The following is a 288,358-nucleotide window of genomic DNA, read 5'->3' as shown; positions in this document are numbered from 1 at the left end:
GAGGCTCCGTATCTTCTTAGCCACCTTTTGGTTTTAATACTTTGTGCAGTCTGATTTCCAATTTCCTATCAGATGTGAAACTTTTCCCTCTCCCAACACTGCTCAGTCTGTGGTGGAAGGGATCTGGAGAGAGTGGAGGAAATTATTTTCTTTGATTTGTCTTCCTTCTTTACCATAGCGTGAACATCAGCGCTCTCCCTCTAGGACATCCTCCTCCCCTACTGAGTCTCTCTCCCTTTTCAGATGAAAGGTTCCAGGGTCTCTTACCCAAACGGCATCACCGGCTACACTGGCTGGGCCATGCCCAATCTGGAGGCAATGCACAACTCCTCACTCCCTCAGGAGGCCCACATGTGACTTCTTCAGCTGACTCTGCAGGTGTCCTCACTGTTCCTTGACATGAGGACATCTAGTTCCAGCCTGCCCTGCCCTCAATGCCTACCCGCAAGTGGTATGCCCCAAAGCCCTGTGCTGTGGGGTCGGGAAGACAGCTTAAGCCACCCATCTCTGACACCAATGAGAAATTTATGCTTCCTCCTTGCCATGGCAAATGGTGGGAATGCAGGCTATTCCCCCTCTGGCTCCTCTCCGCCCTACCATTTCACTCCAGCTCTCCTTCCCGCCGCAACCCCCCCCCCCCCCCCCCCCCCCTGAGATAAGCACAGGGTAGCCCAGGTCCTTTGCCATATCGAATGCCTAGTCTGCACTGCCAGCTTTGCCTTTTTGCAGGCACCCTCAGTGCCTAAGAAGAGTTATCTCAGAAACCCCCTCACGTCCTCTGGAGAAGCTGAAGCTCCCTCCTTCAGCTTGGCATCATTCCCCCACCCCCACCCCATCATCACCCCTCAGGCTGCCATTCTACATGCCTGCAAGTCTCCCCCTTCTCTCACCCCATCTTCTTTTATACACTGGAATTGGGGGCTAGGGGTTAGCGTCATGATTGGAGGTAGCAAGCCTTCTGCCTCTTAGCCTGAGTGAAGTGTGTGGCTCCCAATTATGGTGGCAGCTTTCTGAAGAATGGGGGGTTTAACCTCTCAGTCCCTAGCTTTGAGATCCCATCTCCATATCCCAGGCAATAGAAAAAGTGCCACCCAACATCCTGTTACATGTAGAAATATCACCCAAGGTTTTAGGAAGCAAAAGGCTGGCTTTTCGATGATCCTGAGAGTTCTCTGGAATACCTCTGATAAACACTAAAAATCTTTAGGATGTGACAAGATTTAAAAAAATCAAATGCAGACTGACCGGATAATGTCCTCTGGGAGTTTTAAAACAGTTTGTTTATACTGAGCCTGAGATCTAGAAAGTGACTCTCTTGTGCACAAGTTTGGGTCCTTAATTAAAATATGACCACTAGGCAATGTAGAGACAAGAGAGGTTTAGCTCATCAATCCTGGTTCACATTAAAAGGGACATTTTTCTTAGTTACCTGATAACTAACTAGAAGTCATTCCTTCTAATGCCAGTATGACCCCTTCCCCAATAAAAGATCATATATGCTGTAATATATATGTTGGGCCCCCCTTTTTGAGGTGTTCTGGGATTTTTTGAGACAACCCCACCGTATGGTCTTTCAAAATTTTCTATTTTTTATGATTCCATTACCTGACATTATCTCAGGATCACTTAGAATTTTCTAGACCATGCCTCATTGGTGCACTTTACCTGGAGTCGATGCACCCTCAGCCTGATCCTGAGCTAGGACTTGGCACAGACTTACAGAATTTGTTAATGTAACATCTGCTTTTGATTCCAAGACAAAAATATTCATATGAACCCACTATGGGTTCCTGATATAAATCCCAATAATATTCCTTCAATTTCTTTACTGTAATTTGTTAAGAATCAACGTGGATAGGAAGTGGCTTTTTAGAACTAAAGTTCAGGTCCTACAAATACTGGAAAATATGGAAGAACACAAAAATGTAAATGATTTTCTGAAATTTTCAGAAAGAGGTTTTCAAACTGGGTTCTACAGAGCCCTGGGATTGCACTCAGGTATCATAAGAGCCTTCATGGCAGTGGGAAATTCCAGAGTGTGGCTCTTCCAGTGCTCTCCCCCCTCACACATTGTCAACCCAAATAGGTAAGATTTCACCTGCTTTGTATAGTAGGCTTAAGGTTTTGTATAGGGGGAAACATGGTTTTGCTATCAAAAAATAAACTTTTCCTTTATGAATTTCTTTAAAGAAACTAAATATATATCCTCTTGCGTTATCAAGTAAGAATAAAATCTTCCTGAAGGAACAACTGGACTTTTTACCCATCACTACTGTAAGAAACAGAATGTTAGTAACTATGCCAAAATGCCATCATTATTTCTAAGAATCACTCTCTGTGTTCAGCTATACAAATAGCTTCAACTTTCAGCCACAGAAACGCCTTTACTGAACTATAATTTAATATTATGCCTTGGCCTTTATCAAGGGTCGATATAAAGAAGAGCAGTATGACAAACACTTCTGCCTTGTTTGTGAAATTGCTGTTGAAGATATTGTCCGTGTCCCTTATATGAAGACACATGCAATGAACTCCCCTTAGAGCTAAGGGCTAGAAAAATCTTCTATGGTTTTTGTTTTTGTTTTTTTTTTAAGATACCAAGGAACTTGTAATTTAGTTTGCCTTTAGCTGCCAGTAAACTGAAACTGAAATTTAGCATTTAAAGGCACAGTGTCAGAAAAAAAAAAAATTAAAGGCACAGGGTCAGGGGGAGGACCTATATTCAAGACATTGTCTTTTCAGACCCAATTATCAATTATCACCTGGTTTTCCAGTAATTCAGCCAATGTTAATGGAGTACGCAGGTGCCAAGCACAGTAGTAGGTATCAACAGCACAAAAATTATTAAAACATAATGCTTTCCCTAAAATAGAGCTCAGTTAAATGGTTCCTGTTCTTTTATTTTTATGATCTTTCTGTTTATCTACCTTTATTTGTAACCAGTCCATATTTTGAAAACAGAGATGGTATTGCAGGTAAGTAAATTGAATTAGCGTGTTATGGAAAGAGAAGGCACAGATTTCAATTTGCCTAGAGGGGCAGATAACAGACATTATATTCTTCTCTCTTAGCTTCCGAAATCATCTTCCAGACTGAAACTCTCTTCCAACTCATCCTACGATCATCAGATTAATTCTCCTAATAGGTTTTTCTGATCATGTCACTCAGCCACTCAAAAATATTAACTGCTACCCCATACACATTTTCCTCAAAATCAACAAACAGCATCAAGTCAGAAGCAGTCTTGGCATCAAGAAAATAGAAGCTGCCTAAACCCTTCATCCTCCCTATGTGCTTACAACTGGATGGGACTGAGGAACATATTTCTAGAATGAAATAGGCACATCCAAGTGCTGAAGGCCTTATTTAAAAAAAAAAAATAGTCACAACAGATACATGTGTACTTGCACCTAAAAATCAACTTATTTTTTATCTGTTTGGGATCTTATATAAGTAAGGTGTTTACTTTTTTCACAGGTTTGCTCACATTCCTATCATCACCATACCCAAGGGAGAGGGGAGGACTGATCTGCAGTTTCAAATGTGTCCAAAATCTGGCTTCTGGAGCCAGAGGGGCCATTGACATAGACTGGTTTCCTTCTTTCAGGCAAGCAAAGGCATTCCTTTCACCATTTACAAATTCAACCACTTGAGCGAACGAAGGTCCAAGGGCACCCAGCCAATCAGCACCTATCATGCTCCTTTCAGGTTCCTCCATGGTTTCTCTATGAAGCAGAAAGGCTGCCTGCCCGTGAGCCCGTGCTGACAGAAGTCCGAGATGACTGTCCACAGACCATCAGCACATTCTTCCTTCTAACCTCTTGCAGGTTAGTTCTTAGTTCAAAGTCTACACAGAGAAAGATAGCGTTCCTAGATTTTGTTACTTGCCAAGAAGCCCAAGATGTGTTCTCTATAGAAAGGTCTTCTCTTCTTTAAATGCAGCAGATGGCCCACAATGACAATATATAGGGCCAATTTGCAATATCTGATGTTTGTATAGTTATTTAGTGTCATAGAGAAAAGACTGAATACTTTATAAGACTTTAGTAGCAATTTCATAACGCAATACTTTATAAGACTTTAGTAGCAATTTCATAACACAGTCATATACTGTCATAAAAAAGAATATCCTTTAGCCAGTTTACTCCAATTTCAACTGTAACTTTCCCACTTTCCTAGCCAGAAAATTGTTCATAAGCTAAATTCTTTCTCCTCCAGATTTATTTATCTTGTACATAGAATAGAAATCTCTATTTCTACACACCCTAGAGCCCAACAGGGCTTCTATGCCATACATTAAAATAGACTCTATTATTTAGCAAAGTATATTTATGGGGTTAGGAATACTAACAAGACTCAAGAAATAAATTCTTCAGTTAGGTTTCATTTAGTTAGCAGATACGGTTACCCAGTGAACTAGTGAAACAAAGTGATGGTAGTCTTTAGATGTTTGTGTTTCTGGAGAGCAATAGGAAACCTAATACAAGGCTGCAGTGCAAAATATTTTCAATAAAGCAGACATTTCTGATTTAGTGCATTCCTCTGGAACAGCAGGCCTCCCCAAATAATACACAGAATGATATTGTTTTGGAAAATGTGCAAAATACCTTACACTGCAGTCAACTGAATCTAGAGGGGAAAAAAAGATGAGGTCTGGAAGATTTTTCTTGCCACACTCATTAGAGAGCATTTTTTAATTACATTCACATTCCCAGATTACTGATTTGTATGCGCAGGGAACAACGTAGGAAAAAAAAAAAAACTAAAGTGGATATGATTTGCTATAAACTACCAGGGAAACTATGACTTACTGTCAAGTTCCTTAAACAGATAAAGCAGATAAGGAGTACAAAGACCCCTCCCCCCGCCAGGAAGATGAGGCACCCTGATACCCCTCAAGCTCAGGAATTCACTCTTGACCCCAATGATAGGAAATGTGACAATTCATTCAATGTTGAGAAATTTTACTTATTGATGGATTACCTGTAGCATAAAGATGTCCCAAGTTCTCTGCAAACTTAGAACCCACAATTCAGATCTAGTCCAGATCTGAAGGATAGATATAAACATTCTAACAATGTTCTCCTTTGCATGATAATTCATCTCCTGTTTAAAGACCTGTGTTACCCTATTCTGAAATTCAGGGTCACTCTCCCATAGAAGTGAGGCATAGAGCCCTGACGGGGGCAGTGAATAATTTCAGGCTATTTGTACACAGCTGCAGCTACTTGCACGGGTAATTGCTTTTGCCCAAATCACCAGCATAATTGTGGCTCTAAAGACATAGATTTAAAAGCCACTGAAGTGTCAAATTATATTACAACAATAGAGCCAGTTCTCCAGAAAATATTCATGTTTTAATTTTAATCAAGCTCCAAGAATGTGTTGAACCCTTGCTCTAGGGCAAAAATGCCAAAGTGTTGTGATATGTTGATGTCTAGCATGACAAACAGAGAAGGTTTGTGAACTGCATATACTACAGTAAGAACCTGTCAATAATTCCGGTACCACCATCTCTCCCCGTGCTTGGCTTTCAATAATTTTGTTTTTAATGAATGAATACAACATCTAATTTCTACAATTTAAATGGGAAATTTGGGGTTTGAAGGTACCAGTGATGGCTCTTCCGAGAGGTGCCTGTGGTGACCAAGGCAGAGCAATGACTACAACAAAAATTGATTTGTCTGTTACCTCTGGCCTATGTTTAGCACGCTGGTCCCTCACCTATCACATCCCATTATTTTCTCAGGTGAAGAGGAACATCAGTCCCTGCTCTGGAAAAAATTCCAATCTAATTAGACAAGCTTTCTGAGAAAAACAACATAATCAAAATGCTAAATCGATTGTGTGCTAAAAATGTATTAATACTGTTTCAGTGATTTGGCTAAGAATATACAGCACATAAGGGGCAATCTTTGGGACTTGCATGTAAGTCTTTATACTCTCTATCCTGTATGCTTTTTCATTCTGGTACATGTGTTTATTTGTATCAGTAATGGACCACGCAGATAAACAGCTGTGGTGGTTGTTCTCCCACAAGAGAAGTCCGAGGGTATAGAGTTACTGGAGCTGGTGTGGTGATTTAAGGATGCCAGGGTCACGGCCACCACAGCACTCTTGGTCTTTCCCTCTGGTCCCAAGAAATCTGACTGCTCTAACAATTTTATCTGTGCTTAAACAAGGATGGAGGAGAATGGAGCAGAGGCATTAACAGAAGGGATAAAGCTCTCCACATCCATGAAAGACTTCCATTGATAGTTCATTGGTTACAATTGTGTCACGTGCCCACGAGCAGCAAGGGAGGCCAGAAAGTGTACATTTTTTAGGCTAGACACATTTCCAGTCCAGTCAAAACTGGAGTTATATTTGTAAAGAAGGGGAGAATGGAATGAATAGGTAACTAGGACGGTCTGCCTCAAGAGTCTTTCCAGAGCTGGTGTTAAGAATTATATGAGGAAAAAAAAAATTATATGAGAACACATTTGAAAGTGTTTTGTTAACCATAAAGCTAAACAAAGTTGATTTTTTAAGTTCAATAACTGTTATACTATTTTCATGTATATACAGTGTCATGAAAAAAATACTTTTAGATAACATATTTTAACTAAGCTATAGGCATATTACCTAATATATAGTATATTAGGTTCCACACATACACCCCTATGAAATGGAAAGGATGAATTTATTTTCCTTATATATTTGAGACATTGTAAGTTTAAAACCTATGTAAAAAAACATGTGCTAAATTAGAAACATATGGCCTATGATATTAAGGCAAAGTACAAAGGGTTTTGACTATTTCTTTAAGTGTATAATTTACCTTTGATGACTTGATTTTTTTGTCAAAAATGAGGTATTGGGATGCCTGGGTGGCTCAGTCGGTTAAGCATATGCCTTCAGCTCAGGTCATGATCTCAGGGTCCTGGGATCGAGCCCCACATTGGACTCCTTGCTCAGTGGGGAGTCTGCTTCTCCCTCTCCTTGTGCCCCTCCCTGCTCATGCTCGCTCTCGCGCTCTCTCTCTCAAATAAATAAATAAATAAATAAATAAATAAATAAATAAATAGGTATATATTAGAGAACAAACAGATGGTCACCAGAGGAGAGGTGGATCCAGGGATGGGTGAAATAGGTGATGGGGATCAAGAACACACTTATTATGATGAGCACTGAGTAATATATAGAATTGATGAATCACTATAGTGTACACCACAAACTAAGCACACTGTATGTTAACTATACTGGAATTAAAATTAAAAATAATAAAATTAAAATTAAAATGGGGTATACATGCCTTTCCCTCATCTACATGTGATAAAGTTAAACAGTAATTACTCAGTTTGTAAATTAAAATGGCTTGAAGCACTATCCTCGCCTTCAAAAAAATGAAGAAAAGGACGGACAACTACCAAAAAAATATTTTAACTTAGAATTTTAAATAATTTATCTTCTCTATCCAAGAACGTATAACAGACATTGAACTTTTTCATTGAAGAAGTCTATTCAGATCCTAGAAAAGGATTTGAGAAAAGGATTTTTTTAAATAAAAAAGTCAGTGCAGGGAAGAAGAAATTAGGAAAATAATCTGTCTCAGTGACAATATAATTACAGCACCCTACATAGCAGTTGGCACAGTAACGTGATTTTTATTGAATATCAGAGCATAGATAGACCTTAAAATGCAATCTGAACATGCATGATGGTAAAGTCGTTAGGGATATCAAGAGCCAATTGTTTGGAAAGCCTTAGAAAACACCTTTCCTACCCCTACACTCACACCTACAGGGAACACCATGGCCAGCAGGACCTGTGCAGTCAACCCTCCCTCCCTCATTACATCTTTGCCTCCCTGAATCACACCAGTTCACCCCCAACCACCTCAGGGCTTTGGCACCTGCTGTCACTTCCTCAATTTTCCACATGACTCTCTCCCTCTCATCATTCCACTGCTGATTCGAACATTACCTCTGCAGAGTGGTCTTCTCTGAATATCCTAAGTAGCTGACTCCGCCCAGCCCTTCCCACCCTGAGAGAGTCACTCACTGACACCTTGCTCCTATTTCTTCATAGCATTTACAATTATCTGACATATTTTATTTGGTTTATTTGTTTATCCCAAGCCTCCCTGCTAGGCTAGAATAAAAGCTCCACAAAAGCCGGGGCACTGTCTATCTTGTTTATAGCTCTATCTCTAGTAGCTAGAACAGGGTTCATCACAAAATAAGTGCTCCATAAATATCTGTTGAGTGAAAAAAAATATATATATATATAGTGGCTCTGATGGTCTGCTAGGTTAAATCGTGCTAAAACTTTTCTGGAAAAAAAAAAAAATCAATACCTTTACGGTTTATCCCAAATAAGTTATTTAAACCACAAGCATCATTCTATACTTAGTATAATTTCAAAGACCTAATGTGACACAAATAATTATAGGGGCTGAATTGCATTAACTCAAATATTATTTATACTTAATCTGCAAATATGACAAAGTAACAAAAATATTTGGAAAGGACTAAGCTGCTACATATAGGTGTGCATAATAGGTAGTATCTCAGATCACAAAGATAATTCTTAATACTTCGTTAAAACATTTCTATTGGTATTAGTCTACTGAGAGACAGATTCTAATTACCTCAAGAAAACTAAATATTAAAAATAATATTTATTTAAAAATTTAAAAATTAAAATTAAAAGAAGAGTGACCCAGACATTCTCCTGGTGAGTTCCTCAGAATTTATTAGCATATGAGAACATATTTTTCCAGATATTGTCCCACTCTCCATGGGAACAGACTAAAGTACGTCTTCTTAGATCTATAAGCTAAATTCCTTAGACTAAAGACTATTAAATTGCTATGTCCCCTTAAATCTGCATCTTACATCTTAGACTTAGGTCTCTGGTCCCTATTTTTCAGATCCAGTTCCTTCCTACCCAGCCCAGTTTTGAAGACATAGTTGTGAAAATATAGCTGGTCTTATTTTGGATGTTTATTCCCCACCCCCAGCCCTCCAGCAAATGGCTATTCTCTCCCCTTTAGTGCCCAAGACAGGATGCTAAAGGTAAGATACCTAGTTAAAAGCAAACCAGAAGGTGAATCTCCTCTATTGCTTCCACCACTTAAACACGGTTCATGTACTTCTAATCCCACTCTAAGGACCTAGAACAAATGAAAAGGAAAGGCACTGGAAAATAAGGAGCATTAGATTCCTTCTTCAGTTCATTTAAGAAAAAGGAAGTGTTCATCTTTAATTCAAATACTCCAGTTTAGAAGTAAAAGGTAGTAACTTCACATATTATACAGATATGACAACCAATTTCTTAATTCAGTATGGAGTTCCAAGAAAATTATTAGAGTTTGGGCTGTCAAAAGACTCATTATAAAAGAAACAATTTCACCAAAAAAAAAAATAATAATTTCTTCCTATCCCATGCTGTCACTTGACCTGGCACTGAAGGACTCTTCTGTTTCTGTAAATGCATCAGATGTGGCTAAACAACATTTTTTTAAGCACTTAAGTTGTTTCCTGCTCATGCAGTGATACATTCAATCACTTGCCAAAAGGTTGGTTCAGGGAAGAATAAATAACTAAACAAAGGATTTTAATAAATCTGAAGAAACAAACTTCCAATGTAATGGTCATTAATAAAAATATTCAAGCAATCATTAAAGCAGAACTGCCACCATAAACTGAATAGACTATGGTTAATTACTAAGAATCATAAAATTAAGTATTTTGTAGGATGCATTTCCTCCACTTAGGAATTAAAACTCAGAAAGAAATATTCTGAAAGGAACAGTCTGTTCCTCTGAGTGTCAGAACTCTAAGTTGTTTTAATAGAAAGCCACAATAAATATTTTTTATGGTAGAAGCTGAATAATATGCTTGCACTTCTATCAAGTTCCAGCTTCTGAACTAAGCTCAGTGTGATCAGTCAGAGCAAGACCTTGTTTGATGTTCTTAGCTCCCCTCCCACAAATATGCCAATTCCTACACTCCTTGGAATCCCTGCCCTTGGAGCTCCGTGACTTCAAGCTTCTTCTCTCACCTCTCTACCACTACCCAAGCCATTCACTTCAAGAAATAAGTACTGAAATACTCCGTGTGCCAGGTCCCCAAGAGGTCCTGTGTTTTTAGAGCTCAGAAAGGCAAAGTGGTCGGTGTTGAGGCTACAGCTCAAGTCCTTGAAAATCTCTTGGGAAGCCAGACATGCAATGGTCTTTTCTCCCACCAAGGATGTCTCCCTTGGCCTTTCTTCTCTCCCTAAAAGTCCTATGATCCCAGAAGATGATTAGGTACAGGAAAAAGATATGTCTGAGTGTGCATGTAGGCAGCTGATAGGAGAGATTTCTACCAACGTTCATCGTCACCTCCTGTATTAGTCGGGGTTCTCTAGAGAAACAGAACCAACAGGATATGAAAAGAGATTATGGAGGAATTGGCACATGTGGTTATGGAAGCTGAGAAGTGCCACAGTCTACTCTCTGTAAGCCTAACACCCAGTGATACAATTCAGGCTAAGTCCAAAGGCCTGAGAACAAGGGAGTCGGTGAGGTAAATCCCCGTCCAAGGGCAGAGAAAGAGGGGATGAGATGCTCCTGTTCAGGCAATGAGGCAGGAAAAAAGGGGTAAATTCCTCCTCCTTCTGCCTTTTTTTCTATTCAGTCCCCAAAAGTTTGGCCGATGCCCATCCACCTGAGTCACCGAATCAAATGCTCATCTCACCTGGAGCCCCTCACACACCCAGAAACAACACTGAGTCTGGGGCACCCCATAGCCCACTTACACTGACATATAAAATTAACCATCATACCCCCTAAGGGAATCTTTCCAGAATCCTCCAGAGAATTACTCCTTCCTTTGAGCTCTCAGAGCATTTTGTTCATAGTTCTTTGAAAGGCTTGGGCTAGGTGCACTGTTGTCTCCTAGTAAGCTCTGATCTCTCCATATTTATCCCTGCACTCCTATCCTTATCACAGTACCTGTCACAGTAAATACTGAAAAAATGTCACTGGACATGAAGAAGTTAGAGAATAGTGTTTTCTGCCTGTCATCCAGGGGCTCCAAGTCATGCAAAGGATATGAGGCATGCACAGAGAAAACTAATATATGACAGAAAGTAATGTGTCATAAGAGAAAAGTACAAACTCTTTTGCCAATTTGAGGTCTTCGGTATGATCAGCTGCAAGGAGCAGGGAGGCACATCTCTCTCGTGTGGGTGTGTCCTTGACCAAGTCTATGGCCCTTACCCGTGAGAGGGTTCAGAAATTAGTCTTGTTGCTCCCAGGGTGGTACTAGAAGGGACAATATAAATTCAAAATAAGAGGCTTAATCACTATCTCAAAGAGACATCTGCACTCCCATGTTCATTGCAGCATTATTCACAAGAGTCAAGGTATGGAAAAAAAAAAAAAACGAATAGAAAAACAGATTGGTGGTTGCCAGGGGTTGAGAAGAAGAGGTTATGGGGATTATTGTTTAATGGATGTAGTTTTAGGTTTTGCAAGATGAAAAGAATTCTGGAGATGGATGGTGGTGATGCTTAAAACAACAATATGAATGTACCTGAAAACAGTTAAGACAGTAGGTTTTATGTTATGTGAATTTTAAAACAATAAAAAATTAACATAGTGATGCGTAAACTACTGGTAAGGAAAATTATTTTAGAGTGAAGAATGTCTGAATGTGTATCTATAACAGCACAATGAATGAGAGGATCACTCTTCTATATATTAAACTTTAAAAATCTTGGAATTGTAGGGCACCTGCGTGGCTCAGTTGGTTGAGCTTTCGCCTTCTGCTCAGGTCATGATCCCAGAGTCCCAGGATCAGAGCTCCACATGGGGCTCCCTGCTCAGCAAGGAGTCTGCTTCTCCCTCTCCCTCTGCCTCTCCCCCTAGCTAGCTTGTGCTCTCTCTAATAAATAAAATCTTTAAAAAAATCTTGGAATTGTTTTTTTTTTTTAAAGAAGAAAATAAGGGAAGAGACATTGTCCCTCCACATCCCTTTTTTCCTTATTTACTTCAGGAAACTTGTAATTTTAAGTTCTTTCTCTTGTCTCTTTGAAATGTATGTAAATCATTTTAAAAGCCAAATAAGCCTCCTGCTGGCCTCAAGACCCAGGAAGGTATTTCTCAAGGACCTCTCTGAAATGTAAACATCAAGGAAGATAGGCTCCTATCTCCCCACAGACACTGGGAGACAGGGCCACTCACATTGGTGGGAGCCTTGCACCAAGTGGCAAAACTACCTCCAGGCATAAAGATAGGAGAAGTTTGTTTTTCCCCTGGATAAAGCCAATTAGCTACTACACAGTGTCACCCCGACTTCCCAGGCAAATATAGGAGGAGCTATGCTTGAAAAGTGGTGATAGCAAGTGCTCATGAAGACTAGTCATGGTTCATCTGGAGAACAGGGATATCACAATTGGTGTATTCTTGGCTATACAGAAGAGTGTGATTTCTCTGTCTTTTCAGTCTTAGATGGCCTGTGATGCATTTTACAGCCTGGCTGAATCATTTTTCAATAATAAAGCTGTTTTCTTCCTCTTCTACCTTTGCTAAGATGTTTCTATCTCCACAACAGTATCCTGCATCAACTCTGGGCACGGAAATGCCCAATATATTGCAGCCTTTCTCTGGTTCCCAGCAAACTTGTCCATTTGACTGGTATTCCTCCTTGGTTTCTTTAGTCATAAAATAATGAAATCTTGGGCGCCTGGGTGGCTCAGTTGGTTAAGTGACTGCCTTCAGCTCAGGTTATGATCCTGGAGTCCCTGGATTGAGTCCCACATCGGGCTCCCTGCTCAGCAGGGAGTCTGCTTCTCCCTCTGACCCTCCCCCCTCTCATGTGCTCTCTCTCATTCTCTCTCTCTCAAATAAAATCTTTAAAAAAAATAAAATAATGAAATCTTGTAATTTGAAAGGAATTGACTCAACTAAGAGAATTCTGTGACTACTGTATGAATGTCCCTATGTGGCATTCCACCAAAAAAGGAAAAAGGAAAAAAAAAAGTCCAGCTTTTATTTAAGGTCTAGGGAAGGGAATGATTTCTCCAAAGGTAGAAATAAAGGAAGATGGCATCGCAAGTAGAAGATGCAGCATGAGCAAAAGACACAGGAGGAAAAACTGAGTGTTTGGAGAACACCGAGAAGTCCAATCACATAAAAATGTCAAGGGTGTGTGGGAGCTTGGAAGACAGAACCAGAAATGGAAGTTAGGACAATAGTGCCGATATCTGAATGCCAGGAAAAAGATTTAAAATATTCAAGAAGACTATTAAAATATAACCCAGCTTGTCTCCGAAGGGAGCAATATATGACTTAGCGAGGATCTGTCATGAAAATCATGAACGAGTATGTTCAGTGCTCACTTCCTTTAGAGTTCTGTAAAAATGAGCTCCCTGATTCCAGACAAAATCTCCAGACACCAGAAGGAAAGACAACTTTTCGATGCTCCTAGGACTTGGTCTTTTATCTGTCGACAATTATCTGTTTTATCTCCATAACCGTTAACAGTAGTTTGGGATGTTGGTATTAAAATGGCATCACTGTTTAAAAACATCATTTCTTTGTTCTCAACTCCTCATCTTCTGGGCTAGAAGCAACCACTATTCTCACTTTTTTTATGCTGTCTCTCAGTGGCTAAGGCTAGTGGGTCTAGTTTTTCTTTGACCTTCCTTCTCATTTTCAGGGAGGTGTCCTGCCTATTTAAAGATGATTTGTTGAAACCAAATGAGCAGTCACCACCGAAATGCAAGAACCCACAGAATGTCCTCTTTCATTTGCAAAATCTGCCTTCAAAGAGAGATGCTTTCGGAAAGTGGCTCTTATTTAAGTATGGCAAATATACCTGTTTGTTTTCCAAGTAACATAAATCTCTCACTGGCCTGAGCTAATAGTGATGGATCTTCAAAAAGCTGGACATAGTGAGGAATGGACAGGAAAATAACCATTTGTATTAACAAGTCCTACTTCTTTTGATGGGTATATTAAAAGCCTAAGGATTGAGAATGAGAAGTGGGGCGGGGGCTGAATTTTAACTCTTTCCTATGACTTCATTAAAAGAATTTTCATTTCAACAGATGCTTCTATAATCAGAGCTGAGATCTAATTTATTTTTAGAAAACAGAGAAAATGAAAATGTTATGAATAGTCTTATTTCAGGCAATCAAAGCAAGTGGAACAAGAAATCTAGTATTTGATTTGTTTTTCACAAGCTTGGTTCAAAGAACATCTGTGCTTATATCATGGATCTTTCTGTAGAGGGTTCTCCCTTGGAAGTTTTATTAAGAACTAAGTCCATTGATCTGCAATTTGGTAAACTTGAGGTTTTTGAAGGGCAGCCAAAGTTTCACTTAGTTTTTCAACCCCTCCCTCCCTCCCTCCTTCTCTCACCTGAGACCATCCATCTTGTTCCTAGAGAACTTAAGATATGTTTTCATATTCAAGACATCATTGTGCTAAAACTTGCAGACAAAAGCCAGCCAGCCTGAGGCACTGAGTTCCTTTTAAAGAAATATTTCATTTACTTTCTTAATGAACATGTCTGTCTTTAGTGGAAGAAATGCCTAAAAATACAAGTGCTACTTTCCATGAGAATTTACAAGTTCTAAATCTAGCTAGGGTTCAGGCTTTAGACATTAATACACACATGATTCACTCATGATTTAAGATAATTATTATTTTTAAAAATCCACCTAGCAATTAATCAATTGGAAAAATTAATCGACTGGAAGATTTTTCAGACATCATCTTGGTTAATTCAGAATCGTTTCCAAGTGTTAGTGCTTCTGAGACATTTCAGATTAGATCATGAAATTTTTCATGAAATAGCACATAAATGAAAGAATAGGTATAAAGTAGTTAGCATAGGGCCTTGCACAGGGCTCAATAAACAACAGCTGGTAATTTAGTAGCACAATAGTGGCAGTAATAGTTACTAGTCACACACCCTCTCTGGCCCCAGTAGCTCATTTCACAGATGAGGTCCAGAGAAATTCAATGATCTGCCCAAGGTTACAAAGCCAGCCAGTAGCAGAGCTGAAATTGGACTGCAGGCCCCCCTGACAAGTCTAATATTGTTTCCCCAGTACTTGAGGGAAATGAATTTTTCAATTATAATGAGCTCTTTTGTCATATAAAATATCCTTAGAAAGACTAAGCTTTTATTTCTATCCTCAGGTAGCAAGTCTTCTCAGTTTCTCTCCTGTACAACTTATAATTTTAGAACGTGATAGCCTTTTTCTCAGCCCTCACCTTCCTTTGACCTCTGTTATGTTTAACACCATCACCTACACCATCCTTTGGCCTAAGGACACCACTCTAAACCAATTCCTATTTCTCTATTTATTCCTTCTGTTTACTTGCTCCCTCCTTCCTTATATACCTGATGTATGGAAATTTCCAAAGTTGAGCCCTTCAGTCTCTGTACTGTCTCCTTCAGACAGCACACATATTCCCAAGCACTCTCTCTGTGCAGATAACTCCAAAACATTTATCTTCAGCCCTTAATGTCTTTCTTGAAATCTAGCAGCAAATTTCCAGTTTCCTACTGGATATTGCCATTAGTAATTCTAATATTATGTCAAAATTACCAGGTCCAAAATCAAAATCATCTTCCCTTCCAAAGTAGTTCAAAATCTTAACTTCCAAAGTTTATTGAGGGTTCCATAATTCCCCAGTCTTGAAACCATGAAGATATCTTTGAGTTTCTTCACCCCTCATAAGTCATCTATCACATATCCTACTATAGCTTTTCTTTTCTCCTTCCTTTCCTTTCCCACCAACATCACATTAGTCTAGTTCCTCACCACCAAGACCAGAACTACTCCAAGAATCTCTTAACTATAGCCCTGCCTTTAGTCCTCACCATCTTAAAAACTCACCAAAGGAAAGTAATCTTCCTGAGTCACAACCTATCACATTGTTCCTCAGATCAAATCTGTGCAATCACTTCACTGTGCCTACTAGATAGGATCTAAATGCTTTGATCTTGTAACCAAAACTCTCCACCACCTTGTCCAGCCCTGTTCTCCACTATGTTCATTCAATTTCTCAGCAAACTATGAACACTACATGTGAGGTTCGTATGTTTGCTTAATGTTTCTCGACTGAGGCGATGAGAAGAGGCACTTCGTGCTCAGAAATACAGTGATTGTTTTTCTCTGAGAACAAAAATTAAATGTAAACAGCCTAATATTTTTTTAGAGTTGATATCACTCACTATAAACACTTCTGAAACTAAGACCTTCACTTTAAAGAAAGGTTTTATAATCACTGTCTTCCGCAGATAATTCAGGCTAAAATACATTCTCAATGACAACAGTACTGAAGAAAAGCAGGAAGTCTATTTCATCTTTCTCTAACAAAAGGTTAAGGAAGTCTGTCCAAAAATTACTGCTTAAGGACTCAGAAGTTAACATTGTGCTAGCTGGGCTGTTTTTTTGTTTTTTTGTTTTAATTGGCAGTTACTTAAGCCTACTATAGCCACTCTTTTTCTTTCTTCCATATTATTTACAAAAATTGTCTAGATTCTGACTTCTCAGAAAGTTTAGGGAGTGGTATCATGAATTCTCCCCTGGGAAGGCTATTGACTAAATCTCTCCACAAAGAAACACCTCCTCTACAATAGCAATTCTTTGATTTTTTCACATTCTATTTCTTGTTTTTATGTATCCCTTTCCTTTAAGAAAAACTTCTCTAATGTAAATTAAACACTGGTTCTCACCTATGAGATTGGCGTAAGTCCCAAAATTTAACAACATAGTCTTTTGGCAATTTAGTAGGCTACTGTGCACTTCAAACGTTGCTGGTCTTAATGCAAAATGGTATAAACCCTAGGGAGGGAAATTTGGCATAATTACATGTGCTTTTAGCCTATAATCCAGCAATTTCACTTCTAGGAATACATTCCAAAGTAATACTGGCAAAAAGACAAAAGCCCATTTTTGTAGCACTATTAAATAGCAAAACAAACCCCAGTTTCTCTTGCTCAACCTTTTCTTCTTTTTCCCTCCCCCTCCCCCCGCTTTCTCCTTTTTCTCTATTTACACCCTACCCCAGATGACCCCCCCCCAACTTTAACAAACTGCAAGGGTTGCAAAAGAGATCCTTAAAGAACTGCTATAATTGCCAGGAGGGGATTATATGCATGACCCCAAACAAGAGGCCTGGAGAACCAAAGCAATCTCCAACTGTTCCAACCACAGTAAGTTCCTCCGAAGTAAGAGATGAAATCACAGGACCATAGCACAAGACATGTACTCCTCTCTTCAAGTTCTAGAAAATCCCAGTTCTGATGCAGCTCAGGGAACTACCTGATCTTCAGGTGCTTCCTCATGCACAGCAGCTGAAAGTCTTTAATATCTACTTGAATCATCTTAACTATTGTTTTTGACAAACCCAAATGTCCATTAATAGCAACTGACTATATAAACTACATTATCCCACCAAATAAAGTACTACACCAGTATAAAAAGGTCTGAGGAATGTGTACGTACCACAATGGGACGATTTCCAGAAATACTAACTGGAAAAAAAAAAATTCAGGGGAGAAAAAAATGTGTTGACTATGGTACCATTTATCTAAGAGATGAGGATATAAACACACATATATATTTACTTTTTTTTTTTTAAAGAAACAAAGATTTTTCTTAAGATTTTATTTGTTTATTTGACAGAGAGGGAGACAGTGAGAGGGGGAACACAAGCAGGTTGAGTGGAAGAGGGAGAGCAGGCTTCCCACTGAGCAGGGCACCCAATGCAGGGCTTGATCCCAGGACCCTGGGACCATGACCTGAGCCGAAGGCAGACGCTTAACGACGGAGCCACCCAGGTGCCCCAAGAAACAAAGATTTTTAAACAGTCACCTATAAGGGGAGAGAGGGGAAAAGTGTGAAGGAGACAGGGAGAGAAGTTAAACTTCTCTGAATATGCCTCGTTTTTAGGTATAAATACTTTACAAAATAATTAAAATTTTTAAACCAAGCTCTACAAGCTAAAAGTGCTATGAAACCCCGAGTCTGTGGTAGTATAAGCACAGTGAGGAGGGCTAGTTACTAACATTACATGCTTTCAGTAATCATTTGTTGGTGGTAGTGTTGGTATTATGATCCAGACTGTTCTGTGAGCACTGCTGAATGAAACAAATGAACAATTATATTGGCATCATTAGTAGCCAGAATTTCCCCCACAGAAAAAAATACAGACAAAAATCAAAGAAATTAAGTAAAAATCCTACAGTCCTGAATTTTAATTGGATTTTCATAATTTATATGAATTTATAATAAAATTTATCTTGAAGTTCATACTTCCTAGTATTATATACTGGAAAAAACTTTGAAACAACACTCAATCCAACGGCAATGGGCACCCCTAGATCCCAGATGATAGTTCAAAATGTCATTTCCTACTAAAATGAACCAGGGCCTCTCAGGAAAAGACTTTGTTCCAGGTTTGAGGCAGGCAAGTGTAAGATAACATTGAGATACTGTGTCACACTAAAAATAGGTTGTCTAAAAATACTCAGGAGACAACTTGGAAAGGTTCTCACTGACCAAAGGTAAGGCAATTTGAGCATAAGGATAATCAAGTTCATAATTATGATTTTTTTAAAAACTCATTATTCACCTATGAAAGAGGCTAAATAGGCAACTAATATTATTTGAAAATGTGTAAATTAAAAAATAAATCACACTTTCCTGCCCTGTACCTCTATGGAAGCAAATAGTTGATGCGAAATTTATCTTAATAGAAGTAGTCTAGACAATTAAAAAAAAGGAATCATAGAATTAACATACAACTACTTTGTAACCCCTCATGAAGTAATACATCTAGGCAATGAGCATCAGTGGCAATAAGCAAATAGGTAAATAGACAACAGTACCTATTAAGTGTTGCTACCCAAAAAGTCTAAATTGAATATGACCATACTTCTAGTTTGAATTACCAATTTACAAAAAAAAAAAAAATACAGGAAACAACTGGGTTAAAAACATAGCAAGAATTCAATCAGGAAAATCCAGACTATATAAATTCTACTGGACAAATGACCTGATTTCTTCAACTGATAAATCGCAAGGAAGAAGAAAAAAAAAATGGAAGGGTGCATGTAGGTTAAAGTATTTAAGAGATATATAAACCAATAAATGTATGCACTTCTTTTGGATCCTGATTCAAACTATGTATCAATCAACCTCTCTCCCCCTTCCCCCCTCCATATATTTATATGTATATATGTATATTATTGCTACTATATGATATTGTGGCCAAATTTTTGGCATATAACATTGTATTAGTTCCAGCTGTACAACATAATTATTTAACATGTATATATTGTGAAATGGTTAACAAAGTTAAAACCTATCATCTCACTTTACAAATTTTCTTGTGATGAGCACTTTTAAGATCTATTCTCTCACTAACTTTCAAATATACAAAATTGTTAACTGTAGCCACATGCTGTACATTACATCCCTAGAACTTATTTATCTTATAAGTTGAAGTTTGTACCTTTTAACCACCTTCATCCATTTCTCCCCACTGTCCACCCTCCACCTCTGGCAAATACCAATCTATTTTTTCTCTGAGTTTGTTTGGTTTTCTTTTTTAGATTCCACATATAAGTGTGAGCATACAGTCTTTCTCTGACTTATTTTACTTAGTATAATGCTCTCAAATTCTATCCATGTTGTTAAGTACTGCAGGAGTTCCTTCTTTTTATGGCTGAATAATATTCCATTGTGTGTGTATCACAGTGTGTGTGTGTGTGTGTGTGTGTGTGTGTGTGTTAATTTCTTTATTAATTCATCCACTGATGAACACATACGCTGTTTCCATGTCTTAGCTATTATAAACAATGCCTCATTGAACATACGGGTGCAGTTATCTTTTCCAGGCAATGATTTCAAATTCTTCAGATATATGGAATTGCTAGATCATATGGTAGTTCTTTTCTCAATTTTTTGAGAAACCTCCATACTGTTTTCCGTGTGGCTGCACCACTTTACATTCCCACCAACAGTGCACAAGGGTTCCCTTTCCTCCACATCCTCTCCAATACTTATCTCTTTTTGATGATAGCCCTTCCAACAAATGTAAGGTGATATCTCACTGTGGTTTTGATTTGAATTTCCCCAACGATTAGTGATGTTGAGCACCTTTTCATGTTCCTGTTTGCCTTTTGTATGCCTTCCTTGGGAAAATGTCTACTCAGTTTCTCTGTCCACTTTGTAATCAGATTGTTTCTTTGCTACTGAGTTGTAGGAGTTCTTTATATATGTATTTTTGTATGTATCTATATATGCTTATATATACATTTTATGTGAATATACATCTATATACATTTTATGTATACATCTATATGTAATATACATATAATATATAATGTTTCATATAAGATATTGAAAAAAGATTTTCAAAATGACACAGGTAAGTGAAATATTCAACGCTGAGTTCAAAGAATATTGTTAAAATGTCCATACCACCCAAAACAATCTATAGATTCAATGCAATCTCTATCGAAATTCTAATGGTATTTGCCAAAGAAATAGAATAATCTTAAAATTTGTATAAAGCCACAAAAGACCCCACATAGCCTAATCAATCTTGAGAAAGAAGAACACAGCTAGAGGCATCAAATTTCCTGATTTCAAGCTATACTACAAAGCTGTATAATCAAAACAGCATGGTACTGGCATAAAAACAGATACATAGGTCAATGGAACAGAACAGAGAGCCCAGAAACAAACCCGTGATTTACAAGTAATTTATGACAAAGGAAAGAATAAATAATGTATGGAAAACTGGACAGCCATATGCAGAATGAAACTGGATCTCTGTCTTATACCATACCCCAAAACAACCTGCAAATGTATTAAAGACTTGAAGGTAAGACCTGAAACCATAAAACCGGAAGAAAACAGGCAGTAGGCAACTTGACATCAATTTTGGCAATCCTTTTTTTTTTTTTTTTTTTAGATTTGACACCAAAAGCAAAAACAAACAAGTGGGATTACATCAAAATAAAAAGCTTCTGCACAGCAAAGGAGACCATCAACAAAAGGAAAAGGCAGCCTACAAAAAGAAAATATTTGCAAGTAGTATCTGGTAAGGACTTAGCACCCAAAATATATAAATTTTTATAAATATTTTTGAAGCCATTATCTTTCAGAAATATGGAAATATTTTCAGAAAAAAATGATAGACATCTTGCACCTTCTAATCTGGAAGTAGAGGGGTGGGTAGAGGTATAATTGAAACAAAACAGGGTTTTGTGGAAGCTGGGTGATTTGGCCAATATCATACAGCTAGTAAGCAATAAAGCTAGAACTTTATCTTACTTGTCTGATCCCAAGCCTATGATCTGTTTGATACAGAGATATCTCCCAAGTGCACCACACAGACACCTGCACACGACCGTTTATAGAGAACTACCTATATTACCTAGGTTTGCGGGGGTTTCTGTGCCGTAAATATGCATTTAATAACAATGTATATGGATTATAATAAAGAATGAAACCAACTAAAAGAGTGATAAATTAGACTGAGAAAACAGCACAAGAAATAGGCATTTTTAAATAAATAACAGCTATTTTTTTAAATAAAGGCTTCTGTTAATAGTTTCTTCAGAACTGATAGCACCTGTATAATAGAAATAAGTCTGTGGTATATAGTAGAAATGAGCTTACAATATAAGCACATATCTAAAAAATAAATTAAGATTCTGAGTGCACATAATGTATGGCTTTCCAAGTTCTTTAGAAGCACCATAACTGTCCTCCTGTTTGTCATGTTGTTCTAGTGATTTATGGGAAGCCAGAAAAGAAAATTGTTGTCTCCAGGACCCTAGGGCAAGACTTAAGAGTACACTCGCAGCCTAAAATAATTGATACCTCTTTTTTAAATGCCAAACAAAGGAAACTCTAGGCCAGAGTCCAGTGTTACCATCATCATAATTCAAAGATATCTAAGTCAGGTGAATCTGATATTAAGTGATTAGCATCACACTGGGTGAGTACTTTAGACAAGCTCTTTGAGGAAAGAAATTTCCAGATGATGCAGCAAGTGTCAAGATGCACCTTCTTCTGAAATCTTGCCAAGACATAAAAGAAATACTAGTTTTGAAACTCGTCCAATGTGTACATCAAGTCAGCCAGGTTCCTGAGATAGATCACCCTGCTTTTAGGTTCTTCCACTTCTACATTTGCTCTACTAGAGTTATGTATTTATTTATTACTTCTCTATAGGATTTACTAAATAGAGAACCCATAGAACTATAAATCCCAACTGCAGAATGGGTTTTATCAGGTAGCAGACTACCTTGGCTATTGGCCTCTTATTACATCTCTACCCAAGAACATTTTATACCCCCAGTTTTCAAAACCGTTTATTCTTAGTTTTACACTTTGGCTAGGATAACATTTCTTGATTGACCCGTATTTTAGAACCAGTAAGTAGTTTGCAATCAAGCAACATTGTATTATTCACTTTGCTATGACCCACCACATTTAAGGTGTTATGGAGTCTAACTATACATCGTATTATTGCTATTATTACTTAGTATTAATCAGTTATTATTTTATTGTTAATCATTCCCCTTCTGCTGGCTGACTTACACAGATGGTCTATAGTATTTAAGAGAAAAAAAGAATAGAGAACGTAAGTAAGCAAATCTCTTATGCATAAGTTTTTAGCTCCACTCCACTGAAGTTTCCCATTAGAGAACAATTCCAAATTCTGAAACATAGGCCCTGTACTGAAGGTACTGAAAGAAAACTACAGCTGTAACTAGGACAAAGTTGGAGAAGCAACAATAAACTTCTATTCCGTGACATTCCCTTGGTAATAAACTGTCCAGAAAAAACACCCCCCCAAAAGGTAAAAATTTCACAAGATACTTCATAGGACTCTTTTCTTTCCTTTTGAAGCATTACATACTGATGATACTGAAATCCAGTAAGAATAAATATAGAAATGTATTTTAATACTAAGAAATTGTCCACAGGCCCACATCATTCTTTAAAAATTCATGGAGGATTAGGAAGATGATCAGAATGCAACTGTATTGTCTCTCTTATACATACACATATTTTTTAAATGTAACTGGAAACTTAGTGAAGCAAATCATCACAAAAATCTCTATCAAAAAACAACATTGATCATGCAGCAAAAGCATTCTCTTGAAAAAGAAAACACTTCAAATTTAATATTCTTACTTGACAAAATTATAGGCCCAGAAGATAGAAAACAAGGATGCTTTCCTTCCTCCCTTTCTTTCTTCCTTCATCCTCCAATAAACATACTAAGGGACAATGACATGCCAAGAAATAGGAAAAGAATAATCCCTTCCCTCAAGAATCACATGGTCTAGTGGCTAAGGCAAACAAATAATTTCATTAAAATAAGGTGCATGCATGGATAGATGTAAATCAAAACTGCATAAACGCCCAAAAAAAAAAAAAGGGTTTCCAAAATCAGGTAACTACAACAATCCAGCAGGAAAAAAAGTGCTATGGGCATTAATTAATCTTGAATCCAGAGTGGTTTAAAATATTTTTTCACAACCTTCATGATGGACCAGACAGCTTGCTCAGTGACACTATAGGCAACTACATGAAAAGTTCTTTCAAGGCAAGGGCTGACTTCTGCTTCTTTGTATTTATGCTCAGTATAAACATAAAGTAGGTGCTTTAATACATAGTAGTTGCATACTCAAAGCTAGAAAAACACATGCAAATTATTTTCACCATAAAGATAGAATTAAAATGCCAGTGACCTTAGTGAGTTAAAAAACAAACAGAAAATAAATGAAAACTAGAGCAAGCCTTTGCCTTTAAATTCAAATAACCTGGGTTCAAATTCAAGTACAATCACCCACTAAGCCTAGTGGCCTTCAGCAGGGTACCTAACCTCTTTGACTCTTAACTATTTAGCTATAAAATGAAGATGAGGATACGGATACTAATCCTTGGGTCATTCTGAGGCATCAATGTATATATACATACATACATACACATATACACACACACACACTCTTAATTCAGAGTATGGTCCATGTAGAGTACTCAGTAAACATTAGTCTCATGTCCTCACTATATACATGGGGTAAAAAAAAAAAATTCCCAACTGTAAAAGACCTTGAAGGGTCTCCTCATCATTCTCCTCTTAAGACATTCTAAGCTGAATGCAGGTGGAAAAGGTTATTCCACAAGCTTTCTTATCAGAAGTTTCAATCTCTCTTGAGAGCAGTAAAATGGTGGCATCAGTATCAAATATAAACTTCATCCACTGATTTGACAACTATTGCCTATCTACCCCATGTCATGGCTTGTGTTCCAGACCAGTGTCTCGTAAACCTGGGGTCTGAGTTTCTGATCTAGATAACCTAGTGGATGATGAGAATGCACAACAATCTCCAGTAATGGAAATTCCCCACTTTCTGAAACAACTTCCAGTCTTTGGACAGAATGAAGTATTCTTCACCAACAAAGAAAAACAGAGGGAGAAGCGTTTTGAGGGAGTAGAAAATGAGTTCAATCTGCAATGCGTGGAGTTTGAGATTCCTCTGAGACATCCAGTTGGAAAGGCCGAGTATACAGTTGGACAGTCAGACCAAAGAGCTCTTGCCGGGCCCCAGATTTGGAAATCTTCCAACAAAGACAGTAGTTAAGTGATGAGGGTAGATGAAATCAACAAGGAAATAAGAATATGGTGATAAGAAAGACATGCCATGGACAGAGTCCTCAGGAACATCAATACTTCATAGAAAGGCAAAGCAAGAAAAGCCAGCAAAAGAGGTTCTAAAGAAATGGTTGTAGAAGTAGGAAGAGAACCACAAATACTGTTAACAAGCCTTTAGGGAAGGAGAGTTGAGCAGAAAAAGAAGGGAGTCGTCATCTAAAGCAAATGTCAGAGCAAATAAAATGAAGCTTAAATAAAATCCACTGGATAAAGAATTTAATTTACTCATAAAAATGTTCAAAGATAAGAATAAAGGGTCCATTTAATGTCTGAATGCCTCCCAAATAATGCTTTCCAGGAACTGTCCACTTGTACTCTCATAAACACTCCCAGTGTTAGAAATTTACCACTTTCTAAAACTCTTAATCTTTGGACAGCTCTAAATACTAACAATTTTCTCATTTTGAATCAGAATCTTTCTCCTTGTATGTCTGTCCACTGATACAACACTGTTTTCTGAAGATTTGAAGATCATTTTTCTGATACAGCACTTACCCTAATTTGCAAGTACGTGCGTATATACATAAACACATTTGTTTATTGGCTTGCTCTCCCACTAGATTATAAACTCCAAGAAGGATACACTCTGCTTTACATACTAAGTATCTGTGGCACATAGCACAGTGCCTGACACATTGTAAGTGCTCTATAAACAATGATTAAATGAATGAATACACTGACAAACAAGATTTTAAACTCTAAAATTATTGAAATTTCAGCATTCCTGTTTTTTTCTTAATTGGATTAATGTTCATATAACTTTCTAAATTGGTATGAGAAATCAAGATAGACTAGGTGCCTCTCCAACTCCCTTCCAGAATGCTGATCATATGAAAATCTTACAAAGATTCGTGTTTTAGTGAAAACAACCCACTGGGAAATCAGGAAACCAGGAAAGTCTCAGACCTGGTCGGCTACTATTTCTGTATCCTTCAGCACATCTTGCTCCTTTTTTGGACCTTGGGGTCTCATTTATAAAGTGACATTTTGGATTACATACACTCCAAGGTTTTTTCCTGGTTCAAAACTATAAGATTATAGGGGAGGGGGGAGTAGAATCACTTATAAATATTAGAATAAAATGTGTAAAGAAAAATATTTGAAATGCCTTCTCATTGCTCCGATCATGTTACTTCTTCAAACTTCACATTTTTCTTTTCTAAAGTTATTGTGTATCTAAGTAAGCTCCTTTTATACCACATTTTCACTTTGCCATATCCCCAGTCATTTGAAATAAAACTGCCCTGTCATCTTCGACAAAGTGGCTCTTCAAGAGGAATTATACTGTTGTTTGTTATGATTTTAAATCTCATCTTTCACAAAAGGCTTTTTGCTTAGCCCCAGCTAGAAAATTTTGTTGCTACTTATAATTTAAAGCACAATCTATAGTGATAACTACTATTCCATTCTAGAAGCAACAACTATAATTAAGACCAAAAAAGTGAATCAAAGAACATATATACATATTTTTAAAAAATACACATTTTATACCCACACACACACGCACACACGCACACTGGTATTGCATAATACCTCTCATTTAAAAAGAAAGAAATATGTTCCCATTCTTTTCCTTCAAAGACAGAGTCAAAAGAAAAAAAAATAGCTGTAATACAGTATTCCTCCTTTGATGTTGTCACCATATTAAAAACACCCATAACCTTCAAGAATAGGACCCTATTATTCATATTACCATAGAATGTCTACTGTCTGCATTATCCTATCATTAGGGAAAAAAGTCCATTTACAGATATATTTTGTTTTACTCAAAATGGGATTGTCTGAATTCCTCCAATATAATTAATGTTTTCATGAGGCTTTGTCATTAACCCGAAAATTAGAAAACTGCATTGTTCAATACTCACCAAGCATTTAGCATCTAATTAGCCTTATACTGATGTTCTACAGATACGGCTGAGTTGTGCATCCAGGGCCTCTGCATAGGCTAGTCCCACCCTAACCCCAAGTAATCTGTTTCTTACACAGCAAAGAGCCCAAGAGAGATTTTTCTAAGATAGATGAATTAGGACATTTCAGTCTGAATTTAAATTCCAGAAAAAGACACAGTTTACCTCACATTTGTTTAAAAGCTGGAGTTTTGGAGATTTTTTTTCCAATTCAAATGAATAAATATTTGAGTATATAAGTGAATTTTTCAAATTTTCTTGAATGCTCATACTGTATCTCATTACTTCAAGTTCTTCATCAAATGAAATTAGAGAATCATAGAAAGCCACTTACTGGAAATTTGAAACCTATTCAAAGAATGTTATGGGTATTAGTGTAATTTTAATGATACAATTCTAAACTTAAAAGAATAGGATCTACTTAGAATGTCTAGATATAAATAATTGAACCAAGGCAATTCGCCAACCACACTGTATTAAGCAGAATGAGTGTCATTTTCCAACATAAGTATGACTGAGATGCGTACTGTACAGTTAAAAACTCAGCTCTGAAGGCAGGATGTGTAACTCAGGACTCGTCTCTGCTTCCTACAAGTTGTGTGGCCATGGACAAGCCACTTATTTATAAGATAGGGATAAAATTAGCTCTTGCCTCTGGAATTTGTGTGGATTAAATGAGATAATTCATGTAAAGTGTTTAGCACAGTGGCTGGCACATTATAAATGCTCAGGTTTTAAATGTTAAAAACGTCTATAGATCTCCACAGAGTAAAGACCACAGGAGAGAAGTCTCTGTCCCCTTACAGTGTTCTTGTCCATGACAGCTGTGCAGGGACCCAGCCTTGGTACAATGATATTCGGGGGTAGCAGAGGCAAAATGTAAATAAGTAACTCTGGGCATGCTCCCCATTCTCCTCCATTGCCTTCTCTCTTCCCTAGGCATCAGGTCACTGCAGGAAAGGTGGACTTCATGGTTTATGAGGCCCCGTTGCTGCAGGCTGGGCAAAACCCAGAGAGAAAATAATAGAAAGAAAGGTGACTCTACCTGTGGACATGAAGAAGAGCTGAGATTCTTCTATACCCATACAGTTCTCTAGGGCTCTCTCCTTGGGTGATTTTTAAACACTCTTCCCGGAGATCTCATCTGGTTAGAAGGTTTCAACAGCTACACGTATGCTGGTGCCTCCCAAACCTCTATCTCTAAACCATAATTCTGTCCTGAACACCAGACCCAAATCTACCCATACTTACTGAGATTTTCTTTTGGGTATCCCAAGGATGCCTCAAACTCAAAATGCTTAAAACTAAACCAATCATCTTCATCTAGATAGACTACAGTAGACTTTGGGATTTCACTGTATAAACAGCATCAGTCACCTAACTAGGACCTATTCTTAACTCTCTTCTCTCCCTGTCCCACATATTGTCTCTAAGACAGGATGATGCTCTCCTCCACCTCTAAATTGTACCTTCTTTTTCTCCCTTCTTCCAACTCCTTTCTTCAAACTCTTGCCAATTCTCACCATCATCACTGAACTAGCTCTGTCGTTACTTTCCCTGGCTTCCTAATCTCTACCTTCCATGGAAACTATCTTCTATACTGCCACCAAAGAATCTAAATACCAGAGGATGATGGGCCTCAAGAGGGACCCCCATGAGGAAATACTAAAATCGTGGCAGGAGAACAGGTCACTCATTTTTGGTACAGGTTTACTTAGAATAGCTATGAAAGTAGACATAAACTAGGCAAAGAAGACAATTTCTTCTGATGTGACATAAAGATATACTGTCAAGAACTGTGAAGGGGCTGAGATTTTTACCCTACTGGCAAGCTTACAAGCTAGCCCACCATATTTTATGGATGCTGGCAAAAGACCTAAAATTCCTGGGTCAGAGACAAGACAATTTCTCACTGCACAGCAAGCAGCATGGACATCACATTTAAATTGGTTTCCTTTGCCCCCAAGTTCCACAGATGGGATGCAAAGCAGCCCATGTGGCTGTTGCAAATGCATTGATTTGTGGAACCCTGAACTTAAGGAACCCAAATATTTTATAATGGACTACAAAGAGATCTGCCCTTTTTCTGGAGGGAAACATCATTTTTATTATGCTGGACAGTGAACAAATCTGCCTGGTGATTCAGAAGGAGACATTATCTTCCAAGGCTATTCACTTTCTAAACATCCTTAAAAATGTATTATGGGCAGTTAGTGTCTTGAGAGACCCATGGAAAACTGTCTCCCAACAGCTAAGCCTGGAATTCAAATCACACTCTTGGCACCCACTAGCTGTATGATTTTTACCACTATCAGTTTTCTCACCTACAATGGAGGATAGCACTCATCCCTAACTCACAGCCATTTTACAAAATCAAATGAAACCCCATGCCTGAAAGAGTTTTGTAAGCAATACAGCATTAACTATGCAAATGTAATCATTTATGTCTCTGGAATTTATTACAGAAATGAAAGATGAAAATAATTTAGAATTTTATAATAAAAAATTAAATATCAATTAATAAAACACTTATTAAATGCCTGACTATATCCTAGGTTAGGCTTCGGTAGTACAAGGTGAAGAATAAGACACAATTCTTGACTTCAAGAATTCCAGTGTAGCGAAGCAGCAGATAGGACAGCATCCAAGATATATTCTTGTGACAGAATAGAAGCATAGAAGGATGACGACAAAAATATTCAACAATTTTTTTTTTTAGAGTTGACAACTATCTGGTGGCAGAGTTAGAACTAGACCCATTCTTTCGGACTTTTAATTTGGTAAAAAGCCTTGGCAGAAATTTCATATTCCTGATAGAGTTTTTGCAAGACTGGAGGGAAAATCTGGCTTGGCACCATGCATTTTTCTCTACCCTATAGTCTTACTTCGGTTCATTGCCATTTTACCTCTTTGTTCCTCAAGAATTAAAATGGATTCATTCTTTGTCTAACCTCTTACCTCTCTCAAAAGTCAAGGATTTCCTTTTATTTGTATAACAAGGCTAACTAGAACAAACTTCCCTTCTGACCACTATTTTCTCCCTTTCACTCCATCTGGCACCCCTACCTAATTCCTCTTCCCCTTCATGTCTCACAAAATGCTAACCCTGCCACCTTCTAGATCTCTGACTGCCAGTTATTCAATCTGCTTCTTCCATTTCACTCCAGTCTGCCATACCATCTACCTAGGGAACTGGAAGCAGATTTTGCAATATAAAGTGAAACATTAACCATGGGCTCTTAAGTCCACCTCAAAGGTGAATGTAATCAGCTGAGGGAAATCGGAGGGGGGAGATGAACCATAAGAGACGATGGACTCTGAAAAACAAACCGAGGGTTCTAGAGGGGAGGGGGGTGGGAGGATGGGTTAGCCTGGGGATGGGTATTAAAGAGGGCACGTTCTGCATGGAGCACTGGGTGTTATACGCAAACAATGAATCATGGAACACTACATCAAAAATTAATGATGTAATGTATGGTGATTAACAAAACATAATTTAAAAAAAGGAAAAGATACAAGGAAAACCATGGCTCACCTACTCTTCCTAGAAGTACGCCTGGACTTGAACAACATGGGAGTTAGGGGCACCAAACCCCAGCACAGCTGAAAATCTGTGTAAAACTTCTGGCTACCCCCAAAATTTAACTACTATTGACGAAAAGTCTTACAGATAACATCAACAGTCAACTCGCACATATTTCCTATGTTATACGTATTATATACTATATTCCTACAATTAAGTAAGCTAAAGAAAAAATGTTAAGAAAACCATAAGGAAAAGCATTTACAGTACTGTATCAAAAAAAAAAAAAAAAAAACCCCACACATGTAAGTGGACCCACACAGTTCAAACCCTCAAGGTGCAAAGGTCAACTGTTTAACATGGACTTTGCTCCAAGGTAAAATTCACCAACAAGCTTGATTTTAATTCTACTTATTGATTTTGAAAATCTTTCAGTACTATACAGTACCTAAGTTTTTCATTAAGCTCATATTTGGGATTGAGGCAGGGATAAGGAATAGATCTCTTTTTCAGTAAGTTCCACAGGAACCCTTGCTCCATTACCTTAGAGGTTGCACATTATTACACAAGTATGAGTGTTTGGGGACAATACAGGGGAAAACCAGATCCATTCGATTTAAAGCCTGTCTTTTGACTCATTGAAGAGTTCCAAAAATACTTCAAAGAGTAAAGACATCATATTCCAGGGCTCTGAGAAACTTTTTAAGTATATAATTTATGTGTGTGTGTATATATATATATATATATATATATGTATATGTTAATACATACAATTTAGCACAATCTTTTAAAATAAAGGCAATGCAAAAAATTCAAATTAAAGTTTTTAATAATCTAATGAGTTGGCTTTTTTGGTTTTATAATACACATAGGTTTCCTTAATAATTAAATATAGTGAAAGAGCTTTAATTTTGTGAAACCTTCCATGGCAGCAAGCATTTGAAAGCTTTACTTAACAGAGAAGGATTAAAATAAAAATCAATACTTGAATGTATACTATCCATACGAAATATTTAAAATTAGAATACCAATAATTTTCAATATCACTGAAGCCAAGAACAATGGTATCATAGTCAGTTAGTGTTCCTGAAGGTGAAAAAAGCAAATCTGGTTCATGATAAATTATGAAAATGGTAATTATGTAGATAAGAATGGCTTTAAATTCCCTAATGACTGAAGAGTCAAGTCACTGACAAGAGCAATCAAAATATACTCCATATGTGATTAACACTTAAATTTGACATTGACAAATATTATTTAATTTATACAACAGTAGAATCACAGGCATATGTAGCTTCTAAACCTCCAGGTTACAATAAATTGTGGAAAGAATAGGAATATCTGTTGACACGTTTTTGTCCTTTATGATTTGCCTAAAATGTATTTTTTTAGTACTAAAATACCTTTCAGGTTAGAGATAGAAAGTGTAGGTCAAAATAAATGGCCAATCTCTCTCACTCACACACTCAATTAGAATAAATGACAATTCTTCACAGAATACTTCCTCACACATTGAAGAAACATACAAAAAGACATTCTATCAATATGAACTATTAATCATCTTCCCATTGAATGTTAATTAGGTACCTACTATGTGCTAGAGATTACACCAAGCTCTGGGAATCAACAGAAACATGATACACATGGTCCTGCCTCACAGAGCTCACAGTCTAACTCAGTAAAATTCATATCATGACTCAGCTATAAGCAAAGATATTCTATATAATAGAAACTTCTAAGCACTTGAGAAATTGAGTATGAAATAATAGCATTACTACTGCAAACTATATTTATCATACAACTTGCAAGAAAACAAATTGCTTCTCTCCCTCAGACTGACATGTCTAAATCTAATCATAAGAAAACTTGAGAATCCAGCATAAGAAAACTTGAGAATTTCCAGGGCATTGCTATAACTGACAACAAAGGGGCACCTGGGTGGCTCAGTTGGTTATGTGGCCAACTTTTGATTTCCACCCAGGTCATGATCTCAGGGTCCTGGCATCAGGCTCTCTGCTCAGTGGGGAGTCAGCTTGAGGATCTCTCTTCCTCAGCCCCTCCCCCCCACTCATGTGCTCTCTAAATAAATAAATCTTGACGGGGGGAAAAAAAAAACCTGACAACCAAATATTCTGCCCAGGGAACTGAACTTGTGACATTACCAGGTCAGACCTCAGTAGAACAGAGTCACACACCGGAGCTAGGACACCTTCTGGCATTAATAATAATGGTTTAGGGAAAAAAAAATAGTATCTAAAGTCAAACTTCCTAAATAATAAGTTACTATGTCTTCAATCCTAAAGAGACCACTTTTGGAAAAGTATTTAGGATCAGCAGAGCAAAAACAAAAAAGATTCACTTAAAAGTGGTAACCCAATAAATACACAAAACCAACACTTTTAGGTCCATTCTCTTACCTATTCATAAAAACTACTCAAGTAGAACAAAAATCTAGACATTGTGGCCAAACTTTTGACATTTAAGCCCTAAAGGAAGTCATTACTGTTGAAAGTCCAAAAATTATTTGGAGGGCTAAAATTGACCTTGTAGAGGTCAATTAGAATACATCCATGTATAATATAATGCTATAGTTAAGAAATATATTTACTTCTTTAAACTATAGAAAGTAAGCCAAACTTAGTATGTGAAAAACAGACAACGTCTGATCTATTCTTTGGGGTAAAATATTTTCTCTAAATAGAAGACTAGTAAATGAAGCAAACACTTATAAATTCCACGATCAGATTAGAAAGACTTTGAGGCAAGTGTTTTGAGTCAGTGGCCAGGTTTAGGCTGCTTACTACAGGGAGAAACCTGTCAAAGAGTAAGAGTGGGAGGCCTCCCACCTTGCTACATGCATGGAATAAAATTCAGTGGTGAAGGAGCTCTCTAAAACCTTGCAATTCAAACTGTAGCCAATGAGCTAACAGCAATAGCTTCACCTAGGAGCTTGTTAGAAAGGCAGAATCTTGGGCCCCACCCCAGGACCCGCATTTTAGCAAATTTCTCCCAGATGATTTGTGTGCAGTACAAGTTTAACAAGCACTGACCTAAAGGAATAAGGCAATACAGAACTATAGAGCCTATTCCAAATATTTGGCATCAATTTAAACTTCTGCATTCCCAGCACATCCCTTAAACCCTCCAAGACACTACCATCTTCAACGTGAGCTCAGCATCAACTGTATGCTGAGTGAATAAGAAGAAAAACTAAATGCAGAGGTGAGAATGAACCACTCATTATCATTCAGCTCCTCCAGCTGAGCACTTAACTGGGAACCACCCTGGCTCCAAATGCAAGTGGGGTTGGAGAATCATGGGTAGAAGTGACAGAAGGGCAGGCACACACTTATCTCCCTAACTAGCTGTCCTCACACTTCCATCTGTCAACAGTGACACCTTCATGCCCCTTCACCTGCATATGGCCTGCAGATATGCCTGTTAGCCCACACACTATTTCAAATTTGAATTCATTTGTAAATCTGGAACTTTCACATTTAAAAAATATCTATACATCTAATTCTCTTCTACAAATCAGAAAATCTGGCAACACCAGACACACATTCCAACATGACAACAAATGAAGCCAAGGCTCAGCTGTCCCACTTAGATGCTGACCAGAAACTCCACCACTCTCTACAGTCTCCCCAACACTGTAGCTGAGGCTGAGTGTCCGTTGCCATTTGTTATCTTCCATTTTGTCTGCTTCACTCATTCACATTCCCAGCCTGACCCCTCTAGGTTTTTGAATTTTGAATTTTCGACCCCTTCATCGATCTCAAGTCATTCAATCTATCTGCATTTATTATTCTTTCATGTGTGTAATTCAGGAAAAGGAACTACGGTTTATACCATCCTCAGTTTGATCAAAGACCTTGTGAGCCAGATGGAATCAATCCATCAAATTACATAGTACCTCACCTTAAATAAATACCATGATATTTTTCTACACAACTCATTCCGATTCTGACATTTTAGCGATTTTAACTATTTCTTTTCAGAACGGTATTTCACAGTTACAAATGAGAATTAATAGCAAGAGCAGACACAGCAAAATACATTGTTGAATCATTCCTCCAGATTCATTTCAAAACTTGAATATACTGTAATGGTAAATTCTATGAGGGCAAGTACCTTTGTTTTTGTTTACTGACATACCCCCAAGCACCTAGAGTATGCTCAATACTTATTGAATAAATGAACTTTCCCAGAATAATAAATTCTCAAAAATTCATACACAGATTTTGAAGGCATGTCTTTAATTACCAACAAGTATATGAAGATTATTCATTTGCTAGCCTAGCTTTATTTGGGTTCATTAAAAAAAAAACAAAAACTTATTTCAGTGACTATAAAACTGGCAGCAGAGAGAAGACATGAAATCCTAACAAGTCTAAGACTTGTGGCCTATCACATCTTGCTTTGCAGCAAAAGAGCATCATGTAAAACTAGGCAAAATGGCTATACTGAATTATGAGATTTCATCTGATTCAATTCTATGTACCCACATCCAGAGTCTTTGGTCATCACCATAATCATCAACATCCCAATTTTTAAGATTTTATTTATTTGAGAGAGACCAAAGCAGGGGGAGAGGGAGAAGCAGGCTCCCTGCTTACCCAACGCAGGGCTCGATCCCAGAACCCCGGGATCATGACCTAGCTGAAGGCAGACGCTTAACTGAGCTACCCAAGTGCCCCATCATCCCAATCTGATAAAGCTGGACAACTCTCACAGACCACTTACTGAAGAGCATTTATGGAAAAATTCCCGGTATGCCAGGAACTAGGTGCTAGATGTCTGACTTCCTAACTAAAAGGTATGTCCTGCAGTACTATTATATCTCCCATGCCATGATGCTTGGTAGTTCTGGACATGGGGGAAGAAAATTACATTTTTGTCTTGAAAACTTGACTGAAAAAATACATTGCTGAGAAACTGAGTCATAGAGAAATGAAGTGATATTCTTGTGGTTACAGGTTATTATTAACTATTTTGTAGAGCTACAGAAGCATCTCCAGGGTTCTCACCACTGCCCCACACTGGTTTTGTAATAGTCATTTCCAAAATTTATCAGCTAACCAAAATGCAAGCCAATGAATTTTAACCACTCAACAAATGATATGATGAGCAAATGTATCTTCCAATAGCAAAGCCTAAATTTTGACCCAATTCCCATATATTTATAAACATACCAACAATCAAGCTAAAAGGAGTTTGCAAGAAAGCTAAATACATGTACCTTAGCAGGAAACTACTGTGATAGAACGTTTCAAGAGTTAAAGCTAAAAAAAAAAAAAAAAAAAAAAAAAGTTAGAAATTTTCCTTGAACTTAAAGCTGCCCAAAATGGAGCCCGTTTTATGGACTATGAGATTACAACGCCCTTTCACTCTGTTGGCCTTTGGATTGCCTGACTGAAAGGTGGATCATCTACCTCTGTTCTCAGTATATACCATAAAAGAACTAAAGTTAGAGCTGTTTCACGCAATTCAACTCAACTTTCTGTAGAAAATACAAATAAAAGCAGGACCAGGTCACTGTTACTCATGTCTGATGGCCATTTTAAGAAGGAATTTAGTGCACTTGCCAGCACCAACACACGTCAATGTGCTATTCACCATACATCTATAACAAGGCGGAACTACCCTAAGAAAGAAATGGTCACATTAACCAGTTTCTCCCACCTGAAATACATTTGGAACTGCCCATAAACTAATACAAATAAGAAATATAAGTGTACAGGTTGTTTTCCTCATATGGTCTGAATTGGCTGTTTCTGAATTCTTGATTCACCTGAGTCGTCACAAATTCACGCCATTGGTATATAAAGCTCCATTGTTCGCGTAGACCAAATTTTAGAGCTGCAGAAGGCCTGCCCTCTGGAAGAATATATTCTAACAAAAGGCTCCGTGTTCTATTACTAGGTTGAACTTTTGTTACTAAGTTTCCTATGACTACATAACCTTTTCTCAGTTGCCTGCTTTTGCTTACTCCGCAACGATCAAGAATATGAAGACAGAAAAAAGACTGGGACAAATCACCCCGCCTGCTTTTCCTCACCTAGTCTTTTTCATAAGAGCATGCATATTTAGTTCCTGCAATATTTAAATACAATTCTCACTGGAATCTCAAAGAAGGATGTTAAAGAGAACAACTGATCCAAAAATCAAATACAGCCAGTTTTTTACATATGGGTAATAATTCTGAGGGATCAGTGTTTTGTACCAGAAAGAATCTGTCTGTCCCCTCATAGCCCAGGCCATCCAGACTTGAAAACTTTAACAGCAAAGCACAAATACATTTTTCCAAAAACCTTCTGTCATAGTGCCTACTACTGATACTTTCATAAATTTCCTTATAGGAGCTGCATAATCCACCACAGAAAACCAAAGTGTTATGCTGTATTATTAAACTCAGCAGAAAGCTCCATATGCCTCAACAGGAGGCCATAGGCAATTAACTCTGTAAATTGAAAGCTTTAAAATTTTTGCATGACCTTTAAAGGTCAACACAGTTGCCCATTCACATGCATGCAATTATAAGGGACTGCTTCATAGCAAAAAAAAAAAAATAAGAAAAAGAAAAGAAACAAAAATATTTAATGAAACTAACCCTGCATTCATTAAAAGCTCCTGTGCACTCTCCAGGCTTTATGTAAAGAGTTAGTTTTACATAACACATAGAGATAAAAGAGCAAAGGAGACTTGTTTGTCTGCTTGTCCCCATTTTGTCAAAGTACTAAATTCAGCCCAGCACCATAATTGCTAAGAATGCAACATTATCACATTAACCAACCACTCTGAAGAATTTCAAAAATTTACTGTGTAAAGCAACATAAATATAAATTGAATTAAACAAGTATGTTTGTGCTATGGCTAAAGGAAAGGGAGACGTACCTTTGCTAACCGGTCATTCATGGAAAAATAAAATTACAGCTCCTATGAAATAATTTAGGAAATTGAAGTGATTAAAAGGACTTCATCTCATATAAGCATATATTCTCTGATTCCTTACTTATATCTCATACCCCATATGGATCACTGTGAACAAAATGGAATATTCTCCTTATAGCTTATATATTGTTTTCATCTGAATCAAAAAGTAACTGAAAGTCTTCTAATTTCCAATGGCAATATCAATCAATTGCCTAAATAGGTGAGAATTTCACTGATTCCAGTGACTAGCTTGCCTATCATCACAGCACGGGATGAAATCCAACATATACATGTGGTATACACTTTGGAAGTGGGTGGGTTTTGGAAATCTAACAAATTTGGAATATATCAAGATGTTTCTGGGAAATTTATAGATACCATTTGTAAACCGGAGTAGTATGCTCTTATGTAATGCATGGTTTGTTTTAACTGTGGAGGCGCATATTTAATAAAGATGGCATACAAATATATTCAGTGTTTTAAATGTGTTGATTCCCAGTCATAGGGTCAACACATCCCAAGCACCTCTACAAATCAAGGATAAAGTTGATTTTTTTTTTTTTGCATTTGCAACCTAACAAAAATATCTCCCAAAGAAAAACTAAAGAGAAAAATATACTACATGCAACAGTGGTTTAAACAGTAAACTCAATCATAAATGACCTTGTTAAACCATAGATACAATTGCACTGTAGGTCAAATCAAATTTAAAAAAGTGGAAAATGTAGACTTTTTTGAAAGTCGTTCTTCCCTCTTTAACACAAAACCAGTATTTTACATGGGTGCCATTAGATGCATATATACATATGCATATGGATATATAGAGAGATAAAGATTAGGTAGATAATACAGAAATTTAGATTTAAATATTACTTTTCTTCACATTCCAACAGGTCCAACCATACCTGTTGAATTTCCGTTAAAAGAATTGTTATAGTTCATTGACAAGGACACTTGAATCACTGTGCCAAATGAATAGAATCAGACTTTCTAAAAATTACCAAATAAAGCAATGGTCGATGACAACTAAAAAATAAAAACTGACTTTTAATTGTTTTTTGGGCCTACCTTTCCATCTCCCCTGTTTCAGACTATGCTCCAAATCTAAAGTAAAACTTTTTTCTAAAAGGACTTAGGGTAACTCCCTTATGAAATTATTCCTGTTCTTCCAGTGGTATAATTCAATATGCTTCAAGTAGTTTAAAATAAAGTTAACTAAAGAGTTTGGGAACAAAATGGCAAAGGCACCATATTACATAGCATTAAAGAAATCAATGGCTTGTAAGCAAGATAAATCACGTCAAAAATTGTGCAAGTATGTAGACCAGATATGAAGTTGATTTAGCTAGTTTTGCCTTCATATCTAGCAACAACCTGTATTAACACACGTCTTCTCTTTGTTTTGATGGAGTCTTATTAATGACAGGTTGATGAATTGCATTCATAAATGTCAGGTAGAGATCCAAGGGGACTAGGTTAGATGTTTATTTTACTTCATCTTAGGGTTTTTCACCAAGGAAACAAAACTGCATTACACAGCCAAGTTCTTTATTTTTAGTTGAATCTTCAAGAAAAAAAACAGCTGTAGAATAATATGACTTAATGAGGCATCCCTAATAAAATACTGGAGAAGTAAAAGTGGGGGCCCTGAACTGTTTGCACTCTGGTTATTTCATCTTCTCAAATCTAGTGGAAGTCACTGATGACATTTCGAAACATTCCTACTTTGGGACATACATCAGACAGGCAAATGGTCATCAGTTTGCCACCACAGTGGAACTTCGGCAGAATCTGACAATACCTTTTACTATGGCCCATGATAATGCCTGGAAAATGCTGGAAAGACACATCTTATCCTACAGGTATAGGTTAATCCATACCGGCAATTATGATAAATCCACCCTAAAATGCACATCTAACATTTCAATATTCAAGAACACCTTGTCAAAGGATCATCATTAAAATGCAATACTGAAGAGATTAGATCCAGGACCACCAAAACTTTTTAATAATATACAAAATAGCTGATAAAAGATTTTATGGAAATTAAGTTTCATCACTTTATAAATTTTTAAAAAGGAAAAGTGGCCATGTCTAAAAACAGACCTTTTTACAGCTGTGTCATCACATTTTATAACTTGGTGCTTAGTAAATACTATAATGCATTCTCTAAGCAGTACGTATCTTTTTTTGTCACAGATCCATGGGCATTTCAATGAATCTTCATTTTCCAATTTATCATTGTTAAAATAGCTAACATTTTTCAGATTTAAAAATCACACCTACTTAGAAACCTTAGATTCCCCCTTTGGTACAACTTGTAGCATTATAGATGTTTGCTTTAATGTCAAGGTTTTTGATTTTTCTTCTTATATATACTATAGCACTATGTATAAATATGTAAGTTCAAGTAGCCTCAACTACACAATTTGTTAAAGGGCAAGAAAAGAATCAAGATTTTAGCCTCAATGTCTGATTTAAATAAAACAACACACTAAAACTGTGTTCTTCCTCTGAAGAGTCACTGTGCCTGAGCATTCACTTGGTAGTGACACTGCTCTCAGAGTATCATATCTCTAAATAATGTAATCCAGTGTTTTTCACCGAAAATTAAAATAAAATTAAAATAAGCTCCAGTGTGGTTACTGATGGCCTTTCAATGGATACTGATGGCTTTTAAAATTAGGACTCTAAAAAAGGTCAACATGCAAACAACTGGCTCAGGATGAGATCCAGAAGAGATGAAGAAAAGAAAAATGCATCTGATCATTTTTAAGGATGTTAGGTAGCAAATCTGAAATTGTAAAAGATTCACCAGTCCAAGAATACATGTGCAAACATGGAAAGCCTGGAATACAAATAATCTTCATGCTCTGTTTTTTAAGGGCTTTAGAAGTGTTTCTAATCTCCTTTGCTAGTTATTGCCATTTAGCACCTTTACATACAAATCTTAGTCATTTGTCTTAACTTACATTGCCTAATAGAGCAGTTTTAAAGTGTTAATTGATAACAGTCTGATTACTGATGTCTCAAACAATCTAGTTGGGAAGACAGAAACCAGATAATTATCATCCCGTCAATAGTCATTGAAATTCATCCTGTCCTGAGTGAAGGACCCTTCTATACTTAACTGCTTTGGGGGCACTTTTCAGAGTAAAGGTTGTATATAGGGTTTTTGTTTTTTCAAAAATAATTTTTGCAAAATTCAATAAGGGATTTAACACTCACAAAACGAGGATTGTTTTTCTTTTCGGTCTTCTTGCCACAAGCCAATGTCAGCCAGCACACGGGAAAGTGAGGGTAACTAGCCACTATAGTACGTATACATTTGATTCCAAGCGCTTCAGGCAATAGTTTTCAGAAAGTGGAATACTGAATAGGAAAGCGTCGCTTCTACCCCTTGCAAGGGCTCAGCAAGCTCCCACAGTTCGTCCTTTTGAAGTAGAGACTAGATAGCTCAGTCTGCAGTTCTAGGAGAAATAGGGCCACGGTTATCAAACTTTCCTTTGCAAAGGCACTTTCTGGAAATAACACGTTCCCCACTGACAAGTGCAGATCAGTAGCCTAAAGAAAACACCTCTTGGTAGGAATCTGGCCTTTTAGAATTGAAGGGGGGAAGGGAGAGCAAAGCATAGGGACAGAAAAACCGGGTACCATTAACAAGATTTGGGAGGCAACTATCAGGAAAGAGGAAAAAAAAAAAAAAACCCAGCATCCGTTTCTCGAAGCTGTTCTTCTCCTGAACGTTGTTCCTAAAATGATCCCTTTCTTCAAGCTCTCCTGTAGAATCCTTTACTAAAGCTTTATTCCATTCAGTTATGAAGTGTCCGTCCCCAAATCTAAGTAAATCTTTAAATAGATGAGGCTCCGGAACTTACCAAGAGGATTCTTTATGAAAATAGTTAGAGGTGGGGAAATCAATAGCCTCACTGAAATGCCCACCCTCTGCAGACAGGCCCGAGAATTAACTAATCAGAAGTGGACAGAAAGTAGGGATTTCAGAAAGGCGACCCGACACATCCCATTGATCCTCTCTTGAACGCGACCCCCAACTCCTTATTAGGAGTTAAAATGGTTACCAAGCGGGATTGGTTCGGTTGAGAAACGGAATTAAAACCCACTGCAGTCCTCGGCCAGGTCGCTCCTTGTGTTAGAAGAAATGGGGCAGGGAGAGAGGGCACCGCTCCCAGAGCCTCCTTCGCGTGCTCCGATCCTCTCTCGGCGTCCCTCTACCACCGCCCCTACCCTGAGCGCCCGCGAGCGAGAAGCCGGGCGCCCAGCCAGCACTGCTCTCACCTGGCGCCTTCCCGGGGCGGGCCCCCTACGGCCCCCGACCCCCGGGTAGGTGAGGGCTTCCGCGCCCCGGGTCCTCCAGCTGCCGCCGGGTCCCCAGAGCCGGCGGGGGGCCGGAGACGCCGCTCGCACCTACCTGCAGCCCGGCTTCCTGGTGGCGGCAACACCTAGCGATGCTCCTGCAGCTTCCGCGGGCCCGCGCCAGCCTTATCGCTCTTGCATCGCTTCCAAGATGCCAATCCGCCGTCACCGTTCTGGGGCATAGGGAACCCAAGTCTGGTGGTGGGTGTTCGTGGAGGGCGTGTGAGTGCGCCCGTGTTTCCTCCTCCGATAGCAAAGAGGGTTCAGGAATCGCTTGACATCCAAACTGGGGTCCCCTGAAAGCGGGTGCAAGGTGGAGTGCGTGAGCCTCGTCGTTCCCTCCACCCCCCGTTCTTTATTCCACGGTGTCAAAGTAATCAAAAGATTTGTTTACTGAGGCAAAGCCGAAGTCCCGCAGCCCTTGCCAGCGCCCGCGGTCGCCCGCTGTCCTCGTCGGAGGCGTGGGGTGCGCTCCGCTCCCCCGACTGCGAGAATCGAGGCGGTCTTGCGGCAATTATCTCTCTTATTCCATCTCTGATTTGTTTGCTTTCAACGCCGAGTAAAGACTTTTCCTCTCGCCTCACGTCGTCGCTCCCTCTCACATTCACACACCCTCACACATCCTCCGTCCCTCTCTCCCGCCCTCCCTTTGGCTCTCTGGGGAAAGGCAATTGGACCGAACGATTCACCTTCAGGAAAGCAGTCTCTGCCACGTACGTCTCCTGTTCCCTGGCTCTCGCAGGTCCCAGGTCTCCAACGTGGAGGAGTTGTAGGGGAGGTTCGGGGCAGCAAGGAGTGGAGGCTCTCCGCTCGGCCGTCCTCCGCACTCAAGACGCCAGCTTCCTCGGATCAGGTGCCCCTTGTTCCCGCTTTTAGCAGCTAGGTCCCAGCTGGTGCCCTCTCGGAGACTTCGCGCCCAGTCCACTTAGCAGCAACTCCTGGCCAGCTGCAGCCCCTCAATCCCGCCTCGAAGTGCTGCGGGCAGAGCCCCACGCAGCCCAACCGCTGCCCCCCTAGGCATCGTGGGCTGGAAGGAAGGGAAATCCGCCGCTGTCCCCTGTCCCCAGTACGCTGCCACCGTCACCGCCGAGAAGGTGCGAGTTCCAACATCGAACACAAGCGAGCAGGTGTTACCTGTGTCACTTCGCTAAAGGCGGGAGGAAAAGAGAGAAAGGGGCAGAGGAGGGGGCCCAGGAAACAAATCCAGATGACCAGAAAGGTGGGGGGGAAGTAAGCGGTTTAGCAATCCAAACCTCCTCTCCGCCTCTCTCCCCAGGCACTGTACTGTCAAAAGACACCGGTGGTGTCTTTTAGGAAGTCACCGTAAAGGGCAGACCCCCTGTGCTGCCTAGACCCCTTATTCCAAGCAGCCTGTCTGTCCGGGAAGTACGGAGTGAGGGCCTCCTTGTATAGTGCAAGGAGCATGCAGGGAGAGAATAGGTCCCGACACTCCAGGGTGAGTTAAGCAGTAAAATGGAATAGCAGAACCCGGTTACGTCGCCTCCCTCCGTCTCTCCCAACAGCCTGTTCTGTTAGCAGCCGCGGCGGCTGCTTATAGCAAACTGCGGTCCTGCAGAAAAAGAGACAGTAAAAGATGGGAGGGCGGCAATCGGCATAAAAGCTGGACTATGTCTCCCTCTAGAGGGAGAACCGGGTTAGAGAGCTTGACTGGAGGTAAGTAGGACTCCCAATTTCTCCACAAAGAAAAAGAAACGGGTATCCGGTTTCAGAGAATTTTGCATTTTTACAAATTCCAACCTCTAATGGATTTAGAGAGAGGATTTGCAGTGCCGCCCCATGTAAGCAGAGTCCTTGCTAAAGGAACCTTGTGATATTTACAGAAATGTAATAGCAAGACCCTGGAAGGTCATGTCCTTACAGGTTTGGTCAAATTGGGTGTTGGTTTAAGCAGTATGCATATGAACTCAAATGAAGGGTCTTCTTAGGCTCACTTTGACCAAGTTTGGTCATGAGCAAAACCTTAATCTAATGATTAGAACAGTATTTTAAAAAGCATAAGTAGTAATAAGAGATTTAGAAAAAGAAAAATCTGAAGGAAAAAAATAGGATGGTGATCTACAAAATCTTACAAGTCCCTTATAAACTAGGGGTATCTCAAAGATGTTGTTTTGGAGCCAATATTTATACCTCTTAATCAACTAACTGATAATTTCCAAGGTGACTAAATTCCTTCCGGCTCTAAAGTTTTGTGCTTTTATAGCTTCAATTCACTGAAACCTTTGACAAACTAGGTATCACATGCCCCCTCCACCAGCTAGAAAATAGAAGTAACACTAGTCACCATATATACAAACAAATATGGAATATATGTTTCACTTCTTAGTGATTTTATCTTAACATGCTTTGTAATTCCAACATGTTTTAGATCTAAAAGGCATCAAGTAATGTAGGTTGGCGTGGTTGTTTTAATAAAGGTGCCCCAGATTTTATAATGTTTTGTTACGTCAGCAAAGTTCATGCAAGGCCCTATTAGTAACTTTAATATTTAGATTTTGTGAACTTACCATTTGAAAGTTTTCAAAATGTTTCTCTGTGTTTGAGTTATAAAATATATATAAACATTATGATTAAGTTCCTTCCCACTCACCATTCACTCTGAATTTTTGGAGTGATTCTATTTTAACTTGATAAATCTAGCTTAGTATAAGCTTAAGAAAGAAAAGAATTTATAAGAAAATACCTTAGACTAACAAGGAGCAGGAGCTAAATCATGTGGGGTTTATGATTTTAGCTAATTGTACTATAGTAGATTTGAATCAGCCTAGCATATGATAGTCATTTCAAGTACCCTCAAATGGTCTCTTTCAAAAGATTCATGTCATGTATCAAAGATTTTTATTTCATTCTTCTTACCTAGCGACTTATTTCTCCAGGAAGCAAAGTTTTCATTTTAAAACAATTGACACTGTTTCATTGCAAATCTTACAGTAATTCTGTGTCTGCTATGTTAAGCAGTAGGATAGACTCCAAGCAGGAATGGCATTGGAAACTGGGGCGCTGTGCTGGGAGGAATAACCATTTACAAAATCACTTTAAAACATTGGCCTTCCTTTCCCACAAGAAATAAAAAGCATACATCATAATCCTAGTTTCTAATTCATTTGTTCTGTGTGGTTGTAGGAAAATCTATAATTTTATCCTATTGTTAAAACTATTTTTATTGTTAAAATGGATGACATTGTCATCTTTGTTTTCCGAATTAAACTTGTCTTCTTATAAAAAGATGAAAAAAGCAAAAAGAACAAATGTATACATTAATTACAAAATACAACATAGAATTTCTTATCCAGAGTCCTATGATGCTGAAAGTATCCAAATAATCCTAGTATCAGTATCCAAATAATTCCTAATGATTTTTAGATCAAGGTATTCCTCTTTCCAGCACCTCCTAGACTTTAAAACCAAATCTTTGGTTTTTCTCTCCAAAACAAAATAGCAAATACCTCCGCAGTTTAATAGGGGAGGTATTTGAGACGATGCCTCTTATCTATTTGTTTAAACTGCCCCGCTTCCTCCTGTGAAAGCAGTAAACAGTAATTGCTTGGAATGCTGAACTTCACTGATCATAACTCTGCATGTGGCTCTTCATATTCTGAGGGATTACTAAAATGTCACTTGGGGGCATTTTAAGCTTTCTGTCAGGGCTTTAATATGTGATCCCAAATCTTCATCTCAAGTCCTCACAACATCCCATAAAATAGATGATATACCTTCATTATACATATTTTTTTAATTGATACTTAATGTCACTGTCACGTTCAAACTAAATCTGAAGCCAGTTTTGGGGTTTTGTTTGCTTTGGGCTGAGCTTTGATTTTTCTCTACCCTCCCCAGCACCACCACTAAAACATGCTATCTCTTGTTTTAGAAATAAAAATCATTTGGACCCGGATATGGAAAAGCCTTAGCTGAGGAACCTGGGTCCATCAATAAGAATAGAAGAAGTGGTGGGAAAGAGAAGAAAAATGAGCACCAGCTCTGCTCAGTACTCTGCCAGGCTCTAGAGTATTAAAACAAATGAACACAGAGTTCTAATTCCTAGCGCACAAGTGGTCAGGTGTGCCCCATACAAGCCACTCAATCCCGCTTGTCTCTTGTTTTGTTTTTTTGGTGCTAACCACCTTATTTCTATCTTCTGCAATAATGCTCATCTTGTCAGTGTTCTCATCTAATTAGGTGAAGGAAGTTAGGAATTAGGAAGCCCAGAATCCATTCCATATAACCCAAGGTAATGTGTGTATGTTAATAATTTGAGAATCTCCATCACCTAGCATAGTACCTAACACAATAAATAGTTTTTAAATACTTTGTGCTCAGTAATCAGGACACCAAATATCAGATAAGCAGATGGACACCACGGAAATAAAGCAAGAGAACTACTCCCTGGAATGGTAGGAGAAAGAACTTAGGAGGGAAAACTGTCCTATATGCAGTAAGTAGGCAAATCGAATAAACCACTTCACAACGTAGTGACTTAGAGAACAAATATTTATCGGGCACCTGGGTGGCTCAGTGGCTTTAGCATCTACATTCAGCTCAGCTCATGATCCCAGGGTCCTGGATCTGAGTCCTGCATCGGGCTCCCTGCTCAGTGGGAAGCCTGCTTTTCCCTCTGCCTGCCGCTGCCCCTGCTTGTGCTCGTTCTCTCTCTCTCTCTCTGATAAATGAATGAAAATCTTAAAAAAAAAAAAAAAGAACAGATATTTAGTTCACATTTCTGTGGATTCACAGTTTGTGTTGAGCTCAGCAAGACTCAGCTGGGCAGTTCCTCTGGACTCAGCTCATGTGTCTATGGTCAGCTGGCGGGATAGTGCTTCACTCACCTGACAACTGGCTGACTGTAAGCTGGAGTGCCAGGGAGTAACTAGGCCACATGTCTCCTACCATCTAGTAGGCTAGCCTGGCTGTTTCATAGGGTGGCAGTCACAAGTTTCTAAGAGTAGCGATAGGGGAAGCACCTTCCAAGTCTTAGCTTGCATCATGTTACACCCCCCTTGGCAAAGCAGTTCATGAGGCCAGCCCAGACCCAAGGCATGAAAAAAGACTCCATCTCTTGCTGGGTAGAGCTACAATAACACATTCAAGAACCTGGTACAGGGAAAGGAAGAATTTGTTTTCATTTTTACAATCGAGTACAATAGCTATCCCAGAAGGCTAGCATTTTGCATGGTAGCTTCATCCACCAGGTGTCTGGTGGACTGACCCATGGAAAGCAGAGTATTCCCAGTATGGAGTAAAGGACACCTATCTTGGGTAAGAACTAGAAGCTTGTGCAGATTATCAAGTCTCCAGACTTGCTCCCGTTATCAGATACAGTCTGTCCAACAGCTTTCACCAATACAATGGAACAAGTCTATAATTCTTCCTCACTAGGAAGCACAAATTTTCCAAGACTTAATCTACTCTCCGGGCAACCATTGAATTAATTAATCCCAAGGCTTTAATTTACAATTCAGATTTATCAACACTATTATAAAATCTGACTTGTTCTGCTAGAAATTACTAGCAACCTTTACACAGCAGTGATGATTTCATCATTGGTGCATGGACCTCATGTCATCTATTTTGGCTACTTAGAGACATTGTTTACTTTCTGATTTCTTAACATGTTCCAAAGAGTTGAGATGAAAAACACATATCATAAATGACTTCCCAAATGGGCTTGATTGAAACCCTTGGTACCACCACATCTGTAAACAATCTCACCTAGTCAACTCCAACTCACTCATTAAAGCTCAGGACCAGAGTTCTCTCGTCTAGGAAATCATCTGCAATTCCCTTCTACTGTGGTAACTGTTTCTCGCCTGTGCCCCCAAACACCTGAAACTTCTCTCCATTTTTACACTCACTACATTGTATCATAATTTATTTTTTTATATTTTATAATTTATCCCACATTAGTACATTTGTGTTTCATCCTGTGAAGCTGCAGACATGGATGGCTGGGTGAGTAACCAATATATTCATTTGACAAGATTTTGGAATAACATGATCACATTTATTTTAACATCTAATAATAATGACTTAAAGCTTCCAACCTGCTGATCACATGAATGTAATTACATGATATTACATTCTCAAGTGACTTCTGGAAATCTCAAGCAATGTTGACATGGTCTGTGAAATCCTTCTTCATTGCTGCATGTACACACACACACACACACACACACACACACACACACACACACACACACACGAAACAAGGATCTCAAATGCACTCCTTAAGGTCAATCTTGTCCTGCTGACCTCCAGAGCCCCGCCTACTTGTTTCTATTTCCAACATTCAGCTGTTTCCATGCACATTTTAACACTAAGCCTCATTTTAGAATGGTAACTGAAGTCCAGTTTGCTCCAACAGCTGAACTACAGTGGTTCCTAGGGTACATGGAAAGTTCCACTTCTCCACAATGCTACATTCAAAGATCAAAGAAAAATAGCCCTAGACTCCAGAAGCTGTAGGTTTTTATAATCAACTCATTTAAGTTACAAGCACATAAACCTTTTTCCCACATTGCCAGAGAAATTAGGTAAGGAAGAGACTCAGCATTAGCTTCATGCTGAGCCCAGGAAGAGCCCTTCCCTGTGACAACTTAGATGCTGGTGTTTTGCGCAGGGCTCTAGGATATAGGTACCCTTATCCTTTGTGAACACTGAGGTTGGCCACAGGGAGGGATGAGGTGAGGTGGGCATTCTTGGTCTCTCTGCCTGCCTGGATGCTTGCTGAGCTGCAGAGACCAGAGAGAAAAAGAGCCCTTGGGAGAATCTCACCTTTGTTTCCGCAGTAGCGGGGGCAAATGTGAAATTATAGAGAAGTGTCTGCTTCTTGCCTGAAAATTTCTAAAGGTGGGAGCCTGGCTGAAGTGACCAAGAACAGCAGTCCAAAGTAGAGGGATCATCTGATAGTCAAGAGGCAAACCTATTACTTCACAGGTCAAAGACATTAGTTTTATGGACCAAGTGGCCACCACAAAAGGCTGTAGCCAGAGACATCAAGGCATTGGGAGAAAAATAAAACAATGTCTTGATTGCACTTCACGGTTTGTACACATTTATTAATGAGCTGAACAATAGGTTATATGAATAGTGGCCTTTTGGACAGTTTACTTCTGCAGCAAAAACAACAACAACCAGCAACCCTATATTATAGACACTACTTGCTCATAGAAAGGAGCTATTTATGTTATGCTAGTCTGAGATTTCATGATTTCTAGAACTAGGTAGGCAACAAATAAGTAGCTACAGAGTTATTATGAACAACTCCACGTGGATAGGACTGGGAAGAAATTGACAAATCCCAGATATGTGAGAAATTAATGGTCCATGTAATGAACATACCAGTCTCAGCAGCATAGATTGGAGGGCAGGATCATCAGAATTGGGAGTGTTGCCCTAATAACCGTTCTCTTCCTCCAGCAGAAATAAAAATTTCCATTGGCTTGAGGTAAGAAGTCCAGGGTCTTTAACTGCTTTACCTCATTTAATTCATTGGCTATCTTCTTTCAGAAGATTCTCATAACAGTTACCCAGAGTTGGTCCTCCTCCAGTCTTCACTGAAGGAGTGACACAATCTCCTACAGCCGATACTGCCAGCTCTAGATTGTCCTTCTCTTGACTTTATCACACTTAAAGTAATCATGGGCATTTACTATTTCTTCTAGTCCTCATCCTTCCTGCCTGGTTTATTGGATTCATTAGATTGCTCTTGGCTTCTCACTCCCTTTTTACCCTCTTTCCTCTCCCTACTTACCCCATGCAAGTTTGTGGAAGCAGATAGACTCTTACTTTAGCAGGGAACCAAGATTTCATAGAGCAAGGTACATCCTAGAGGTACAGACCAAGATGAAAGTCAACTTTCAGTGCCATTAAAAGGCTGGGCCCTTCTAACCTTTAGCTCAAAGTCTCATTTCCCTCTATGATTTGCTGACTAAATAGATTTTTATAACCCACAGTTTTGTTCATTCACAAAATGTGGCTAAGAACTGGGAGAAGGGGAGTGAAATCCACTGAGCCAACTGACCACACAGTAAAGACCATTTCTAACTGAACCTAAGTAGAGAGTAATATTTACAAATTTTCCATCAAAAATGGCAAACAAAAATCAGAAAGAAAACTAACTTACCTCTTTCTTCTCATAATAGTTCCATAAGATATATATTATCTCACTTTATGATTTATAAACTAAAGCTCAGAGGTTAGATAACTTGCTCAAGTAATTCAGTTAAAAAGTGAGAGCAGCCAGAATTATAATTAGATTTTTCTTTACTCAAGCACATAAACAGGAACTCTTGTCTCCCAGTTCCCAGTCTAATGTACTTTTCACTCTATGTATTGTTCTGATTTAATTATTTATAGACAGCTCAAGCTCAAGCTCTGAAATTTCTCCATGTAAACTCTCTTCAGATTCTTGTACAAAGTTTCCTCCCATTTTTAGTATGATATAGAATGATTTCTGTCAGCCAACATGATCAAAAGGGGAAAGTTTTAGTTTCAATTCCTCCATGCCTTTTGGCCACCCAGTGTCAAAACAGTGAAACTGCAGGCAAATACTAATGTTTCTAGACAAACAGTAGTATATACTGTCAGCTTTGCAGCAACAAAAATAAATCATGACAGAGGTTCCAGAGTCTTTGAATGGTAAAGTTTATACATAAAGGAGATACTCCCACAACAGAAAGATGGGCATGAAACCGAGAAGACAAATTTCTTAAAATGAAAATTTTAAAATAGCATAAGCGAAGATGTGCCTGTTCCAAAAAATTAAGGAGTAAAAAGAAATGAGATAATAAAATTTAACTGTATGTAAGGAAGCAGTCAAAAATAAGAGAAATGGTATTCAGGTTTTTTCTGCACATTTTTTAATGTAGAGGTTAATTAGACAGTGTAATGAGCCACACAAAGAATTAGTGGAATTGCCAATATCAGAGGTATTCAGCGAAATCTCTGGCTAGACAACTGATGGGAAACCTATAGAAATCAAGTTCCACTAAGTTGTAATGACAAACACAAGTGAACAACATGCAGCAAGGGATCCATTAGGACTAACATTAAAACACCATCATCTAAGTGGACTTACTATGCATTTAATTGTACATGGATAGCCCCTGCCCTCTGGAAAGCACAATCTAATAAAGCAGAAATGACATCACCATAAAATGATGCTATTGGCTCACAAATCCAGTTACATGAATGACAAAGAAGAATGAATTTTAGAGATTGGAAATAGAGCATATGTTTATTTTAGATTTAAAAAGTAGAAAAATAACCATAGAACTCTATGATAAGAAAAATATTTTTCATGATAATAGGTGCTCTTTCATAATTATTTAGGATTTGTGTTTGGGCTCTCTGGGTCAACCTCTCTTGTGAAATCCTATCTCTACCTCTTAGGGTGTTGGCCCCAACACAATGGACAAGTGTACAAGGCTATAGATCAGACCAGTGGCTCTCAACATTTTGATTTGTTTCTTTATGTGGGATAGAAAGCATTCTCATAAATGTACCAGGGTTATTCAAAATTTTTGGTTTCTTTAAGTCCTTCCTCTCCCACTGACAAAGCATAGCTAATACTAGTGAGTGAAAAAGACACTTAGAGGGATAACTTTTCCAGTTTATATTTCAAAATAAATACTTCCCAAAGTTCAGTGCTTTATTAGTAGTAACTTTATTATTAACCACTAACTTTACAACAAATCACCACATTGCATGAAGCTTGTAATCAAGTAATAAATACTGTTCAAGATCATAATATAATCCCTTTGTGGTTCAAAGGCATAGAGCAAATCAGGAAAAAGTAGGTAGAAGATTTGGTCTATACTTACCATCAACTCATAGAATTGGAAAGGAAGCTTCCAAAAGTGCTCAGTTTTTCTTTAATTCTAAAAGTTTGCCTTCAATCTATCCCATACCCAAAATCTCTTTCTCATTTTAATAATATTCAATACTCAGCTATGGAAATAATATTTAATACTCAGCTATGGAAATTCAATACTCAGCTATGGAAATTAAGCACCTTGTAAGGAGGTGCTTCATTGAGGGCTCTATTTCACAATATGCCTATTTCTTCAGTTCTGTCTTTTGTGGTTTGGTATAAGAATCTCCATCTCTTTATGATCAGGTTTCAAATTCACCAAGGATATCCTCTAGGAAAACTCATCTCTGACATTAGACATTTTGCAAGTTGACAAGGTATGATACCTGAGCCTACCAAAGTCCTCTGATATCTTTGGAGGAAGAGTCACTCTACTCCTCTCTGCTTAAAAACCATTGTCTAAACATCAGTTCTTTCTTTGGCAGAGCTGATTGTTTTCCTTTAAAAGCCTGTTAGGATAGTAGAGATTGTAATATGCTCTACCCCTCCAAAAAAGTACTAATACAAATGAAATATTTGAAAACACTTTCTTTTTTATTCATTTGGCATTCTAAATTACCAAAGGTGTAATCCAACTCTTGTGAGAAAGAACATAAATTGCAACTGTGCTGATACAATAAGCTTCTTAACTATTGCATTATTTTAAGAATAAAAAATATACCTCATTTAGTCCAAGAGATGTAAATTCCAAGGTAAAGATTATTTACAGAAGATTAAAACTTAATATTAGAGTGCCAGAAGATGCCCAAAATAAACCTAAACGAATGATTACTACTTGAAATATTTGCCTTATATTCTAGGGTTTTTTTAATGCAACTATGAAATTTTATATAACAGAGGCCACAAATAATGTATTTTGTTCTCTTTGGTGGAAATAATTATTATGAAGTTGTGAAGTAACTGTATTAGTAGAATTTATACCAGCAACCCACCAAGTTTTGAGACCACAAATTTTACCCCCTTTCTCTGAATCAGTTCATATCCAGGAGCCACTATAAATGTCTGTCTTTCTCTTCTGGATTTAGACTGGGCAGCTGTTAGTATAACACACAGCTTTCAATCCCTTCTTATTTGGGTAAGGGTGCAGTCAGAGAAGTGCTAGGAAGGAGGGGTGGAATAGTTCTAAAGCCATGCTTTAGAATTTAGAGGAAAAATCCCTCTGTTATAGACAATCTGCCTAGTTTCCAGGATGATTACTTGAAAATTTAAGCAAGTTCAATTTGTTTAATAATTATTAAAAGTATAAGTTGCTATTAAGTACCCCTGTTTGTGGTACTGTGCTTTGTAAATATATATGGTCTAGTGTTGTAGAAATTATAATCCAAGCTAAAGCATAAAAATGTTTATCAGCCACTGAAATCCTTAAATTCTATTATTCTTTATCCTAGCTATGGGTAGCTTCAACTTACAAATGGGATGTCTTTCAAGACTTTGTTATTTGGAACGCTGATTGTCCCCATCCCATGGGAACAATGATCAAAATGGAGATTAGGCTCCCAGACCTGTGTTCCGAGATAAAAAAATTCTGAAAAAGCTGTTAAACACAAAGATGCTGAATCAAGTTCCCAATCGACACTACTACCAGCGTGTAAACACCATTTGGCCTCTTCACTTTTCAGTCATTGAGAACCTGATGAAAGCATATACTTCTCTAAAATTTCATTAACTCTTTCAAGGAATCCAGCAATTCCTGACCCATCCTAGCACCCCAAGTTAAGAAGGGCTGACTTCGACATTTGATGAGTTGGATTACATTTAGATATTTAGACAGTGATGCCAGCAAGATGGTAGCATAGGAAGTTCCAGCCTTTGTCCCCCAACAGAGACACTGGTAAAACAACAATACTTGAGCCAAAATACCTTTATGAAGCCTCTAGAATCCAGTTAAGAATTTGCAACACCCCAGGGGATCATAAAATTAAGAATTTCGCTTTGAAGTGGCTAAGAGAAATAGTTTCACTTTATCTGTGTCAGATCTTCCCTCAAGCCATCCAGCTCAGGGCTGAGAGAGATCCACTCAGCCTGCAATTTCTCTCTCAGAGGAAAGGCATCCTCAGGTTTTCAGGGCACTGCCCCAAAGACCTACTACCTCCTCACGTCACTCGGAGTGCTGAGGTAACCAGAGTAATTAGAATACCTGGGAGCAGCTAAGAACAGAGAAAAGATGGTTTCACTAGTGAATTCTACCAAACATTAGAGAAGAATTATTACCAATCCTCTCAAACTCTTCCAAAAAACAGAAGAGGAGGGAACACTTTAAACTAATTTTACAAGGCCAGCATTACCCTAATCCTAAAGCCAGATGAGGATACTACAAGAGAAAAAAATCACAGGCCAATATCCCTGATGAATATAGATGCAAAAATCCTCAACAAAATACATGCAAAATGAATTAAACAGCTCATTAAAAGTACCATAGATCATAATCAGGATGGATTTATCCCTGGGATGCAAGGATGGTACAACATAAGAGTATCAAAAATGTGAGAGACCACATTAACAGAATGAAGGATAAAAATCATATGATCATCTTAATAGAAACAGAAAATGCATTGGACAAAATTCAACATCCTTTCATGATAAAAACTCTCAACAAATTAATTACAGAAGGAATGTTATCTTAACATAATAAAAGCCATATATAACAAGCTAGCATCATACTCAACAGTGAAAAGCTAAAAGTCTTTAAGATCCGAAAAAGACAAGGTTGCCCACTCATGTCCCTTCACCAGTGCTGAGACCTACTCTTCTGATTCAAGACAAAAAGGAACATGTCTAGAAAGAAAAGGATGTTGTAGAACTCTAACCTAAGAGAGATTACTAAAAAGCTAAATCATTATTTTTATATAAGATACCTTTGTATATGAACATAGGAGACTGAAACTTTCCAAAACACTCATACCTTCCAGTTCCCATACTAGGCAACAAAAGGCAGTTTCTACTTGTTCACATTTGGGGCTATTGATCATAGGTTAACAAGTGCCTTAGTCCCTCCCCAGAGGAACCTAACCTAATCCAATTACTCAGCTAAGAAAATGCTCAACATTTCAAGGGCTTTGGGACACAGGGTTTGAGTTAATACTGAAGCATCATCATGTTTCCCCTGTTAGAGTAACCAGCATATGGGGATGAAATAATAAATGGAGTCTTGGCTAAGTTCCTGTTAACAGTGGGACCGTAGACCCATCCGCTGGTCATGTCTCCTGTCCCTAAATGCATAATTATAATGGACATACTTGGTAATTTGCTGAACCCCATATTGGTTCTTTAGACTGTGGAATAAGAGCTGCAAAATACAATATGCAAACAATGAATTATGGAACACTACATCAAAAACTAATGATGTAATGTATGGTGATTAACATAACGTAATAAAATTTAAAAAAAAAGATCTGCATAACACAGAAAGCCAATTAACAGTCTCTGAAACTTTCCTTCCCTCAAGATTATAAATTTTTTAAGAGGTATGTCATCCCTGGATGGAGGGCATGGGGACGAGCAGAGATCAGTGCCCCCCTTCAAGACCTAAAGGGCACATGGCTGCTGGTTCTCATCATTTAATTAGCCAGCCTGGACCCTACAAAAAACAGGCATATCCTAGAGAATTACAGTAAAATAAGGCAACCTCAATTAGAAAGTAATCCCAAATGCAACTGCTGCCCAGACATGGTCTCTGTGCTAGAACAGATGATCATGGCCTCTGGTGCTTGGTATACATACTATTATTGATCTGATGAAACATATCATTTTTCTATCCCCATTGGAAAGATCAGAAATTGTTTGGATTCACTTGAAGTAGCTATGTGTATATATTTATAGTCTTAACCAGAACTAGGTTAATACTTTTGCTCTCTGACATAATATAGTCAAAAGAGACCTGACCTGGCCATTTGCTAAGACATTGTATTGGTTGCTATATTGATAGTGCCATGCTAATCAGACTGGAAACGCAAGAAGTAGCATATAAATAACAGGCCTTGGTATAACATGCCTTACAGAGAATGGGAGTTAAACCCTATAAGGATTCAGGGAAATGCCATGTAAGCAATACGTAGGAGTTAAGTGGTCTGGGATAAGCTATGACATCCTTTCTAAACCAAGAAACAAATAATTGCATCTTGTTTCTCCCTGCACTGAGAAGGAAATATAATGCCTTGTATTCTTCTCTGGATTCTAGAAGCAGCATATTACATACTAGGAAATACTGCTCAGGCACACCTACCAGGTAGCATGAAAGTTTGAGACCCAAAGCAGGAAGGAAACTTGCAGCATGTTCAGCTTGGGCCATATGATCTCACAGACCCTTCAGTATTAAAGGTCTCAGTGATGGGAAAGGATATTATGTGGAGTTGATGCCTGGTCCCCAAAGTGAAATCATAGCATAGATCCCTAAGGTTCTGGATCAAACGATGCCATCTGTAGCAGTAAGTTATACACTGGTGAGAGAGAGAGAGAGAGGGAGAGAGAGCTGTCTGTAATGCTGCTGTGCCTTGGTAGAGACAGAGAGCCTGACCGTGGGAGATCAGTAATCAATGGGCCAGAACTGATCATTATGAGGTGGGTTCTGCCAGACTTCTCCTAAGTCGCCTCAAGAAGGTCATTCTACCCAAGACTTAGCCCTTTTCCTGGGGACACCCCACCTCCAGTGACTAATCTAGATGTAAGAGTATAAAGGCCTAGCACTCCCTTCAAAGTTGAACAACTCTGGAGGGGAATACAAGTTCCAGAGATCCCCCCGGAAATGGCAAAGGCCATTGTCACAACTGCATCCCACAAAGCTTACCCCTCACTCTTGACATTCTTCCCTTCCTCTCCCATGGATAGATATTGATTCCAAGGGCATTCTTCGATAAACTTCTTGCAAACAAATCTGTATCTGAGAATCTTCTTCCCAAAAAAACCCACCTAAAAAATACATACCAAAATTCTACTGAGTTAGATAGGTGAAAGTAAGTGAAGGGAAAGAGAAGCTTTACTTCTGGATTTTTTTATAGTAAATCTGAATTAAAGTGATTGCTAATTTATAAAGAAAAAGAGTGGAAGAAAGGAAGAGAGGGAAGTAAAGGAAAGGTAGAAGAGACTCCCTTCCCCATTGTTGGATTCACACACCTCTGAAATGCTATGTAATCAGTTGGGTAAAATTCCTCTTCCCAAGTTACTAAGTGGAGGATAATGTTAGTCCAAAGAAATACTACCATTTGCTATTCAGCAAAGACCTAAACATTTTAACCCAAACCGTACTTGTTTTCACCTCCTTTGAAAAGTCTGAATTTCATTCATTCACTTAGTAAAAACTTATTTAGTATCCATAACATACCAAATATTCTGTAATATAGTGCTACTATCTGTATGTACACTCTTAAATCTATAAATCAAATAGATGTTTTGAATATTCTTAGATAAAATGTTATTCCTAGCTTATTTTCCTTCTCTTTTATATTTTTGTTGATTCCTCATTGCAAGTCACAAAGTCAATAAAGCAATGATAACCAGAGTAGATATCAAAAGGACATTTAAATTGGAATCATTTTCTATTTACCAAAGGTATTCTGAAGGACATTTTTTCAAGCAGTTGCACATTTACATAGGACATTCAATAATATACTTGCAAAGTAGCTAGACATTTTGGCATTTCAGATTTGAGATGATGGGGCTTAATGTGGCAATATGTGAAAGCTGTGATTTGGACTAATTGAGAAAAGATAAGGACAAAATTATATTTTAATTAATAAGAATAAATATGTCAATATGAGCATAGTAAAAGAAAAAAATTTTATTTTTTTAAGATTTTATTTATTTATTTTTATTTTTAATTTTATTTTATTTTATTATGTTATTTATTTTGACAGAGAGAGAGAGACAGCGAGAGAGGGAACACAAGCAGGGGGAATGGGAGAGGGAAAAACAGGCTCAGGGAGCCCAATGCAGGGCTCGATCCCAGGCCCCTGGGATCATGACCTGAACCGAAGGCAGACGCTTAACAACTGAGCCACCCAGGTGCCCCAAGAAAAAAATTTTAATGGGAAAACATTTCTGAAAAAAATACAATTTAGAAGTTCCTCTTATTAATATTTTATCTCCATAAATTGATGAATAAAAATATGCTCCACACCTAGCTCTGAAAATAAAAACCTAGTTCAATTTATAAGAATTCAAATGCATAACTAAAAGAAATTAATTTGGTTATCCGAAGTGTAAAAATGAAAAATTAGCTTTGGTTAAAATTATAAACGAAACCATAGGTCACAATTTTATTTGTATTTAATAGAAAACATGAAATAAAGAAATTGTTAACACAGTGTTTTTGGAAATGCAAAGCATTGGTAGATACGGAAGAAGGTTAGAGAATATTTACATACAGTAACCACAAAATAAATTAAATCTACATTTAATCTAAACCAATATAAACCTAAATTTCTATATACCAAGGACAAAAAGTTATTCTAAAATATTCACAAGTTAATTTTAATAGTAAAATTCCCAAGACTGTTGACTTGAAACATTTGAGATTTGCTAATAAGAACTTTTCACTTCAAATTGTAAGCAAAATTTGTCAGAAGGGGTTGAATTTGCTCACCAAACTTAAGATAATTAAATCACTAACTATAACCTCACAGCTCACCCAGTACATAAAAACTGTGCCTCCTTCCATTAAGTCAGAACTGTATCTGTGAGTCTTCCTTTTTGAATGGGTTATTAAAATAAATAAATGATTCTAAATATTAACTTTAAACACAATGCAAAAATCTCATTCTTTTTTTTTTTTTAATGTCATTCTTTCACAGGGATTACTCAGCAAACTAACATACAGACTTGGAATTTTTTTTTTCAGACCCACTGAATGATCAGAGAGAATGTGAGATGAGAAGTGAAAATACTTAGGGGAAGTGGAAAAATCTAGAACAAAATTATGGAGTATTTTTTAATTGTGGAGTATTTTTAAATAACTAAATTATTGAAATGTCACCAAAAAAAAAAAAAAAAACTATTTCAAAATGACTTTACTGAAGTTAAAACCTAACTAGAGGCAGAAACAAACTACCTCCTACCCCCAGGACAAAAAACCGAGTAAGTTAGAACTAGAACAAAATATGAGTCATAGGAAAGTAAGAAGTAGAAATAATAATCTGGGAAGAAAAATAGATACACTAATGAAAAACACTAATAGTTATTTTGAAAAGAAATTACAAAAATAAGCCCACTTAGTGAAAACAATGCAAATTAGCAAAATAAGAAATGAAACATAAGAACCAAGATAAAAGATTTTTGAAAAATATCTGATTAAAAGAATGAGATACCACTACACACCTATTAGAATGGCCAATCCAAAACACTGACAACACCAAGATGCCGAGGATGTGGAGCAGCAGGAACTCTTACTTGTTGCTGGTGGGAATGCAGACTGGTACAGCCACTTTCGAAGACAGTTTGGCAGTTTCTTACAAAATTAAATATATTCTTTTATTTTCCTTAGATTGTATTTTTATTTATTTGAGAGAGAGAGAGCATGGGTGAGTGGGGGCAGGGGAGGAGCAGAGGGAAAGGGAGAGAGAATCTTAAGCAGACCCCGTGCTCAGCATGGAGACTGAGGTGGGGTTCGATCCCATGACCACGAGATCATGAGCTGAGCAGAAACCAAAGAGGTGGATGCCTAACTGAATGAGCCACCCAGGCGCCCCACAAAATTGAATATATTCTTAACATACAATCCAGCAGTTCCGCTCCTTGGTACTAACCCAAATGAGCTGAAAACTTATTTCCACACAAAAACCTGCACACAGATGTTTATAACAGTTTTACTCATAATTGCCAAAACTTGGAAGCAACTAAAATGTTCTTCAGTAGGTAAATGATTAAATAATGGAATATTATTCGGCACTAAAAAGAAATGAGATATCAAGCCATGAAAAGGCCAGGAGGAAATTTAAATGGATATTACTGAGTGAAAGAGGCCAATCTAAAAAGGCCATATACTGTATGATTTCAACCATATGACATTCTGGAAAAGGCAAAACTATGGCGACAATAAAAAAAAAACCAGTGATTGCCAAGAGTTTGGGGAAGGCATGAATAGGCAAAGCAGAGTATTTTTGGTCCAAGGAAATTATTCGGTATGATACTGTAATAGTGGATGTATGTCATAATGCATTTGTCAAAACCCATGGCATACACAACACTAAGAGTAAACCCTGATGTGGACTAGGGACTTTGGATGATAATGATGTGTCAATGTAGGCTCATCAATTCTAACAAAGGTACCACTTTGGTGGAGGTGTTGATAGTGAAAGAGACTCTGCATGTTTAGGGGCAGGGGATATATGGGAAATCTCTGTACCTTCAACTCAATCTTACTATAAACCAAAAATTGCTACAAAAACTAATGTCTGTTAAGAAAGGAAGGAAGAGGGGCAACCCCTTCGGGTCCCCTCCCTCCTCGGGAGCTTTGTACTATTGCTTTGCTATCACTCAATAAACCTTGCTTTGCTGCCCCCCCCCCAAAAAAAAGAAAGGAAGAGAAAAAAATGTTTGAAAGAAAAAGTACCAAATTATTTAACAAAATAATCCTCTCTGAGTAACTGGAATATCAATAATTTTTATTTTCCTTAGTATACTTTTCTATATTTTTCAATTTTCTATGATATACTTGTAATACTATTATGTGTTATAACCAGATATTAACTATACTATTTTTAAAAGACTTGGAAATTAGTGAAAATACTTTCCAAAAGCATAACAATAAAGGTGATATCAAAGGTAAATGGATGAATAATTACAAAACACTGAAAACATATTTTTAAAAATAGGTTTTATGAATAGACCAATATGATCAAAACAGACCAATATGATCAAAGAATTTATCTTAAAAAAGTTTCAGACCACAGAGAATTCACTGAAAAAATAACTTATTATTTTTTAAATGAGCATTGTTTAATATACGCTGTCTAAAAATATTGAATAAAATGAAATAATATCCAACTTATCTTAGTAGGCATCCAAGTTGGTAACAAATACCAAGACTCATTATTATGATGTGATAATTAAGATAGTATGTTAGTAGCACAGAGATAAATAAGTAGATGAGTGATTCAGAATAGACAGATAACCAAGAAAGATCTATTCATATACGAACAGTTGATACATGACAGGAGTAGCATGAGGGATGGGTGGGATGGACTTTTTACTAAATGGACCTGAGATAATTGGGGAAAATGACGTTTGGCCTCAACCTCACCCCATTCATGAAAATCAATTCTAGGAGGATTAGAGAAGCAAATATAAAGACAAAATGATAAAGATTTTAGAAAATAATGTTTAAAGAATATCTTTATGACCTGAGAGAAAGAAACAGTCTTTTAAAACAAGATGCAAAAAAACTGTGACTCTGAAAGTAAAGACTGAAACTTCTAACATAAAATGAAGAATTTATGTTCATCAAATGGCAGCATAAAATGATAAAAAAGAAAGTTACAGAAAGGAGAAAATATATTTTCAATATAGTATCCAAAATAATAAAAACTCTTACAAATCAAAAAGTTGCAAGAGATTTCCAGATTAAATTTCTAAACCATGAAAGAATTTGAGTCCAATAAACAGATGCCATAGGGCTAAATAAAGATCAAAGCAAGCAAGACTTATTTTAGGAGGTAGTCTGTATCTGTGATGGAAGGGTATAGAGAGATGTTGCATTGTAAGAACCCCTATCTCATTGGGCATGGATGCCTGTCTCCACTGACCAGGGAGAAGTAAAGGTTTAAAATCACACCAAAAAATCCCGAGTCATAAGGAAATTTCAGCTAGCCTCTATATGGCCCTGGCTCCTCTCCAACATGAGGTATCCACAGGTACCTTGCCCTGGAAAAACTTCTTTCCTTCAAGATGAGTAATCAAGAAAGAACTAGCAGAAGTCTATTCAAAGATATTGCCAGAGTAAATGAATAGGAAGAGCTAATGGTAGATGAAGAACATTCTCAAGAAAATAATGCTGAAAAATAAATAAAAGTTGTGACCTACATACTTCACCATGAAATTAATATAAATATTCAAGGATGCTATTTTTCCTCCATGAACTGAAAGCAAAAAAATGTAATAAGTCTTCATATATACATGGTGTGACCAGTTAAAAGGTATAAAGAAAAGATCTCACTTATAATAACAATAGAAAACACTTGAGAACGCATTAAATTAAAAGTATGTGACATCTATATAAAGACTTTAAAATAATATTAAAGGACATAAAAGAAGACAAAACAAATGGAGAAGCATATATTCTTAGTTAGGAAGACTCAGCATTATTAAGATACAAATTCTTCTTAAGCTGATCTATAAATTTAATGTGATTCCAGTAAGAATATTAAGATTTTTTAATTAGGCAAGCCAATTCTAAACTTTACATGTTCAAAACTTAACATGTAATGTATGATCAAATGATTTTTGACAAAGGCACCAAGACCATTCAATCAGGAAAGGACAATCTTTTCAACAAATGGTATTGGGAAAACTGGATATCCACACACAAAAAATCAAGTTGGACCCTCACCTTACACCACATAGAGAAGTTAATTCAAAAAGGATTAAGGCCTAAATGTAAGAGTTAAAACTACAAGACTTTTAGAAGAAAACAGGTGAAATCTTTATGACATTGGGTTTGGCAATGATATCTTGGATATGACACCAAAAAGCACAGACAACAAAAGGAAAAAAAGACAAATTGGACTTGATCAAAATTAAAACTTATATATAAAAGAAAATTATCAACAGTGTGAAAAGGGAATATAAAAAAGTACAGCCACTGTGAAAAACAGTATACTCGTTCCTGAAAAATGGCACAAAACTACTATAATTTCACTTCTGAATATATACCCAAAAGACATGAAAGCAGATATGTGAACAAGTATTTGTACACCCATATAAACAGCAGCATTATTCACAACAGCTAAAAGGTGAAAGCAACCCAAGTGTCCATCAACAGATGAATGGATAAACAAAATGTGATACACACACACACACACACACACACAATGGGATATTATTCAGCCTTATAAAGAAAAGAAATACTAATACATGCTGCAAAGTGTTTGAATCTTGAGGACATTACACTAACTGAAATAAGTCAGTCACAAAAAGACAAATACTGTATGATTCCACTTATATGTGGTACCTAGAGTAGTCAAATTTTAGAAACAGAAAGTAGAATTGTGGTTGCTAAGAGAAGGGAGAAGTGAGGAGTTATCATTTAATGGGTACAGAGTTTCAGTTTGGGAAGATGAAAAAGCTCTGGAGAGGGATGATGGTGGTGGTTGCACAACAGTGGGAATATACTTAATGTCACTGAACTGTACACTTAAAAATGGTCAAAATATTAAATTTTATGTTATGTATATTTTACCCCAATTTTTAAATTAAGTTTAAAGTTTAAAAAACAAATAATATCCAATAAATTTCTGAAAAAATGTTAAAAGGGAATTAGTTCAACCAATTAATTTAAACACTGCAGTACTAGAACAATAATAGACCAATGATGGAAGAAATGGACTAGAATGTCCAGAAATAAATCAAATATAATGAGAATTAAGATGTGTCTAGTCACTAGAGAAAGATGGATTATTATTACTTTTTTACTGAAATATAGTTGGCACACAATGTTACATTAATTTCAGGTGTAAAACACAGTGATTCGACAACCCTATACATTATGCTATGCTCACCACAACTGTAGCTACCAGAAAGATAGATTATTCAATAAATTGTGTTGGGACAATGAGCAGCCTTTCAGAAAATAATGAAATTGGATTCATATTTCCCACCTTATAACACAAAAAAATCCATATCGAGCAAAAACTCAAATGTAAACAAACCATAAAGGAACCAGAAGAAATAATGTGAAAAAAAATTATGATCTTGAAATGAGGAAATCACCTTTTAAGTGTGCTTCCAAACTGAAAAGCTATAAAAGACTGATTAGTTTGACTACAATTATTTTTTTTAAATACATGGAAAACCTACCGAAGTTTTTTGAAAAGAACAAAGTTGGGGAAAATTATTGCAACCTAATTATGGCAAATTATTAATTTCCCTTATGTAGTAAAACTTTCTCAAAATCAGTATTATAGAGAAAATATGGAAAATGAGGAATAATCTAAAGAGACATTTCATGGGCTCTTAGTCATATAAAAGGATGCACAGACTTTCTCACAAGAAAAGAAACCTATATATACAGATAGGCCAAAAGACCAATTTTCACCTATAAGTTTGGCAAAGACCAGAAAGTTTAACAACACACTCTCGGCAAAAGCATAGAGAAGCAGGAATTTTTATACATTACTAGTCGGCGTGTCAATGAATTTAAAATCTGTGGAGGACAACTCAGCAAAATTTATCAAAATTTCCAAGGTTCATGCATTTTGATCTAATCTCACTCCTAGGAACTTACCTTACCAATGGTCTCACACAACCAAAATGCACACCTTCCCAAACAAGTTATTTAGATTTTGCTCTGGAGGTTATGCCTAGTCCCTTTGAAAATTTTACTTTGCTGGCTCTTTCAAAGATATTCATATTGGTGTGTTCTCTCTGATTCCTCCTGCAAATACCTTTGCTTAATTTCTAAGGATCTGCTGTCATTTCCACCTATTTTCTGTGTTGGAGTTTTAGTAGTCTCCCGATTGTGTTCTTTTATTTTCTCATTCTCCTAGTCATGTTTAGATGATTTTTAGGAAGAGGAAAGAAAAATGCCAACTATTTATGCCACCATCTGCAAACCAGAAATCCTCCTGATTTCTTGAATCCTCCAGTCCCTTGTCTTCTGATACTGGAATCCCTTCTGCCTCTCCTTGTCCTGTATGACCGACCCTCCTCGCTCGCCTTCATGAATTCTTCTTCCTATGCCCATCCTTTAAATGCTGTTCTGTGGGGGCCTGGGTGGCTCAATTTGTTAAGTGTCTGCCTTTGGCCCAGGTCATGATCCCAGGGTCTTGGGATCGAGTCCTGCATCGGGCTCCCTGTTCAGTGGGGAGTCTGCTTCTCCCTCTTCTTCTGCCCCTCCCCCCTGCTCACCCACACGCTCTCTGTCTCACACTATCTCTCAAATAAATAAATAAAATCTTTAAAAATAAATAAATAAATGCTGTTATGTTTCAGGATTCCACATCTTTCTTTCGATATACTCTTCTTTAGCAATCCCATCCACTCTCCAGACCTTAACTACCATCAGTATGTTAATGGTGCCCCAAATCTTTGGCATTGACCCTAGGTCAAGTTGTTTGAATAATAAGTACTATTGCTTTGCTATATTGCACTTTAATTTCCTGTTTCCTATGTTGTGTAATTTTTTAGTCAGCAAATTCTACTTAATTGGCCCTCTAATTTTTGGGCATGGAGATCTATAATAATTAGAGGGTGGTTCTCATTTCAGGATTGTTCTGACATAGGAAATTAGAAATTGTAGACTTGGGTAAACTCTTGAAGATTTGTCTGTTACTTACCTTTGTGTTAGGTAACATCATAGTTAGCCAGACTTCTAATATTTTAAACTGTACAAACATAGAAGAATTCATTAATCTGGCTTGCCACTGATTACGCCTTTATTATCATATCCCACAGACTTCCAATCTCGGTTTTCTCAGTTAAAAACCAGCACCTCATCAAAAGGTTTTAAATTTCAGTGTAACAAATGTTTGTTGAGTACCCACTTATATGCAAGCCCCAGTGCTAAACGCTTTGAGAGATGTAAATATGAATAGAGGCTCGATCCTTCCAGGGATTTACAGGCTAGGGATGACAAAAACAAATAGTAAATATAAGTCCTCCATGTGGAAGAATATAGTATGTGCCATAAGAAGTATGTAAATAAAGAGTTACAAAGGATCAATGGAAAAAGAAATAATACCAGGATAGGGCAGTGGACATGTGAGCAGGGGCAGTAAGAGGTTGAGGTTGCCCTTCAGATGACCAGAAACAATGGGTAGAATTGTACTGCAAAGAGGCCTGAGGGCAGATGACAAAAGGGGTGATGAGGACATTCCAGATCCATGGTTTTAAACCCTGAGTGCACACTAGATCACTAAAGAATATCTAACTCTCCACACCTCCAGCCAACACATACAAGCCAAGGCTGAGAACCATTTTTCTATGAGGACAGAGCAGTGTGTGTTTTTGTGTAGCAATAAGACGTGTTTTTGTGTAGCCAGAAGACCCTTCTAGGAAACTGAAGGGTCCATTATGGTTTAAACATGAAGTACATTTAAGAAAGTAATGAAAGATAGATTTGTAAAAGTTAGATTGGGGTTATATGATACAGCAAACTTGCCTCACAATGGTACTTCGCTATAAGCACTTAGATGTGACCCACTTCCTTTCTGACTTCATTTACTGTGTTTTGGGGATACAAATGTCTTCAGGTTTATCGAAGATAAAGGGTGGGTTTCCTATTTTTCTTCTTTATTGTTTTAACGTTATTTTCAAAAGGAGGACTCAGAACTGTCTTTGCCATCTTTAAAAGGGACGACTCTATGTTTTTACACTCAGTTTAATTTCCCAATAAAGTCCTTATCCTGCCTGATGCAGAAATTTTAACTAGTTTTTTTTTTTCCCCAGGTGATCTCATTCCAATTTAGTGATGTGTCAGTGGACTTCCTAATTTGGTTCCAGAAACTGCTGACACAGTAGTTATTGGGAATGTGGTCGTCTAACTTCCAGGTCCCCTAAAGAAGCAATATACTATGGCAGAAGAAAGGAAGATGTTTCCCACTGCTTCCCCATTTGAAAATTACCTCCAGCAACAAGGAAAATAAGAAACAAAAAAACAAAGTACATCTTTGCCTGTACTGGGAGAAGCAGAAAGAGTCAAGCTGCCTTAGCCCTCAGAAAGGCTTGGGAATTGGAGATGGTGATGCATAGAAGGGACTGGTAACAAAGGGACTGTTTGTAAGATGGCAGAGTTAGTCATTAGACTCCCAAGTCCTCATCCTCAAGGAAGCCAGGCAACTGCCCTATCCCAATCCCTGTAGAGAAACAAGGGTTTGTTCTCTGGAAATACAGAGAAGTGCCAGTTTGAAAGTTATCAGGCACAGGGGAAGGTGTGAAAGAATTCATTCTGAGCAGTGAGATCCTTTTCTCTTTTCTCTGTCCAGATCCAGAAAAAAGACAAAGGAAAGCAATGAGAATTCCAAAAATGGTGATAACAGGAAGTTCCAAAACAACAGTGAACATCAAGCAGAGAAAGTAACTTATTTGGACTGGCAGGACAACACGTATGTCCAGAGTTGATGTTTCTAAGGGGGAAAAAAGAACAAATAAATTGTCTTAAAGTTTAGACCTGATGAAGATGATATTTTAAGGAGATTTTAGAACCATGGGAAGACTTTAGCCAAACTTTCAAAGAAAACTAATGAATGAAAATGAAAAAATCAAGCACTTATCAACTTCAGAAAAAGAAAGTACAAGATAGTAAATAAAAGCACAGTTTGACACCTGACTCAGCAGTGATCAATATTTATCAAAAGATGCACACATAAGATGGAGATTTCATAATCAAATATTGTAATGTTAAATATATAGAAGAGTAGAAGGGAGGAAGGAGAAGCTATAAATGGGCTAAAGTCTTTATGTCCCAAAGCAGGAAGACCATAGATGTCTACAATTAGTAATCAAGCAATGCCAGTATGGGCATATTATATTTAATGGAACTAAATACCAGAATCAACTTTTTAAAAAATTGAAAGTGGTGGCTTCCAGGGAGGAGCATAAGAGAAGGTAGAAAAAGAGACTTCAATTTTTTTTAAAGATTTTATTTATTTATTTGAGAGAGAGAGAGAGAGCACATGAGAGGGGGGAGGGTCAGAGGGAGAAGCAGACTCCCCACTGAACGGGGAGCCCAATGCAGGACTCGATCCCGGGACTCCAGGATCATGACCTGAGCCGAAGGCAGTCGCTTAACCAACTGAGCCACCCAGGCGCCCGAGACTTCAATTTTTGTGACATACTCTTTACAGCGCCCACTGAATTTTAAACTATTTGGGTAGAATACTTTGGCAAAAAGTAAATAGAGAACATAGATATTAACATAAACACTTTGCATATGTCAACATTTCTATTTCTAGATCCATACTCTAGAGAAACTCTCATACACACAAGGGGATGTATGTAAGGATGTTCATTTCAGACTTGTTTGTAAAAGCAAAGTATCAGCCCAAATTGAAATGTCCATTAGGAGAATAAATAAAATGTGGTATATTTAAATGACAAAATGTTATATAGCAAGTAAAAACAATGCACTTATTTTATATATGAATGTACATATATATAAATATATAAAATATATATGCTGTTTTTAAAAAAGCAGTTGCAAAATGATTTATGCAGGATGAACTCACTGAAGTAAGGTTTAAAACATAAAACAAGACTATATATTTTTTCTGATACTATATGTATATAAAACCATAAAATCTGAATGGAAGGGCACACATTAAATTTATAGGAAAAGGGAAAGGAATTGGACTGAATTGGGGGGACAAAGACTTCAATTTATCCTTAATATTTTAGTCACTATATTATAAAAAGATAAAGCAAATATGACAAAATCTTAACTGTTGAGGATTATGCGGTCATTTCACAGGAAATATTTTAAAATATTCCCAATTTTAAAATTTAACTTCACACACATATAGTCTGTGACTACATCTACAAAGCAAAGTCTTCTTAATCTGAGAAAATACAGTACTTTGGAGTAAAGTTTACATAGATTGAAATTTACATGCCATATAAGAATATAATCTGTAAATACTAAGAACTAACCAACTTGTAAAACTCTCGTCAAAAACTTCTTCCCAGCTTTCTACCCAAAAGCTGGATTCTTGTAAAAGGACATTGAAATGACTCACTGACCTGAAAAGCAGGTAAGAAATATTTGCTTGGGGCACCTGGGTCGTTCAGTCAGTCAAGCATCCAACTCTTGATTTCAGCTCAGATCATGAGCTCAGGGTTGTGGGATTGAGCCCCTTGTTGGGTTATTGCTGGCCATGGAGCCTGCTTGGGATTCTCTCTCTCCTCCCTCTGCCCCTCCCTGCTCTCATTCTCTCTCTCTCTGTAAAAAAGAAAGAAAGAAATATGTGTTTAACACAAAATCGAATTTTGGGTTTAACACAAAAATATGTTTAACACAAAATTGAAAACTATAGGCTAACCTAAGATTTTAAACTAAGTTATTAAGATTTTTAAATATTAAGAAAATTAAAACACCTTTAGTTAAGAAAGACTTACATGATAAGAAAGATTAACAAGATAGCAGTTTTCCATCACATATTTTCGTATGGAGACTACATTTGAATGTTGAGCTGCTCCACTTAGTAGTATTGATATAGGAAACATGGCAGGGAAAAGCTTTAGTACTTATGATGCTGGACCCACAATGTAGCATTAGCAAATTTGGCTTTAAGAACTGCCTAATTAGGTATTTATAAGTGCATATCACATACCTTTAGGCTGGCATGAAGCCCCATAGCCATTTCAGTTTATCAAGTAGAAGAAGTAATTTTTTTAAAATATTATGCAGTCGATTAAACCAAGCAACAATATATACTCATGATTATTTGTAAAGGCTACCATTTATGGACTGATTGTCTATTTTATTATGGGGTTAAATGGCAGGGACTTGAGCTAGCCAAAACGAACTACTCTGTGTAAATGCAGACAACTGAAATGATGGCTCAAGAGGCTCTCCTCTCAGTTACTCCAGATTGTATTTACCAGTCACTGTGCATTGGCAACATTCTACTCCTTTTATAAAATATCCCTGCCTTTTCAAAGCTCAGCTTTTGGCTTTTGGGGATCCTTCCTTCTGTTTCTGTTTTCTATTTTATTAATTTCTGTGGCTTATTCTGTTGTACTTTTTCCAACATCTTGAAATGAAATTTTAGCTCACTAATTTTCAGTTTTTCTGGTATATACATTAAAGACCTTAAATGTCACCCTTGGTTCTGTTTTAGAACCAAACTATTTTCATTGTCATTCCTTTATCAATCTTATACAATTTCTAATTACGATTTATTTAGCCACAAGCTATTTAGCTTCGTTTTTCAAACACAGAGTACTTTAAGACCATCTTTTTCTTAAAGATTTCTAATTTTGTTCAGAAATGGAGATCTTTACAAAATGGATTGTTTGATATTTTGGGGAAAATTTTTTATCATTTCATGCTGTGCAATTTTCATGAATGTTTTATCCTCATTTAAAAGAATCTGTATTCTCCAGTTATTGGGCAGAAGAGTCTGCAAGTTTATTGATTATGTTATCCTAATCTTCTATATCTTTAGTGATTTTTACTTGATCTATCAGTTTCTCAATTTCTATTTATAATTCTTTAGTCTTTCCACTTTATATATATTTTTTAAAGATTTTATTTATTTATTTATTTGAGAGCGAGAATGAGGGAGAGAGAGAGAGAGCATGAGAGGGGGGCGGGTCAGAGGGAGAAGCAGACCCCCTGCCGAGCAGGGAGCCCGATGCGGGACTCGATCCCAGGACCCCAGGATCATGACCTGAGCCGAAGGCAGTCGCTTAACCAACTGAGCCACCCAGGCGCCCTCCACTTTATATATTTTGAGGTGATACATTTAGATACAAAAAGATTCAAGATGTTACATTTTCCTTATAAACCATTTTTTTATCATTTGATTGTGACTTTTTCTAAAAAGGTTTTTTTTGCCTCAGAGTCTGCATTAATTGATATTTGATTAATAATAGATGGTAACAGATTCTGATATACCAGTAAAACCAACTTTCTTCAATATTTTTTCTGCAAATTATTTTCCATCCCTGTACATTCAACGCTTATGTTTTTGTTTTAGGTACCTCTTATAGATAGCTTAAAGCTGCTCTTTTTGTTCTTTTTTTTGTTTTTAGGTATAAGAACCTCCATTTTTTAACAAGTCAAAATAATCTACTCACCTTATTTCTACTATTGTAAATGCATTAAGTTTCCCATATGCTATGTTTTCTATTGCTTCCCCCCTCTACCACCATGTTTGCTTTTATTGTTGTCGTTGTTCTCCTTGTCTGCCTTCTATTGCATTGGCTTAACTTATTGTATTATTTTTCTCTCTTCTTCTCTTTTAGAAATTGTTCTTTCTCATTTTCTCTTTTTTATTGTCACCTTTAAAGTCTTTAACATACTTGTCTTAAGAAGGTCTAAAGTTATATGGTGGCTAACTGAGCATAAAAAAACTTTTTAAAAAAGGTCTAAAGTTAACTGCTGTTTCTATACTTCTGCCATTTATTGTATTTGTTAAAATTATTTCCCTTCGGGATGCCTGGGTGGCTCAGTCGGTTAAGCGTCTGCCTTCAGCTCAGGTCATGATCCCAGAGTCCTGGGATCGAGTCCCACATCAGGCTCCCTGATCCGTGGGGAGTCTGCTTCTCCCTCTACCCCTCCTTCCACTCGTTCTCTCAATCTCTCTTAAATAAATAAAATCTTTAAAATAAATAAATAAAACTATTTCCCTTCATCTTTTTAAAAAAATTTTTAATTGTGGTAAAACATATGATGAGAAGTCTTCCAGCTAAAAGGCATTTCTTTTTTTTTTTTTAAGATTTTATTTATTTATTTAACAGAGAGAGAGCACAAGTAGGCAGAGCAGCAGGCAGAGGGAGAGGGAGAAGCAGGCTCCCTGCTCAGCAGGACTCGATGTGGGACTCAATCCCAGGACCTTGGGATCATGACCTGAGCTGAAATCATGAAAACATGATTAACCGACTGAGCCACCCGCACACCCCTAAATGGCATTTCTTTAGTTGAGAATTGTTTTTCCTTTTTTGTATTGAAGATTTTCTTTGAGATTCATATTTTTATGTTCATGAAAATGGGTATATGTATTTATAGGTATGCTGTTTGTGCATCGATTTTTATTTTTATTGTTCTTATCAAACTCATTGTAATTTCTGTACAAACAGGTGTATATGTGTATGTATAGAGTGTGTGTGCATGTGTGTATGGAGAATTGCTTTTTATTTTGTTTTCATGAAATTCACTTTAATTTCTGAATCTTGATCTGAAGATTTCTGAATCTTTTTTTTTTGGAAAAAAGTGTAGGTATTATGTCTTTGAATATTGCTATTTTTCATTCTGGAACTCCTATTAGGCATATGTCGGGCTTTGTCCATTATTCATGTGTCCTGTTCTTTCTTAGTTTTCATACTTTATTCTGCATTCTGGTAATACAGTAAAGGATTTTTTTAAGCAAATGATCACACCCTTCTCTTCTCCCCATTGGAGGAAAATGCTTCTCTGCCACAGATTTTAAGTTAACTTGCATAGTTGACTTATCTCTTGATCACCTGCTTTTTGCAGGAGAACCTGACTCAAGTAGCTTCTGGCTTGAAGAGGATGAAATATGGAGCAGACTTGGGTCCAACCTGCAGGTTGCAGACCAGCTGAGTCCTGCCAAGATCCATTTAACTTCAGCCAACCCACAAATGCATGAGTAAGAAATATATGTATATTATTGTATGCCACTGGATTTAGGGTGTTTCGTAAGGCAGAAAAACTTGATAGAGAATTTGGTATTTAGAGTGGAGGGCTGCCATAACAAAAATGTAATACATGTGGCTTTGGCCATGGGAATGGAGAGTAGACAATGATGCAAAAGAGTGGGGAAAAAGTCAGCAATGTTATGTAGTAGCAAAACATTTGGGAAAATTGTTACCTGTGATAACACAGAAGGCAGAACATGTAGTTAATAAACTTGTGAAGTGGGATGAGGTGATTTCAAAGCAGAATGGTAAAAAAAAAAAACAAACCTAACTACTGCTATAGCTGCATTGCATTTAAAAAGGCGTAAGTTGTGATGAGCTCCAGGTGTGGCATGTAAGTGTTGAATCATTAAATTCTACACCTGAAACTAACATTACACTGTATCTTAACTAACTGGAATTTAAGTAAAAAGAGAAAAAAAAAGTCATAAGCAGTGAACTCAAGGGGCGCCTGGGTGGCTCAGATAGGTAAACGTCTGCCTTCGGCTCAGGTCATGATTCTGGGGTCCTGGGATCGAGCCTTCCTACTCGGTGGGGAGCCTGCTTCTCCCTCTCCCACTCCCCCTGCTAGTGCCTTCTCTCTCACTCACTCTCTCTCTCTCAAATAAATAAATAAAATCTTTAAAAAAAAGAAAACGTGAACTCAAAAGAACTGCCTGGATTATAAACAGAGTTGAGAAGGAATATAAGAATTCAGAAATTCTGAAATTTGTAGGGTTAAAAATGAAACTATCTCAAAATCCCAACTTCAGAGAAAAAGCAAATCTAGGCTGCTGCCAGTAACACATGGCCTCTGGGTAAAGGCCAAATAAAGGGTGTAACTGCAACATCCTTTGGTAAAACCTCAGAAAAGATAAAGGTTGCATTGCAGGTCAGAGTGCCATGAAAGCAAATCTTGACGTGGAGATTAGCCTGCAAAGAAATGTTCTCAGAATCAACACCTGTGGAAGAAAAGGAAGCAAGCAAGACCAGGCAGAGAAAGAAGGTAAGCTGTAACGCATGTACAAAAAGACTTCAACCAACCCACCGAAACTAGATGGCTCCTCAGAGTTCGAAACTGATGCAAAAGTGTTGGGCCTTTATAACCCCACATCAACCAGTCATTACATACTGGCTGCCCTTTGGAAGTGAGCATGTCCTAAGTATGGTAGTCCTTCATTTCATTTATAATGAAAGAGCCTACGTCATGAGATAGAACCCGCTGTAAGCCCTCTGAGGGTGGAAATGGTTGAGGCACTGTTGGCAGGAAAGGAAAATCCATACCTGTAATGTCAATTCCAATCAAGATGAATGATTGCCTCTTCCAGAATAAGGTCCAATGTACTTTACTTATGACCATTTGTTTCTCTTCTGGGGTTGATTCCATATCACAGGCTTAGTATTGGTCTCTGTTCCTGGCATGTTAGACATCTAGCAGCAGTAACAGTTAGATCAGCCTTGGTAAAAGGGAGCCCATTCTCTGGGGCCCTTGTATAGCCACTGTCCCCACCACTGTGGCTATGCATTCATGTACTCATTGTTCTAGCACTGGGGAGAGAGGCTATTTGATGTCAACTGTTATAATCATTCAGTCTATTTGTTCAATATCTCTAGTGGTGTATGCTTTATGATTGGTGTTCACATGTAACACTAAAATCTAGATTCATTCCCATAACTTTTCCTTAGACTTCCTAGTGCTCAACCTAACAATATTTTTCCTTTCAGGCCCCTGTTCAAACTCGTCTTTCCAAGCAAAGTGGATGACCAGGTGTACCATCCGAAGCTCTGCTCATTGGAAGAATTTCTCCCCACTACTTGCTTTCAAGTCCACCCATGAATGGATCTATAGTGCAGACACTATCATTTTTTGGTTTATACCCACATACAGAGCTGAACCATTTAGTAAACCTCAACTTGTCCCCTTTGTTATAAACTAGTCATAGGATAGCCATCATACAGCCATATGTATGAGCTTAAGTAGAGTGTTTACTACACATATTATCTACTAGATATTTTCACCTGAAAGAAAGGGAACTAAGAGAGATTAAGAATATGGTCTAACAGAATGTTGACGAAGGTATCTGTAGTTAAGGCTATAAAGTGAGATGATCTCAGAGAATTGTGGGTGCAGCTTTTGGTATGTAGCTTTGACTGGAATCAAATATATAGAAAATCCATAACTAGTGCAAGCATCATAGGCTTGGACTAAAAGACACTGAGACTCTTTAGATATAAAAAGAACCTTGGGCCCCAACATTCTACAGGTAGGGGCTAGACCATGAGTGTCTTAGCCACCAAGAAGAGCCCTCTTCAGAAGTGGCTAAGGAGGATGAGGAAAAAGGAAATATGCTCCCTCCACCAGGAAGCAGAGCAAAGAGCCATGAAGAAGCATATATGGGAAGTGTTTTTCGTGAAACAGAAGTAAAACTTCATCAAGGAACATTCCACACCCGCAAGGTGGAGGGACTTAGAAATATTTGCCTAGGGGCACCTGGGTGGCTCTGTCAGTTAGGCATCTGCCTTGGGCTCGGGTCGCGGTCTCAGGGTCCTGGGATCGAGTCCCACATTGGGCTCCCTGCTCCGTGGGGAGCCTGCTTCTTCTTCTGCCACTCCCCCTCCTTGTGTTCCTTCTCTCATGTGTCTCTGCCTAATAAATAAAATCTTTTTAAAAAAAAGAAAAAAGAAGTATTTGCCTAGCAAGATTTCAGAATTGCTGTAGACCGGTGACTCCATGTATCTCATCCTTCTCCTTGTCAAACAGAAGTGTTTACTATAGTTACCCTCCCTTTGTTGCACCATCATATGTTAAATGTGCCAGAGCAGAAATCTTACCCTTTAAGTGTTTAGGGCTTTGAATCCCAAGGAGATACTCTAAACCTTATATAAATCATGTGATCCTAGACTTCAACTTTAATGTCATGCTTAAACGAGACTTTTGGGGTGTTTTGAAATGATTGAGTACATTTTACATATGGCTGATGAGTGAATATTTGTAATAAAAGGGCAGACTGTAGTCAAGTAGATTTAAAACATTGTCCAACAAATAGTCATCCCTTCCCTTCTCCAGACAGGAGTATACTTTCCCAGTATTTGCTTTAGGGCTTAGCCATATAACAATCTCTGGCCAATGGGATATTAATGGACACAACAGGACCAACGGCTTACAATGTGCTTGCATAGCTGGGCTTTCTCTCTTGCACTCCAGCTTTTTCCATCAGATCATGCCTCAGGTAGCCACTCATTCTTATGATGCCAGAAATGTAGAGCATACTTGGGCCCAACTTGCAGCTTAGAGATAAGGTCAGTTGAGTCTAAACTAGATTTGCCAAATCCTAGTGGCCATACACATGTAAGAAATAACTGACAGTATATTTGTTGTATGCCACGCAGTATATGTGTGGTTACTAAACAGAAGCCAACCAATACTCAGATGTTCTCAGATTAAGAATTTAATTTATGAAAAAAAAAAGAAGGGGCTCCCGGGTGGCTCAGTTGGTTAAGCGTCTGCCTTCGGCTCAGGTCATGATCCCAGGGTCCTGGGATCGAGCCCCGCATCAGTCTCCCTGCTCGCCAGGAAGCCTCCTTCTCCTTCTCCCACTCCCACAGCTTGTGTTCCCTCTCTCACTATCTCTCTCTCTGTCAAATAAATAAATAAAATCTAAAAAAATATATAATTTATGAATTGTTTCTTCATTTTTATCACATTTGTAATTCAACCTGTTGCTATATTTGTGTCCATCCTCCCCCTCACCATTCATATGGTCAAAGCCCTAATCCCCAATGCCATGGTATTTGGAGGTGAGCCTTTGGGAGGTAATTAGGATTAGATCAGATTATGAGGATAAGACCCTCGTGATGGGATTTATGGCCTTATAAAAACAGGAAAAGGGGAAAGGAGGGAAAAATAAAATAAGATGAAATCAGAGAGGGAGACAAACCATAAGAGACTCTTAATCATAGGAAACAAACTGAGGGTTGCTGGAGGGGAGGGGGGGGGGGGGGGGAAACTGGGTGATGGCCATTAAGGAGGGCACCTGATGTGATGAGTACTGAGTGTTATATGCAACTGATGAATTACTGAACACTGCATCTGAAACTAATGATATACTATATATACAATGTATATAAGGCTTATACAATTATAGAAGCTGAGAAGTCTTATGATCTGCTCTCTGGAAGCTAGAGATCCAGGAGAGCCACAGGTATAAATTGTAGTCCAACTCTGAAAACCTGAGACCCCACAGAAGGCTCAGATGAGTAAGTCCCAGTCCAAAGACAGGTGAAGACCCATGTTTTCTGTTCAAGCAGTCAGAGAGCCATTTTATGTCTCTTCCTCTTTTTTTTATTAACTTATTTTATTTAAATTCAATTAGTTAACATATAATGTATCATTAGTTCCAGATTTAAAAGATTGCTTCAGGGGTGCCTGGGTGGCTCTGTTAGTTAAGCGGCTGCCTTCGGCTCAGGTCATGATCCCAGGGTCCTGGAATTGAGCCCCGCATCGGGCTCTCTGCTCAGAAGGAAGCCTGCTTCTCCCTCTCACTCCCTCTGCTTGTGCTCCCTTTCTTGCTGTCTCTCTCTCTGTCAAATAAATAAATAAAATCTTTAAAAAATAAAATAAAATAAAAGATTGCTTCAATTCTATGTAATAATTGAATGTTTTGAAGATGGTAGAGCTGTTCTAGAATGACTAAATGAAAAAAAAGCCTGGCTTAGTTGCTTGCAAAACGATAACTGACAATCTAAGCATAAATTACAAGTATAAAGATCTATTGAAGTGGTCTAATTGATAAGTAAACACTGCAGAGATAACAAATAATAAAAACATTGCAGAATAGATCACACTGTAGATTAATATTACTTTGGGTTTTTGGGGGGTGACTATTTTTTCTCTTGGTTTTTTGTTTGTTTCAGGTTTTTATTTAAATTCCAGTTAGTGAACATATAGTGTAATATTTGTTTCAGGAGTAGAATTCAGAGATTCATCACTTATCATACAACGCCCAGTGCTTATCACAACAAATGCCCTCTTTATTTTTTTTTAAAGATTTTATTTATTTTTGACAGAGATAGTGCACAAGCAGGGGAAGCAGCAGGGAGAGGGAGAGGGAGAAGCAGGTCCCTGCTTAGCAGGGAGCCTGATGCGGGGCTTGATCCCAGGACCCTGGGACCATGACCCAAGCCGAAGGCAGACGCTTAACGGTCTGAGCCACCCAGGCACCCCAACAAATGCCCTCTTTAATACCCATCACCCACTTAACCCATCCCCCACCAACCTCCCCTCCAGCAATCCTCAATTTGTTCTCTATAGTTAAGAGTCTGTTTTATGGTTTGCCTCTCACTTTATTCCCCCCATGTTCATCTACTTTAATATTACTTTGGAATTCTGTATTTGAAGAATTAATCTAAGTGTACGTATCCTATGTAGTTGAGTTGGGACTCAAAGTGAGTATTAGGTATTCAAAAATATATATTGATTGAATTAATTAATAAATAAATGTTTCTTTCTTTCTTTATATATAATATTGTTGTTATAGAAAAGCAAATCAGTATGGTGGGGTGAAAAGTACAGTGGAGTAGTAGAAAACATAGGGTCCATTTCTCTGTACTTAATAGCTTTATGATTAGAGCAGGCCACACGCCCTCTTTGAACCTCATTTTCCTTATACATGAAGTGTAAAAATATCTTTCCTTGCCACCTTACAAAGCTGAAGTCAGAATAATAAAATGAATATATGAAAGTATTTTGAAAATCATAAACCACTACACTGTTAAAAAATATCATTTGTACTGAAAAACATATACATGAAAATGAGACCCTCCAATAGCAAAGAGTTTTACTGTAGGAAATATATTAGGTAGGAGAAAGGTTGGGCTACAGTAATAAAGTGACCCAAAAGTACAGTGTCTTAAGCAAGATAGAAATTTGTCTCTCACCTAGAAGTCCATACAGACAGTCCAGGACTGATATAATGGCTTAATGATGGAGTTCCAGACTCCTTGTATCTTTTTGCACTGCCTTCCTCAATAGGTGGCTTCCAATACGTGGGGAAAGGTTGTAACTCTAGCTCCCACTATCATCTCCAATTTTCAGCCAGCAGAAAGGAGGAAAAGAAAGGGGGGAGTGATAAGGAGGACCCTTTCTTTAGGAGCATAAATAAGAAGTTTCACACATCACTTGTGCCCACATTCTATTGAACAGAACCTAGAATATAACCACAGGTATTTGCAAGGGAGATTAAAAATCATGATGTAATTCCATGTTCATAAATTGGAAGACAAATTGTTAAAATCATAATAATCCCCAGATTAATCTACAGATTCCAAGCAATATTGATCAAAATCCCAACTCACTTCTTTAGAAAAATTGAAAATTGAATGTTAATATTCACCATATGGAATTTCAAGGGACCCAGAATAGCCACAACAATGTTGAGAGAGAAGAACAAAGTTGATGAACTCACACTTCTTAATTTCACAACTTTTTACAGAGCTACATTAAGGCAATGTGTTACTGCCATAAGGATAGACAAAGAGATGAATGGAATAGAATTGAGTCTTCACAGTTAAGGTTGATTTTGAAAAAGGGTTCCAAGATAGTTAACAGGGGGAAAGAAGAGTAATTATAACAAATGATGCTAGGACAATTAGATATCCACATGTCAAAGAACTAAATTGGACCCTTTCTTCAGACCACATACAAAAATTAACTTAAAGTGGATCCAAAGACTAAATATAAGTTCCCAAGCTATAAAACTCTGAGAAGAAAACAAAGTCATAAATATTTAGGACATTGGATTAAGCAATGGTTTCTTAGAACACCAAAAGAATAAAGCAACAAAAGAAAAAAATAGATAAAACTGAACATCACAAAAATGAAAACTTTTTTGCTTCAAAGGACACCAACAAAAAGGTGAAGAGATAATTCATAGAATGGGAGAGAATCTGGGGAAAGCATCTAACTGATAAGGGTCTAGTAGGCAGAATATTTAAAGAACACTTAACAACTCCATAACAAAAAGACAAATTACCTGATTAAAACATGGGCAAATCAATCTGGATAGATATTTCTCCAAAGAAGAAATACAAATGACCAATAAGCAAGTGAAAAGATCCTCAACATCATCAGCCATTAAAGGAATGGAAGTCAAAACCACAATGAGATAATACCTCATACACACCAGGATGTCTCTAATAAAAAAGACAGATAGTAACAAGTATTGCTGAGGATGTGAAGAAATTGGATTACTAGTGGCAATGTAAAAGAGTGCAGCCCCTTTGGAAAACAGTCTGACTGTTCTTTAAACCATTAAACAGAGAGTGACCATTTGACCCAGCAATCCCACTTTCAGGTACATACCTAAGAGAAATGAAAATGTACACCCACACAAATACTTATATGTGAATGTTCATAGCAGCATTATTCATGGTAATCCAAAAGGGGAAACCCAAATGTCCATCAACTATGAATGGATAAATTGTGTATATCCATACAGTGGAATGCTATTCAATAAATAATGAACTACCGATATATGCTACAACATAGATGAACCTTGGAAACATTATGCTAAATTAAAGAGGCCACTTACAAAGGACCACATATCGTGTGGTTTTATTTATGTGAAGTGTCCAGAATAAGCAAATCTATAAGTGTAGAAAACAGAATCATTGTTGCTTAGGGCTGGGGGATGAGGAGTCAGGGTGATCACTAAGGGATGTGGGGTTTTGGGGGGAGGTAATGACAATATTCTGAAATCGATAGTGGTGATAAATGTATAGCTCTGTGAATATACTAAAAGCCATTTGATTGTACACTTTAAATGGGTCAATTGTATGGCATGTGAATTATATGTCAGTGTTTTAAAGAAAGAAAAAAAATCCAAAGTTTGGTTGTGTGGCCGTGTGTTCAGCTGAAACTTCTATTGCTATGGAAGAAAAGGGGAATATATATTTGGGGACAGTAAGCAATCTCTGACATAGGGAGTACTATAACTTTTGGTATTGTTAGTAAGTTTTTTTAAAAAAGGTTTTTATTTATTTATTTGACAGACAGAGACACAGCAAGAGAGGGAACACAAGCAGGGGGGAGTTGGAGAGGGAAAAGCAGGCCTCCTGCAGAGCAGGGAGCCCCATGTGGGGCTTGATCCCAAGAACCCTGGGATCACAACCTGAGCCGAAGGCAGACACTTAAGGACTGAGTCACCCAGGCACCCCTGTTAATAAGTTTCCAATTTAGTATCAAATCATGTTACATTAAGAATGCTTGGGCGTGGGCGCCTGGGTGGCTCAGATGGTTAAGCGTCTGCCTTCGGCTCAGGTCATGATCCCAGGGTCCTGGGATCGAGTCCCGCATCGGGCTCCCTGCTCCTTGGGAGCCTGCTTCTCCCTCTGCCTCTCTCTCTCTCTCTCTGTCTCTCATGAATAAATAAATAAAAAGTTTAAAAAAAAAAAAATGCTTGGGCGCCTGAGTGGCTCAGTTGGTTAAGCGACTGCCTTCGGCTCAGGTCATGATCCTGGAGTCCCGGGATCGAGTCCCGCATCGGGCTCCCTGCTCAGCAGGGAGTCTGCTTCTCCTTCTGATCCTCTTCCCTCTCGTGCTCTCTATCTCTCATTCTCTCTCTCTCAAATAAATAAATAAAATCTTTAAAAAAAAAAAAAAAGAATGCCCAGCATCACTCCCTGCTCAACAGGGAGCCTGCTTCTCCCTCTGCCTCTGCCCCTCCACCCCCGACTCCCCATCCCCCCGCCACATGCTCTCTCTCTCATTCAAATAAATAAATAAATAATTTTGTTAAAAGAATGCCCAGCATCAATATAGTAATTTATTGAAATAGTGTGATATTACAAGAGCAATGAAGTTAAGAGTCAGGTTATTTGAATGTTAGTCCTGGCTCTACCTTTTACTAGCTTTATAACCTTGATAAGCCACAGTCTCTCATTGAAAAGGTAAAGATTAAACCAGATGACTGCTACAGGCCCATTAGGTTCTAAGATCATTTGGTTCCAACTGTACAAATTTATCTTTTCACAGGTTGTTTCCTCCCCATTTGCTGTTTCGAGTCAAGCACTTGTTTAGTGTGTTTCCTTGAGTGTCCTTCATGTATATCACCCACTTTAAATATTGTTTAAATAATATTTACTTCTCATCCTCAAATAGTTGATCTTTAATTTTCTTTGTCCTTTCCAAGTCTGTATTTTACTATTTGAGGTACTAAATGTGAATGAGAGCTTTTCTCCTCAACATTTGTTATAGATTCTTAGGGCTGAATTCAGCATCAGGGTAACAAATCCAAAGTCCTGACTTTAAAGATTTTATTTATTTATTTTGACAGAGAGAGAGAAACAGAGAGAGAGGGAACATAAGCAGGGGGAGTGGAAGAGGGAGAAGCAGGCTTCCTGCTGAGCAGGGAGCCCGATGTAGGGCTCGATCCCAGGACCCTGGGATCATGACCTGAGCCCAAGGCAAATGCTTAATGACTGAGCCACCCAGGTGCCCCCAAAGTCCTGACTTTAAACAGGAAAACATTCAACTACAACTTTAAATATTGTTAATGAAGGAGATTCCCTGAATTATTTGGCAGTAATTTCCAAAGAAGAAATCTTAGTTATAGCTAACCCAAACCCTTCAAATCCATCTGTCTCCAATTAAGGGAAATTCATCTCTAAATACCATTTTTCTAGATGTTTTGCTCTTAATTATAATTACACTTAATCATTCTTAGTTATTTAAAAAGCCATGTTTATATTGCCATAGTCTCTGTGTTATCTAATAAATATTTTTCAAGACTCCTCTGATTCCCATGTTATATTCCTTATTACCTGTCAAAATAGGAGAATCTAAAGGACTTAGTTTCATAAATCAATAGATAGGAACCTTCAGTACTTTTTGGAAGTCATGTTTTCAATCCCATGGCTCTCCAAATTGCTCCTATGTATGCCATACTCACAGAAGGGAAATGGGCCCAGGAAGAAAAGACCATGTAAGCTCATTTAGGGGTGGGGTGGGGTGGGGGTAGGATAGGGGAGCAGTATCCACTGCCATAATACACAATGGGGAATGTTTAGAAATAAAAAGAATAATTACTGATTTTTCATTTTTGTTGCAGTCTTTTTCTATAGAAATTAAGATTTCTCAAATGACTACTTAACTGCATAAAATCATCTGGGGGCTTTGAACACTGCAGATTCCTAGTTCTGACCTCCTAACTTTCTGATTTGGTAAGTACTGAAGAATGCACCATTTTTACATATCTCCTACATGATTCTTCTGTACACTAAAGTTTGAGGATGACAGCAGCCTACAAAAAAAGTCTTTTCCTCTTTTCAGTGCTTCCAGAATGAAATCAACTTTTAATAATAAGAGTTTCTACTATGGTGATCCTTATGCAGTAACAAAGACTATGATCCTTAAAAATATAAAACTACCAAAGTTTTGGCACAGAATCTGCAACTTATTACAACTTAAATTGTCATAGAGAAATACATGTGGTTCACTACACAGATATTTCATTCTGTCTGCTTAAAGATTATCTGTAATTATAATTATCTATATGCTATAGTATTTTTGTATTATATTTATATTTAACCATTTATGGCTTAAATCTTAAATTAGGCCTTTTTATATAGGCAGCACATCTCTTTTAGCAGAAAAATTGTTTACTTTTACACTGTTTAATAAAAATATTTATCATTTGGATACACAATTCTTAGCAGCTTAATGTGTTTTAACTGATGTATGATTTATGTACTAAAAAGGAAAGCCCAGTAAACTATAAAATGGTTAATGTACATACAGCAAATAGAAGAAATTATTGACTATGAAATCAATCCACTGATATAAGCCAACACCTTCACTGAAGAAATTATCATATTTTTTAAAAGAAAAAAATCCTATTTGAAGTGATGACAGTTACCGTATGTGAGTTATAGTAGAGTTATGCATTTAATTTACTGAGATTAAATAATCCTAGAGGGGTAGGGAGAAAAATCATTCTATCAAGAATGGACATTCCATTCCTGCTGCTACAATACAATTTTACTCTTATCATAATGTCATTGCCTGAATCTGGGCAAAATTAATTGAAGAAGCCAACCTATCTCCTTAGACTAATGCTTCCCAAACTTTGGAAAGCACAGGAATCACCGGTATGCTTGTTAAAATGCAGAATTCTAAACTTTATCTCCCAGGGATTCTGATTCAGTATATCTGGAGTTGGGCCAAATAATCCACATATTAAAATGCACCTTAACTGTCTATGATATACAACTGATCTACAGACCCCACTTTTAGAAACACTACCTTAGGCTGAGATGATTTTCTTTTTTAACCCTCCAGGCATGAATCACTAAACTGTACACAAGAAACTAATATTACACTGTATGTTAACTAACTGGAATTTAAATAAAAACTTTTTTAAAAAAGGAAAAATAAATAAATAAAAAGTTATACCAAACAAAAACAAAAACAAAAACAGTCCATTGGATAATTAATACCTGCAGGTGGCCAAAAAGAAGAGCAAATTCCAATTGAGTTCCATCAACCTCTTCTGAAGTTCAGATGAAGAGTCGTATTCTCTTGTTAGATACCTTGCTTCCTTTTTTTTTTTTTTTTTTGAGGCGAGGAGCCCTAGAATTTAATTTGGGATGTCCAAGTCTATTCTTAATCAAGAATAAACAATACTTAAGAATAAACAATACTATTTCTATAACTTTAAAGGAAATATATAAAGAATTCTTCAGTTGATTTCATCATAAGCTTTCCTCTATATCATTTTGTTTGTCTTCTGAATTTGTGCAATATGAAAACAGAAGGCTAGAAAATTGTTAACAATAGAAGAATTTTGATTAAGCGACTGCCTTCAGCTCAGGTCATGATCCTGGAGTCCCGGGATCGAGTCCCGCGTCGGGCTCCCTGCTCCGTGGGGAGTCTGCTTCTCCCTCTGACCCTCCCCCCTCTCATGTGCGTGCGCTCTCTCTCTCTCTCTCTCAAATAAATAAATAAAATCTTTAAAAAAAAATAGAAGGATTTTGGAAAAAAATTCCTTTATTTATTTTACAAGGCTGATAGTTCTGAAGTTTTAATTTTCTAATTTCTTTTAATTCTACTTCAAGAGAAAAAAGTTTGAAATTCATTTTTCTATGAAAGGGCTGAAAGAAACTTACAGTATAATTCCATTTACATGAACCATTCAAAAGCAGTTACAGCATATAGAGTCTAAAGGGCATTACTTGGGGCGCCTGGGTGGCCCAGTTGCCACCCTGCCTTCGGCTCATGTCATGATTCCAGGGTCCTGGGATCAAGCCCCCCATGGAGCCCCCCATGGAGCCCGCATCAGGCTCCCTGCTCAGCGGGAAGCCTGCTTCTCCCTCTCCTGCTCCCCCTGATTGTGTTCCCTCTCTCACTGTGTCTCTCTCTGTCAAATAAATAAAGAAAATATTTTTAAAAAATAAAAGTAAATAAAAATAAAGGGCATTACTTAAAAGCACTCAGCCCTTGCTCTACTAAAAGCAGGTTTTTTTTTTTTTTCTTACCTTGATCTACTTCTATTTTCTATTAACCACTTTAAGTAGTCAGTAGAGTTGAGTGTTATTCTTAGTTTAACCTGCCTGCAAAGACATTTCATTCAGTAAGTACTTATCAAGGAACCACTGTCCACATAAAGTTTTACTAAATGCCTTGGGAGACAGTAAGAAAGAAAGGGAGGGAGCAACTAAAGGAGGAAGAGAGGAAGGGAAGGAGGAAGGAAGGAGAGAGGGAGGGAGGGAGGGGAGACGGAGGAAACAAGGAAGAAAATTTTGGCACGTGTATTGGTTTGTAATCCATCTTGGTTAGCAGTTATATGTATTATCTAGCTCTATATGTACTTAAAGATCTATTCCTCATAAGTCACCTTGACTCAATTTCCTCTGACCATAATCATGATTGGCTAACAGCTGCTTTAGCTTCCCTGCCCTGATTCAGCGTCTGTATTAGTAAGTCTTGATAGCATTTCTTTTGCATGGCATGCCAATAATTATTCTACTAGAACATGTCTAAAAGCTGTTTGGGGATCTACTGTTATCTATCCTTGGCTTATTCCTGGCCAGTTGAAATGTAATCAGCACAATTTATAAGCTCCAGGCCCCCTCGTTTGATAGATATTTATTATAATTTGATGTTAAGAATTTGGTGACATGGCCTACAAAGTTAAAATAATCTCATAATCACTTGGGGCACCTGGGTGGCTCAGTCAGTTAAGTGTCTAACTTTTGATTTCGGCTCAGGTCATGATCTCAGGGTTGTGAGATGGAGCCCTGTGTTTGGCTCTGCACTGGGTGTGGAGCCTGCTTAAGATTTTCTCTCCATCTCTGCCCATTCCCCACGCCTCTCCTCTCTCTCTCCCTCTTAAAAAAATTATCTCATAATCACTGAAGACCTTGGTATGGCTATTACTTTCTGTACTGTATTAGTTTTAAAGCTCATTGCTAAAAATATCTTCCATACTTTTGTCAACTAGTAGTTGACTCAATTTCTTATAATTGTTATCCATGACATATCTGTGTAGTGATACAGTAGATGGACATATTGGTCAATTTTAGATCTAAAAATATTTTGCTTTGTCTTAATTTCCTTAGGGTAGGCTATTCTACTGTCTGTATTAGTTTTCTATTACTACTGTAACAAATTACCATAAACTTAGTGGCTTGAGACAACATAAATGTAATATCTTATATATTTCTATGGTTTAGAGGTCCAATACAGGTCTCATAGGCCTGAAATCAAGGCACTGGCAACACTGTCCCTTTCCAGAGGCTTTAGAATAGAATTCATTTCCTTGTCTTTTCCTGTTTCAGGAAGCCATTTACATTCCTCAGCTCATGGCCCCTTTATTTCATCTTCAAAGCCATACCTCCATTGTCATCTTTACCTTTGACCACAGCCAAGAAAGTTTCTCCACTTTCAAGGATTCATGTGATTAGATTGGGCCCAATTGGATAATACAAGATAATCTTCCCATCTCAAGGTCCTTAACCTTAATCAAACCTGCAATGTCCATTTTGCCACGTAAGATAATACATTCACAGGTTCTGGGATTAGGACATTGACGTCTCTGAGAAGCCACAATTCTGCCTTCTGGGCTGTCAGTCTGTAGGTAAAATGACTGTGACACATGCATTTGATCTGTTATGTATCTCTTCTTTTGTAATTAGAGAACCTTCATAAGCATGTGAATACTTTTCTGTTATATTCTACTATGGCTTCCAAGTACATTGTTTTATCCTTCAGAATACCTACACAGAAAAGACTGTGGGTGAAGATGGAATTTTAATATTATCCTTCTTAGCCCCTTTAGTGATTGGTTTTCTTTGACATGGGATACCATTAATTTTAACACAACTGTCTATGTTATTGCATAGCAGCTTTGTGATTTTAATGAATTTGTTTAGACGTTTGTTTAGTAACTGCCCCAGTTGATGAGGGAAAAATATTTCGTAAGTAACTGATACTATATATTGAGCTCTATTAAGAGTTTCACATTCATTATTTCATTCTCTTTTTACTGAATCCTATGAAATACATCTATTATTCTCATTTTACAGATGAGGAAACTAAACTTTTCAGTGTTACAGAACTAGCAAGTAGCAGAATGGGGCATTCATATATAGGTCTTTCCAATCCCAAAATGTATACCCTTTCCATTATGTTCTATAAACATTTCCACAAACATTATGTTAAATTACATATAGCAGTGTATTATTATTTCCTGCACATCTCATGAATCCTTCCTAATATAGAAATATGACAAATATATTACATAGTAGCCTTGGGTCACTGATTTCTAAAATTTTAGAAATCTATCACTGACATAGTTCAGAAGGATCTAAACAGTAGTTTGCTGGCTAGCAAAAGAAAGCAATGGTAAATATTTTATAAAATCATCTTCTTGAGGTCTTCTAACAGGCCCTTAATAGGGTCTGTAGTGTCCTATTGCTTAGAGATACCTGGAAGACAAAATCATGAAAAATGCTTCATTTAATGTTTACATCACTCCTGGAACATACATGTATTCTTTAAGACCTACTATTATGTTATTCTAAAACTCTTTGTAAGCAGTTTAAATCTTTTTGCTATTTAAGCCAAAATGAAGAGGAGGGTTGACCAAATAGAAAAACTGAATAATAATTCAGTCATCTCTTGGGAGAAAACAAGTTAATCTCTCTGGAACCAGTGGATCATTAGACAACTCTCTACTTCACGTTGGATGTGTAGATTTTCAAAATCCATGAGCATTAAAGAAAACATTTTTAAACTCTTGCACAAAACTGATATAAAGTAAAAATGATCAAGTATATAAAGTTAAGATCAATATTTTAAATTTTTTTTAATTAAAATATTAGCATATCTAAAACGATTTTGCTTTCTAAAGTTCATTAATTATTTTGAAGTTTGGGAAAGGACTCGGAGGCTGCTTAACATTTCTATTTTTTTCATTAAGTGATTATCAACCTTGAAATCTGTCGGTAAATATAAATAAGTATAAAACAGGCAGATTTTCCCTACTAGCAACCTTGATTTGATCTATTTCACGTGATATATGACTATATTGATCTAGGATAACCCAATTCTTTCTTGGAAAAGTTTCCCACCATATAAGTACATTTCATTAAAAAATATCTAGGAACCACAGGATGTACTATGTCTCTTAAGAGTTTTTGTTGTTCATGATAGAATTCTAGACCTATAAAGACTATTTGTTTATTGATCCAATTCAGTTTAGTTCTCTTGTCATTCAGTATCTACTATATCATTCAGTGAGTATCAGCCTATACCGTAGGCTGACATCAACCTTCAGGGTAGTGTCAGCTTTCAGAGCATTTTGTGTGCACTTCCAAAAAGAATTCGAGTAGCAACTCAGATTATTCAATTCCCAGACTTCATTCCCGTGTTAAAATGAAACTTTCCAGATCCCTTAGGGTAGGAGATATAATTTTGTTTGTTCTAATTTTTTTAATTAAATAACTTGGGGCACCTGAGTGGCACAGTCAGTTAAGTGTCCAGATCTTGGTTTCAGCTTAGATCATGATCTCAGGGTTGTGATCTCAGGGTCCTGAGATGGCTCCCCGCATCGACCTCTGCTCAGTGCAGTCTGCTTAAGATTTTTTTCTCCCTCTTTCTCTGCCCCTGCCCTCCACTTGTTTTCTCTCTCTCAAATAAATAATCTTTAAAAAAAATCTTAAATAACTTTCATTGCAGCAGAGAGTTCATTAGAGTCCCCAAAACTTCAACTATCTTACCACAGATTTCCTTCACCCGTTTACATTACATAGTCTAACCCTTGCAAGAATTTGAGTTTTATCCCTTGAAGAGTCTAATCACCCTATTTTATAATGAGGAAACTAATGCTCAGGGAGATTAAATGACTTGACCAGGGTTACCCAGCTAGTTAGTAGCACTGAGCCAAACTCAAAATCCAGGAATACTGGTCCTTTGTACAAGACATTGTATTCATTTCACTACCTTTTCTTTCTCTTTGTTAGAACCTAACATTTGCCTGAAATAAGGAGCCTCTGTATTTTTTTTAAGTTTTAAAAACTGTATCATGTCACTTAACAATTTTTATTCATATCTCAAGTTTCAAAATATTAATAGATTAAACACTTTACTACATACTGTTTTGGTGTTTGCACTACTCCCCCACCTTTCCACTGCCTTTTGGCTATTTAGAGAGCTAGTAATGGGAGAAGGGAATTATAAAATTACAAAAGAGAAAAGAATGGTTTAGAGGGGTGAATAAAATCAGGGGGAGAAGGAGTTATCAGAGGGAATAACTGTAGAGGAATAACAAAGTAGAAGGAAAAAGTGAAATAGTGCTTACTGAAGACCAAACATAGTAAGAGTTGAAAAATAAAGACAGCAATGTATCAATCATTGTTCTTTTCAGGGATGTGTTCATTCTGGAAGGTTTTTCCTTAGGCTCATGTAGCCAGCATCAAACAATATTGTGAGTTAGACAAAACTTGTCTTGGACTTCTCTGTATTTTCTTCCATTCAGCCTTTTAAAAATAAAAACACAGTGTTTTTTCTTTTTTTCCTCTGGTCCATCCTAGCCTGAAAACTGGCTCTCATTTGACACCTCAGTTTAAACCTTACTCTCTCCCAAAGTATTTATATTTCAAGTCCTTTTAATTGGTGTGTATAAGAACCTCTCTCAAAGGGATTACTTTAACAGTGAGTAGAGAGGGGAACCCTTCCTAGAGTATCTCTAATTTCAAAACCAACTCTGCCTTTATGTAAGGTACACTTTGTTCATATCCAGCCTAATTTCTTAAGTTCTCAGCATACTCTTTTCCCCTTCTCAAGGCCCTAGGTTAAAGTTTTAGTGGACAAGAAAAGTGTGAGAGAATGTGGGAATATAATGATGATCACCAAGCAAATAGTACATTCTTGCGAAGTTAACTAAGGGAAGTATCAAGATACTGATTCCATATAAGCAATCTAAGTCCTGGCTTATATTCAATTATCTATGTGATGCAAGAGAAAGTTAATTTCTTATCAATTACCTCCAATTCAGAAGGGAAGTGGATCTCGACCAATTCAATGTTTATGAAAAATATCTCATTTCTCTTCATAATTGAAAGAAGCATGAGTAAAATAATCAGAATTTCCATAAATTAGTAAACTGAGGTCTTTAGAAAGTTGACTGCTATAATCAAGATGAATTTCACAATATATTTAAGTAAACCATTATGCTGTACTCCTTAAACTTTTTCAATTGTTTCTCAATAAAACTGGGGTGAGGAGGGAGATCATAAAGATTGGTAGAAAAATTAAAACTTACCCAAACTTCTAGATTCTGGAGCTAGACCTCCTGGTTTCAAATTTGCGTTCTGTCAATTGCCTCAATCCACCTCTGCAGAATAGGAATAATAATACCCACCTCATAGGGTTGCTGTGAGGAGCAAGTTAATATTTTAAAGTGTTTAGAACTGGTCTTGGAACTCTGTAAGTGCTTACTAAATACATACTATAACTGTTATTTCTTTTCTGTCTCTGACAGCAACTAATTAGGTCTACAAAATGGCCTCATAAATCTGATGTATAATTCAAATTAACATTGAACTTACATATTAGGTCCAGTTAACTCATTGCCTTGACTGTGGTGCAAATGAAAAGGTTACTTTACTTTGTTGCGTGGGTACAGGCTTCAACATTCCAAATGTGCATTTTCTTTGAAAGGAAACTGATAGAGGAGTGTGCATGAGGCATCATTTCTCAATTATGCTATAAAATGATAGAATGGTTTTGACTTCAAAGTCTATGACAATTTTTTCACAGCTTTATTGAGATATAATTTATATACTATACAATTCATCCTGTCACCAGTAAGCAACATTAGCGTTCACTGATTGGCTCTTATATCTCAGGCAATAAACACATTGTTTCATTTAATCTTCATAAAAATCCTTTAAGGTAGGTACTAATATCCCTAATTTTATGATTAAACTAAAAGTTAAGTACTTTGCAGCTAGAGGTTGAGCTGAGGATTTAACTGTTGTTCGTATGGCTCCAATACTCTTCCCCTGTCATGCTGCCTCTCCTTGGAAAATTACTTTGCTGTCTTTCAGAGGTTGGCTGGGGAGGGGGGCAGGGAATGTGCCCTTTGATGGCACTCATGGTTAGAGAAACTAATTTTTTTAACCTGTCATAAGAAAAGCCAAATAATACAAGAAATAGCAATAACTGGAAGCTGCTTTCAGACTCTCAAATCAAGGATGACATGATAGTGCAAAATAGTTTTATTATGAAGAAAATAAGCAACTATGATGCTGATACACACATCTTAATGCCAGTATACACTACTTTAATTTGGAAGGGCTCAGTACTTCTTTCTAGCATAATTGCATCCATCTTTATTGCATTCCCACCAAATGAGTTAGAGTAGACAATAAACATGAGGAAACGAGGGATCATGCAGGAATTCTTATCCATTTTTTAGACTTTTCAAATAATTTATATTATCCTAAAGTCAAATTTCTGGACCTCCTCATGCTTGGAAATATTTAAGCAGTTTTGCCACAATTCATCTGAAACAAATATTTAGGTGGTTCTTTCTTCTTTAGGTGGTTCTTATGTTAGGTAGCATGATGCTAGTCACCAGCTGTACAGAGATTTAAAAAGAAGAAAAGAAGAAGAAGAAGAAGAAGAAGAAGAAGAAGAAGAAGAAGAAGAAGAAGAAGAGGAAGAAGAAACAAAGATGAATCCAGTCCAGCCCAGTTAATATTTAGGGTCAGGTTTTCAAAAGGAGAGGTAATCAGTATGCTCTAGTGGACAGATAGCACACGGGGTTTGGAACTTGGGTTATAAACTTACCTCTCCACCTACTGTGTGACCTTAGCATTTGATTTTTGAGACTCGATTTCCCCATTTGTAACATAATTGGCTACAGTAAAAGCCGGTATTACTAAGTAATTTTAGGTATACACACATGGTAAGATGTGTTTTAAGAAAATGTTACTCTCTAACATCGAGGATAAAGGTTTCCTCGCACGTTTCCTTCCCTTTTAGTACCTGGCATTATTTGATACATACTTCACACCGTGTTCACCGAGGAACTGGAACGTGTTTTTCACTGCATTTTAGCGTCTGGGTGTGCCTGGGGAGGCGTCACAAAGAACCTATAAAAGGTTTCCACCTACAGCAGGAGTAGGAGGGCAGAAAGGAGCCCAAGAAGGGCACTGAGGCCAAGTGTTCGGTTTCGGATTGTTCTTTGTTTGGGCCAAAATTCACCGAGTTTAGGTTCTGCGACGAGCAACGAAAAGACTACTGTCTCAGAGCTGTTACAATTTTCTGCCATATCTTAGCCGTCCCCACGCCCCCCGCCCCACCCCACCCTCAAGCGTGAGTGAATGCGCAAATAAGGGTTTTCAGGCGCCTGTGAGAAAGAGGGAAGGGAAGGCAGAAGTCGAGGATGGACGGGGCGGTGTCACCGCTCTCGTGAGAGAGGAGCGAGGGCCCCCACACGGAAGAGTTAAAACCTGGCTGTCCCGAGCCAGAGGAGTCCAAGACGAGATGCTGGACGCGCGGGGGCCGATTGGGGGCAGCAGACCACGGCAGCGTACTAGGTCCGCCCCCGGGACCAACTCTTGTCCCGAGGCGGCCCCCCCCCCTCACGTCTCTTTTGGTTTCGACCTGCGGACTGGGAGGGGCCGCGGGACGCCATTCCCACAATGCTCTGGGGCGTGCCGCCGCCGTCGCTGCCGCCTCCGCTACCGCTAGTGGAAGAAGATGGCGGAAGGCGGAGCGGCGGATTTGGACATCCAGCGGTCTGACATCGCGACGCTGCTCAAAACCTCGCTTCGGAAAGGGGACACCTGGTGAGAGAAAGGGGTTGAGGTGGCCGCGGTTGCAGGAGGATGGTGGAGAACTGGGCGGGAACTGCGGGCTGGTGTCTTTCGCTAGTGACAGGTGCGGGCAGGTCCGGCGGCGGCCACACTGGGCGGCAGGATTTTGGCTGCTTGCGAAATGTTGGGGCAAAGATTGGACCCGAGATGAGGGCCAGGGTTCGTGGCTTGTCGGGGCGTGCTGAGAGACTTCAGAGGAGCGGCGACGGCGACTCACACAGTTCTTTTCGTCCTCCTTCCTTCCGTAGTGCCGCTCCCACCTCAGGCCTTCCCGAATGATAGGTTATAGTCGTTCGGCGTGAGTCTCTCAATTTTTGACAGGTCCAGGTCCCGCGGCTTATCAAGATCTTACCCTCTTTCCTTCTCTAGTCATTTCCTTTCCCGGCATTGTCGGCCTTCAAGTTCCTTGTTATTCTGATTCTTGTATTCTTCCGGGAGGCAGGCTGCAGGATGTTTGCGGTTCGTACTACACAGGTGGCATGTGTCAGGGCGCCACTTAAGAGAAAGAAATCCTAGTTTCCAGTTCCTTGTCAAAAGGAGGGAGAGGAGTACGGAACCTTAGGCTAATGAGAAATACCACGTGGTCTTGTGCTTTAGCGGAGGCTTGATAGAAACCGGCAGCGTTTCTCTTAGAAGCGCAGCCCTTCCCTCCTGTTTGAGGGATAACATAGGCCTGCAAAAAGTAGATAAGTCCACTTGAGGCTTAAGTCACTTGCTAATATTCAGACTTATAAAATACCAAAGGATATACTTAAAACACTGAAGGAAGTATGTGTAGATTTTAATACTTGTCGGCCATAGAAAGTGGTATTCAGAATAACTTAAATATGTGAATATGTAACATAAAGAGCTGTTTATTAGGAAAGATGGTGTGCTTCTTTACTATAACAACAATTATTTTCATGTCCCATTGTCACCATAACAGTGGTATATAATTTACAGAGTGTTTTTTCCACGTACTCCTCTGACTTAGTGGAAGGAACATAAGATTTAGACCTAGTTAGATCACCGTTTCACCACTTAACCTGCAATATGACTTTGAGGAGAGTTAATTTAAATCATTGTACCTCGGTGAAATGGAAAATAATTTCATTGTAGGGGTTTTATCTTGATTCAGTGAAATATTCTGAAATATTATCTGTTTATGAGTTAACATAAAATTTTAGTTACTTTATTGTCACCACCATTTACTTCTGATAAAATGCTAGTAAGCTAGTAGGTGGCAGTCTTGGGACTTGAATTTAAGTATTTTGATCTAAGTCTTGGTACTTTTTTCCTACTTTGTTAGGCTACGTAGATTCTGTGTTTATATGATAAATATCCCTAAGGGTGTAAGCATACACTTGTTGCATTACAACAGAAAATATGATCTTTAGATGATTTAATAATCATTATTGTTAATGTAAGTGTGAGATGTTTATTTCTGAATACTTCCTAGGACACATGTTTACCTTGGTCTGTGGATTATTAAAGATAAATTAATCCTTGCTTCCTATGTTTTGTTAAAGAACACTTAAAGATTCTTAGTTCACCTAGCCTATCACCACCTCATAAAAAGATAGATGTGGTTTTCCATAAAATAGAAATCTGTAAGTTTAAATATGGCTATTATTCAGATGGATATTCTTTTTTAATGTATGTTTTTGGTATTCTGAGTAATAATTGGTGTTGACACTATGGGATGATAGGAACAGTATGTGTATTGAGGGCATTAAACTTTGACATTTTTCAAATAAAAGTATTTTTGCTTTTTCACAAAGTTACTGTAAATCATTTTAAAGATATGTTTTAAAGAATACAGGAAGTCCATAAATTTGAGTCTTCTCAGTGCTTTCATTTTAAAGAAAAAGAAACTGAAGTCCACATATTTAGGTAACAGCAGAATGTGGAAATTTTTTTTTTTAAGATTTATTTATTTGAGAAGTGGCGGGGAGGGGCAGTGGGGGAGAGTCCTTTTTTAAGCAGGTTCCCCATTGAGTGCGGAGCCTGACACGGGGTTCAATCTCACAACCCTGAGAGACCCTGAGATCACGACCTGAGCTGAAACCAGGAGTCAGATGCTTAACCAACTGTGCTACCCAGGTGCCCCAGAATGTGAAAATTTTTGTCCTTGATTGATTACCCCTCTTAGTTAAAGGAAAAAATGCAGGAGCAGGATGGTACTGTGGATTTGCAAAAACTAATATGGTTTATATGTAAGCCAGTTAATTTGCCATTAGGTCAAATCTGTCAAAAAAGGAAATAGTTTAGAGCAAAAGTTTGATTCAGAGTTTTAGGGAGAATAATTTGAGAAGTACACATTTGATTATTGTTTGCATGATTACAGAACTGGTAAAGATTTAATAATTGTTACCTGGGCTCATGTTTTTGGACTCATTAAAACTTGTTTTTAACTTGTAAAAAAGTTATTTCTCTTTTTAATGTCTTCTTAAAAGATGTTTGGATTAGTCATTTATGGTTATTTGGGCGAATCCAGGCCGCTATTTTATAGCTGAAATGGGCCATATGCAGATGGGACATTATCTTGGTATGTGTGTGTAACCATCTTGAAAAAGACTGATGAGTATTGAGAAAAAAATGGAAGGTTTACTATAAGTTTATTCTTGAAAGCTTAATACTAATATTTGATGTTATGGTCAAGTGCCTTAAAATGAATAAACTAATGAAAAGGAAACTATTTTCATTAAGTAGTTTGTAAGCATTTTTTGGATAAGGATTGTTTGATAGTTCTCTGGTAAATAACTAACACTTAGGCAATATTTGATTCTGCTTGAAAACTGGTTTCTGTTTATTTGTAAATAATGAATGATTTTTATCTGCCGACTGAGTTTCTAGAGATGAAAGTAAGTACACAAGTCTGAGATGAGGAAGAACAAATTTTATGATATGCTTAATACTAGGCTTTATAGTGACAAGTCCAAATTGATGCAGGAGAATTACACCTCTTAAAAAGGTGAGGTATGAAAGTGACACTGATCTGCATTAGAAGGAGTAAAGTAGTCTCATAATGCTGTTTCTTAAACTGTATTTTAGCTCAGGGGAGGTATTCAGAAAACTGTGAACAAGATTAAGATTGTTTGAATTTAGCAACTATAGAAATAAAGATAAAGGAACTAGAACTTGTTTAACTTTGAATGAACGATAAATTGATCTTCAGATACTTGGTGGTTTCTCTTGATGAGACAAAAGGAGAAATTATTTTAAGTACATGGCATGTTAAGTATATTAGGGATAGAGGAACCTATTTAAGGGGGATGGGTAATTAAATCAATGAGTTACAAAGACAAGTTGTGGGTTAGGGAATACTCTGGAGATATAAGTAAACAGATAACTACAAATCATCAAAATCACTGCTTTATTTCTCCATTTTTATTAAATGTTACTCTTCTACCAGTCCTTTTCACTAATTTTTTATGTATGATTTAAATTTTTATGTATGTTCAATGGTAATGCATAGCTAACTTTACAAATTAAATTTTGTGTGTCATTATTGCATAAATCCTAATAACTCTAGTAGATTTAAGGTACTTCAGAGAGTAACTTTAATTTGTATTTAGAGTCATTTCAAATATGTATGATATTTTTGTTTCAGCAAATAGGCAAGGAATAGTCCATCAGATCATTGAGGTTTTCAGATTAGAAGACATTGATTCAGTTTTAGGGCTTTACTTCGATTCCTACTCTTTTACTTAGAAATCTTTTGAGGCTTTATTTTATATGGTCTCTTACGTTTGTGTAACTTTTATTAACACTAACAGAAAATAACCTTAAAATGACAAATCAGTTCATAATGTAAAGGGACACTATTAATGTAAACTCCAAATTGTTTAGTATATACTTGTTCAAGAAATTTTTACATTGTTATTACTATAAGTATTAATTTTAGTTGTGCCAAAGTGTTAACCACTAAATTAGGGTATATATCACATCATTTGCAGGAAATGAGACCAGAAAGCAAAACAGGTTTTTTTAGTGTTGGTAAATTGGTGAAAATAAGGACAGAAATAGTGACATTATTAAGGTGTATTTTTTACATTTTAGTTGCTTAAAATTTAGAAAGGTAATTTTTCCTAATTTAAGCCTTATTATAAGTTTTTAAATCACTTCTAAGTTGTTAGTGAATCCAAAATTAATGTACCTTATTTTCTAGGAAGAGCCAGAGCTTTTTAGTCTGTGATTTCATTTATCTCTTTCGTGACATTCAGACTTTATTTTTTTTTTTCTAAATCATACCATTTTCCCATTAGCACACGTAAGGTACTAAATAAATGTTCTTTTTACAAAATAGTTTTGTGACAAACCTTGCTCACACATGCATATAATAAGAAAAACTTAGTTTGTCAGGCCATGATGTGTAGTATTATATTTGAAAACACCATGTGCTAGGTACCGTTTTAAGTACTTACATATGTTAACTTATTTACTCATCACTACAGTTCTGGGGCACTAGAATGTGAATGTGCTGTAATTCACATTTGACAGAATAGGAATCCTAGGCTCAAGTGTTCACACCGTAAAATGGGATTTGAACCCAAGTAATTGGGGCTTTAATTCAGGCCCCAAAATCACTTATTTTGAAGATGCATTTTATTTATTTTTCAAGATTTTATTTCTTTTTTTTTTTAAGATTTTATTTATTTGACAGAGAGACACAGCGAGAGAGAGAAGGAACACAAGCGGGGGGAGTCGGAGAGGGAGAAGCAGGCCCCCCACTGAGCAGAGAGCCCCATGCGGGGCTCGGTCCCAGGACGCTGAGATCATGACCTGAGCCAAAGGTAGACGCTTAACGACTGAGCCACCCAAGCGCCCCAAGATTTTATTTCTTTATTTGACAGAGAGGGAGACACAGCGAGAGAGGGAACACAAGCAGGGAGAGTGAGAGAGGGAGAAGCAGGCTTCCCATGGAGCAGGGAGCCTGATTCGGCTCGATCCCAGGACCCTGGGAACAAGGCAGACGCTTAACGACTGAGCCACCCAGGCTCCCCGGAAGATGCATTTTAAAATGTAGTTCCACTTCAAAAGGAAAAAAAATGAGCATTTTTTTCTTTTTAAATGCAATCTATTTTATATTCAGTAGCAGAATTCTACCATTTTATTGCAAGCTTGTGTTTTATGACTGATCAGTTTAGATATGATAGAGTATATAGAAAATCTTAACGTCTTGCTTCTGGAAAGCTGTTCCAAATGCTTTATACTTATGCAGCTTTTAAAATAAGTGCTCTTATTTACCTCATTTTACAAATGTTTGATGAGTTTAGAGCTAGTTTAAATACCTGGTTTATAATGACTTAAAATACTAGATATTAGCAATATCTCCTTAGTAGTAGAAATGTTTTGGGGGCACCTGGGTGCCTCAATAGGTTAAGCATCCAACTTTTGATTTCAGCTCAGGGCATGATCTCAGGGTGGTGAAATGGAGCTCTGAGTCAGGGTCCGCACTCAGCGCAGAGTCTGCTTGTCCCTCTCCCTCCGCCTACTTGTTCTCTTTCTCTCTCCATCAAATACATAAATAAAATCTTTTAAAAAAATGTTTTCATGCCGTCACTACTCAAATACAGTGCAAACAGTATTTCATTAAATTATTATTCCTTCTTAGTTCTTCCTATATAAAATTATTCAGCAGTTACTAAAACAGTTTTTTCTTCCTTGGCTCATTTTGGTTCGTGCCTTTTATTTTCATTTCCTCAGTTTTCACTGTAATTCATACTCTCTGTCTTATATTTTTTCCCTTGAAGTCATTTCTCCATACTCTTTTTTCCATCTGTCCTTTAAACAAGGGAATGTAGTTCCTTTCAGTTTTATCATCCAGTTTATACAGAAGTCACTACTAAAGAAACCCAGAGCTGCGCCTGGGTGGCTCAGTGGGTTAAGCGTCTGACTTCGGCTCAGGTCACGATCTCAGGGTCCTGGAATTGGGGAGTCTGCTTTTCCCTCTGCCTCTGCCGCTCCTCCTGCTTGTGCTCTCTCTCTTTCTGTCTCAAATAAATAAAATCTTAAAAAATGAATAGATAAATTTTTTAAAAAAAGAAACCTAGAATAAGACTGTTAGTAAGTGATGTCACTTTTGGATACAGATTAAGATGACATATCTGAAGGAATAATTAAGAATTGCTCCTCAAAAAGAAGTAAAAAAGGCCAGATTGTGATATGAGGCAGAAAACCTCTGTAGAATTAACCTGTATTTGGTTATACCTACAACACTTTTACTGCTTCCATCAGTAGGATTTTACATGGTTTCCTTATAGATCTTTCCCACAAAAGGAGGGTAATGACTGCTTTTTCTTCTCCATGAGGAGGAGAGCTAGATGTCTCTTCTCTCCTTTTAGCTTTGAGAAGACCCAGATGTTATGTGGTAATTCCTTGCTGTTAAGAAAAATCGTGTAACAGTAGTAGCCATAGAAAGGACTTCCTTTGTGAAAGAAGTCAAAGGCTCTCACAGGCAAGTCTAAGAGTGGCTTTGAGGCCAGGCTGTTCTAAGTTTTAGAGAGCCAGTTAAATCAAAACCTGGAGCACTAGAGACAAAATTAATTACTTGAGTGAAAAGATAAAGTTCCTTGAGTAAAATTTTACACAAAAAAATTAAGAATGATAAGGGTGAAATGATCTGATCGTAGTAAAAGAGACCTGATAATTTGGATTGCTTTATATTGTTTAACAATATGTTTTGACAGCTTGACAGAGTTTAACAGTTTAATCAAGGGATTTATCTTTGATATAGATAGAAGATGTATATTCACAAATTTAAATGGATTTCAAGCTGTAGAAACTTAATTCTCTGGAGAGGTATAGTTAAGTAGTTACATGTACCATATAGTTATGGTGATGGTTAAAAAATTACTACATGTTAAGAGCTTTACACATATATGAAATAAGTGATAGTATTTTCATTTTACAGATACAAAAACTGAGGTATAGAGTTATATGTACATAGTTACACACTTGGGTCAGTGATAGAGCAGAGATTCTAACCTAGACAGTCAACTTGAAAGCCTGCGTTTTAAACTATATTGCTTGCCTCTGAGTGATAGAGCCATACCCATATTATGGAAGCAACTTTTTGAGAGATGAATACTTTGAAGTTTTAAAATCAGGCAGTGATAGCTTTGGCATATTAAAGATAGCGTTTTCATCTGTTATCATTTGAGGAGCCTATAGGATTTTCTGAGGCTTTCTCCTTGGTTTAGCATTCTAGTCTTAGCATTCTTATTTCTAATTAATCAAAGCAGAGCTTTGATACTGATGGTTGGTTCCCATTTCTTGAAAATTATTTACTCATTTCTGCCTCATAGGGCATTACACATCATTCATATTATTTCAAATACAGTTTATTAATTCCTGACCTTCACTTCAAAACCTAGCTCAACACCAATCTCTGGGGGTGCCTGGATGGCTCAGTTGGTTAAGCGTCTGCCTTCGGCTCAGGTCATGATCCCAGGGTCCTGAGATCGAGCCCTACATCGGGCTCCCTGGTCAGCGGGGAGTCTGCTTCTCCCTCTCCCACTGCCCTTTTCTCTCTCTCTCTCATTCTTGTGCATGCACACTCTCTCTAATAAATAAATAAAATCTGTAAAAAAAAAAAAAAAATCTCTGTAAAATCACCCCTGATAATCTCATCCAGATATATGTCCTTCCACTCTTAAAAAAAAATAACAGCTTTATTGTGATGTAATTCACATATTGTACAATTTTCCTACTTAAAATATACAGTTTACTAGGTTTCAGTGTACTCACAGAATTGTGCAACCACTACTTCAATCAACATTGGAATATTTTTTATCACCCCCCCCAAAATCCTCCATACCTCTTAGCAGTCCCCTGCTTCCCCCAGTTTCTCTTCAGATCCCCCTGCTCTAGGCAGCTAATCTACTTTTTGTTCTATAGATTTGGCAATTTTGGATATTTCATATAAATGGAATCATATGTGATTTTTGTGTCTGGCTTCTTTAATGAAGTATTAGTACTTCACTTCTTTTTATTACTGAATAATATTGCATTGTATAGATAATATACCACGTTGAATTCATCCCTTCATCAGTTGATGGACATTTGGGTTCACATTTTTGGCTCTTATGAATAATCTTGCTATGAACAATTCATGTGCAAGTTTTTGTGTAGACACAACTTTTTGTTATGTGTACATACATACTTTTGTTTGTGTAGACATAACTTATTTTGTCTTGAGTATATAACCGAGGAGTGGAATTCCTGGGTGTCTGTGTTTAATTTTTTAAGGAACTGATAGGCTTTTTTCCAAGGTGGGTGCAGCATTTTATATTGCCATCAACAGTGTATGAGGGTTCCAATTTTTCCACATCCTTGACTGTGCTTGTTAATGTCTTTTTTTGATTACAACCATCTTAGCATATGTAAAGCAGTATCTCATTGTAGTTTTGACTTGCATTTTCCTAATGGCTAATGATGTTGCACATCTTTTCATATGGGCATATTGGCCATTTGTATACCTTCTTTGGCAAAATGTTTACCTAGATCCTTTGCCCATTTTTAAATTAGATTATTTGTCTTTGTATTATTGAGTTTTAAGAGTTTATGTATTCTAGACACAAATCCCTTTTCAGAGAGATGATTTGCAAAATTTTCTCCCTTTCTATGGGTTTTCTTTTCACTTTCACAATCTTACTTGGCCTCCTTCCTGAGTTTCTTTTTTGTTTAGTTTAGATGTAAAAAGAGGTCATAAAAATTAGTTCCTGCTAACTGATGAATTTAATGTGCAAAGTAGAAAATAGGTTGGAAATGCTTGAAATTAGAAATGAAGATATAAAGAGATTAATCAAGCCATTGTTTTATTTGAAAGAACTCAATAGCTTTCAGTTAAGTTTTACTGAAACAATGAAATCCTGAATTATAGTTTGGTACTTTTTAAAAAAGCCTGTGGATTATCTGGCTTATAATGATTTAAAATGCTAGAAATTATTGATTTAGTATTGAAAATGGTTTTATGCTCTTGCTATGTAAGTATATCATTAAACTAGAGAATTAATCTTAGAGTGAATTAATATTGAGTTGTTTATTCTGCTAATTCTGCATAAGATAGTATACATGTTTTCCTGAAATTGTGTGCTACATTGGATTCGGCTGAAATATTTGTGTATTTTCTCAGTTGTAGAAGAATGTTTTATATCTACTTTGCAGAGAAAAAGGTAGGATTTTAAGAAATAAATGATGTTATATATATGTCATATTAGGAAATTAAGCAGGAATTGCCTATCTAAAAGTTGTAAGTATAAATGTACTAATCAAAAAAGAAAAGAAAGAACTATGCATTCATTAGCTCTATGATTTCTTAAATGCGGCTGCTGAGATATCCCCATTCTCCATACTGCTTTTAAACCTCTTTATGTCTACGGCTGTTTCTCAATCATTTATTGGCCCGTATATGTCTTTCCTTAAATTTGCTTTTGGTGTGTATGAAAATAGTATAAACTTTTAGAACTCTCCTATCTTTACCCCACCACCACCAAAAAAAGAAAAAGAAGAAAAGAAAAAAAAAGAAAATTTGGCCTTTTTATTTGTTATAGTAGCTTTTCAACATTTGAGGACTGTCTTAAAATTGACTCAGATTTGTGTGAGGTCCTAAAATTGACCTATCTTCCCTGGAGCCATTGAAAACTATTCTGTCCTGACCACAGTACAAATTGTCTTTCTTGATGCCTTCAGAATATTTAGCACCATATAATTTAGACCTTTTTTTTTTTTTAAGATTTTATTTATTTATTTGACAGAGAGATAGAGAGCACAAGTAGGCAGAGAGGCAGGCAGAGGGAAAGGGAGAAGCAGGCTCCCTGCTCTGATGCGAGACTCAATCCCAGGACCCTGGGGTCATGACCTGAGCCGAAGGCAGCAGCTCAACCGACTGAGCCACCCAGGCGCCCCTAATTTAGACCTTTTTGAAGTACTCTAGCTTTATGTGAGTTTTTGATTTACTAAACATTATTTGTATTTGATCCTCCCAGTAATCCTTTGAGGTATTCCCAGTGGTCTTCATGAAATGTAAATCAAATCTTATCTCTTCCCTGCTAAAAATCTTAGAGTGGCTTTCCATTACACTTAGGATAAAATCCTTACCATTACCTTAAAGACATTGTATAGTCTCGGTCCAGTCTACCTCTTTAGCCTTATGTAGCAATTCTTATCCCTTTGTCATAAACTCCAACATCATTTAGTAAGTTCCTCCAAGATAACAAACTCCCAAAGTTCTGGTCCTAGCACATGCTGTTCCTTCAGTCTAGATAGCGTTTTTCTTCTTCCTGAAACAGCTCGTATTCATATGCTAAAATGTTAGGGTTTCAAAGAGGCTTTCCTTTATTCCTAATAGGGACCCCTTTATATGCTTTCATAATTTCCTGTTTCCCTTCACAGTTCTTACCACAATATTTTACTACATATATTAACTACTTACTATCTCTCTCCTCCACTGGATTCTGAATTCCATGAACATAGGGACCTTGGCTATTTTGCTACCCATCTATTCATATGGAATAGTATATACATAGTAGATCTTAAATATTTATTGAGTGAATGAATGAATTACCATTTCTAAGATGAACAGGCTAAAGGTTTTAGCACTAACTTCTCTAAAAACCTCACACAGCAAGTAACGTTAGAAAGAGGATGTTGGAAAAAAAGAAAAGAAAGTGGATTTTGGCCTAGTACTTTTTTTTTTGAGTATAGTTGACAATTCTATACATTATGCTTTGTTTACCACAAGTGTGTAGGTACTATCTGTCACCATACAACACTGTTGCAATATCATTGACCATATTCCCTATGCTGTACGTTTTATTCCCATGATTGATTTATTCTATAACTGGAAGCCTGTATCTCCCACTTCCCTTCACCCACTTTGCCCACCCCACCACCACTAGATGTTTTCAATAGTATGTCATTAAATGAGAGAATTAATCTTAGTGCTTCTCTCTGGCACTGTAGTCTCTCTGTATTCTCTGAATTTATAGATTTGATTTGCTTTTTGTTTATTCATTTGTTTTTTAGATTCCCGGTATAAGTAAAATCATACAGTATTTGTCTTTCTTAGTTTGACTTATTTCACTTAACATAATACCCTCTGTAGCCTAGTACTTTTTCTGTAGTAAATTTAGAATTCATATTTACTCCAGTCTGATTTCAGGAGGTAAGAAAATTTGTAAGCGAAATTAATCATGAAAACAAATTGAAATTAAGTGTGGAAAAAAAATTCATCCACAGTTTAGTTTACCACCATTCCAGAAAACTTCCTAAAAGAAAGATGGTGTTCACTTTTTGTGTACTCTTAATTGACGTGAAAATAAGACTCATAATAGGTGTAGTGGCAAAGATCTAACATTTACCAAAGATGCTCATGTTCCACTTTGAAAATACTTATTTTCTTCATAAGTAAAATGGATAATAGTTACTAAAACGTGCCTTTTGAATAAGTATTTCAGTTCTTAATTATAGCTTGGTAATAACATTTTGATATTCTTCTGCTGTTTCGCTTTTTGCAGAGAATCCTTACTTTCATAAAGAGGGGGATAGTATATGATTTTAGTAAGAATCTGTTACATCTTTAAGTCTTTGTTAAGTAAATGGGATTTATAGTAAAGTTTAACAGAGTAAAAAAAAAAAAAAAGAAGCATTGAATTTAGAGTCGGAAAACCAGAGTGCTTTGAAAACGGGCCCTGCATTACTTAATAGAGTTGTGTTTCATTGATAAGTCACATATTCTCAGTTTTGGTTTCCCCAACAGCTGAATAAAAAAAGAGATTACTATAACTATAAACTAACATGAAGACACTTTATACAAATCTTTTTATAAAGCATTTATATTTTGTTATTAAAATTAAAATTCTGATTTAAATAGTGAGTAACATGTTCATATTCATGTCTTTAAAATGTTTGTGGCAGCAGAATGGAGGGCAAATTGGAAGCAGTAAACTTAAAAGAGGAGAACTAAGTTGGGCAGCCATTGCAATAATCTATGCCACTAAAAAATAATAGGGAAGGGAGGTACAGAACTAAGGTACTTTTTTGAAGGTGCTTGATTACTAGATGTTATGGGGTGAGGGAAGGAGGAATACAGGATAATATTTTGCTTTCTGGCTTGGGAAATTAAATTATTGATGATATTTATTAAAGGACCCCTAGAGGAGGAGTAAATATAAAGGTGTGAAAGTGATTAATGCCTAGAGGTTGGAATGTATGAAAAATCCAAGTTGACATGGACCAGTAGGAATTGGAAGTATTTAAAGATGTGAAGACTGGCCCTGGGATGCAGATTTTGGAATCACTGGTATGAATTAAAATATCGGGGGCACCTGGGTGGCTCATTAGGTTGAGCATCTGCCTTCAGCTCAGGTCATGATCCCGGGGTCCTGGGGTTGAGCCCCGCATCTGGCTCCCTGCTCCATAGGAAGCCTGCTCTTCCCTCTCCCTCTCGCCCTGCTTGTGTTCCCTCTCTCGCTGTGTCTCTGTCAAATAAATAAATAAAATCTTAAAAAATATATATCATTGGAGAGTATGAAGAGTGAGAGAAGAAATTAGCAACTCTGTGAAGAGAAGGTTGCCAAAAAAAAAAAAAAAGAATAAGAGTATCCCTACACTCTCTTCCCAAAAAAAGGTAGTATCACATAGTTTAAAAAGAATTGATGAGGTACATAAAATTATGAATCCTTTGGATTTGTGATAAATTTTTTGAGGGTTCTTTGGGGTAGGAAGACCTCTTGTACTAGGTTGAAGAGTAAGTGAGGGTTGAAGAGTAGAAACTTAAGCTTGACTGTAAGAACAAGTCAGAAAAATGGGATAGAGATAGAGAAGGAAATGAGTGTGGGAGTTGGGAGGTGATATGGGGGAAATGGGTGAAAGAATTGGCCCTGTTTACATGCTGAGTGGGGAAAAAAAAAAGACGAGGTGTCAGGAGAAACAAGAGTAAGGGCTGTTAATGTGGTAAGCCTCTAAGGAGGCAGAAGGAAATTAAATCCAAAGCATAGGAACAAAAATAATTAGCCTTGGATGTAAGGAGGGTTACATCCTTCACTAATTTATGAAGGAATCAGGTAAGATTAAGGTGGGGAGCAGGAGAGTTGGACAGAAAGTAGGGGCTTCTAACTTCCTCAGAAAGTAGGGCAGCAAGGTTGTCTATTCAGCCTGTTGGGTGAGAGATTGGCAAAAGCTTTGAAATTACTGAAAATGGAGAAGGCTATCTGGAGATAATGCTGGAGGATTGTGGGTCATCTCTGAGGGATTTGAGAGATTGAAGACCATAAACCTTTATCTCCATGAGATTTTCTTTACTAATTTTTGAACCCAGATAATATTAACATTAGGATAAAAATTTTTCATATTACTGTACTAGTGTGTGAGAATCATGGTTAATGCAAGTGTGAGGCACTCATAAAATTCCTTGTAACCCACTGAAACAGAGGGAAATTGTAGTAATTAAGCTACAGCCAGAGGCCTCGATCATAAATAAAGTAATCTTGATCATATTTTGGTGCATATACTTCATGGCTTTTCAGATGGGAACACAGTCACATGTCTCAGAATTACTCAGAAATGTTTCACCTCTGGTCTCATCTATAAGGCATAGATTCCTTTGTGCAAGAAACTTAAATTGTTGCATTTGTGACAAAGCAATTAATTACTCTTCTGTACTTTGGGCTCTCTGGATATTTGTGGATTAGTATTTAGATGAATTTTAGATGGTTGCAAATCTATAATGTAATACTTCATACTAAAACTTAAATCAGCTTAAGATCAGTATATGTGTCAATTGTAGGATTTTTTGTTTTGCTTATATTATCTTCCCTGATATGAAGGGTTAGAATCTGTACTTTCTGGTTTTTATGTGCTTTTTTTTTTCTTTTGAGATGTCACACAATCATTTCTGCTTTTCTGGTTTACTTATTGGTTGCTGTAGTTACCAAAAAAATAATTTCTTGAGAATGAATATATTATTATGTATCAGAAACATAATTTGATAAATTTAGAAATAATCAAATAAATCGTGCTTTTTCCAAAGAAAATTCTCTAAAGCTTATGTAAATTTTTAATTAAAATTTAATGCTAATTCATGTTTGGAAGAGATAAGACAAAAAAAATAAATAGTAAGAGATAACATAAACCCACAAATTTCTTTCAAAAATACGTAGTAAGGGGTGCCTGGGTGGTTCAGTCTTTAAGCATCTGCCTTCGGCTCAGGTCATGATCCCAGGGTCCTGGGATCGAGCCCCGCATCAGGTTCCCTGCTTGGCAGCAAGCCTGCTTCTCCCTCTCCCACTCCCCCTGCTTGTGTTCCCTCTCTTGCTGTCTCTCTCTGTCAAATAAATAAATCTTTAAAAAAAAAAAAATACATAGTAAAACAAACTGCATTTTGTATATTTTGCTATACATATTTTTATCCCAATTAAAAAAAAAAAAACCTAAGGGGGCACCTGAGTGGCTCAGTCGGTTAAGCACCGGACTTTTGGTTTCGGCTCAGGTTATGATCTCAGGGTCCTGGAATTGAGCCTCACATTGACCTTAACACTCAGTGCAGAGTCTGCTTGTCCCTCTCCTTACCCTTCTGTGCGCCCCCCCCCGAATAAATAAAATCTTAAAAAAAAAAAAACCTAAGTTGTATTTATAATTACTTGTTTTTATGCTTGAAATGTCTTTTCATTTGTTGACTGTCACTTAACTTTATCAGTTTGACCTCAACATTCAATCTATACATTTGACTCCATTTTTGTCCATGTATATGTGTATATATAAACTATTATATTAAGTAGAAGATGTTAATCATATTTAATGTAATATTTCAGGAAGAGAGAAGAGTATAAAGAAAAATATAACAAAATATTTATGCACACATCTCTTAGTTTAAAAAAAGTAAAACATTACAAAAACAGTTGAATGTCCCTGTGTATGTTTCCCTAATCCCATTACCTTCCCTCTGTTGCCAGAGGGAGTCACCATCCTGAAACCGATTTTTATTACAATTTTAAATTATTTATATATTATTTTATTTAGTTTTATAATTAAATTATTGAATTATTTTATATATTTTAATATATATGCATGGAATGTAAATAGTATATACTATTCGTGGCATGTTTTTAAATTTCTGTAGTTAAACTGTGCATCTGTTATCTTTATAATTTATGTTATATTACATGTGTCCTTTTGCAATTTTTTTTTGTTCAACATTGTAGTTTTGAGATTTATCCTTAATACATGTAGTTGTATTTCTCATTATAATTTCTGTGTAGTATTTTTGGGTATGAATAATGGATATTAGGTTTTTTCCACCTTTTCATTGTTACAAATTATGCTGCACTATATATTCTTCTAGTTGTAATTTTGTAAATATATACAAGAGTTTCTGTAGGGTAAAAACTTAGCAATGGCAATAAATGATTGTATGGTATGTACATCTTTATTCTTAAAAGATTATGTTGCCAAACTACCATCCCAAGTGAAGGTTCTAGTTTATTCCCCCTTTGGCAGTATACAAGTTCCTATTACTATACATCTTTTCTACAACTTGATATTGTTGACACATGTGCACATGCTTATGTTCACCAGCTTCATGAGACGATATGGTATGGTGTTTGTATTTTTCCCATTGCTAATGGGATTAAGCATCTTCTCATATGTATAGAGGCCATTCTGATTTTTTCTTCTGTGAATTGCTTTTTTTTCTATTAAAAATTTTTTTTTAATTTATTAACTTAAAGGAGTTCTTCATGTATTCTAATCCTTTGTCAGTTACCTGGAGTATATGTATTTAGTCTGTATCTTCTCTCTTGGTGATGTCTTTGTTGAATGGTAGCCTTTCGTTTTAACCTTGGCAAGTTCATCCGTCTTTATCTTTAAGGTTATTGCTTTTTGTCTTAACTCTTGTATATTCTAAGGTAATGAGGATTTTCTCATATCTTTTTTAAAAAATTGTACTTGTACTTTCACATTTACATTTTTAATCCAACTATAACTTATTTTTGTACAGTTCTGCTGTAACATAGCATGTGTTCCTAAAAACCACCATGTTATATGCAAAATCATGCAATAAAAAACACAGGGCATATGGGAAAAATGGGGTTGGGACACAGCACTCAAAAAAATTTTGTCAGAGAAACATTAAAAACATAATAAAAATGGTAGCACAGTTTTACATATGTTAAATGGTTAAGAAATACATAACTACCACAATAAATATGACATTTTATTTTGAAAAGGATAAAGTTAACTTGTAGAAAGAAGTACGATTTAAAGGGTTGCAGCTTGAATTATTGCAAAGTGGTGGAAGGAAAGTTTTCTTAAATCTGCCAAGAAGTTGTAACAGCAGATGTGGGAGTGTGGCTCATAACACGCTTGAAGATGTTTGAAGTGTCAGGGGTGCCTGAGTGGCTCAGTCAGTTAAGTTTCTGACTCTTGATTTTGGCTCCGGTCATGATCTCAGGGTCGTGAAATTGAGCCCCACATTGGGCTCTGCTGGTGTAGAGCCTGCATAAGATTCTCTCTCTCCCTCTTCCTCTGCATTCCCCCTCTTAAAAAAAAATAAAATGATGTTTGAAGTGTGTGTGTTTTGTGCATTCCTGTGTGGTTCAGTACAGCTGAGTAGTTTTCTACATTCACCTTGTGTTTGTTTCAGTTAGGGCTACAGTAAAGCAAGCTAGGCACTTAGGGGGCAGAATTTAAGGAGGTGCTTCCTGTTAGGGTTCCTAGGCATTCGCTTGCCTCACCTTAGTCCTGGCCCTGCTTGTGAATTAAAGTAGTGCTTGAGCATTTACTGAAATTTGTGTTATTGTTCCCTAATATACCAATCATGTTTAATATATTCAAATTTTCAAAACAAGCATTAGAGTAGAACTGACTGCATATGTGAGGTAAAGCTCTATTTTTTTCCCATATACTTAGCTAGATCATTTCCCACTAATTCATAATGATGCTTTTGGTGTATATCATAGTTCCCCATATACATGAATCCGATTCTTGTTTCTTTGTGCTGTTTTCATTGGTCTTTTTTGCTTCTCTCTATGCCAGTATCACATTTTTTAATTACAGGTCTCGCACTAACTTTGTAACCTTGGTCAAGTTATTCCTGTGTGCCTATGATTATAATAGTACCTATATTATTGGGTAGTTAAAGGAATAAATGAGCCAATATATTAAAGTGCTTAGAAATATGCCCCTAGCCCAAGAGTAAAGCTCACATGTTAGTTATTTTGTTATTAAAAGTAATTTCTTTAACTTAATAAGCAGTCTTGATATCTTGAAGCCTGATTTTGCCATCTTATTTCTCCTTTTCCATACTGTTTGAAAGGAAGTGGGAAAGGCTTATGGGAGGATTCCCTGAGAAAGTGAAATGTAGGCTATCTGAAAGATTATAGGAATTAAATAGATGTTGGGATTAATAGGAGTATAGTCTAGGCAGATGGAGCCATAAGGCAAAAAATGGAGTGTCTGGTAACTGAAAGAAGGTTATTGTAGTTCCATCTCAGCAAAGAAAATGGTACCAGTTGAAACTAGATAGGCAGGAGTAGATAGATCATGCAAAACCAGGTAGGCGATGTTAAGGATTTTAGACTTCATCTTATGATCATAGTTATAACTGTATATAAGGATTGTTATTTTGTGCCTTTTATTCTTTCTTAGGTCTAAGAATAAAAGTCATGAAATATCAGTCTTTACAAATAGTTATAGCTATTTAAAAAACAAACAAACAAAAAAATCTTGAGAGCTATAAAATTGGCCCTATCTGGATCCTAATAGCATACCAAGGATTAGGAGTGCTGTTGAGAATGTGTAAGTCGAGTCTTTGTTCACTTACTCGTAATCTTTGAGAACTATTGATTCTGTTGTAGGCTTTTACCAGTTCAAATTGAAGATTCTTACGTTTTGGCAGATTCACAGATTAGGGGTAGAGTTTTTACAACAAATCTATGTAAAAGTCTTAAAATCATAATTTTTTTATTTAGTTCACTTCATTTAATATTGTTGTCTTTATTGAGTAAGAAGTCTACATATTATTTCTGTAATAGATGTTTCTGTTTTTTTCCTATATTTCCCCTCATGTTTCATTACCACAAAATTCTACAAATAAGATATAGGTGGCCTGTAATAGAGATACGACGGTCTTTTCAGTTGAAAGCAGATAAATACCCATCAAGTACAAGAGTCTCCTCTCATAATAGTATCATTATACAGAAAGTAGTCACTTCAAGACCTAGGAGAGTTAAACTAGAAATATAACAACAGATGAATACTACCCAGTGCAAACCTCTACCATACAGTAAAGGATTTATTAAACACTTTGGGAGATAAAACCCCATCTTTTAGAAATATATTTTAAATAAATAGAATTTTGATAGTATTTCCAAAATAGTTTTAATGTCAGTTTTATAAATCACATTGTTATTTATAATGTTACTGTTAATAAATTCAACAAATTCCAATCAAAATCTTAATTGTATTTTTTGTGGAACTTGATAAACTGACTCTAAAATTCACATGGAAGAACAAATGGCCAAGAACAGTTAAGGCAATTTGCAACAACACCAAGCTGGGGGAACTTGCCCTAAAAAGAAATCAAGATTAAAGTAATAAAGATAATATCAAATTGGTACCAGCTCTGAAAGCCCTGACTCCGGACAAAAATAGATGGAACAGAGGAAAGGCCACATAGTATGACATTAGTTTGCAAAGGAAATGAAATGTCTGAATATTTTGTTTAAATCGCAGGAGGGAGTCTAAAAAATTTTTAGTGGATGATAAATACTTAAGTATAATTTTCTTTAATATGTAAAGTTATTGCTGATTTAATCTCTTTATTTTAAAAATAGGGTTTTCTTAAGACTTAGTCTCTGAACTTTTTTTCTTCATAAGTCTCAAATTCTACAATTTGGGGGCTGAATTTCAGTTACATAATCCTGACAGTAGGTTTGGAGTACTAGTGTATAGATAATTCTGCAGTACCCACTTTAAGGGAATTAAACTACTGAAGATTATTCTCTAGGAATTGTAGGATTTTGTTAGATTGGTGCCTTTGCTTCAAACAAATAACTGTATAACTGTAGGATTTCGTTCCTATACATAGTGTTGTGTGTAGTAAGCACAGATATATTAGAATGATCTCCAAAAACACTTGATTACCTATGTTAGTACACATGTGGGCTTTAAACAGCTTGTTAACCTTTACTTTTGATTATGTTTGTGATTGAACCTGGTTAAGTATGGGAAAATGTTTCTGGAAAAGAATTTAAAATAATTATGAGTCCATGGCAAAGCAGTATTTCATAGTGGGTATAATATAGTCAGAATAAATTTGTAAAGTTTTTTAGGTTTATGAGCTTTCTTTACTAGAGCACCATTATTTTACTTTTTCTGTCGCTGGTCATCTGATGAGAAGCCAGTTTGTAGGTACTTGAAAATAAGATGAATATAGTTTCAGTAATGCTTACAGTGCTTGGTGTACCACACTTTTGAAACCAATCAAAAAAAATCTATCCTGCCTGCCCCAGCAGATTTTATGAGAAATAGATGGAGGCATATTGTTGTTACTAATTTTTGTTGGTAAAGAAGCTAACGAAAGTTTTTAAAAATTTATTATTACAATTATTATAATCAGTCTTGCAAACCTTTAATAATCCACTTTCCTTATCCCCAGAAAGATAGAGTAAAATATATAAAATAAACATACTGTCTTTGTAAGTTTTTTGCAGAAGAACCATTTTGGTATTTCTTTATATTTTACCATGTTGTACTTTAAAATTTTGTTTTGATTCATTCTTATAATTCCCATTTGAATTTTTGTTCAGTTGTCAAACATTTTATGGAATAGCTATTGCATTTTCTAAGAGGTGCTGTTAAGGATTTTTTTTAAATGTGTATGTCAATACTTTTCCTCATTAGTAGGTATTTATAGAACAATAGAAATAACACTGTATAAGTGAAAATTTTTTTCCAGATTGTAAGTCACATTACAGTTATTCTCAATCCTTTGAAGTAGGCATGTACTGTAATATAAAATGAAATATCAAAAATAGATAGCTTCTCTGCTATTCCTATGGTTACAGGTATTTTCCTTTACTGATTTCTTTTCTTTTTTTAGGTACCTAGTTGATAGTCGCTGGTTCAAACAGTGGAAAAAATATGTTGGCTTTGACAGTTGGGACAAATACCAGATGGGAGATCAAAATGTATATCCTGGACCCATTGATAACTCTGGACTTCTCAAAGGTCATTATTTCCTTTCTTCAGTCAGGTTGTAAATGTGTTCATTTGAATATGTTATAGTCAATATATGTAATAGGGAAAATGTTAATTTAAATAAATTAGAAAAATTTCTTTGTATTATAGATTTAACCTAATGAACTCAGATTATTCTATCTTAATTAGTTATTACTCTGTATCATGACAAATTTTTTCATTTATTATGTAAGAAAGGTTTATTATTGTTTAACCCTTTAAGTGAAGAATGTAAGTTAGAAAGCACTATCTTACTATTTGGGGGAAATGCTGTATTGTTACTGTTTTTCCTAATGGACACATGACTTTCTTTTTAAGTTGGGGAGCATTGATATATGTTTACATTCTTGGAATTTTGCAGCCGTCTTCTACAACCCTCACTACTTACCAGTCTTCTATCCTCTCATTACACTTGAAGAGAATAAAACATAAGTACCAGAACTTCCATTTCTGGCCAAGATGGAGTAAGAGGGACTAGATTTACTCTTCCACCTGAGCAAACTAAAACCTTGACAGAATATATAAAATAACGGTTCTCAAAACATTGGATACCAGGCAACAAAGAATAGTGATCCTTGAGAGATAGGAAACAAATGAGGTAAGCTGTATGATTACCTCAGCTTACTGCATTAATAGAATGTTCAAGACAAGGCACAGAAGAGGAAACCCACGTAGAGCCTGGCAATCTCCCTCAGTGAGGAAAGAGTTTGGAATCCAGGGAGACCCATGCCACCAGAGTTTTCAGGGCAGAGTACCAGATAGGAATGACCAGCAAAAAGAGACAGAGGAGACAGAGAGACACCTAGAGATACACAGAGGGTCTCTCTCAAATCTTCAGGTGAGTGTTGATCAAGCTCATGTATGTGAAGGGGCTGCCCAAGGCTAGGGGAAGAACCACCCAAAAGAATTAGAGGGAACAGTCATTGGGGCTAATTTAGGACCAAGAATAATGTGTTCATAGCAGTTAGAGTGGAAAACCTTATAATTCATGGAGTATACTACTGAGAACAGTTCTGCCACTGTAATTGAGCAAAATTAATCCTCCTGTCCTTCTAATCTGAAAGCGTCAAACTTTAATGCAGAAATACTTAGAGGGATACAAAAATATCCAGCATCCAATCAACAAGATAAAATTTGTAATGTCTCAGATCCAACCAAATATTACTTGGCATGCAGAGAAGCAGAAATATATGATGCATAATGAGGAGAAATGTCAGTGTTTAAAAAAAAATGTTTAGAAAAAATGAACAAATGAAACAAATACAAAAGAGCAAGATGGTAGATTTAGATTATTCTTTATGAATAATCACATTAAATGTAATACCCCCAATTAGAGATAGAGATTGGATAAAAAATAAAACATAACTATGGGGATGCCTGGGTGGCTCAGTTGGTTAAGCGTCTGCCTTCAGCTCAGGTCATGATCCCAGGGTGCTGGGATCGAGTTCTGCAGGGGGTTCCTTGCTCAGCAGGGAGCCTGCTTCTCCCTCTGCCTGTTACTCCTTCTGCTTGTGCATGCTCCCTCTCTCTCTCTTGCTGGCAAATAAATAGAATCTTAAAAAGAAAGACGTAACTATGCACTGTCTACAAGAAAGCCCCCCTTTTAGTATAAAGATACAAATGGATTAAAAGAAATTGAAAAAGGTATGCCATGTTATAGTAAGCAGAATTCTAAGACTGACTCCCAGTGACTCTCTTTCTTTATAATCTTCTCCCCCTTTGAATATGGGTAGAGCCTGTGAATAGGATGAGATATCATTCCCATGATTATTTATGTTGTATGGCAAAGGGAGATTATTCCAGTGGTTTTAATCTAATCACAAATGCCCTTTAAAAGGAGACTGTTTTCTAGCTGGTGGCAGAAGTCAGAGATTTAAAGCCTGAGAAGTAGTTAGTGCATCACTGCTGGTCTGAAAATGGAAGATGTCTTGTGACAAGGAAGGCAGGCATCCTTTAGGAACAGAGAGAGACATGGCCCACAGCCAGCAAGGAAACAGACCATCTCAGACCTGGCACCATGAAAAGCTGAATTCTGCCAACAATCTGAATGGACTAGGAAGCAGATTCTTCCCCAGAGTCTTTAGATAGGAGATCATCCCACCTGACATCTTGATTTCTGCCTTATGAGCCCTAAGTAGAGGATCCAGTTGAGCCCACCTGAACTTGTAACCCACAAAATTGTGAGATTGTAAATAAGTATTGTTTTCAGGGTGCCTGGGTGGTGCAGTTGGTTAAGCGTTTGACTCTAGGTTTCGGCTCAGGTGGTGATCTCAGGGTTGTGAGATCAAGCCCCGTGTTGGGTTCCTGCGCTCAGCGCAGAGTCTGTTTAAGACACTCTCTCCCTCTCATCTGCCCCCCACAACTCTCTCTCTCTCAAAATAAATAAATAAATCTCTTTTTAAGGTATTGTTAGCCCCTGCATTAATTTGTTATGCAGCAAATAGAAAAGTAATACATGTGCTAATACTAATCAAAAAAAAGCTTCAGTGGCTCTATTAATATATAATTATATAATATATGAGTATATAAATAAAATGAGAGTCTCAAATCAGTGCTGTTGGTTTTTAAGAAACAAAGAAAGAACAAATTAAACCTAAAGTAAACAGAAGAAAGAAGAAAAATAAGTTCAGGACAGAAATTAGAGAAGATAAAAATAGAGAAAATCAATGAACCCATGAGCTGGTTCTACTCAAAGCGAATATAATATGATGTGTTAATTATAAAAAAAAATATAAACTGGTTCTTTGTGAAAATAATAAAATTGGTCCATGTCTAGTTTGATCACAAGAAAAAGAGGAAAGACACAATTACCAGTATCAGGAACACGAGAGACATAGTATCAGTATGGAATCCACAAATATTAAGACAGTAAAGGAATATTATGAACTTTATGCCATTAAATTCAGTAAATTAGATGAAAACTACCAAAGCTCATTCCAAAAGAATAGATTGCCTGAGTAGCCCTTTATCAAGTACAAAAATTGTTTAACATTTTTCACAAAAAAAAAATCATCAGATTCAAATAGTGCCACTGGTGAATTCCACCACATATTTAAGGGAGAAATAATACCTATTTTACAAAACTCTTCCAGAAAATTGGGAGAGAGTATTTCCCAACTCATGCTGTGAAACCATCATTACCTTGATACCAAAATCTTAGAGACATTTTAAGAAAACACTAGACCAATATCTTGTCTGAAAAGAAGTTTAGTAAATCAAGTCCAACAATGAAAAGGATATATATGTCGTATAGAAATATATATTTAAAAGGTAACATATCATGTAAGATAAAAGAGTAAAATAGAAGAGTCCTCATCCTCATAATGGGCATCTATGAAAAACCTTCAGGTGACATGAAAAAGGCAAGGGTGTCCACTCAGCTCTTCAGCTGGCATTACTGGAGGTGTTCTACCCAATGCAGTAAGGCAAGAAGAAGAGATAAAAACATACAGATTATATAGGAAGAAGTAATAAATCTGCTTTATTCATAGACAGCTATGTCCATGTAGAAAATTAGATTGAATCTACAAAAAAAAAAAAAAAACTTCTAGGGGCGCCTGGGTGGCTTAGTCAGTTAGGCGTCTGCCTTCGGCTCAGGTCATGATCCTAGGGTTCTGGGATCAGGCCCTGCGTCCAGCTCCCTAATGAACTGGAGGAGTCTGATTCTCCCTCTCCTTCTGCCCCTACCCCCTGCTTGTGTACTCTCTTGCTCTCTCTCACACTCTCTCTCTCAAATAAATAAATAAAATATTTAAAAAAAAAAGTTTCCAAGGACTAGTAAATGAGATTGGTTTATGGGATATAAGATCATTATTTAAAAACCCAATTGTATTTTTATATGCTAACAATGAACTAGCATGAATAGAAATTTTAAAAATACATTTTATAGTAACATCAAAAAATACAAAATGTGGATAAATCTGACAAAATATGTGCAAGACCTATACACTGAAAACTGGAAGACATTGCTGATAGAAATCAAAACCTAAATAGAGAGATTCTGTTGGTGGATCTGAAGACTCAATATTGTTAAATTTCCCCCCTCAAACTATAGATTCAACACAGTTCCAAATTACATTTCTAGTAGGTGTCTAAAAAATTGACATAGGTAGGTAAATTCAATCTCAGTTTTTTTCTATCATAAAATTTATCCTTTTAAATTGTATAATTCAGTGGTTTTTAGTATATTCACAAGTTGTACAGCCATCACCACAGTATTTTCATCACACCACAAAGAAACTTTGTACCATTAAGCAGTCACTCCTTATCCCCTCTTAAAACCCCCAACCCTCAGCAACCACTAATCTACCTCCTGTCTCTGGATTTACCTATTTTGGACATTTCATCTAAATGGAATCATATAGTATGTAGCCTTTAATGTTTACATTCTTTCACCTAACACAAAGTTTTTCAAGTGTCATCCATGTAGCATGAATCAGTACTTCATTCCTTTTTATGGATGAATAATTTTCCGTTGTATGGATATACTACATTTAATTTATCCATTCATCAACTGATGGACATTTGAGTTGTCTTCACTTTCTGGCTAATGATGCTGTGAACATTTTCACATACAAATTTTTGTGTAGTTATATATTTTCATTTCTCATGAGTGCACACTTAGATGTGCAATTACTAGGTTAGATAGTAACTCTATATTTAACTATTTAAGGAATTGTCAGAATGTTTTCCGAAATAGTTGTACTATTTTAAATTTTCACCAGCAATATATGAAGGTTCCAATTTCTCCATATTCTTGCCAACACGTTGTCTGTCCTTTTATTATAGCCATCCTACTGCATATGAAATGGTACCTCATTGTTACTTTGATTTGTATCTCCCTAGTGATTAATGATGTTAAGTATCTTATCTGTGCTGCTTATATATCTTTTTTTTTGGAGAAATGTGTATTCTGATCCTGTTCTTTTTATTTTTATTTATTTATTTTTTAAAGATTTTATTCATTTGATAGATAGCAAGAGCAGGAACACAAGCAGGGGGAGTGGGAGAGGGAGAAGCAGGCTTCCCGCTGAGCAGGGAGCCCGATGTGGGGCTCGATCCCAGGACCCTGGGTTCATGACCTGAGCCGGAGGCAGACGCCTAACCACTGAGCAGCCCAGGCACCCTGATCCTGTTCTTTTTAATTGGACTACTTGTCTTTGTATTCTTATGTTTCAAGTGTTATTTATATATTCTGGATACTAGCCCCTTATCTGACATATAAGATTTCCAAAAATTATCTCCCATTCTGTAGATTGTCTTTTACTTTCTTGATGGTATCTTTGAAGCACAGAAGTTCTTAGTTCTAAGTCCACTTTATATTTTTTCTTTGGTTACTTGTGATTGTGGTGTCAGAATGTATCACCTAATCCAGGGTCATACAAGATTTATACCTATGCTTTCTTCTAAGATTTATACTTTTAGCTGTTATATTTATGACTTTGATCAATTTTAATTTAATATTTGGATGTATTGTGAGGTAAGGATCAGTTGAACAGATTAGAGAATCCAAAAGTCGATCCACATATATGTGGTCAATTGATTTTAGACAAAGATGTAAGAGGATTTCAGTAGAGAGAGGATAGTCTTTTAAACAAATGCTCATTTGTTTAATCACAGTACAGGCCTGTGATTCATCAGTATTACATCATATGCCCTCCTTAATGTCCATCACCCACTTACCCGATCCCTCCACCCACCTCCCCTCTAGCAACCCTCAGTTTGTTTCCTGAGATTAAGAGTCTCTTATGGTTTGTCTCCCTCTCTGGTTTCATCTTGTTTCATTTTTTTCTCTCTTCCCCTATGATCCTCTGTTTCTTAAGTTCCACATGTCAGTGAGATCATATGATGATTGTCTTTCTCTGATTGACTTATTTCACCTAGCATAATACCCTCTAGTTCCATCCGCATCATTGGAAATGGCAAGATTTCATTTTTTGATGGCTGCGTAATATTTCAGTGTGTGTGTGTCCCATCTTCTTTATCCATTCATCCAGACATAATTTTCATATATAATTCTATAAAATTCGCATTAGTCTATAGTTGCAAAATACAGATAAGTGATTTTCTGGGGATAGGACAGTAGACCTGAATGGACAGGAAGGAGAGATTACAAAGAACTGCTAGGAAACCTTTGAGGAATGGATATGTTCATCATTTTGGTTGTGGTGATGGTTTCACACTTGTATTGCTCTGTCAGAACTTAACAAATAGTTCACTTTAAATATGTGCAGTTTATTGTGTATCATTTATGTGTCAATAAATGCAGAAGTAACAAATAATCAGCTCTTCTGTGTTTAGCTTAGGGGGGTATTCTCTCAAAAATAAATTGATTGTTTTATTTTGTCCATTAGATATAAAATTACTATTGGATTCTGATACATAATAAAATCATTTACCCATACTCTTAAATTATTGTGGAAAACAGCATAAAAGTTTTAATTTTTAAACTCTTCTTTCTTTTCCTAAGTTTTCTTCAAGGCAGTCTGTTAATAGTAGGAAGAAAATGGATGTTAGAGTAAACCAATTTGTATTTGAATCCAGTTTCTACAGTCTTCTGTATGCGTAACCTTCGGCAAGTTAATCAATACCTGAATCTGTTTACTAATTAACTTGGAGATATCTACCTCATAATATTGTTTTAAAAAGTCACCTGAGATAACAGTGTTTTCTAGTAACACTTTGCACAGTACCTGCAATTTTCTGTATGTATGATCTTGGGCAAGTTACTTTCTCTAAAAATATTTTCCAATCTAAAATGGAGATACCTATCTTATAGGATTGTTTTGAGAACTGACTGAGATAACATGGTTGTTTACTGTAATATATCTCATAGAATATGCATATGGGGTTTAGAATATGTAAGTTTCTTTCACCTTCAGCAGACTCTAAAAATATGTTCCAAATTATCAGTTTCCCCATCAAGAATTTAAAATTACAACCAAGGTTTAAAAAACTGAGCTTAAAAATTAATGCTTGGTTTGTATCTGCTATTGAAGTTTGTACTATACAATTCAGAGTTTATCATTTCTGCTCTATATGAAAGTTTTCTCAAAGTTTAGTGTAATTTGGGGCGCCTGGGTGGCTCAGATAGTTAAGCATCTGCCTTCGGCTCAGGTCATGATCTCCAGGTCCTGGGATTGAGCCCCACGTTGGGCTCCCAGCTCTGCGGGGAGTCTGCTTCTCTTTCTCCCTCTACCTCTCCCCCTGCTTGTGCTTATGCTTGTGCTCTCTCTCTCTCTCTCTCTCGAATGAATAAATAAAATGTTAAAAAAAAAATTCTGTGACCATTGCTTGATCCTAGATGGAATAAATAATTTTAATCTCAATCCTTTCAGAATTTTTCCTGCTTCTTGATTTATGTTGTTAAGTCTAATTAAGAATAGTGTGTTCTCATTATTGAGATGCTACTGAGAACAATTTCGCTTTTTGTTAATTTAAGACTGGCTCAAATTGAGAAAAATCTCCTTTATGTTGTATATAACTCGATGAACTGTATCTGTTTCTGTACTTTGGAAATTCAGGTAAAAGGACCAGATAATAATAAATGATTCTCAGATTAGGACTCTCATGTAGGTATAACTCATGGTATTGCTTCTAGATGTCTGGCCTGCCCTGCACTAAATTTTTAGTTTAACCAGAATTTTGAAAATGATCATAGAATTAGAACCACATCTGAACAACTACCTCCACTTTAGATTTTGGGAGGACTCTAGATCGTGGGCCTTCTGGAATAAGACGCTCTTTTGTGATTTCCATCATGGTTCCCAGCCCCTGTGCTTTGGAGTCATTATAGAAGGTTATCAATTTGCGTCTGAATTTCCTTCATCAGCTAATACTAGAATGACCACTGTTACCTTGTGAGGGATGTCCTACTTTAAATATTTGGGAAACACACTTCTTTCAGATCCCTTGGTATTTTAAGAGCTTATAAAAATTATGTCTTTAAATACTGTTCTTTGACTACTGGTATACATTGAATCTTTTTAAAGCAACAGTTTATTTTGGAATATGTAGATTTATATGTGAACTTCTTGAGAGCTTTTTTCAGAACTCATTTAAATTCTTAAATTAGTCTCTATGAGTTTAACTTACGATATTTACACTAAAGTATTTAGATATATGTACTATGGTTTCTTTTTATTTATTGAGTTTACTTTTTTCTTTTGCAGATGGTGATGCCCAGTCACTTAAGGAACATCTTATTGATGAATTGGATTACATACTATTGCCAACTGAGGGCTGGAATAAACTTGTCAGCTGGTACACATTGATGGAAGGTCAGGAACCAATAGCGCGAAAGGTACATATTTAGAATAAGTGAATAAAAATATTTTTCTTGAACAGTTCACATTTTATTGTTAATTTAATGACTTATGAAGCCTCATCAGTTATCTAGGAGAAAAAGACCATCAAAATGTACTTTTACACTGTATAATAATAACAACAGTTAATACCTATAGAGGATTTACTATTTGCTAGTCACTGTTATAAGCAAATTATACATTATTAATAATTTAATCCTCACAGGAAACTCTATAGGGTAGGTATTATTATCTTCATTGTAGATAAGGAAATAAAGACAGAGGTAGAGAAAGTTTCAATTTAGAAACTTAGGCAACCTGTTTTCTTAATCACTGTGCTGCAAGTTTTACAATTAAAGTCTAGAAACGTTAAAAATGATCCATTATCTTCACTTTTTGGAACTAAAAAGTTACTAAAAAGTGAGGATCTTGTCATCATAGCAGAATACCAAATGTTTAAAGTAGATCTGTCAATCTTACATAAGTATTTGTTAGTGTATGGGGCGGTGAAGGGGAAAGAAGGAAGTGTTTGGGGACTGGAATCTCTGAGCATATAATTATTTATCTGTGTTGTTTTTTTCCACACAGAAACAATTAAAAAGCCAAATTCTGTAACACAAGGGTACAAACCTAGTAGACCAAACCATACATGGATTTATTTGGAACTGATGCTACAGAGTAGCTGTATTAACAATTTGTATGTATATATTGGTGGTGTAGGTATAGAATTAAATTCTGTTTTCTAAATAGAATGTGAATGTACCTTTGATTTAGTTCAGTTTAGTTTTTTTTTTTAAGATTTATTTTTTTGAGAGAGAGTGAGAAAGAGAACATGAGCAGGGGGGAAGGGCAGAGGGAGAAGGAGAAGCAGACTCCCCGCTGAGTAAGGAGCCTAATGCTGGACTCGATCCCAGGACCCTGGGATCGTGGCCTGAGCCGAAGGCAGATGCTTACCCAACTGAGCCACACAGGCACCCGGGTTCATTTTAGTTTTGACCCTTAACTTCACTCAGCCTTCTCTTACAGCTATTTCAAAATTAGGATTTCTGTCTTTTAGGAATTCTAGCCTTATACACATAAAATGACCTATTTTATCTATATTTGCTAGAGAATTGAGTGTTTTGATCAATTGAAGGGTAGATTGTTTAGCTCTAAAACTGTTTAGAAGAAGTTATTCCTGGGTTAAAGGAAAATCTGTGCCTGGAATATCTTCAAATATGCTAACCTGTATTACTTTAACTTTAATGATAAACTTTTCTTTTTCTTAATAAAGGTAGCATATTATAGAATACAAGTATTTGGTATGGTAAGCAGACCAACCAATAACTTCATTGGCATTACTTTTTGAAAGAGGCCGTTTTGGAATTTCTTAAAATCTGTGCCTGATAGCAAATTAAAATAAGTAAATAAATAAAAATCATGAAAATTTCATACAGGTAGAGAGAAAAAAGTTTCTCTGTTAGGAGGCCATCCATTTATTTTTAACAAGATAGTTTGAATTTATTCAACCTGTAAGATAATATTTAAGCTTTAGTGTGCATAAGATTAACCAGGGTTTTTATTAAAATGTGTCTTCCTCCAAAATTAAATTAGTAAGTCTGGGAATTTCCACCTTTACTTTGCCCCCATGTGACTCTTATGACAATGAAATTTACTTAAAGAATGACATTTTTTTAAGGGTTTGAAGCCCAACTTTGAACTTTACTAATCTCTGATTGAATTGAGGAACCTAGGATTGGTAGATGTCATGCAGAAACAAAGTAGTTAAGCATCTCTCTGGGCCTCAAATCATCTCTAAAATATTTTGCTTATAGTATGAGGCACTCAGTTAAAACAATAATAAAACAGGCAAAAGTAAACATAAATGAACAAGAAATACAGTGGAACCAAAATCCAAGAGAAACAATAGACAATAGAAACAGACCCATAAGGAATCCAGATAGTGGAGTTACCAGACAGAAACTTTAAAGTACTGTGCTTATTATCTTTAAAAAAATAAGACAGTCGAAGGACAAAACTGTTAAGAACCAAATATAATTCCAGAACTATTAAGATCCAAATATAATTCTATAATTCTAAAATAATATGAAAAAATTAAGAAGTAAATACTCAGTGTTTGAGTTGTAGGACGCTAAATAGAACCAAAGAGAAAATTTGTAAACTAACATTAGTAGAAAATATAAAGACTAAAACTTAGAGAGACTGAAGGATGGAATGCATAGAAATAAGCAAAGACACTTGGAGCACAGTGCATAATTTTAATATACATATAAGTGGGCTCTTAGAAGGAGAGGAAAGTCAGAATAGGGTAGAAATAACACTGGAGTTAATAGCTGAGAATTTTCTAAAACTGATGAAAGGTGACATGCTATATAGAATCAAGAAATGCTGTGAAGGGGGGCCTGGGTGGCTCAGTCGTTAAGTGTCTGCCTTCGGCTCAGGTCATGATCCCAGGGTCCTGGGATCGAGCCCCACATTGGGCTCTCTGCTCAGCGGGAAGCCTGCTTCTCCCTCTCCCCCTGCTTGTGTTCCCTCTCTCACTGTGTCTCTCTCTGTCAAATAAATAAATAAAATCTTAAAAAAAGAGAGAAATGCTGTGAAACCCATGCTAAAAAAAAAAAAATACAAACAAAACTATACCCAATAAAATTATTCAAAGGCAAAAAGATATTCCAAGTAGTAGCCCAAAAAAAGTCTATTACCTTCAAAGTAAGAATAAACAAAGAAATGATTTCTCAAGAGAAATGAAAGCTGAAAAATAACCATCTTCAACATGATGAAAGAAAAATAACTGCCAACTTAGAATGCTATAAGCAAGGAAAGGATTCTTCAGAAAAGGATCCTTCAGGTGGTGAAAAAAGCTATTTTTCAGATAAACAAATTGATAGAATTTGTTACTAGCAGACCTGCTCTAAAGGAAATACAAAACAGTATTTAGAATGGAAGGAAATTATTACATATAGAAGCTTGGAGACATAGAAAATGTTTGACAGCAGTAAATATTGTGAATAAATGTGTTAAGGCAGACTATTTAAAATGGTAGTAATTTCTTATTGAGATGAATATATGCATAAATTTAAAATATATAATATTTGCATATAAGTTAAGATAGTAGCCTCCTTGGTAACCTCCAGTGAGCTAATCCTTGGGTAGTCTCCTGTGGCCAGCAATATATAGCAGAAGTTATAGTAGGTATATCACTTTCAAGATTAGATTTTAGGGTCAAGGGAGTGAAAAGGTACAAACTCCCAGTTATAAAATAGGTAAGTCATGGGGGTGTAAATATATAGCATGGTGACTATAGTTAATAATACTGTATTATATTTTTGAAAGTTGCTAAGACAGTAAGAGTAGATCTTAAATGTTCTCATCACAAGAAAAAAATTTTGTAATAGGATGGTGGACGTTAACTAAACCTATTGTGATCATTTCACAACATAGACAAATATTGAATCATTGTTTTACACCTGAAACTAATATGTTATATGTCAGTTGTACGTCATTAAAATAGAAGAGATCAGATTATAAAAGACACCTTGACTCACACTTGGGTGCACATGCCCTCTTGCTCTCTCTCATTTCTCAGTCTGGGGACTTCAACTGCATACTCAGGCAGCCTGTAGCGGGGCTCACATGGTAAGGAACTGATATCTCTGACCAGTAGAGAGAAATGGAGGCCTGCTAACAACCATGTGAGTGAGCTTGGAAATGAATCCTCCAGTCTCATTCAGCTTTCAGATAATTGAAGCCCCAACCCACAGCTTGACAGTTCAGGAGACCCCAAGCCAGAACAACCCAGCTAAGCTGCTCCAGATTCTTGACCCTCAGGAACTATGTAAAATAATGTTTACTCTGTAAAGTCACTCTGAGTTTGGGGGTGATTTAGTATGCAGCAACAGAAAACTGATAACTAATTTGGTACCTGAAGTAGTGTGCTGCCTTTACAAAATTTGAACTGTGGTGGTGGCTTTGGAACCAGGCAGGGAGTAAAAGCTGTAAGAACCTGCAAGAGTATTAATGAAAGCCTAAGGTGCCTTGAATAAATTGTTAGTAGAATTTTAGACTTTAAGGAGGCTGCCAGTGAGGACTTACAGGAAAGTGAAGAAAATCTTATAGGAACCCAGAAGAAAGTGATCTTTGTTATAAGGTAGCAGAAAGTTTAGCAACATTTCAACTGCAGTAAATTGAAAGGTAGAAAATATATCTCATAAGCTGAATGATCTGCCAGAACTGCCTGGTTTTTCTTGTGCCTGCATATAATCAGATGTAAGAAGGGAGAGAGAAACTAAAGAAAGGGCTGTTAAAAAGGAGCCAAGACTTACTAGTTTTGAGGATTTCTGGCCTCTCCAGATGACGTACAATGCTGAAACTATGTTATGTTCCCAAGCAAAGATGAAACTCAAGGCTCTGAGGAAAGCATGACCAAAAAGAGCCACAGGTATGACGGTAAAATTCTTTAAGACCTCAGAAAAATCAAAGGTGGTGCCTCACAATACTGTTCAGACAAAAGACCCTTTAAAGAATTTCAGGGTGTACTTTACACTTCCTTTCAATTTGTTGCTTCTAAGAACTCTAGGGCTTCTAAGAAGCTTAAGAGCATTGCCCTTCAATCTTCTCAGCATAAACCCAAGATAAGACATATCTAGAGGACATTTGTGGATGTGACTTTTTGTCTAATGGAATGAGACTCCAGTGAGATCCACTGGAGACCTATGATGTTTTCAAGAAGCACTACCATCTTGGACTACAGAGACAGTGTAAAATCAAAGAAGTCTCCTAGACTCCTACAGGCAGTAGTCAGACTAAGTATTTACTCAACTGCAAACATGTGCTAACTTTTATGAAAATTGTATGACCCAGGATGCAGAATCAAGTGTTGTGAAGACTCATTTTCAGGTAAGGTCAGAAAAAGTCCTTATCAAGGAACTTTAAGTATTTGCCCAGGTGGATTTCAGAATTTCTGTGGACCATTGACTCCTTTGTTCCTCTTTCCCCTGTGCTCCTTTTAACAGGAATATCTAAAAAAATTATCTTCTGCATGCCCCACCATTTTATTTTGGGTGTATGTGGGGCAGAAAACTTACCTTGAAGTTCACAGAATTATAAAGAAAAACTATACTCAAGATGATTAAGAAACTATACCTAAGGATTCTTATCTGCACCTGGATCAGATATAAATAACAAGTTTCTGACTTGGAGTTGATGTTATAATGGGATGATACTAAGGGGGCTTTGCAGGGAGTGAATGTATTTTACATGTTGTGGGGAGGGACTGTGACTTATTGGGAGCCAGAGAGTAGACTGTGGTAGCCATCCTCAAAACGTTCCCCAGTGATCACCACCTCCTGGTATTCATACTCTTGTGTAATCTCCCACATTGTACCAGAGTTAGTCTGTGTGACCAGTAAAATATGGCAGAAGTGATGTGTTACTTCTGGGATTAGTTTGTAAAAGATGTTGGTGAGGAGTGCTCTTGCGCACTCTCTCTGGTCAGTCACTCTGAGTGAAGCCATATTGCCATATAGCCTATAGAGGCACTGACATAATGAGGAGCTAAATTATCTGTCAACAGCTGGAGAGGATCTGAGGACTGCCAACAACCACATGATTGAGCTTGGAAGCAGATTTGAACATGATTAAGCAGCATGACCTAATTGGCATACATTGCACTTAGTAAATGCAGAATAGAAATTCTTCTTAAGTGGAGTTTTTACCAAAATTGACCATTTGCTCGGCCATCAAGCAAATTCCACTATATTTCTAATGATAGAAATTATTCAGTGTATTTTCTGTCCCCAGTGGAATTTAGAAGTCAGTAACAAAAAGGTAACAAGATTGTCTCCTAGCTACCTAGAAATGGAATAATATACTTCTAAAGTAATCCTTAGGTCAAAGAAGAAATACAAAGTAAAATCAAACATTTTAAACAATGATAACAATACAATATAAAAGTGACTAAAGCCATTCTTACAAGGAATGTGATAGCTTAAATGTATATATTACAAAAGAAGAAAGTCAAAATGTATTGGCTCAACAAGTTAAGAGAAGAAAAGGAAATTAAGCCTAATCAAGAAATAATAATAAAAAAAGACATTAATAAAAAAAAACCTACATTAAATGAACAAAGTTGACCCAAAAAACAGTGAAGTTAGACCAGTAAAATAAAACATAGGTCCTGGCAAGACTGATCAAAATAAAATAATGCCCAGGGAGTTTTGGGGGGGGGGGGGGTGTCTCCAAACTTTTTCTGTGAAGGGCCAGATAGTAAATATTTATGAGCCAGGGTAGTCTCTGTGGAAAGTATTCATCTCTGCTGTTTTGGGTGCGGCCATAAATGATATATAAATGAATGGACATGACTATGTTCTAGTAAAATGTTATTTACAAAAATAGATGACGAGTCAAATGTAGCCTGTGGGTCATAGTTGGCCCATCCCTGATCTTGGCCCTGGTTAATTAATGCCTACCAGCATCACAAAAAGAGGGGCAACTAGATATTATTTGCATCTTATTTAGAATATCTCACTACGTATGAAGTAGTCTTACTAAAAATTGCGAGAATAAAAGGACAGATGGTGAACTTTTCAGTTAAATGACATTTTAGAGCTTTATCAGTCAATTACAGTGCATGGGCTTTATTTGGATCCTGATTCAATACAAATGAGATGGGGACAATTTGAACATTGGCTGGGTATTTGCTATTAAGGGATTAGTTTTAATTTTGTTAGGTGTGGTGTGGTATTACGGTTCTTGAGTCCTTGTTTTTGAAGAAATATATCCTGAAATATTTGTGGATAGAATATTATGAGTAGAATGTTATGTATTAACACCTATAATCTCATAGTTGAGTTATACTTCTCTACTTGTCTATTTTTTACCACTAGTAAGCATAGTACTCAGTAAGTGCTACAAAAACAAATGTAGCTACCTCCTCAAAAATAGTAAATGTGTCCGATTAGGCCATGTCATCAAATTGTTTTAGAGTACCAGATTTCTTTAGAAGTAACTTTGTTTCCAAAGGGGAAGAAGTAAGCGCTTGGAATTAAGTAAAGTTTCTGTGAAACTTTCATATGGCAATTTAAAGAGTACATTAGGTTTATCAATATATTTCATGACTTTCTACAAAATGCTGTCTAATATTCACAGCAAAATGAACAAATTATATTTATTTTAATTCAATATAAATTTGTATTTCCCGCACTAATTTAGTAAAGAGATTTTACCTTCATTGTGGCCATCAATTAATGGAACTATTTTTATTTAGCCATAAGTTTTAAATTTTGGACAGGAAGCCAGATTTCATCTTATGCTTGCTCTTTATTATAGTTCACTTAGAAAAAATATTTTGGCGGTCACCTGTACTTCTGAAACATAACTATTATTTCTGAATATTCATGTTCCATTCTTTCATTTTTTTTATGTTAGGTTAATCACCATACATTACATCATTAGTTCTTGATGTAGTGTTACATGATTCATTGTTTGCGTATAACACCCAGTGCTCCATGCAGTACATGCCCTCTTTAATACCCATCACCAGGCTAACCCATCCCCCCACCCCCCTCCCCTCTGTCCAGTCTTATTTCAAATGTGTATTTTAGTGGTCATAATAATTAGGTAAGTATAACTTTGTACCTTGTTTTTTATAAGCCTGTTTCTTCCTATTACACAGTCTTCATTATTTTAAATGGTTATTTTTAGTGCATTTTTAATAAGGTAGTAGACTTAATATAAACAAATATAGAAAAGATGTTATATAAATAAATAATCTACATACAACCGTAATAACACTGATACATAAAAATGCTAATTACTTTTCTCTGCTATGGAGTTACTCTGTTCAAGCTTTAATTATTCATATAGTATGGTTCTTTAAAATAAAAATAGTTGGGAGGACAGACTCATATTTTCTTTAAAAAAACAGCTTTTTAATACACTGCTTTTGGAAGTAGTAAAATGTCTTATGAACATAATAGTATTTAGAGTACTGATGATGAGGGTTTCAACAATATAAGATATTGTTGGAGAGAAGAAAAAAAATGGTGAGAAAAGTCCTGAAACCCACTAAGTGGATTTTGAAATTATCTTGGTGTTTTGTTTTCATTGTTTATAATGACTTTCTAACAGTTAAATCACTAGATTTTTTTTTCCAGGAAATATCTATTAGTGTTATGAAAATTAATCCTCATTTTTTAAAACTATGCTTATTTAGAAAAATATATCTATAAATAATAATGAGGGATTTTCTTTTTTGTTATTTTATCCTGTTTTGTTATGCCATTACTTGCTTTATTGTTGATCATTCCATTTTTTCCCCTAAAAATGAGGCCTGTAGGCACCTCAGTTTTAGCAACCTACCAATGGTTAGTATTAATATTATTTTAGGATTCTTACCAAGATATTAAGTCCCAGAGCAAAAATTTCGATTGATAGGAATATTTGATTTCTGGTTTTTCTACTTAAATATAGCTACACGTAATCTTGTAAAATTAAATGATATGGTATCTTTTGCTACATTCTTAACCTCAAAATAAATAAGCATAAGAAATTTAAAACAAGTTTCATTAGTTAAGAGACAATTTATATATTAGTTTGTAAAATTAAGAGAGAGGTGCAGGCTGTTGCCTGTTTTAGAAATGTGAATATAACAAGTATAAATAAGAGAATATAAATGACAAAGTATTATAAAAATTAGTGTTGGATTGGACATTAAATATTAGCTAAACTACATTTGAATTTTTTGAGCTAACACAATTTCCCTGCAAGTGAAAGACAAATTTTAAGGCCTTTACTGAACTGATGCTAAGCTTGTGAGTTACAGCAGTTATTTGGAGCCTCCCTGTAGCCATATTTGTCTAATGTATCACATATCAGGCTGATTACTATTTTCAGAAGCAGTATTCATGACTGAAATCCTACAGTTAACCTTTAGAAGATCAAAAGGAAATATACTTATTTAAAAGGTGACCCTAATATATACATATTTTCTCTTTTCCTGCTTTGTTGCTTGCATGTTTAGCAGCTTTTTTTTCTTTTTTCCATTCGTTGCATAGAATTACTAAGAGTGTATTTAAAGGTCAAACAAAGTCATCTTAGGATGGAAAACTAACATATCAATTACAGGCCATAGCGGAGTATTTTGGCAGCAGTAATTTGGAGTTATTGTAAAAGATTTATTTTAACATATAGAGTGATTTAACATACAGAGTTAGCTGTTGCTAACTGAAGTTTTATAAAATTTATCATTTTTAAAGGTTTTCTGCTTGGGATCAAGTACTAAAAGCTAGCAGTAGGTCTAGATCATTAATCAGAGCTATATTTACATTGGGGGTAAACTTTCTCATAATAAATACTGAATGGATTAATTATTTATAGTATACCAGAGTATCTTCATAGATGAGTAGAATGCCTTTCCAAACTATCTGTTAATGTTTAATGTGATTATTCATAGTCTGTTAAATATTCCAAATATGTTTCTGGCTTTTTCAACTATTTAGTATCTCTTATTTCATATTAACAGTTTTTAATATTTTTTTTTTTTTTGGAGAGCTGCAGTTTTTTCCTAAAGCCTTTTTAGAGAAATATATTGCTGTTAGAGACAGTGAAATATATTGAGCTATAGCTAACACTGATTTGTTCTGGTTTTTAGGTGGTTGAACAGGGTATGTTTGTAAAGCACTGCAAAGTAGAAGTATATCTCACAGAATTGAAGCTCTGTGAAAATGGAAACATGAACAATGTTGTAACTCGAAGATTTAGCAAAGCTGACACAATAGGTAATGCAAGATCCTGTCTCTTTGTTGAACCATTGCTATTAGAAATTTAGTTGTAATTCTATTTCTTATATGCCACTGGGATGATAGCCTTTTTAAGGGTTTATACTTAAACATTACAGATTTCCAACACTGATGCAATCAATATATCTTAGCCTAGAGTTGAATTATTTATCATGTCTAGATCTACTTTACATTGTTAGATGAGTTTATTATTTGTGCCATTTTACTTTTTTAAAAAAATCAAATAATTACTGTTTTAATTGAGCATTTGAAAAAATACATATGTTTGTAACCTGAGTATAAAGTAGAACTGTAAGTAAAAATAAAAACTTGATTAAATAAAAACTTTTCAGGTAATGTAACATAGATATCCTCCATCATCATCATCATGATAATGTTTCCCCTTCTTAGCATGGAAAATGACAAACTTTTTATTTCCCTTTTTCCTGTTTATTCTCTGGGCTCTAAATGCAAATTAAGTAGCTACTTAGATAAGACAGTAGGCTTAGCATTTTTATGACAAATTGATTTTTTTCTTCTCTAACAGTGAGTAGGTTAAGAAATTATAGTCTCAAATACAAATGTACCTAACTCCCACTGTATATTTATAGATCTACATATACTTATATATTTATGTATCTACACATCTAAGTGCATATTAAAATGTGGGGTTTTTTTGTATTTAAAAGCCACATTTTAATTTAAGATCAAGAACATGTTGAATGAGGATGCCTGGGTGGCTCAGTTGGTTAAGCAGCTGCCTTAGGCTCAGGTCATGATCCCAGGGTCCTGGGATTGAGTCCCGCATCGGGCTCCCTGTTTGGTGGGGAGCCTGCTTCTCCCTCTTCCTCTCCCCCTGCCTGTACTCGCTCTCTGTCTCTCTGACAAATAAACAAATAAAATCTTTAAAAAAAAAAATGTTGAATGAGATGTTTTTAAAATAAATGATTATGGATTTAATAACAGAATTACAGTATTTTTTGATAAATCACAGCTCAAAATAAAAATTATAAAATTATATATTTTCAAGTAAAGTTATTGGAAAACAAGAGTAGTGGTAATAACATTGATCTTGTTGGAAAATGTAAACAGTGGAGACATAGCGGTTAATGCAGAACTTCTCAGCAAGAAAAAGATTAGCAAATTTATGTATAGCTTTCTTTGTTGAAACCAATCATTAAGTATACTTTGGTTAAAAGTAAATAAAAATATTTACTTTTGACTTTCACAGATATATTTGACATTTACCACTTACCCATTTCACAGCAGAAGATACTAACATATTTTTCATGAAATAACATCATCATTCTTCAGTACCCAGTGCTTGGTTAATCCTCATGTTTTTACCAAATAGAATATTATGTATGAATTTCTGTTTTCCCCCTCTTTATTTACCTAGAACATTTATAAGTTTGCAATGCTGTTTAGTAAACTCATTTTTCTAAAATGAATGCTTAAAATACTAAGAATTCCATGTATAAATGTCATTTTATTATATTAATAGAATTTCTAGGTTTGTGGAACATATTCAGGAAAATAAAACGTTTCTACATTCTAAAAACTGAAAGTTTTCAATATGTATAAAACTTCACTAATCATATTAAAGTATGCACAATAAGAATAATCTGTCCAATAAGGGTAGTCTGTTAAATTAAATCAAAAACTAATGTCTGAAATGTTCAGCTAATTGGAATATAAATGAGAAGGTACTTCTTAAAATATTTCATACAGATAATGTTTTCTAATTATTTTAAAAGTTAGGTATTTCCTTTTCTCCTTACCTAATTTCTGTGGGAAAATTATGTATAAATATGAGACAATCAGAAAGCTTGTTTTAGAACATTAGTCCACTGAATAATATTTTTAACTCATTATATGAAGATCAGCTGGTTTAATTTCTGAATTCAGTACAAGCATTACGGAGTTCTATTAAGTACTATGTAAGAATCTGTCAAGGAGATAGGTAATTTATAAAGAATCTCTGTTTCCCAAAAAGTTTATAATTCGCAAAGATTTTAATCAGCATAGTTTAAATTTACTAATACTTTAAAAAGCTACATACATTGGATATATGCCTTAAAATTGTAAATGAACTGAATTTTTATATGGCCTAAAGTTTCTTACTGAATTATGTTTGTCAAGACTATGGGTGGTTATTACATATTTTGGGAGTAAAAGAATGGAATGAAAAATAGGATAGAAAATGGCAACGCATATGTGTATATTGGGTCACAATTTCTTACTGTAGGTCTTAGTTTTTATTTTTATTTATTTTTTATTTATTTATCAGAGAGAGAGAGGGAGAGAACACAAGCAGGGAGAGTGGCAGGCAGAGAAAGGGAGAAGCAGGCTCCCCGCTGAGGAGGGAGCCCGATGTGGGACTCCATCCCAGGACCCTGGGATAATGACCTAAGCCGAAGGCAGACATTTAACCAACTGAGCCACCCAGGCGTCCCTGTAGGTCTTAGTTTTTAAAAGTCTGACTATATTAGTGCAAGTTTGCTTTCTAAACAAAAGTTTTTGCTAAAATTAAACTGGGAATTTTAGAGACTTCATGATTATAGTTATCATAGTAGTTAGCCATTGTGGAATACTTACTATGTTTTTGGCACTTCTTAGAAAGTTTCTTATTTAAACCTCAACAATACCGTATCCTCTTTGGTTAGAGGATGAAGTCGAGGCTTAGGAAGGTTAACTACTTAGGTTCACCCTTGTTCCAAGTGAGAGTCCTTATTTGAACACACCGTCTCATCTCTTAGTTGCCGCCTTATACAATCTGTGCAAAAGTTAATTGGACTGATTTTGTTTTTCTAAAGGAAGGGACTGTTGAAATAATAAAATATTGGGATAATAAGAAAGGAGATATGGGATGTATATTTTTCCCTTGTGGTCTCATTTTAATTAAAAATGATCCAAATACTTACATACATAAAACATAGCTATATGTTGTATAAATAGAATTAAGAAATAGAAGGACCCGTTTTCTGTTTTTGCCAAGTTAATAAAATGTGTCATTTTCAGCTAATACTACCTACACTGACTTTATAGTTGCCATAGGCAGGATCTAAATAATTAACCTCATTCAGAGCCAAAATATCTTGCCTTTGAGTATTTCTCTCCTTAAATTGACATATTTGGGTATAGAACATCTTCCAATAAGAAATATAAAATTGGGTTTTTTATTTTTTCTTTAAGGATACACTGAAAAAATAATTTTTGTTGTAAAACTTACTGAAAAATACTTTGTTTATATAAAATTTATTAATAGAATTGCTTAACTTTATTAAATATTCCTACTAGAAATTTTGTCACAACAATTTTATTTTTATTATATGAATAATATTTTTCTAACTCTGTAAGCTTTCATTAACTGCCTAATGGAGTCAGATTCATACATGGAAAAATCTACACACACTCTCAATACTTTGAGATTCTCAACTCAAGTGATCTTAATCTGTATCCAACTTCAGGCATCAATTCCCTAGCTATACCCTAGCCTGTCATTATCTATAACTGCACGTGGCAGATCTCAATTTAAACATCCTGCTTTCTGGCTACCATTTACTCTGCTCCCATTCTCGCTTGACCCTGCTACATCAGACATCCAAACCTACCACTTCCTTGGCACTGCTTCTATGATGGTTTCTAATTACTTTCACAATGATAAATCTAATGGTAATTTCAGTCTTCCATTTTCTTAACCTGCCAGCAAAAATTAACATATTCACTTTTCCATCTAGAAATAACTTCTATTTACGTGGCTTCCATGGCACAAGTTTTCACTGCCTGCATCTTCTCGGAAAATCTGAAAACAGCCTCTTCATATTCCTGATCTCAAAACATCAGGGTGTTGCCATGCGTAGTCCTTTAATTTCCTCTTTGGTGATTTCCTTCGGTTCCCTAGCTTTTTGCTTTCTGCATATTGGTATCTTTTGAATTTATATCTCCTGCCCAGAATTCTCCCTTGTTTCCAGTTTCAGTCATTTCATAGCTTTACTTCTGTCTGATAGGAATCTCAAGATATAACATGTATGAAACTAAAGTCTGTCCTTCCCCCTCCAGAAACCTGCTGCCTGTCATTCTTCCCCATCTGAGTGATCACCACTTGTATTCTTTCAGTTGCTCAGGCTAAAAACCTTGGTATCATTCAGATTCTCTTTTGTTTCTCACCCTGCGTGTAATCTAGCAGCATATCTTCTAAGCAGTTCTTCAAAATCTCTTCTCAGTCTGACCACTTAACATTGCTTCTCCCTTAGTTTTGATCACTGCAGAAGCCTAGTCTCCTACCCTTAACATCCTGCAGTTTTTCACTAGCAGCAAAAATGTGAGTTAAATCATTCCACTTCTCTGTTCAAAACTCAATTGCTTCTCTTATTACTCAGATAAAACAGAATACTTTCATAGCTCACAAGAGTCTATATAAAGGTCTCATTTCTACCTTGTTCATTTCACTTCCTCCACATTGCTGCACCATGCTGTTCTAAAACAGGCCAGATACATTCCCACCTCAGGGCCTTTTGCACTCCTTTCTTCTGCCTCTAATATTCTTCCCCAACATGTGAGTAGTTTGCAAAACTCCATGAAGAGGAAATTCCCATATGTGTCTGTGTGTATTGTATTATGTATGTAAATATCTGTGTATATTAATAGATAAGTGTCTGAAAGAAGAAATAAATGTTAACAATGGCTCTCTCTATAGACATTTTATTTATATTTTCTAAATTTTTGCAATGAGCAAGAATTATTTATACAATCAGGAAAAAAGTACTCATTTTTATTAGAAAGACTAAAATGACCTCCCTTCCTCAGCTTCTTCCTCTAGCCTCCTTCCTACATAATGTTCTGTTTCTTGATCTGTGTGCTAGTTATATGGGTGTGTCCGCTTTGGAAATTTATCATTATATACTAATGACCTGTGCATTTACACTTCAATAAAAACAACAAAAAAATCCACCAAAATAGAAAGCAGTACTTTTAGTGTATTTTATGTAATTATTTAAATATTCTGGCTAATTTGCACTTAAGATTTCAGATCCACCTTAAGATTTCCTATTTATTTAATACCTTAATCAAAATCTCATTGACTATGACTATTAAAGAACTTCAGCTGCTAAATAGGGCATAAACAGTATTATTAGACTGAATTTAATGATGTAGGATTTAATGATGTAGGATTTCTTTAGACAACATGTATTATTAGGTTTAGTATTTTAATGTTTCTTTCCAAAACTAACCAAATATTTTAAAATGTAGAAGTATTTTATAATTCTTCGTATGTCATTAGGTGTTTTACTGTTTTCTTGAGTCTAAGATAGGCAGACAAGTTATTAACCAGAATTCAGTAGATTTAACAATATTTTCTAATGTCTCTTTCTCATGTTTAAAAATTTTAAAGATTCATTTAACTTTGTGGCACTGAAGCTTAATTACATCTCTACTCTCCAGTATGTGGGTACTCCTGTGTCTTACTTTATAGCAAGTTAAGCTGCTCCGGTTTAAAAAAGGTTTTTTCCACTCACATAAATGATTTAGAAATAAGGAAGATATATAGTTTTACTGTGAAAACAAATTTTTACCAATACAGACATCCCTTCAAAGAAGGCACTTTCCTTTGTGTCCATATATTCTATTTAATTTTAGTAAACTATTCAAACTGTAAATAATATTCAGTTTAATATAAATTATCCTGAGATTGGTTATGTTATGTTACAGTTAAAAATATTTTCTATCTACAGCATCTCTGACTCATACTATATCTAAATCCAACATATCATCAGAAGATACATTGAATTTATAGTTTGTAAAAAGTTAAAGGTCATCCTGTATAATATAAATTATACTGTGGTGTTATGTGATTGAACTCTTCTCCCTTGCGAGATCTTAGTTTCCCCAAATAATTGTCTGTCAGAGTTATAATTACCATTTTGTTCCTGAAAAGCACACCAGGTTGTCTTTATTGTTCTTTATATATGTCCTACATATTTGTTCATCTATTCTTGCTATTATATCAGTATTTTAAATTTAGGATTTTTATGCTGGTGAGCACTTAGCTATGTGTGGTATATTTTTAAATATTTATTATATTTATATATCTTTCCTCCTTAAATCTAGATACAATTGAAAAGGAAATAAGAAAAATCTTCAATATTCCAGATGAAAAGGAGACCAGATTGTGGAACAAATACATGAGTAATACATTTGAACCACTGAATAAACCAGACAGCACCATTCAGGATGCTGGTTTATACCAAGGACAGGTATTGTTTAGCAATACTGTTTATTTTAAGTATACTATACATGAAGCTTTTTGGAGTCACGAACTTTATGAATATCTTGACAATCTATAATGGGTTCTACTGTCTCTGGCTTCGTCTTTCTAACTCATCTCTTCCCTATTCCTGCTGACCACTAGCAGTAAATTTTGCTTCCCTCCTTGAGCTTAGAATAACCTACTTTTTAAAAAAATTATTTTCCATCGATAAAACAGCTAATACAATAATATGGGTCAGCAAACTTTCTATAAGGAATCAAATAGTAAATATTTTTGGCTCTGTAGCCCGCATGGTCTCTGTTACAAGTACAACTCTTCCATTGTAATAACACAAAAGTCATGGACGATATGTAAACAACAGGCTTCATTTACAAAAGCAGTCAGTGAGCTAAGTGAACGGTAGTTTGCCAGGCCCTGGTAAGGTATCAACCTCCAATTTGGTCTTTCTTTATAATCCAAAGAAATGAATGTGTTAAGAAATGAAAATATTTAGACATAATCAGCAAGTCTTACTGATTCTACCCTCTAAATATTTCTTGAATTAATCTCTCTATTCCATTCTTAGCCCTGTCTTTCAGTAGTGTCTTAACAGGTCCCTCTGCGTCTAGTCTTTTGTATGTCCATTCTCAGTCTTCCGTATTTCTGTTAGAACACTCTTTCTAAAATGTAAACCTCAATGTTTCTTTATTGTAAACCTTTCCTGATTACCTAACAATTGTAGAATAAAGTCCAGGCACCTTAACACAACATGCAAGTCAAGGTTTGACCTTGTGGCTAGTCTTCCAGCATCTTTAGATTATCCTTGCCTCATGATTTATACAATGATTCATACAATACCAAACTGGACTGCTTAAGGTTCCCTAAGCATTCTATGCTATTCCCAACTCCTGTCCTTTCATCTGTGTTATTCCATCTGCCTGTTGTACCCTTCTTCCCAATACCTGCATCCATCCAGCAAAAAAAGTCCTTTTAAAACATCAAAATATTCAAACTAACCATTCCATTCTATCATGTAGTCTAATCAGATCAGATTGTTCATTCTTCATTCTTCAGATTCCAGCTCAAATGTCACATCATCTCTTCAGCCTTTCCTGATCTGTTTTTCTCAATATGTACTTAAGGCATAATGAGTTTTCTACTTTGGAGAAAAAATTACTCCCTTAACTTCATAATGATTTATGTATATGTCTTTTGTGTCATTCATTATGTACTTTATTTATATGTTGAGCTTCTCCACTAGACTTTGAGTTCCTTGTTTTAGTTGGACTTTGTGTCTATTTTTGTTTTTATTTTTAGTATCTAACACAGAGCCTGGTCCTCTGATATATGGAGATTTTTATTTTGTTCTGTTTTATTAAAAATAATTATTGACAGGAGCACCTGGGTGGCCCAGTTAGTTAAGCGTCTGACTTCAGCCCAGGTCATGATCTCAGGATCCGGTATCGAGCCCCGCATTTGGCCACCTGCTCAGTGGGGAGTCTGCTTGTCCTTCTTCCTCTGCCCCTTCTCCTGTCTCTTTCTCTCTCAGATAAATAAAATCTTTTAAAAAATTATTATTGACATCAGTATTATGATACAAGTTGTGAAAAAAATCCAGAACAACTGAGGAAATTAATTTTTAGTAAATGTCTACTATATGTCATGTATCATATTAGGCTATAAAAACAGTGATTTTCATGGGACACCTGGGTGGCTCAGTTGGTTAAGCGGCTGCCTTCAGCTCAGGTCATGATCCCAGGCTCCTGGGATCAAGTCCCGCATGGCTCCTTGCTCAGCGGGGAGCCTGCTTCTCTCTCTGCTGCTGCTCCGCCTGCTGTGCTCTCTCTCTCTCTCTCTGACAAATAAATAAAATCTTTTAAAAAAATATATAAGAACAGTTATTTTCAGACTTATTTTAGCTATTATAGTCTTAAATGAAACCTTCAAAAAGTACTATGTATTATAATCAAAATTTGAGCTAACCTGATTAAACTGGAGTAAGGAACTCGGAACTCTCACAGTTAGTTAACACCCTGCTCCTTAGCCAGCTAGTTCCCTCTTTCACTCCTTAGTTACCATCTGTAGGTCTTGAGATAGTTCCAGGAGTACAGCTTAGAATACATAGAATCATTTCTTTAAAACTTTTCAGTGATTGAACCTATGTAATGGTTTTTATTCTATCCATCACATGCATTAGAAAACTGTGGCTTAGAGAATTTAAGTAATTTGATGTTTTTAATAGGAATGCATTTATCAGATTGCAGGTGACAGTAAATTATTTTAATAAGAAGAAGGTTAAATATCCTTACTAACATTTGATCTTTCAAAATAAGAATGTTTCAAAGAACATGCTTTAAATTTTCCGGATTTTGCAAGTTATTTTCTGACATGATAAATGAACTAAACATTATCCTGAACTTTTTTTTTTAAGATCTATTTATTTTAGAGAGAGAGCAAGAGCGAGCAGGGGGAGGGGCAGAGGGAGAGAAAGAGAATCTCCAGCAGACTCCACACTGAGTGCAAAGCCCATCTCAGGGCTCAGTCTCACAACCCTGCGATCATGACCTGAGCCTCAGTCAAGAGTCAGACTCTTAACCAACTGAGCCACCCAGGTGCCCCTGTCCTAGACTTTTTAAATTTTTTACTGAAATTAAAATGAAACATCAGAAAATAAAACAGATACATTATTGAAGAGTTTCCCTCCCAAAATGGTGGTCTTTATCTCTTTCTCTTCCCTTAAGTGTGTGTGTGTGCACGTGCACACACACACACACACACATTTAATTTAATTTTGAAAACTTTCTAAGAAAAATTCTCATCTTGAAAGTTTTTTTTTCATCTTGAAAGTTTTATGAGCAAAACTTCATTCAGAAAATAAAATATTTGAATAAAGGAGTGAATATTAACATTTCTGATGGCCTTCAACATTAATATCTGTGATTGTAAAAACATGAAATTTTAACACACATACTATTAGTAATTAAATTGTTATGGTTCAACTTTATATATTTATTTGATTCTTCAGTTTTAGGACCTTCTATTAAAAAGCAAACTACAAGTAATGATACTAAATGCATAACTTTGAAATTCTTTGTAACTAAAGTCTTTCATTTTGTAACTGATTTGTCTTCCAAATGACAAGTTTATATATATGCACATACATGTGCATAGTATGAAGTCTGTGTATATGTGTATATATATATATATATACACATATACACACAAATTTGTAATGCTTTAAATGTACTTCAAGGCATGTTTTCTCTCTGTATATATGTAGTTCATATCTAGATATCTTAATAAGTTGGGGTAATGGAAAACTCTTCAGTTAAAAATCACTAAATTCAATTTTATAAATCTATAAAAATACATAAATATATGATTATATCAGAATGATATCAGAAAATTGAGAATGATTAATTGTATGTGATAGGTAGGGAGAGGAATATGATTAGGGAGGGATTAGAATAGTAAGTACATAGTGTTCTTCTTTATATGCTATGTATACTTCATACATATTCTTTGCATGTAGGAAATAGTAATTTGTTTTTCCTTTTTTATTTAAATTCAATTAATTAACAAAAAATGTATTATTTGTTTCAGGGGTACAGGTCTGTGATTCATCAGTCCTGTATAATACCCAGTGCTCATTACAACACATACCCTCCCCAATGTCCATCACCCACTTGCCCCATCCCTCCACCCACCTCCCCTCCAGCAACCCTCAGTTTGTTTCCTATGATTGAGAGTCTCTTACGGTTTGTCTCCCTCTCTGATAACTTTAATATTTTAATTAGCATACTCTTTGAACAAGCTGGTTCCATGAATTTTTCTGTTGATCACTTTTATCATTCGTTGTGTGTATTCTGAAACAGGCTTATATTTTACATGGTTAGGATCCAAATGCCAACTTATAAATGGCCTGAAACATTCAGTCCACAAAAGTATTTTACAAGAGTATGTCGAATAGGTTACAAAATTGAAACTTTAAGAAAAAGAGTTGAAAGTGAATATCTAGAATGTATTCAAATTTGTAATGCCTTGAATTTATTTCAAAGCATGTTTTTATGTTATAGTTCTCCCATGGAAATTTGGTTATTAACTTCTTATTGACATCACATATTTCTTTTGCTTATTCAGTTATTTTTGCTTAGTTTTTTTTCTTTGCACAGACTCACCCATAGCAAAAACTGGAAAAAAGGCTTTTTTAAACAAGAAGATAAGAGGAAGGATTCTGTGATATTTTAGAATAAAGCATAGCTCTGCCTTGCCCTGTACTTTACATTTTTTAGAGTTGCTTTCTGCCTTAACCGTGCTGTAGTAAGGAACTTGAATCTGATTCTCACAAATGTGGCTCTATCATTTATATATTAAAAGATTCTGTAATTTATATAGTAATAATGTAAATAAAGGCAAATTTTAAAGCCCCAAATAAATTATATATAATCTGTAATTTGGAATTATCTGTGTCACTGTTTTTCAGGATTTGCGTAATAATAGTTAGCCAAGATTATACATCAGTATTTTTAACAACTGTGACCATTTATTGAGCATCTGGGTTTTTTTGCATAGTACTATGTTACAGCCTGCAAATAGAAAAGAAGTAGAAAACATATTCCCTAAACTCAAGGAATGTATATTCTATTTATATTGCCCAGCTTTGGCATCAAAATGCAAATACCTCTTCACCTAGTCTACTCTGTCCTTTAAATAATTCCAGATTTACTTTAGTTTCATAGTGTATCCAGCTAATCTTCTAAAGCTATTTTAACTTTAACTTTTTAAGGAAAAACACTCTTCTATTGTGTCATATTTACAGGTGTTAGTGATAGAACAGAAAAATGAAGATGGAACATGGCCAAGGGGTCCTTCTGCTCCTAAGTAAGTGCTCCCACTTTTTATGGCTGATTGCATGTTTTAAAGGCTTTGATTTCAGATAACAAAATCCAGAATGATAGAAGATAGCTAATTGTATGTTGCAAGTATATATACCTACTTAATATTTTAATATTTTATTCTCAGTATAGAAGTTATGTGAATTTGTACTTAAATTAATATGCTATAATTTAAAGCCTTCCAAATCAAATCTCTTTTAGAATAAGGTACAGTGTACATATGTTGTAACTATTGTGTTGCATTGTCTAATAACGTCAAATCACTATTAAGCATTTTGTTTAATATTTTTCAAGCTTTTTGTGTTTTTTTAACGTATCTGTTAAAGAATACTCTATCAAAATGAATCTGATGTGAAAGCAATATTTTTATTTAAATGTTTTAGAATATAAAAGCACAAATAGAAATAGAGGAGTGTAAGAATTGCTTCTGACGGTAAATGAGGGATGAAAGAATTAGAAATATTTTTTTTTAAACATGGTAAGAACCCTTAACTTGAGATCTACCCTCTTAACAAGTTTTTAAGTGCACCATACAGTATTGTTAACTATAAGCAAATTGTTGTATAGTAGATCTCTAGAGTCTATCCATCTTATGTAACTGAAACCTTGTTCCCATTGCTCAGTAATTTCCCATTTCTCCCTTCCCCTGGTCCCTGGCAGCCATCATTGTAGTGTCTGTTTCTATGAGTATTTGACTAGTTTGGATATCTCATGTAAGTGGAATCAGGTAGAGTTTGTCTTTCTATGATTGGTTTATTTTACCTAATATAATGTCCCCCGGGTTCATCCATGTTATCACATATGGCAAGATCTCCTTCCTTAAAAAAGACTTACTTTCTTAAAAAAAAGTCCGGATAATATTTCGTTGCATGTATATACATTTTCTTTATCCGTTCATCCATCAGTGGACATTTAGGTTGTTTCCCTATCTTGGTATCGTAAATTGTACTGCAGTGAACATGGGCGTGTAGTATCTCTTTGTGATGATGCCATTTCCTTTGGATATATACCCAGAAGTGAGATTTCTGGATTGTATGGTACTTCTGTTTTTAATTTTTTGAGGAACCTTCATACTGTTTTCCATAGAAGCCACATCATTATACATTTCTACCAACAGTGTACAAGTAAGTGTTCCAGTTTCTGCACATCCTTGAGAGCACTTGTTATCTTTTGTTCTTTTGATAATAGCCAGCCTAACAGGTATGAGGTGACATCTCATTGTGGATTGATTTGCATTTCCCCAATAATTACTGATGTTGAGCATCTGTACCTGTGGACCATTTGTATGCCACTTTTTAATCTGGTTATTTGAGTTTTTTGCCATTGAATTGTAGGAATTTCTTATATATTTTGGATATTAAACCTTTATCAAATACATAGCTTAAAGATTTAAAAATAAGACCTGAAACTATAAAACTCCTAGAAGACATCTTAGTGAAAAAGCATCATCATGTTTATCCAGGCAATGATTTCTTGAATATTGACACCAAAACCCAAGCAACGAAAGCAGTAATAATAGACAAATGGGACTACATCAAACTAAAAAGTTTATGCACAGTAAGAGAAACAATAAACAGAGTGAAAACACAACATACAGAATGGGAGAAAACCATTTTAATGGTTTTAGAATGATCAGATCTACACTCCATTATCAAAAATACTTAGTGCTAGTTGTATTTCAATTTCAAACTTCTCAAACCTTTGAAAAGTAATATGGTGCATATGCCATCTATTATTTTAATATATCTATGGGGTTCAGGGGGACTCTCTTAATCAAACACATTAATATTTAGCAAATACACTTAAGTAGTTTAAAGGACTATAAATAGTTTCATATCAGTTTAGGCTAGATTGCCCTCAAGTGAATTATAAAATAATTTTTAAATTTTCAGAGCTTTTGGAATTTCAGATTTTCTGATAAGGGATTGTAAACCTATATTTTGAAATCCTTAAAATAATGATTCTTGAATAAATTAAAAATAATTTTTTATTAATTGCCAACCTAGCAAATAAAAGAAAACTTGATCTTTAAAACTGAAATGCATGGCCACGCTGAGCCAGCTTTGGGCACTCTGCACACCAGGTGTCCTCTTCTTCCTGTTCTGGTTAGCTATGGTGGCCATGAAGACCCTGAACCTCAAGGCCAAGGTGGCCCAAGCCTAGGCGGCACTGGAGGTTAACATCAGTGCGGCCCAGGGGCTGCAGGACATGCTGAGGACCAACTTGGGGCCTAAGGGCACCATGAAGATGCTTGTTTCTGGTGCTGGAGACATCAGGCTTACTGAAGATGGCAATATGCTCCTTCATGAAATGCAAATTCAATACCCAGCAGCCTCCTTAATAGCCAAAGTGGTGACAACCTAGGATGACATAACTGGTGATGGTACCACTTCTAATGTCTTAATCATTGGAGAGCTACTGAAAGTAGCTACTGTAGGTGGATCTCTACATTTCTGAAAGTCTTCATCCCAGAATAATAACAGAAGGACTTGAAACTGCAAAGGAAAAGGCACTTCAGTTTTTGGAACAAGTGAAAGTAAGCAAAGAAATGGACTGGGAGACACTTACAAATGTGGCCAGAATATCTCTGCCTCCTAAAGTACATGCTGAACTTCCTGATACTTTAATAGACTTCATTTTGGTCATTAAACACAAGGTGAACCTATTGACCTTTTAATGTTTGAGATCATGGAAATGAAACAAATCTGAAACTGATACAAGCTTAATCAGAGGTCTTGTTTAGACATGGGGCACACATCCTGATATGAAAAAAAAAAAAAGAAGATGCATACAACCTCACGTGCACTGTGTCATTAGAATATGAAAAAACAGAAGTGAATTCTTTTTTTATAAGAGTTCAGAAGAAGAGGAACTTGCAAAAGCTGAAAAAAAACTTGAAGATAAGAGTTAAAAAATAATAGAACTGAAAAAGAAAGTCTGTGTGATTCAGATAAAGGATTCATTCAAAAGGGAATTGACCCCTTTTCCTTAGATGCTCTTGCATAGAGTTAAAAGGAGAAATATGGAAAGGCTGACTCTTGCTTGTGGCAGAGTAGCTCTAAATTCTTTTGATGACCTAAATCCTGATTGTTTTGGACATGCAGGACTTGTCTGTGAGTATACATTGCGAGAAGAGAAATTCACCTTTATTGAAAAATATAACAATCCTCACTCCATCATATTACTGGTCAAAGGGCCAAATAAGCACACACTCACTCAAATCAAAGATGCAGTAAGGGATGGTTTGAGGGCTGTTAAAAATGCTATTGATGATGGCTTTGTAGTTCTAGGTGCTGAGGCAGTGGAGGTGGCAATAACAAAAGCCATGATTAAATACAAGCCCAGTGTAAAGGGCAGGGCTCAACTTGGAGTCCAAGCATTTGCTGATGCATTGCTCATTATTCCCAAGGTTCTTGCTCAGAACTCTGGTTTTGACCTTCAGGAAACACAAGTTCAAGCAGAACATTCAGAATCAGGTCAGTTTGTGGGTGTGGACTTGAACACAGGTGAGCCAGTGGTAGCAGCCGATGTAGACATATGGGATAACTATCTTGTAAAGAATAGCCTTACACAGTCCTGCATTGTGTTTGCCACCAACATTCTCCTGGTTGATGAGATCATGAAAGCTGGAATGTCTTCTTGAAAAGGCTGAATTGAAGCTTCCCTTGTGTCATCTGAATCATGAAGACTCTACAGAGTGGTCCTAAGAAGAGCTCTGAAATTTTTGTCCAAGCTTCAAGTGATTTTCAAAAGCATCTTCTTTTCCCGTATGAAAAAAAGAGAACACTGACACTAAAATTCTGAAGTTCTGAAATTATAATTATAGTATTTGTTTAAATTGCACTCCAGTGTACACACATTAAGTAGGCCGTTTTTACCCAATGAACAGGATGTTTTGCTTTAGCTTCAGTGTTATAAAAGTACCAAGTTAGATAAGTGTATGTTATCTACCTTGTTATTAAATGTTCCTTGAAAAAAACAGCCAAAAACTGAAATTCACCTTTAATGAGTGGTTCTCTATCCTTTTTATCTTAGGTGAAGTTTCTTCATTTAAATTTTTTATGAGTCTTTACTAAGTATATTAATTACATTTTATTATTACTCCACTTAGGATTTAAGGGTAGAACTTAGTTTAAGAAGATATTGAAAGCACATGGTAGAATCATGTAAATTTCTTGATTGATGAAGTTTTAGAAGTTAGAAATGTTTTGTGAATATTTACTTTTAGTCTTTAGATCAGAACGACTGTTGTTTTTTTTTTAGCTTATCTTTAGATTGTTAAGTACTTGTTATAGTTATATAGCACTTTGAAATTTCAAAGTTGCTTGTGCCTTGATAAGTACCTTGAGTTCTAAGGATTTAGAGATCTTTCTACCTAAGATTATTGATTTTTCACTTGAAAAATAAAACATTATTTTCTTCTGTCACCATATCACAATAAATGTTGGTGAATGAAAGCACTGCTAGAAATGTGCTGAAGTAGTTAAGAGTTCCATTCTTCACTGAATCACCCAGAGTAATAGGAAACCCATATTTCAAAGCATGAAAAGTTAAGTATCTACTTACTATAAAATGTGCCTAATACCATGATATAAAATGTCATAAATTGCCCAGTGATAGTTTATTAGAATACAAAAAAAAATTTTTTTTTCTTTTGAAATTAGTGCCAGTGTATGAAAAGACTCTCTGGAAACTAAGAATAAAAGGAAATTCTCCTAACTCAATAAAGTCCATATACCCAAAGTCTGTAGCAAACATTATATTGAGAAATTTTGAACACAAACCAAATAGAATTGGAAGTTAAAAAAAAGAAAAAAATTCACTACTTGCATATGATATAGTCATCTACGTAAAACCCAAAACCCACCAGCAGACTACTAAATCTGAGAAAATTCAGCAAGATTCTCTAAGCCTAAATTTGTTAAATTAGGGGCGCCTGGATGGCTCAGTCGGTTAAGCATCTGCCTTTGGCTCAGGTCATGATCCCAGGGTCCTGGGATCAAGCCATATGTCTAGCTCCCTGCTCCGTGGGGAGTCTCCTCCTCCCTCTGCCCCTTCCCCCACTCATGCATGCTCTCTCAAATCTTTTAAAAAATTATAAAAATTAATGTTTTTTTAATCTCATTTTTTAAATTATGTTAATCACCATACATTACATCATTAGTTTTTGATGTAGTGTTCCATGATTCATTGTTTGCATATAACACCCAGTGCTCCACACAGTACGTGCCCTCTGTAATACCCATCACCAGGCTAACCCATCCCCCCGCCCCCCTCCCCTCTAGAACCCTCAGTTTGTTTCTCAGAGTCCATAGTCTCTCATGGTTCATCTCCCCCTCCGATTCCCCCCCTTCATTTTTCCCTTCCTGCTATCTTCTTTTTTTTTAACATATAATGTATTATAAAAAATTAATATGTTTTTATACCCAGAGGTCAGCAGCCTTTTTTATAAAGAACCAGATAATATTTTCAGCTTGTGGGCCATATGGTACCTGACTCAACTAAACTCTACCAATATAGCTGCTTTCATGCTATGACATTATGTCACCAAATGGGTGTTCCAGTAAAACTTTATTTACAAAAAAATATGGCAAACTGGAATTAGCTTGTGAGCCATAGATTTCTGACCCCTGCTGTATACCATTAGTAACCCACTTAGGAAATAGCATAACAATGGTGAGTGCTATGAACTGTGTAAGACTGTTGAATCACAGACCTGTACCTCTGAAACAAATAATACTTTATATGTTAGAATAAAAAAGAAGAAGAAGAAGAAGATAGCAGGAAGGGAAGAATGAAGGGGGGGAAATCGGAGGGGGAGATGAACCATGAGAGACTATGGACTCTGAGAAACAAATTGAGGGTTCTAGAGGGGAGGGGGTGGGGGGATGGGTTAGCCTGGTGATGGGTATTAAAGAGGGCACGTACTGTGGAGCACTGGGTGTTATATGCAAACAATGAATCATGGAACACTACATCAAAAACTAATGATGTAATGTATGGTGATTAACATAACATAATAAAAAAAATAGCATAACAAAGATTAACCTGATTAGGAATGCATAAAACCTTCATGGGAAATAACTAACTTTATTAAAAGACAAAAGATTATCACGGGCGCCTGGGTGGCTCAGTTGGTTAAGCAACTGCCTTCGGCTCAGGTCATGATCCAGGAGTCCCGGGATCGAGTCCCACATCGGGCTCCCTGCTCAGTGGGGAGTCTGCTTCTCCCTCTGACCCTCCCCCCCTCATGCTCTCTCTCTCTCTCATTCTCTCTCTCAAATAAATAAATAAAATCTTTAAAAAAGAAAAGACAAAAGATTATCATGTACGATATGCCTTAACCTAGTGATGCCTGTTTCTCTAAATCTATCATGTCACTGTCTCCTGTTAAAAATTCTATCCTGACTTTTTTTTTGTGTGTGTGAGAAACTTCACAAACTCATTCTAAAATTAACATTTACCAATAAAGGTCCAAGATTAAGTCACTTTCAATAAAGAAGAGGAAAGAAGTACTGGACCTATTAGATAGTGAGGATTACTACAAAGTTATAATAGTGAAAACAGTATGATGCTAGCAAAAGAAAGACCAAATACACTGGAATAAATTAATGAGTTAAAAAAAAAAAAAAAAACACCTCATGTATATATGAGAACTTGATTAAGTGGCACCCCTAGGCAGTAAGAAACAGATTGCTTAAAGCAGATAGGTGCTTAGATTTTATTAGGAGAGCTAGCTATTTGTAGAAAAAAAACAGGATCACTACCTTACACATGATAAACTCAAAAAATGTAAAATTTGGGGACACCTGGGTGGCTCATTCTGTTGAGCATCCACGTCTAGGTTTCAGCTCAGGTCATGATCTTAGAGGATGAGCCCTGCATTGGGCTGCTTACTCCCCAGGGAGTCCGCTTGAGAATTCTCTCCCTCTGCCCCTCTCCCACTTCTGTGTGCCTGCCCGTACTCTAAAATAAATAGATAAATCTTTAAAAAAAAAAAAAAAAACTTTAGATGTCAAAGTTCATAAGAAATTTCAGAGAATATCTGTATTTTAGGAACAGAGAACATAATGTGAAAATTAGTGGGTTTGATTACATCAAAATTAAGTATTTCTGTTATAGGAACCATACATTGAAGTGAAAGGTCAAATGTCAGTTTTTTAATATCTAAAACCTACATGAGAATAATACCTATAATGTAGAAAGAACTGCTATACAATAACAGAAACAAAGCAGAAATCCTCTAAAAAATAAATAAAAGAGGGGCACCTGGGTGACTCAGTCCATTAAGAGTCTGGCTCTTGGTTTTGGCTCAGGTCATGATCTCAGGGTGGTGAGATTGAGCCCAGAATGGGGCTCCATGCTGGGTTGGAGCCTGCTTAAGATTCTCACTCTCCCTCTCTCTCTGCCCCTCCCCCCCAAAAAAAGGAAAGAGAAAAATGAATGGTGGTATGCTGTAGAATACCAATGCAGCAGGTAAAAGTAACAATGGTGAGATCTTTAAAACTGGATACGGTTAAAACATACAGTTGAGAGAAAAGAAAAAAAGTGAGATTTTAATTCAGTACTATTTATGTAAATTTAAAACAGAACACATTACATGAAAATATATTTAAGAATGTAATGAAAGCACTTAGAGTAGAAGAAAATAGTACAGATTAGAAAAATAAAAGTTTAAAGAATTATCACTTCTTTTATTTATATGTCTATAAGTAAAGTAAACATGCACATTATTTTTTCTGGATGAATGCCAGCTTTAAAAAGTGGAATTCTCTGTATTTATTGAAGTCACATTATAAGCACTTGTAACTTAGACAAATTTAACTCCAGCAGAGGGCTTGTAATCTTAGGCCCTCAAGAAGGAAATTTCAAGATACTAATACATAGAACATTCTGGGGGCACCTAGGTGGCTCAGTCATTAAGCGTCTGCCTTCGGCTCAGGTCATGATCCCAGGGTCCTGGAATCAAGCCCCACATCAGGCTCCCTGCTCAGTGGGAGCCTGCTTCTCCCTCTCCCACTCCCCCTGCTTGTGTTCCCTCTCTTGCTGTGTCTCTCTCTGTCAAATAAATAAATAAAATCTTAAAAAAACAAACATACATATATACGTGTGTGTGTGTGTATATATATATATATATATATATATATATACACACGTATATATATAACATTCTGTTTTATAAACTCAGAATTGCTATTTTATCTGTCAGGATATAACCCCTGGTTCTCAACATGGTGTGAAGATTCTAGTAGTTCTAATAATCATCACTAACCTGGGATTTGTCCAGTGCTCATATTGCTTACTACATAACCAGCTCCTACAGAGAGTATCAAAAGTTGAAGGAAAAATATTACAAGTTGTAATATGGTGATAGAAGAAAGAATCACTGTTGAGTTTGTTAAAAATGGTTTCCTAGACCCCATCACCAGAATTTCTGATTTGGTAGTGCTGGGTGGAGTGGAGCTCCTGAATTAACGGTTCTAGTAAGTTCACAGGTGATTCTAATGCTTTTGGTCTTAGTATCCCATTTTGAGAACTTTTGTAGGTAATGTTTCTTAATATTTATTGTGTGGACCACCATAGGATGAACAGAATATAAAGATAAATCTTTATGTTGGGCCCAGGAATCTGCATTTTTAGGTGCTGCTTATGAACAAGTAGGCATATGTTTCCTGAAACAGAGGAATGTCCTGGGCCCAGTTTTATCAGAATTGAGACCATATATCCTCAGCTAAAGCTAAATGTTTGTGCCACTAAATTGAGAAGAAATGCTAAATATTAAAAAACGTTAAGGGTAAAATATAATTTTGTTTAAAATATGTAGTCCTGTAGTTACAAAAATGCACATACCCTGAAACACAACCCAAAATCTGCATTAGAAATCTAAAGCTACCAAAAAAATACTCAAGAGTTTTCTGTCTGGATTTTTCTGTTAGATACCATGTGATTTGAAATTTATATCTTTATATTCATGTTGTATTTTTAAAATACTCAAGTGCTTAGTTTTTTTCAGAACTTGCATTTCTAATCTAGTTTTTCTGATTTCTTACAACCTCTCAAAACGTATTTTGCAGTAATACCTTAGAAAAGTTTTAACCCAAGGTTTTCTGTTCTGTTAAATTTGACATGTTGGCATCAGCTACATAGTGTAATTATTCAGTGGGAGATATATGCCCAGTTAAATCTTATATTTCTAAAAAAATATTTTAAAGTAGAATAATTATAAAAGCATAGTGGTTCCTAAAGAGAGGAGAAACCTAATCAATAGATTATATCCCTTACTTTCCAGAGTTTGTTGAATGTTAAAATTTATCCCTTAGCCATAGCTTCTGAGACACAACTCTATTAAATTCTAAGTTGTACAATTAATTTTTTTCTGTATGTTTTTATTTAGGTATAGTTATTTCAGAGAATGGCTTTGAGATTATTAATATTACAGAAAAAAACCTAAATTCCTCTTGTGGGAGTAGCACATTCAGACATTTTCATTAATTCAAAAATATTGACAAAAGACATGTGATTAAGTATCTTGTGAATAAAAGTTAAGGGTAATTGATGATTGTGAAAAGGCAGTTTTCATGGGCTAGAAAACATCCAAAGGAGAATCCAAAATTAACTACATAAGGCATGAGAGGCCAAAAATAATCAAATGGAAAACTAAGCTAGTAGTTCTTACTCATACATTGTGTCTCTGCCATCTGTGTTGTTCCGATTAACAAAATTCCAAATTGGTGACCAAAACACTAAGTATAAACTTAATCTGGTGCCATATTAGTTTTTTTGTTATTTGGATATATACCTCCTTTCCTAGGTATTTGTCACCTAAAGATAGGCATCATAATAATGTTAAAAGGAAGTTCCTGTGTGCTATTTACCAAATAAACTGCTTTTTTCTGGTTATTTTAGCTATCCAAACTCCAAATCCTTTTTAGAAATGCTTGTGCCTACACATAAACACACTCCCCATGACTGTACTTTGAAGTTTCTCCTTTTAATACTCATTAAGATCCTGAGTTTATATGCACACTCCTTTGAAATGCTTAAAATGCACATGGATTAAATAAATCTTTTCCTTCAGCTAAACACTGTACCAACTTTCTCTTGTGGAAAGATGATTTCAATCTAGTTACCCGTACCATGTCTCCAAGTTTTGCCAAACAGCATGGTCACAGTTGAGTTCAATAACTAGTGTTAGATTTGAAATTTAAAAGCTGTATCCAGATTTAATTGAAGTTAGGAAATTTAGACAGTGTATTTTATGCATAAATGAATATAATTTAAGTTTACGGTTCTTATATAGATGCTTGATATGCACAGATACTCACAAATAATTACTGGATATTTTCTTTCTATTTTTTCTTTTTGTTCCCTGGTTTGATCCAAAAAGGATTGGAGCAATTTGCAGTAATACACATGAGTCAAGGTTAACTATATGAATAGATACAGAAATCACTCAAATGTAAAATAAATTTAGTCACTGTAAGGTGAAACCAGAGGAGAAGTTAGCTGGCAGGAGCAAGGAAGGGCTTTTGAAGTTATCAAAATTGATCTGCAAATGTATGGAGTTGTTTTGGGTCCTGATTCAAATCAACTGACTGGGGAGAAAAGATACTTTTAAGACAATTGGTGAAAAAAGTTAACATGAACAGAGTATTCAGTTGGAACAGACAGTGGTATCAAAAAGGATCTCTTACCTGTTAGGGATATATACTGTAATTTTTTGTTTCAAGTTTTTATTTAAATTCCAATTATAAAGTGTAATATTAGTTTCAGGAGTAGAAATCAAAGATTAATCACTTACATATAACACCCAGTGCTCATCACAAGTGCCCTGTTAATACCCATCACCCATTTAGCCCATCCTGCCGCTCACCTTCCCTCCAGCAACCCTGTTTGTTCTCTGTCGTTAAGTCTGTTTTATGGTTTGCCTCTTTTTTTTCCCCTATGTTCATCTGTTTGGTTTCTTAAATTCCACACATGAGTAAAATCATATGGTATTTGTCTTTCCCTGACTGACTTACTTCACTTAGCATAATACCCTCTAGCTCCATCCATGTCATTGCAAATGACAAGATTTCATTCTTGTTTATGGCTGAATGATACTCCATTGTACATTGTGTGTGTGTGTGTGTGTGTGTGTGTGTGTATAAAAATACAGGTGAAATAAATGGGATTTGCTTTAAAATAGTCCAGCAAAAACATGGCGGGGGGGGAGATCAAGGGGATAAAGATAAAACAAAAGTGGCAGGTTGTTAATAATTTTTGAAACCGAACGTACACTCTGGTACTGAGTACATGAGGACTTGTGTTTGTTTGGAAATTTCTATAATATGTTGAAAATAAAATGGGTTGCAGTTTTGGTACTGGGATTCATGATGGCTGAAGAAAAGTAACTAATTTTATTTTCTTAAAATGGAATTTTTTATGTTAAAAATACCATTGATAACAGTCAAAATAAGGAACAAATAAAGTTATGAGAAGCAATTTATATATAAATTCTCTTAAACTCTTTTTCATTTATCTTTAAATACCTAACATACTGCCTGGCATAGGAGAGGCACACAGCAAAGGGCTTGTTGAACTGTAATCTCACCATAGTAAAAGTGTTTAATTTTTAGAGAGACTTAAATTTTTCTTTTTCTCTAAGAATTTATCCGTTAGAAATGAGTAGGTTTAAGGTTGGGCTCGTTTTTCTTAATAAGATAATTCTTGTTTTATAATGTTAGATCTTACAGCACTGGGTGGTTTTATGCCAGCTTTGAAAATACCTATACAAATCTTTAATTGTTTTGCTATGTCAGCATTCAGATTTAACATCTTTGTATTTTGGTTGCTCAATATGGTATTAGGTTTTCATGTAAGTTAATTATTAGTTAATTTATCAAGAATATTCAATTACTTTATCAAGTTGTATTTTTCTGTTGAAGTAAAAAGTTCAATTTACAGCCTTGAATTGTGTGCTTTTAGTTGAAACATTGGAAATAGGACAATTCAAATATTGCATTTGTCCGGCATGAAGTTTGATTTTCTGTCTTCATGAAATAATATCAGCCACATTGATGTTTTACTGTTTTCTGTCTTGTTTAAGAGATGGATCCCTACCTTACACCTAGCCCAAACTAGCCAAAATCGGTTTAACACCTGATAACTGGCTTAGTATCTAGTCTGTGTGTAATATCCTGAGTAATTTTTTTCTCTCCTCCCCTTAAAAAGCCACTAGAGCAGAGTTGCTGAGGAACAGTGTAATTTCCAAATTACATCAAAGAAATAGAGCTAAAGGGCTCAGATTATAATCCAGAGACTGACTAGTCAATCCCTAAATTAACTCCACAAATGTTAGCTAGATTGGGCTATGTGTAATCTAGTCAGAAGTTGGAATCAGAATAGATAACTGATCTGTGACATTCATCCGTACTGTCTGTAACAGCACTTAAAAAGTGTTGATACACTTCAGCTTCACCTGTGGACCATATCCATCCTTCTCTTTAGGATCATTATGCTATAAAGGACAATTTCTCTACCAATGTTATTTATCCCAGTGCTTCCTAGAACTTGCTTTTTCTTTCATTATCTCCTCCCTCCTACATATATATAAATGCCTACCATACTGCCACACATATAGTAGACATTCACTTTAACAGTTCATTCTTTTTCTTCTTTTTTTCCAGTGTCATCTTCCCCTTAGCCTATAAATACAAATCTGTCCTGTTTAAAAAAAAAAAAAAAAAAACACATAAACTTCCTCCAAATACCATCCTTTGGGTTTTTTTTTTTTCCTTTGACAGCCAACTTTAAAAAGGCCATACTTCTTATTCCTTACCACCCATTCGGGATTTAACAAAGTCTTTTTTTGACCTTTCTTTAATACTTCTTTTTGTTAACTGTCTCCTGAAGAACTTCTCTTAATTTGATCCATGATGCAAGAACTGTTTACAGTTCTCTAACCAATTCTCTGGCTGGCTGGTGCTCTTCCTCTTTGGGAGTGCCATGTTTGCTTGTGCGGGTTTTGTGCTGCACAGCTCTTGGGCATCTTCCACGTTGTAATCTATGTGAAAGGCCCTCCTTGGTACTGTGCGGTGTACAGCTACACTGTCTATATGCAGCAGCTTTGCTCACAACTTAAATGCATTGGTAATTGCACAGATTTCCATCTGATGACCTCTTCTTTCATACCATAATAGGTTCTCAAAGTCAGTGGATGGACTGTATGCTAATTCTGTTCCTCAGCTCGAACTGACAGAAATAGGCCATTCTATTTTTCTAGCCCAGAACGCTCTTCTGGGTTCCAGACTTTTTCTAAATGTCATGTAGGATTTGCCATGTAAGATTCAACTAAAATCTTTTTTACCTTACCTTCTCCCGTTCCCTCAACCTAATTTTGAATCCATATCCTGTATACCCTATTTCAGGCCATCTTGAGTTCCTCCTTCAGCCTCATTCTTTTTTCATCTAATTAGTTAGCAGTCTTGCAGATGCTACCTCCTAAACCTGAAGTTTTAAAATATGTTGATCTTGGTACCCCTTTATATTCATAAAAATTATTTTTTAAAGATTTATTTGAGACATGGAGAGAGACACATTCTTAAAAATTATTAAGGACCCAAAGAACTTCTTTTATGTGGATTAGAAATCAAAAATAAATTTTTAAATATTTGTTTATAATAATACTAAAACCATTATATTTTGACATAAATAATATTTTAATGAAAAATAACCTTCAAAAACAAATTGTTTTACATTTTTGAAATTTCTTTATTATCTGACTAAACAGAAGACAGCTAAATTCTCATATGTGTTTCTGCATTCAGTTTATTGTGATGTATTGTTTGGATTGAAGTGCTTAAAGAAAACTCCGTTTCACACAGATACACAGTTAGAACACAGAGAGGTAATTTCAGGTAATTGATAGCACATCAGAACTTGACCAGTGGTGTTTTAATGATGAAAATTTAATTGCAGTGTGGAATCTGAAACCACGCCAATGAACTTTTAATACTATTAAAAGTTAAACTATTAAAAGTTAAAATCTATCATGTGTAACTTGATGCAGTTGGAAAATATTGATTTACTGAGTTATGCAGATATTCCAAATTTTGACATATTTCATCATACAATATTTTTTAATCACATTTGTTAAAACATCACCAATCTTATGAGGAAAGTCTTTAAGTAGTGGGAAGCTATCGAGCCTCACATTGGCAAAGTCAAGTTTTCCAGAATTCTGTTTTTTGTTTGATCACGTGAATGTTATCATTGGCAACAAATACTTTCAGTGTTTTTCCTTGAAGTTACAGCTCCTTCATTGATTTCTGAGGTGATGTCTGCCAGACAGCGTTTCATGTGGAAGAGTGGTGCAGTGAGAAGAGGAGCTAGTTCTGCTTGAAATTCGAATAATTACACACAAGTCTTCTTCCTCAGGACAATCATGTTACTTCAGTATAGAACGGATGTGCTTTATGCACACTTGCCAGTTCGTCACATACTGTTAAAAAGAAGTGTATTGAAGGGTCAAGATTTAATAAAATTAATGTTTTTTATCTTTTCAACATGGATACTCTTAAGTGAAACTGTTTTCCACTGCAAGGAGGCAGTGAAGAATACAATGACTCTAGTATATAATTTGGTGCTGCTGCTTTAACTCATGCTAAGGTGTCAGCATTGTTACCCACCATTGTTTTTGCAGTATCATTGCAAATATCCACCCAGTGAAAAAGGCCAAATAACACTTAAGTAACGCCTTTATATTATTATGAAAATGGTTTTGACCTCATAGATGGGCATGTTGAAAGAATCGTGGAGCCCTCTAAGGGTCCATTGACTGTTCTTTGAGAACCACTCCCTAAACATCCAAGACATGTTGCCCTTGCCTACCCTTGTCTGTGATCTTTGCCCCAACCCTTATTAATTTCAGTCTCCTAAATGATCTCTTAGTCTCCTTTCTCTTTTTCAAGAATTACCTTTCTAGAACACAAATCTGATTATGTAGATACCCTTTTAAACTCTTTCAACAGGGGTGCCTGGGTAGCTCAGTCATTAAGCGTCTGCCTTCGGCTCAAGTCATGATCCCAGGGTCCTGGGGTCGGCCCACATCAGGCTCCCTGCTCAGTGGGAAGCCTGCTTCTCCCTCTCCCCCTCCCCCTGCTTGTGCTTCCTCTCTTGCTGTGTCTCTCGCTGTGTCTTTCTCTGTCAAATAAATAAAATCTTTTTAAAAAATAAAAAATAAAAATAAACTCTTTTCAACATGCCCAGCACAATGGAATAAGATCTAATAAATTCATTTATAGAACATAAAACTCCTTTATTATCTTGCCTACCTTATTAACTTCTGTTCCTGTCACTACATACTTCTACTCTTTAAGCCGAACTGAATTTATTGATAATTCCCTAAACACGTCATCGACACTACAGTCCCATACATTCGCATGTGCTGTTCTTTCCACCAGGAATACTCTCACTTTTAGTTTCCACCTATCCCTCCAACTTTGCACATCATTTTAAATCACCTCATGTGACTACCCACAAAATTTTACATTTTGTTAGAGTTTTAAAATTTCTATATTTAATTTCTATATTTCTATATATAAAATTTCGACTGCTTTATAGTTATTTTGCTTATGTGTTATTTTCTGCTGTTAGATTGTGAGCCGTTTGATGTCAGGAACTGTCTGTCCTTGTATTCCTAGTACTTAACAAGGACAAGGTATATAGTAGTCATTTAATAAATGTTTGAGTATTCCAATGAGTTTCATAGAAACTTCTAATACTATCCTTGGATAGAGTTGCTAATGAATAGTAAAAAGGCTGCACGTGGGCAGAAAAAGGAAAAATATGTATATATGTGCTTCAGCCCAATGAATCTTTATTTCTATAAATTTGACTATAATTAAAATTCAAGAGAACATTTTAGTTTATTTCTGTTTCTGAAAAGTTGAAGTGAATTAAATTGAAAAATTAACCTCCTTAATTCATTATAACTCCATCTCTAATAAATTTGGGGGGTTTTTCCTTTGATAATTGAGCATTCTTAACATGAAGGCAAAAATGCCAGGATACTTCTGTATTTCTATTAATATTTAAAAACTAGTACCTTTTAAAATATTAAGATAACCTTTTAAATGTGTCCTCTACGTTGTTTTATATTAAAACTTCGTTGATTATGTCTTATGTTTTGAACTTAGTACACTAAAATAATATGTTATAAGGTCTTCTATCAGAAAGGCATCTAAATAGAGGTCTTACTTAGTGTAATCTACCTATATACAACCTGTATCAACAAAAAGAAACTCCTTTAAAATAAAAATTTTAGGGCGCCTGGGTGGCTCAGTCAGTTGAGCGTCTGCCTTCAGCTCAGGTCATGATCCCAGGGTCCTGGGATCGAGCCCCGCAATGGGCTCCCTGCTTAGTGGGAAGCCTGCTTCTCCCTCCTCCACTCCCCCTGCTTGTGTTCCCTCTCTTGCCATGTCTCTCTCTGTCAAATAAATAAAAATTTTAAAAATCTTAAAAAAAATTTTTTACCAAGATTTTATAATGTATAAAACTTTCAAAAGTTAAGTAAAAATTTTTATGTGTAAGAAATGTTATTGCCCACCATGTATTCTGCGTAATGTATTGCAAGTATATAGATATGGTGAAATCTAAATCACCTAAAATTTGTAGACTTCAAGCAGATTTTGTAGATTACACTTTCAATCCCGTTGACCATTTATTTCACTGCTCATTAGCACCTGATTAAAGGAAATAAAATAATCTTTTAAAACCAATCACTTTGGGCCTCACTAATTTAGAATTTATGATGAATGAGATACTAGACTGACAGCTTTTTATAGCCCATGGGCTAGATATTGCCTAGTAAATTAAAATTGTTTACAAAATTAAATCTTTAAGAGAGCTGATAAGTATTTTAAACTAATCATTCCTATGTAATGAGTTTGTTAATTATAAATCATGCCCATAAAGCATATTGGTTGATTAAAAGCCATTAGTAATTGAAATTTCTCCAAAAAGATTCTGAATTAGTGAGGTGAGTAATATATGGTCAGATGTAGGTCTTTTCAGTTTTTGCATTGATAATTTGGCCAAAAATTACTTCTCGGGATTATGTTTTGAATTCTTTTATGCTATTGTATCCCTATTGCTTTACATTTTAAAGAATTGGTAAATCCTTGGATCTCTGTGTCAGTGTTGTGTATAAGTAGAATGTGATGGTACCTACTGAGATACAAATTGGATTTCCTTTACATGCTTCCTTAAAAAATTGATATTTTAATTCCACTGATACAAGGAAATTATTGTTTGTAAAACATTGAAAATGGTTACCTGAACTCAGAAATGGATGTATTGAGTCCGAAGATTTATAGGAATAATAAATACCAAGTTGTATATTTAATTTGATAAATTTCTTTTGAAAATAATTCCCTTTTGTACCATTATTCTTTATATGAAAAAATACATAGGAAATAGAAAAACAAGGATATATAGTGATTTTGCTCATGAATCTGTTTTCCAGCATTCATTTACTACATACATTGTCATCTGTTCTTTTCTTTATTTCATAATTAATTTCAAAATTCAGCATTTTTTATCTAATTTAACATTTTCATATTTTTAAAGGTCCCCAGGTGCATCCAATTTTTCAGCTTTACCAAAGATCTCTCCTTCATCTCTATCAAATAATTATAACAACATCAACAACAGAAAGTAAGCACTGAATCTTAAAAACTCTTTGTTTAATTGATCGCCCTATTGTGGTTTCAAAAATCTCTTGTATCTAAAACATAGGATAAAAGTCTTAATGCATTAAAATTGAATTTTCTTTTAAATTACTGATCAGTTCTTCTAGGAGTAACTTTACAAGAAAGAAAGCACAGTTATAAACTTCTTGATTTAATACATATACTACAATAATCCACTAAAAGAAAAATAAAGTACTTTCAGAATTTTACTTTTTAAACACTATTGAAAATATATACAGAAGTCTATTAGAACTCAGTTTTTTAGTAAGAGTGTAAATTTCAGATGTCATTTGAGAGCTAGATATATAATCACCTATAATCTGTAGTATTTTTTTTTAGAGTATATATCAGTGATTCTCACCTGGAAAGCATACACAAATTTTTATGTTTTATCAAAAAGGCAATCACTTTTTCTTTAAAAAGTTTAGAGAAACAATTTCCTTGCCCCATCATGAATCAGAATCTCAGAATTTATGAAAGTTACATGAAAGTGTATGCTATATTGCCATAAGAAAAAAGTTTAAAAATCACTTGGGCTTCACTATAATGTCTGACATGGGTATATTACCTTGAAGGTACATTACCTTGTCATGGTTTGTTGTTTTTTTTTTTATAGAAAAGGATAAAAAGAAAGCTTTTATTATTTGTGATTAGTCCAGTCAAATCAGGGGAAGAACTTTAATCTAGAGATGATTATCTTTTTATTATTTCTTGAATATATACATTACATTGTTGTTTAATTTTTAGGTTAACTCTATGTAGTTAAATATTTGCACTACTTCTCCAGTTCATAAATGGCATCTGATTTCCTAAAGAGTAAATTTGGAGAGACTAAGGCTATTTGTGAAATAATTTTTAAAATAACATCATTAATTGCATTTGTAGGTTTAGTTAATTTTCCCTTAAAATTCATTTCTGGTGTGGAGAGAGGGCTTGACAAAATAATTTTTAATGTACACCTAGATTATAAATATATAAGAACAGCCGAAATAATTTTGGAAAGGAAAATGAGAAGGATTAATCCTACCAAATATCACAACCTGTTGTAAAGATAGTAAGAATTCAAACAGCATAGTAGTGACCCAAGAATACATCGACAGATCAGTGAAATGGAAAAGACAGTCCAGAAACAGCCCTTTATACATAAGATCAGAAAACACTGTAGACTAATGGAGAATGAGCAGATTATCCAAGAAATTTTGTTGGGAAAATTGGATTACTATTGAGAATTTCTCTTTAAAACTTTATATTAAATTGACTTTTTAATTGTTAGGCATACAAAAATGAAAAGGCAAATAAATGGAAAAAAATACTTGCTACAAATGACAAAGGATAAATATTCCTAATATATCAAAGTCATAAAGATCAGTGAGAAATTTTCTAAGACAAGTAGACAAATGGGCAAATGATACAGCAGGCAATAAAAGCAAAATAATTAAAATATATAAACATTTTAAATACTAAAAATTCACAACTAACTACAGATGTGTAAATTAAAACCATAAAAACTCCATCCACTTCTCTCCACTTCAGTCTCACTGGTAATGATACTTATTCTTGCAAGGGTTTCGTTTGAGTGGTTGGAGTATTAGTCCAACTTTTTAGAAAAGAATTTACCATGTGTGTCAAGATTTAAAACATTAATTGCCTTATTTTAATAATTTATAAAAAGACATGTGTATCATAGTGTAATAACATTACATTATCGTGTAATAGTGAAATATCAAAGATGTTATGAATATCCAAACTTGGAATGTAGTATGTTCCTTACTACTTAAAAATGTATGTCCACAGGCAAAAAAGTGAAAGGAAATACCCCTATAATCTGGTTTGTATTTTATATGGTATCTTTTAATTAAATTCATCAAAAGTAATTTTTTCATGGGAGATAAAATACTTCTTGTGTTTCTACCAGTTGCAGATGCTCCCACATTTACTATAAAAGAATTCAGTTCCTGGTATAACACATATTTATAGTTATTCTTCGGAGAAATTTTTAACATTGTATGTAGACTGCATTGAACATAGACTGTATTGGGACCTTTTGACTGGAGTCGTCATATTAGTATATGTGGTCTGGTGTGTTTCTGTTTCTGTCTTAATTTCCCTCCCATAGTAAAAATATGATGGTATAATCGGATCTTAAAACCTCTGGCTGCAGAAGATACTGGGAAAGGAATTGAAGTATTTTCTTAAGTTTGAAATATGTTTAATGATTCTACTTCTATGGCTAGATTATATTTTTAGCTATTTATATTTGTTTATTTTAGGCACTAAAATAGTCCTTTCATAATAGGAAATTTTTATAGCCAACAGCTACTGAAGTACCACCATGCTCAAAAGTAAAGCTTTAAAAGTAAAGCTTACTTTATTATAAAATGCTCCTAGAAGTCTTAACTGTGTTTTTTACAAAAAAAAAAAACAAAAACAAAGCCTGCAATGTTAGACTTGTGCGCATGGAAGTAATTAAGGTACATCATTATTGTAGTTTAAAAGTTGTACATGATAAGACATATTTTGTTTTAACTGTATGTTTTTACTGAATGATCTGTTCCCCATCCCAAGGCAAGCATGAATAAAATTAGGTTCAATGTAAATAAATAAATAAATAAATAAATAAATAAAAGTAAAGCTTAACTTTCTTAGTAAAGAACAAAATTTAAACATTTGTAAAATGGAAAGTTTTTTAATTTGAATTTGAATTAACACTAATTATTTTGAATTTGAATTAATATTTGGATTAATATTATAATAAATTATTTCACATAAAATTTATTTCTTTCCATTCAACTTGTAGAAATAAGTGGGAGTTTGAGACTTATTGTGGAAGTAGCATAGTTTCTTTAAAAGTATGTAAAATGGGTAATGACCTTTTTTAGATTAAGTGCACTTTTGAAACATCATGTAAATGGAAATATTCTACAAGTGTCAAAGTATATACTAAAATCAGTAGTTATGACTTACAAGTTATATGAAATTATCTACAAATTCAAGACTTGAATTAAACTGATACATTACTAAGATAAAAAGTTTTCACTTCCAGAAATAAGGATATTAGTCATAAAGATAATAACAAAGTATATTTAGAATTATTTCATATAAATTTAATAAAGCTTTTATTAAAGACTAATATTATGAAGAATCAGTTGTTTACTCTGATGTAGTAATTTTACCTGCTAGTCAATACAGTATTTGTTTTTGCCTCAAATTATAATTTAAATTCATTTTTAATATGCGCCAGTTTCTTTCTCCTTTTGTTCCCTGCATTTTTCTGTCTTGCTACATTTGCTTTGATATAACACTGCCTTTAAAAAATCTTTTTTAATGTATGTGTTTTCGCAACTCTTGGCATTCCACATCAGAGCACATTTCTATTTTTATGTTAATTAATTTAAAGCTCTTTTATTTGAAATGGAAATGACTCCCTGTAAGAGATTAAACTATGAAAAAGAACTTGATTTTGGAGACTGCCAGAGCTAGCCAGCCATATGGCTCTTTGCAAGTTACTTGCTGAAAGCATCATTCATTAACTGCAAAATGAGCAAAATTATAGTTATGAGGATTAAATTATAGATTTATAATACTTATAATGTCAAATATAAGTGCTAATTGAAAAGTCAATCTGAAATTTACCAAAAAATAAGTTACTTTGATTTTCAATGTATCTTCATTTAGGGTGATAGTTTATAATACAGAATTAATGTAGTATAATACTAAAATTCTCATTAAGATTACAGGCATACTTATTTATTTTTGCAAAATAGCACAGCCGTAGAGGATAAGGACTAGCTTGCCATCTTTAGGAAAAAAATAGTCATAGGCCTAGGTTTCCCTGTACCTTGCTGAAGTGTTTTAAGAACTCCTGGTTTTGGTATTTTCCATTACTTACTTTAATATTTGAATTAGGAAGCACATAACGTGGGTTACAAGTGGCCAATCAATAGAGTATTAAAATATTTTAAATTTATCAGTTTTTATTATTATCATTGAGCATCTAGATTGTCTCAGTCTTTGGGCAAGGCTTATATTTACTTTGTCACTTAAACTGAAATGTAGATATCCTCTAAGATTCAAATTTTAAAAGACAAACTGCTTTTGCAAGTAAGTTTTTGTTCATTTCTCAGTAAATAAAAATCCCTATCCCAGCAAATTCCATCCTGTTGCCACTAAGAAGAGAAGAGCTTCCAGCATCTATTTGTGTTACTAGTGGCAGAGACAGATATCTGAATATGTACTTAAGGAATAAGCATGTAAATGTGCTTTTTTAGTCTTTTCACTTTGTGTGTGTGTGTGTGTGTGTGTGTGTGTGTGTGTGTGTGTGTGTGTGTCTAGGCATGAGTATGCATTTGAACATAGTGTACTCTGTTCAAATTTTATTATAATTTTATATCTGGAATTATGTGTGGGTTTGTTTTTTTGTGTGTGTGGCGAATGGGTAGGAAATGCAGGCCTTCCATTTTTGTATATAGAGACCTTGATTTTTAGCACTTCTTATAGGAATAAAAGAAAAACAGGATTTAGCTTTTTGTTACATGTCCTCAAAGTTAGATTCGAAAATCCAGTCATCAATCACTGAGTGAACATATATTGAATTGCTAATAGGTGTCTTGCATTTTAGTCGTTATTGGGAATATAAAATATGAATCGTAAGGTTAGTGATCTGGATCATATACTGCTTATAAGAACTATGATTATTCAGAACCTGGCAGAAACAATGAACAGTCAGGCCTCTGTGGCCTAAGTAACTTGGGAAATACGTGTTTCATGAACTCAGCTATTCAGGTAGGTCTTTCCAAAGTGAAACTCACATGTTTCATGGAAATCAGCAATAAAAGAAGAGTAGAGTTTTACATATCAGAACAAAACAAAACAAAGGATGCTTGAGCCTATTTTTTGCTTTATACTTTTTTTTTTTTTTTTTTTTAGTATCAGGAGGTTTTGCTTCTTTGAGTCTGGGAACTGGTCTTTTTGTTTACGTTTGGGGTATGTTCTTAAAAATGTAAAAATATTATTAGGTTAGCATTGTATGTGTAGTTTTGGATTATTGTAGTTCTGTTTTACCTGTGTAGTTTGTTGAGGGTGTGTGTGTGTGTGTTTACTAAAGGCTTTGTTATAACTGGCAGTAGTACAATTCTCTTAAACTGTTAAAATAATAAAGTGAAAGTATAGAAGCTACAATAGAAAGTATTTGAAATTATAAGTAAAAAATATTTTTAAAAAAGAATACCAGGAATAAATTGTAGCCAATTGAGATTATCAGGGTTACTAATTAATCATGTTTATTTGTAACACTGTATTCTTTTATTTGAATCGTGATTTGCTTTTAGCATGACCTTGATTCTCATTCAGGTTTGTTCTCATGAATTAAAAAAATGATTGAAAATACGGTTTTGAATTATATCTGAACTGTCTATTGTAAATATTTTATTATAAGATAACCTATTAAAAATTAAGGAAGAATCCATCCTTTTCCACAAAATTATTTTTTTATTATATGTAGAAAGAAAGAGGGACAATTTAACTTATTGATTAACTAAAATTACTCTGATCTCGAAGGTTGAAAATTATATAGCTTTTTTTAAGATTAATATTTATAATGCTGATAGTCCAGATTATCCTAAGGTTATATTCATCTAGGTAAAAAACTACATTTTCTAACAAACTGGAAGAAAGAAAAGGCAAATACTGGAATGTACTTGCTTAGAATCATTTCATTTTTGCAGCCCTGATCACCCCAGACTTTTTTTTGCATTTGAATACTAGATTTTGCTGGTCTAGCATAGAAACTATAAATAGAATCTTCAATGCATCACACCAGTGATGTCACAGAGGCCTTGGAAATCTCTGCTCTCACCTGTAACTAAAGTACAACTCCTCCTGTTTCTACTGTTCTCATTCTGTTACAGTAGCAGGATGTAAAAGGGACATAAATGAGATGATTTATTGCTGCGGGTGGTGTTTAAAATCTGAGTGTTTTAAATTTGATGGAGCAGTGAAGAATGGAGCGAGCTGTGGAGCTGCTCCAGCTAATCAAGGGTAGAAAGATATAATAGTGGTTTGTATTGGTTGGTGTGGCATATGTATGCAGTGATTTTGTTGATTGGATGAGAAGTATCAAGGGGTTATTTTGATTTAGGTTCATGTCTTTAAAAGTACATGTTAATTTTTTTAATAAAAAAATTTAATGACTGACCACCTATCTCAAATTGGTTTGAAGTACTCTGCTCATATAACTATATTGTAATAATTGGCTGCATTATGAAATATATTCTTTGTTTTCTTCCAGTGTGAAAAACTCAAATTATTGTCTCCCATCATATACTGCTTATAAGAACTATGATTATTCAGAACCTGGCAGAAACAATGAACAGCCAGGCCTCTGTGGCCTAAGTAACTTGGGAAATACATGTTTCATGAACTCAGCTATTCAGGTAGGTCTTTCCACAGTGAAACTCATATGTTTCATGGAAATCAGCAATAAAAGAAGAATAGAGTTTTACATATCAGAACATGAGTATTATATATGTTTTGAGAGTTTCTGTTTTCATGGAAGATTTAAACATGCATGTTTGAGTCATTCATTCTAGTGCTAGTAGAATATCGATATTATCAAGTTCCTCAATTAGGTGGCATATGATTGATTACCACATGGTAGAAGATTAACTATCACTTTATGCAAAAAATATAATTTCAAACAGAAAACCTAGGCTCTCTGAAAAGAAAAACCGAGTGAGATCATTCCTTTATATTTTCAGTAGAACTGTCATGGGTTTTTGGACATTGGTGGGAATGTTAGAGAATAAATCTTTCATGGTCACCAGTTCTCTAACTCCAAATAAATTTATTTTTAAATCTTTTTTTTTTTAACCTTAATGTGAAATTAAGATTTTTTTTAATGAGAAAATTTTATGAACTTTCTTTTGCATACATATTTTAACAAATCTTACTTTCCCTTAAAGATCTTTTTAATTTGGGGATATAATTGATCATTGCCCCTTTTTTCCCTTTGTCTCTCCATGGAGCTTCCCTTTTCCTCCTGCTCTGTCTATACCCTCTTGAAGCTTGTTGAATATTTATGTCTTTGATCGACTTTGAAGTAATGAGATCTATATGTTTTTTTAATATCACTGTCACTAATTATAAAATTAGAGATGGTTATTTCATTTCCCTTTTACAAATAGAATTCTGCATTTCAAAAAGCCCCAAATAATGGTATGCTATTTTTGATACTTCAGTTTTAACCTTTTGGGGGGGTTGGGTTTTTTTGCAAATTCTGAAATTTTATTTTTAAATCTGTAATTTTCTTTTCTCAATTCATATTTTAATACTGAATCTCTAATGCCTAGGAGGCATCCTCCAGAGATAATAGATTAAATACAGAGTATAGATTAATTAAGAACATTATTATAACTTTTTCACTATCTGAGAATAGTATAGGACTCTTTAACCATCCAAAATCCAAAATTCTAAATAATGCCTTTTGTACATTGGCATTAATACATTTGTATCCTAAATTAACCATTGTCTTTACAGTATTTTTTGGAAAATTAGAATTTAATTTTCAAAATTGTCTAGACCAGGAATTGGCAATCTTTTAGAAATGCGTAGGGGACATAATTACTTAATTTCTGATTTCTTGGTTTAAAGTTGATCCACTCAGAAAATAGCCTTTCTGTTCCAGCAGATACTGTGTAGGGTTAATAAACTCTTCCTTTAAACCTTTGATGATTAATATTATTTATGCTTTAATGTGAATTACTTAATTCAAAATTATTTTTCTAGGATCCTAGTGCTAGTTAAATAAACAATTTTTAAAATTTTTTATCTTTATTTTTCTGGGAGAGGAGAAAAGGAACTCATCTGAGAAGAGCAAGCCAAAACATACTATGATTCTGGCAGCTATTTAGATATCAGGGTAAAGTGTGTGGGTGCTGAGCTTTCAGAGATAGGTACAGGCCAGACAGATTGTAATTTTATTTGGAAATCTATGGGACTATTCTACCTGACCACTGAAAATCATCTGTAGTACCATCTCTGGAAAGTGTTTTATATAAATGGTGGTTACATCAGTACCAGAAAACTCTTCTTAAATCACCAAGTCATATTAATTTTTAGGTAACTCCTGTCCTGGCACTGCCAAAATTATTTTGGTTCTAGACGCTTGATAAAGCTTGAGAGGTTTTGTTTTGTTCTGTTTTGTTTTTAATCTAAAACCAACCTTGGTGTTTTCTTATAAGGATTAAGAAAATACTTTAACAGCCTAGGCATTAAAAATTTGAGCTGGTCAGAAGAAAACAAGAGTTAATGTTCATGCTAATCATTCAGAAGCAGCTCTGGCTTTCATTCAAACTGAATTCCTTCTAAAGGATTATTACGTTCTAGTTTCCTGTGCCTTTAATACAGTCTTATTTAGTGTTTTGTCTCCAGATGGTTAACTATAATTTCTTAAAAATGAGTATTAAAATTAAATCTTCTGATCACTTCTGTTGAGCTGGATTTGGCATTTGTTGAACTTTCTTGTATATGTTTAAGGTATCAGAAACTTCATTCTATTAGTTATTGCCTCACTTCAAAACAGTTTTATTACAATAAATTTGTAAATCTAATGCTGACCCTCTCTTAATATATATCGCCTTCACATGTTCCATTTCAACTGAAATTAGAGCCATAAGAGGGAGGTTTGTTAGCCAGGAGGGTGATAGTTTGTTACTTTCTGGTAATAATCATAAAGTAAGAAAAATTTTAGATGAAAACTTCAGGGGTTTTTTAAGCAGTGGATATTATTTCATGTCTGTGTCTTGGCTGGAAACTGTACTTTCGCTAAAATCTCCAATCACTTTGGGCAAGAGAAAAAAACTGAGTTTTTATTTTTGCTACTTTTGACTTTTAATTCAAATCCACAATGAAAAAAGCTATTACTTCAGTTTTATTTTCTTAAAGTTTCTATGATTTTTGATTGATTTAGATGTTCACTCTGAAGCTGAAAACTCACCATTAAAGGGAATACAAAATGATTTCGGTAGCCTTTATCCCTGTTTCATGAACATGCATGTAAGTTGTTAGGTCCACAGATGAAAGAGGTTAAAGATAACTAACAGAGTAGATTTTTTCAAAATAATTTTTTTAGATAGTCTCCTCAATTATCCTTTTTTTTTAAGTTTCCTTGTAACTTCTGTGAAACTGAAGAGAATTCATGAACTTCAGAAAATATTTCTACTGACAATTTGAATTTCAGTGTGATTTCTTGTATTCAATAATCCTAAAAAAATACATAGATATTTAGTACCTCGGGCAGTATGATTATTGATATATCTAAAGAAATATGTGTAGGAAGCATACCTACTTTTTGTATGTGAGAATGGATTATGCTTATTAACCCATCAGTAGCCTTGAGGTAATGAAACCTTTTGATTGCTTATGGTTAAAAACTAAGTGGCACCAATCTGAGTGTGATTTTAATATTATTAGTTACATTAGTTTAATATTATTAGTTACATGGCACTGTCATCAAAAATGTGAATATTTGTATTCAAGGTTTTCTCTGATGTAATGGTATGAATGAATATTAAATATTTTTGATGAGAATAGGTACTGCCATATAGTTTTAATTTATTAAGCTAATATTTATTGAATATGAAACATATGAGAAACTTTGGAAATAGATCCTGACCTCATGAGGATTATAGTCTAGATAATTGTGATTTTCACACTTTTTGCCTTTTAGTATGAGAATCTTTTTTTTTTAATTATTACTATGAAAAGTTTAATTTTATCCTCAATATTTAAACAGATGTAGTGAAGTCGTTTTGGTTGGGTAAAGGGTGTAGAGTCCCATCGGCCTTCTCTTACTTTTCCTTAATGGCCCCAGAAGCATTCTCATGGGATCCAAGGACTCTAAGGAACAGTCTAAAAACTATGATATAGGAAGAAAAAAAAGAACACATTAAAAATTAATAATACAGATTAGGAGCACTGGTTATGGAGTTACACTGCTTGGATTGAAAACATGTCTCTCTTATTTATTATCTGTGTTACCCTATATAAGTTATTTCCACAATTCATTTTTCTCACCAGATGAGGAAAATATTAGGACCCATATTTCATGGGGATTAAATGAGTTGAAGAATATAAAGTAACTAAAACATCATAAATGAATAGGCAGTAGGTTGGTACTTTGTTTTGTTTCAATTCAACGGGCTAAGCAGAGTAACTGGAAAAAGTCTACTTTTGATAACCCCTCTATTTGTTCTCCTTTCCTACAAGTCTCATTTCACCTAGTGAATGAAGAAAGAATTGATTGTATTTTTAACTCTTTTTCACTTAGTATTATTGCAGTAATGGTATTTATCATCTCCATTTTTGAACAGTGTTAGTTTCCTCTCCCTAGGCAAACCAGTAGGCAAGTGTTTGTGCATATTCAGTCTTCAGAGAATTCAAAAATCATGATTTCAGGTTACCCCTGGCCTCGGCCTCCTGAGTAGTTATGATTGCAGACACCACCATGTCCCAGTGGTACAAATAAGTTAACAAAATAGTTTTCTAATGCCCTAAATCTTTGAGAGAATGTCTAGTTTTAAAATTTCGCATTATTGGAGGTAATTTTAATTAGCATCAGTTGAGTAGATTGAGGAGCACTCCAACCCTTGTCTTTTTCATTGTCAAGGCCTAGGAGGCTCATGATTGGCTTCCTGGAAGAAGCAACTCTGCAGATGGATTTGAAGCAGGGGAGTGATATGGTCTTTTCCACTGGAAAGCAGCATGGCGTAAGATGGTTGTTTTCAAACTCTTTATTTGGAAGTAATAGGGCTTCTTACTCTAGGAAGTCATTGAAAAAAATGATAGTAATCAAGAATCTGTTCATTATTCCTGTCATACAGTGTACAATCAGTTGGGATTCCAAGCATTTTTAAAGTCAACTTTTTTTTAATGATCTGTTGGGTTAGGAAAAAATCTATTCAGTAAATTCAAAAGGATGCTAAAGCTTAAAGCTTTTTTAAAAAATTTAGAATGAGTAATACTACACAGAAAACATTTTTTTAAGAAACTAAATTCTTATTGTAAAACAGTGGAAAAGTCATTACTGAAGCTCTTATTTCTATGTTGTAGTACTTTATAGCTTTGCATATGATTAAATTTAATGCTGTTCTGCTGTCACCCTGAGACATTCTTTTTGCATTATTGGAACACCAATTCTTAGAAGTCCAGATTAACATGAAGCTTTCTAATTTTATTCAAATTAACCAAATTTATAGTTAATAAATTAAAATAGTTTTCATCAAAAAAAGAATCATTTGACCCGAGACATAAGAATTTTAAAAAATAGTTTAGGATCTTGAAGAAAATTACTTCTTCTGATAAACTGAGAATATAGCTAAAAATTCAAATACTTCTTCCTAGGGCAGACTTTTTAAAAATTATAAATGACATACAATATGATATTAGTTTCATATATGCTACATAGTGATTTGATATTTTTATATGTTACAGAATGATAACCATGATAGATGTAGTTACCATCTGTCACCATACGAAGTTATTACAAAATTATTTAGCTATATTCCCTATGCTGTACTTGACACTAATCCAGGAAATTAAACTCACTTATTTGAGTTCCTATATTTGCCAAAAATTACATGGCACTGTCATCAAAAATGTGTTTAATCATCTATCAAATGACAACTCAGTTGGGTCTTCTTTCCATTTTGATAAAAGTAAAGAAATGGAAACGACCTTTCTTGTATTAGAACCATTCACTTTCTCAACACAGATCCCAATATTTTTACTTTTCCCTTTATTTGAACTAGGGTAAGAGAGAAGTATTCCTTCTTTTAGAAAGAGACAGGGGGCTGGGAAAGGAGAACCTGAATTCTCAGGCATATTATTTTGGGGAAGAGTATATATAGCATAGTTCTCTAAGAATATGGTTTTCATAACTGCGGGAGACGTGGTATCTCTAAAAGCATGACTTTTGCACCTATGTAACTTGGCTAATTGTGATTTCTTGTCATGAAAACATGCCTTTCTTAACATCAGATACTGAAGGGAATCTTATTTTGGCATTCTTCATATTTTCTGAATTACCATTATAAATATCTCTAGGATTAATGCCTCTATTTCTGAATTAGTATAGACTTAAATGTTTTATGTGCCCCTAATTCTGTATTAGGGAATGACGTAAGTATAGATTAGAGAAAAACACAGGGATTTCAAGGAGTTGTAAATAATTACACCTGATTCTAATACAGAATTGTTTTTACAGTACTCTGGCAGATCAACACCAGTGTACATATACTCACTAGATAGGATTACTTACATATACTCACTAGATAGGATTACATCTTACGACAGCAGTTAACATAGTCAGACTGAGGTATCTTGTATTGATTTAAGATTTTTTTTTTAATTTTTAAGTAATCTCTACACCCAACATGGAGCTCGAACTCAGAGCCCTGAAATCAAGAGTCGCATGCTCTACTGACTGAGCCAGCCAGGGGCCCCTCTTGTATTGATTTTAATAACTGTTGAAAGGATATTTATTTGTAGTTAAAGGAATATGTAAGAAATGTCAGTCTCTATAATAACTACAAATTTGCTCCCCTCCAAAAAAAAACAAAGGGAACGTGGTTCCAAATTTACTTCTTTCACCCAAAAATCAAAATAGTTTATTTTCTTGAGGTCAAAATGCTTTCTAAGATCTATTTCCTCCTTTATTAAATATACAATAATATCATTCAATACTTTATAATTAGAAGATTCTAAAATGTGTCATGCTAATATTCTAAATTATAAATTGCTATTACTGAATAGTGTCACTAGGAAATACAGGATATTGGACTGATAGAGCCTTAGGAAAAGGAAAGGCATGCTAAATCCCTTTGACGGGCTTGTTTTGTTGTCTGTTTGTCTATTTGTTTTAATGTATACATTTAAATTCTGGTCAACTGAGGCTGTGCTGTATTTATTACTAAAAAGTCCCTAATCTACTGGACTTTTTTTCTTTTAATATCTTAAAATCACCTTTCTATTTTAGTTTGTGAGTAGAAATAGTTTGTGATTATGCTTATTGCTCATGAACAACTTCATTAATGTTGTCACTTTGCAAATAATTGCTTAGTTCAATATTCTTTTAATACTGTATTTATGGAATCCAGTTGCTAAGTATTATCAATCAGTCCTTACAGTGATTTGTAAACTATGCTATACTGGGTAGGGAGAGGGTCAGTGAGTTGGTACTGAAAACCATTGCTTAATTAATAATAATATTTAAAATAAGTTACTGATTCTCATAAACTCACATTACAAAATTAACAACCCAGTAACGAACCTGCAGCCTGAGAACAGCAGTACCCTTCTTTGCATAGTGCAGGTTTTTCATATCATTGTCACTTTATTTCCTCTTCACAGAGGTCTGTCATTTAAGGCATAAGGTATCCTTACTTCACTGATGAGAAAACTGAGGCAAGGAAAGTTTAAGTGACTTGTCATTCACTAGGACAAGTTAATAAATGAATTAAAATTGAGTTATTATTCAAAGCATTCTGAGGTGATGTATCTTTCAAAATGACACTAATCAACTTGTAAGAAATGCATAAAAATGTTTTGTTTTATTGTGGTCAAATATACTTAACAAAATTTACTATTTCAATCATTTTTAAGTGTACAGTTCAGTGGCATTAAGTATATGCAGATTGTACAACCATTAACAGTGTTTTTATGTTTATGTCAAATATATGGCCCCCTTAATACAAGATGCTCCCATGAAGTAATGTAACTGTTGTATGTATCAAAACAGTTTCCTAGGAGGTTATATACATACTTACTCATTTGATAGTAAGAGTGTTCAAAACATTTTAAGAACCCCTTTTGGAATTACTTTCCCTTTTCATAGCTTTGATGATGAAATTGATTTTCAAAAACCTGAAGTTATTCAGAGCATCATCCTCAGAATTTTATAGGCGGTCAAGCTGGGTAATTTTTTTTAATCAAATATACTTGTGAAGTCATCCGTTCATTTACTCAGCACATAGTTATTGAGGGCCTACTAAGTTCCTTTCACTCTCATAGGCACTTATTACACCATTGTGAGCAAAACAGTATTTGTTTCCATGGAACATAATCTAGTAGAGAAGATGAACATTAAATCGTGAATTATGAAAGCATCATGAAGAGGAAAAATGGGGTGCTATGAGTAAATAACAAGAACTTGGATAGTACCTACTTTATACTGGGTGTCATACTTTCCAGAAGTAACATTTGAACTCTGACCAAAGAATGGGTATGAGTTAGGCAGGTGAGAGTTGAAGCTAGATGGAGCAGCAACATGTGCAATGCCTCTAGGACAGGCAAGTTTGAGGAACCAAAAGGTGAGGAACCTATATAATAATATTTGAAGGGGAGTGATATAAAATCAGTCAGAACCTTGCCTACTCTATCTACAGTAGTAACTGCCCTCCCCACATTCCATTCATGATTCATAACCACCTCACATGCTCTCTATATATATTTAGGTTTTTGTTGTTGTTGTTGTTGTTTGGTGGGCAGCAGAGCAAAGTTTATTGAACGACAGTAAAGTAACAGTAGAAAGCCCCCGAAGAGGAGGGGGACCCAAGAGGTTGCCCTGTATTTGGGGTTTTTTGTCTGTCTGCCTTTGCCTACTCCAAACGCACACACAGATGCTTGCTCACACACACACACACACACACACACACACACACACATTCCATGAGCTCAAGGCCTTTGTTTTAGTCACTCTTATAGCCCCATTTATCTGTCTGCCCCCCCACCTCTCTCACACATGATCACATTCTCACATGTTCTATGAGCATAGGGGCTTTGTTTTAGTCACTGCTCTAGCCCTATTACCTAGAACAGTGTTTGACATGTAGAAGGCACTCAAATTAATGAAAAGTGAGGGAAATCACGTTTGTCTCTAGTGTCTGGCTTGTGCATCATAGTTATAACCATTTAATGAAATTGGAGTGATGGTAGGAGGGGCACAGTAGCAGGAGTAGACTTGGGGTAGGGAGAAGAATATGAGTTAATTTTAGGCATGTTCAGTTTGTGATGCCCATGAAACATCCAAGTTAGATACATCATAGGCAGATGGATATTCTGATATAGAATACAGACCAGAGGCTTAGGTTAGTAATAGAAATATGGTTGCTTGTAGATGATACTTAAAATCAGGGATGATTGCATCTAAATGAGGGCATCTTTGAAAAATAGGTCGCAGGACTAAGCCTTACAGTACAGCATTTGAGTGGAGGAAAGACACTACTGTTGCAATGGGAGAAAAGAAGATTGTTTGCAAGTAGTTTCTAGATTTTGTAATGACTTCTATTATCCTAAAAATACAAGACCAGGTTATTTGCTAAGAATTAAAGAGTGAGATTGCTTGGCAGTACTGAGATCTCATTTGAGGCTGAAGATCGATCAATTCAGAATGGTGGAAATGTATTCACTTGAAATTTTCTCTAGCAGTGTTCAGCTACATGGTGCATAGAATAGATGACTGGGTTCATATAGTAAGTAATTGGGTTCATTTAGGGTTGGAGAGAGAAAAGGGCAAAGGAATTAAGAGCTACTAAACTAAATTTTCTTGTTTTCATTGGGCTAATTTATTTAGCTAATCCAACAAGCAACCATTGAGTCTCTACTATGTGCCAAGCATTGCTCTAGCCATTAGTAATAGAGTTGAAAAAGACAATGCCCATAGTCTAGAAGTTCATGGTGTAGTGAATGAAAAAAGACATAAATAAATATGATACACTATGTGATAGGATAGAAAGCTTCATCAGCCAAATGTTGTGGAAGCAAAGAAAAGAGAGCTCTTGGGAAATAAGTGAGGCTCCACCAAGGAGGTGACTTCTGAGTCGGGCCTTGATTTTGTTTGGTAGAGTATGTTATTTGTAATGACTTATGTTTTGTTCATTTGGTCATAAAAATAGCAATGAATTACCAGAGGTACAAAGATATCATCATAGCTCATACTTATTCCATATTTTTCCACCACAGAAATCCCTACATTAGAAATCTATTTTACCATAGCAAAAAACACATTGTTTATACATAAACACATATTGGCACCCCTTGTATGCTAGATATTGATGCTTTTTCACATGTATGCCAGCTCTAAAGAGAAGTACCTAAAATATTTTGAGCAATGACAATATCAAGAGAATAAACATACAGCCTTCTAAAGTAATTAAATCAAAGATGATGTTCATTTGAATTTGAAGGGTTTACTAGAAAATCACAGCTTTATAACCATGTCATGTATAATTAAAAATAAAAACTCTGGTCTTCATTTAGAGAGATTTTGCTTTGAATATAAACTGAATCATTGACACATATATTATTAATATACATACACATGTGTATATTCATTATGTATATATGAATGTATTTTTTTTTTTTACAGATTTGTTATATAATTGAGGTATTAATGATTCTTCAATAATTACCCAAGGCCATTCTAAGTATTAAATACTTTGACAGAAAAAGCTTTCAGGGGGCGCCTGGGTGGCTCAGTCATTAAGCGTCTGCCTTCAGCTCAGGTCATGATCCCAGGTCCTGGGATCAAGCCCCGCATCGGGCTCCCTGCTCAGCAGGGAGCCTGCTTCTCCTCTCCCACTCCCCCACTTGCGTTCCCTCTCTCGCTGTCTCTCTCTCTGCTAAATAAATAAATAAAATCTTAAAAAAGAAAAAGCTTTCAGTAACTGTTTTTAAAAGAAATTACAAATTTTTTACCAAAATGTTACTAATTGTTTATAAGGAATTTCTTAATAGTAAGATACAACGTATCTTAAGATTCCTTTTATACTCACTGAGTACCATACCTAAAGTGTCTCTGTCATCACAATTATACCACCATCTTCCTAGGGACCTCTGCTGTCTTCCCTGAGACTTGTTCCATTAATCATCATATCATTGTTACAGACTTTTAACTCTACCTCTTCACTGTGTTTCTTTAAGCATATATACATGGTCAAGTCCTTTTTTCTTTAACGGGGGGGGGGGATGAGGAAGGGAGTAAAGAGGACTCCACCTTGAAAACTGAAAATAATGGTCTGTGCTTTCTCCCTACTTTTTCATCTCCCATTCAGTAGTCTTCTGAGTCATAGCAATAATAGTTACAAGTATGGATTTTGGAACCTGACTGCTTGGATTCAAATCCTAGTTCTGCTACTTAGTTGTATGATCTTGGATAAAAAACTTCTTAGTTTCTTCGTACTGCTTTTGAGAAGATCATTCTTGTTTGCAGGGTTCTTTGTAGCCTCTTTACCTTTGAGAAGGTGACACCCACTTTAATTGACAAATCCCAAACCTGTCTCAACCATAATTTTCCCTCCTGAGTTTCCCTTCAGTATGTAACTATTAGATGGACATTTCTGCCTAGATAATACTACACTTAAACTAAATGTGTCTACTAGGGCCAAACATACTCCCCCAAGAAACCTGATCCTTTTATCTCTCATACTCCCTTAGAGTTGCAACTGTCCACCCACTAACCCAAGTCAAAAACTTGAGACTTATTACCCCAAATCCTGTTCATTCCACTACCTCTTAATGTCACTTATATCCATCTTACCTTCTACTGTCAGTACACTATTTCAGTACTTGAGCATCTTTTATATGAACTATTGAAATATGTCTCTAACTCGTATCTTTTTTCCTTCGTTTATCCTCTTCCAATCCAGTTAGTACACTGATTCCAGAGTCATTGTTTTAAAATGAAAATATAATTATGTTATCTCTTTGCTTAAAACTTGCTTCCTGTCACCTAGAGGATAAAACCCGAATGGGACCCTACCTACCTCTTTAGCCAAAACTAGAGGTTCTTGGAATTTGTTGTTTCAAACTTCTTTGTGTATACTGTTTTCTCTTCCCTGGTTGCTTTTCCCACACCTCCACCTCTCTCCCCTTTCCTCTGTTTCTTTCTTCTGGATAAATACCTATTACACAGTGAGGATCATGAAAGTAGAGATTGTGTTTGGTTTTCTTTTATATCCCCAATGTTTAGTATTATGCCAGATAATAATACATTAGAACAGTGTTTCTCACAGTGTGTCTGTGGATGAGATAGCATGGCCAGCAATAAAATAAGCATAGAGATTAAGCATAAGTGATCTAAAACTTCTCTAGATATTTGTCAGAGTAATTTTATATATATAAAATCTCATAATAAAAAAATGGGGCTTTGTTTTTTGTATGTCATTTTTTATTTCCTTTTTCTCGTTCATTTTTATTGTATTTTATGAAAGTATCAGTCTGTGATGATTTGGAAATTAAAAAAAAATTAGTTCTTTCACACAAATGGTTAGAGAAAAACTGCATTAGAAAAGATAACAGAAATGTTTAGAACTTGACCTGTCACAGATTGATATTTCTGAAACTGTCTAAACTCCAAAAGAGCACATTAATTTTAAAAAGAATTATAGCACATAGTATCTGTCTTTACTTCTTGCAACTGAAGAGTCAGAAACCTACCAATATATATAAAGTCCAAGAAATACTGTAGCTTTATGTTCCAGCAATGTAACCAATCTGATAGCTCTTGGATTGGGCTGCCATGTTAAATCACAGCTCGGCAGAGAAACCCCTACTACCATGCAAATAGTTTCTTGAATGATTTCATGGTGAATGATAGGAAAAAAGGCCTTTTAGAACATTATTTTTGTACTTCTAGAGACTCTTGAAGTAATTACCTTCTTTTCTTAATATTTGTTGAGTGATTAGATAAATTTAAAATTCTTTTTGATTATGAAAATAATCAGAAACCTTCATAGTTCATGCTGTTACATGGTATTTAAACTTCTGTTTCAACTCACCTGAAGTATTTATTGTCCGGTATGGGCCTAATGTAATGGAATGATGCAGAGAAGTATATGACATGGTGGTTTCCCTTAAAGAATATAAAAAACCAATTAAACTTTTTAGAAATTTTCTGCTATCCTTTCCTGTATGCCTTCACAGGAGAACTAAAAGATCAATGAATCACACAATTAGTAATACCCATTTATTAAAAAATGTTTCTTTACTGAATATTATGTGCAAGGTACTAAACCACTCATAAAATTTTAAAGAACCACTATTTTTTCTTAAATCCTTTGTCTTGATTGACTAAAATCGTGGCATTCATTTCATTGTGAGCCAGTTTTGTATTATTAAGGGGGTAGAGCAGATACAATACTAAATATTAAAATTGAATTCGTACACTTTAGTTCTTTAAAATATATATAACTTACATTAAAGTTTATTATAATGTTACTAGAACCATTTGTTTTTAGCTTGCTTCCTATAAACTGAATATTGAACATAAAATCACTGATTAAGTAGCCTGTTACTAAAAAAAAAAATTTTAGACAATTGCTGTTATATTCTGGTAGTTTGAAAACCTCAAATACATCTGCCTGAAAGTTATAGTATTGTTGTTAGTGTAATCATTATCACAGAAGCTTTCAAATTTATTTATATTGCAAGTAGATCTTCTAATTTCTACTTGTAACATTTAATATGAAAATTAATGGTCTCTACATAATCATAGCTTTTTTAACATTGTAAGATTTACTCACTGTCAACAGGGTAGTCTTTTTGAGAAACTTAGAATTCTCCTCCCTCAATCCAAAAATGAGAGAGAGAAATAAAAACATATTTCTTTGCTAGCCAACAAAATGTTTCTCATTAGTTCTCATCCTTCCCAGAGCTTTCATAATTCTTCATTGAATTTAAGTAGTGTATGATGAAATATAAAATTTGAGGGCAAGGGTAACAGCAGGAACTTTAAATGAAATTTAATTTTATTTAGGTCTTAAGTGTAGTGCCCAGATTAATGACAAACATTAAAATGTTAGAACAATATCCTTGTCCAATTCAAAACTGCTGCCTTTGAGGGGCGCCTGGGTGGCTCAGTCGTTAAGCATCTGCCTTCAGCTTGGGTCATGATCCCAGGGTCCTGGGATCGAGCCCCGCAACGGGCTCCCTGCTCGGCGGGAAGCCTGCTTTTCCCTCTCCCACTCCCCCTGCTTGTGTTCCCTCTCTCGCTATGTCTCTGTCTTAAAAAAAAAAAAAAAAAAAACTGCCTTTAAAACTATTTTATGTAAAATTCCAATATTTTAAGTTGAGTGTATGCCAGTGCTCTCTTTGACTTGTTGGAAGGGGAAAAAAACAGTTAAAAGTTTTTTAAGAATAAATGAATTAAAGTTATATCCACTTATTTTTTTTATTTTTATTTTTTAAGATTTTATTTATTTATTTGATAGAGACACAGTGAGAGAGGGAATACAAGCAGGGGGAGTGGGAGAGGGAGAAGCAGGCTTCCCGCCAAACAAGGAGCCCGATGCGGATCTTGATCCCAGGACCCTGGGATCATGACCCAAGCTGAAGGCACATGCTTAACGACTGAGCCACCCAGGCGCCTCAAAGTTATTATATCCACTTATATTTTACTTACCTAAATTTATTTTTTAAAGAAAGCTTGAAAAGAGATTGGAAATGAAAAGCAAAATGGAGCAATTATATTTGCTTTCCCAGAATATGTGGAGAAGCTCTAGAATTGATCTCTCACATGTAATGAGATTTGCCTTTCCTAGGGAAGAAAGTAACAACAACAACAAAAAAAATACCAAGTGTCTTAAAAATATCTCACTTTTAAAATTTACTTGATGAAGGGGTAGGCATATATTTATACTTCATCATTGTAAAAGTCTACATCACAGTTTCCTTTCTCATCCACTGTTTTTTACAGAACTAGAGCCAGTATCCCAGTATTAACAGAAATCTTCAGAATTATACAGTACCTTTTCAGAATGTTTATACTGTTGTCATGACAAACTGAAAAACAATAGCGTGGCAAATCTGAAAATTCTTATTCCATCTAATCTTAAAATCCAGGAAAAAAAATATTGGGTTATTCTAAGGTTACTTTAACCATGGATTACTTCAGGTTTTATTTTTAAATCATAAGAAAATAAAATGGTTTCCTCATTTTAGATTGGGTTTTTATTTTTAGTATTGGTTAGTTTGAAGGTTTAGCTACTTTTTTTAAAGGGTTGTTATTGGCATTACATTTTGATCAGTTACAGAATGAGTTACACAACTCAAAACTTTAGGTAATCAAAAATTAAGTTTGTTTTCTTTCCTGTTCTAGTTACCGGTTTACTAAAATAGTGAGCATACATGATCACTTGAAAATTGGGCTTCTGGAGCACCTGAACAGAAAGGGAGTGGTTCATATTCAGCATTACAAAAGACAACTTTCTCTTTTTGAAGGGGATTACTTTGGCTATTTTCCAGGTACTGGGGAAATTCCAGATTCATTACAAGTTATTGGGATGGCTATTAATTATTCATTTCCTAAAATATGTTGATTACAGACTTGAGATTTGGTTATACAGTAGAACTTTATTTCACTTCATCAATTAAAAAAATGATGTAGAAATTTATAGTGAAATACAAAATTGAGACTCTTATATGAGTCACATATTTTTTTAGAGAACTCTAGAAACTCACTGTTATTGATCACAACATATTTAATGGTAGAACTTTTTGAAAATAGTGTAAGAGCAATAGGATCTGTACTGTGTGTATAAGGAAAAGTTATGTGCAGAGCATTGTAGCTTTTCCAGCTAATTAAATAATGAAAGAAAATCATAACCTCACATAATAGTACAATTTTAGATGCATGGAAATTTACAACTAGAGAATTTTTCATAGAGAATTATTTATAAAATAGTTGAATGGTATATGCATTCTTTTTAAAAATAGTTCTTCATGGAGGCAGTGGTTAAAGTTACATATATATCAACCCATATAGCAGAATGTCCATTCAAGACATTTGACTATTTAGAATTCTGTTTGGAATTTTTATGTCTGGCTCTAGGTTGAAGATTTGGGGAAGAGTCTTTATAAAAATCTATTTCCAAGTATTTTTTCTCTACATATCTTTTACTTATAAGGATTTATCTTGATAGTTTGGGGCATTCACAATAGCTGTTTTCCTTCATTAGGAAAACTTGCCTAGGCATTATTTGGACTTTTATTTTTGAACTTATAGAGCTTTCACTTAGGTTATAGTTCTCTAACAGGGTACAATTCAGATCTCTTTAGTGTTTTCCTACTGCTCTCAATTTCTCTAAGGACTGCTTATAGTCTTTCTGCCGTATAAGTTTTCATTCATTCAACACACCTTTATGAAGGTATGTGTCAGGCATTGTGCTGTAGACCCTGAGGTACAAAAGTGAATTAGACATGGACACTGCTCTCAAGATAAGTGCAGTATAAGTGAGTTCGCGCTATAGAATTAGCTCAGAGGAAGGAATATTATTCTTCATTGAGGTGCTCAGGAAGATGTAATGTGTTTGTAAGAGATGCTGAGATGAGTGTTAAAGAATGAGTAGGAATTTCTTAGAGGGGAAGAATATTCTAAGAAAGGGAGAAGGAGTACAAGCTAAGGTTCAGTCGTAATACATTAAACTAAGGGCTAAATATGTCTTAAGACTCCTAATTCAAATTCACGTTCAAGAATGTTCTTTATTATTTGGAGTTTCCATTTTAAATGCATATGTAAGCACAAGTAGAGAACCACAGAGCCACTTTCAGGAACAGATGCTTGGCAGTCATGTCTGCTTACAAAATAATTGACTCGCACGTACCCAGGCATTCTCATTCCTCATGGATCAACAATTTTTCATACTTGCTTATATCCTGAACCTTCCAGTTAACCAACTGGTCATTTTATCATGAAGGCTAATAAACTAATGAATGCCAAAATTAATATATACTAAATATGAAATTTAGTATTTTAATCCTTAGATCTTCAGTTGCTCTTGTCAATTTCACACATTATTAACTTGCCTAAGAATCATAGAAATATTTAGCCTTGTTAACAAGTGCATTTTTGCTTGTTCATTATTGTAAATTTTTACTTACTCTCTTTTACATTAAGAACTGAAACTACTGGTACAGAATCCTTTTCTTCATTCTGATTATTGTTTTACTTTTAACATGGTATTTGACAAAATTCTACCCAATTTTAGGAACAACTATAGGCACCATTATGTTATAAACAAAATGTGGCTTAAGATACGTGGTTCGTGTCTTATGATCAGTCACATTACCTCATATTTGGACTTCATTTTTTTTTTTGTGATGAGTTGTAAGAGGTAGTTCTCCTTGAAATACTGAAGTGTTGGTTTGTCAATGGCAGGGAGTTGAAATCAATTAAAGCTCAAAATGGCATGTGACTGGTAGAATGTCACAAAACTCATAAGTAGCCACAAAAATAACATACTAATACTATTTATGTAATCCCTTTTGTTTTTCTGATAGACTTATATCTATGTTCTCAGATTTTACTAGGAAAAACCATGTATGTTAGGATGAGTTTTGTTCTGTTTTATAGTTCAAGAATCATTGACAGTGAGAAATACATCCACGTAGGCACACAACACATGTTGTGTGATTACAGGTCCATATTATGTCACTCCGTAGTAAAGTATCTTACAGGCTGAAAAGGAAATTCCCTATGTCTACATATGTAGGGCTTTTAATATGTATATGTCTTAAAAGAATTGTTTTGGGACAGCCCCCATCAGATAGAAAAGTGATGTTTGTTATAGTAGAGGAATCTTTGAGAGAGATGTTTCAGAACTATGGTTATGGTTGTTTTTATTATTGAACCAGCCAAAATATTTATTCTTTAAAACATTGTATTTAATGGCAACCAGTCCAAGTGCCCAGTTTTCTTGTAGTTGTCAAAGATGTTCATGTTTCTAGGACAGCCTCATGTTAAAAGATAGAATAAGTTGCATAAATTATAACTCAAACTGCATTATGACCAATTTTAAGAAACGACCTTCTGCCACAGTGATGGCATTGAATACTGATAACATTTGACGTGTGGAAATATTTTGTTTGTTTGACCTGTATTCTAATTATAGCTTGAAATTTGTACTAAAAATTATAAGAGAACTTTTATTATTTTAAGTGGTCTTTATACTATTTCAAGAATATTTTCAAGGTCAGGGAGAAAAGATATTTTCCATATGAGAAAGAAAAGTCTGACATCAGTGTCAGTTTTTAAACTCTTATGATACGTGCATTAGTAGAACACTTAAGCTGTCTATTAAATTTCTGTACTTATATGTGTTGGTATAAATTTTTAAAAAATGCAGCTTGTGAGTTTCTTAAAACATTATGTTCTGGTGTACACCTGAAACTAATGTAACATTGTGTGTCAACTATACTTATGTTTTTAAAAAATTGTGTTTAACAAATAGAATGCTTTTTTGGGCCATTTAGGACTTAATGGTTTAAATTTAAGGGTTATCTCAAAATATATTGGTTATGATACCTTGACTCGTAATATAAGCACTTATCATTAAAACTATATGTGTATTTTTGTTATTTAGTTTGTAATGTTGAATTATAGTCAACTTCAAAATCACATGTGTCACTTTGAAAATATTCACTGGTCTCTGTGTCAAGGACTTAAAAAAATCCAAGCAGAGACCCACTACAAAGCAGGTAGTGGATTGAATGAAAGTTAAACAAAACCATGGGAAGGTTGTGGGGTTTTTTTTTAAGTTATTTATTTATTTTAAGCAAACTCTACACCCAATGTGGGGCTTAAACTCAGGACTCCCGAGACTAAGAGTTGCACAAAAGCATGGGAAAGTTTTAATAGGTTCTGTCCTTCTTTGGCTTAGTATTCAAGTAAAAGTGCTTGAAGAAACTTTTGAGATTATTCATTACCAGCTAATATATTTTTGCCTCATTTAGTAATAGTTCATTCAAGAAAAATTTAAGTACTCTGTGCCAAACATTTGAAGGATAAGAGTAAAAAACCAAGAGGATAAAAACATTTGTTAATATAGGCAAAAACATGTTTTATTAATCATGCGTACATGCTGAGTGCTGGAGATATATATATAATTGATATTATGGTTCCTGCTCTCATGAAAGTCTCAGTCCATTTAGCAAGACAAACTAAAAATTAAAGTTACAGTGTATTATAAAATAAGTGCTGTAATAAAAGTGAGCATTATGCAATATGGAAACATACAGGAGGAAACACTATAAGGAAATCTAGGAATCCTGAATCTTGATGGTTTAGTAGAAGTTAGTAGGACAAAGAAGGTATATCTCACATAGATGGAGTGATACTGAAAATTTAGAGTGAGAGATTGCATGGAGGTCAAGGAACCACAAGTAATTAAATGAGGCTAGGATGGAGTCAAATAAAGGTATGAGCACAACATAGGCTACCTAGGTAGCAAAAGACAGATTCTTTAAAAATTTGAGATTTTAATCTGAAATTGCTATTAAAGGATTTATAGCAAGGAAGTGACATAATTAGATAAAAATTTTACAAAGATCACTCTGGATGCTACTGGAAAAGGATTTTCAGTTATATTTGGAAGCTCTTTGTAAGATAAGGATACATGTAAAAAATTAAGTGAAAACTTTCAAAAATTATTTGTGTTTGTCCTACTTAATTCTTAGTTTGGTAAAACCATAAATTAGGTTCTTTGTATAATGCTGTTACAGACAGTAGTGGAATATCATATTCTTAGTATAACCCTGAACTGATCAAATACAGGGATTTGAAAAAAAATACAAGGATTTGAAAACTAATTGTTGGAAATGCTGTCAGACTGCCTCCTCTTTGCCTCATTGACTATATAGTGTTGATCCTATTTGTACTAAATCAGATGATACTGCTAAGTAATGGCATTTAATGTAGCTATGGTGGGTTGCCTGACCCTACCTCTAGTCCTGCATTTATAACTAAAAGAACATATAATGCAAAAGGAAAAGAGAATGAATCTCAAAAGGTGTGTAAGATTATGAAAGGTTGAGGTATAAAAGGAGTTCAGAAGTAGGAAAGTATCCTTTCCCAAATTGCCTCCTACACTGTAACCTACCTCTGTCTTCTTGTTGCTCATGTAAAATTTGTTACTGCTGAAAATGGCTTGAAAATTACGCTAAGGTCTATATAGTCTACCCCAAACACTTTTAACTGTTTTTATATTGCTTTCATTGCCTAAGAATTATATAATAACAAATTCCATATTATAAATAGTTCTCCCTTTTTGCCTAATGATTGGGGCCAGATTACCAATTTGAGCTGTATTATTTTTATTCCATTGAAAATACCAAAATAGATATTATAGTTACTTGAGTAAACATAACATATTTGAAACCACAGAATAGAACTTTATAATTTATTTTGAAAAATCTAATATGCCTAATTTTGAAATTTTAGCCAAACAGTACATGGTATATAGACATAGTTTATGGTACCCAAGTTACTGGCATGAACCCACGAGGCTGAACTTTTCATACCTACCAAGACTTTAATCCCAGACTATTAATCCAAATGAGTGGTAAGCAAGCTTTGAAAAACCTTGATTTTCATTCATATAAATCCAAGCTCTCATAAGAATGATTTTTGAATCCTTTACATGCAAGCAACTACCTTCACTTAAGTACTTTGCCAGTTGACTCCCAAGACAAATGTCTTCCTGCAGCAAAAGAAAGTGACCTATATGACCATATGTCTGTCAGTCACTACATATTCTATTTGATGATTATAGACATCTAATTGATAAAGTAATATTGGGTTTATAATTAAGTCAAATTGTATGGTATTATCAACTTAAAATTATTCATCTTGAGATAAAATATTGTGGAAAAACTATACTTCTGCCATCTATTTTATTTTAAATCCTAAATTATTTAATTCTAAATGGAAAAAGAGATGGAGAATGAACTTATTCATAGTTTTAATCTTGCCATAAAGGAAAATTGGATTGTTATAGTATTGAAAAACTTGATGATTTAAGAACACACTTACCAGAGTTCACATAACAAAAGTTGGTTTCCTCAGGCTCAGCTAAACTGTACTGTCCCTTCTAAAAATGGGTGACCAAATGGAAAACGTAAAGGCTGCCCTTTCATGATAAGGAATTGACAATGGAAGCAGTAAATACCTCTTTAAAGTTAATTTCTTGCTTGCACTCTATCTCAGTTTTTACCTACTCAGGCTAATTTGCAGGTGCCTGGGATGAGTAGACAATCCATAATTTCTACCAATCAAGTAAAAGAAGGAAAGAAAACTCTGAGCTTCTCTCCCATTAACAGGTAGTTTGCTGTGGTTAAAATTAATGCAGATTTTACAGCAACAAATATTAGCATTTTCATTTATTATAAGTAATTGATTTGAAATTTGGGAAATGAATAGTTGAGTGTATCATTTGAGTGTTTATTTGACCAGTTACTTATTTACTAGTTCAAGAGGCCATCATTTAAATTTTTCTCTGTATATTATGGCAAGTCAGTTTGTTTCTCCATTTTAACATGTTTAATGTGTGGTTACTTTTACTTGAAAATGTGTTTTATTCTTTGCAGTGTTTGAGCAACACACCTCCACTTACTGAATATTTCCTCAATGATAAGTATCAAGAAGAACTGAATTTTGACAATCCCTTAGGAATGAGAGGTGAAATAGCTAAATCTTACGCTGAATTGATCAAACAAATGTGGTCTGGAAAATTTAGCTATGTCACACCAAGAGCCTTTAAGGTTAGTACAGTAAATACATTTTCAATAAGGGCTATATCATCCCCAAGAGGACACCCCTTTGGGGAAGGAGTGAAAAAAAATCATAGCTGTTAAATTGATTTGTGGTCCTCCATAGGGACCCAACACAAATAGATACACAGTGTGTCTGTGCTGTTAAATTTCTTGGGTGGGGGATGGGACAGATAATTACTTTAAAATGTCCAAAATGGTTCTGGGGGATGGGGAGGGAAATAATGAAATATTGGAAAACACTGTTATGGTACAAATGACAAGAGATAGCAGAGCATATGCAGGTTGCTTTAGAATACAGTACATATCTGAGAAACCTACATAAATTTTTGTTACAAATGTAAAGGCTGGGGCGCCTGGGTGGCTCAGTCATTAAGCGTCTGCCTTCATCTCAGGTCGTAATCCCAGGGTCCTGGGATCGAGCCCCGCATTGGGCTCCCTGCTCGGCGAGAAGCCTGCTTCTCCCTCTCCCACTCCCCCTGCTTGTGTTCCCTCTCTCGCTGTCTCTCTGTCAAATAAATAAATAAAATCTTAAAAAAAAAAAATGTAAAGGCTAAATTTGGGCATGTCATTGAAGTCTAAGAAACTCAGTTTATTTTGAGAGTCATTGTAAGTTTGAAAAGTTATTGAAATGAAACTAGTCTGCAAAACCAGCACTACATATTAATTAAATATTTTCAATATAATCCTTAAGCCTTTAAGTTTATTTTTATTCTTATTTATTATTGTGAATAAACTTAAGTTTATTCTTATTCTTATATGGTTACCTCTTAGAACCAATAAAACCTCAAGTAATTTAGTTTGTCATTCAAATAAGAATTGAGCTGAAATTTAGTTTTATATAGTTAAAAAAGTTTTCCTATTTTTTTAAAAGATTTTTACTTATTTGACACTGAGAGAGCAGGGGGATAAAGTTTTCCTATTTATTACAGGTGAGTTCTGTTTTAAAGAGAATAAGCAGTTTTCAGCTATTTTTTAACACAGACAACTTAAATGATACTCATATAGGACATCTAGGCAACATTTTATTAACTATATACTAGTTCTTAAAAAATAAAAAACAAATCAAAAACACTACTGCATTTATCTTCTTTAACTTTCTAAGCTTTGGACAAGCTAATTTAGACAAACTATTTCTCAACCCTTACCCATGATTCCAATTAGTTTTATTTTACTAGATACTATCTTAAAATTATATGGAAACAGTCTCTTGATATCTTTTTCTTTCACATTTCTTTTCAGTTTTATAAAAAAAAGTACTGCAAAGACTAGGAAGATTATATATGAACACAAACATTCTTGTTATCTCTGAGATTTATCTTCTTTTTACACACAGAAACTAAATGAGAGCTTTGTAATTTTTTCTAGTGACCCAAAAAATATAATTGAATTTTATATTTCCAAATCCTTTGTACAAAACTTCACCATATTTTCTCCTTTTTCTTTCCTCAGGTCTTTTCTATATTACAGATCAGTTATTTAAAAAATGTTTTTGGATATGTAATTATCTATTTGTATTTATGTATATGTAATTACCATATCTGCAAATGACTGCAAAAGTGCCACAAGTTGATTTGGGGGTTACAAATAAATGTTAGCAGTTGGTGAATTCACAAAATATGAAATCCGTGAATAATGAGAATCAATTTTTTTCTAAATCAGTCTTGTCCCTATAACTGATTTTATAGTTTTGCTTTTCTTACAGACACAAGTAGGACGTTTTGCACCTCAGTTCTCTGGATACCAGCAGCAGGACTGTCAAGAGCTATTAGCTTTCCTGTTAGATGGATTACATGAGGATTTGAATAGAATTAGGAAAAAACCATATATACAATTAAAAGATGCGGATGGAAGGCCAGATAAGGTAAATTTAATGATATTATTGTCACCACTGTTATAATAGTGTGATATCTCTGTGTAATATGTGTCTGTTTTTCTTACAGATAGTTGCTGAAGAAGCCTGGGAAAACCATTTAAAAAGAAATGATTCTATCATAGTAGATATATTTCACGGCCTTTTCAAATCAACTTTAGTTTGTCCTGAATGTGCTAAGATTTCTGTAACATTTGATCCTTTTTGTTACTTGACACTTCCATTGCCCATGAAAAAAGAACGCACCTTGGAAGTATATTTAGTTAGAATGGATCCACTTACCAAACCTATGCAGGTAAGTCATGATTATTTTCTTTGCATTTGTTTCTTTTATAAAAAGTTAGTATTGAGACCTTGTGTCTCAAGCACAATTCAGTAGTAAGTTTATTTGTGTAGGAGATTTTATAAGCTAAATACTTTGGAAATTAGTACAACTTTTTAGAGTCTTGAAAAGATGAGGGATGTGTAAAGTATCATTATTTGTAAAAACAAAATTCTCAAAGGCTTTTTCTTATGAAAGAAAAATGAGAGGTTCAATTTTACAATGTTAGGATAAATATCAGCTTAACAAAGATTAATAACATTATTTTTCCTGTTTTCCAACTTGAACTTTTAATGTTATTTTTTTTCTAGTGGCTGTTGGAAGGAAAACTAATACCATACATTTTGATTCATGATTTGATAATGGTATACTTAAATACCTATAACTTTTAGGCATCTTAAGAACTTGGAAGAGAAATAGAAATTTAGTTCTGCTATCAATACTTGCTTCACTAATGTTCTAAGCAAAGCATTATATTTTCTCCCTTCATTTGTCAATTAATCCTTTCCTGACACTTGAACCACCCTAACAAAAGTAGTTCTTTCTCTTCGACCTTCAGTTCAATTCTATTATCGCACTTACTAAATTTTATTATGACCTTTGGTTTACTTACCTTCTCTCCACTAGACCATGAGTTCTTTGAGGATAGGGACTTTGTAAATCTTTGTATTTCCAACCCCCATGACTTGTACTACTACTAATGCAGAAATATTAAAAAATTATATTCATTGATATATGTGTTGGGCACCTCATGAGAGTATAAAGCTGTTTGGCAAACAGAGCAGACATGGCTCCTGCTTTAGAGCACTGTTTACTGAAGATCTTTAGCTTAGAGTTCCAGCCAGATAGTGCAGTTTCTTAGAGCATAGTAGTTATATTAGTCTGCTCAGGCCTGGCATAACAAAATGTCATAAACTGAGTGGCTTTAACAACAGAAATTTATTTTCTCACAGTTCTGGAGGCTGGAAGTCTAAGATCAAGAGCATCAGAATGATTGGTATCTAGTGCAGACTCCTGGCTTACAGACAACCTTGTCCTCACTGTGTTTAGAGACAGAGCAGAGTGAGAGAGCACATCTGTATGCACATAAGCTCTCTGGCATCTCCTTATAAGCGGCACCTGGGTGGCTTAGTCAGTTAAGCCATTAATCATCTGCCTTCTGCTCAGGTCATGATCCCATGGTCCTGGGATCGAGCCCCGCATTGGGCTCCTTGCTCAACAAGGAGCCTGCTTTTCCCTCCGTCTGCCGCTCCCCTTGCTTGTGCTCTCTCTCTCTCTGACAAATAAATAAAATCTTAAAGAAAAGGTCAAGGGTAATATTCTAAAGGAATTTGACAATCTTGGTAACTGGTTAAATAAAGAGATGAGGACAAAAGCCAGGGGTGAATGGGAAGTGAGGAAGTTAAAATAGTGTGGACATTACTTTTAACAAGGTTATTTATAAAGCAGAGGAGAAAGGGAGATAGAGGGAAAGCAATGAAAGACTGGTTTCTTTTTTTTTTTGTTTTTTTTTGAGAGGCTTGTAAATTATTCCTTTGCTTATGTAAGAATCAGGACAAAATGGAATAAAGGATGATTGCTGGTTCCCAAGGAAATAGAACAGGATAGGATTCAGAGCAGAGATGCTAGGGTTAGCCTTAGATGGGAAGGGTGACAACTGATTCTCTTTCCATGTGTAGAAAGAGCTGGAGAAAAGGATCTTTTAGAAGTTTGTTAGAGGACACAAAGTTGGAGATTTCCTATCCAGTAGCCTCTCCTCCCCATCCCCCCACCCTTCCACCCCCCCCCCCCGTGTATTTTGCGGATAGTGAAGGGAGAGGTGGTGAGATAGGAAACCTAAGGAATGGTGAAGATTTTATATAGTTATTGAGAGAGAAATGAAGGAAGAAGCAAATAAGGGATGCACAGAATTTCTGGCTAGTTTTGAACAATTGGTTAAGACTTGGGCACTGTGAATTTGTAGCAAACCAGTCTCTGAAGTTGGTCAGTTTTCTCCAGCGTATCTGAACAGCTCTAAGAAAGTATAGCAAGAATAAAATTGAATAACAAAATAGTTAAAGGTTTTGCAGTGCAGTAGTTGAAGTGATGAATCATGTGGGATCTGGAGGGAAGGGCATGAAGACGGTAGGAAGTTGGTAAACCACGAGAAAATTGAAAATTAAAAGGACTAGAGCTCTAAATGTAAGCCAAGAATGGGAAAAAATGAGATTCCAGGAAAAGTAATTAGTGGTTAGTCAGTAGCCTGATAAGAGTTTTAAGATATCAGAGGTGGAGCAAGTTTATGACAAGATGCAAGAAGTGAACTACAGTTGAATGTAAATGTAGGTCTTTGAATCAAAGAGCCAAGGAACAATTAGGCTGAGATAAATTATCCATATAGACATTGTCAGCCAGGATGATAGTAGGATTGGAGAAGGACACTGTAAACCAAATACCAAGTGAATGTGAGGAAGCAACCAAGAGTTCAGTTTCATCTACTGAGTGTTTTTTCCAAAGTAATAAATGCATTACAATTTTTTTGTTTTTTAGTACAAAGTGGTTGTTCCCAAAATTGGAAACATACTTGATCTTTGTACAGCATTGTCTGCTTTGTCAGGAGTACCTGCAGATAAGGTAAGGTGTTTCTGGGTTTGAAGTATGTAAGTTGGGAGTTTAGTTTTTCAGTGATGTAAAACCAGCTTAATAGAAATTTATTTCCTTTTAGATGATAGTTACTGACATATACAATCATAGATTTCACAGAATATTCGCTATGGATGAAAACCTTAGTAGTATTATGGAACGGGATGATATTTATGTGTAAGTATAAAATTCATTGTGCAAAATATTACTTGGGAAAAATTTCAGAAGAAATAACATAAAAGTTTTCAGAGTTTATGGTCAGTTTTGTCCTTATAGGTTTGAAATTAACATCAATAGGACAGAAGATACAGAGCATGTGATTATTCCTGTTTGCCTAAGAGAAAAATTTAGACACTCAAGTTATACCCACCATACTGGTTCTTCACTTTTTGGTCAGCCTTTTCTTATGGCTGTACCACGAAATAATACTGAAGATAAACTCTATAATCTCCTGCTTTTGAGAATGTGGTAAGTGTCAGACAATTCTACATTAACAAAAGGAATGATAGAATAGTTAATAAAAATAAATGTGCAGTATACTATCAGAATATGATAAGCGTGTACTATCTCAACTTTGTTTAAACAGATAGCAATTTACAAAATCAAATTATAGTTTGAGTTTCTTGATCATGTTAAACACATTACTGAGGTAACTGCAAACCCAGAACATATGAATTCTTTTAGCTATTTTAAACCAGAAGTTTACAATTGGAAGAAAATAGGAATTTGTCACGTATGCACTCTGAAATTACAAGAAATTTCAGGTGCTTTATTTATTTATACACCTTGCTAGCAAGTTCAAGAACTCCTCCTATAATGGTTTTATTTAAAAGGATAAACTTTCATGGTTGATAGTATTTTAAGCCAACCCCTTTTTTGTCATCCTAAAACCTTGATTTGAATTATAATATAATCAAAACTGCCATTTGATCCCTTTTATTTTATGCTTTGTAACTGACATATTTAGTATTCTTTCTTACATACGCATTTTAATAATTATAGTCCCATAGCCTATACATAAAGATCACATTATACAGTTATAAGTGATCTTAGTAATAATACATATATCATCTAAATGAGAATATTTATATAATAACTTTAAGTCAAATTATTTGCCACTAACTTTTAACATAGAAAGATGTTAAAACCCTAGAAGTAACAAATCACCTTCTTTCTTTTTATAAAGACAACTAAAACAGAAATGATTAGTCACTTGCATTTATGGTACTATTTCGAGTTTAATTTATCCTTCAACTAAATGACCACTATTACTCCATTAAAAAGTTTTGTTTTACTGAAAGAATGGAAAACTTTTTTTTTAAGTTTTTACCTTCATAGAACTAAATTTGTTTGATTTCTGATTTTATTTAAGCCGATATGTCAAAATATCTACTGAAACTGAAGAAACTGAAGGATCCCTACACTGCTGTAAGGACCAAAATATTAATGGGAATGGCCCAAATGGCATACATGAAGAAGGCTCACCAAGTAAGACTTTCCTCTTAAATTACAAAACCTTTCACTTGGATTATTGCCTCAGAAAAAAAGAAGATGGGGATTAAGGAACTAAAAAATCTCTTCAAGCCTGGGAAAAATAATGTTAAGATTAATAACTTTTAAATGTAGCATTGGGTTTATTTAAAAGACTTCTAATATCTAAAATTAGGTGAAATGGAAACAGATGAGCCAGATGATGAATCCAGCCAGGATCAAGAACTTCCCTCTGAGAATGAAAACAGTCAGTCTGAAGATTCAGTTGGAGGAGATAATGATTCTGAAAATGGATTATGTACTGAGGAAACTTGTAAAGGTCAACTCACGGGACACAAAAAAAGATTGTTTACATTCCAGTTCAACAATTTAGGCAATACTGATATCAACTACATCAAAGATGATACCAGGCATATAAGATTTGACGAGAGGCAGCTTAGGCTAGATGGTAAGTGTGAAAACTGGCTTACACATTGAACTTGAGCAAAGCATGTTATTTTAGGTGAAAACTGTGAAATCAGGGGCGCCTGGGTGGCTCGGTCGTTAAATGTCTGCCTTTGGCTCAAGTCATGGTCCCAGGGTCCTGGGATCGAGCCCCGCATCGGGCTCTCTGCTCAGCCGGGAGCCTGCTTCTCCCTCTCCTGCTACCCCCTGGTTGTGTTCCCTCTGTTGCTGTCTCTCTCTTTCAAATAAATAAATAAATCTTTAAAACAAAACAAAAAACAAATTCAGCAGTCATGAAAAATAATATTCACTTACCTATATAAAATCTATATGTATATCTTAAATGAAAAGTCTTAATTTCTAAGTATACTAAAACACATCACTGCTTATTAAATGGAGGTTAGACTTATGCTTAAGTTTTGTATCTTTTTTTTAACTCCTTAAATTTTTAATGACTTGGAAACAGCAATTTACCCTGATTACCTAGTACAAGTGGAAAAGATTGTTTATTCTAGTATATATCTTAACATTAAAATGTACTCATTTTAATGAAGGCATATTAAGTTTTAAAGAAAAAATATGTTTTCCATCTTAGAAAGATCTTTTCTTGCTTTGGATTGGGATCCTGATTTGAAAAAAAGATATTTTGATGAAAATGCCGCTGAGGTAAGTCATCACTCATTCCATATCTTTCCATGTTGATCACAATTTATTACACTCTTTTGCTTCTCTACCAAATATGTTTATTTTGCTAGTAGAAAAATGGTTATGTACTAGAAAAGCCTTGTTGGTTTACAAACATGCTTCCTGTTAACAGTTTTAATCATCCATGTAGGTGTGTATATAGAAGTTTTTTAGAAGTGTGGTGTAAATCTCAGCTGAAATAAGCTTTATAATTCTTTTGAGAAAAGTAGGAGTTTTTCATTACTTATTTATAGTAAGATGGTATTACTAAAATGAGTTTTGTTTCATTTGTTCTCTTAACTCAAGAAATACTTCTCTTTAGGATTTTGAAAAACATGAAAGTGTGGAATATAAACCTCCTAAAAAACCCTTTGTGAAATTAAAAGATTGCATTGAGCTTTTTACAACAAAAGAAAAGCTAGGTGCTGAAGATCCCTGGTAAGAGACAAAGTTAAAAAATTACTTCTAATTATTTTTTAAGGATTTAATACTGAGGTATGTGATACATCAAGCTTAAAAAGCAGTAACTAAATTCCTTTTGGTATTTTAAATAATAAGCATTTCTTTAAATGATAAGAGTCTGTTAAAAGTGGTTCAAGGGGCGCCTGGGTGGTCAGTTGGTTAAGCATCTGCCTTTGGCCCAGCTCACAATCCCAGGGTCCTGGGATTGAGCCCTGCATCAGGCTCCCTGCTCAGCCAGGAGCCTGCTTCTTCCTCTCCTCCCTGCTTGTGCTCTCATCTCTGTTGCTATCTCTGTCTCTCTCTCTCTCTCAAAGAAATAAATAAAGTCTTTAAAAAGAAAAGTGATTCAGGGCGCCTGGGTGGCTCAGTCATTGAGCATCTGCCTTCGGCTCAGGTCATGATCCCAAGGTCCTGGGATCGGGTTGCGCATCGAGCTCCCTGCTCGGCGGGAGGCCTGCTTCTCCCTCTCCCACTCCCCCTGCTTGTGTTCCTGCTCTCACTATCTCTCTGTCAAATAAATAAATTAAAAATCTTTAAAAAAAAAAGTGATTCAAATGTTTAAAAGTATTATTATAATGTTAAGCTTTAATCTCATTACTGTATTTTCTATAGTAGCCATTTTACTATGGATAATTTTAGTTACTTTTCCCAAGAATTTTTTGCTGTGCAGCTGTTTTGATAGAAACATTTTTAGGAAAATCATGTTTTGTGGTGTTATTAATTCCATTAGAGCCCAGAAGTTTTGAGATTTTCTAATACTTATATCTCAGCGTAGTTTTGTGTTCTTTTATCTTATTAAAATGTAAATAATCTAGCCTTCATTTCTTGAATACCTATTTACATACTAATTTATAATATTCTAAATCAGTTTGATTTACTGAAGAGAGATATTTATATATATGTCTGGTATATGTTAGGCACAATTACTTGCCCACTTAATAAATGTAAAACTTCACAAGCATTTTTTTTATCTATTTTCATTACCTCTAGCAAGCTTTAAATATTTCTCTTTATTTTTAGGTATTGTCCAAATTGTAAAGAACATCAGCAAGCCACAAAGAAACTGGATTTATGGTCCCTGCCTCCAGTACTTGTGGTACATCTCAAGCGATTTTCTTACAGTCGATACATGAGAGACAAACTGGATACTTTAGTTGATTTTCCCATAAAGTAAGTTTTGATTATGCTTTTTAAACATTGGGCAACTGTAGGTTCTTACAAACATCAGGTAGCATTGGATCCAGCTTCAGTTTTTGAGTGTATTTGGGAGTAGTTCTAAAAAATTGTAAGGATCAGTAAGAATTTTTATTCCTTTTTAGATATTTTTCAGAGAGCAATGAGAAAATATACCTTTTTAAGTAACAATAAAAGTAATTCTGTATTACATTATTATATGGGTTCATTGGCACGGTTTATAAATCTAGATATTCTGTGGGATCATAGTGATTTTATTTTTCCTAGGAATTATTTCATCATTAATCATCAGTTATTCCTAAGTATGCTTTTTAAAAAAGACTGAACTTATATGAAACAGAATAATGTAATTGCTTAAAAGAATGACACAGTGATCAGTCATCCCTGTTGTGTCATACTTCAGTTTATTGCATTGTTCAGAGTACTACATCATTTTTGTAAAAAGTCTGGAGACAGCATCTTTGTAGTCCTTTTTTTTTTTTTTTTTTTTTTAAAGCTTTCACTAAATTTGGGAGCCTAAGTGGCTCAGATGGTTAAGCGTCTGCCTTCAGCTCAGGTCATGATCCCGGGACCCTGGGATCGAGTCCCGCATCGGGCTCCCTGCTCCTTGGGGAGCCTGCTTCTCCCTCTGCCCCTCTCTCTCTCTTTCTCTCTGTGTCTCATGAATAAATAAATAAAATCTTTAAAGGAAACAAAAAACTTTCACTAAATTTGAGAATTCGTAAGGACAGAATTGAAATTGTGTATTCTTGTTCACATGGTCCAGGAAGGACTTCATCACACAAAATTTTGCATCACACAATAACTTGGTACTCTCCCATTTTGCTAAAAGAACACTGATAGTATTCTTTTATATTTTATATTTGTGTATGAGGTGTTTGATACATTTAATAAGTAACAGCTGCCATAGGCAGGTGTGTGTGATTAGAAGGAAATGGATGTAATATTGAAAACACTCTTTGGATTGCTTATTTCTGATTGGTGTTTATAAAGTTAAAATTAAAAACATTTTGCAGTTTCTTACCAGAAAAAAATGGTAATTTTCTCCTTAACAAAATTATGAGCCATCAAAGTTTTCTCAAGAATATAGCATTAAAAAAAAAAGAGGAAGAATATAACATTTTGACAGTTTAAGTACAAGAAGAACCAGAAGTGATGATAAGCTGGAATCTTTGAGAGATATATTTGAGATTTAGAATCATTTTGCTCTTTAATGATGCAAGTCCAAAAAAAACAAATAATGATAAGCTATAAAATGGTCATATTCCAGTTTCATGCATGACAGATTACAAACAGTTGATTGCATTTCAAAGAATGTTGCCCACTTGGGGTATATATATCGTCAGAACCAGGAAAATGTAGAATAAATGTTGGGGTTTAGATATATATATATTATTATAAGATTTCTGTGAAAGTTTTTTTTCACCATCATTTATTCTTCCTTAAATACGTAATTACTAAAAATGACTTCAAAAATATGAAAAATTAAAAGGGTCCCAATGGCAAATGGTGATGACTCTTTTACTATATACTGAGAGTTAAATGTATTAGCATAAAAACATTAATCTGGATAAACAGCAGTCAGTAGACAATTTTAAAATTTCCAACCCCTAAGAAAAATTTTGCCAAAATATTTAAATCTCAGAGGTATGTGTGTATGTTTGTGTGCATGTCCGTGTGTGTGCGTGTGTGTATATATATGTATCACATATACATATGTGTTTTACAGTTATTTGTATATATATGTTTTATATATATATGTTTTACAGTTATTTGACTCTTAGTGGTTTCTTCAGTGAGAGAGATATTTTTTATATAAATGAGAATCAAGCAACATTGACAGAAGATAGTAGAATTCATGACATTTAGGGAAAAGGTAAAACTAACTTGATCTCTTTGTTAAACAGTGACCTGGATATGTCGGAATTCCTAATTAATCCAAATGCAGGTCCTTGTCGCTATAATTTGATTGCTGTTTCCAACCACTATGGAGGGATGGGAGGAGGACACTGTAAGTTGTCAGTTTACCATTTTGCTAAAATCATGATGTTTGATAACTGCAGACTTTTTCCTTAAGATAATTATTACTTAAAGGGAAAAGGTAGGGTGCTGGCTGGCTCGGTTGGTAACATGTGACTCTTGATCTTGCGGTTGTGACTTTGAACCCCACATTGGGTGTGGAGCCTACTAAAAAAGAAAAAGGGAAAATGTGCAATGTGTTTTACATATAGTAATTATCAATAAATGTTGATTAGTGAATGAATTAGCTTTTGAACCTTTTTTTTTTTAACATCAGGAATAGAGAATTGAGTTGATCATACTTCTCAGTTTAATGCATGGGACATCACTCATCAGGACTCCTGTCCTTTTCCGTTCTCCTTCCCCCTTTCCCTTCCTAAAGCACTTGATGTATGTGTTGTTATAAATCATGCATCATTATTAATTTTTACATAATAGGTATACTGTGTTATAGATCTTACATTTTTCTCATAATGCATAAGACTTATCCATGTTACTTTGTGTCCGCTTGGTTCATTGCTTCTAACCACTCAGGACTTACATCTACCATATTTTATCTCTGTACTCACTTCATGGTGGACATCCAAATTGCCTTTAACTTTCTACCACCATAAGACTGATAAACGTCATTGTTTATGGTCCCCTCTCTGAGAATTTCTTTGAGCAACATACCCAGAAGTGAGATTGCTGGATTATAGAGTTAAGTACTGCCAGATGGCTCTTCAGGACAGTTAACACCAGTCTACACTCTCCAGCCAACCGTTTGATTTTTCTTTTGAATTGTCTTTGCATTCCTGGGATAAACCCAGCCTACCTTTTAAGGTTTTTTTTTTTAATGTATAATTTTGTATATTAAAAAAATTATTTTTTAGTTCCCAGTTAAATTTGGTTAACTCATTTTAGTTAGGGTTAAAATTTCATTCATAAGTGAAATGATCTTCTAATTTTTTATGTTGTTCTTTCTTTGGAATCAAGATTACAGTCTACTCTAATAATAGACAGGCTGGGATACTTTATTCTTTTTCTGTATCCTAAAGCAGGTAGTATAGTATAGGGATTAACTATTCATGAAAGGCTAGTAGAATTCACTTGTAAAATTATCTGGGCTTCACACCCAATAAGTTTTTCTATTTATCTCATGCTTATTGAAATCTATTCAGTTTTCTTTTTCCCAAGATGTAGGCATTATGGGATTTTCTATTTTTCTAAAAATGTGTTTTCCACTTTAACAATAGTTACATTTAATACTGTTATGCTATATCTTTGTCTGTTTTTTGTTCTTCTGTTTTCTTTTTAGTCTTTTCCCAGAGGTCTGTCTTACTAATCTGTTCAAAGAATTAGCTTCCACTTTATTAAATTTTTCTTTTTGTTATTACATCTGTATTCTCTCTCATTGATTTCTTCTCTTCCCTTTGTTATGTTTTTCTTTTATGTTATGTTACTTTGAGTTTGCTCTGTTGCTCTATTTAACTTTTGATTTAAATGCTTTATTAGCTTTTGCTTTACATTTTTACATTTCTTTCTGTTGAAGGCTTTAATTAAAGCTATAAATTTCCCTCTAAATACTGCTTTATCTTTGTTACATAAACTTTTTAATGTAGTATTTTCATCTACTTTTAATTCTGTATGTGTTTTTAATTTCCTTTTATGATTTTCTCATTAGTCCAGGGCACTTAATCATATACTTTTCCAAACGTATGGTTTTTTTTTAAAGCTCTCCTTTGGGGCACCTGGGTGGCTCAGTCATTAAGCGTCTGCCTGTGGTCAGGTCATGATCCCAGGGTCCTGGGATCAAGCCCCACATCGGGCTCCCTACTCAGCGGGAAACCTGCTTCTCCCTCTCCCACTCACCCTGCTTGTGTTCCCTCTCTCACTGTGTCTTTCTCTGTCAAGTAAATAAATAAAATCTTTTAAAAAACTTTAAAAAATAAAGCCCTCCTTTTGTCTTAATTTTAATTTTATTACAAAACAGTTAGAGATATTGCCTATATTATATTAATCCTTAGTTTATTAAAGTGTCCATGTACAGTCAGTTTCTTAAATGTTTACGTGCTTGAAAAACAGACATATTCCCCATCCAGACATAGAATTCTATTTTTCTCTTACATTTGAAGATTATCAGTTATATTCAGATATTTGCTATCTCTAGTTATTTTTATATTTTGTTATATTTCTGGGAATTCTGAGGATTCTTATTAAAGTATTAAATTATCTGTTTCTACTAACAGTTTTATTGGTTGTTTTGCATTATTGCATTTATGTTTAAAATGGTAGCTCTTCTTTCTCTATTATTCCTTTTACCAGTATTTGATATATTTTTTCTTTTGGTATCACTTGGTTCGCAAACTCTGGGTGCCTTTTTGTTAAATTTGTCTCTTATAAACTGTTTTATTGCTAGATCTTGTCCTTTTATTCAATGTTTAATTGTGGGTACAGTGGTCTTCAGTTCAACTGACAAACTTAAAACCCACAATAGGCTCCACCCAGAAGAGCAATAATTTTGTTTTGTGAAAGGTAGAACATTTAGAAGCTATGACAAGAGATAATTATTTTGCAGACATTTTGCAACTTCGTTTCCTCAGTTACTGGATAGTTCAGAGGAAGCATGGAATGTGTAAAGGGGGCATTTTTAACTTTTAAAGATAAAGCAAATCTTTAAAAATTGTACAGATAAATTACTTTTTTTCTCTTGCTCAATACTTTTGTTAAAGACTGGAAAAAAAATTGGTGTAAAAACTACTACAAATTAATGGGATAGTATTATTGAAAAAAATATTTGTTGTACAAAATTTAAATTATTAAAATGTCAGACTCCAGAGTCAGAGACAGACCTGGATTTAAATGCTAACTCAGCCACTTAACAGCTTTACTGTTACATATTAAACTTCTCTTTATGCCTCACTTTCCCCATTTCTAAAGTTAGAGACATAATAATACCTTGTCTATGAGATAGTACATGTAAAGTACATAGCACTATACCTGGTCCACAATAACCACTACATAAGTATTAATTCCCATTTATTGTCATTAGTATTATTCTGTGAACTGAAAAATAATAAATCTGTTCTGTTTGTCCTTGGGAAGAAGAAGTCAGATTTCAACATATTTGAAAAGTATCTTAGGCATTTAGATTGTAGGAAATACATTAAAACCTTTAATCAGTGGAATGAGTTGAATGTGTAATAGATAGGCCTTACGTAGATGATTGTCATGTAATTTTAATATGTATTCCTTATATAGATGATTGTAAAGTTTTATGGGTTCCCCCCAGGAAACCATAGACATTTCAGTCATAGAAGTGATTATATTTTTTCATTAGATACTGCTTTTGCAAAAAATAAAGATGATGGAAAATGGTACTACTTTGATGACAGTAGTGTCTCAACTGCATCTGAAGACCAGATTGTGGTAAGTGTGTCTTTATTTCCTGAAAATCACAGGATCCACTTTTTTAAAAGCGCCCATGGAACACTACAGTCTATATTTTAGCAATTTCTAATAGTTAAGAGAGACTTTCCCTGATTTAAAGAAATGTAAAGTTGTCCTCTAAGTGGAAATTAGTCTCCAAACTTGCCCACTAACAGAAGCATAAATTGCATCATGAAAATTTTTCTGGTAGTTTTCAACATGAAAAATGGACTTTTCTAATGAAAATAATAAAATTTTCCTTTGGAAGATAGGTTCAGACATTTTGGGACATTGACTACTTAAAATTAGAGTACTAAAATAGAAAAAAAAAAAAATCTTTAAGGGCCTTCCTTACCATACCTGTGATTTTTTTAAAGTAAAGTCTTATCCTTTATGACATTTGAACATTTAAACTCAAAATTACATGATTAGATTAAACAAATTAGAGGATTTTTTAAAAAAAATTAACCTTGAGTATCTGTTACTTTGATATTTTCTGAATAGTAAAAAAATGAGGAAGTATCTATTCATATTTGCATCAGTTTATCAGCCACAGCTGGAGCCAAAATATTGGCATTTGTTTTGCTTCCCAGCAGAGCATATTTTTATTATCAAATATTGATTGGTGAGAGGATGACAAGTTTATTCTAAGAAAAAAGCTAAGACTTGGCTTAATAAGGGTTTATTTTTCTATTAAAGTTTGCCTTTCTAAAATTTTACTGTTTGATCACAATAGTACAAAGAGTGAGAAATGTAGTATTTGCTCCTGTGGACATGGAGCTCATATTTCCCATTTAAATTTTATATTCTTTGAGGACAGAGACTAGCTTTTTCTTTAGTTTGTAATGCCTTAAGAGTCTTCAACTTATATTGTTCAGTTTAATAAATTAATAAACTTCTGAGCCCAGTTATTGGCATTGTTTTAATCCATCATTGGGTGAACAGATATGAAATAATTTTGAGTTGTTTCTCCACAGATATTTTATATATTTATCTACAGTGTATATGTATTATGTACTGTTCCTTATCTCCCTGTAGCTATAACACAAAACAAAGAGACTTGAATGCTAATATTTTTAAATTATGTATGTGCCTAAGTTAATTACATTTCCAGTTTATAGTTAGACTTCTAATTTCAAGTCTCAACCATCACTTTTCAATTCTGTTCTTCTCTCCAAATCTCCCAACCAAAACATCCTGAAATTGCCTACAGTGATAATACTTGATTTAGTCAACAAGTATTTGAGTACCTTCTTTATATAGGACTCAATTCTAAACAAGATTAAAAGACAGCTATCTTTATATAGGACTCAATTCTAAACAAGATTAAAAGACAGCTATCTCTGACTTCAAGAGGCTTAACGTCCAGAGATGACAGAGAAGTAAATTAACAGTTATATCATAAGTACTATTAGACATCTTGACTACATGGAAACAGGACAGCCATCTCTCCACTGATTTAGGGTTTAAGGAGATAGGACCAGTGAGGGAAGTTTGCATGAGAAAGTGGTGTTTGACCTGAGTCTGCAACTTTACAAATGGAAGTAATTAAACAAAAGAAGTAAAGGTGTTCTAAGCAGAGAAAACAGTACCTACAAAAGCAAGGAGGCATGACAGAACATGATATTTAGAAAAAGAGCAAATAATTTGGTATTACTGAAAGGACGTAATTGTTAAGAATATGGGACAGAAATTAGGCTGAAGGTAAACTTGGCAATCAGATCAACATTCTTCACGGTTTAGAGCTTTTCTTAAAGACTATGAGAAGCATCGGTGATTATTAAGCAATAGAACATTATTAAATTTGGAAGGCACTGAGAAAAGCAGAAAGAAGGTTGTCGTCATTTCTGCAATACAAGCTTCTAAATTTAAAGTTGTGGTAGTAGTGTATAGACAAGGGGGGAATGGATTTATAAGATATTTCCTGGATAGAATTAATAGAACTTGATCAAGATTGGATATAAATGAAGATGTAGAAATGCAAAGAGGGAGAAGTTGAAGATGACTTACTTCAGCATTTACCACAATAGGAAATATAGGAAGAAAATTTGCTGTTGAAATTTGAGCTACCTATATATATGATAGCTCTGGGGAAGTTTCCACTGGGGAGTGGGACTAACAGGAGTGAGAACTAGCTTAAGTTATAAATTTGCATTGTTATTCTTAGGTAGCAGTTGAAGCCATAGGTTTAAATGAGTCACCTAGTGAGAAAATACAGATTGAGAAAGAGTGGTGGGCAGAGGACAGAACGTGATTTTTTTTTTTTTTTAAGGTTAGGATTTAATGAGCCCACAGAAAAGTCAGAAGCAACCATGGAGATAGAAAATCTAAGGAAAAGTAGTGTCACAAAAGGCAAAAATTATTTGATGCAGGAAAGAGGAGTAAAGCAGTAAATGCTACAGAGAGATTGACTAAAAGAACTTTAAAAAGCACCCATTTAATTTGTCTGTAGCAGGTTATTGCTCCTAGTGAAAGGCATTTCATTAGAATGATTGGAGCAACAGATCATACTGAATTGAGGAGTGTGCATGAGAGTGAAAAATGAATATTCGACGACTGCCAGCCTGGCAGCTAGAGGAAGGCGGTAGAACGAGGAGGGATTTAGGATGGGAAAAGACTTGAGTATTTATTAGGCCAAGACGTCCAGTAGATAAGAACTTACTAAAGATACATGGTGATGATGAATGGAGCAATATCCTTAAGACAGTAGGAAAAGCTAGACTCTAAAGCAAACTTAGAGTGAAGCGATTAGTATTAGAAACAAGCTTACCTTTTCCTTAGAGATGGGAGGGAAGAAGGCATAGAATTGTTTCATGTTAGAGTAACTAGGTTAATCTGTGATATAGTTGTATTTACTTATCTGTTCAACGTAATAGAGAATAAAAATGTTAATTCTAGTGACTATTCTTCCTTTATATATAGAAGTCATCTTATATTTAAACCAATTTTAGTAACTTCCATTTGACCGTGTGTGGTTTTTCTATTTGATTTATGCCCTATCACCAAAGTCGATTGCACAGCTGAAAAGTTCATAGTATACTTAATGTGATCTTTGAGAATCATGACCATTTTAACATGCTTTGTTTATTTCAACAGTCCAAAGCGGCATATGTACTCTTCTACCAGAGACAGGACACTTTCAGTGGAACTGGCTTTTTTCCTCTTGACCGAGAAACTAAAGGTGCTTCAGCTGCCGCAGGCATCCCATTAGAAAGTGATGAAGATAGCAATGATAATGACAATGATATAGAAAATGAAAACTGTATGCACACTAACTAATGAAAGTCCTAGAAGCCATAAAAGAGAGACTTTCCTGCTGGTGGTATCTATTGAAATGTTGAAGTTACCCACCACATTAAACAAAAGTCTGAGATGGGGAGTTTCAGATAACCGAATGTAAATCCTTTATCAGATTTTAACTTGTGCAGTACTTGAAGTGAAACACAATGAAAACTTTAACAGAAATTGTCTCTTAATACATTTGCAGTCTTGTAATTACAAGCTAAATATATATAGGAAATCACAAATAAACCCCTTTTAAGTTTGCTGCTGTTTTGATGAATTATGTTTTCTTTAATTTTTTGGATGTGAGTTAATTGATGACAAATGTTAAATTTGTGGATGTTGGTCATTTATTTTGCTCTAATAATACTGCAAGAAAACTATGGCTGAACTTAGTTTTTGGATTATCTAGTTCATGTGCATTAGGCTGCCACATATATTACTATGATATTTAGCTGCGGTATCAATGTGGCATAAATACTGCAGGAGTATTCTTGAAAAACCAAATTTTCAAATCTATTCCTGGTAATCAACATGGGCCTATTAAAAAACCAAATCATGATACAAGAAACAATCTTGGAAAAGTTATTTTCTTTTGTAGTATCATTAAAAGTCCAGAATATTATGTTCATCTGCTGTGGAAACAGGTTCTAGATATCACACTCCATCTAAAATCATTTTTCAGTTGAATGTAAGTATTTTTTACTGCTATTGGGATCTGTTCCTTAGATATTCAAAAAATTTTTGACTTGCTTTAAAATGCATATCTTTAATCTGGTGTTGGTCCAAAATTAAAATTTTTGCTGTCTGTTTTTCTCTACCCCATTTTTTGGTAATTTGGCAACTTTTAGCTCTTCCAATTATTGTAATATAAGGACAGACTTAATAGTATTCTGTATCCATAGTAATAATTACATCAAGCTTAAATGAGAAATTTTTTTCATATACTGGCCTTTAAATCATTAATGGACAATTGGCTTTAAAGGTAGGTCTGTTAACTTTCTTTGTGTGTTCCTGATGGAATTCACCATAGCCTTACAGCTTTTCTCAGAAGGTAACTTGTTATAAGAAAATTGGCATTTGCATGTTCTAGAGTCAGAACCTGTATAGTATATAAAGCATACAAACCTTGAATTTGATTTTAGTTCACCACATTCAAGGATCCAGGATGCCAAAAATATGTGTGAACATTTGAAACATTTTTCATTTGCTGCTTTTTCCCTTTAATCTAGTTGAAAGAATGTATTGTCGATTGGCATACAATACTGCCTTTAATAGAAAATCTAAATGCTGGGGCACATTTCACATATCGACTACCTGAGAAATTGCTTTGTGTCCCACTGTTATTAAAGCAAAAAGTATAATGTTCTTCACTTGAACTAATCAAATACAATAGATTATAAATTGTGTATTGTAAATAAAAGTTCACTCTGTGAGTGCACATTTTGGTAAATTATTTATTTATGTTAGCATTTAAAAGTAAAAAGAAAAAAATGCATTTGACCAGGATAAATGAGGTATGTTGATCATGGCTTTGCTTTATACCTTGATATTAAAGCTGGTTTTTCATCCTGGTATTTTAAAAGCTGCTTTGGGTTTTTTTTTTTTCCTTTCTTTTCTTTATTTTTCTTTTCTTTTCTTTCTTTTCTTCTTCTTCTTTTTTTTTTTAATGTAAACTAACCTCCTGCATGACAGAGGTTAAAATTTTGTCTGCACTTGAGTTCACTTGAGTTTACATTTGAAATGTGCATGTTTATTTATACAGATTTCAATAAAGCTATTTAAGGCCTTATTTAGTCTTTTATTTCTTACTCTGAATCTTTTGATAAACCCCCCCTGTTTTATGGGTAGGTGACTATATGGTAGACTTTTTAGTTATTGTATAATTAAAGATGGGAAAGCATGTCAAAGTAAAGCAAATCCTCTTAAGGATGTGTTTCAAAGTTGATTTTTTAATTTAAATATTCATTAAACGTTTGTGCACCTACTAATCACTCCTCTGTAGTCTTGAGATAGAGCTGTAAACAAGCATTCTTCCACTCACAGCTTGCTTTCTGCTGTCTACCTACTAATAAACCTTCCATTTTTCTGAGGTTTAAAGAATAACCAAAATTAACTTCTTCCAGCCCTGGATTGTAGTCTCCACCGCAGTTGTCCATAGAGACCCATTTCTTTTTAATGCCTGCAGTTAACTTTTATTCCCACTAAACAAAGTGTTTTAAAATAGAAAATGATGTTAATAATGCTGTTGAATTTGTCAAACTCAAATGACATTGTCAGCTGCAAAAAAAACACCTAAAAATAGTGCAAAAGGCTAATCCATACTTAGATATTCATGTAATAAGGGTGGTAGGAATGTAGCCAGTCTAGAATTCTACTGTAATTCTACTACTAAGCTTTTCTACTTAGTAGTCATGTGACTTTGAATTTAATCTCCCCCAGTATGTTTCTTCACCCGTAAAATTAAAACAGTAATAGCACTATTGAGCACTTAAAATGGACCAGGTAGTGTATTAAACTGCTATATGTAGTATCTCATTTAATCCCATAGTAGCAATGAGGTAGAGAGACATTCATAATCACTGATTTTCATTTGGAGAAACCAAGGTACAAAGCAGTTACTGTTCCCAAGTTCACGTAATTACTATGTGGTGGAGCCAATATTCTATCTTCAGTTCTGTATACTACCTCCTACTTTGTTATAGTGTCTGCCTCACAGGATTGTTGAGATCTCAAGTGAGAAAATGTATTTTATGGAAAGGTGCTTTGTAAACTATGTGGTATGCCCATTACTGATTTTAAATTTAATACAGCATTTTTTTCCTTATTTATCTAACTCAAGTATGCCCTTCTTTACATTTCCCCAAATGCAGCCCTAATTTTCAGGACTTTTTTCTTCACCTATAATTTAGTTTTAATTAATCTGTGTGCAAAAGCTACAGCTTAATACTTTGTTTAAAGATCTTGCTTTCTCTTATAGTCTGTTCTTTCTAGCAGTCCTATATGTATCCTTGCTTTCCTGGCAACTCACTATAAAACCACACAAAGCATTGATTTGGGCATGAAGAAAATGAGTAACTATTGATTGATTCTGTGTAAGGACAGCACTTTCTCATCAACTAATCTCATTGAGGTAAGGACATTTTATAAGAAATAAGCCAAGAGACTATAAGAAAAGATGAGGTGAGTCTCTTTCATTGGCTTATCAAAGGGGCAGGGGGTGGGGCGTATGCAGGTTAGAACCTTCCACCCCAGAGGAATTGACACTATCACTGGTGCATGGTGAAAATAAAAAGCAGGCCAACTTTTAGTCAGTTTTTTGTTTATGTCCTTTTTTTTTTTAATTTATTTTAGAAAAAGTGGGGAGAAGGGCAGAGGGAGAGAGAATCCCAAAGCAGACTCCCCGCTGAGTGTGGAGCCCAAAAGGGGCTCCATCTCACAACCCTGAGATCATGACCTGAGCCAAATCAAGAGTCAGCTGCTCAACTGACTGACCCACCCAGGTGCCCCTCTGTTTATGTTCTTTATAGACAATACATTTCATAACTACCTTCTTCCCACCCTCCCTTCTTTATGCTTCTCATCTTTGCTTGTGCAGTATAGATTAGCACATTCTCTTTAAGTTAGTTTTTAAGATACAAATGTAGAAAATTCTTGATTGGGGAAAGAACTAGAAATCCTGTAAAATCTCAGAAAATAATTTCATTTCTGGAGCCAAGAATAGTGGAAATCTTTCTTTGTATTTTTTACTCTACGATAAAATTTGTTTTTCTTTGAAATCACTTCTCTTGAAAATATGATTACATTGATAATTCCCAAATAATTCTTTTAATGGCACTTAAAAATGACAAAAGAGAGGGGGGGAAAGGAGAATAGAATATATGGATATCCTTGCTGACTTACATACGAAGTTGCAGAGCTATACTATATTGTTTTGTTATCCGATTTTTGCAATGAGAAATATATGTAATTTTCTTACAAGCATTTTAGATTGTGGAACATTTCAGTTAGATATGTATGTTTTTCAATATGTTTAATTCATATTTACTATATATTAAGCAAAAAAATTCCAAACAGCTCAGACAACAAAACTTTCATTTAAAAAAATAAACTCAAATTTTTATAAGCTATGTAAAGTAGGTTTTTAAATATCAGCTCAGAATTACGTTCAATTTTGAGCCATGTATCTATGTATGAAGTTAAAATGTACATGATTAAATTCATACATTGATCAAGACTTATTTGCAGTAAGATGGGGTAAAGAATTTTTCAATGGGTAACATAAAACAGGCAGTACAAAAATTATTTTTGGCAAATATATGCATTGAGAAACATACTTACCCCACATCATACCATAATATAATTATATTCCAACTGCCTTTTGAGAGCCTGGAAATTGCCAGGGGAATGAAAGGAAAAGACTCTAGGTTATTAAGGGAATCTAGAAAGTAGATAAACCATTTACGAAAATCAAGAGTTAACATAATATTTTGGATTAGAGTCTCAGAGGACAGGGAGAAAATCAAATAGATTTTGATGTCATTTTTTTTTTCTAGAAATGTCTGTTGAATGTGATCGTACAAAGCAGCTAAAAATACAGCTACCTCTTTGGTAATTGTTCTTTTAAGTGGAAATCCTGTAAAAAGAAATATTTTCAGTATCTCCCAGTATGCACAAAATCAAATATTTTAAATGTTTAAACTTTTGGTAATTGTGTACTACTGTATAAAATCATGGTTGATGATGGTGCTCATTTTGCTCAAAATTTCCTCGTATCAGGAACTTGTAGCTTGTTCTATATAGTTTGGTGAAACAAAAAATAGTTTCATTTTCTGTGACCTTCAAGTCCATTGCTAGCTGGAGTTAAATCTACATACATAAAAGGCTCAGTTGGTTAAGCAACTGCCTTCGGCTCAGGTCATGATCCTGGAGTCCCGGGATCGAGTCCCCACATCGGGCTCCCTGCTGAGCAGGGAGTCTGCTTCTCCCTCTGACCCTACCCCCTCTCATGCTCTCTGTATCTCATTCTCTCTCTTAAATAAATAAAATATTTTTTAAAAAGTAAGACAATAAATATGGAACCATCCCAACAGTCTTTTCACATAATGTGTATTCTTACCTTTTTCTCAATGACAAATTCTTATAATTTCCCAAATTTGTTTAAAAGCTTAAGTATCACTGTTTTTTAATTCTTAGTTAAAATCTCTCGGGATTCTTAAACTTTGTAACATCTCAAGTCTCTCATTAAAACTTTCATTACAGTATTTGCTTTTCTTTTAAACTTTGTAAAGGAACATTGGAGGTTCATTGATTCTTAGATACGATTCAAATAATTTAAACTCACATACTAAAGTACCTCACATATGTCTGGCCTTCCATGTGTGCCTTCACTGTTTCTTCTAGCCTGCTTTTTTCTGACCTTGAATTCTCCTGATAAGCAAGTGAAAGTATTTCATTTTCTTTATAGTGATAACCATCTTCCATTATATGAAGTGGTGAATTATCAGTGTCCTGAAACAAGTAAGAATTATTTTAGAATTGCCCTCAGTTGCGAAAAACGAAAAAATAAATTGTAAATATAGAAAACCTATAGTACATTTTTTTTAATTTGAGAAAGGATTCCTGTACAACTTTTAAATATTGAGTGACTTTAATAAGATAAACTCTTCAATTTAAAAAGCTCAGAATTACGTTCAATTTTGAGCCATGTATCTATGTATGAGTTGAGGTAATACTGCAGATTGAAACAGTAAACATCAGTAGTTATAGATACTCAGGTAGTATATTTGTTGTGAGACAGTGAGATATGGTAAGGAACATTCTATATTTAGAACTATTTTCCCACAGCTAGCTCTAAAGTCGTTAGCTTTTTTTTTTTTTTTAAGATTTTATTTATTTATTTGACAGACACAGCGAGAGAGGGAACACAAGCAGGGGGAGTGGGAGAGGGAGAAGCAGGCTTCCTGCCAAGCAGGGAGCCCAATGCCCGAGCCAAAGGCAGACGCTTAATGACTGAGCCACCCAGGCACCCCAGTCATTAGCTTCTGATTTTCAGTTTTCTCAACCATAAAATGATACCAGTTTCTTGCAAGGAGGTAGTGGACGTGTAGGTGTGAACTTTCAGGTTTTGCAAATTAGAACAGTATTTTTTACTGTGGACAACTAGAACATTGTATCATCGCTCATGAAAGACTTCTTAAATGGAAGGCTCACTTCAGCTTTTGAAATTATTGTTGAAGTATATATTTTTAGCAAAAGAATAACCAGTAGGATAGGCCAAATTAAAATTTGTGGTTTTGTTCATTTGTTTTAAATCTTTCTCCTAGCTCCTGTAAAAGATGGAGCAGAAGTATTAGTGTGATGGTAAGCTTGAAAATTAAAATTTCATCATGGATACTAGAGTACATACTAACAAATATGATTTTTAAAGCTATTTTTGAATATAACTTTATAGCATTTACATTAACTTTTTATTTTTTTAAAAAGATTGATTTATTTGAGAGAGAGCACATGAGAGGGGGAAGTGTCGGAGAAACTCTGACACTTCTGACTCCCTGCTGAGCAGGGAGCCCAATGCGGGACTTGATCCTGGGACTCCAGGATCATGACCTGAGCCGAAGGCAGTCGCCCAACCAACTGAGCCACCCAGGCGCCCAACTTTCTATTTTTTTAGAGCGGGGAGGGACAGAGGGAAAAAGAATCTTAAGCAGGCTCCAGGCCCAGTGCAGAGCCCAACATGGGGCTCAATCTCACAACCATGAGATCATGAGCTGAGCAGAAATCAACAGTCAAGACGCTTAACTGGCTGAGCCACCCATGCACCCCATATAGCTTATACATTTAGAACTCTTTCTCGACATGGATTATGTTGGTTTTTTCCCCCAATTCATTAATCATTGTCTATAATCGTCTGAGTCAAAGATAATAGTTCAGACTCCAGAGGTTATGGCTTTTATTATGTTTGGATATATTTAGTAACAACTATAAATATTTGAATTTAACCAGTATTAAATAACTCTGCATGTCATGGCAGACTAAAATGTAACATTCCATTTTGGAAAATATAAATGTATGTTCAGATCCATTCACCAGGATTATGTCTCTCTGCCAGAGTGATCACCCTTTTAAAAAAAAGTGAGATTCTATTCCTCTCTCCAACTCAAAAGTTCTCCTCTAGCCCCTCCATTAGGAAAAGAGTAGTTTGGAGCATAGACTCGGGAGTTAAACCACTTGAATTCTGGGCCGATCACTTTCTTACAAGTCATGTCACCCCTCTGACTCTAATTTCCTTAGTTTATAAACCAGAACAGCTGTAGAATTTCCATCTAGGAGGGCTTGGGGTCTGATTAAAAGGAAGTGTGAGACTCTTAAACTGCATATTTGCTTAGCAAGCACGTAATTTTTCTCAGAATGCACAGTTTTCTTACGGTGGAAAGCTATTAATAATTATTTGTGAGGAAACCAAACTCCCCATCCACCTGAGCCATCCACTCCTAACACTGTATTACCTACCTTTCAGAACTGTGAGGTTTAAACTATCTTGATCTTAATGAAGAATGTAGCAGGGGCGCCTGGGTGGCTCAGTTGGTTAGGCGACTGCCTTCGGCTCAGGTCATGATCCTGGAGTCCCGGGATCGAGTCCCACATCGGGCTCCCTCCTCGGCGGGGAGTCTTGTTTCTCCCTCTGACCCTCTTCCCTCTCGTGCTCTCATTCTCTCTCTCTCAAATAAATAAATAAAATCTTTAAAAAAAAAAAATGTAGCAGTATTGTTACTAATAAAGTACCCACATGTGGGAATGATTGTTCTCTATCATTCATTCTCAAGGACACTATGCTTTCTTTAGCAAGAGTAGGGTAACAATTGGTCCACCCAAAATTGATGCTTGAGGGAAAAGTTTGAGATTTGGCTCTTATTTAACTCCTCACTTTCCCTCAAATACATCGTACAATTTGACAACTCTGGGCTTTCCCACATACTATTCTAATTTGCATTGGCTTGCCTTATCTTCTACCTGGCAAATTCCTATACACATTGTTCAGACTTACCCAGCATGTACTTGCTTGGTCTTCCTGACATATCAGTTGCCACCTTGGGCTATAATTTTCTTAACTGAATTATCTGATAGAAGAATTTTGTTCAGGGCGCCTGGGTGGCTCAGTTGGTTAAGCGACTGCCTTCGGCTCAGGTCATGATCCTGGAGTCCTGGGATCAAGTCCCACATCGGGCTCCCTGCTCAGCAGGGAGTCTGCTTCTCCCTCTGACCCTCCCTCCTCTCATGTGCTCTCTCTCTCTCTCATTCTCTCTCTCAAATAAATAAATAAAATCTTAAAAAAAAATTAAAAAAAAAAAAGAATTTTGTTCAGTGTTCCTAAATGTAATTATTAAATGAAATTTGCTCAATATTTCAAGCATCACTGTATTGTGATTTTGTTTTATCCCTGACATATTACTAAGTACATATTTTACAATCTTTAAAAGTAAATGTGCCTTACAAATGTACACAAAAAATAGACAAAAAATTAAAATACAGTGACAGTCTAAATTCAGTATCATTTAAGAAATTTGGAATATTCAAAATTAAATGTAAAGAATAGCTATAGTTTATATTTTTTAAAGATTTTTTATTAGGCACATGGGTGGCTCAGTGGGTTAAGCAGCTGACTCTTGATCTCAGCTCAGGTCTTGATATCACAGTAGTGAGTTCAAGCCCCTCATTGGGCTCAAACTGGGTGTGGAGCCTGCTTAAAATACATACATACATACGTACGTACATACGTTTTTATTGTAAAGAATTATGTCTTCCAACACAGATCTTACCTGGTTTCCATGGCAAAGTAAAATATACTGTGAGTAGGCTACTAGTCTCCTTTTGCCCAGTATCACATCTGAAATCTTTCCCTTAAGATTGTCCATTTACTTGAAAACAGTCCAAGGTTTTCCAAGAGAATAAACAACTACCAAAAGTAAGATGTAGACACTTTTTGCCTCTTCATTGACTGAAAGTATTGTCAACAAGTCTGTCTTCCTCCACCCTCTTAGAAGGTAGAGTTCTTAAGTGCTAGTGAGAATTTCCCTAGTAATTACTTCCAGGCAACCTGAGATGAGGTACTGCGTTTAAACAAACACTCCCTCAAGACCCCAACTCCATGAGAGTGCACAAATTGTATACTATGAATCAGCCTGAGTTGTTACTGCTATCACTATATATATATATAGTGAGATATATATATAGTCCCCAATCACCACCCCCACCAAAGCATACTGAAATAGTAAAAATACTGACTCTTTGGTTGGAATATACAAAAATAGGTGTGCAGATTACTAATTTGGGGACAGATAGTCCATAGTTTTCAAACTTGAATTTCCATTTTAAAAAGACCTCACTTTTTTTTTTAAAGATTTTATTTATTTGACAGACAGCGAGAGAGGGAACACAAGCAGGAGGAGTGGGAGAGGGAGAAGCAGGCTTCCCGCTGAGCAGGGAGCCCAATGCGGGGCTCGATCCCAGGACCCTGGGATCGCGACCTGAGCTGAAGGCAGACGCATAACAACCAGGCGCCCCAAAAAGAGCTCACTTTTAAGGCAAAAAGAATCATTGATGGCCATTGTCAAGGCTCAAGTTTCCCAATAGAGTAAGTTAATTTTGAAAACAAAAGGAACCAAATGTTGAGAAAGGAAAAGATAGTCAAGTTTCGTTGGAAAGGGGAGATTTTACGTGATTTTTTTTATTTCATGGGTGAGAAACTATAAAAATATTTTCATGGAAAGATTCCCCCAAATTCCCTTTAAATAACTAGGTAAATTTAAAACATCTTGCATCTTCCTGTGAAAGATGAGCTGTGTAATGATACCAATTGTAGTTTGTGTAAACATAAAATAGCCCAACCAGAATTACTTGTATACGTAATTAACAAGACCTTTGGGGGCGCCTGGGGGGTTTAGTTGGTTAGCGTCTGCTTTTGGCTCAGGTCAAGATCCTAGGGTCCTGAGATTGAATCCGGCATCGGTCTCCCTGCTCAGCAGGGAGCCTGCTTCTCCCTCTGCCTTTGCCTCTCCCCCCTGCTCATGCTCTCTCTCTCTCTCTCTTTCTCTCTTGTTCATGTTCTCTCTCAGATAAATAAATCTTAAAAAAAAAAAAAGACCTTCAAACCCTAAATAACTAGACCCAGAAGGATAATTAAATTGCTTCACCTATTCAGAATATGCTTTTTGAAGTACATGGCAAACGATCTAACTGATGTATATTCTAGAAATAATACAGAAATGTTTATTTTAATATGAGGCCCACAAGAAAATGAAAGATGCTAAGACCAGTTTTCTTTAGTGCTGGTAATATTGTTGGAACTCTGGAAATTGCTTTCATACTAAAATTATTAACTAATACAAAATTTAGCTTCAGAATTTGGAATCGTCCTACCAGCCCTTTTTGCCCTCAAAGTGAGGCAGCTTAAAACCAAGGCGGAGAGAAGACAGTTCCTTGCCTTAAATGATAACCATATTCTCCCTCTCCTGTCAAGGGGCCACTTACTCTTCACAGATTCTGAGACACTTCTATTCACTGAAAACTTTTATGCCTATTTGTCTCTACCCTTATACTTGGCTGGTATCTCTGTAAACTTAAATTTTGACCTAGTTATCCTTCTATAACCCTTGCCTGTCTACAACTACATTTGCTCTCCAAGGGCATGGTTTATCTGTCCAGACTCTGATGCTTGCTCATATTCTGCACTTTTGGCTTGGTTTGTCAAAATGTGGTGTTGGGATTTACCCCTAAAACTCTAAGTTACTGTTTCATCTTCTGTCTTTGTAGGTCTTCTCTTCTTGGACTCCCTTGATCTGCCTTCTTCTAAAGCTGCCCATAGGGTGCCTGGGTGGCTCAGTCGTTAGGCATCTGCCTTCGGCTCGGGTTGTGATCCCAGAGTCCTGGGATCGAGTCCCACATGGGGCTCCCTGCTCGGCGGGGGGCCTGCTTCTCCCTCTCCCACTCCCCTTACTTGTGTTCCCTCTCTCGCTGTGTCTCTCTCTGTCAAATAAATAAAATCTTTTAAAAATAAATAAATAAATAAATAAATAAAGCTGCCCATAATGCATAAGAAAACTATATTGACTACACCACCTATAACTATACTGTTAACTTCAGGGTGTAGCAAATCATTTGTGGCTGTATTTCCATAACTGTCACATTATTGTTGTTAATGTAATTTCAAATACAGAAAAAACAAGTTCTTAGAAAACGTCAGGATCAAAATCACTCCATGAAAATTATCATAAAAAAATGGGGAAATACTCCAAGGATATACATGAAAATGTTCATTTCACTTGCTTTGATGAGGCATTGACAATTACTACATTGCCTCCATATGTTGTTAAATAGAAAATAACCTATCATTCACAGTAACTAGAAATATAAACAGGTAAACATAACCCATGGTCAATGAAAACAGATTCAAAGATAACCCACATGTTAGAAGTGGCAAACAAGGACTTTATAATAAATAAATAAAAGAATCTATAGGAAAAGTTTAGAATAAATAAGAAATAAGGAATTTCAGGAACTATATGGAAAATTATAAAAAATAACCAAATAGAAATATTAAAACTAAAGAATATAATAACCGAAGTCAAAAATATTGGATGGGATTGATGCAAAACAGAATTAAAAATAAGTCAAAAATCTATCCAAAATAAAAGGGTTTTTTTCAGGGCTTCTACGTGACTCAGTCGGTTAAGCATCTGCCTTCAGCTCAGGGCATGATCCCAGGATCCTGGAATCAGCCCCGCACAGGCTCCCTACTCAGCGGGGAGCCTGCTTCTCCTCTCTCTGCCATTACCTTGCTTGTGCTCTCTGGCTCACTCGCTCTGTCAAATAAATAAAATCTTTTAAAAAAAATTTTTTTTTCTTAACAGAGACTCAAAAACCTGTGAGACAGAACCAAACAGGAGAGAGAGAAAATGGAGCAGAAAAATGTAATTAAAGATGGCTGAAGTTTTTCCAAATTTGATTAAAAAAAGAAAAAATCCATCCATCCAGAAATCAAGCATACCCCAAGCAGAATAAATGAAAAGAAAATTTGGGGTGCCTGGGTGGCTCAGTCATTAAGCGTCTGCCTTCAGCTCAGGTCATGATCCTGGGGTCCTGGGATCAAGCCCCGCATCGGGCTCCCTTCTCAAAGGGAAGCCTGCTTCTCCCTCTCCCACTCCTCCTGCTTGTTTTCCCTCTCTCGCTGTCTCTCTCTCTGTCAAATAAATAAATAAAATCTTTAAAAAAAAAACCACAAGCATACCCTTAATAGTCAAACTGATAAAATTCCAAGATAAAAATAAATTCTTAAAGGCAAACATAGGGGAAAGTCACATTATTAGGAAATGATGTGACAGCTAACCATTTCATTAGAAACATTGAATGCCAGGAATAAATGGGATAACATCTTTAAGATGCTAATAGGTGTGGCAGGGTAAGGGGTACTGTCAAATTTAGGATTGATACACAGGAAAATATCTTTCAAAATTGAAAGCAAATTAAACATTTTCAGATAAAAACAATGTGTCCACTGGTAACCCATATTGCACACTAAGGGAAATGCTTGAGGAATTTCCAGATGGAAATTCAGATCTACGTATAGGAAGGAATGAGAGTTCTGAAAATGGAGAGTAGAGTATGTGGATAAATATAGAATAATTTTATTCTTAGAAAAACAAATAGTTCAAAGCAAAATGAATGATAATGTACTGTGAGATTTGTAAAGGGAGAATAAAATAGGTAAAAATAGACAATGGATGAGAGGAGTGTATGTGAAATTATACTGTTATAAATTTCATACATTATATGTGAATTATATTAATGCAAAAAGATCATGATATATTAATGTATATTACAAATCCTAGAATTACACACACGCAAAGAACAAAAGAGGCATAACTAAAAGCCAACATAAGAGATAAAATGGGAAAAATAATACTACTGTCACCCCTCCATGCCCAGAAAAAGAAAGGAACAAAGAACAGAAAGAACAAATAGAAAATAAAGGAAGATGGTAGATTTCAACCCAACCATATCTATAAAAAATATAATGGACTACACTCTCTAAGGCAGAGATTGTAAGATAGGGCAAAAAAAGAAGAATCCAAGTATATGCTTTTCCCCTTAAACATAAAGACAAATTTTAAGTAAAACAATGGAAAATGATGCACCATGCAAACACCTAGCATAAGAAATTTAGTGTGGCTATATTAATATAAGATGAATGATACTTTTAGAACACTCCATACAACAAATGAATGGGGAATAGTCCCTACATAGACCAAATGCTGGCCCATAATTATGTCAGTAAATTGCAAAGGATGGAAGTCATACAAAACGCTGTTTCTGGGGTGCCTGGGTGGCTCAGTCAATTAAGCATCTGCCTTCAGCTCAGGTCATGATCCCAGGGTCCTGGGATCAAGCCCCACGTTGGGCTCCCTGCTCAGCAGAGAGCCTGCTTCGCCCTCTCCCTCTGCCTGCCACTCTGCCTATTTGTGCTCTCTCTCTCTCTCTGTCAAATAAATAAAATCTTAAAATATATATATGTATATATATCCATATATATACTGTCTCACCACCAGATAATTATGTTAGAAATAAAAAGATATCTAGAAAATTAACATGGGTCAAAGAAAAAAACTATATGAAAATTTGTGGGGTGAAGCTAAAACATCTTCAAAGGAGATTTATGACTAAAAATACTTATTTTAGGAAAGAAGGCTTAAAATAAATTTTTTAAGCATTCTCCTTAAGCTCATAAAAGAGCAAATTTAATGCAAAGGAAATAAGGAATCAGTGAAATAGGAAATGGAGAAAATCAAAACAAAAGCTGGTTTTTGAAAAGTCTAATAAAAGTAGTAAATTACCAAGACTGTATTAGTTTGCTGGTATTCCATAACAAAATACCAACAAATACCAAACAACAGAAAATCATTTTCTCACAGTTCTGGAGACTAAAAGCACAAAGTCAACATGCTGGCAGGGCTGGTTTCCTCTGAGGTCCTCTCTCATTGGTTTGCAAATGGCCACCATCTGGCTGCTTCTCATTGCCACTCTGTGTACCTCTAGTGTCTTTCTGTGTGTTCTAATGTCCTAATAAGGACACCAGTCAGAGTAAGGCCCACCCTGATGGCCTCATTTTAACTTAATCACCTCTTCAAAATTCCTTACTCCAAGTAGAGTCAATTTTGAGGTACTGGGAGTTAGGTCTTCGTTATATGAATTTTGAGGGAACACAGTTCAGCCTATAACATTGATAGAATAAATTATCATTATCAGGGATGAAAGCAAGGATATCACTGTAGATATATAGATTAAAGGGATAATATTTTGAACAACTTTGACAGTAAATTCAATAACTTAGATAAAATGGACAATTTCCTTAAAGAGTACAACCTAACAAAAATAGAATACATCACAATTGACACAGAAAAAATAGAATTCTGAAAAGCTCTATATCTTAAATAAATTGTATTTGTAACTAAAAGGAAGGTAAAAGGTAAAAGGAAGGTTTGGTTCCATCAAGATACACTACAGAAGCCCACTACAGCTTCTCTGTTTTGTGAATTACAACTAAAATCTTGAGAATATTAATAAAGCAACTATCTGAAGGTTCTGAAAAGTACATAAAAACAAGTGGATTGTGGAAGGAAGTCAGAAGTTGGAAAAGCAATCCATAAAGGGGTGAGTTTCCTGAGTTTCTTTTGTCTCACGGCTATTCTCCTAAGGGCAGGCCCAGTTGTAGAATATAAATTATGTAGATGGCTAACCTCAAATAGAACCTTGTTTTCCTGTCTAAAGGAACCATGAAAGGGGAAACTTGCAGGCTGGAAAATGTAACTGGAATTCTGGAAAGGAGAGATTTATGGAAGGTGATTATTTAACTCAGCATGACCCTTAACACTCACCTCTTATTTGTTCATGGACGGGACAAATCTAAAACAACCTTTAATATTTAGACCATTGCTCAAGTTTCATACTAACCCCTGAGAAACACATGTGCAGGATAGACCCAAAACAACATAGCAGAACCTCTATGGCTTGAACTAAGATTTAAACCATGGCCCAAATCTCAGACTAAACCTGAGTGTTGGAGGTGTGGGAAAGTCTGAAAGGAAAATAGAAAAGACTTTGAAAACAGAACTGAGTTTGGAAACACTGCCTATAAGAAAGCAAGACAGAACTTTTGGTCTGAGCTTAAACTAGGTTGGTGAAGAAGAAAAAAAAAATTGGGGCGCCTGGATGGCTCAGTCCATTAAGTGTCTGCCTTCAGTTTGGGTCATTTTCTCAGGGTCCTGGGATCGAGCCCCATGTCGGGCTCCCTGCTCTATGGGGAGCCTGCTTCTCCCTCTCCCTCTGCCTGCTTCTCCCTCTGTGCTCGCTCTCTCTCTGTCAAATAAATAAATAAAATATTTTTTAAAAAATTAACATCCTCCATAGGATTATAAGAAAACCCACAGTCTACATAGCATCACAGTCACAGTTTCCAGGGCAGAATCCAAAATTACTTGGCATACAAAGAATGAGGAAAATGTGACCAATTCACACAGGGAAAGACAACTAATGGACTTCAAGACATATAATTATAGTAATCAGACTGTAGTATCGGCAGAGAGATAAACTCGGAGATCAATGTCACAGAAGAGAGAGCTCCAAAATAGCGTCACTCAATTACAGCCAATCTTTGACAAGTTGCAAAAGCAATTCAATGGAGAGAGGACAGTCTTTTCAACAATGACACTGGAGCAACTGGATATCCATAAGCCAAAGAATAAGCCTAAACTCACATCTCATACAAAAATCACAGACCTGTACCTCTGAAACAAATAATACATTATATGTTAAAAAAAAAAAAAAAGAAGAAGAAGATAGCAGGAAGGGAAGAATGACGGGGGGGAAACAGGAGGGGGAGACAAACCATGAAAGATTATGAACTCAGAAACAAACTGAGGGTTCTAGAGGGGCGGGGGGTGGGGAAATGGTTTAGCTCGTGATGGGTATTAAATAGGGCACGTACTGCATGGAGCCCTGGGTGTTATATGCAAACAATCATGGAACACTACATCAAGAACTAATGATGTATGGTGATTAATATAACATAATAAAAAAACAATTCAGTGAATCTTAGATTTAAATGCAAAACATAAAGCGTGGAGCACTGGGTGTTACGCACAAACAATCATGGAACAGTACATCAAAAACTAATGATGTAATGTATGGTGATTAACATAACAATAAAAATTATTTAAAAAAATAAATGCAAAACATAAAACTATAAAACTAAAAGAAGAATCAACATAGTGAAAATTCCAAATGCTGGTAAGAAGAATACAGAAAAACTGTATCTCATTCATTGCTGATGGAAATATAGACTAATACAGCCATTCTGGCAAATAATTTGACATTTTCTTTAAAAACTAAACCTACAATCATCATACAATCCAGAATCAGTCTTGACATTTATTCTAGAGAAATGAAAACATAGGTCTTCATAAAAACCTGAACATGATTGTTCATAGCTTTATTTGTAATAACCCAAAACTGGAAACAACCAAAATGTCTCTCAGTAGGTAAATGGTTAAACAAACTGATATATCCATATTATGGAATTGTACTCATCAATAAAAGGAAAAAGTTAATATAGAACAATTTCATTGGATCTCAGGGGCATTGTGCTGAATGAAAATCAATTTCAAAAGGTCACATACTGTATGATTCCATATATATAAAATTCTCAAAATAATATTATAGAAATGGAAAGCAGATTAGTGGTTTCCAGAGGTTAGGTGGTGGAGATAAGATGTGGTATAACTATAAAAGAGTAGCAAAAGAGAGGTCTTGGTGATGATGGAATAGTTCGGTATTTTGATTGCAGTGGTCATTACACAAATCTACACATATGATTAAATGATATAAAACTATATACACACATTGTACCAATGTCACTTCTTGGTTTTTGATATAAGATATAACCATTGGGGTAAACAGGATGAAAGATACGTAGTGCCTCTCTCTGTACTATCTTGGCAACTTTTCGTGATTCTCTATTACAAGATGAAGAGGTTTTAAAAGTTAAGTACCTAATTACTGGATGGTTTCAAATGCATAATGGCAATATAAGAGAAATGAGTCTTTGAACCTGACGAGAGATAAACAGAAATTATACAGTCTGAAGAACATGGTCGGGGGAAGATTTTTGAAAGAAAAAGAACAGAGCATCAAGGACCTGTGGGACAATATTTTAAAAATCTAACATATTTTCCACTGGGTTCCCAAAAGGAAAGGTTAAGATTGGAGCCAGGAAAATTATTTGAAGAAATAATGCCGCCACACATCCCAAATTTAGTAAGACATAAATTTACAGGTAAAGGAAGCTTGATGAAACCCAAACAAGATAAATTCAAGGAAAATAACATTTAGACACATTATAATAAAACCATGGAAAACTACTTAAAAATGTTTTTTTAATCTTAATAGAACTAGACAAAAATGAAACATTGCATATGGAAAAACAATGATTTAGATGAGCCTGGATTTCTTACCTGAAGCCATGAAATCCAAATGACAATGGAAGAACATCTTTAAAGTGCTAAAAGAAAAGAACTGTCAACCCAGGATTCCATGTCCAGCAAAAATAACCATCACAATAAACGTGAGATAAAGACATCACACAAGAGAATTGAGCAGGCATTTCACCAAAGAAGATGGCATATATACAAATGAAAAGATGCATATGTAGATACATATATAGATGGCATATAAAAAAATGAAAAGATGCTTAACATAAGCCATTATGATGATTTATTCAAATTAAAACCACAGTGTTATACCACTATTGATCTATTGGAATGGCTAAAATAAAAATTACTGACAGTTTTAGTAAGGATGTACAGCAACTAGAACAGTCATCCATTACTAGTGGGAATGCTAAATAATATAGCCACTCTGGATAACAGTCTGGCAGTTTTTTATAGTTAAATATACACTAACTATATAACCCAGCAATCCCACTTCTAGGTATTTACCTGGGAGAGATGAAAATTTATTTTATTCATAAATGATAGATCTCATATCACAGTACACCAAAAAATGTTAATTTTACCCCTAAAAAATGTTAATTTTACTCTAAATTTAAAAAAAAAAAATCTCTGACCAAAAAAAAAAAAAGCTTTGAAGTTTTGCTACTGATTTCTGCCTATGTATCATACACTTAAGGAAGAAATAATACTAATCTTACACAAACTCTTCCAGAAAATAAAGAAGGGAATACTCCTCAATTCATTTCATGAGGCCAACATAAACTTGATACTAATACCTATCAGATTCAATAAACAGATGCAGGGGCACCTGGGTGGCTCAGTCGTTAAGCATCTGCCTTTGGCTCAGGTCATGGTCCCAGGACCATGACCCAGCCCCACATCAGGCTCCCTGCTCCTCGGGGAGCCTGCTTCTCCCTCTCCCACTCCCCCTGCTTGTGCTCTCTCTCTGTCAAATAAAAAAAGAAAATCTTTTAAAAATAAAAATAAACATAGATGCAGAAACCCTCACAGACACATATAAAAGTTAGTATAAGAATCCAGCAATTTAGGGCGCCTGGGTGGCTCAGTTGGTTAAGCGAGTGCCTTCGGCTCAGGTCACGATCCTGGAGTCCCGGGATCGAGTCCCGCATCGGGCTCCCTGCTCAGCGGGGAGTCTGTTTCTCCCTCTGACCCTCTTCCCTCTCGTGCTCTCTGTCTCTCATTCTCTCTCTCTCAAATAAATAAATAAAATCTTAAAAAAAAAGAATCCAGCAATTTATAAAAGCATAGTGCATCCATGACCAAGTGGAGTTTATCCCAGAAATTCAAGGTTAGTTCAAAAATCAATGAGTCATTGCTCATTGGATATAGAGTTTCTGTTTTGCAAAATGAAAAAGTTCTGGAAATCTGTTACAGAACAATATGCTTCGTATATTTTTATGGTCTGTCATTAAACATGTAAATATTAATAATCGTTATATCTTCTTGCTGTATTGAACCTTTATTAATATATAATGCCCTCCTTTGTCTCTTGTAGGCTTCTTAAAAATTTAAGTCTGATCTTAGTGTAGCCAACCCTGTTCTCTTTTGGTTACTGTTTACATCAAATACCTTTTTTCAGTCTTTCACATTCAACCTATTTGTGTTTTTGGATTTCCAGTGAATCTTTCTTGCAGACAGCATGTAGTTGGATCACGTGTTTTACCCATCCTGCCAATCTCTGTCCTTTTGATTGAAGGGTTTAATCCATTTAAATGTAAAATTAGTACTGATAAGAAAGGACTTAACTTCTGTCATTCTGATATATACTAATTCAATATACTTACTAGTAATTGATCTGTTTAGATTTTCTATATCTTCATAATTTAGTCTCGGTTGTATGTGTCCAGTAATTTATTCATTTTTTTCTAATATGTTGGCATATAATTGTTCGTAGTAACGTCTTATGATTTTTAGTATTTCTGTGGTATTAGCTGTAGTGTCTCTTCTCTCATTTCTGATATTTTTGAGTTCTCTTTTTTCTTGGTCAGTCTAGCTAAAGGTTTGTCAATTTTATTTTTCAAAGAACCAGCTTTTAGTTTCATTGATCTTTTCTATTGTCGTTTTAGTCCCTATTTTATGTATTACCACCCTGTTCTTTACTTTGTTTCTTCTATTAATCTTGGGCTTAGTTTTTTTGTTTGTTTGTTTGTTTTTTTTTAGTTCTTGGAGGTGTAAAGTTAGGTTGTTTATTTGAGATCTTTCTTTTTTCATAATGAAAGTATTTATTACTATTAATTTCCCTCTTAGAACTGCTTTTGTGGGCACCTGGGTGGCTCCGTTGGTTAAGCGAATGCCTTTGGCTCAGGTCATGATCCCGGAGTCCCAGGAAAGAGTCCTGCATCGGGCTCTCTGCTTCGCGGGGAGTCTGCTTCTCCCTCTGACCCTACCCCCTCTTGTGCTCTCTCTCTCTCAAATAAACAAATAAAATCTTTAAAAAAAAAGTTTTTTTAAAAAAAAGAACTGCTTTTGCAGCATCACATAAATTTTAATATGACTTTTTTTTAAAGATTTTTTATTTATTTATTTGATACAGAGCGAACAAGAACGAGAGAGAGACAAAGAGTAAGCACAAGCAGGGGGAATGGCAGGCAGGGAAGAAGAAGGCTCCCTGCTGAGCAAGGAGCCCAATGTGGGGCTCTATCCCAGGGGTCTGGGATCATGACCTGAGCCAAAGGCAGCCTCTCAACCGACTGAGCCACCCAGGTGCCCCAATATGCTGTGTTTCTATTTTCGTTTGTCTCAAGATATTTTTTGATTTCCTTTTTGATGTCTTCTTTGTCCCATTGGTTGTTCAGGTGCATGTTATTTAATCTCCACATATTTGTACATTTTCCAGTTTTCCACTTACAATTAATTTTTAGTTCTATACCATCATGGTCAAAAAAGATATTTGATAGGATTTCAATCTTCTTAAATCTATTAAGACTCATTTTGTGGCCTAATAGATGATATATCCTGGAAAATATTTCATGTGTGTTTGAGAAGAATGTGTATTCTGCTGTTTGACAGAAAGTGCTGTAAATGACTTTTAGGTCCGTCTGATCTAACATGTAGTTTCTTTTTGTTTTTTTCTAATGTGTAGTTTTAAGTCCAATTTTTCCTTATTGATTTTCTGGCTGGATGATCTATCTACCTACTGTTGAAAGTGGAAAGATTTAATGAATTTTTAAGTTATAATAGAAAACTACTAAGAAATTTCTCCCCTGAGTCTGTCTCAGGTCCTCTAAACCACTCCATTTATAATTCACCCACCTCTGCTATTTTCCCCGTTAAGTGACCAAGTGGGAGAAGCACTGCATTGATGAAGTTGGTTCTCTGCTAGAGTGATGTCATCTCTAATATAATTACATTCCAGCAGGCAGATGACTTACATGAAAAGTTTGGTACAGTACTCCTGAAGCTACTTTTCTCCTCTGCTTCTGCTCTCCCCTCTTCACATCCTTTGGAGAGGCACCATTCTGCTAGTTAAAAGTGTGAACTGTGGGGCCAAGCTTCCTCTATTCCCAGCCCCACCATTTAGTAGCTATTTAACCTTGGGAAATTTAACTTAACCTCTTCCTGCTTGAGTCTCCTCATCTGTAAAATGGATATAATAGCATTTATTTGATAGGATTATTATAAGAAATATGTAATAATATTTGTAAAATGCTTAGGTCAATGCCTTTGGGTGCCAACTTAATTGGATTCCTATTTCCTATGCCTGGAACATACTAAGTGTGATATTAGTATTCCTGAAATAAATCTCTCTCAGAGCTGTGAGGAATCCTTGAAAGAATAGGTCTTGTCTCTCTACCTCTTCTCTCTCAATCCCTCTCCTATTTTCTCTTTGGCTGCCTCTCATTCACTCAACAAATATTTACTGAGTACCCTCTGTGTGCCAGGTGCTTTTTAGGCCGGTGATTATATTTTGAATTAAAAAAGCATTGTTCTTGTCTTCTTACAATATAATGAACCACATCAGTGCTAGAGCAGGTTATTACAATGCCATGACGTGGAGAGAGGTGGGGGGAAACGCAGAATGCAAGTTATTCTGTGTTCATCTATACCGTTTCTAAGTTTCTCTTTCTGTCTCCCTCTGTCTCTGTCCATCTCTTTCTCTCTCTGTGTGTATTCCTCTTGAAGAAAGTAAACTAAGAAATTTCCTGCTCAAAGTACAGGAAGAACAGGCTATCTTCTGCTAGAAAAGTAGACAGGTTTCAGTTATTACTGTTCTTTAAACTAAGATGGTCGGTTGTAGACAATTCTAGCCAGCAGGGGGCAGGAGTGTCCAGCTGTATGTGTCTGCCATTTTTCTGCTCTTTTTGAAACCTAAATTAAATAAGAAGTGCTTCTAATTTGATGTGTCAGATCTTTTCATTTTTAGGCTATACAATTGGCACATAGCAAAAATGGCTTTTGGTATTGTCATGTTAAAACTGGTAAATTGGAAGAAGTTTCTATTGATTATGACTCTCAATTTTTGATTTCCCACAAAGATTTGTCCTCTCCTTAGACCTCCAAGGAAAAAAGTCTTCTACCTTCATATTCAGCAGATAATCTCAACTGGAGACAGGAATGGAGGGAAATACATATACTCTCGAGATATCAGGCCTCACCCACTGGGCAACCTCAGGCTTATTTAATTTGTCTGCTTAAGACATTTGCAAAGGCTAGAGTGAAAGTTATCTTAGACTGACCAGACTTATGCATCACACCCTTCAGGGACTGTGGACATTAAGAGAATACATCCAGCTGACACTGAGGGGCTAAGCCAAGGATATCCCCTTTGTTCTCTGAACTCTCGGCTTTCTGCACTCACAACAGTTATAATAGAGGGCCATGCATTCCCAGAAGTCAGATCCAGCTCAACTATGTTAAAAAGTTGGGTTTCTTGTATATTTCCAGGGACCTTACTTTTTATCCCTTTGTTTAATATTAAGATGTTTTGAGTTCCTACACAACATACAAATTATTCTCTATCACTTGTTGCAGGCTTTCTATAGGCTTCATGTGTGCTTTTTAAATATTCCTTAAAACAAACAGATCTGGTATAGAGAAGAATACCGCTCAATTTCCTTGTTTCTGTTATTTAATTTCTTCTTAATCATGAGTATTTTATTTTAAATGTTTAAAAATAATGCAAGCTGGGCGCCTGGGTGGCTCAGATGGTTAAGCGTCTGCCTTCGGCTCAGGTCATGATCCCAGGGTCCTGGGATCGAGTCCCGCATCAGGCTCCCTGCTCCTTGGGAGCCTGCTTCTCCCTCTGCTTCTCTCTCTCTCTCCCCCTCTGTCTCTCATGAATGAATGAATAAAATCTTTAAAAATAAATAAATAAATAAAAATAAAAATAATGCAAGCTGAAGGTGGCAGAACAATAACATTGAAGGATTACCTTGGAATGGCTGTCCCAGCTGAACTTTTATGTTTACATGAAGGCAAAATAAGCTTCAGCTTTATTAAAGCCATTGTGTTTTGCATTTCTGTAACTCAGAGCCACACTTAATTCATACTGACAGACTAGGTAAGATCTATATCTAGTACAGTTACATTCAAAAGTCCAGTGTCTTTTCCTTATGTGTATGTAATACAAAAAGTGTCAAAGACCACATATCTTTATCACTACTTAGCATTGTAAGGTGAGCAATGCCCACATAAATATCTTTGAAACATGGTTTTTTTAACAGCCATATAATATTCTACTGTGTCTCAGTTTAACCATTTCTCTATTTTTCGTGTATTACCATTCTACTGAACAGGAATGAATCTCCTTGTATATCAATTTTTGTGCACATTGCTAATTATTTTAGGAAAAAGTACTACATGGGATTAGCTTTTATGGTTTTACTCTCATCTACTACTGGGATTTTATTGTTCTTTTTAGAAAAAAACATAATATTTTATATTTGTAGAAGAATATTTATGTAATGAATGTGTAAGTCTGAAGAAGAATAAAATAAACACCACGGCGCCCTTCATCCAATCTCAAAATTTGACTATCAATATTTGAAGCTACCTGTGGGTTCCTCTCTAATCTCAACCCCTGCCAACTCCCAGAGAAGAATACTGTACTAAAGTTTGTGGTTTTCATCCCTCCCTTGTTGTCATTTGTCTTAGCACATATATATCTCAATTATTGAAACCAAAAGTCTTGGAGTCATCTTTGATTTCTTACTATTCCCACCCCCCATATCCAATCTGTTAACAAATCCTGTTGGCTCTGCCCTAAAAGAAATATATCCAGAATTCACCACCACAGCAACATTCTTCTCCAAGGCACCACTGCTCACCTGAATCCTCAAGTAGCCTCCTAACTTGATTCTCTGTTTCGCTCCCGTTTCATTACAGTGACCCCAGTAATTCTGTTTAAACCTAAGTCAGAGCATGGCAGACCTTTGCACAAAACCACCTGTCAGTGGCTCTCAGAGTAAAACCCTGAAGTATCCTAGACGGTCAGTCCCACTCTGCCTTGCTTTTCTGAACCTGCGTCCTACTATGTTTCTCACTCCTAGTACTCCAGTCAAACGAGTGCATTTGCTGTTCCTGGAACCCACCCAAACCACTCAAACCTTGGGGCTTTTGTACTCGCGGTTTCTCCTGTCTGGAATGCTCTCTCCCCAGATATCTGCATGGCTCACATCCTCCCTCCCATATCCCTTCTCAGAGAGCCTTCCCTGGTCACCCTGCTACTCTCCCTACCACTTTCTAGCCACTTCCCTTCACATGTCTCTTTAACACTTCCCACTCACATATATTTAACTTACTTATCTTGTTTGTTGTCTGTTCCATCACCAGAAATTAAGCACAACGAGGTTAGGCATTTTTGCCTTTTGTGTTTAGTGCTGCCTGTATCTTTGGTGTCTAGGACATTGCCTGGCACATAGTAGGTACTCAAAAAATATTTGTTGAATTGAAATTGAATTGGGTGTATATATATGTATTTTTATATATTGTTTAGCTTTGTGGTTTTATGAAAATTATATCATCCTCTATGCATACATCCATGACTTGCTTTGTCCCCTCAACATTCTATGTCTGATTTATCCACCTTAGTCTGTATGGTTATAATTAACTCATTTTCACCAGTGTGACATTTCAGTGAGTGTCTGTTTCATTTAATGAACCATTCTTCTCTTGATGGACATTTGGGTTGTTCCCTTGTTTACTTATATATCATTATGCACACATGTGTATGTAAGCATTTATATATTTATAGATGTGTACACACATATGCTTTTGGGTTCTTAACATGTCTGTAGGATGAAGTGCTATTAATGGAATTGTTGGAATAGAGGGTATTCCCCTTTTTAAATTTAAAAACATATTTTTAACTTTGGTTAAAAAAAACACATGAGATAAAATGTACCATCCTAACCATTTTTAAGTTTACATTACAGTTAACTACTTACAGTTCAGTTGTGTTAAGTATATTCACATTGTTGTGCAACAGATCTCCAGAACTTTTCATCTTGCAAAACTGAAACTCCATATCAATTAAATAACAACTCTACATTTCCCCTCCCTCTATCCCCTGGCAACCACTGTTTGACCTCCTGTTTCAATAAATTTGACTACTTTAGATATGTCATGTACGTGCAATCACACAGTATTGGTCTTTCTGTGGCTGGCTTGTTTCACTTAGCATAATGTCCTCAAGTTTCATCTGTATTATAATATGTATATTTTTTGAAGTACGTTGTCTTTTTTGCTCTACTTTCTGGAAGGTTTCTCACTTTTATCTTGTGCTTTTCTCATACATTATTTTTTACTACCCAGTTTCTTTTTAATTAATGAGGTGAGCATAAAAATCAAATAATACCATAATTTTAAAAACAATACACGTATCAGGAATTAAATAAATGCAAACATAAAATCTTGTACTTTTTAAACCACTTTTTATTTTTAAATCGATTTTATTGAAGTATAATTTGCACATAAAAATTAACCAATCTTAAATGTTCATTTCAATTACTTTTGACAAATGTGTACAGTTCTCTAGCCATCACTACAATCATATAACATTTCGCCCCCAAACTACCCACATGCCCTGTTTTAGACAATCCCGTCTTCCCATCCCCTCACCCCTGGCACCACTGCAAGGGAACAGGGTGGGTATACTGAAATTCTCTGTACTATCTTTACAATTTTTCTGCAAATCTACAATTATTCCGAATAAAAAGTTTAGTTAAAAGAGAGGATGAGAGGGGCACCTGGGTGGCTCAGTCAGTGAAGCACCCGACTCTTGATTTTGGCTGGGTCATGATCTCAGGGTCGTGAGATGGAGCCCCGAGGCCAGGCTCCGTGCTGGGTGTGGAGCCTGCTTAAGATTCTCTCTCGATCTCCCTCTGCCCCTCTGCCCTGTCTCCAGAAAAAGAGAGAGAGAGAGAGAGAATGAGAGACCACCAGACCGGTACTCACCTATTATTCATTCTGTTGTCCTTGGAACTGCTGTCATTTCATCACTCATCACCCAGAGATAGGGTGGCACCAGTATTCATTTCCCACTGCTGATGTAACACAATTACCACGAATTCAGTGACTTAAAACAAGATAAATTTATTATCTTAAAGTTCTAGAGATACAAAGTCAAAGATGGGTCTTATGAACTAAAGTCAAGGTTTTAGCAGAGCTATGTTCCTACTCTAGGCTCTATAGAACAATCCGTTTCCTTGTCTTTTCCAGCCTCTAAAGGCCATCCACATTCCTTGGCTCATGGTCACTTCTGTCTTTAAAGTTAGCAGGAAAACATCTTCTCATTTTCCTCTCTCCTTTTCTCTTGCATACCCATGCTTCTGTTGTGACATCTCCATTCGTGATTCTAACCCTCCTGGATCTATCTTACAAGAACCCCTGTGATTACATTGGGCCCATCTGGATAATACAGGATAATTTTTCCATCTGAAGATCCTTAATCATATGCAGAGTCCCATTTGCTATGTATGGTAATATATTCACAGGTTCTAGGATTTAGGATATGGACTTTTGGGGGTCCCTTAGGGGGAACAGTTTTTGGTCTACCACACATACCTATGAAATTCTAGGAAAGCTGGTTATGCGTGGTCATGCAGTTGGAAGGTACCAAGATACCAATATGGTCATACGTACTACGGAAGATTTGTGAACCAAGTTTCTATCATACTTTGATTTGAGGGCAATGACCACAAGAAATAGAGATGTAAAGTAGGGAGAGGGGCGTATTTTAATCTGATACCTTGGCAGGGCAGGGGTTTGAATTTGTGATCTGAGCAAAGGGACTGTATTTTTTTTAAGATTTCATTTATTTATTTGAGAGAGAGAGAGAGAGAGCACAAGCAAGTGGAGGGGCAGAGGGAGAGGGAGAAGCAGGCTCTCTGCTGAGCAGGGAGCCTGACGTAGGGCTCGATCCCAGGAGCCTGGGATCATGACCTGAGTCGAAGGCAGACGCTCAACCAACTGAGCCACCCGGGTGCCCCAGGACTGTATTTTAATGATCCAGGGCACAGTGAGCTACTTGATGTGGATATTCCTAGTTTGTGACCATAAACCTAAACACCTAAGATGGCAAGATCACCCTAAGTAGCAGTTGGAACCATCTGAAATAATGACAACCTGCAGGAGCAGGTGGGTGAGGGCAAAACATTGATTACTTAATCTGGGGGAATACCTAATTTCTATAAAATTCCCCAACTATACAATAGCAATCTAGTTCAACATTAAAAGATGATGCTTTGACGTATTGAACGGAGCACTGGGTGTTATACGCAAACAATGAATTATGGAACACTACATCAAAAACTAATGATGTAATGTATGGTGATTAACATAACATAATAAAATAAAATAAAATAAAAAAGAAATAGAAAAGACAAATCCAAAAGACAGTAAGGAGATTAGTGGTTGTCTGGGGTTGGGGATGGGAATGGGGAATGACTGCTAATGGGTTAGAGCTTCCTTTGGGGGAATATCGAAAATATTCTAAAATTAGATTGTGGTGATGGTTATGCAACTCTAAGGTTAGCAAAAATAAATTGTATACTGAAAAAAAAAGATGATGCTTTGGTTCCATTAGAAAAAGATTTTAGAGAGCTTCACCAAGCTAAGAAAAGAATAAAGAATATTATTAACTCTGCAATTGGCCATCAGCATCTGCTGATGTAGGAGTGAAGGGAAAAAGTACATTAAGTACCCATGTACTCAGTGAATGGATGGACTGTGGTCAAAATATGTTCTTTTTTTTTTTTTTAAAGATTTTATTTATTTATTTGAGAGAGAGAATGAGAGAGAGAGAGAAAGCATGAGAGGGGGGAGGGTCAGAGGGAGAAGCAGACTCCCCGCCGAGCAGGGAGCCCGATGTGGGACTCAATCCCGGGACTCCAGGATCATGACCTGAGCCGAAGGCAGTCGCTTAACCAACTGAGCCACCCAGGCGCCCGGTCAAAATATGTTCTTAATCAAAAGGGGCATGTTACCTGCAGTTACAGTTGAGAACAGGTGGATCCCATAGATTGTAGATGGAGGTACTGAATGTGCTAAAGTGTAGGAGATCCAGATAGACATGCTAATGGATGGTAGATAACACCAATGAAAATAATCAGGGTCACACACCGTTGGGCCCCTGGAATCTATTTGGGGCTTGAGCAATGGCAGGAAAGAGTTTTATAGAAAGAAAAGCTACCGACTGCACAATTGACTGGTGTATCATTACCACTTGTGTTAAATCCTTTCTCCACTACTTTCCTTCCTTCTCTGTACTCTAGGATATTAAAATTGATCATCAATAAGTTTCCATATCCTTGAGGTTCCTCTTGGGTTTGGCCAATGGGAGGCACTGGCAGGAGGGCATAAGGAAGGAAGAGAGTGAGGGCAAGGCATTATTCTTCAAGCTCCCTTCCTGCAGGCGCACTGTGGGACATCTGCTACAGTTACAACTACTGTCCCTAGGTGCCAGTAACTGGCCTTCTCCTTCTCTCTTCAGTGCAGGGAGGAATAATGGCTCCTCACAGTTTGTAGCCCAGGGTGGGTATTTCACCTTCCCTTAAGGATTCTTTTCAACCTGTCCATACTTTTGTAAATAGCCTCTTTATTAAGCAATCCTCAAATACCCCTTCTAGGAGTGCCTTCCATTTCTTGCTTGTCTCCTGATTGTTAGGTCACTCAAAACTAAGGAATGCATCCACCACCAAGGGAATTCCTTATGAGCCTTGAGGAGTTCAGGGGCAGGTTAGGGCATTGGGAGGTGCTTCTGAATAATATAATTTAATTTTTGATTTAAAGGAATGCAGCAACCCTTATAACACCTTGGAATTCATAAATTATTATAAATTATCATAAATTGAATAAATTATTATTGAGCATATGTTATGTGCCAGGTACTGGAAATACAGCAGTGAAGAAAACAGAAAAGCACCCCTGTGCTAGTGGACCTTTATGCAGGTGGAGGAGATAGATGATGAACAGAGTAAATAAAATATATACTGTATGTTAAATGCTATGAAGGAAGAATAAAGCAGGGAAGAGAGATGGGGGAGATGGAAAGTGTGAAGTTTTATTTTATTTATTTTTTTAAGATTTTATTTATTTATTAGAGGGAGAGGGAGAAGCAGGCTCCCTGGGCTCCCCGCTGAGCAGGGAGCCTGATGCAGGACTCAGTCCCAGGACCCATGAGATCATGACCTGAGCCAAAGGCAGATGCTTAACTGAGCCACCCAGGCGCCCCAGAAAGTTGTGTGATTTTAAATTGGATACTCAGGGAAAGTTTCAGTGAGAAAGTAACATTTGAGTAATGACCTCAAAGAGAGTTGGCAAAATAGTTGACAGGATATAAAAATAGGAAATAGAATATGAAGCAGGTGCCTGAAACTACCTACCAGATATCCGCAGGCTGAGAGATTTTGCTGTCTCTGTGACATTACATGAAACAAACTATTTTCCAAGGATGCTCCAGCCAAATGTTCAATATGGCTGCTGCCAGCAATAGTACTGATGGTGCTGAGAATGAGCTAAGGGAATGTGGCCATGCCTGGCATCTTTTACAATATTAGGCTGCAAACTCATCCTCTCCCTTTCTAATCCTCAGAACTAGGGTTTTACAATGTAAGGAAGTCATCTTCTTCCTGCGCTGTTGCTTTTAAAGACGCCAAAGAGTCTCTGAAGAGTTGTGTGAAGAACTGGCAGAAAAAGGGAGTGGTCACCAGCCAGGGACCTTCTGCCCTGGGGTCTTATCCCCATTTCCTCCCTTCCCTACAACTCAGCTTAAACTCACCAGGAAGAATACAAACTAGGGCAGGGCTTTGGCCTTTCCTTCAATATATAAGGTCAGACCAGGTAACTGATACCTCAGGGGAATATGAGCTCACAGGCCTGTATAACAAGATACCAGGTAAGTAGTTGCTGCTAGTAACAAGAAACACATCTGTAGTGATACATAAGGGCAAATTTTCCCACATAAGGGAAGTCCAAGGAAATGGGCAATCAAGGGCTAATAAACCAGCTGCATGAAGCTATAAAGGAGGCAGGCTTTCTTCTCCACCATTCTTAGCATGAAGTTTCCACCCTCAACATCACAAAGTGGCTGCATGAAAGCTCAGCCATCATACCTGCTTTCCAGGTTAGAAACACAAGGAAAGACAGAGGGCCAAGACTGAACCTCAGCTGAGCTTTTTCAAAGTCCTACCTATCAACCTCCATTTAACTTAGGTTATCAGGAAGTGATGTTTGAAGCATTTTATATTTTTACAGTACTGTTTGCTACTTACAGGCTTTTTGATGAGGTGTCCTATGTTTTGGGAAATTTATTTGGAGTTTTGGATTGATCTGAAGAACATTGTAATTTTTATTTTTTTAATATTTTTTTAAAGATTTATTTATTTGTTTGAGAGAGTGAGAATGAGAGAGAGAGTACATGAGAGGGGGGAGGGTTAGAGGGAGAAGCAGGCTCCTCGCTGAGCGGGGAGCCCGATGCGGAACTTGATCCCGGGACTCCAGGATCATGACCTGAGCCGAAGGCAGTCGCTTAACCAACTGAGCCACCCAGGTGCCCAAACACTGTAATTTTTAATTTAATGACTTACAACATCTCATTTTCAAAAAGTGGTAATGACATTAAGCAGGAAGCACCTATATTAGGGAACTAAGTCCAATAGTGTAGTAAAAAAATTAATTATAATCAAGTTTATCCTAAGAAGTGAGCATAATCCATATCAGAAAAGTCTAGCAATAGCATTCCTTCCTAACATTCTAGAGAACATCATATGATAAACTCATAAGACTTTTATAATGATTACCATTTATGCAAAGATTTTTAATTTTTAATATTTATTTATTTATTTTTATTTTTTAAGATTTTATTTATTTGAGACAGAGAGAGAGAAGCACAAGTGGGTGGGGGAGGGGTAGAGGGAGAGGGAGAAGCAGAATCCCCACTGAGCAGGGAGCCAGACTTGGGGCTCAATGTGGGGCTCAATCCCAGGACCCTAGGATCATGACCTGAGCCAAAGGAAGATACCCAAATGCCCCTATTTAATTATTTTAAAAGTAGGCTCCTCAGCCAGGGCTTGAATTCACAACCCTGAGATCCAGACCTGAGCCAAGACCAAGAGTCAGAGGCCCAACTGACTAAGCCACCCAGGTGCCTCTATGCAAAGATTTTTTAAAAACCTTTAACAAACAAAAAATAAAAGGAAACTCCCTTATCTTGACAAAGGTTAATGCCTAAAACAGAACAAACTTTTTAACCAATGGAAAAAAAATTAGATGTATTCACTTTAAGATCAGGAAAACACAAGGTTGTTCACATTCATTGGTAGTATTTTACATGGTTCTGCAGGACCATATAAGCTGTAGAAGAAAAGAAAAAGAAATAAGAGATGTTAGAATTTGGAGGAAAAAAGATAAAGCTGTCACTATTTCCAGACGATATGATCATCAATATAGAAAACTTGGAATCAACAACCCAACTATTAGCATGAATGAGAGTATTCAGAAAGAGCACCAGATATAAGATGAGTTTATACAAATCAATAACATTTCTCTTATGAGTAACAATCAACCAGAAAATATAATTTAAACAACAAATATAAGTATCTAAGAATTTAACTTACCAAATAATAGAGAAATTTTCTATGAAATATATTTTTAAACTCTATTAAAAGACATAGGGAAATATTTTAATAAATGGAAAGACATTTTGTTATGTTGAATGAGAGAACATTATATAAAGACATCTATTCTCCCCAAATTATCCATAAATTCCATGCAATCTCAACCCAAATTGCAGCTGTGTTTTTTTGTTCTGTTTGGTTTTCTTTGGTTTGGAAATTCAACAGTCCAAAGTTATCTGAAAGAACAAAAGTCCGTGGTTATCTAACTTTTTCAGTTGTAAAGGAAGAGCCAAATGGGGAGGAAGAGGCATTAAGACACACCACAAAGCCATGGAGTAGAGAACAAGAACAGAGACAAATAGACACAGGGACAGAGTATAGAGTTCAGAAAGACCCATATATATTTGAGACTTATTACCTCCTGGAAACAGGGAAAAGACAAACTTTTTCACGGACAGTTTTGGGAAAACTGGATCACCAAATGGGGAAAAGTAAAACTGCATTCCTTCCTAACATGATCGTTGAAGGTGGACCACAAATATATTAAAGACTAAATGTGAAAAGTAAATTCCTAAAGATAATAGAAATTGATGTAGGAGAATATCTTTGTGACCCAAGGCCTCAGGGACATCCTTGACCATCTTTAATAATCATGGCTGCAGGTACTGCAAAGAAAAGGGACACTGGATTAAAATTAGCCCCAATTTAAAGACAAACAATAAACTACAATTATCATAGTTTCAATAAATACTCTTTCCCTGGAATCTGCTCCTAGTTATGCCCAAATACCCTTGAATATGCTGGGTGAAAAAATAATCCCAGCCAGTTGGTACCCCTTTCAGTAGACACCAGAGTTATCTAGTCTACCCCCAACACCTCACAATTCCCCATCAGAATCCCTCGAGTACGTAAGTTGTCTCTGTGTAGGGTTAGATAATATATCACATGATTTGCCCCTTCCTAAACCTCTTGGACCCCACGTTGTCTGATACAACTTTTTGTTAAACGGCACAATAATCTATTAGGCAAGATTTACTTTCTACCTGGAATATTAACATTTCATGTTGGCCTGAAGGACTGACCCTTGAAGTCGTAGGCTCCTCCCCCAATCATCTTTGCCCTTTGACAGTTCTGATCACCCCAATTCTATTGTTTTTCCACTATTAAAGCTTCTGAATGTTCTATTGATATTTTTTCATATTCTTAAAATAAGTGTATTATGAAAACAAGAAGAGAAATACTTGAGTAATGGGACCTTTGAGTAGGTGTAATTAAGAAACTTAGGGGTGCCTGGGTGGCTCAGTTGGTTAAGTATCTGCCTTTATCCCAGGTAATGATCTCAGAGTCCTGGGATAGAGTCCCACGTTGGGCTCCCTGCTCAGTGGGGAATCTGCTTCTCCCTCTCCCTCTGCAGCCCCCTCTCCCCACCCTGCTTGTGAGCTCTCTCTCTCTCTCTCAAATAAATAAATTAATTAAATATTTTTAAAAAGAAAGAAAGAAACTTAGAATGGAGTGGGTGTGGAATGCTACTATCAGCCTCCTTCTCTGCCCCTGGTCACCTCTGAGAATCCAAAGCAGGCCTCCAGTAAGAATTAAAGTTGACCCCTTCCATTTCCTAAACCCAAAGTCCTGGGATATCCTGACATATTCCCCCACAGAACACTGACAACAAAATATTGCTATTAAGAAGAAACGATTAGGGAAGAGTAAAAATCCTTGCTCATGATAAACAGAGACCATCCTCTTCAGAAGGCTGCTAGCATCAGGGCTATTAGATCTTTGTCTCAATAAGTATACAGACATTGCTTCCAGAGACTTTCCTCCCCAGAAAGAACAGAGGATGAATTTGACTTGCTTGATGAAAAACGTCCCCCCGAATAAAGCCAGTCTTAGTTGGGAAAGTGACCTTGGTCCACGCTTGAGTATCCCAGTTTGAGGTGGAGTCTCCCCGGGGTGAGGACGGAGGCTGGGGTGGGTGTGGAAGGGGGATTAACCAGACAAAATGCCTGATGGCTGGAATCTGACAGTTCTGTAAGGATGGCTCTCAGGGTTTTCATCATCCCGTCCCTGCTAGGACTACTCTCATCCTCACAGTCTGCTTGATGGTAGTATAATATGGCATTTGTCCCTTTCCTTTGATCTGGGTAGGAGTGGGCCTTGTAGACACAGTATTTCTCATCTAAAAACTGTGCCTGGAACTGGAGTTCCTCCTTGTTCTGACTTTCCTCGAATACTGGAAATTTCTGCCTAAGAACACCCTGTTTTTTTCCAAGGATCAGCCTTAGGACTTGCATATGCTCCTAGAACTTCAGGATCCTGAAAACCCATACCATCAGCTCTAGTTTCATCTGAACTTGGGCTTCACACAGAATCTGGTACTGATTTGGGTTTTTGCCATCTTCTTTCCTGCCCCTTGGCTTTTTTTCTAGAGTTCAAAATAGCTCATTCTGTTTTTTTCCCCCATTTTCATTTTGGAAGAACCTTCTCTGTTTTGTGGCAGGACCAGGAGAGTCTTGCTCATAAAGATCTCAGGCAATTCACTGTCTTGAGCAGGTCGGCTCTTTCCTCTGACTTGGAGATCCTCCAATCGTTTCTGTACCCTCAACATTCTCTCCTGCTTTGGGGCACCTAGTGTTCTCTCAGTCATAGCAATTGCATTCTTTTTCTAGTTCTTTCTTGGAGCCTGAAGTTTCGCATGCTCCTTTTGGCACAGGCCACACTTTCTGGCCTTCCTACTAAAGATAAGGCCTCCCTATTAAAGGAAGTTCTTGGGTCTCCACTGGCGCCACTCTGGCATAATACTCAGAGACCCAGAAGTCAAGATGCCTGAGACTAGGCACAATGCAATCAAAACAGGACTGGGCTGGTTCACGGGTTCTGCGTCCAATGTTACCAGAAGCTGCTCTTTAAAGCATAGCTATCCTGTGTCTGGATCTTGTGCAATCAACATGCTCAGTGATGTGGGGCATTCCTTGCTTACTGAAGCCCCTAGATGGCATAGATGCCCATTACCGTATTATAATTTTCCAGAACACTAGTTCTTACAAAGTCTCCTGATAGTTGTTGAAAAGCAAGGGGCTATTTGGACTTGACTATTTCCCTGGTCTCTTTGACCCCTGACACTAATTTTAAAAACGTAAAGTCACTAATCTTGTAATGCAAGAAAGATTTATCAAATGTCAGGCATATCACCACCATAGTCGTGAAAGTCATCCATTACTGCATGCAAATTAACCAAGTCTTGGTCAAGAATCTACACTGTTTTCATTGATCTGAATAATTCTTGGTTGTTACTCAAGTTTTATTTCAAAGATCTGAGAGATTGACTTCTGGCACATACCATGGTGTGCTACAAACAGTTGCCTTCCCAGTGGCCAGGTATAGTTAGAGTGGAGGTCTTAAAATCGGGAGGAAGAGATCTCATTCCACTGGCAGCATTCATTTACTCACTCAATCACTTATTCACTAACTCAATAAACCTTTGTTGAGGGAGGGAAGCAGCTATTCAGAAAAAGATATACGGGAAAAGGTGCATGGTAGCTCTTACTTCCACAGGATTCATCCCACTCCTCTCTGTGGGAACTGGTTGCCCAGTTAAGGTACCTTAGTACCTTATTTTGTTTTCCTTTGCTTGAATTCTTGTTTTTCAGTACCTTTGTTCCTCTATGATTGCAGACAGGAATCCATAGGACTAAACAAATGTTTGTTGAAGAAGCCCAGTATATATATATGCCTGTTGTCAGGAATATGGCTATGAATAATACAAAGGCCTTTCCACTGAAGAATCTGTAGTACAGTGAGGAGACAGAAAGGTAACCCTACAATTACATGGGATATATGTTATTCCCCACAGGGAAATATATCGAGTGTTAAGACAAACCTAAGTTCTTTTTTCCTAAGCAAATAACCAATCTGAAAGAAAGGTTCCAATCAATAACATGTTTAGGAAACAAATTAAGGGAGGACACAGGCCTCAAGTTTTAACAGATTTTTCAAGGGACAACATATCACTTCTGAAATATAGATGAAGTAGGACCACACATTTTACAGTCAAAAAACGTGGTTTGGAATCCTGACTCACTACTTACTAGCTAGAGGAACTTTAGTGAGTGAATTAATCTCTTTGAGTCTGAGTTTCCTCATCCATGAAACAGAAACAACAATTCTTAATTCACAGGATTTTTTGCAAAGGTTAAATTAAATGGGATAGTAAATGAATTTTGTAGAGAGCTTCCCACACAGTTGCTCCATAAATGATAACTATTATCTCTCTTCAGACTTAGAAGAAGTCTTATAAGTCTTATAAGAGAAACCTAGTCTGGATGCTGCTCTGCGTGGACCTTCTCTCTCTCTTGACTTTTCCAGTTAGGAAATATTGAGCTAATCCAACATGATTTCCTACCTCTATAACTGGCTTTATGAGACATATTAAAACTCTAAAGCACATTTTGAGCTATCTAGTCAAGCAGCTGGACATAGACGTGTTAACTGAAATGAGGTAGGGTTATTTAGGAAGAATAGGACTATGAAACTATGTGTGCCCATTTGATGAAAGAGCAGTAGGTTGGGAAGTGGGAAGAACCAGCTAGAGAATAGACTAAATTGAGTCCTTGGGAAGAAGTCTAGACAAGAAGGTGGTATTTGAAATCCAAAAACAGATTAACAAGTAACCCATGACATTAATATTCAGGGTGGATAATTGACTTCAGGAAGATGCAGCCAGAGGAACTGAATGTTCAGCCATGTATGCAGACATAGCTCTTGGATACAGACACCTAAGGGCAGGCAGTATTCTGAGATCCAGGCAGGTGGGGATGACATGCAGCTGGAGCTCAGGAGCTAAGTTTCAGTTTGAGGAGGGATCTGGGGATTTATAAAAAAAAATCTTAGAGAATTGGGGTACCAGATAGCTTACAAGCCAGGGTTTCAAACCTAGGAGAACAAAGCATTGATCTAATTACTGGAACTGATTCTAGCAACCTTGGCACTACCGACATTTTGGATAATTCTTTGCTGGGGTCGGGGGTGGCGGCCACATGCATTGTAAAACGTTTAGCATTGGCCCTGACTTCCACCTACCAGATGCCATTAGTATCCCTTCTCCAAGTTGTGACAATCTAAAATGTCTCCAGTCATTGCCAGGTGTCCCAGTGCAGGGAGGGTGAGAAGATAGGAGGGGGAACATTGTCCTCAGTTGGGAACCACTGGGGTAGATCATGCCTGCTGAGAGAGCACTGCTCCAACTGCTACAGTCTGGGGTGAGAGGGACTCAGGGATAAGTTGATCCCGAAGAAGTAATGACTGACCGTGGCCCACTAAGACAGTGTAGTGAGCAGTCTGCCCAGATCCCTGTCCCTTCTATCATTTCTGTGTAGCCTGTCCAGCCTTCTCCGTTCCTTTTCTTTTGTCAGAGTAGTCAGTTAGTTGGGTTCTAACAGGATGCCTGGAGGCCAGCAACAAGGAAGTCATGGCCAGCTATCAGGAAAGTCAGAGGCCTGTGCAGGAAGCGCTCCGCAAGAATCTGGATCAAACCGGACAGGCCCAAGATGGCGGATGCCATGACGGGAAACCCCTGACCGGATTAGGGAGAAAAAACACAAAATCCTGCTTCCAAGAAATCTTCATCTCAAGTAATGAATATTCCATCCCCTAGTTAAGAACTGTCAATAAAAGATAGAAACCCAAATCCCAGGGTATGTGACACCTTTGGGGAGAGGCTGGGCCAAGGGCCCAGGGTCTCCCAGGTTCACTTAGCAACACTTGCAGCATGATTTTGCCTCCAAAATACTGCCCGTGGGCTTCTGGAGTTTCTTTGCTCCACATACTTGGAAAGCCAAAGTATCTGAGACAGCCCACTCCCCGCCCTCAGTGTGGTTTCCAGTGCGAGACCCAGCAGGGAGAGAGGTGATTTAAGGAGCCGGAGACAACTAGACTGTGTGGTCTTGGTCTCAGGAACGAAGTTGAGAGCAACAATAGAGCACAAGGCCTCGAGGCAATATAAAAGTAATGGAACTATTAGAGGAAATATCTCTAAAATGATTTGTTGTTAATATTACATATCTCTAGAGCATCTTCACCACAGAATGAAGGAGTCTATAATCCTCCGGCTTCTGAAATGTTAAAAGGGAGTATTTCAATCTCTACTTCTGTAACATAGAAAGAACCTGACAAATCCGTACATGACCCCCTGCTCCCTTTGCTGCTGAAAACATTCTGTGAGCTACTAGGAGTGGAGGACATCTTTCAGGTGTGACTGTTCCTTCTGCTTTTGCATAGCAAAACTTTGTGCTCTATGTGCTCTGATAGGTGACTGATACAAAGACTTAGGGAAGGTCTAGCTGAGAACGTTCCTAGTAAAGAAGGCTGTTCCTTCGCTGGTACTACATTGTTGCTGCTCTTCCACACAGCAAGGAACAAACTGATGTACCAAGTATAAAATATGTTCTTAAAGCAGTTACAACAAAGACAAAAAAGAAAATGTTTAAAAAATAATTTTGCAGGGGCACCTGGCTGGCTCAGTTGGTAGGGCATGTGACTCTTAATCTCTGGGTTAGTTGTTGTTATTTTTTTTAAAGATCTTATTTATTTATTTACAGAGAGAGAGAGAGCACAAGCAGGGGGAGTGGCAGGCAGAGGGAGATGAAGAAGCAGGCCCCCCCCTGAGGAGTGCGGAGCCCAACGTGGGGCTTGATCCCAGGACCCTGGGGTCATGATCTGAGCCGAAGGCAGGTGCTTAATTGACTGAGCCACCCAGGGGCCCTGATCTCAGGGTTGTTAAGTTTGCATCCCACACTGGATGCAGAGATTGCTTAAAAATAAAAATAAATTAAAAAATAAAAATAAAAAAACTCATCTTTAAAAAAAATTTGGAGAGTAACCATAAGAAGCATAATAACAACTTATTCTTACATCTAGGAGGAACACAGTGTTTAAAATAGTAAATTATAGGTTCTCCACTCATAATTTGCCTTTTGTAATCATTTCTTTATTCTGTAAAGAAAGCATGTGTTCTTTAGTCAGTATTTAAGTTAGACCAGCTAGCAAGTTATAATTTTTAATTCTGAAAATTAAGGTTTAAGGGATTCTTTGAGAATACGTTTTAAGAAATACAAAGACAGTATGTACCAAGAGGCATTAAAGACAAATCATTTCTGGACTTAGTAAAATTCTTAGAAAAAGAAGATTGTAAAACTGAATTCATTTCAGGAAAAGTAATTCAGAGAGAGAATTAATGATGACAAAGGAAAAGACAATAGAGTGAGACTAAGATAAATCTAAAATTTAATTCATAATCACTATTAGTTAAGAGTTTAACACAGTTTTAATCTCTAAACGTCAAGTTTAGATTATAAATAATACTTAGAATATAAGTACTGATAAAAAGTAGGTAAGAAAGCACTTATAAACGCATTTGCAATAAAATTTCATATTAACAGATCTCTGATATAATTTCTTCAACGTATTTGCCCATGTTCTGCACCATGTGAACCCCTTACCTTGACCACATAAACCGAAGCTAAGAATAAAGGGTTATTTCATGTCTGAATATTCTTTGTAGTGTACCTTAGCTATGATGTTGTATATTACATAACTCTTGAGGTTGATGAGCTACCTTGAGATTGATGAACCTTGGACCATAGCTGTTGGAATCAGGGGTGTCTCTTGCTCCAAGGGCAGTCGATCTGTATTCTTTTCAGTCACCTAGGAGGTGGTCTGGCAGAAGGCATAGCAAAATTGGAATACAGCATTTATACTCGATTTGCCAAACTTAGATTCTTTCTCTTTAGAAATTTGAATGTAACACATAAAGAGAAAGTATGTAGTTGGTAGGGTAGATAAACAGATGTTAAATAGACACAGAGAAAGAAGAAAAGCAGTGGATGCCATGAGGAAGCTGAAGCTATGAGAGAGCAGGATGCTGGTGATGTATGGAATCCGGAATGAGGCAACTGGGACACCTGGGTGGCTCAGCCCATTAGGCGTCTGCCTTCTTCGGCTCAGGTTCTGATCCCAGGGTCCTAAGATTGAGCCCCGAGTTGGGCTCCTTGCTCCATGAGGAGCCTACTTCTCCTCTTCCCCTCCTGCTCCCCCTGCTTGTACTTTCTCTCGCTCTGTCAAATAAATAAAATCTTTAAAAAAAAAAAAAAAAAGGAGTGAGGCAACTGGTTGGTAGAAGCAGAAGAAATCTTAGCAGAGACATGGAGTAGTGTCTCAGTAGTACTTCAGCATCAGATGAGGGGGAAGGAAGCAACACACATCTGCTGCTGAGATTAATCAAGCGGCTTTCTAGTTTCCAAACTGCATCCTAGGCTCTGTGAAGCCAAGCTTTTCCTGTATTCCCACAGTGCTTGGCCTTCTGGCTGAAATTCCTTAGTCTCTTATTTTCACAAAGCCCTACTGCTTGAGGTAGCTACAAGAATCTAACTAGTACACCATGTAAAGGAGTTTGGAATTTAATCTGGAAACATTAGAAAATCATAAAAGGGCTTCATATTTCCATTTTAGAAAGAGGACTCTGGGACTAGAGTGAAAATAAATTAAAAATGGACTAGAGGTAGGGATTGTACATTGGAAACCAGTGAGGGGCGCCCAGGTGGCTCAGTCAATTAAGCGTCCCACTCTTGGTTTTGACTCAGGTTATGATCTTAGGGTTGTGAGACTGAGCCCTGATTTGGGCTTTGCACCCAGGTGAGATTCTACTTGAGATTCTTTCCCCCTTCCTCTCCTTCCCCACTCTGCCCCTCCCCCCACTCGCACGCATGCGTGCTCTCTTTCCCTCTCTAAAAAAATAAATAAAATATTTAAACCGGTGAGAGATGATGATTGCCTGAGAATGGAGAAAATGGATAAATTGAAAGTTACAAAGGGGGATGAACAAACAGAATTTGATTCAGCTTAGATGCAGGAGATGAGGGAGCGGAAAGAGTCAAGTTTGATTCTTAGTTTCCTGATCTGGGAAACCAGATGGGAACTCGATGGATAGTGGCAACCAATTTCTTTCACTGAGAAAGATAATGTATGAAGAGGACCAACTCCTTTCTGGGGAGGAATGTAGGTGCCAATGAGACTTCCAGGCAAGAATGTCTAATAAGCAGTGGGATATTCATGTCTGGATCTCACACTCTGGAGTTACAGGTTTGTGTATAAGGGCTTGATATCATGATTTTCAGAGATATTCCAGTAACTTTCTTGTTTTATTCCCATAGCACTAAATTCAGGAATGTACTTGGGCATAAGACTAGAGAAGCTAAGAATAAAGGGTTATTTCATGTTTGAATATTCTTTGTAGTGTACCTTAGCTATGATGTTGTATATTACATAACTCTTGTGGTTGATGAGCTACCTTGAGATTGATGAATTACCTTGCCCAAGTGAGATGGTCTCTAGAGAACACTGTGTATGGGAACAGTCTAGCTTTACATGTATAAGGGTAGGACCAGAAGGGGAAGTGAAGTTTCTAGAAGGTCTGATGTTATGTATTCCAGAAAGTCTGAATATTCGGAAGGTTTAGAAGCTTGCATTTTAATCTCTTAGCTGATATTGCAACCACATTCCTGTTGTAGTATTCCTGTTAATCTGGACATTCTATTGCTATTTGTCAATATGCAAGTTATACAGGGTATTATCAATAGGTTGGTAGTAATTGAAACCAACAGTGTGCCTACTAAGATCACTCCATGAGAATAAATTAAGAAGAAAAGAGAACAAAAAATACAATTTGGGGAAATACTAATCTCTAAGGAGTAGGTAGAAGAGAGAGAAGTCCAAGAGGAGAGTAAGTGACTGATGGTGAAATCTGAGGGATTGAACAATTAGAAAGACAAATTGAGTCATATTTGGATTTCACCATTAACTGAGACAGATATTTCAGAATGACATTAGACAAGTTTTCTTGTTACACATGAATACATGCTTATTATTTATTTAAAATACATTTTCTAAAAGATTTACAACAAAGGCTCAGAAAAAGACCCGGGTTTCCTAGTTTTCACTAGAATGTTAAAACTTGTTGATAATTAAGTCTATTTAGAATTTAATAAAAGATAGTGTGAGTAATGATCACTGAAGAGCTACCTATTATATATATATAAATATAAAAGATTATCTATCTATCTATTTATAAAAGATCGACTTACTAGGTGGCTCCATGGCTCAATGGATAGCTCATTGGACTTACAAAACATTGGCTTACTACTTAATGTGTGCGAGGCATTGTGCACTACCTGCAACATCTCATTTATACATTTATACATTAGAAATATCATATGAGGAAGGCACTTGGATTTCCTTCTTTTAAAAATATGGAAACTGGGGCACCTGGCTGGCTCAGTCAGTCAAGTGTCGGACTCTTGATTTCAGCTCAGGTCATGATCTCAGGGCTGTGAGATCGAGAGCCACATTGTCAGGCTGAGCAAGGCAGTCTGCTTGAGATTCTCTCTCTCCTTTTCCCTCTGCTCCTCCCCCCCTACTTTCTTTCTCTCTTTCTTTTTCTCTCTCAAATAAATAAATCTTTAAAAAAAATAAAGATGTGGAAACTGAAGATTAAAGAAATTCATTTTCTAGAGTCACCCAAGTAGTAACTAACAGGGCTGACATTCAAATTTCAAGGTTTTGACTTCAGAGCCTGAAGTCTAACTACTACCTGATAAGACTATGAAAGCATTACTCAAGGTAATAAAAGGTTAAATTTAGCAGGCATTTATTAATATAATTTTCAATGAAGACAGATTATGTAGCTACAGAAGACCATTTCACACTTATACCAACATTTCTAGGTATACCACAAAATTTTGAAAGTACTTCCTGAGAGACTTGGGTACATCAATATGTATTTGAATAATTTGTTTTTGCTACTAAAAGAGAAATGATTCTGTTTTTCAGAATGCTAACTCCTGTGTTTAGCTGATTTCTTAACTTGTAGAATCAAAAATAATTTTTACCCCTGCTAACTTTGGTTTTGGCATAAAGCCATGCACTGTTTCTGTGGCAGTACAATTTCCCTGGGCATATGTATATAGAAAACTATTTGTTTTTGTTTTTTAAAAAGAAATTTACAGAATGCTGGTTATAGATAATTGCACACCTTAAGAAAATTTTGGCTTTTCAAATCACTATCAGTATTATTTTTAATTAATGAATTCCAATTGCATTCTCTCAACTATACATAACAGAGATATAAAGGACTCTAAGAATGATGATTTTGAATCAATCATGCCAAAATTACTACTAATAAAAAAATTAAATTTCAAAAGAAAAATTGGTCACATAGGGAAAAGCACTTGGTGGAAGCTTGATGGTATATTATGAGCCAATTTAATATTAGAGGATCATTTTTTTTTTGAGGTGGGTGGGGGGAAGGGATAATTGGGTGACAGACATTAAGGAGGGCACTTGACATAACGAGCACTGGGTGTTATATGCAAATGGTGAATCACTAAATTCTACCCCTGAAACTAATAATACAGTATATGTTAACTAAATTGAATTTAAATAATTAAAAAAAGAGCATCATTTTTAAAAGCTCCCTACGACCTCAAGAATAATGTCTGCCACATATTCTACCTAAGCTTTTTTTTTCCCTCTATACTCACAGCTCTTAATACATAAAGCTTATACTATAGGAGCGGTCAAACTTCCCAAAGATGTCACAAATGATCCAAACTACTGTTCTGAGAGCTCATTAACATCACCTGCTACCTTCATCCATCTTTGCTTTACATCTTGTCAGATGGAAAAAAAAATTTAGTTTACAAAGTACTTGTTGTGCAAGGTCTTATTTCACAGCCAAACCTTGTTGTCCACTGACAATCTCACAGTCCACTGTCCTCCATCCTGCAAAGATGTCATCAGCTCAGTTGTCTGGAGGTGTTCATGTCTTCATCTCCTACCTCTACCCTGGTTCAGGCCTTCCCTCTACCTTTCTCTGCTTCCTACTCAGTAGCTGCAAGATGTCTTGGGCCACAGCACACTGACTGGGTCTTCGAGAACCACAGATGATTTTTCTGTTTACTTTTGCTTCATATATAATTGCCTCCTAATGAAGGCTTTTATAGCGGTTTCTTATTTGAGCATCAAAACTGTTTTTAGTAGGGTATTCATTCATTCAAATATTTACTGATCATCTGCAATGTGCCAAACACTGTTCTAAGTGCTGGAGATACATGAGGGAACAAAACAGAGCTTAAAAAAAAAAAAAATCCCAATGTTTCTGAAACTCATTTAGCGGGGAGACTCACTTTAGCGGTAAAAGGGGCAGCAGGGCAGATCGCGCAGCGCCTGGCAGGTAAAAGGAGGAATTCTGACTTTTACATTGGGCGAAATGGAAAGACAGTGGAGGGTTTGGTACAAACAAAATTTTACAGATCAGGGAAATAAATGACTACACCGCAGTAAGCACCTGTATACTTCGTACAACCTGTGGAGGAACTGCAATTTAGGTACTTAGGAGGGAAAAAATTAACAGGAGGTAGGCATTGACTTGGGGCTATTAGCCCAGAGATTCGAGGGGGCAGAAATGAAGAGGGACAAGACAGATGAAGATTAAGCCAAAAGGAAGCAAATTGTTTACACCGAAATACAATTTATTTCAAACATACGGCAAGAGATAGGCCAAGAGATACGTGGCTCCGTTCAGACAGCAGTCACCCTAAAAAAAAAAGCAAATTTAGGTTAGGCAAACAGTGGCCCAAGTAGAGCTGCGGACAGCGGCTCGTCACCGAACCGGGCATGCCCCGAAGGTGACCACGCCCCCGGCCCCGCCCCTCCTGCGGCTCACCGCCCCAGTTGGCCACGGCGGGGGCGGTGGCCCCGGTGCCCGGAAGTGCGGCTGACGTGTCCCGGCCGCGCTCGGAATTGTGGGCGACTCGGCTAATGGCGTCGGCGAGTTTGGAGGGCTTGGGGAGCCAGCGCTGAAGCTTTTTGCCAGGTTGGCTGGTGACGAACTGTGTGGCCGGATCCCGCGGCAGCGGGAGGGACCTGCCCACCTTGTGGGCTCCTCGGCCAGAACCGGCGGAGCCTAGCGGGGCGGGGCGACTGCGGGGGGCGCCTCGGATAGGAGCCGCGAGAGTTGCGAGAAGGCTGCGGGGGGCGCTCGGGTACGCTCGGGGTTCGCAGCCCAGGCCGGGCCGAGCCCCGCGGAGCCCAGGAGGCGGGCAGCGGAAGGGCCAGAGACGCCAGGAGGGAACTGCCTGTCGCCCCAAGGTGCTGACAGTGCTGGAGTTCGTTTGCGCCGCTCAGATACTGGATTGTAGTTTGGTGGATCATGTCCGGCACCAACAGCCCCGAGGCGGTGAAGAAGCTGCTGGAGAATATGCAGAGCGATTTACGGGCCTTGTCCCTGGAATGCAAAAAGAAATTCCCACCTGTCAAAGAGGTAAGCTTTGGGCAATGTCGGGAGAAGGCACGGTGAGCATGTCTGGTCCTGTTAGACCCAGTCCGTCACTTCCAAACTCCTGTCCTATCTAATTTTCATTTGGCCCTCACCTTTCCAGATTTACGAGTCGGTGGGTTGTACCATAAGCGCGTTTTATAGTTTCCTTTGAAGACGACTGGGACGCTTTGATTTTGTCTACTCCTGTTCTCAGCATTTAGGAATGAACTTCGCGGAGTGAGCCGATTCAGCTAATTCAGCTGGTATCTTATCCTCGCCTTTTCTGGCCTTTTTCAAACTTGAAACTAGCCAAGCCAGAATTGAAAAACACGTTTGTTGCTTCTAAAAACTATTATCCATCGTTGTGGTAAAATCTCTGCTCCTCACGTTTATAGTATGTATCACTCAGTGGGAAGTAGTTTTCTTCTTGTCTTGTGTCATGCAGATTAACTCTATGTCAGTACTATGAAGTGTTAGTAAATTATGCATTCACCTAACTTATGACAAATATTGAGGACCCACAATAATCATGTTAAGCCTTGTTATCAGCAATAATGTAATGGGACGTTTGGGTTTAGAATTAAATTCAATACACCTTGGAATACATCAATACATATTAACCTCTTCAAGCTTCAGCTTTCTTTCATATGTAAATAGGGCTAAAGGGTGGATTTATTAGATTATGAGGGGAAATTGTCAGAGCAAAAAGGGTATTATTAAAGAGGCTTCAATTAATAATAAATATAAATTCTCTAAATATTTCCTAAATTGAAATTTTTAATTTAGTCACTATTGACCTTTTCTCTTAAGATGTCATTTTATTTTTCTTAAGCTTTTAAAAATAGTATCTCATTTTCCTTTCTCATACCTGAAATAAGACATTTCAGTGATATTTTTGTAAAAGCAATTATTTTTATTCCTATTTAATGTAGTTTGGTGTACCAGCAATTTCATTTACTATTTAGGGTTCACCAAAAGTTCACTAAGGAATTTTGGAATGTTTTCGTGTTAATTTAAATGTTTTGCCTTTATTATTACAAAGATCTTACAATTAAAACTTACCCAATAAAGTTTGGATTTTAGGCTTCCAAGGAACCTTAACTTTTCTGTAAGTGCTTTTGGTCTCATCGGTCTTCAACAAACTCCATCTAGTGTTTCTTTAATAAAGTAAGCAAATATTACCCAATAGTAGAAACCTGATGTGCCACCCTTGGAAAGAGGACTATCATAATATGTTTTATTTCAGATACTCAATAGCTTGTGATACAGATTTTCATTATTTTCTCTATATCCTGTTGAAAGTTTTAATAAGTAATTCTAAAGAATTAAACATTTTAAAAGAATTTTAAAGAAGCAGGCTGTTCCAATTTTAAGAGAAATGCTTGTTTATAAAATGTCAAATCCATTTTTTAATTTTAACAATAATTTATAGAACTGACTGTTCCCAGCTCTTATAATTTATATAGACAGGGATTTCTCTATATTACACATAAAGGCCTTTGTGGGCTTGCTTGAGAATTTAATTGCCATTTATTACTTTATTTCTTTTGGAAAATGCATTCAGAATTCCAAATAGGTAACTTACAAAGTTTTTTTTTTTTTTTGAGGTTTTATTTATTTATTTGATAGAGAGGGAGAGAGATTGAGAGCACAAGCAGGGGGAGCCGCAGGCAGAGCAGGCAGAGAGAGAAGCAGGCTTCCCGCTGAGCAGGGAGCCCGATGCGGGACTCGATCACAGGACCCTGCGATCATGACCTGAGCCAAAGGCAGACGCTTAGCCGACTGAGCCACCCAGGCGTCCCATAACTTGTTCTAGAACTCAATCCATCTTATCTAGGAACGTTCAATAAACCTCATTAGCTTTTTTACTTGAACATAGGCCAAAGAGATACTTAGTGATTGCACCTACTCTCTGAGGTAATGACAAAAATAATTCTTGGCATGATAATCTCTGATACATAATTTCCTATATAATACCTACTCCACAAGAATTTGTCGAATGTAAGAACTTTGACTCCTTAACCAGTGGCACTTCTAATATACTTATGGGCCCACTTTAGTTATTGGAAAATGACTGTGTCACAAGTTTAAAACAAGAATGAATAATTAGTCTAAGAATGATGATTCTTTAGGAGGGACCCTTGATTTTCAAGAAATATTTTGGTTGAATTAAATTTTTCCTGGTAAATTAATAGCAGTGCCAAATTTTGGCTTTTGTTCTTTAAGGAACTGGTATGTTTTTGTTTTATTTATTTTGGGGATGGGGAGAGGATGGTGCTTGGTATACCTTAAGGCAAAGCCTTTCTCAGTGTAAGAACCTTTTCCATCTGTGTACTGGTTTGCTAGTTAACACTCTCCCAGTATCTTCACAGTTATTACTTGAAAAATACTTATTCTGAACTACTTACAAAGGTACTCAAGAACTCAAAGCAATACAGTGCTTTGGAAGGGATGTCTCCTTCCCCAATACCTTTTATTTATTTTTTATTTTTTATTTTTTTTAAAGATTTTATTTATTTATTTGAGAGAGAGAGAATGAGAGATAGAGAGCACGAGAGGGAGGAGGGTCAGAGGGAGAAGCAGACTCCCTGCTGAGCAGGGAGCCCGATGTGGGACTTGATCCCGGGACTCCAGGATCATGACCTGAGCTGAGGGCAGTCGCTTAACCAACTGAGCCACCCAGGCGCCCCTCCCCAATACCTTTTAAACAAGGTAGAATGAAGTGATACCTTTTATATTTAGTCTTTAAGTTTCTAGTAATTTCTACTTTTTTGATCATGGTGCTTATTACAGAAGAAAAGAGTATTGGTAAAGGATAGTGCCTTATTTTTTGCTGTTTACTTCTTATCTTTGGATTTTCTGCATGGCTTTCTCCATCTTAATTGTTTCCATTTATAAATGTTCCTTTGCATATTAAATTGTTTTAATAGTGGCTATAATTTCATTGTCATTTTATAATAAAAGTAGTAATTCAATAACAGCAATACATTCCTTCTCCTTGTATTACCGCTTATTTTTACAGCAGTGTAACTTTTTAGCACAAGTGTGCTAGCTAATTTGTTCTGGAATATTTGTATGAAAAATGTTTTCTTTGCTTTAAAAATTACTTTAAAGCTTTGCAAAATCATTTCTGTATAATTGAAGTTCAGTGCCTTCAGAGGCAGTAATCTCTGAAGCTTTATGTTTATGTATTTAATGAATAAAACATTTAGGTCATTTTCTGTTTGCAGGCATTACTCTGGAAACGAATGAGGGGGATCTAACTGAGATTGGAAGTAAGCTCAGAGAGAATTTGTAATTCTTGAATTGAGCCTTAATAGGATGAGTAGAAGCTAGCCAACAGAAGAAGGGGAGGGGGGTCATACCAGGCAGAGGAAATAGCATATGTTTATATACCATGTCAAATAAATTTCATGCTGGAGGTTATTGGGAGCCATTAAAGTTTTTTAAGAGAGCGAATAATATAAATTCATATTTTGTAACATTTTCTTTTTTTTTTTAAGAGTTTATTTGAGAGAGAGGGAGAGAGAGAGAGAGCACAAGCAGGTGGAGTCGGAGAAGCAGGCTCCCTGCTAAGCAGGGAGCCTGACAGTGGGGCTTGATCCCAGGACCCCGGGACCGTGACTTGACTGAGCCACCCAGGCACCCCTTAGTAACATTTTCATAACAGTATTGGTGGGAAGAATTAGAGGAGACTGAGATTGAGGCAAAGAGAGCAAATTTAAAAAATGATGATTGCCTGCATGAAGGTAGCAGTAGAGGAAGACAGGAGGTTGCTTGCATTGTGCTGGGCATGTGTGAAAGAGAGAGCATGGATTGAAAAGAGACTTAACAGGTAAAATTACCAGGGCATGGTGACCTTCTATATAACATAGAGAAATTTATGGTGCCTCCCAGGTTCTGGCTTGGAAAACTGGGTAGATCACTAAGAGAAGGAATATAAGAGGAGGCAATGTTTTTGGGTAAAGTGAATAGTCCTGAATATAATAAGTTTAAGATTTATGTATGGAATTGACCAGTAGGAGTTTGAAAATGATGGTTTGGTTCTGAAGGGGGAGGTCTAGAATTTCAGATTTAGAAGTATCAGTTTATACATGATAGTAGAAACCATAGGAGTAGATAAAATGAGTCTGAAAGGGTGTATAGAATGAGAATATCAGGACCAAAGAAGGAACTTTGGGAAACAACAGCAATAAAGGGAAAGAGGTAGCTGGCCAACTAAGGTTAAGGATATGGGAGAGAAAGGGAATACTTGTAGAGCAAGGTCCCTGAGAAAACTGGAGTTTCAAGGGCCTGAGTGAATGAACTCACTTTAAACCTGAGAAGGAACATACTTTCCTCTGACAGAGGAAGGGAAAAAGAAAAAATGAACTTGAATGTGATAAATTTGAATGAGGGACATTGTGGAGAGATAGGAAGTTGTGGACAGTTTGGCCTGTGACCTCTATTCCTGGTAAGGTAGGAAACAAGCTTATTGCTAGGAGTAATTAGTGATGAAAGGAGTGATGGGTAGAAAGTTTGAGGGGAGCAGTGGATCACTTTGGAGAAGTGGAGGAGAAATTGACTTGGGACACTTAAGAGTCTTGGCAGGAAAAGTGGTTGAAATAATGATAGACGGTGAGATCTATGTATTTTACTAAAGAAGGAAATCCAACAAAACTTTGATTGGAAGAAGGTGGAAGGGTTAAGGTACTAGCAGCACCAAGTTAATCAAAGAGCAGTAGAGTTGAGTGGGAGAGCTAGAAGCATAGGGATTGAGACAGTAAGGGGATATTGGATTTCCGATTGCCAAATTAGGCTGCCCTAGAGGATGATGAAGTCCAGGGAATGGGTGGTAGAAGAGGATGGGAATGAAAATCATTTCAGTTGAGGTGGTCAGAATTAGGGTTTTGAATGGATTTTTTTCTCTCCTTTTTAATGAAGTGGAATCAGTAAGGTTGTAAGTAATAAAGTGCAAGTAGTCTTCCCATGCCATGTCCTTTGTCTCCTCTTGTGTATTTGGGTTTGATAAGAGTTAGTTGACAGGGATTTTTGCCCTAAAAAGCAAAAGTTCTTATAGTAGAGTTCCTCAGTGTCCAGTGTTTTTATGTGTTAGCTTGGTGAGAGAGATGCCTTTTACTTATCATGACAGGATTCTTCCTTTAACCATCTATTTGGGGACCGAGGACCAAGTCAGTTGGCTCTTCTGGTAGGGAGAAGATCTCATTTTCAGGACCTTTTGACAATGAAGAATGAGGGATGGATAATGTTTGCATGCTTAATCGGGAACTGTTTTGGTTTAGTATTTTATAATGTACTGTAGTTTTTTTTTCCGTTGATGTTGGTTGGACAGATTTACTCATGACACAACCAATTGTGTTCTTTCTCTCATAAGCATAATAGAATAAGTTGATGTTTTATATACTGAAATAAATTTTCATAATTTATTCAAGAAAACTTGCCAACCCCAGTCACATAAATGTGACAAATATGGTAAGGAGTTAGAAATCATTTTGGTCAAGACTTACTTTCCTGTATAATGCAATTTTAGATAATTGTGTTTAGGTGAGTGGCCTTTGGCCTTTGTTTCTTTTCTTTTTTCTCCTTTGACTCTGCTCTTTCTATGACTTTATTCCAGAAAAGTTACATTAGATTCCTAAGGTCTCATTAAATTCATTTTCTTCTGATGAATGGTTTAGATGTTAACTTCAAGAGTAATAGAAGCAGGGGTGCCTGGGTGGCTCAGTCGTTAAGTGTCTGCCTTCGGCTCAGGTCATGATCCCAAGGTCCTGGGATGGAGCCCTACATCGGGCTCCCTGCTCAGCAGGAAGCCTGCTTCTCCCTCTCCCACTCCCCCTGCTTGTGTTCCCTCTCTTGCTGTGTCTCTCTCTGTCAAATAAATAAATAAAATCTTAAAAAAAAAAGAATAATATAAGCAGAAACGTTTTCACTAGGACTTCTAGGAAAATTTTTTAGATTATTGCAGTATTCTAAGAGTGTTTTACAGTGAGAGTTCTTTAAAAAGCTTTTGGTTAGTCTATAACATGTTTTATACATTTATGAAAGTACCATAACCAATGAAATTTATTGTTAAAGTATAAAACATTATTTTTTGACTAGGTTTTTGATCATTGTATTCTTTTCTGAAGAAAATGAGAGCAAAGGTCGGTGAAAACATTTTAGTCAAATGTATTGATTATCTTATCACTGCTTTGGTGAGACAGAAGAAATAAAAGACATTGTTCTGAGGTATAAACCAAAAAGGAAGATATACTTCAAAAAATGGAATTATTTTCCTTTTTTCTTTTATATAAGTAGAGCTTATTTTCGTCATGTACAAAACATTGGGTTTTGCTATCACTGCTATAATTTAGTAGGAATTTATTAGTGTCTTAAGTGTAAAGCATGGTGGGAAATATAAAAATGAACGAGAGACTGCCTTTATCTTTATGAAGTTAACTCAGTGTTGAATAAAATACTGTCTTTTCATTAGGCTAGGGACTTTTCATCCACTGATTCTATTAGAAGATGCTATTTTAATTTTACAGATGAGGAAATTACGGTTTTTTTCCTTGGTTCAGTAACTTGCATAAGTTAGTAAAGCTAGAAAGTGGAAGAACTGGGATGTGAATCCCTATGCATCCATCTGCAGCTCCTCTGCGTAATATCTTACTGCAAAATGCCTTTTAAACTTGTACTTAACTTGTTCTTATCATTGTTCCCATTCCTCTGCCTTGCTTCATTATTTGTTACTATTTATCATTCTTTCCATGTTGCAGTTCTCTCATTTTGAAGTTTGTAGCACTCTACTTTCCTTTTTCTCCTGGCTCTTTCAGTATTCCTTCTCCTTTTATTTATTTATAAGTGTATCCCAAGTTCTGTTTTCAGGCCTCTTCTCTGTGCTCCTCCCTTAGCACTGGCATCCACTCACTCCCCCTGCTGCGCCTGCTGCTGGCCTCACCCAAATACCGATAACTCCGAAATCTGCGCAGACTCGGCTCTCCTTACTGAGCATAGACCTGTGTTTCCAGCGTCTGTCGAACACATCTACAAGAATATCTTTACCACCCTTGAAATAAGACTTCTTGTAATTGAACTTACTTATCTCAAAGCTTGCCCTTTCCCCTCATTTCATTTGTTCTGTTGATGGCATTTATCACTGTTGCTTACCTTAGTCAACGTTTGGCTATGTTCTCCCCCTCTGCTGTCTTTATTCATTGTCAGCTTTTCCTTCCCACTCTGTAATTTCCAGCATACCTCTTCTTTTTTCTCTTTTCTCAGCTTATTATTTTAGTTCTAGGTTTCAAATGCCTGGCCTTTAATATACATTAATGGCAGAAAAGAGAAACCATTCTACATGTAACCACTAGCTTAATACATTTAAGCAGCTCAGAAACCCTCAGCGGCTACTCTGTACTTGAAGGAGCCCTCAGCATATCATTTAAGACCTTCCTTGATTGTGCCGACCTTCCTTTCTAGCGTCATCACTTTCAACTTTTCTTCGTATGCCTTTATACTTCAGCCGAGGTGTATTGCCTGCTATTTATTTTCCAAATATATGCTATTGCCTCCCTCGTCCATGTTTCTGAGGTTCCTTTTGCTGGCCCAGAATCACCTCCTCCTATCTTTTTAAATTAAGATCCTACCTTTATTTAATCCCACTTTAAATGTTGCTCATCCATTTGTTGCATGAATGGATCAACTTTATAGATACTTTTCTTTTTTCTTTTAAAGATTTATTTGAGAGAGAGAATGTGTGCGCATGCAGGGGGGAGGGGCAGAGGGGGAGAGAGAGAGAGAGAGAGAGAGAGAGAGAGAGAATCTCCAGCAGACTTTGCACTGAGTATGGAGCCTGATGCAGGGCTTGATCCCATGACCCTGAGACACGACCCTGAGATCACGACCTGAGCTGAAAGCAAGTTGGATGTCCAACCGACTGTGCCACCCAGGTGCCCCCAGATAATTTTCTAATTTCTTTTATCATTCCCTTCATTCATTTGTTCATGAAATAGTTTTTGAGTACATGCTGTGTGCCATGTACTAATAGTTGCTAGACCAAAAACTGTTAAAACTCCTGCCCAGGATTTCAAGCTAATATGTTTTCCTCTGTTTTCTTAACTTTCATTTAAACTTATTTTATAAGTTATTTCCTTATAACTCTTATAGTTTACCTTCTGTTATAGTTATTTTAGGTTTGTTTTTTTTTTTTTTTTTGGTCTAAATAGCACCTTAAGGGTAAGTTTTACATCTTGTTTATCTTTCTGTTCACCCTAATGCAAAGCATTTGTATATCTAGGAGGTATTAATTAGTTACTTGTTGGGAGATTAAATTTTTTTAAAAGGAAAGAAAAGGGATACCATATATATAGGCATACCACATATATATTTTAGCTATCCACATGTAATCTGCATTTCAGTCTTTCTTTTGATGTGTTTAAGTTTTTTTCTTTCCTAGAAGCCAGAGGTGGTTTTGTTTTTGGTCAGAAGTTTTGGGTAAGATGCCATGTAGGTATATATCTTTCAAAGTTTGGGACTGTAGACTAATTGAATGTTACAAAAGAAAATCATATTGGTTTCCGTGTATTCATTGTTTTATGAGCATACTGTCCTCTAGGGAGTGTTCTAGATCTCCCTCTTCCCAAGTGTGGACTTGACCTTAGGTCTTTTGATTTTACCTGACATCTAAAATCCTAAGTGTTTAGGCAGCTTTATACCTCCCTGATGTCTTATGAGTACATTTTTTAAATCCAAGTTGCTCTTAACATGAATTTCACATTACTTCATTAGCTCTTGTTTTATGCTATGTCCTGTGAATAATTAATTTGGACCTTTGGTAAATTTGTTCTGATTTTGAGGTCTGCTTTCATAGTGGTGAAAAACATATGTTTTTTTGAAAAACAGAACATAGAAAAAAACATAGGAGCTTTGTGAAGGGAAGCAGCATTCGTTTGTTTTTTTTTAAATTTGTCCCCAGTTCAAGTAGTGGACGTTTAATTCACTTTCTAGCATCCGTTTCCTCTTGCTTCCTTCAGTGGTAGGCTGCACTCTTCCTTCATTTCTAAACCTTTGGATTGAGGTGAATTAATCTATTCCTTCCTTCAGGGTACCATACCTTTATTAGTTTAATTTAGCTTAAACCCTCCCCACCCCCCAGCATCCTCACCTTCATTTCTTCCCAAGGTACATAATATCAGTGAGTGCTCCTGGGCAAGGAGTTTTCTTTTCTTTTCTTTCTTTTCTCTCTTTTTCTTTTTCTTTCTTTCTTTCTTTCTTTCTTTCTTTCTTTCTTTCTTTCTTTCTTTCTTTCTTTCTTTCTTTCTTTCTTTCTTTCTTTCAAAAAGATTTTATTTATTTATTTGACAGAGAAAGAGAGAGAGAGTTCACAAGCAGGGGGAGAGGCAGAGGAAGAGGGAGAAGCAGGCTCCCAGCTGAGCAGGGAGCCCGATGCAGGGCTCGATCCCAGGACCCTGGGATCATGACCTGAGCCGAAGGCAGCCGCTTAACTGACTGAGCCACCCAGGCACCCCTTCTCTTTCTTTCTTAAAAGCTACTGAAAGAGACCTTTCTCTGCTAGATAGTGTCATATAAAATTGTGAGGTGTAGAATGGCTGCAACTATTTTTATTGTCAAGATTGGAAGCGGCCCAAGGATGCACCTACCATGGAACAGGACAGATCCAATAGAATGCAGAGAAGTGGAACTGCAGCCCTGATGGCCTTGTGAATCTCTGCATCAGATTTCCTCTGGGTCAGATTTCCTCTGGATTTTTCAATTAGTGGGCAATGAAGTCTCCTCCTCTACTTAGAACTTTTTATGTTTTTGTTTAGAAACATTTATAATGTAGCTCCTGTATGCCAGGCACTGTGTTAGGCATTAGTAATACGGAGGGATGAATGGAATATATTTCTTGTCTTTGTGGGGCTTATACTAGAATGGAGGAACAGACATGTAATGAGATGATTGGGATAGAGTGTTGTGTTACAGGTGCAAACCATAGATAGCCCACAAAGATGGAAAAGCTTTTTGATAGTTGCCACAGAAAAAAGTTGATGGAAGAAATTATTTTTGTCTTTGCTTACGGTACTATAAGGGTACCAAAATCAGGAGAGCCCACTCCATAAGTCTACAATTATCTTCATGTTTTCAGTAGTGGTTTAATTTCAGCAAAGCATTATTTGTCACTTTCTAAAGTGACAAAGCATTTCTAAAGCATTATTTGTCACATTAAATTAATGTTAATTTGGGTTTGTATATAACTTGTGAATTTGTTGGGTTTATAATTTAAGAGCTGTAAAAATAAGGAATTTATTCCTAATTTGATTTATACATGCTTGGATTTGTCAGTAACTGGGTAGGTCTGTGAGGTGATTTTTTTTTTTTTTCTTTTAAAGGATGTCCTTACGCTACTCAGTTTTGAAAAACACTAGTAGGGATGGGCGCTGGGGAACCATGGAAAATTTGAATCAGTGGAGGAATGGAGGGCAAGATTATAGGCACAGAAATCTCATAGTTTAGGTTGATAATGAGAAGTTTGAATTAAGGTGCAGAAGTGGGGTCTGAGAAGAAAGTATAAGATATGCTTACTACATAGCCTTTGTGGTTGATGAGATTTGTGGGATGAGGGAGAAACTCCGGATGTCTAGTCTGGATGGATGCTGCTGCTGTTCAGAAAAAGAGAGATTAATTATGGAGAGGAGAAACACGTTTTTCTGGGGCTGAAGTGGAAGTGTGTGGAGGGAGGGACAAGATGACACCCATTTTGAATATCTTGAATTTAAGTTGTCTCTTAAACATTTAGGTTAATAAGTCCTATAGTTTAGGAGATAGGCAAGGAACAGGAATATAGTTTAGGAGTCTTCAGCATTTAGAAAGTTACTGAAACCATAGAATTATGAGATTGCCCAGGAGGAGTTTATTGAAAGAGAAGTGAGGCCAAGGATATTCTAGATGGTCTTGGGAGAGGAGTCCATATTCTCTTTGTCTCTGTTTTTCTGTGCCAAAGTCCCTGGTGAGTATGTCTATTTGGGTAAGCAAAGAATATTGAAAAAAAAAATTACTTGAGAGAGATTAATTTTAAGAGTAAAAAGTATTAAATACTACAGTGTATTTAATTTTGGTGTTTTTTCCAAACTCAGATTACCCCCAGGAATAGAGATATTAGACTACCCACCTTAGCCTATGCTATCTCTGTCCAAGTCCACAGAAATGGCAACCTTTTTTTTTTTTTTTTAAATTGGCATGAGGGCCAATTCAGGAAAAAAAACAACTGTGTTTATAGTTGAGTAGTTCCCTTATGGATATACAAGATACTTGATCAGAGTAGAGGATACTTTTAAATCAAGAACTTAAAGACTCTTCTTCACATAGACTATCCTCAATAAGCAGAAGGCAGTCTGAGTCTGAATACCTTTATAAAAGACATTCTTAAAGATGTAGCTAGGCCTGTGTATGAAGTAAGACTGCCGTGGTTAGGGGCCCCTGGTATACAAATGTTGTCAGTAAACACTGATAGACTTTCCAGCCACACAGGGTGCCTAGGGAATAAGCTGTTAACATTTGAAAGTTTGAGATTAGAAACCTGTGTGTAAAAAAATGGGGAACTCTTGAGATAGGTCTAATTATCTTTAAGGCAACAAATAGTCCTTTTGGTGATTTTTTATGTTTAGGAATGAAAATACTGGTTATGTATCTTTTAAAACACTGCTTTGGAACTATTGTACTAAAAAAAAAACCACTTATTCCTTTTCCTTATTGTGTATGTGTAAAAATAATTATTTTATTCGCTTTACAGCTTATATATTTATACTTCTTTATACTTCTCTATGACACAGACATGGATAGACTATTAATTTATCTCAGGGAATCAAAATAGTGTCTGGCATATTTGAAATCTTTTACTGACATCTGGTATCTGGCATGCTGTAGGACTGATTTTGGAAACTGTTAAGAAGATCAGACTAGCTAGAATTCAGAGTCAGGGCAAATGACATTGGTATTTATGATGGTTCAGTTAGACCAATTTTTGTTGATGCTGAAGGAGAAAGATATATTGAATTTGAACATATAAGGGGTTCAAATGGTCGGTAGTGAAGAGAGTAAGAGCTTGAAAGTGATGACTCACCTGAAGATACGAAAAAATACTGATGCCTAGCTTCCATTGGCATTCCTTAGAATGTGTTGCAATCTGGGCATCAGGATTTTTTTTAAGCCTTTGGTGTTTCTAACACGCACTGCCCCAAATAATTAGAAAATCAGTCATCTTTCCCTGAAGAATTTTATTTTGCCTGTATTTCTGCTTGTAGTCATGTTCATTTAATTTGGGACATTTCCGTTTCTTAAAGTTGTAGAAGTAACTCCTAATGTATCAGGCTTCTTAGCTGTGAGCAATGAAAGCTGATTCTGGCTGATTTAGCAGAAATGAAGTTTACTGATATGTATTGAGTGGCTCACATAATTGGTAGAAGGCTGGATGGAGCCAGCTTTAGAAAAAGTGCAGAAACAAAGGGAAGCTAAACAGCTAGAACCTGCTGCTCTCTGCCGAACAAGTGACTGGATACCTGGGATGGGACTGGCCCCTCTGTGCTGCCACTGGTTCTGCTCTTACTGCCCTGGGAAGTAGCTGTCACGACCTCCACTATTGCTGTCATCAGAAAGAATTTTCTCTTGTCTCTGCTTTTCTTTGTCATTAGCTTCCATATTTACAATCTCTGCTAGGTGTGTCTGTTTGGATTAGAATAGGCTCCCAGGGCATGTGGGAAAGCAAGTATCTGGCATTTTCCATTTTTAGTAGTGGAAGATAAGCTCTATCTTGCATCAAAACTCTTGAAGTTGGGAAATCTCCAGACACAGGCAAGGGCTTCACATGCTTGGAAACCAACAAAATGACAAAGATCATATGCTATACATAGTATAGCCTACAAGATGGTATTTATTTTATGCATTTATCCACTACCCCTCACACGAAGAACCCACAGGACATGGGTGTTTTTCCATAATGATTTTTAAACCTTTAGAACATGCTATCACTTGTCCCTTAGCAAGCAGTAAGAGATAACAAAATAAGTGAGCAAGTAGCAAGCAAATTAATAGGAAAACTTAGACATATAACATGAATATTTATATCTTATTTTTGGAAGTGTGGAGACCGGTATAAATATAAAATAGGCATGTTTCTTGATAGTAAAAATGTTCTTAGTTTCCATGGTGGAAGTTATATATCAGTTATATGTCAACACTGTCCAATAGAAATATAATGTGGACCACAAATGCAATCAATCCATATATGTAACTTTAAATTGAATTAAAAATATAAAGAAGCATTTAATTTTATTAGTATATAATTTAACCTAATATATTCAAAATGTTGTTTCAACATTTAATCAGTGTAAATATTTAAGGGATAGCTTACATTTCCTTTTCATACTAAGTCTTCGAAATCTAGTGTATAGTTTATACTTAGAGTACAGCTCCATTCGGACTAACCTCATAGTGACATGTAGCCAATGGCTACTGTATTGGACAGCACAGTTCCGTGGCACTGTGTAAAACGCTATATAACTTCCAAATGCTGCCAGCTAACTGTACCTATGATGCAGTGTTTTGGGTGCCTTATGAAAATCTAATGGATGTTTAAAAAAATGTAAACTAAAAGTAATGACAAAATTCTTGATTATTCATTCTCTTCGAATCCAAAACAGTTTTACTTGATTTTGCAGTATTTTGCAATTTTTTTAATGGTGGGGATGGAGGTGTGAAGTGGGGAAGAGAAACCTAGTTTTTTTCATTAGGCTTTGTTTTTGTTTATTATTTTTATATATATATATTTTTTATTTTTTATATTATTTTTATATTTTATGAACATTTTAATTCATGAGGGATTAGAGGTGCCTTAGGCAGAGAAAGGCAACATACTATAGTGCAGAGTTTGCATGTGAATAATCAAATGAATCATATTTTACTACATTTAATGTTTATGGCACTACTTGGCTTAGTTTCTGAAGTTTTTGAAAATAAAAAAGATAATAGTGATCATATATGATTTCTTTCCCTAGATAATTCATGTTGATAGTTTTATGTTCTAATTATTTTTATTCTTGCAGGCTGCTGAATCAGGAATAATAAAAGTTAAAACAATAGCTGCACGAAACACCGAAATTTTGGCAGGTAATTTTTTGCTTAAAAATTCAACAATTAATGAAAATTTCACTAATAATAAAAGTAGAATCTTTAAAAAAAAAAAACCCAGAAAACAGCCATCAGTTTTCTGTAGCCTTTCCTTTATGCCCTAGCATGCTGTTTATAGTGATAAAGAACATTTAAAGGTCCCTAACTTAAGAACTGATTGGGTTTGCCAAGGATGAATGTTATGAAATTCTCTGAAATCAGAAAGGTTAAAACTACTAACTCCTTACAGGCAAGGATTTGCATTCTCCTCCACATCTTGTTGATCACCTAAGACATACCTTACCCATAAAAGGCATTCAGTTAATATTTGTTGAGCTGAATGGAATGAAAGATTGGTTCTCAGTCCACCTTCCAAGATCTATTTTATCTTTATATAATATAAACAGGTGATAGTGTAGTATTACAAATTTAGTAGTTATAAAACAAAACTCATATAAAATTTTATATGAGTTTTGAATCCTAGGACTAAGACAGTATGGTCATGAAGAAAGAATGGGAGGGGGGTGGAGAAAATAAAAAATTGTTTTCTTACATTCTCTTGATTGAACCTGGTTTTCAAAGAGGAATTTCAAGAGTTCCTCTTTGGCACTCTTTTTGATACTTGGTTTACTTCTTTCTTTTCTTTGGTGCCTTTTTGTTCTTCCCTCTATAATGAACATGGAAAAGGAAACTAGCATTTTCTGAGAATCTGTTATATGTGAGACATTTGTGCCATTCTAATAAAAGACAGCCTTGTGGGGAAGTATTTTTATTTTATAGTAGAGCATGTTGAGATGCAAAGAGATTAAGTTACTTGACTAAGGTCACATGATAAGTGGTGGAACTAGATTTAAGTCCAGGGCTGTTCAGAGCCCATGTTCTTCCCGCTACAGTATACTGTCATAGTATTGTGAGGTTTCCACACTAGCTACTCCCTCCCAAGGGTTTATACTTAAACATTGGCTTACTTCACTGATCCTTCAGTCTGCATTTCCAGTTCCAATGGTGCTATTGCTCTCAGCTGGTTATAGGAGAAAAGCAGTCCTATTAAGTTAATTGAAACAAAATCCAAATAGTGCAGAATCTCTCTAACTCTCATAAATCTCTTCACATTTTTAAAAGTGATACCAAAAAGTCCCTAATTGGTGAAATCTCAGAGAGTATTACAAAATGAAATGAGGACTTTTGAGGGCAGTTGTAAGGGTGGAAGGTGGATTTCACTTGGGCTTCCTGGGCTTTGCTGGACTTTTGCCCTTAGGGTGAGCTCTCCTGTGTTGCATCTGTTTCTCACAGTTTCTTCTCTGATTTTGAACCAATCTGTCGAAACACCACATAGTTTTATAACAATTATTCACAGCACTGAATAATGCTTTGTGTGCATTTTGAGAAGGGGTATAGTGAAAGTGGTGGGTAAAGGCAAAGGTAGGTATGGTTGGATTGGGAGGGTGGGCTCAGTGGGTTTTGGGAGATGCATGTTGGGTGGATTAGCTACTGTGAGGAAACTAATGTTTCAAGATAAATTATGATCTGGATATTTTTAAATTAGCTAATCATATTAGAACATCATTACAAATATTAACTTTTGCTACTATAATTGCTGATATCATGGTAAGTCCTTAGTTATTCACCAACACAAGTTTTCATTGGGTCTGTAGCTGATGGAAGATTTTTTGAATAGACTGATTTCTTCAGAGGATCACTCTCTGGTGCTGAGTTCTATACGAAAGTAAAATGTTTAATTGGTTAATCTTAAGAATGAGTAAGAAAAATTTTGTCTCTGTCAGTATGAGTTTAATGTATAGGTAGGCTGTTCATTTAATTCACTGAATTAAATATTGATACCATCAAATCATGCTAGTACAAATCTTTATGTACATAAAATTGATAGTTCATGCTTTAAGATCCATGGTGTCCAGAGCCATGCACTTGAGGAGCTATATTAGCACTTAAACTATTTCCTAGCATTTTTTTACCAAGTATCTGTAGCAATTGATACTTTAAAATTTATAGCTTTTTAAACCACTGTCATCTTGAAAATCAAAGGCTCTCGAACAAGGAAGAGTTTAGTCAATATGTAGTTTCTAAATTACTTAATTAGACTACAGGAAATACTAAGAAAAATTTGTAGTTAATTTTTAAAAAATTTTAATTTCTGGAGAAGTGTTTACTACTCTGTAGTTCTAGAGACTGTAGGTTACTACTTTTGTGCTATAATGGATGTTAAAGATACCAAACAATGGAGGAGTTGCAAATGAAATGGGATATTGAATTCTCAGCTATCTCTGGATATTCAGAAAATATAAAGGGTTGCTATAAAAATTAGAACCCTTAATTAGGATTAACCAGTCTGACTAATGATATTCAGCGTAGATTTCTAGCCAACTTTAGTTTTCTTAGATTTATTTTTCAAGGGAAGGTTATTTACATTGCAGAAAAAATCTTTGCTTTACATCTCCCCTTCTTTTAAGCATCCTCCTTTAATGTTTATTTTTCTTTGTTTTCACTGCTGTCATGAATGCTGACATAAGTGGGAATGCTATGCCAGGTAATGTCAGCATTGATTCAGATATACAGATCATTATCTCAAAATTTCCTTTTTCTTTAAAGATAAAGCTCTGCAAATGAGACATAGCAACATCAGGTTTTTCATTTACAAGGCCAAATGCCTTAATCTTACATTTGACTACCATATATTACAAAATGTTTTTATTAAGCCAGCTTATAGTATACTTGAGGTTGACTGAGAAGACATGTGTTATACAAAAATTACATGAACAGAGAATCTGCTTTTTGAATATTTGAAACAAGGAAACCAGTGAAGTTGTGATATCTTAAAATTGTGTGTTTAACGCATACTCAAAACCATAATGGTTACATCTACCTTTGGCTGCTTTCAGCTATTGTCAGTATACATATAGAATTTTCACATAGATGATCACTATGTATGATTTGTGTTTTTTTCTCACAGTTTCCCTCACCTTTTTCATATCTACATGGTCTTATTACTAAAAAGTCTTTAAGTAGCAATGAGTAATTATACTTCGGAATTATTTTCTGATGTTAAAGATAATTTATCTGCTGATTTTATTTAGTATTTTCTATCTTATCAATACACATGCTTGTGATATCTTACAAACATCTATAGAATATATCATAAATACATTCTTAATAAGGAAATAATTATGTAAGAATCACTAGGAGAGATGCAAAGATGAGTAGTATAACTCACCTCTAATCTATCTGGAAATATAGGAAGTATACTTGATAAATACATTCTTAATAAGGAAATATTATGTAAGAATCACTAGGAGAGATGTGAAGATGAGTAGCATAACTCACCTCTAATCTATATGGAAATATAGGAAGTATACTTGAAAATGCATATGTGCCTGCTGTTCATCCTCTTTAGCTTACCTCCTCTTCCATTTGCCTTTTGAAGTGCTTTGCCAGAAATTTTCTCTTCTAGAGGACATACTTACCCGAGGTCAGGATCAGTATCTTACTCTTCCTTATATCACTAGTAGTTAGCACATTACATAGGAAATAGTAAGCCCTCATTCAATGTAGGCTAATAGTGAGTCACTCCAAAATGCAAGTAAGTCTCTTAGTGCTGCCTCTACTGTGTTTTTTACTTCCCAGTCTTTACTGTAATTTTACATGTTATATGATTCAGGTAGATGAATTTTGTCATACTTAGTTCATATCAGCCAGATAACAGAATAATGAAGGAGACAGACCCTAAATGAGAATTTTAATACTGTGGTAAATGCCAAGATGGAAATATAGACAGGCTTATTTTATTATAGGAACATAGAGAAGGCACCCAACCCAGCCTGGGAATCTGAAGTTGAGTCTCAAAGCTTAAAAAGGAGTTAGCCAGGCAAATAAGGTGTAGAAATGGAAAGGAAAGCAGATTACTTGAATATAAGAGGTATAAAACAGTTTGGTCTATTTGGATACACTATTCAAGTATTGCCATTGTGTGACTCCCTGAGCTGCTTGATGGAAGAGTTTGAATCAGGGCAGTGGCACATTCATTTTAATGTTTTTATGTAAACTATTCTCACAGCAGTGGGAAGGTGTATTTCAATATACCATCAGTAAGGTAGAGGTCTGTTGGTAGGCTAGTTCTGTAATCCGGGCTAAATGACCTAGGGGGCAATTATCCATGCTTACAAGTTAACCTAGTGGGCCAGAGATTGCATAGTTTCTCTACAACATAATGTGTTCTTATTTATTCTTTTTTTCTTGGATTTTTAAAAACTTTTTAACCTTTTAATTTGTATTCTTATATCGTTAAGTACATTCCTTTGATGCTGTCTTTTCTAATTTTTCAAAATTGCTTCATAATATTATAGCAAGTGATTGTAGCTTATTTAACCATTCATTTATGTTAGACATGTTTCAGTATTTGGAGACAGTGCTTTCTGAAAAGATAAAAGTTTATGCCTTTACCAGCAATATGTGAGTGTATTTTTTATAACATCCTTACCTGATTATTATCTTAAAAAATCTTTTTGGGAATTGAACAGGCAAATGACTTCTTATTTTAATTGACATTTGTCTTTAGTGTTGAACATTTTCCTCCGAATATATTATTTCCTTTTTTCACTTTACATTTATTTCTTTGAGTTTTTGTGTTTTCTTATCAAATTATTTGAGCTGTTTATATAGCAAAAGTATTGACTTCCCATCATGTTTATATTTTCTACAAGTTATTTACCTTTTAAATTTTTATCTAGATGTTTTTCATTTTTAAATAATCTAACTTTTCTCATTTGTTGTTTTGCACTTAGGAAGCCCTTCTCCTTCCATGTAGTAGATAGTCATTTTTATTTTCTTTTAGTTCTTTTTTTTGTTTAATTTTTTTCTTAATTAATAATTTGTGAGTGACATGAGGACCTAGATTTTTTTTTCTTTTGCAAAATTACTAACCAATTGTACTAGTATCATTTGTTGAATAATCCTTCCTTTTCATATAATGTATTTTTAATATGAAACTGCCCATATTTTATTTGTCCTCCTATTCTTGAGTCACTTAAAGTATTTTCAGATCTTTTGAACCATTAAAATATTTTCTTAATATTGTTAGAAATATTAGTCTTTTCCATAATTAAATTTTAAGGGGTTTTGAGGATAGCAGTCATGTCTACATCACATTTTATTTCTTTCACAAGAATTACAATTTGTTATTTAATGACCATTAAAATTTATCATAATGAAACTTTTATTAACCCCCGTTAATGTGATTCATAGTGGGGTATCCTAGTTTAATTCTTTCTTTCCAGGATAAAAACTACAATTATGCAGTGAAACTGCTCAGAGCAAGGAAACCCCTAGGATATGGGGACCTGCTGGACCTCTTCCAGGTGTGTGAAAGTGTATCATTTGCTCTCACAGTTATAAAATTTGGAAATATATTTATCAACCTAGTGTTATTCTATTAAAGGAGTTATGTTTATTAAAGAACTTAGGTAAAAAATAAACTTTATTTTCCTGACCCCCGAAAAGCCTGTCTTTATATTTTAAAGGAAATTGAAATAGAGAATTTTGATTAAAAAGAGTTGACCTTTTTCTCTTTCTTTCCTGGAACGAGTTTTAAAAATGGTTAGGGCAGGATATCTCTGTTGCTCTACAGCTTTTTCCTCAGTGTGATTTCTAAAGTCTAAGCCCATAGGAAGGTTTTTATATAAAGCTACATTTAAATAACATGTCATTAAAATTATTGTATATAAAGAGAGAGCACCTGTCTCTCAGAAGAGCAAGATTAATTTCTGTTTAAGACTACTATCACTTTTAAAAGAAGAAAAAAACACTAACTTTTTTTTTTGGTTATAATCTATCTTACTGCATTGTGATCTGGATATGGTAGATGTTTGGGTTTTCACACTATGCTTCAAAAGACAGAACAGATCAATAGGTTGTATCTTGTTTGTTATTGATGATTTATTCTGGATAACAGAAACTTCCTTTTTGATTATTTTATTCTTATATAAACTGGGAGAAAAAGAAAATGGGAAGGAGGCAAGAGATAGATACTCAATTCCTTTGAGTTACATTAAAATAAAATTTATAAAAATTATTATTTATTAATTTTTTTATTAAGTAGGCTCCACACTGGGTGTGGAGCCCAATGCAGGGCTTGAACTCACTCCCCTAAGATCAAGAGTTGGACACTTAACAGCCATCTAGACGCCCCTAAAAATTATTTTTAATACTATTTTAATTTATCCTAACTTGAGACACCTGGGTAACAGTGACTGCGCTGCATACAACATTTCACTGAAATTTACCTTATTTTATTCATTCTAAGCTGCACAGATTTTTCACATTTTAGTATTCCCCAAATTGATATGCATCTTAGAATCATTGTGGGCCAGGTAGTATGGAGGTGTCTTTTTTGGTGCATATGTGAACTTGTTTATAGGTATTCATATTATTATTACATCATTTGAATTATGTGCATTGTTGATATCCCATAAGTTTGACTCCTAAATATTTAAAATGTCACCCTAGTAGTTGTACAGAAACTTGCTGTTGACATCTTATGGTAAGGTCAAAAAAGCACCAGCATCAATATGTGTGGAATGGGTGACATTGGCTTAGAAGATGATCTCAGAGGCAATAATGAAGTACTCTTTCAAGAAATGAGGCATCCCAAACAATATGATTATAAAATGGGCAGAAAATCTATATAGACATTTTTCAAAGAAGACATACAGATGGCCAATAAGTATATGAAGAGATGCTCAACATCATTAATCATCAGAGAAATGCACATCAAAACCACAACGAGGTATCACCTTAAACCTGTCAGAATGGCTGTTATCAAAAAGACAAGAGATAACAATGGCCTTGATGGATGAAATTGTGAGGAACAATTCTAAGTGATTAGAAAGCATTGTATCATAGTTTAATTGACAGAGTTAATTGGCACTGATTTTTCTTTATGATACTCAAGTGTGTCTTGAAGTCATTGTCAGAGACTCAAGAAAGTACATTTTTTTTCCTTCTATGAAGATAGTTTCTTTCCTTCATTTATCTGAAGACTTCCGGCAGTGCAGATCGGTGGTTCCTCTTAGATACTTTCAACGGTTTTAACTTCGATTTGCATTAAGTGCTGTTTACCTTAAAGAGTGGCAGCATAATGTTGTGGGAAGAATAGCAAACCAGGAGTTAGAAGACCTATTTTAAAAATCTGGCTTTACCACTTACTGTGCACTTGAGCCAAATCATGCTCTGTAAACTCTCTATGATTATTGTGATACTCAAATGAGAAACATGTTAACATCATAAAAATGATAAATACAACTTGTTACTATTGGAAGTTTTTGTTTAACTAAACAACATTTAATGACTAGGCATGTTCAGCAGAATTAGGAATAGCCTCATACTTCAGAGATTCTGGCAGGTTTGAATATGGTAGCATATTTACTGCCTCAGAATAGTATTTTTTTTTTAGCTTTACTGTCCTTTGTTAACATATATGAAACATTCATATAAATGTTTTGAAACATTGTTATGGAAAATTTGTGACTCTGGGTTTGAATCAAAACTTTTATGCTTAAGAAAGCAAGGAAATAAGGCAAGGAGCCCCTTTGGAAACACTGTTCTTTGCCAATCTTATTTGCCATCTCTTAGCTGTGTTAAATCAGTAATTTATGCTGGCATACTGAGGGACTTTGCAGAGTATGCCGTAGGAGATTGTGGGCTTTATTTAGCATACTATAAAGGGAGCTTTGGGAGAAGAAAGGTGGGGATTTAAATGATGAAATTTATGTTAACACTGGTTTTATATTTTTAATGGTGACTGTGGATGACTTTCTAACAATTTCTTTTGAAAAAACATGTTAAAACTCAGATTTGTATGTCTTAGTTACAAGTCTTAACCTCAAAAAATAATTGATGGTTGTAGTACCTTTGAAAACCATATACCAAACACATTAAGTTTAATGTTCTGTTTCCTTGGAATTCCATTTTATCTATTTAAATTCTCTGAGGATTACAGACCTATTTTATTCATCTTTGTATAGCCATTAAGTGTATACTGGTTTAATTTCATTTTGTAAATTTAAGAAGGTATTCTTCAGTTTGTGCATTTTCTACCTTTTTACATTTTTGTTGCTACTTTAAAACTTCTGAAAGAATTGGCTTGGTGGAAGGAGTTAAATTAAGATTTGGAATTACAGCATGTGCATCCAATTAACTTAAAGTAATGCTTTAGTAATAAGAGGAGTAATGTTATTGTTTTTAATGAGTTTATTTCTTGAAGAAATTAGGACTGTATAAATTCAAGGCATGTAATGAAATTCTAGAGAGCCTCTGAAGGGTGATGGGGATGATGTATATACTATTTCTAATTACTTTTTTCTTCTCTAGAATATTAATTCTTTTTCATATTTCCCCTTCTGAACTGTTGAAGAAATAGAGTGCTTCTCTGAGGCAGGATAGAACTTCTGAGAAGTTGTCCTTAAAGAGTTTATAGCAGGAGTTGGAGAAAAACCAAAAGACAGTGCTGGGAGAAAAGCATGGGAAAGCTGTAGCTAAGGAGGGTAGTTTAGATACAGAGTCTGTAGTATCTATCCAAAGTATTTTAACTCTTATTGCTTGGTTTCTATTTTAGTATTTACATAAAGTGGTTTTTATTAAGATTGTTAATACTAGTAAATACATAAATGTATTCCTACTTGTGAATTAGATTTAATAATTTATTTTATATGTGTTCTAAATAAAGCCTTGAAAGAAAACAGCTCAGAGGTTGTTCAGCCGTTTCTAATGGGTTGTGGAACCAAGGAGCCAAAGATAACTCAGCTATGTTTGGCTGCCATTCAGAGACTCATGTCACATGAAGTCGTGTCTGAGGTAATGTGAAGATTTTATCTCAATTGTGCACCGAAGAATCAAATCAGGAGTTTTTATTAGGGGAGAATGAAGCATACCTGATAATTTAATGTAAAACAATTTATGTGCTATAAGGACATGGCTTAATTTTAAAAAGATCACCAGATTTTTCTCACTATTAAACACTCATGAATCATGAATAAAGATGAAGTACATTTTGTCATGTCATGATTAGGAAATCACCCTTCAGTGATACAGATCAGTGTCATTGAAGAGAATAAAATTTATAATTTTTTTAAAAAGGAGGAAAAATGATTTTCCTAGATTATCTGAAGTGATAATTTGTTGTTCATTAATTTGAGTGAATTGTTTGTATCTAACCTTATGTTAAAACAAGGAAAAAACATTTCGTCACTACAAATCTGCATCCTGCTTTCAAATGTAATGGTGTTACCTTAACTTTATACTCCATAAGTTACTTTGATAGAAGTATATATTCTTTTTCCTTTAATGTAACATTCTAAACGATGTCAGACTTAATTGACTTTATAAATATGTTGTTAATTTGAGTTGCATTTTGTTTTTTGTATACATATTGTAAATGGAATAATACATGAAATAGTAGCAGTCTCAGTTAATTTGCATATGTCTGTATTTATAAATGTCCAAATGAAATATACCCATATTGTAGAAATGAGCTTTGATTTTTGAATAGGTATCTCAGAACTGTATGCAGCTATTTGCATATATTCAAATGGTATATTTTAAATTTATTTTTTTGAGAAGAAACTTACTTAGCTGTGAATCTCAAATTGAGAGATGTGTTTTGATCTATAGATCTAGAAACGTGGGTTTTGTTATTATGATCAAGAAATTCTCTCCAGGTGAGGTAATATTTGTACATCTTTTTTTATTTAGGGACCTAAACATCTTACATTTTATTTGCTGACAATAATTCAACTAATTATTTTACAGACTGCAGCTGGAAATATAATTAATATGCTTTGGCAGCTAATGGAAAACAGTCTTGAAGAACTTAAGCTACTTCAAACAGTTCTTGTTCTTTTAACAACCAATACAGTAGTTCATGATGAATCACTCTCTAAGGTAGGAAACCTGTTGTCAAAGTTCATAAGTGCTTGGAGGAGACAGTACTTGAATAAGCTCGCTGAAAGAGGAAAGCCTGGTACTGTTTGTACCAAAAGCAACTTCTCTGTCCATGATAATGGACATTGCACGTTAAAAACCACTGGTGCCTTATTTTCCCCAGATTAGAGTTGAAATCAAGGTAAGGTAATTGGCATTTATACTAGATAAGGCTGCATGTATGGTAGGGGTTTCTCATTTCTTTCCCATTCCTACCCTCTTTGGAACATGTTAACAGCTGTTCTATTATTTATATCACTCTTTAAAAAGTTTTTTAAAACTATGAAGTATTTCTAAAGAACAGAAAGTACAGAGAATAATATAATAAAGAACAATCTTGGGCGCCTGGGTGGCTCAGATGGTTAAGCGTCTGCCTTCAGCTCAGGTCATGATCCCAGGGTCCTGGGATCGAGTCCCGCATCGGGCTCCCTGCTCAGCGGGAAGCCTGCTTCTCCCTCTGCCTCTCTCTCTCTCTCTCTCTCTCTGTCTCTCATGAATAAATAAATTAAAAAAAAATCTTTTTAAAAAAAAGAACAATCTTTAGTTAATGGTTTATTTATTAAGGAATTTGTTGGGCTTTCAATAATAGTTGTTATAATTTGCATACCTTTAACGATGGGTGCCTAATAAAGTAGACTGTGCCCCTGCACAAATTTTTTAATAGACCCTTCACAAAATAAGATAGCTATTGAATACATGGAAAGTGGCTCAGCATCATTAGTTATCATGGAAAAGCAAATTAAAACCACAAAGAGGTATCATTACGTATCCATTAGAGTAGCTAAAATTGAAAAAGACCAACCATATCAAGTGTTGATGATGTGGGAAAGTGCTGAATTCACACATACTGCTGATGGGAATGTGAAATTATAAAATCACTTTGGAGAACTAGCATTTTCTTTAAAAGTTTAACCTGTACTTGCCGTATGATCCAGCCTTTTCACTTCTAGTTATTTATCCAAGGTAAATGAAAACACATGCCATTACAAAGATTTGTATGTGATGTTCACAGCAGCTTTATTCACAGTGGCTAAAAACTGGAAGCAACTCAAATATCCATCAGCAGATGAATGGATAAGCAAAATATTTGGTATACCTATACTGTGAAATATTATTCAGGAATCAAAAAGTACAAACCACTGATTCAGAGAACAACATAGATGAATTTTACAAATATTACAAGTAAAAGAAAGACACAAAAACAGTGCATACTGAATAATGAAACGCTATTTGTGGAAAATGCCAGCTTATCTGTAGTGAAAAAGGCAAGATGGTGGTTGCCTAGAGCCAAAGGTGGAGGAAAAAATGGAGGGCAAAAGAGCACAAGGAGACTTTTAGGGTGATGAAACTGTTTTGTATCTCGATTGTGGCAGTAGTTTCATGGGTGAATATAACTAGGAGAACTCATCAAATTAAATACCTTAAAGAGATACAGTTTATTTTGTAAAATTATACCTTAATCAACCTGAAGTTGATTTTTAAAAAGAAAAAATGACTCCTTTTAAAAAATTATAATTTTACTCATTTATATGCTTAGCATATTTATATAATATTTCTCCAGATGATTTAGTGATATAACAAACTTTGAGTACTTGTTTTTTGCAAAACAAGTCATTCTGGGCACATAAAGCACAACACTTTTTTTTTTTTAAGATTTTATTTATTTATTTGAGAGAGAGACAGACAGTAAGAGAGTAGGAGCAGGGAGGAGAGGGAGGAGCAGGCTCTCCTCTGAGCAGGGAGCCCGATGCGGGGCCCGATCCCAGGACCCTGGGATCATGACCTGAGCCGAAGGCAGACGCTCAACGACTGAGCCACCCAGGCACCCCATCATAACACATTTTTATATACATGTTAAAAGAATCAAGTTGTGAAAGGCGTATTTCACATTGTCTTACCTAATCTTATGTGGCTATATATTTACAGAGTTTGAATTATTTCAAAATCCAAGGATTTTAGTGGTTTTATTGTATAAGAGGGTGGGACTTTAGTATCTGTGATTGGAATAGCCAAACATGAATTACTTAGTTTTGGGTTACATCAAATAAATATTCTATTCTTCAGTCCTAGTTCACTAAATGAAAATTGTTCTTTTAGGCAATTGTTCTTTGTTTTCGACTACACTTCACGAAAGATAATATTACAAATAATACAGCTGCTGCTACAGTGCGACAAGTTGTTACTGTTGTTTTTGAGAGAATGGTTGCTGAAGATGAACGACACAGAGGTAGAGTGATAAAAGTGGCTTCCTTTTCACAGTGCGTGGTTTCTATCCACAATTTCTCTTTTGATTTTCAGTCTTTGCCCTGTGAACTTAGGCTGCCTAAAAACTAGAATACTTTAAAAAATATATTTATTGTACTAATATTATTATATTGACAGTGGAGTTCAAAAAACTAAATCCCCAGCAGTGTTATCACCCCAAGAATAAACTCTTTATTTTCCATGTTTATTTCTAATTATGCATAATTTCACATTTTATATCAAATATTGCATTATATGTATTTTTAGCCAAACATTACATTATATGAATTTTTCATGTTATTCTTTTATTTTTGTAATTTAGATTTTACTTTATTTTTTTATATTTTATTTATTTATTTGAGAGAGAGAGGGAGCGAGAGAGAGCAAGCAAGCACCAGTGGGGGAAGGGAGAGGGAGAAGCAGACTTCTGCTGAGGAGGGAGCCCGATGCGGGACTCGATCACAGGACCCTGGGATTGTGACCTGAGCTGAAGGCAGATGCTTAACAGACTGAGCCACCCAGGCGCCCTGTAATTTAAATTTTAATGGATGCACTATGTTTTGTGGCTATTCTACAGTTTAATGAACTAGTTTCCTATTGGACGCTTACATTGTGTTTAGTATTTTAGTACTCTTTTGAGTGTCCTCCTTCATATTTTTTTCCATTTGAATTACTTCAAGGTAAATTTGCAAGAGTGGATTTACCTCATGTGAATTTTTGTCTGTACCTATTAGCATGTGTTAAGGATATTTATGTAATGTAAAGATTAATCTTTTCATATTTTCATCAAATACCTTTATTCTAATTTTAAACATCTTTTTGTGATTTTAAAAAATTTCCTAAAAACTTAGAAACATGTCAGAGAACTGAAGATACTGTTTCTATAGTAATTTTTATAGTTTGATAACTTTTAACTATAGAAATTACGTTTTATTCATTTGTTATTGGCTGAAAAGTAAATTATTCCCCATGATTAGTTGAAAAGATCCTAAGGTGGTACCATCATGAGCAACCTTTCTGCTTTATGTACTCAAGAAACAAAAGATTAAACTATCTTTCCCTTTTACATAGGGGAAAATCCCTATGTAATCCCCCGAACCCCCAACTCTTAATGTTATGCTATCTGTCATTTCATTTGAGGTTCTTTTGGTATTACTGATAAAAAATGGCAATACTATTAAGTAATTGTAGTGCTGCCTATTCTAATAATTTCTTTACTTTTCCTGAAGTTAACCATTGGTCAGATTTTTCACATTCAGTTTCAGGCATTCTTTTTTTTTTTTTAAAGATTTTACTTATTTATTTGACAGAGAGACACAGCCAGACAAGGAACACAAGCAGGGGGAGTGGGAGAGGGAGAAGCAGGCTTCCCTCTGAGCAGGGAGCCCGATGCGGGGCCCGATCCCAGGACTCTGGGATCATGACCTGAGCCGAAGGCAGATGCTTAACGACTGAGCCACCCAGGCGCCCCAGTTTCAGGCATTCTTGTTGGTTTATTAGAATATTTCCACTTACTTTGGTATATTGGTTTTTCTGCTTTTTTCCCAGGGTAAATACAGGTTGAGTTCTAGAGTTTGAAATATGAAAGAATTAATTATAGGATAAATTATAGGATAATTATAGGATAAATTATAAATTTTATCCTAATTATAGGATAAAACAGGGCAGTTCTGCAGTTTGGATTGTTATATATTCATAACTGCAGTATGATTCCTGGATTGGTAGTTTTAGCTGTGTCTCTAAAGACCGGTATCTCATTTAATACTTTCTAATAAGGTGGAAATACTTAGAACCTCGTTTTTTTTTTCAAGTAGTCTTCAAGTCAACATTTATCTGAATCAGGCTGTCATAATTTACAGAAAATGTTATCTTACTAGTATTCAAAGAAATGCTGAGTTGGGAAGCAACTTTCTAGCTGATGCTTAGCTAGTCAATATCTATAACTGACATAGTAATTGTGGCAGATCAAACAGTTAATTCTTTTGTTTATGCTGAGATGATATAGGAATTAACCATGTGGTAAACTTTTATGTGTTTGATGTTTAAAGGCACATTCAAAGATCATGTGAATTTTAAATCCATAAAATGAAGGGATTGGGGAATGGGAGACTGGGAAAATCAAATATATGGATAAAGATGCTAAGCTTATTAAAGTGACATAAGATAGTGAAGAGTAGTTTTTATGGCATTTTGTATAAAAATAAATTCCTAATGTTTTTTCCCATTTTGGAGGCATAGTTCTGAGCCTACATTTAAAGTTTATAATTTCATAAACATGTATATATTTTAAATAGTATATATGATTTATTAAAGGTCATTATATACCCCTAAAACCCATCTTATTTTGATTGCAGATATTGTAGAACAACCAGTACTGATCCAAGGAAATAGTAACAGAAGATCTGTCAGCACCCTCAAACCTTGTGCTAAAGATGCATATATGCTTTTCCAGGTATTTCAGTTGATAAAAATAATTTTATTACAGAATATAGTTTTGTGTGACTCTTTGATTTTGGAATTTTATGTCTGATTTAATTTTTCAAGTGTCAATGTTTTAAATTGTCAAATTTTAAAGGGTCAAAAGTAGTATTTCAGAAATGTTCTAGAACATTAAAGAGCATCTATAGCTAAGGAACATGATAAAATGTTACATTTCATTTTAAGGAAATAAAACGAACTAGAAAAAGAGGCATATTAGGGATGACTAGTAATATAAAATAATTTCTGTGACATAAAAATTTAATAAGCCTTGGTCTACTTAATACAATATGATATGCAAATACCTGATTTTTATGTTACTTGTCATGAATATATCTTTTAAGTAAAATAAGATTTAACTGCACTGAAAATTTTACTATTTTTTTATTAAAGGGTTATTTTAAGTGGTTTTTCATTAAAAGACTATTAACCATTTATCTGCACCTTATGTATTGTCAATATACATGATTCTTTAAAAGTTTACTTATATAATCAAAATAGTTTTCAGAATTGAATTACCAGTGTTTAGTTTCTAAGGAGTAAAAACAACTAAATAAGAGATAACTTTTAAAAATTTTATGAATTTTGAAAAGCACATTTCATTCCAGCCTGTGAATGTTTTATTTTTTATTTATTTTTTGACTTATTTTCCCAGGACCTTTGTCAGTTGGTTAATGCTGATGCCCCTTACTGGCTAGTAGGCATGACAGAAATGACTCGAACATTTGGCCTTGAATTACTTGAGTCAGTCCTGAATGATTTTCCACAGGTCTTTTTACAAGTAAGCCATTCGTAGTATCTTGCAACAAAATTAATCAAAATTTTTTCACAGATATTTTTCAAGAAAGTAACATGTATTCTCATGTTAGAGGATTGAAAGAATTACAGCTTTAGACTTTAGATATGTGATAATTTAGTGTTATCTTACATTATTATAGTGCCCTAGCACTTTGAAATTTTAACATTAGAAGGAATCCCTAGAGACCATATAGTGAGGCGTTTCCCAACCTGTGGTTGTATGAGGGAATTTGGTATGTGAGCTGTTTTTTATAATATTTAAAAGCTGAAAAATTGTTACTGATTTTTACTTGCTTAAATGTAGCCCTGTGCTTTTGGATAATTCTAAAATATATAATTACGCAGGGTGCCTGGCTGGCTTAGTAGAGGAACATGCGACTCTTGATCTTGGGGTCATGAATTAGAGCCCCATGGTGGGTGTAGAGATTGAAGAGATAAAAACTTTAAAAAAATAAAATAATTATGCTTGTTTGTCATTGAGTTTTTTTTTTAATCAGCTTATTGTGTTCTGTTTAAGCAATCTAAGTGGAACAAAATATTAAGTTAATTATTAAATCTTCCATGCATGAATGGAATTGTTATCTTGGCAAAGTAAAGTTAATGAATTATATAACGTATTTTATATATCTGGTCTTCTTTCAGCTGCCTATTTTAAATGCTTTAGCTTTGTGTTTGAACTTGTATAATCTGTCTTCTTTCTTATGTTCTTTGAATTGCTAGTGTCCTACCAAAATCACAATTCCTAATAATAAACCACTTAATTCCAAATCATTGAATGTTCCTTTTTAAATTAGATTCTTTTAAAACGTCTTGAAATATTGATGATCATTTTGATCTTACACTCTCAAAGAGCAGCACTAATTTTATAATTGTTGTAAACTATAGAATAATAAACTAAACATATAATAAAGCTAAATTATTCATACTGATTATTAATAAGTTTTATTTGATAGTAAGACTGTGTTTTACTATTAACAAACTAAGTTAATTCTTTTTTTTTTTTTATCTTGCAAATAGCACCAAGAGTTTAGTTTCCTTCTCAAAGAAAGGGTATGTCCTCTTGTGATAAAACTCTTTTCTCCAAATATAAAGTTCAGACAAGGTTCCAGCTCTTCATCTTCTCCGGCACCAGTTGAAAAACCGTATTTTCCTATCTGCATGCGTTTGCTGAGAGTAGTATCTGTTCTAATTAAGCAATTTTACAGCCTTTTGGTAAGTGCTAATTTTCATGTGTGTTTGTATGTGTAATTGCATGTAGTGTTCTTTTTAAATGATGATTTATTATGATGCATTCAGCTTTTCCACTTCACAATTTCTTTTAAAGTATTTATAGGTATTTTCCTAGTAATTCTATGGGTTTATTCTATCCAATCTTAGATTTTGCTTATGTTTTATATAGTATTTTTAATGTATGTCAGGGAGAGTCATGGCCTGTTATCTGAGGGCAGCATAGAATTTGTGGCTAGGGAATTCAGCCTATTAGCAAATTATCTATATCTCATTTGAAGGATCATTAAAATTATAGTATCTTCAATTTATGCTGCTTTCATTTGTACTATTTAATGTATCTTAACAGATTAAAGCAAAGAAGTTAAAAATTTGGTGAACTCTAGGATTAGAAATAAACTATTTTGACTTCTAGTCCAGTATTGTATTTATTTTGCATAAATTTATGAATGCAGAATATGTTGTGATATTCCTGATCATGGTATATCAATGTGATATTTTTCAGAGAAAATGGTATATTATATTGCTTTTTAATTTGATGTTATGTGAAATTCATCCTTGTAAAATTTTTTAGCTTATATCCTAATTTTAATTAACAGGAATAATTGGCTATTGATAATTACAGAATAGTAAACTATATAAACTCATAATACTTCTAATATTGTGAGCAGTCGATGTACTAAATATTAGAGGTAACCAGCAACTTTACAAACTAATAGATGGTAGTTTATACTAAATTCCGTGGAGAGCTTTTTAAAATAAAGGGCTTTTTTTTTTTATATGTATGATAAACATGTCATAGATTTTCTTTTCGTATTCCAAATCCATTTATGCACAATATATTCAGAAATCATCTTTATAAGCACTGTAGTTGTAATTATTTCTGGCCACACAAAGTATACCTATAGTACACATTGATGTATTTAATGTACTTGTAGGAAATCAAATCACTTCAAACGAATTGCTATTTATTGGGGACACTATTAAGTTATCTGAGTTGGGTGCCAAAGGTTTAAGAGTCTTTTGGTACACTCATAATTGTTGGCTTGGACTTTTTTTGTTCCACCAAAATTAATAACATAGAATTGAACATTTAGGTACATAGTTTGTGAATTTACTTTAGTTCATAGCTCCATCTTTCTCTGTAAGGATTAACTTTTAAAAATTACAGTGTTACTCCCAACATGTATGATATTTGATGTAATTTCCAATAATTATTATTAATTGAAAAAAACAATACTTTTTTGTCTAATTATATACAATTAAAATGGAGGGAAATTCTGTGAGTCTTTACATTGATTAACTTTTGAAAGTTTTGAAAGGTCTCCTGGCACTTGCTGAAAATAAATGAAAAGTAGCTTAATTTCTCCAAAGATGGAGAACTTTTACCTATCACCTGTTATATTTTCTGAATTATATTTATTTATAGTCTGTTTTAATCCACAAAGAAACTTTTTAAGAATGTAAACCAGAGTGACATTAGCAAAATGTTGGAATATGAAGCTGAGCCTCTCTGTCCCCCATGGGGACACCAAGTTAAGTTAACAGTCCATAGATTACCTCTGTGAGAACTTATCAGTTGAGAGGTTATAGCACCCCAGGCACATGTAAGGTGAGGCAGAGAGGTTCATTAGAATAGGTAGGAAATCTCAGTGCGCTTAGCTGCATACCTCCTCCCACTCCTTACACAGCACAGCATGGTGTGATCAGGAGCAAACTCCCAACCTACGGTTTCTCCTTCACATGGCAAAAAGGTGAAGTGTGCATCCACCATTCTGACTTTTTGGGGCTATGCCCAACTGGTTTCTGTCTCCCTTGATTCTTGGAGCACTGACAGGAAAGGCAGCAAGCACACTTGGGCCTGCTGAGAACAAAGGCAAGCCCTGCTGCTTCCTGCTGCCCAGAGAGGGTCGTACTGCGGACATACACCAGGGGGGAGCTCCTGAAAAGAAACAAGTAAATGACTTCAGCTGGGAAGCTACACACACAAGCCCAGAGGAAACAAACACATTGACAGAAGAGGTTTGAGAGGATCCCAGGCTGATTGGTGAAGATCTTTCCCTGTACAAAACCAGTCCATAAAGACTAAAATAGTTGGCTTTTTTCAAATGCCCAAGTTTCAACAACAAAAATAACAAGGCATACAAAGAAACAGGGAAACATGGCCCAATTCAAGGAACAGAATTAATCTCCAGAAACTAACCATAAAGAAATGGAGGTCAGTGAGTTACCTGACAGAAATTCAGAATAATCATAAAGGCACTGAGTGAACTAAAAGAGAATACAGAAAACTAAATGAAATAAAGAAAGTGGTGTATGAACAAAATGAGAATGTTAATAAAGAGATAGAAACTATAAAGGATAAAACAAAAATCTAAAACAGAAGAATACTGAATTGAAAAATGCACTAGAGGGGGTCAGCAGTAGACTAGATCAGTAGACTAGAAGAAAGAATCAACAAACTTGAAGATAAGTCATTTGCAATTACCAGGTCAGGGGAGAAAAAAAAAAAAAAAAGAAAAAAAAAAAGAATGAAGAGCCTGTAAGGACTTATGGCATACCATCCAGCAGACCAAGATACACATGTCTAGTAAAAACGCACTGGGTTACATTCTCACACTCGTAACACCCCACACGTCAGACGTATGGATTTTTTCATACATCAGCCAATACTCTGACAGCCAGATGTTAATTCTGACATTAACCAGAGTTAGCACAGACTCCGTCCCACAAGATTCCCCTCCATTGCAGATGCCAATCACAAGTAGTAGGTTACCCACTTACCCACAAATTCTAACTTGGCTATATATGGGAAGTTCCCACAACCACCTCTTTGGGTTTGATAATTTACTAAAGAACCTAGGAAAACAGTTTACTTACTATTGCCTATTTATTATAAAAGATATTTTAAAGGATACCATTGAATAGGCAGATGAAGAGATTCATAGAGCAAGGTCTGGAAAAGTCCCAAGAGCAGGAGCTTCTGTCCCCATGAAGTTGGGGTGTGTAACTCTCTTGGCATGTATATGTGTTCACCAACCTGGAAGCTCCATAAACTCTGTACTTTTAGGATTTTTATGGTGTTTTGATCATGAAGGCATAATTATTAACTCAGTTTCCACCACCTTCCCTTCTCCAGAGAATGTGAGGAGTGGGGTTGAAAGTCTCAAGCTTCTAATTATGATTGTTTTTTCTCGTATCCAGCCCCTGTCTTGCAATCCATCAAGAGATGCATCATTAGAATGGAAGATACTATTCACATAGGAAATTCCAAGAGACTTAGGAGCTGTGTGTCAGATGCTTCTATCACTCAGGAAATTATAAGGATTTTAGGAGTTCTGTCAGAAACCAGGAGCAGAGACCAATATATATATATTTCTTACTACTTCACAATACATTATGGGAGTCTCAGGTGAGGAAAGAAAGGGGCAGAGAGCCTGTTTGAAGTAATGGCCAAAAACTTCCCAACTTTGAAGAAGGAAAGGGACATAAAAATTCATGAAGCTCAGAGAATTATAACTAGGATTAATCCAAAGAGACCTATACCAAGACACATTATAATTAAACTGTTAAAACTTACAGAAAATCTTAAAGTAGCAAAAGAAAAGCAACTTGTCATGTATAAGGGAGCACTCATAAGACTGTCAGTAGATAGCTCAGCAGAAAACTTGCAGGCCAGAGAGAAATGGTATGCTATTACTGAAAGAAAAAAAACCTGCCAATGAAGGAGAAATTAAGACTTTCCCAGATAAATTAATTACATTAAATTAAGATAAACAAATGTATAGGAAGAAAAGACATTCCTCCTTTTCCTTTCCATATCCACTAGCCAGTCATAGAGCACCAAGTCTTGTGTTCTCACAGTAACGCAGCATGCTTATACCTTCTTCATAACAAATACAGAGTTTACATTTTCTGTTTCCAAACGAAAATTACCAACTTCTTTTTTGTTTTTATAAAACTTGGTGCTGAGTTGTACCCCTCAAAATTAACATTTTGAAACCCTAACCCCTAACATGATAGTATTTGGAGATGGACTCTTTGGGAGATAATTAGGTTTAGATGAGGTCATACAGGTAGTGCCATCATGATGGGCTTAGTGACCTTATAAGAAGAGACACTAGGGAGCTTGCTTGCTCTTTCTTTCTGCCACGTGAGAACACGGTGATAAGGCAGCTGTCTGCAAGCTAGGAGGAGAGCTCTCACGCAAACCCAGTGATGCTGGTACCCTGATCTCAGACTTCTAGCCTCCAGAACTGTGCCAAACGATTTAAGCCACCCAGTCTGTGGTCTTTTGGTATTCTAACAGACTAAGAACTTGGTTTCTGTCCACCAGTTCTCTTATGTAGCAGTTCATCTGGTGAGTTTTTCAGAGATACAGATACCTTATTCTTCAGTAATTTCAGTTTTGGATGAAATTGCTGTTTTTGAGTGCATATATTTTGGACACTGTACAATGTGCTTTACATATATTAATTCATTTAGACTTTACCACAGCTGAAAAAATGAGACTCAGGATATTTATGTAATTTGCCTGAGATTATACTTTCTAAGCCACAGAGCTGGGATATTAATGAATTCTTTTAGACTCCAAAACCCTCGCTCTTAATTCCAGTGCAATTTGCTACTACTCTGTTTTCTTAGTTCTCATTTCATTTCTCTCCAAGGCTGCTAGTGCTAAATTTTCAGTACTGTTCCTATACCATTCTCCATATTTAGACCTTAATCTCCTTGACTTGGGGGGATAAAAGGGGGAGATAAATAACAGTATAGCCAGCTGTAGGAAAGATTGAATGTTACTACCTAAAGGTAGAAAAATGCTTACTTCTGTGTACTTCACTCATAGGGGGTGATGGTCAACTGGCAAAATTTCTCTTCCTAATAAGGCAGCTCTAGGACCATGTTTATAAAGATGAATCCTTCAGATCTATATAAGATACTAGTTTCTCAGGGACACCTGGGTGGCTCAGTCAGTTAAGCATCTGCCTTCAGCTCAGGTCATGATCCCAGGGTCGGGCTCCCTGCTCGGCGGGGAGCCTGCTTCTCCCTTTCCCTCTGCCCCTGCTCATGTTCTCTTTCTTGCTCACTGTCTCTCTCAAATAAATAAATAAAATCTTTAAAAAAGAAAAAAGATATTAGTTCCTCATTGTACACTTTGTGAGATTGGAACTTAGCAGTATGGGAAAGTGCAGACATTCTGTAGTTTCTCCAAAGGCAAAAGCTAAAGGTATGGTACTTGTGGGGTAAGATATGTAATTATGAAATGCTTCTCTCTCATTTCTTTGTGTTTTCTTTATTTACACATAGCTAATGATACATTTCCTAGGAGACATACTGGAGTAATAATTCTTATACTTTATAGTCTTTGGATCTTTTTATGCTTGTAATAAAATATTGAGCTTTTGTCTATGTGGATTATTTCTATCATTTATTATATTAAAGATTAAGTCTGAGATCCTATTAAACCCATTCATGTTAACATAAAAACTTAATATTTTTTCCAGTGGGAAAACAAAGATTATATATATATTTTAATGATTTCCTCATCTTTTTATTTTTTAAAGATTTATTTACTTGTTTGAGAGAGAGAGAGCATGCAAGCTGGAGGAGGGGCAAAGGGAGAAATAGAATCTCAAGAATCTCAGACTCCATACTGAGCAGGGATGTGGAGCCTGACACGGGGCTCGGTCTCACAACCCAGAAATCATGATCTGAGCCAAAACCAAGAGTCGGATGCTTAACTGACTGAGGCATCCAGGCACCCCAGAGATTTTGTTTTTTGCTTTAATGTCTGGCTTAGTAGAAGATTAGCTGGATTTTCCTATCTTCTGTTTTCATTTTGTTGTGATATGTTGTTTTGGTTGAAACATATGAAGAAAATCTGGCTTCTCTAAGTAACGTAGTTGGAAAAGGCAGAATTATCTTAATGGATATTAATATTATCTTAATAGTGGATATTCTTCTTTGATACTGCACCAAACTGGACTAGTGACAGTTTAATGGTGTAGGATCTGAAACCTTAGTAATGACATTTTCATACTCTATTACATTAAAATTCATTGATTCATCTTGTGCTCTCATTGTATCTTTTATCCATACATGGTTTTGTAATATGTATTTTAGTTGTGCAGCTATTCCAAATGTTAACACTTTGTACAATACTAAAAATGACGTATGTTAATCACTAACTATGTATCAGATAAATCTCCCATTATTAAGAAATTGTCAAGGTCACAGTGGTAGATACAATAATACTGATTTTTGTTTGAAAGCTTGAATCTAATCTTTGGCAACAAAAACTGTCATTTGTTTCCCTTAAAGAATGACAAGCTTACTTTGTTCATTTTTGACAAAGTGTCTGCAGTATACACAAATCTAAATAGTTGTAGTTTACCATTTGCTCTTTTAGTTAAAATGGTGTTTGATAGAAGTGACTAGATCAGTTCTGAACTGTGCTTTTCCTCCAGACAGCCATTGTACTTTGGTGCATAGCAGAAGTGTTTCATATGTATTCTCATTTTGTCACACAGAAAATTAAAAAGACATGCACTTATAGGTCAGACTTAAGAAAATCAGTAATTTAATTATATTTTTTATTTATGCTATTTTTTTCATTATGGTTCTTTAGTGAAATAGACCTTTTTTTAAAAAAATGTGTGTGGTGGTGAAGAATACAATGACAGTAGTGCAGTCTGGTGTTAGTGCCTTGATTCTTGATAAAGCTGTTTTACCCACCATGCTTTTGTACCTTCATTACAAATGTCAATGCACTGAAAATGGCAAGTAATATATTACTATAAAAATAATTATGACCTCACTTTGACCCCACTTTGGGGAATCATTGAACTAGAGAATCTGTTTTCCCCCAGTATTCACCAGCTTATCTCATTCTATCAAGTAGCTCAGGGGTGTAGATAGCTAATATTCAAAGGTTAGTTCTCTTAATATATCTAGAGTGACTAGAGGAAACTGGAATGCCCCAGTCATTCAGAAAGAGTTATAATATAGCTAGTATACTATAGTCTTTCTCTTTTCTATCATCTGAGCTAGGTGCTTTTCTGTCCTCTGAATCATTAGGCTTGTTCCCAGATATCTTTTTAAGGAAGATATGTTTAAGGAATTTATGAAGCTTAATTATAAGTGGCCAACATATCTCTCTTCTGCCTTTGACTTGCTGCTTTTAAAAAGGAATGAATGGGGCTAAATTGACTTATCCAACCTAATGTCTACTTCTTCACATACATGTCTTAGTACATACAAAGGATCTTAGTGCTAACAAATCCATTAACTATAAGGTCGTTAACTCTTACCAGGCTTTGAGAGATAGACTCCTGCATTTAAATATTCTATCAGGCTTTCTTGTGTCCTAAGCCAACAGTTATCTTATGTACATAATCTATCAGAAATCCATGTGATACTGTGATTAGAATTTCTACCAGGATGACTTTGATTAATCTTAAGCATCAGTTGTCTCTTGACTACTATGCATTACCAAAAGACTAGGAATTCAGACATTCATCACTCTTCATGCTTACAGTGGAGTTCATGAAGTATCTTCGTGCCACAAGGAATTGGACTTAGGCCGTAGATACCAATCTTAATACCTGTTTCCCCGGTGAGTTCAACCTCTAGGGGAAAAGGCTTAACAGATTCA

At 35.8% G+C, this 288,358-nt stretch overlaps 3 protein-coding genes, 2 long non-coding RNA genes and 1 pseudogene across 31 annotated transcripts in view; 3 read left to right on the top strand and 3 right to left on the bottom strand.

The window, feature by feature from the left end:
* Window positions 1–43,011, bottom strand: part of TAFA2 (TAFA chemokine like family member 2) — a 480,355-nt gene extending 437,344 nt beyond the window's left edge. For 6 of the 11 annotated variants that reach the window (XR_012380763.1, XM_073900735.1, XM_073900730.1 and 3 more), the window contains exons 1-2: window positions 41,535–43,011; window positions 40,334–40,575 (exon numbers count right to left, since the gene is read on the bottom strand). The gene's annotated coding sequence lies outside the window, so the exon portion shown is untranslated. Of the gene's footprint in view, window positions 1–40,333; window positions 40,576–40,983; window positions 41,066–41,534 lie in introns of those variants that run through there. The other 5 variants (XM_073900731.1, XM_073900737.1, XM_073900732.1 and 2 more) reach the window with 4 other exon arrangements.
* A 33,290-nt stretch (window positions 43,012–76,301) lies between these two features.
* LOC141374172 (uncharacterized) lies at window positions 76,302–84,460 on the bottom strand. Its single transcript, XR_012380823.1, has 3 exons — window positions 84,402–84,460; window positions 83,364–83,496; window positions 76,302–76,451 (listed from the first exon to the last, which is right to left on the bottom strand). It is a non-coding gene; the product is annotated as an uncharacterized lncRNA (long non-coding RNA).
* Window positions 84,461–85,678: 1,218 nt separating this feature from the next.
* On the bottom strand, window positions 85,679–91,719 carry LOC112832229 (uncharacterized). 2 transcript variants are annotated; one of them, XR_012380762.1, is made up of 4 exons: window positions 91,441–91,719; window positions 89,690–89,800; window positions 88,727–88,904; window positions 85,679–86,852 (listed from the first exon to the last, which is right to left on the bottom strand). It is a non-coding gene; the product is annotated as an uncharacterized lncRNA (long non-coding RNA). The 2 variants fall into 2 exon arrangements; XR_003210348.2 differs by lacking the exon at window positions 88,727–88,904.
* A 379-nt stretch (window positions 91,720–92,098) lies between these two features.
* Window positions 92,099–206,264, top strand: USP15 (ubiquitin specific peptidase 15). Of its 9 annotated transcripts, XM_025882762.2 has the most exons (22): window positions 92,099–92,225; window positions 112,336–112,463; window positions 120,644–120,774; window positions 130,425–130,551; window positions 136,663–136,808; window positions 141,621–141,682; window positions 159,307–159,393; window positions 165,715–165,859; window positions 186,840–187,013; window positions 188,728–188,886; window positions 188,966–189,190; window positions 191,747–191,830; window positions 191,922–192,016; window positions 192,116–192,307; window positions 193,212–193,327; window positions 193,506–193,778; window positions 194,370–194,440; window positions 194,781–194,896; window positions 195,941–196,090; window positions 198,022–198,125; window positions 201,453–201,541; window positions 204,638–206,264. In XM_025882762.2, exons 1-22 carry the CDS (start codon window positions 92,137–92,139, stop codon window positions 204,818–204,820), a joined length of 2,946 nt encoding a protein of 981 aa, XP_025738547.1. In that variant the 5' UTR covers window positions 92,099–92,136; the 3' UTR covers window positions 204,821–206,264. The 9 variants fall into 9 exon arrangements, 5 of the variants coding, with proteins under 5 accessions (XP_025738547.1, XP_025738548.1, XP_025738550.1 ...); XM_025882763.2 differs by lacking the exon at window positions 159,307–159,393; XR_003210346.2 differs by lacking the exons at window positions 198,022–198,125; window positions 201,453–201,541; window positions 204,638–206,264 and having other exon boundaries at window positions 194,765–194,896; window positions 195,941–195,973.
* LOC112832228 (T-complex protein 1 subunit zeta pseudogene) lies at window positions 143,726–145,654 on the top strand (annotated as a pseudogene).
* A 43,053-nt stretch (window positions 206,265–249,317) lies between the features above and the next one.
* Window positions 249,318–288,358, top strand: part of MON2 (MON2 homolog, regulator of endosome-to-Golgi trafficking) — a 101,890-nt gene continuing 62,849 nt past the window's right edge. For 4 of the 8 annotated variants that reach the window (XM_025882919.2, XM_025882918.2, XM_073900716.1 and 1 more), the window contains exons 1-8: window positions 249,318–249,831; window positions 263,907–263,970; window positions 272,705–272,832; window positions 273,787–273,918; window positions 276,055–276,184; window positions 278,556–278,653; window positions 279,335–279,460; window positions 280,495–280,689. In XM_025882919.2, coding sequence (XP_025738704.1) covers window positions 249,721–249,831; window positions 263,907–263,970; window positions 272,705–272,832; window positions 273,787–273,918; window positions 276,055–276,184; window positions 278,556–278,653; window positions 279,335–279,460; window positions 280,495–280,689 — 984 coding nt within the window. In that variant the 5' untranslated portion in view covers window positions 249,318–249,720. Of the gene's footprint in view, window positions 249,832–263,906; window positions 263,971–269,258; window positions 269,340–272,704; window positions 272,833–273,784; window positions 273,919–276,054; window positions 276,185–278,555; window positions 278,654–279,334; window positions 279,461–280,494; window positions 280,690–288,358 lie in introns of those variants that run through there. The other 4 variants (XM_073900720.1, XM_073900718.1, XM_073900719.1 and 1 more) reach the window with 4 other exon arrangements.

The sequence above is a fragment of the Callorhinus ursinus genome, unplaced genomic scaffold (assembly GCF_003265705.2).
Source record: "Callorhinus ursinus isolate GAN/ISIS: 27379988/994484 unplaced genomic scaffold, GSC_fseal_2.0 scaffold14, whole genome shotgun sequence".
NCBI lineage: Eukaryota > Metazoa > Chordata > Mammalia > Carnivora > Otariidae > Callorhinus > Callorhinus ursinus.
The sequence above is the reverse complement of the archived record's forward strand: the minus strand, read 5'-3'. Positions and strand labels throughout refer to the sequence as shown.

What these genes read in the sequence shown, in the direction of transcription:
- USP15 (XM_025882762.2), top strand. Translation starts at nt 92,137, where the DNA reads ATGGCGGAAGGCGGAGCGGCGGATTTGGACATCCAGCGGTCTGACATC. An exon ending in AGGGGTCCTTCTGCTCCTAA is followed by an intron (nt 141,683 to 159,306) that starts GTAAGTGCTCCC and finishes ATATTTTTAAAG; the next exon opens with GTCCCCAGGTGCATCCAATT. An exon ending in ACATGAAGAAGGCTCACCAA is followed by an intron (nt 193,328 to 193,505) that starts GTAAGACTTTCC and finishes ATCTAAAATTAG; the next exon opens with GTGAAATGGAAACAGATGAG.